The sequence below is a fragment of the Physella acuta genome, unplaced genomic scaffold (genome assembly GCF_028476545.2).
Source record: "Physella acuta isolate Inbredline_101_S28 unplaced genomic scaffold, ASM2847654v3 ptg000951l, whole genome shotgun sequence".
Classification (NCBI taxonomy): Eukaryota; Metazoa; Mollusca; class Gastropoda; family Physidae; genus Physella; species Physella acuta.
The window spans coordinates 49280-282230 of NW_026732468.1; the positions used below are offsets into that span (position 1 = coordinate 49280).

General features: G+C 41.7%; 5 protein-coding genes across 15 annotated transcripts; 3 read left to right on the forward strand and 2 right to left on the reverse strand.

Moving 5' to 3' along the window:
* Positions 1-8189: 8189 nt before the first annotated feature.
* Positions 8190-101290, forward strand: LOC131953767 (uncharacterized). 3 transcript variants are annotated; one of them, XM_059317127.1, is made up of 6 exons: positions 8190-8210; positions 8378-8493; positions 64089-64388; positions 73630-73769; positions 99403-99488; positions 99831-101290. In XM_059317127.1, the coding sequence occupies exons 3-6, from the start codon at positions 64199-64201 to the stop codon at positions 100378-100380; spliced, it is 966 nt and encodes a 321-aa protein (XP_059173110.1). In that variant the 5' UTR covers positions 8190-8210; positions 8378-8493; positions 64089-64198; the 3' UTR covers positions 100381-101290. The 3 variants fall into 3 exon arrangements, with proteins under 3 accessions (XP_059173110.1, XP_059173112.1, XP_059173111.1); XM_059317129.1 differs by having other exon boundaries at positions 64089-64376; XM_059317128.1 differs by lacking the exons at positions 8190-8210; positions 8378-8493 and adding an exon at positions 23744-23825.
* Positions 11673-14534, reverse strand: LOC131953771 (putative uncharacterized protein ENSP00000383309). The gene is made up of 3 exons (XM_059317139.1): positions 14461-14534; positions 12334-12656; positions 11673-12112 (listed from the first exon to the last, which is right to left on the reverse strand). Exons 1-3 carry the CDS (start codon positions 14532-14534, stop codon positions 11673-11675), a joined length of 837 nt encoding a protein of 278 aa, XP_059173122.1.
* Positions 101291-110291: 9001 nt separating the features above from the next.
* LOC131953768 (leucine-rich repeat-containing protein 1) lies at positions 110292-150737 on the reverse strand. Of its 4 annotated transcripts, none has more exons than XM_059317132.1 (14): positions 150635-150723; positions 149869-149920; positions 147901-148059; positions 147141-147346; positions 146501-146535; positions 145626-145787; positions 145032-145197; positions 143901-143970; positions 141745-141856; positions 141427-141481; positions 140440-140603; positions 116302-116426; positions 113733-113900; positions 110292-112864 (listed from the first exon to the last, which is right to left on the reverse strand). In XM_059317132.1, the coding sequence occupies exons 3-14, from the start codon at positions 148010-148012 to the stop codon at positions 112644-112646; spliced, it is 1596 nt and encodes a 531-aa protein (XP_059173115.1). In that variant the 5' UTR covers positions 148013-148059; positions 149869-149920; positions 150635-150723; the 3' UTR covers positions 110292-112643. The 4 variants fall into 4 exon arrangements, with proteins under 4 accessions (XP_059173115.1, XP_059173113.1, XP_059173116.1 ...); XM_059317130.1 differs by lacking the exon at positions 150635-150723 and adding an exon at positions 150023-150105; XM_059317133.1 differs by lacking the exon at positions 149869-149920 and having other exon boundaries at positions 150635-150737.
* On the forward strand, positions 150265-171639 carry LOC131953770 (serum paraoxonase/arylesterase 2). 5 transcript variants are annotated; one of them, XR_009388680.1, is made up of 6 exons: positions 150280-150331; positions 158733-159052; positions 165835-166431; positions 169729-169945; positions 170278-170560; positions 170673-171639. XR_009388680.1 is itself a non-coding variant. In XM_059317136.1 (6 exons), the coding sequence occupies exons 2-5, from the start codon at positions 158934-158936 to the stop codon at positions 170446-170448; spliced, it is 1104 nt and encodes a 367-aa protein (XP_059173119.1). In that variant the 5' UTR covers positions 150280-150331; positions 158733-158933; the 3' UTR covers positions 170505-171639. The 5 variants fall into 5 exon arrangements, 4 of the variants coding, with proteins under 4 accessions (XP_059173118.1, XP_059173119.1, XP_059173117.1 ...); XM_059317136.1 differs by having other exon boundaries at positions 170278-170448; positions 170505-171639; XM_059317137.1 differs by having other exon boundaries at positions 150288-150331; positions 158733-158789; positions 158862-159052; positions 170278-171639.
* Positions 171640-181429: 9790 nt separating this feature from the next.
* Positions 181430-223637, forward strand: LOC131953774 (uncharacterized). Of its 2 annotated transcripts, none has more exons than XM_059317142.1 (19): positions 181430-181705; positions 189881-190494; positions 202081-202226; positions 203362-203491; positions 203926-204138; positions 207441-207635; positions 208371-208586; positions 208813-208965; positions 212339-212620; positions 212712-212927; positions 213671-213865; positions 214152-214440; positions 215784-215974; positions 218750-218886; positions 220595-220787; positions 220982-221138; positions 221576-221721; positions 222464-222612; positions 223126-223637. In XM_059317142.1, exons 2-19 carry the CDS (start codon positions 190227-190229, stop codon positions 223246-223248), a joined length of 3399 nt encoding a protein of 1132 aa, XP_059173125.1. In that variant the 5' UTR covers positions 181430-181705; positions 189881-190226; the 3' UTR covers positions 223249-223637. The 2 variants fall into 2 exon arrangements, with proteins under 2 accessions (XP_059173125.1, XP_059173126.1); XM_059317143.1 differs by having other exon boundaries at positions 181441-181475.
* The last annotated feature ends 9314 nt before the right edge of the window (positions 223638-232951 follow it).

A 232951-nucleotide genomic window follows, 5' to 3' on the forward strand; every position in this document is an offset into this window, starting at 1 on the left:
GACAAATGCCCGAATGGACACTTGCCCGAATGCGACAAATGCCCGAATGGACACTTGCCCGAATGCGACAAATGCCCGAATGCCACTTGCCCGAAGGCAGTTTGCCCGAAAAATGTAAAAATTGAATAAAAATTATATAACCAAATAGACATTCATAATCAATTCAAGTTTGAAATTTTGATAATCCACAGTTTTAAGCATAAAAACAAATTTGCTTATATTTTTAAAATTTAGCTTTTATTATTATTATTTTTTTTTAATATGAGAAATCGCCGTAAAAATAATTCTTTATTCTTCAATAAATGTAAGGTGATGCCGGCGGCGGTATCTTAACATTCTTTTGATGTGTAAGTTTTGACCACCTTGTGTAGCCGACGTGTTGCGGTGGTTATATAGCGCTTATGACACGGTGTAGGCGGCGCGGCGTTTCGCAACATTGAACAGAGGCGCGTTTGTTTGATTTTTCTTGTTAACTTGTGAGGTGATCAGTCAACAAAAGAATGGGGCGGGGCCTAGGCGGCGAATTAAAAAACTAATGTTAGTCTTTTATGTTTGATCTCTATTTAAATACAAATTAATTAATAATATCTTCGTGTTAATATATATGATATTAAATATTTTCCCTTTATTTTTGTTAATATATGTATTGTTTATCAAAATTTCAAATTTAAATTGATCACGAATGACTATTTGGTAATATTTTATTGATAACATTTTTCGGGCAAACGGCCTTCGGGCAAACGGCATTCGGGCAAGTGTCTTTCGGGAATTTGTCGTAGACCCGTGAGAGAGAGAGAGAGAGAGTTTGTGTGTGTGTGAGAGAGAGAGAGTGTGTGTGTGTGTAGGGCTGGTCACATATTTCATATTTTAAAGCTTTCTTTAAAATGTATAATGTCGTATCTGTGCAGGTATTAAGGTATCTATCTGTACGTGTACACATTAGTGTAAGATCCAACATTGTACACAACTCTAGTGTGTTGTATAGCTACAACATTATCCAACTAATCACCACAGGGTGGTCCCGAGGTTTTTAATCAAGGCGGGGCTGTTTTAACAAACCCAGGACATGGCTATTTTTAACCTCTGGCTTTGTAACGAGTTTGGGGCCGATTGGTTTCCGCTTGACTGGTCACCCCGGTACAATGTACCCGTCCGGCATTGATTGGTAGGTCGCTACAGGGGGGGGGTGGTAATTTATGGAGCTACAGTCACATCGGTTGGAGGGGGGGAGGTTAATTTATGGGGCAACAGTCACATCGGTTGGGGGGGGGGGGGTTAATTTATGGGGCTACAGTCACATCGGTTGGGGGGGGGGTAATTTATGGTGCTACAGTCACATCGGTTTGGGGGGGTGGGGGGTAATTTATGGGAATACAGTCACATCGGTTGGAGGGGGGGGGGGTAATTTATGGGGCTAAAGTCACATCGATTGGGGGGGGGGTAATTTATGGGGCTACAGTCACATCGGTTGGAGGGGGGGAGGGGTAATTTATGGGGCTACAGTCACATCGGTTTGGGGGGGTGGGGGTAATTTATGGGAATACAGTCACATCGGTTGGAGGGGGGGGGGGGGTAATTTATGGGGCTAAAGTCACATCGATTGGGGGGGGGGGGTAATTTATGGGGCTACAGTCACATCGGTTGGAGGGGGGGAGGGGTAATTTATGGGGCTACAGTCACATCGGTTGGAGGGGGGGGGTAATTTATGGGGCTACAGTCACATCGGTTTGGGGGGGGGGGGTAATTTATGGGGCTACAGTCACACATATTGGGGTGGGGTTAATTTATGGGGCTACAGTCACATATGTTGGGGGGGGGGGTAATTTATGGGGCTACAGTCACACCGGCTACAGAGGTGGTTAACTTATGGGGAAACAGTGCAACGGGTTAACATATTTGTGGTATTTTTAATGCTACTCAACATGTGCTTTTGTGTGGTGACGCCCACATCAAAATAGGGGCTCTTTGTTTTTTTTTATTTAGATTGGTGTTGGTCAGTGTTGGTCAGTGTTGGTCAGTGTTGGTCAGTGTTGGTCAGTGTTGGTCAGTGTTTCAGTTTTCCGAATGTCTGGTTCATATATAGTTTGTTAAAAAAGGTTACGTAACCATGTGACCGCATCGACCCCGATCCAATTACCTTTAAGTTTGCCGATACATACCTTCAGATCCAGAGAATCACCCTTAAGTTTGCCGATACATACCTTCAGATCCTGAGAATCCCCCTTAAGTTTGCCGATACATACCTTCAGATCCAGAAAATCACCCTTAAGTTTGCCGATACATACCTTCAGATCCAGAAAATCACCCTTAAGTTTGCCGATACATACCTTCAGATCCAGAAAATCACCCTTAAGTTTGCCGATACATACTTTCAGATCCAGAGAATCCCCCTTAAGTTTGCCGATACATACCTTCAGATCCAGAAAATCCCCCTGTTATACCGGCTATGGTACTCGCTTTGATGATGAGAATCTGACCTTCAATGCTGGCTGTCTGGTCTATAGCCTCGGATGGCACCCCACAAGTCAAGTGGATCATTCATGTCTGGAACAGTGTGGTAGGGATTAGAACCTACCTCAGGCCAGTGGTGCTAGCTCATTCTGTGGTGGGTGGTGTGGACCACAGGTTTGATTGTGCGGACCACAGGTTTGATGTTGTGGACCACACGGGTGGGTGGTGTGGACCACAGGGGTGGGTGGTGTGGACCACAGGTTTGATGTTGTGGACCACACGGGTGGGTGGTGTGGACCACAGGGGTGGGTGGTGTGGACCACAGGTGGATGGTGTGGACCAAAGGTGGATGGTGTGGACCACAGGGGTGGATGGTGTGGACCACAGGGGTGGACGGTGGGGACAACAGGGGTGGATGGTGGGGACAACAGGTGGATGGTGTGGACCACAGGGGTGGATGGTGTGGACCACAGGTGGATGGTGTGGACCACAGGGGTGGATGGTGGGGACAACAGGTGGATGGTGTGGACCACAGGTGGATGGTGTGGACCACAGGGGTGGACGGTGGGGACTGTTACGTCCCTTACATGTCCCCTGCTTGTGTGTGTGTGTGTTGTGTGCTGGAACGACAGGTACCCTCCCTTTGGTGTATAGTTGTATCCCTTGGTTGAGTGTGTTTACATGGAGCGAGAGGTGTTCACGTGAGGTGTGTCAGGTGACGGGTGTCAGAGCGTGTGCTAGTGTGTGAATCAGTTGGTTGTAGTGTGGCTGTGGACGTGGAACGTGGAACGTGGGGTTGAGATCTGGATGTGAAGTTGTGCTGTGGCTGTGGACGGGGAGACGTTGAGTATCTTGTTATTTTATGTTGTAGACTCCATTTGCTCTTTTATTATTCTTATTACTGTATACATTTATATTAAACATCTTATTGTTATTATTATATTTATATAGTGTTAGTTGTCTTTGTTTGTCGCTACATATATATATACCCTAGATTCCAGAACCCAACAGGGACCACAGGTGGATGGTGTGGACCACAGGTGGATGGTGTGGACCACAGGGGTGGATGGTGTGGACCACAGGGGTGGGTGGTGTGGACCACAGGGGTGGATGGTGTGGACCACAGGGGTGGGTGGTGTGGACCACAGGTGGATGGTGTGGACCACAGGTGGATGGTGTGGACCACAGGTGGATGGTGTGGACCACAGGTGGATGGTGTGGACCACAGGGATGGAGGGTGTGGACCACAGGGGTGGACGGTGAGGACCACAGGTGGATGGTGTGGACCACAGGTTTGATGGTGTGGACCACAGGGATGGAGGGTGTGGACCACAGGTGGATGGTGTGGACCACAGGTGGATAGTGTGGACCACAGGTGGGTGGTGTGGATCACAGGGGTGGATGGTGTGGACCACAGGGGTGGATGTGTGGACCACAGGTGGATGGTGTGGACCACAGGTGGATAGTGTGGACCACAGGTTTGATGGTGTGGAACACAGGGATGGAGGGTGTGGACCACAGGTGGATGGTGTGGATCACAGGTGGGTGTTGTGGATCACAGGGGTGGATGGTGTGGACCACAGGGGTGGGTGGTGTGGACCACAGGGGTGGGTGGTGTGGACCACAGGGGTGGGTGGTGTGGAACTTAGGGGTGGGTGGTGTGGACCACAGGGGTGGGTGGTGTGGACCACAGGGGTGGGTGGTGTGGAACTTAGGGGTGGGTGGTGTGGACCACAGGGGTGGGTGGTGTGGAACTTAGGGGTGGGTGGTGTGGACCAAAGGTGGGTGGTGTGGACCAAAGGTGGATGGTGTGGACCACAGGGGTGGGTGGTGTGGACCACAGGTGGATGGTGTGGAACTTAGGGGTGGGTGGTGTGGACCACAGGGGTGGGTGGTGTGGACCACAGGGGTGGGTGGTGTGGAACTTAGGGGTGGGTGGTGTGGACCATAGGGGTGGGTGGTGTGGACCACAGGGGTGGGTGGTGTGGACCACAGGGGTGGGTGGTGTGGAACTTAGGGGTGGGTGGTGTGGAGCACAGGGGTGGGTGGTGTGGACCACAGGGGTGGGTGGTGTGGAACTTAGGGGTGGGTGGTGTGGACCACAGGGGTGGGTGGTGTGGAACTTAGGGGTGGGTGGTGTGGACCAAAGGTGGGTGGTGTGGACCAAAGGTGGATGGTGTGGACCACAGGGGTGGGTGGTGTGGACCACAGGGGTGGCTGGTTTGGACCACAGGGGTGGATGGTGTGGACCACAGGTGGATGGTGTGGACCACAGGGGTGGATGGTGTGGACCACAGGTGGATGGTGTGGACCACAGGGGTGGATGGTGTGGACCACAGGTGGATGGTGTGGACCACAGGGGTGGATGGTGTGGACCAAAGGTGGATGGTGTGGACCACAGGGATGGATGGTGTGGACCACAGGTGGATGGTGTGGACCACAGGGGTGGATGGTGTGGACCAAAGGTGGATGGTGTGGACCAAAGGTGGATGGTGTGGACCACAGGGGTGGATGTGTGGACCACAGGGGTGGATGGTGTGGACCACAGGTGGATGGTGTGGACCACAGGGGTGGATGGTGTGGACCAAAGGTGGATGGTGTGGACCAAAGGTGGATGGTGTGGACCATAGGTGAAGGGTGTGGCCCACAGGTAGGTGGTGTGGACCATAGGTGGATGGTGTGGGCCATAGGTGAAGGGTGTGGCCCACAGGTAGGTGGTGTGGACCATAGGTGGATGGTGTGGGCCATAGGTGAAGGGTGTGGACCACAGGGGTGGGTGGTGTGGACCATAGGTGGATGGTGTGGGCCATAGGTGAAGGGTGTGGACCACAGGTAGGTGGTGTGGACCATAGGTGGATGGTGTGGGCCATAGGTGAAGGGTGTGGACCACAGGGGTGGGTGGTGTGGACCATAGGTGGATGGTGTGGGCCATAGGTGAAGGGTGTGGCCCACAGGTAGGTGGTGTGGACCATAGGTGGATGGTGTGGGCCATAGGTGAAGGGTGTGGCCCACAGGTAGGTGGTGTGGACCATAGGTGGATGGTGTGGGCCATAGGTGAAGGGTGTGGACCACAGGGATGGGTGGTGTGGACCACAGGGATGGATGGTGTGGACCACAGGTTTGATGGTGTGGACCACAGAGATGGATGGTGTGGACCACATGTTTGATGGTGTGGACCAAAGGTGGATGGTGTGGACGACTCTGGATGGATGTGTGGACCACATGTGTGGGTGGTGTGGACCACATGTGTGGATGGTGTGGACCACAGGGGTGGAGGGTGTGAACCACAGGAATGTATATTGTAAACATCAGGCCCAGAAGAAGACACAGTTATATCAAAGTGTCATCAAAAGACCGCAGGTGAGCGGGGTTCCGTGGTCTGACCCTGGAGCGACATCGGTGTTAGAATTGGAACATTTCTCGTCGTGGCTTCTGGAATGATCACGAGTGAGAGAAAAAGAGGAAGAGAGAAGATCAATCCAGCTCTGAAATGTAAGCAAATGTAATGTAAACAAGTGAGGTTTATTTTCCAGAAGTTGTCGCCAAGCTTTTCATTCTTTCTTATTTTTCTGCATTACACAAAAACTTTATTTATGTGCAGTTTTTTTAAAAGGTGAATCTAGTTATTCAAAGACAATGTGTAAATACAGGTATCCAAAACAAATGTGAATCCTATCATCTTATAGAAAATGTAAATAAATAAATCCCAATAATTATGTAACTAGATTTAGTTATAATAATTTAGTTAACAGACTGAAATATCTGACCGGGTAATACAAACAAAAATTGTATGCATAAATCTCTGAAAACAACAATTTTTACACATACCGTTTATAAAATATGTTTTTAATTTCGTAGCCCTATCCACATGTGTGAAAACTTAATTTAATTAGCTGCTACTGGCGTTCGTAAAATTCTCTTTTTTCTTCTCTTTCGCTACATTCCAGTTCTCTCTCTCTCTCTCTCTCTCTCTCTCTCTCTCTCTCTCTCTCTCTCTCTCTTCTTCTCTCTCTCTCTCTCTCCTTCTCTCTCGCTCTCTCTCTCTCTCTCTCTCTCTGTTTCCTCTTACGCCTCTCTCCTCTCGCCCCCACCCTTCTGTCTGTCTGTCTGTCTGTTTGCCTGACTGTCTGTGTGTACTTAAATGTGATGATTTCACTTCCTAATTAGTCTTATTCATCAACAATTTCCCAAACTAAATCAACATGCTACGAGAGAGGCAATCAAGATTTAATTCACGTTGAGTAGATCGAGTGGGGGGGGGGGGGGGGGGTTGTCGGGAGTTAATGGGAAGCCTTAAGGCTAAAAGAAAAGGCTTACATTAGGTAAGCCATCAGAATAAACTTACTTGTATTTACACAACATAGATTTAATATTAAATTTTAATCATTTTTTTCGCGACAAGAAAATTTAAATTTTCACCTTAATCCCCAATTTAATTCATAATTTTAATCGTTAACTTAATCCCCTGTTAATCAACGGATCACCAATGTTTTCAGCCATCTCATAAACCAATATTGACTCCCCCTCCCGACACCCTATTAAATGCTCCTCTATAACGTTAGGGTGGGCAGGTGTAGCGTTAACATTTTTTGGTCACCTCTCTATCACTGTGGTGTCGCTGCTAGAGTTCATATCGTGTGATCAGTACTCAACCCTCCACGTGACAACCCCTCCCCGTGTCAACCTCTGCCTGTGGTAAACCTTGCATGTGACAACCCTCCCCCTTGTGACAACCTCACAGTGTCAACCTCTATACCCAAATTCTCTACCCCACTGCTCTAACCCCCTCTTCTAACAACCAGCTTCCCCATCCCCGGTCTACATACCAGCTCCCCCCCCCTCCAGTCCACATACCACTTGGATTCCCATTTATCGCTCCCTACCCACTGGAGCCGTAGTTCCCTCAAAGACGTTTTCGAACATTCGAAATGCAAAGCAGAACCGGAGATGAAATCAAGGAAATCGAGTCACCCACCCACCACCCATATCCCTCCGCCCCCAACAATCACACCCCACACCCCCTCTCCCCATGGGAAAAGTTTCCCTCCCCTCACAAACCCGATTTTTCCCCAGGAACAGCTGACAGACAGAGAGAGAATCCAGTAGTCGATCATAAAATAAAGTCTGGAGAAAATGTTGACAAGTTCTAGCAACTGATGAGGGGAGGGTGCGGGGGGGGGGGGAGTAAAACACTGACATGATACATTTCCCCTCTTATGTTTCTACCGTTGTCTCTCTTTCTACATGAATCAGTAGAATTGTATATTTCCCTTTAAAGCTACATTGTGTGTATAAAGTTGAAATAGACTACTCTCAATGGCAAACTTAGCTTGGTATTTAGGAGGAGTCAGCTGTATTGTGACACTGCGACCAAAACTACATCTTAAAACTTCGTATTTCATCAACTTCGTTAGTAAATGTAAGAAAAAATAACATTAAAAATTTAATCACAAAGCATGTAAACAAAATACATTAAGTTTTGTTTTGTATTTGCAACACCCTTAGCCACTATAGCGCTAACTGTGAATTGAGATGCTTATAAGCCTACGTTAGTTGTATCCCATATTTTGAACCAAGAATGTGAGTTGTGTTTACAGTGGCAAGTGTGTTCGTTGGTGCTGATGGTGTTGGGTGGGGAAGGGTTGCGGTGTGTTTATTGTTTCGATTCATTAGTCCAGTGAGTTGTTGTGAATGTTTTCTCTACGTCATACGTGTGTAGTAGTGTGTAAAAGACAATGTTGACGGCCGTTTGTATAGTGGTTAGTTGAAGAGATTGTTATGAATGTTTTGTCTAGGTCCTAGGTGTTAGTAGTGTGTAAAATATAATGTAGAGGACGATCTGTAAAGTGGTTAGTTGAAGAGATTTTTATGAATGTTTTTTTCTAGGTCCTACGTGTTTAATAATGTGTAAATTATATTGTTGAAGAGATTGTTGCGAGTCAACAACGGAGCAGACTTGTGTGTTCGCGGGAAGTTTTCACCTCTGCTGCAGGTAAAGCTACAGAAGAGATGCTTTTTGTGTGCTTTTGTGAATCTCAAAACGTAAGTGTGATACATTTTTCTATGATTTTGTAATTAAGTTGTTTATGATGCATTTTGTGTGATAGTTATTATTAGTTATGTACTTGACGTTTTATTCGAAGTACCTACTAGTAGATATGTGTACACCGTAGTTCACTTCCAGCTAGTTGTTTCTTTTAACTTAGGATATATTTTATCGTCTGATGGTCATGTCCTTGACAAAAAAAAAATAATTAACTCATTAGTTAAGTCATTAGGTTTGATGAAATATTCCAGCTGAAAGTTTAGTCTCACGGCTTTCGGGTTGTTTGAATTTCCATCAGGTGGATATGTTATCGAATTCTTAAGTTGTAGATGTCTTAAACTCTTAACTGTGTTGTTGCTGCCTCCATGGTCTCAGCCTATTTTGTTGCGCGTTAAAAGGGGGTGGGGGTAATGTATTGGCTAAAACTATTTTTTTATTTATAAATCTTTTTTTGTAAACATGTCTACTGATTTAGTTTAACTAGCTAAGATTTGTAGAGGTTTGGTAAACCTCCAAGTCACAATGAAGACTCCATGTGACAATGAAGACTCCATGTGACAATGAAGACGCCATGTGACAATGAAGACGCCATGTGACAATGAAGACGCCATGTGACAATAAAGACGCCATGTCACAATAAAGACTCCATGTCACAATGAAGACTCCATGTCACAATGAAGACTCCATGTCACAATGAAGACTCCATGTCACAATGAAGACTCCATGTCACAATGAAGACTCCATGTCACAATGAAGACTCCATGTCACAATGAAGACTCCATGTCACAATGAAGACTCCATGTCACAATAATGACTCCATGTCACAATGAAGACTCCATGTCACAATGAAGACTCCATGTCACAATGAAGACTCCATGTCACAATGAAGACTCCATGTCACAATGAAGACTCCATGTCACAATGAAGACTCCATGTCACAATGAAGACTCCATGTCACAATGAAGACTCCATGTCACAATGAAGACTCCATGTGACAATGAAGACTCCATGTGACAATGAAGACTCCATGTGACAATGAAGACTCCATGTGACAATGAAGACTCCATGTGACAATGAAGACTCCATGTGACAATGAAGACTCCATGTCACAATGAAGACTCCATGTCACAATGAAGACTCCATGTCACAATGAAGACTCCATGTCACAATGAATGATAAAATAAGTCCGGTACTCGTATATCTAGTTTTAAAAACCAAGACATGATTTATAAAGGTTTTGAACAACTGATCAACTAGTGCTTGAGAATCTCTAATGTTGCGTATGCTAAGCATGTGAAAGTTTGTTAATTGTTGCATGTGTTTGGCATGTGAACTTCTGTTTCTAGTTCCTTAACTCGTGTAGGTTAAGTTACCTGCCAAAACTCGCCCCCTCCACCCCCCCCCACCCTCTTGAAGTACCGCCCCCAAACTCCAGATTACATCACAGCACTGTAATTGTTGCAGCATGTTCCGCATGTCGGAAATACCGACAGGCATCTGATCACGACTAATTAACCTTAATTTTTTAAAGTGCCGAGAGATCTTTTGATCTCAAACTCGACTTTTCAGTGGTGGAATTGTCTCCCCTCATACACCAACTATTCCCACACTTACCTCCCACTCTCCCACAATCAACCCACACAATCTCCACACTTACCTTCCACTCTCCCACCTTCCCCTCACACTTTCCCCGAAGACTCCGCAGTGTATATTCTATATGTTGTTTTATGTATTGATTACATCAGGGAGCAATATGTTTTATCTCTGCTCCATCCTGATGATATCTCATGCATTGCATGGAATTAGTTTATTTGCTCGGGCCCGTCTACTTCACTAGAGTGATCTATTTTGTCTGAACTGTCACAATGTTTTCTTGTGCGATAGTTTAAATTTACAACTTTTTATCCTTCACCAAATACAACACTCACATATACAATAGCACAATCGTATACTGATACCCTATTATGAGTATATATATATATATATATATATATATATATATATATATATATATATATATATATATATAATGGCTGCTATCCGTCCTCTGGAGTCCTGAGGGAAGGTCCTAGACCTCTAGGCCCACGCCGCTGTAGTAAAGCTGTCAGACATTCACATCATAATATATCATGTTGGGCTCGTGACCAGACCTGGTGGAGACAGATGCAGGACACAACTGGACACAGAATCTCGTGACCAGACTTTGTGGAGACTGATGCCGGACACAACTGTCCCAGGACACAGAATCTCGTGTCCAGCCTTTGACGGCACCTCTGTGTATTCCAGCCGTTACATGGCGCCGAGTCATAGAACTGAGATCTGGTATACAACGTTAGGATGTTATAGAGACCTCCCAGACCAGAAGTTTGGTGTGGTAACAAAGTTGTATTCCTGGATGAATTTTTTGCTAACAAATTTGTATTCCGGGGTGATTTTTTTGGTAACAAAGTTGTATTGCTGGATGATTTAAATTAGGTTCGCCTTGTTGAGAAGGGACCAGAGCTTACGTGCTGGGGTGAGGGGTGGTGTACAGTAGGAGGTGGGGCGGGGGATGAAGATTGTGAAACTCATTTCGTTTGTTAAAGTGTTTCTGTGTTCGGTTGAGTTAGACATAACAAATGTCTGCTATTTTTTTCTGTCTGAGCAACAGCTGGCTCATTATTTGAGGTCTCAGTTGTGTAGTCCCAGGATGTGTATTGGGTAACATTGATGTGCTATGTAAAGGGTGGTAAGTGTGTATATGATATGTCTGGTGTCATCACTATGTCATTGAAGTATATTTGGTCAGGGGCTGTTTTGTTATCTCTAGGTGTTATGTCATATTAGTGGGAATTCAATGTGTAACGTGTGTGTTAATGTGCCATTGTGCCGCTTATGTTTAGGGTTTGCGAAATGTGCATTGGTGTGTCGTTATAAAACTAAAAAGCTGAGACATTAAATTCAATTAGTTTTCCAGCTATAATTACTGTAAAACATTCAGGATTTCTCCTCTAACTGAGGACAGCTATACTTAACTTTCTCTATGGATAATGCAATAGTTCTAAAACCTTCGACAGACTATTTTTAGCAGTGCCAGATTTTTCGCACTTAGCGCGGGGTCCACTTGCCACTCTGGAGGTAACTCTTACAGGATTAACCCGAATAAATCTCGCTCCGGGTTTTAATTTTAAGAGATTTATTCCCCCTCTCTGGTATTGCATGGTGGGTGGGGTAAAGTGGGACTAGATGGTGGATCTTCTTTAGTGGAACTAGATGGTGGATCTTCTTTAGTGGAACTAGATGGTGGGTCTTTTCTACTTGAAGTAGATGGTGGATCTTCTCTAGTGGAACTAGATGGTGGATCTTCTCTAGTGGAACTAGATGGTGGATCTTCTCTAGTGGAACTAGATGGTGGATCTTCTCTAGTGGAACTAGATGGTGGATCTTCTCTAGTGGAACTAGATGGTGGATCTTCTCTAGTGGAACTAGATGGTGGATCTTCTCTAGTGGAACTAGATGGTGGATCTTTTCTACTTGAAGTAGATGGTGGATCTTCTTGATTGGATCTAGGTGGTGGATCTTCTTTAGTTGATCTAGGTGGTGGATCTTCTTTAGTGGAACTAGATGGTGGATCTTCTTTGGTAGAAATAGATAATGGATCTTTGTTTACAGCCAACGCAGATGATGACTGGTCTAGAGCTAAACTATTTAGTGGGGTCTTTCCGAGAACTAAACTAGATATTGAGGTCTTTTCTACAACTTACTTGATCATAAGGTCTTGTCTTGAGCTAAACCAGATGACTTGGCAAGAGTTAAACCACATGAGGGCTTGTCTTGAGCTAAACTAGATGACTTGCCTTGAGCTAAACTAGATGACTTGTCTTGAGCTAAACTAGATGACTTGTCTTGAGCTAAACTAGATGACTTGTCTTGAGCTAAACTAGATGACTTGTCTTGAGCTAAACTAGATGACTTGTCTTGAGCTAAACTAGATGACTTGTCTTGAGCTAAACTAGATGACTTGTCTTGAGCTAAACTAGATGACTTGTCTTGAGCTAAACTAGATGACTTGTCTTGAGCTAAACTAGATGACTTGTCTTGAGCTAAACTAGATGAATTGTCTTGAGCTAAACTAGATGACTTGTCTTGAGCTAAACTAGATGATGGATTTTGTCTAGAGCTAATGAAGAGTGGGGTCGTATTAACAGTGGCATATGGTCATACACGTGTATGTGCGTGCATGAGTGTGTATCTATATGTGAGTATTTTAGATGTATGATCGACATACAAAGGGCATGTAAACAGGAGAAAACACCTACCTCCCCCCCCCCCACACACACACACACTCCAACCCTTGGGTCATCCTTTAAAGACCTTTGATCGACTAAAGGTTGTTTACGTTTAGAGTTTGTTTTCTAACATCTGCCATCTGAGATTTTCTCTGGTAAACTTTCTGGTGATGTAAACTTTCTGGTGATGTAAACTTTCTGGTGAGGTAAACTCTCTTGTGAGGTAAACTCTCTTGTGAGGTAAACTCTCTTGTGAGGTAAACTCTCTTGTGAGGTAAACTCTCTTGTGAGGTAAACTCTCTTGTGAGGTAAACTCTCTTGTGAGGTAAACTCTCTGGTGATGTAAACTTTCTGGTGATGTAAACTCTCTGGTGATGTAAACTGTCTGGTGAGGTAAATTGTCTGGTGAGGTAAAGTGTCTGGTGAGGTAAACTCTCTGGTGAGGTAAAGTGTCTGGTGAGGTAAAGTGTCTGGTGAGGTAAAGTGTCTGGTGAGGTAAAGTGTCTGGTGAGGTAAAGTGTCTGGTGAGGTAAAGTGTCTGGTGAGGTAAAGTGTCTGGTGAGGTAAACTGTCTGGTGAGGTAAAGTGTCTGGTGAGGTAAACTCTCTGGTGAGGTAAACTCTCTTGTACGGACTATACTCGTCCAATGTAAAGCGTGTGAAATAAAACGTTTGAAAATATCTTGTTGCCGGAAATAGATTGGTTTAGGGCTGGAAATTGGGTTGCAATAATTGAAGGTTTTGAAATAATTTCCCTCTATGGTACTAGTAAGTGACTGCTTGGGTGTGGGGTGGGGGACGGAATGGGGTGAGATCTCATTAACATTTCATTTAAATGTAACTGACGGGTGACCCAAAAATTAAAATGTATTGATCTTACACAAAAATTTAATTACAAGAAACAATTAATTAGCTCGGCATTGAGTCAAAAGATTATATTAAATTACATGTTACAATATTCACTCATGAATACCGCTCTACAAGTCATGTGTTCAGTTTTCGACTTCTCTTGGTCGACCTGTGTGCTTAAGTTATTTGTGGGAATTTAAGAATAATTGAGGCGGCTTGTTGCTAATGCGGTCTAAAAACACGAATTAACTGAGACGTTGCCAATAAAAAAAATCAAAACTTTTCTTATCTAGTTTTATTTAGTTTAAAATTGAAAAGCTATGTACTGGGTAAATCTTTTACGGTGGTGTTTTCAATCAATGGAGTCATCGCTGATATGGAAATGTAGTATTCAGACAAATGCTTTGTGTTGGATTGTCAAAATAACGTTTTTATCAGATAATTTTAATTTCAGTTTTTTTCTTTCATTCTTACAGTCAATCAAAAATTGTCCTTTATGTGTTTTTTGTTACAAAAATAGTCAAAAGACCGTTAAATGTGTACATGTTCACACAAAAACCAGGGCCCTCGTCTTACCCACCCCCCTCACACACACAAAACTTGGGGCTATAGAGCTCTTGCCTGACCGAAAATGGGCTATCGGCTATATTAGTTGTCCCCCCAACTAGTTCTTAAGGGGGGGGGGGGATGGGTAAGGACATTAGGGGGCAACTAACGTCACAACTAACAGAATAATTTTAATCCACTCCATAAATATACTCTCATTTTAAATCAAACTCAAAATTCCAAAAATAAAAATGACGACTTCCGCTTGTCCCCCCCCCCCCACCCACCCCCCAACCCCTACCCTATACCAGAATGGAAATGAGATTTCCCGCCGTGCTGGAGACTAATATCTTCATCAAAACCCGTCGTCTGCATCCTGCCGGCCAAAAATGTATGATGTCACTTCCGCTCAGCAAAAGTCGCCAGAAGCCGGAGAAAAAATAATAGACAGTTTCCTGGAGAAATAGAAACGGTAGCGTGGGGGGTGGGTGGTGAGGTGATGGGGGCTGATATTGACACAGCAAATGAAGAATTGTATAGTTAAACAGACGTTCAATCGTCTACCGATAGCACTGTAACATTGGAAGCACAAAAATAATAAGAAACTGCAAGAACCAAAATTCTATTTTAAAAAATTGGAAATTCCAAGTTGTTGTTTTTTTAAGTATATAATACAAGCTAAATTGAGTTCCTGTGGCTAAAAAAAATATTAACTTTTTAAAAATTCCTTTAGATATGAATCTGTGACGGAGGTTAGAAGTTTCCCTGTCTGGGGTTGATACGGTATGACGTATCGAATGTGACATACCCACATTAACGGTGTTTGAAGGTCTGAATTTACATTAAAACAGAATTTCGACATCACCGCCCTCTCTTTACATTAAAACATAGAATTTTGACATCACCGCCCACTCTTCACATTAAAACATAGACTTTTGACATCACCGCCCTCTCTTTACATTAAAACATAGAAATTTGACATCACCGCCCACTCTTCACATTAAAACATAGAATCTTGACATCACCGCCCTCTCTTTACATTAAAACAGAATTTCGACATCACCGCCCTCTCTTTACATTAAAACATAGAATTTTGACATCACCGCCCACTCTTCACATTAAAACATAGAATCTTGACATCACCGCCCTCTCTTTACATTAAAACAGAATTTCGACATCACCGCCCTCTCTTTACATTAAAACATAGAATTTTGACATCACCGCCCACTCTTCACATTAAAACATACAATTTTTACATCACCGCCCTCTCTTTACACCGATATCAAAGCTGTTCTCTTGCCTTGTATTTCCTTTTTTTCTCTTAGTTTTTGAACTGCAATAAAGTAAATTATTGTTTTTCTAATTAAAGATCATCAAAACAGTTGGAAACAAACCAACATATTTTCGAAGCAACCATCAAACTGACAAACGAGTCATTAGAAGAGAAACCTTAACTTTTAATACATGTAAAACTTTCAGCTGAAAAAGTTTGACATGTTATATTTTCAAATCTAAGTCTTAAACGTGTAGGAAAGGGACCTTGACCCTGAGACTACACTTGTCTTCACACAAACCATCCCTAAATGTTTATCTGGCCTATTACATTTGTAACAGAAACTCTTATTTCGTTTATTAGGGCTACCTTTTTTTTTACATAATTGACCCCTCTCTCTCTCTCTCTTCCTGAAATTGTTATACTTTTGAACGTCGGCGTTACCTGGTTACGGCTAGTTACTTTTTATTTAAACCGCTTGACCAGATGGATAAAACTGTTTTACATTTTTTTTAATCGAAATTATCAATACGTTGAATTGATTTTTTGATAGTTTTTTGAGCCGATACAATTAGTAGTAGAGCATTCGATTAACATTGTTATGGGAAGCAGGCTTATATTTACATATGTATACATTTAATGAATATATGCATGCTTATTTCCGCAAATGACCCCCCCCCCACCCCCGCCTTAGCATTCCACCGATTTCGTTTTTTTTTTTTGTGTGTGCCTCAGACATGTAATTTACAGCGTCAGTTTGCCTTGCATGTTCGCTTTAGTATTACAGTTTTCATCATCGGCTTTTTAAGGACTGATGTAATACTTCTTTCTTACATGTATCCTTTCAATCATTTAAGAGGGTTTACTTATACATAGATCTAATATAAAACGTTTAATCCCAATTTCATTTTGAAAAAAAAACAACTGAAAATGAAAATGAGTAATTCGGCTTTGTGGGTTGACGGGGTTTGGGCTTTTAAGTAGAGCTGAAATAAATTTGAGATTAAAGAAAAATAAAATAAAAAAAAATTGTAAGCAACCGAAATATTATGTTGAGTGTAATGAGACACATCAAATCAAACATTCTTGAATCTTCCCTTTTAAACATCTATATCTATAGCAGTCCTCCCACAGATTTTTTAAAAGGCCACGCACATATTTCTAAATAAATGTTCAACTGTCGACCCACACCTCTTTATTTCTTTCATCACATAGGGCGTAGAGATTAATTTGTTTTAATTAGCTCCTATTAAAAATAAATGCACGTGCACGTCAGGTAATACAACTCACCTCTGCACGGCACGTGTAAAAGTATTCCAAACACTCGACACGGCAACTTTTCAACGTTGTGCAATGTTCGATGTACTCAACCCGGGATCCTGCGTCATACTCGTTAGTCTCCCTTTGAGCTTACCACTTAGAGTGAAGTCCCCTTAATGTAGGAGGATTTTCGCCTATCTATTTATAGCCACTTAAGTATCTATTTTTGTCAGGATGAAAGCGGAAGTGCGGCCTGCTGATTGAATCGCGATCAATCGAAGCAGGTTTTTGACATGGCTGGCGGCGCTTTGATGATTGTGTGTCGTCTGCTTGTGCTAGAGTCTTGGTCTGGTTCTGGGACAGCCCGTGTCTTGAGGCTCGTGTTTAACGTGTGTAGCGCCAAGATGGGGGAGTTTAATGGGTGTCAGCACAAAAAGTAATGTTTTGTATAAAGAATAGTAATTTATAGGATATACACATGTATGTACATATGTACTGTGTGTTTGACTCCGAAACCTGACTCCGCTATTGTGACATAGCTGTGCCATTCAAATCAAATGGGACACCGTTCGCCAAACACCTTACATGGTGACTCACCACAAGAACAAATCTAAAGAGAGACCAGTTTTAGTTAAGCTAATCACACATTCACTTAACTGGCTTCCACTCCATTGAACTGTTTCACGCCAACTTACGTCCAACTAACCTGTGCTACACACGACGTAGAGTACCTCATCCAACCCTACTAAACAAGCTACTGCAACAAAAATGTTTCACTTTTTAATATATTTCCTGCTCGTCACCTATCTCTGACCGAATGTCAGCTGTATCTAAGAACTACATTATATCAAGAGTGTACTGAATATCTTGCTATATCAAGGAACAACATATCAAGAGTGTACTGAATATCTGGCTATATCAAGGAACTACATTATATCAAGAGTGTACTGAATATCTGTTATACAGACGTTATACAGAGTCGGACGTTTTAGAATTGTGATCCCCTAAACTTCCAACCCAGCAGGAAAAACAACAATTCCTGTCATTATAGCCACAACGCCTTAAATCACACTTAAAAGCGAAAACTGTTTTCTACAGAACGTGGTTCGGCCTATTGTTCCATCTCCTATAGCAGTGTGCCGGGAATTGGCCAAACTTTGTGTGTGGTGGGGGGGGGGGGGGATATTTCAATTTGTGCTATACAGAGATCAGAGAATGTGAAACGTTTTATTTTGTCTACAGATAGATTTTTTTGGAAATTTCTGGAATAGATGCGCGTCGGTGATAGTATTAGAGATGTAAGAATCTGTTGTTGTTGGCTTTGCCATAGGCGTGTGTGTTCATGCACAGAATTTGCTTTGTCGTGATCTGATATCCGCCTCAGTTTGTGTCTATTTATAGCTGTCTTTGTCAGTTTGTTTGGTCAACATTAACATTTCTAACTCGTCCCTCATTAATTCGTCCCTCGTTAATTGGTCTCAAAATATTGAAATAGATCTGTTTATTCATCCCGTTGTCTCTAGACTTGTTAAAGATCCGGTTATTGATTAACTTGTTAAATATTTTTACTGTGGTGGCAAAACGTTATACCGGGTACCGGTTTAAAGCTGAGCCCACTGACCTCGTCCCAAAAATCGTGCTGCCCATCCTACAACCGTAGCATGCAGAGATCAATGTTTGCAGCAATACTGGAGACAGCCTGGCAATACAGGGAGTTAATTCTTTTTACTAAACCCATCTTTTGATGCCAGTTAACACTTTTTATCAACCCTGTGAAATGTAAACATACATGTAAAATTTGTCTAAACATTGACATCCATTTTGTCTGATGTAAACATTGAGGTGAGATTTGGCAAAGGTAAACAAATGATACCTGTCGTTGCTCAAGTGTTTGAATAATTTGTTTCGATAAAAAAAGTTATCTGCTTAAGTTTTTTTTTTTTTTTGGTTTGCAATCAAAGAGTATGTCTAAGAAATGGGAGTCATAAATCTCATGATGAGCAACACACGAAATCATGGGCAGGTGGCCTCTAAACCACTGGTTTCAGAGGGTAGTCTCTAGAGCACGGGTCCCAGAGAGTAGCCTCTAAAGCACGGGTCCCAGAGGGTAGCCTCTAGAGCACGGGCCCCAGAGGGTAGCCTCTAAACCACTGGTTTCAGAGGGTAGCCTCTTAGACACGGGACCAGAGAGAAGTATCTAAAGCACGGGTCCCAGAGGGTAGCCTCTAAACCACAGGTCCCAGAGGGTAACATTTAAAGCACAGGTCCCAGAGGGTAGCCTCTAAACCACTGGTTTCAGAGGCTACCCTCATAGACACGGGACCAGAGGGTAGCATCTAAAGCACGGGTCCCAGAGGGTAGCCTCTAAAACACGGGTCCCAGAGGGTAGCCTCTAGAGCACGGGTTCCCAATCTATGAGACTATCGACTAGATTAAAATAGTAGCTATCAGGAACTATGAGAGACTTGTTCTAAGCTAGGGATGTTAAAGACAGCATATTAAGTGAAGTAGATTCTCCATAATTGGGACTCTTTAGGACGGATCCTAATATAGATATTAATAAACATGCAGTAATCGGTATTGTGCTTTACTATCTAAAATGTGCTTTACTATCTAAAATGTGCTTTACTATTCATCTTGTGCTTTACTGTTGATCTTGTAAGCTATACACGGTTGTCCCAACAAGCGTCCGGATAATGCACAACCATATATATATATATATATATATATATATATATATATATATATATATATATATATATATATATATATATATAAATTATACTGTGTGTGTACTGTGTACATGTAATGGCCAACCAACGCGTCGAACAACTTGAATCCAATTATTTTGCCCACCCAAACAACAGGCCATAAATCCTACATGGCGCCTGTACATAAAAAACCAGAAAGATATTTCGATCCAGTTGTCTCCCTTAACGCTTCCCTAAGTCTTTCTGGCGTTTTCTGAATGAGCTGGTTCCTATCATATGCCGACACAAATCCCTGCTCCACCCCTGCCACTTGCCGTAACTCACCCATGGTTTCTAGGCTTGCCGGCGATTATTCTAGAGTAGGGGGGAGGGGTTTGTCTGGAAAATATGTCTATAGTTGGGATGTGTGAGTGGGGGGGGGGGGAGGTTTATGTCCAGGATAAAAGTAGGTAGTCTTAAACTGCTGGATGTCACATCAGTGAAGCTATGTGAGGTGAGGTAATGGTGAGATCGCGGTGCGATAACGATACAGAAATCTCAACATCAGAAAGCGAAGTGAAGCTATGTGAGGTGAGATAACGGTACAGAAATCTCAGCAAAATAATTCCAATGCTATTTCTCAAATTTCGATTTGGTATAAGCTTCTGAGTACGTCATTCTCAAGTTAATACCATTTTGTAAAAATAAAAATTGTCCAGATTTTGAAATAAATTTCTGTTTCAATTTATATCTTAGTAGTTCCTAGCCAAGTTTTGATAAAATATTTGTACGCATATTTTTTACGAAAAGAATTTGAATCTGAAGAAACGAATTTGATAAGAGTATTGAAGCCACGGTAGACACATAGAGATGCTGATCGCTCCACCTGTTTGGTGAGTTCAGCATAGACACGATCAAGTTATAAAAAGAGCGGCTGAATCAATTGAACAGATAAGGTTTAGACACTACGCCTTCATCAGAGTTAAAGGTGTGGAAATAATTCGGAGAAAAATAAATTGTAACTTTTTTGTATCAGTACAAATGCAAGTAAGTATATCGAAGTTTTGAATGATGAACGTTTAATAATTCTTATTGGATATATTTTGTAATTCGAAGCTTTTCAGGCTAAGACCTTTCGTAACTCGAGACATTATGTCTGGGAGCTTTCGTAACTCGAGGTACTCTCGGTCCAATTTCGTTCGTAACTCAAGACACTGTATAAGCGCGTTCGTAATTTAATACACTATTTCTAAGAGCTTTCGTAACTTGAGACACTGTCTAAGAGCTTTCGTAGCATGAGCCATGTCTAAGCAATGGACGAGTTTCACCTTCAGGTTACTTAATGAATTTGGGGTTGTGAGATAAGGTTAAAGTGTAGTTCAATGCCGCGTGCACTGATGTTAGATCACAGAGGTCATGTTGTTAAGGGGTTGGCGATATGTAGAAATCTAACTGGCTCATTAGGTAATGTGTTCTTTACAAATACAGGTAGGAGCAGGTATCTGGAAGTGTGTGATGTAGTTTTAATGTGTGTAAAGGTGGGTGAAGTTATTTTAAGGTGTGACGTGTGTGAAGGTGTGGGGTACGCTCTGTTGATGTGCTTAGGAATCGGATTTCCTGCCCCCCTCCCCCTCCACACAAACTAATTAAAGGGAAACGGTTATTAAAAGAGATTTATTACAGCCGTAAAACAGGTAAGATCGGAGTCGAGGGGGGGGGGGGAATGATTTACTTGGTTTAAATGTTGAAGCGATGACAGAGTTAGCATCTCATTAAAGGCGAAGGTTCGAGCCACGGGCAGGGGGTGCAGTACAGGTAGACACACCTGTGGGGTGGGTGGCAGGGTGTGGGGGTCGTGGGGTGTAGGACGTCAAAGGTCATTCGATCGTGTTGTTTTAGTGTTGCGGAGTCATGGGTCACACTGTTGACCAGAGGTGTGTGTGTGTAGGGGGGGGGGGGTGGGGTGGTATTGGGGACCAGGATATTTCTCCCCGTCAGATACACCCCTTGTCCATTAGACCACCTCTAGACAATCTTCAATGACAGCCCCACAAACCTCATTTCCCCTTGTTAATACACCTCTTTGGATGAACCTCACCCCATACTTCTTAATATAGGGCATTCGCAAGCTGTAGATACAAAATGCAATTTAAATATAATCCTAACACTGAGGTATCTTGCACCATAAGGTAATGCTAGGGCTAGGGCTAGGGTCAATGCTAGGGCTTGTTGTTTTCTCGGTACTTGGAGTAATAGAAATTCCAGAAATATCAGAGTAGACTTGGGATTCGATATTTCTTTTTGTTTTGTTTACGCTCTGTATTGGTTTGCCCAACTCATTAACGAATACCTGAGTCAATACAGCATTTACTTTACCGCAGCATGTGAGGCACATGTGCTGGATTATGTAGCACATGTGCTGGATTATGTAGCACATGTGCTGGATTATGTAGCACATGTGCTGGTGTATGTATCACATGTGCTGGTGTATGTAGCACATGTGTTGTTTTATGTAACACATGTGCTGGTTTATGTATCACATGTGCTGGTTTATGTATCACAAATGTTGGTTCATGTAGCACATGTGCTGGTGTATGTAGCACATGTGCTGGTGTATGTAGCACATGTGCTGGTGTATGTAGCACATGTGCTGGTTCATGTAGCACATGTGCCAACACGCAAGGCACATTGTGCAGATGTTCCATTAAGTGATTTGTGTGAGGTGTAAAGTGGGATTCAAACTCCGAACCCACTTGTGTCCAGTTCAGCTTGCTAACCCTATTACCATCTTGCTCGGTGCCATGGATTTAGCTAGAAAACTTCATCTTAGTTGGCTGAAGTTATCGTTAAGCTGATATTTAAGTTAGCTGCTACACAATTTATTTTTTGCTAATCACGCGAATATTTTATGAATTTATTTTCTGATCCAGTAATGATTGCACATAACTTGTTATTAATTAATTGCCTGAGGGTTCGTCGTGTAACTAAAAATGTAACATCTTGTTTTACATTATAAACAAAAGTGGAGTGGAGAAGGGGAGAGTTGAGGGGAGGGACGGGGTGGGACAGAGAGGGACGGGGTGGGACAGAGAGGGACGGGGTGGGACAGAGAGGGACGGGGTGGGACAGAGAGGGACGGGGAGGGACAGAGAGGGACGGGGTGGGACAGAGAGGGACGGGGTGGGACAGAGAGGGACGGGGAGGGACAGAGAGGGACGGGGTGGGACAGAGAGGGACGGGGAGGGACAGAGAGGGACGGGGAGGGACAGAGAGGGACGGGGAGGGACAGAGAGGGACGGGGTGGGACAGAGAGGGACGGGGAGGGACAGAGAGGGACGGGGTGGGACAGAGAGGGACGGAGGAGGGACAGAGAGGGACGGAGGAGGGACAGAGAGGGACGGGGAGGGACAGAGAGGGACGGGGTGGGACAGAGAGGGACGGGGTGGGACAGAGAGGGACGGGGAGGGACAGAGAGGGACGGGGTGGGACAGAGAGGGACGGAGGAGGGACAGAGAGGGACGGGGAGGGACAGAGAGGGACGGGGAGGGACAGAGAGGGACGGGGTGGGACAGAGAGGGACGGGGAGGGACAGAGAGGGACGGGGTGGGACAGAGAGGGACGGAGGAGGGACAGAGAGGGACGGGGAGGGACAGAGAGGGACGGGGAGGGACAGAGAGGGACGGGGTGGGACAGAGAGGGACGGGGAGGGACAGAGAGGGACGGGGTGGGACAGAGAGGGACGGGGAGGGACAGAGAGGGACGGGGTGGGACAGAGAGGGACGGAGGAGGGACAGAGAGGGACGGGGAGGGACAGAGAGGGAGAAGCTGCCCTGTGTGAAGATGGAGCTTTCCTCCTAAAATCAATACAAGGAGACAACAGTGATCGGCGGGCGCCAGTGCTAGAGGCTGGCACCTTGCTAGACCTCCCCACACCAGGCATTTGATGTGCACACGTGTGAGTACAACGTGGACGGCGTGATTGGGGAACACGCGTAATCGATAATTAATTGGAAGGTGTGATGTCATGGACGTTGATGAGGAGTAGGGGAGGTGTCGGGGTGGTAGGTAGGTAGAGCGTTGGGAATAGTTTTTCTCATTGTGTGGATACACAGGACGTCAAGAGCTGAGAGTCTGGTGTTTGATCTAGCTGGAAGTAGCAGAACTGAGATTTGTGTTTACTTTCGTCTGGCGCTCCGTTCGTTCTTGGCGAGTCAAATTCTGTCTTTTGGGGCGGAGAGGAATTCTGTCTTTTGGGACGGAGAGGGATTCTGTCTTTTGAGACGGAGAGGAATTCTGTTCTTTGGGACGGAGAGGAATTCTTTCTTTTCTTTCTAAATTTGACGTGATCCGATTTTGTGATGACGTTGCACGTACAACTTACTGCAGGCTAGTGTATGATCCTGGCTATGCCGTTGGCTGGAGACTTACGGATTACCACGGCAGGTGAGTGTTCTCTGATCTTGTTTTGTGTGAAGCAGAAGACTACCAGGTTAGTTCACATTGTTTGAGAGCTGCTTACATTGAGAGTTCTCTAGGCAAAGTAACGTCGTTTTTGTGCTATGATCAAAAGCATCGTTGTTATATAAATAAAATAAAAACACGCCGTTTTGTGATACAGATAAAATAACAGTTTATTGATATATAATATAACTTCATTTATTATATAACGTTTTGTGAAAAATAAAAAACGTATTGTTTTTTTAAATGAAATAATGCACTTTTGTGCTTTAAATAAAGTTGTGATATAAATGCATAATAATTGCATAGTAAACATAACATCACGTTTTAATACAATTTAAATAATGTCATATTGTGATATAATTTAATAAATATCGTGCTGAGATAAGGTTGTTCTGTGATTCAAGTAAAGTCTCTTTGAAATTTAAATAAATTAACTTGGTTCTGTAACTTATTTTTAAAATAATGTCAAAGTAGTTTCAATACAAAAAGCCTGAGTATTTGGCAGTTACGTTTCAATAAAGGCTATTTTATTTTACGAGCAGTTAAGTATCGGCCTTTCATTACTGCAGTAAAACAGTGCTGTTCAACTGTTGAGTACTGTAAAGCTTCTATTATTCCAACCACAACACAGAAAACAGAAAATACGAAGGTTTTTCTGTTATCCTAATCCTAGATTATCTCCCATTTTTTAAGAAAAATCGATTGCTATTTTTTTCACTACTCTCCCTTTAATTAAATTAATTAGAAGCACCCTTCCCTTCTCATTATTCTTACGCGTAAATCTTTATACGTCCTCGGCTTTTAATTATCACTTTCTGTCTCTCCCTTTCTCTCTGATGGCCACACTTTTACATGAACCCCCCCCCCCCCCTCCTCCCCTACCCCCATCCACAACCTAGCCTTTCCTTTTTCTAACCCCGTAATCTCGCCAAGTAAAGAAAAAATCACGTCATTTCGCTTATCCAATTCTTTGTATGTACTCATTATTTTATCACTAACTGGCATTTCTTTATACCTTCCTACACCTCATCCTCCCCCCTAGGATAACACTCTTGTACCCTATCCCCCTCTCTCCCCCTGCCGCATCCTACCCCCAGGGCTGTCGACTAGAACCAAATTTCCCCATTCATTGTGTCGTGTTGTGTCAAAATACTGGTCAGACAAAAAATGGCTGCTTTATTGATTGATTTTTTTCTACTTGTCTAGGGCATGAAAATATCGTGTATAAAATAGTCATCAATGACAAAAATATCGTGCATAAAATAGTTATCACTAACAAAAATATCGTGCATAAAATAGTCATCACTAACAAAAATATCGTGTATAAAATAGTCATCAATAACAAAAATATCGTGCATAAAATAGTCATCAATGACAAAAATATCGTGCATAAAATAGTCATCAATGACAAAAATATCGTGCATAAAATAGTCATTACTAACAAAAAAAAATTGACAATGTATACAGTGTATGTATAAGTTCGTCTACACTTTGTGGTGTATGTATATAGTGGTCTACATATAGTGGTCTACCTATAGCGGTCTACATATAGTGGTCTACATATAGCGGTCTACATATAGCGGTCTACCTATATAGCGGTCTACCTATATAGTGGTCTACACATAGTGGTGTGTATATGGTAGTCTACACATAGTGGTGTATGTATATCATCATCTGGAGCTGAAGTGAATCTGTTGAGCTGTTTGTATGGACACAGCTAGAGATATCTGATTGTGTTGTAGGCCAACACACAGTTCAATGTGTGTGGTTTTATGTTACAAACTTTGTGACGGCCAGACATATAAAATCAATTAATTTCTTTTCGACTGTAAAAGTACTCAAATTAAATCTTTGAATAACAAAATAGTCCTGGACCTTTAGTGTTTTCATAAGAATGTAAAGACGATCGATATTTGTGTGGGAGGTGGCTGGGGTGGGAGGTGGCTGGTGTGGGGGGTGGGGGTAACGACACCTTGACTCAGGAAGAGTTAGCTACCCTTGTTGCTGGTACAGACTAAGAGTTTACCGCGTCATCTGAGGAACTAATCAATACTTGAGCTGGCTCTGATGGTCTGGGAACTCGGAGGAACATCGGAGGGGAACTAAGGAACAACGTGAGAACGTGGACGGGGAACTAGGGAACAACGTAAGAACGTGGTCGGGGAACTAGGGAACAACGTAAGAACGTGGTCGGGGAACTAGGGAACAACGTAAGTACGTGGACGGGGAACTAGGGAACATTATAAGTATGTGGTCTGGGAACTAGATGAAGTAGAGTTGATCTGATTATTTGACATGGTACGTGATAGTATACTGTTGTGAAAACTATGGGCTGCCTTCATTACATTCCACAACTTAAGTTTAGATTTAGAAATTATTCGCTTTACTGGGTTTACCGATGTTAAATTGTTGGTCTTCCGCGTGAGCAGCCATGAGCCCTACCATCCGACCACATCGTCCCCTCTTACAGCACTAGCTTACAAGTGAAGTTTGTTTATAACAAAAAAAATAGTACACTCATTTGAATATTAACACTTTCAAAAATAAGTTCTTGCAATAAAATGTTATACATATATCAAATATTTAAAAAGTCGTAGACTGTAATATTTCAAAAGTTTTAAAAGTGAAGCGAAGTTCGAACACCGAAGCGCAAGTGTATTCTCCCTCTCCCCCCCCCCTCCCCCCAACGTCGCACGACACGTTTCTCCCCACACGAGAACAATCGCACGTGTCAAAACGATGTTTTGAAACCCCGGTCATCCCGCCATTAACGGCCAGGTACCTGCACGTGAGTGTACTCACCCGGCTCACCTATCAGCGCGTGCACGCCGTTTTGACGAGTGTTAATTGCTGTTACCACGCGCAAACAGCTCACCCGGGTTAACTCTGCCGACTTGATCGGCTCACCAGACATGCATCATCGTTTTTTTAGAGTGGCGTGTGTGTGTGTTAGAGCGATGATGTTTGATGAAGGGTGTGGGGGGGGGGTTAGAGGATGAGGAGTATCAAAATTTGGAGGTGGCTACAATATTTTTTCGTGAGTGTGAGTAACTGACGCTCACATCTGGTGTTAAAATCATGAAACACGTCGATGTTTCTGTAGACCAAGTACTTTGAGCTACATTTTTTTAACGATAGATGAAGTAAATTCTGATTTGTCTGGTAACTCCGGGCGCCATATAGAAAAAAATAATATGCTCATTTTGTAAAGTTTAGAGCGAAAATTGTACTGTAAAGTATGATAGAGTGTAGTATGATTGATGAAGTAGATTTGACCTGCCATATAACCTCAGCATTGTGCAGCAAGCAGATATACATAACTAAGACGACTGATATAATCTATCAGTGAGGCTAAAAGAAAAAAAAAACTTTATGAGATGCAGCATATTAGTGTACAATTTATATGCACATACCACCAGTACGCATATGTGCGTCTATTCTTTATGTCACCGTGTGTTGTCACCATTGTTCATTCGTCAGTATATAGTAGTGTGTTTCATCATCTGCCTGAAATGTTAGTTTCACCATTATCAGCGTGTCACCATTCTTTGTGTGTCACCATTCTTTGTGTGTCACCATTTTTTGTGTCACAATTCTTTGTGTGTCACCATTCTTTGTGTCACCATTCTTTGTGTGTCACCATTCTTTGTGTCACCATTCTTTGTGTGTCACCATTCTTTGTGTGTCACCATTCTTTGTGTCACCATTCTTTGTGTGTCACCATTCTGTGTGTGTCACCATTCTTTGTGTCACCATTCTTTGTGTCACCATTCTTTGTGTGTCACCATTCTTTGTGTGTCACCATTCTTTGTGTGTCACCATTCTTTGTGTGTCACCATTCTTTGTGTGTCACCATTCTTTGTGTCACCATTCTTTGTGTGTCACCATTCTTTGTGTGTCACCATTCTTTGTGTGTCCCCATTCTTTGTGTGTCACCATTCTTTGTGTGTCACCATTCTTTGTGTGTCACCATTCTTTGTGTGTCACCATTCTTTGTGTGTCACCATTCTTTGTGTGTCACCATTCTTTGTGTGTCACCATTCTTTGTGTGTCACCATTCTTTGTGTGTCACCATTCTTTGTGTGTCACCATTCTTTGTGTGTCACCATTCTTTGTGTGTCACCATTCTTTGTGTGTCACCATTCTTTGTGTGTCACCATTCTTTGTGTGTCACCATTCTTTGTGTGTCACCATTCTTAATGTACCACGATATTACTATGTCGACAGGACGATTCTGTCAATACCCTACGATAGCCACTTTCTGAACCGATGTGTTCACATAGTCACGCTCTAATGATCACGACTTTTTTATTGTCAGACAGTCGCTTGACGACCGTTAATGACTCACAATGGTCGACAATTCTAGTCGTCATGTCTTGTCCTGACTTTTTGACGACCGTTGCTAATGATGACGGAACATTTTGATGACCATTACTGCCGCAGGACGGTCGACGATACGGTCGTTGTGTCGTGAATTGACCTTTTGATGACCAACCTCGCAACGGCTTGAAATAAAAGTCCAATACTAAAAGAGAATCAAGTATGTAACAATACTAAAAGAAAATCAAGTATGTAACAATACTAAAAGACAATCAAGTATGTAACAATACTAAAAGACAATCAAGTATGTAACAATACTAAAAGAGAATCAAGTATGTAACAATACTAAAAGAGAATCAAGTATGTAACAATACTAAAAGAGAATCAAGTATGTAACAATACTAAAAGAGAATCAAGTATGTAACAATACTAAAAGAGAATCAAGTATGTAACAATACTAAAAGAAAATCAAGTATGTAACAATACTAAAAGAGAATCAAGTATGTAACAATACTAAAAGAGAATCAAGTATGTAACAATACTAAAAGAGAATCAAGTATGTAACAATACTAAAATAGAATCAAGTATGTAACAATACTAACATAGAATCAAGTATGTAACAATACTAAAAGAGAATCAAGTATGTAACAATACTAAGAGAATAAAAAATTTTATTAAGCGTGATTAGATTTTTTAATAGGTGCTTTATTTTTATAGGAAGAAGTCATAATTGTAGTTTTCTGGGGTTTATTGGGAAGAGGATTTCACGTTTTACTTCCTTTCTGACTCTCACTGACTCTCTCATCGACTCTCTGGTTATCTCTTAATGTGATTATCGCTGTTATTCTCTGTGACTCTCTGATTCTCTTACTCTTTCTGACTCTGTGAATGCTTGGTTCTCTCTTCCAGATTTAACTCGCCCATTCTCTGAGAATGTAACACGTTAATTAGGAAAGGGAGTTTTTTTAAACCCTTTAGTCTAAAGAAAGAGCAGTTAAGCCCTCGCTCCTCAAGTAAGGGGGGGGGATAACTCCCTTTTTTGTCTCGGAAGTTGGAGGTAAATTTCGCCCCTGTCCCCGGAAATAGTGGGGGGGGGGGGGTAAATTGCGCCCCTGTCCCCGGAAGTAGGGTAAAGTAACTCGAACCACCGTAGCGGCTGCGGCGCGGGATTATTTAATTTCTCTAAAGTAGGTCACGATGTTGTCCAGAATTAGAAGTTGTTTCAGGAAAACTGTCAACTGGACTAAGGTCTCTGGGACACAGGCCAGCAACACGCGTACGTCCAGGAGCTCATCAGTTCTCGCGTGTTGGATTGTTTTGGTCCGGTTTGGTTAGTCGGGTTATCTCCCCTTATCTAAGCTTAACCAGGAGTGTAACTATATCCCTAGCACTAACACGATTCTCTTTAAACCTATGCTCAAAAAACCGAATTGAAAATAAACCATTTCTTTAACCAACAAAGATTTTTTTCTTTATTTTTTCCTTCTCACATCTCCTCCCCTCTAATCAATCTTGCCCCCTCTCTCTCCACATGTCTGTAGACAGTCTAGAATGTTCTTGCCGAGTGCAACATATCCCCAGCAATGGATAAGCCATGTGACCATCTCGTGTGGGGAGCTGTGGAGGTCTGGTCCTATTATAGAGGGGGCGGAGGGGTGGGTGGTAGAAATGTCACTCACACCAAACAGCACAAGCACACATCAACCCACACGGCAACTAACAACTGCAACATTAAACCAAATCTGCATATGAATGAAATCTGATTGAGAATTGACTGACAACTTTAGCTGACTGACCACTTGACCTACAACTTTAGTTGACTGACCACTTGACTGACAACTTTAGTTGACTGACCACTTGACTGACATCTTTAGCTGACTGACCAGTAGACTGACAACTTTAGCTGACTGAGACTTGACTGAAGACGATAGCTGACTGAGACTTGACTGAAGACGATAGCTGACTGAGACTTGACTGAAGACGATAGCTGACTGAGACTTGACTGAAGACGATAGCTGACTGAGACTTGACTGAAGACGATAGCTGACTGAGACTTGACTGAAGACGATAGCTGACTGAGACTTGACTGAAGACGATAGCTGACCCCTGGTGACCCTCGACCCCCAACCGTCAGATGAGAATCTACACAACACAGTTGGTAAGGCGTGCTGACAAATGTAAAGGGTCAATGGGTTACGAGGGGGTGGGTCTGCTGGCGGTATTAGATTAAGAATGATGGATGGTACCAATTTGAATACAGTTTCAGTGCTAGACTGGTTGGCGCACTAGCAAAGATCTTAAGACATTTTTTTTCTGTAAAGCCAATTCTAAAATATAACAAATACTTCATCTGGCGAGCAGTGCCAAAGCTCTACAACTTGTGTTACTGTCGATGACGCTGGTGCTAGTGTCTATGTCGCTGGTGCTATTGTCTATGTCGCTGGTGCTATTGTCTGTGACGCTGGTGCTATTGTCTATGACGCTGGTGCTATTGTCTATGACGCTGGTGCTATAGTCTGTGACGCTGGTGCTATTGTCTATGACGCTGGTGCTATTGTCTATGACGCTGGTGCTATTGTCTATGACGCTGGTATTATTGTCTATGACGCTGGTGCTATTGTCTATGACGCTGGTGCTATTGTCTATGACGCTGGTGCTATTGTCTATGACGCTGGTGCTATTGTCTATGACGCTGGTGCTATTGTCTATGACGCTGGTGCTATTGTCTATGACGCTGGTGCTATTGTCTATGACGCTGGTGCTATTGTCTATGACGCTGGTGCTATTGTCTATGACGCTGGTACTATTGTCTATGACGTTGGTGCTTTTGTCTATTTCGCTGGTGCTTTTGTCAGTGATGCTTGTGCTATACCTAATTGAAAGTCAAACAGTCCCAATGTACCGTCGTGTGAAATATGTTCACACATTAATAAACAAGAAAAATCCTCACTTAAATGACAACTGTTAACTCAAAATTTACAGTAAACATTAATCAAAACCCAACACTAATCATAAACTCACAACTAATCAGAAACCTGGCCTTAATCGGAAACTCCAATCGAAAATTATTAGCTTTTAACTTCATTTTTGTGACCCTCCGTAATTAATTTATTCAACAAAATACAACATCGATGTTATTTTTTCATGTAGGTTTAGCAGCTTACATCAACGTTCATTCGAATTAAGAACTTTTTTATAATGTGTCGAACAGCAGCGGGCCCTTCTCTACTACTTGCACATTAAGAATCTAACAAAACATAAATATCAAAACATAACGTTAGATCGTACAATATTAGTACACCATCTAGCTATTTAAGAACTTGGTGGAGCAATTCTCGGCAATTCTCGGCAATGCTCGGCAATTCTCAGAAATTCTCGGCAATGCTCAGCAATTCTCGGCAATGCTCGGAAACTCTTGACAACTCTCGGCAACTCTCGATAACTCTTGGTAACTCTCGGCAACTGACTACCAATATACACGACACTCTCATAAATATTGAAACCCCTTACACGTTCTGGAAATAGCTTTCTCTTTTGTCAGGTGGACTATGCTCCTTCACGATAATTTACAGGTTTCCATGGTAACGTCGATAGCTGCATGTGTCTTATTGGTGCGGTCGTCTCCTAAGTACCCCCCCCCCCCCTTTTCTAGCGACTACATTTTTTTCACACTTTTTCTACTATTTGAATAGTGTATCTAGATTACAAAATGTTTACTTTCTTCTCATCTAGACATATATATATATATATATATATATATATATATATATATATATATATATATATATTATATATATATATATATATATATATATATATATATATATATATATATATATATATTATATATATATATATATAATATATATATATATAATATATATATATAATATATATATATATAATATATATATATATATATATATAAAATTGCTAGTTATCGACATACAACATTCACACAAAATAATCTTCGCGTTTCTAGCTAAACCATCATCCCGACTAATGCCATCATGTCTAACGCGAACTACAATTTCTAGCACCAGAATTCTATTTTTGATGCCTTTACACAGATCTAGACCCGCTATTGAATTCTGGTTTTAAAATCTTTCATTATTGATGCCTCGTTAGATGACGTCATGACTGATGAAAACGGAAATGCCAAAAATAATTTGATGGGGTTTTGCGGCTGGCATTTTGTCATGAATCTTGTATGTACGTCGGATGGTGAAACAAAAGTTGAGAGTTGATAAATAAGTCTTTACAGACTAGATGCATGGGGGCTGAAATGTTTAAACTCTGGTTGTTGTGTGGATGAAGGTTGGATAAAGTTTGATTTGTTGACTGTCAACCTTGGCGTAATTTGGCTAACGTTTGATTTGTTTGGTCAATGTTCGTTTTTAATTTGTAACGACTTGTCATTGCTAGACACTTTTTAATCCATTTCTAGAAGCTTATAAGCTAGGCCACTTTTCTAAGGTGATATAATAACTAGGCACATCCTTATATTCATCTCAGACACTAATACAAGGCTCTTTACACCTGGTTAAGATTTCAAATGTCGATTATGTGTTTGTTCTAGAATTGTCCATTTGTGACGCCACGTTGTAAGAAACGTGTTGTGCACTGTTTCTTTTCAGCATCTTATCGGAGGAGGGCTTAACCACCCACCCCTACCCCACCCCCCTCGAAGAAAGTCTACCCCCACCCCCCTCGAAGAAAGTCTACCCCCACCCCCACCCTTACCGTACGAAAAGGAAGTTTATATAGAAAGTACTTTTACCATTCTCCGCTCCTCCCCCCCCCCCCCCCCGAAAATATCAAGTGCCTCCCCGGAGGAAAAAAGTCTGGAAGGATCGCTAGTCTTGTATGTCCATGATGTCACGTTGTAAGAAACGTGTTGTATGTCCATGATGTCACGTTGTAAGAAACGTGTTGTATGTCCATGATGTCACGTTGTTAGAGACGTGTCGTGTGTCCATGATGTCACGTTGAAAGAAACGTGTCGTGTGTTCATGATGTCACGTTGAAAGAAACGTGTCGTGTGTTCATGATGTCACGTTGTAAGAAACGTGTCGTGTTGTGGTGACGAAGTGTTTAAAAGCTACAATTGGCTTTAAACGTTTTAGTTTTTCCAACAAAAAATTTTACAATCTCGTCTTCAAATGATTTATAAACTGTTACTTGATATTTTAATCAACCTCGGCAAACCATGAAATTTGAATCTTTTTAATTATCTTTCCTATAACATAGCTCTTCTTGGAGCCATAAAGGTGGGGTGGGGCGGAGATGGTATTTTTTGACAGAGCTTGTGCGCTGTGTTTCGTCTACAGATCGCGCACGAATACATTGCTTTTGCATTTTGTGAATGTGTTTGTGTTATGTTGATATAGCATGTTGGATGTAAAGAATATTTTAGATAAAATATGTGTTCTTGTATTGTGAAAGTAGTGTTAGCTAATATTTTGTTACATGAATTGTTATTCTGGTTTAAATGCGTAAACCATATGGCTTTATTGTAGTGCGTAAAAAATTGGACTGGTTTTAAAAAAAAGTTTAGATTGAAATTTAAATGAGCTACTACATTACATTATCTGGATTTAGATTAACAGACTGATTTATACGGAGTAAAAACGTTGACATATTGAAATAAGAAAAAATGTTGGTCTAGAATAATCTAAAATTATTGGTCAAGTTTAATTTTTTTTTAAATCATGCTTTTAATTAATTAGAAGAAATTTTGAAGTAAAGTGATAATAGTAAGGTGGTATTCTAAAATAAGTTTAAAAAGTCATTGGTCTTCAGATAAAATACAGGAAAATATCAATGCAATTAACACACACATTGTAAACTATTTTATGTAAACATTGAAAGGTTCCGATAATGTTGCCTGAAAACTATTTATGTAAACATTGAACGGTTGTGATAATGTTGTCAGAAAACTATTTTATGTAAACATTGGACGGTTGTGATAATGTTTTCAGAAAACTATTTATGTAAACATTGAACGGTTTTGATAATGTTGTCAGAAAGCTTTATGTAAACATTGAATGGTGGTGATAATGTTGTCAGAAAACTTTATGAAAACATTGAAAGGTTCCGATAATGTTGCCTGAAAACTATTTTATGTAAACATTGAACGGTTGTGATAATATCGGCAATTGAAATCTCCAGCTTTGTAAATGATATCATGGATCACGACAGTAATTCCTTATCCAGGGCGTTGGCTCCAACATGACGGACGGCTCCAACATGACGGATGGCAGACTGTATATGCCTTACGTGCCAGGCTCCCATGCCATCCCCCCATCTCCCATCCATCACGTGACACGTGATCCTCCTACTCAGCCCTCATCAAACCGCGCTAGATCACGCTAATGACACGGGGAGCCTGCTGGTCAAATCGATAACAGCTCAGACGTGAGACTTATTGAAGACCGGTCAGATGGGTGGGGAGGGGGGGTGCTAGTAACCCCGGCTCGTGGGGGAGGGGGTCCGGATTCCGTGTCCCATGCAAGGGGAAGTAAGCCTGCAGGTAATTAGGCTTAAGATGGATATATTTGCATAGCATACACGGGGGAGCTAATCTTGTGTGACAAGTCTGTCAGGATCGGCATAACAGAGTCATAAATACGCTGTCGGTAGACACGAAATTAAAACATTTTTTAGGAAACCGTTGGCGAAGCGACTCAATGCACATCCAATCTGCATATATATATATATATATATATATATATATATATATATATATATATATATATATATATATATATATATATATATATATATATATATATATAATGTGTGTGTACATGTGTGTGTGTAGAGAGAGAGAGAGAGCTGAACATTCAAATCTTACGTTATCTATAAAACTAAATAAGACACAAAACTGTGATTTCCCAATAACTAACCAAAGATTTACCAGATAAAATGTAAAGCCAATTTCACCCCAATCAATCCATGTTTACGTTTATAATCTCCCGTATAAATGTTTGAAGTGGGACAGCTCTGACTGTTTTCTGGAGAGTTTGAACATTATTTTCCTATCACCTGGTTCTCTAGTAGTGACTATAGGAATGTAGAGATGTTCAAACTTGAGCCCAGCGAGTTGAAATAATTTGCCGAGGGTTAAAATACCACCCTAGACGAGCAGCATCTTATTGTGTCATTCTAGTGAGCCTGACCCTCAGAGGCTGTGGTGACACAGTGACATATCACATACCAATACACAACCAGTCAACCCTGACGATTTGACCTTAATTGGTGATGGCCTTGACAACATCGTCCTTGACGATGGTACCCGAGATGATATTGACCTTGACGATATTACCCTTGACAGGATTGAGCCCGACTATATTGAACATGAAATGGTTACATTAACTACTTTTACCTTCACGGTATGTACTGTGACATAATTGAACTTGATGATACTGGTCTGAACGATCATGACCTTTACGATATTGACCTTGACGTTGTTGACATCGACTACATTGACCTTGATTAAACTGGCCTGACGGATTGTAACCTTGAAGTAGTTGACCTTGAACACTGTCTCACTCATGCTCACCCTTGACCCCAACAACCCTCGCCAACAACAAACACCAAGTAAAAACAATTGTTACAATTACTGAACTCACGATTCACCCCTCCACCCGCCCCTTGACATCAGGCTTGAGACAACAGAACCAGGTACCTCATTAAGTGAAGCTGTATTGGAAACATTTAAAAACCTGCCTGTGGATGTTGAGGTATAGTGTACCCAGTGGTAGAATAAGAACAGGTTGGCTGTGTAAAACATGTCTCGGTGTGAGAATAGGTTGGCTGTGTAAAACATGGCTCGGTGTGAGAATAGACTGGCTGTGTAAAACATGGCTCGGTGTGAGAATAGGTTGGCTGTGTAAAACATGGCTCGGTGTGAGAATAGGTTGGCTGTGTAAAACATGGCTCGGTGTAAGAATAGGTTGGCTGTGTAAAACATGTCTCGGTGTGAGAATAGACTGGCTGTGTAAAATATGGCTCGGTGTGAGAATAGGTTGGCTGTGTAAAACATGGCTCGGTGTGAGAATAGGTTGGCTGTGTAAAACATGGCTCGGTGTGAGAATAGACTGGCTGTGTAAAACATGGCTCGGTGTGAGCGGCATTGTGTTCACGTCCAAATATATCTAGAAGCGTTAGATTACTGTGATAGGAAATGTCAAGTTAGTGTAGGTTATGACATCTGGAAAATGTAACATTTGTATGGAAAAAAAGTCTAGAATCTGCCATGTCTAAACTGAAGGGTGGGGGGGGGGGGGGGAATCAGAGTGTCAGAATATTTCCTTAAAGATTAGTGCACGAGAATGCCTGGCCCGAAAGTCTAAACTTAAAACTGTAAGTACATCTGTTGGTTTACAGTATCCGACTTAATTTATAAACTGTAAGTACATCTGTTGGTTTACAGTATCGACTTAATTTATAAACTGTAAGTACATCTGTTGGTTTACAGTATCCGACTTAATTTGTTTGTGCATGAACTCGACTTGGTAGTCACATGAGATTTGATTCGTGCACAGATTTAGATTTTTATTCTGGTAAGTTTTATTTTCACAAGCCTGGCCTTGTCTATGTTTGGTCAATATCAGGCACTGACCTCGATGTAAACTGATTGACAACGGAGACAGGAACACAGCTGTCTGTGTTGAAACTGGTAGTCAGAGTGGGCTATTTGTAAAACCCGTGGTATGACACCCCCACACCACCCTTTGTATGTTGCCTGATATACCAGGCACCAAGTAACGGACATTTTTTTTTTTACAATTTTAAACCAGATTTTAGTTTCAGGTAATGTCGATACTGCAAATTACATTGGGTCAATTGTAAATAATTCTAGGCAAATAAATTGAAACGCGGAAGGAAATTCATTAAAAATTTAAAGTGAGCTTCAGAGTTATCTCTTGTAAGCTGAGGTAATCGGAAGCCGTCTACACTCTGGTCCTGAGCCGTCTAGACTGTGATCGTGAGCCGTCTAGGCCCTGGTCGTGAGCCGTCTAGACCCTGGTCGTGGGCCGTCTAGAGCCTGGTCGTGGGCCGTCTAGACTGATCGTGGGCCGTCTAGAGCCTGGTCGTGGGCCGTCTAGACTGATCGTGGGCCGTATAGAGCCTGGTCGTGGGCCGTCTAGACCCTGGTCGTGGGCCGTCTAGAGCCTGGTCGTGGGCCGTCTAGACTGATCGTGGGCCGTCTAGAGCCTGGTCGTGGGCCGTCTAGACTCTGGTCGTGAGCCGTCTAGACTGTGAGCCGTCTAGACCCTGGTCGTGAGCCGTCTAGACTGGTGAGCCGTCTAGACCCTGGTCATGAGCCGTCTAGACTGTGAGCCGTCTAGACCCTGGTCGTGGGCCGTCTAGACTCGTGAGCCGTCTAGACTCGTGAGCCGTCTAGACTGGTGAGCCGTCTAGACCCTGGTCGTGAGCCGTCTAGACCCTGGTCGTGAGCCGTCTAGACCCTGGTCGTGGGCCGTCTAGACCCTGGTCGTAAGCCGTCTAGACTGTGATCCGTCTAGACTGGTGAGCCGTCTAGACCCTGGTCGTGAGCCGTCTAGACCCTGGTCGTGAGCCGTCTAGACTGGTGAGCCGTCTAGACTCTGGTCGTGAGCCGTCTAGACTGGTGAGCCGTCTAGACCCTGGTCGTGGGCCGTCTAGACCCTGGTCGTGAGCCGTCTAGACCCTGGTCGTGAGCCGTCTAGATTGGTGAGCCGTCTAGACTGGTGAGCCGTCTAGACTGGTGAGCCGTCTAGACCCTGGTCGTGAGCCGTCTAGACCCTGGTCGTGGGCCGTCTAGACCCTGGTCGTGGGCCGTCTAGATTGGTGAGCCGTCTAGACCCTGGTCGTGGGCCGTCTAGACCCTGGTCGTGGGCCGTCTAGACCCTGGTCGTGAGCCGTCTAGACCCTGGTCGTGAGCCGTCTAGATTGGTGAGCCGTCTAGACCCTGGTCGTGGGCCGTCTAGACCCTGGTCGTGAGCCGTCTAGACCCTGGTCGTGAGCCGTCTAGATTGGTGAGCCATCTAGATTGGTGAGCCGTCTAGACCCTGGTCGTGGGCCGTCTAGACCCTGGTCGTGGGCCGTCTAGACCCTGGTCGTGGGCCGTCTAGACCCTGGTCGTAAGCCGTCTAGACCCTGGTCGTGGGCCGTCTAGATTGGTGAGCCGTCTAGACCCTGGTCGTGGGCCGTCTAGACCCTGGTCGTGGGCCGTCTAGATTGGTGAGCCGTCTAGACCCTGGTCGTGGGCCGTCTAGACCCTGGTCGTGAGCCGTCTAGACCCTGGTCGTGAGCCGTCTAGATTGGTGAGCCGTCTAGACCCTGGTCGTGGGCCGTCTAGACCCTGGTCGTGAGCCGTCTAGACCCTGGTCGTGAGCCGTCTAGATTGGTGAGCCATCTAGATTGGTGAGCCGTCTAGACCCTGGTCGTGGGCCGTCTAGACCCTGGTCGTGGGCCGTCTAGACCCTGGTCGTGGGCCGTCTAGACCCTGGTCGTAAGCCGTCTAGACCCTGGTCGTGGGCCGTCTAGATTGGTGAGCCGTCTAGACTCTGGTCGTGAGCCGTCTAGACCCTGGTCGTGAGCCGTCTAGACCCTGGTCGTGAGCCGTCTAGACTCTGGTCGTGAGCCGTCTAGACTGGTGAGCCGTCTAGACCCTGGTCGTGGGCCGTCTAGATTGGTGAGCCGTCTAGACTCTGGTCGTGAGCCGTCTAGACCCTGGTCGTGGGCCGTCTAGACCCTGGTCGTGAGCCGTCTAGACCCTGGTCGTGAGCCGTCTAGACTCTGGTCGTGAGCCGTCTAGACCCTGGTCGTGAGCCGTCTAGACCATGGTCGTGGGCCGTCTAGACTGGTGAGCCGTCTAGACTGGTGAGCCGTCTAGACCCTGGTCGTGAGCCGTCTAGACCCTGGTCGTGAGCCGTCTAGACCCTGGTCGTGAGCCGTCTAGACCCTGGTCGTGGGCCGTCTAGATTGGTGAGCCGTCTAGACTCTGGTCGTGAGCCGTCTAGACCCTGGTCGTGGGCCGTCTAGACCCTGGTCGTGAGCCGTCTAGACCCTGGTCGTGAGCCGTCTAGACTGGTGAGCCGTCTAGACCCTGGTCATGAGCCGTCTAGACTGTGAGCCGTCTAGACCCTGGTCATGAGCCGTCTAGACTGTGAGCCGTCTAGACTGTGGTCGTGGGCCGTCTAGACCCTGGTCGTGGGCCGTCTAGACCCTGGTCGTGAGCCGTCTAGACTGGTCGTGGGCCGTCTAGACCCTGGTCGTGAGCCGTCTAGATTGGTGAGCCGTCTAGACCCTGGTCATGAGCCGTCTAGACTGTGAGCCGTCTAGACCATGGTTGTGGGCCGTCTAGACCCTGGTCGTGGGCCGTCTAGACCCTGGTCGTGAGCCGTCTAGATTGGTGAGCCGTCTAGACTGGTCGTGAGCCGTCTAGACCCTGGTCGTGAGCCGTCTAGACTGGTGAGCCGTCTAGACTGGTGAGCCGTCTAGACCCTGGTCGTGGGCCGTCTAGACCCTGGTCGTGAGCCGTCTAGACTGGTGAGCCGTCTAGACCCTGGTCGTGGGCCGTCTAGATTGGTGAGCCGTCTAGACCCTGGTCGTGAGCCGTCTAGACCATGGTCGTGGGCCGTCTAGACCATGGTCGTGAGCCGTCTAGACCCTGGTCGTGGGCCGTCTAGATTGGTGAGCCGTCTAGACCCTGGTCGTGAGCCGTCTAGACCCTGGTCGTGAGCCGTCTAGACCATGGTCGTGAGCCGTCTAGATCCTGGTCGTGGGCCGTCTAGACCCTGGTCGTGAGCCGTCTAGACCCTGGTCGTGAGCCGTCTAGACCATGGTCGTGGGCCGTCTAGACCCTGGTCGTGAGCCGTCTAGACCCTGGTCGTGGGCCGTCTAGACTGGTGAGCCGTCTAGACTGGTGAGCCGTCTAGACCCTGGTCGTGAGCCGTCTAGACCCTGGTCGTGAGCCGTCTAGACTGTGGTCGTGGGCCGTCTAGACCCTGGTCGTGGGCCGTCTAGACCCTGGTCGTGAGCCGTCTAGACCATGGTCGTGGGCCGTCTAGACCATGGTCGTGAGCTGTCTAGACCCTGGTCGTGGGCCGTCTAGACCCTGGTCGTGGGCCGTCTAGACCCTGGTCGTGGGCCGTCTAGACCCTGGTTGTGAGCCGTCTAGATTGGTGAGCCGTCTAGATCCTGGTCGTGGGCCGTCTAGACCCTGGTCGTGAGCCGTCTAGACCCTGGTTGTGAGCCGTCTAGACTCTGGTCGTGAGCCGTCTAGACTGGAGAGCCGTCTAGACTGGTGAGCCGTCTAGACTGGTGAGCCGTCTAGACCCTGGTTGTGAGCCGTCTAGACTCTGGTCGTGAGCCGTCTAGACCCTGGTCGTGAGCCGTCTAGACCCTGGTCGTGAGCCGTCTAGACCCTGGTTGTGAGCCGTCTAGACTCTGGTCGTGAGCCGTCTAGACTCTGGTCGTGAGCCGTCTAGACCCTGGTCGTGAGCCGTCTAGACCCTGGTCGTAAGCCGTCTAGACCCTGGTCGTGAGCCGTCTAGACCCTGGTCGTGAGCCGTCTAGACTCTGGTCGTGAGCCGTCTAGACCCTGGTCGTGAGCCGTCTAGACTCTGGTCGTGAGCCGTCTAGACCCTGATCGTGGGCCGTCTAGACCCTGGTCGTGAGCCGTCTAGACTGTGATCCGTCTAGACCATGGTTGTGGGCCGTCTAGACCCTGGTCGTGGGCCGTCTAGACCCTGGTCGTGAGCCGTCTAGACTGTGAGCCGTCTAGACCCTGGTTGTGGGCCGTCTAGACCCTGGTCGTAAGCCGTCTAGACTGGTGAGCCGTCTAGACCCTGGTCGTGAGCCGTCTAGACCCTGGTCGTGAGCCGTCTAGACCCTGGTCGTGAGCCGTCTAGACCCTGGTCGTGGGCCGTCTAGACCCTGGTCGTGAGCCGTCTAGACCCTGGTCGTGAGCCGTCTAGACCCTGGTCGTGAGCCGTCTAGACCCTGGTCGTGAGCCGTCTAGACCCTGGTCGTGAGCCGTCTAGACCCTGGTCGTGAGCCGTCTAGACTCTGGTCGTGAGCCGTCTAGACCCTGGTTGTGAGCCGTCTAGACTCTGGTCGTGAGCCGTCTAGACCCTGGTCGTGAGCCGTCTAGACCCTGGTTGTGAGCCGTCTAGACTCTGGTCGTGAGCCGTCTAGACCCTGGTCGTGAGCCGTCTAGACTCTGGTCGTGAGCCGTCTAGACTCTGGTCGTGAGCCGTCTAGACCCTGGTCGTGAGCCGTCTAGACTCTGGTCGTGAGCCGTCTAGACCCTGGTCGTGGGCCGTCTAGACCCTGGTCGTGGGCCGTCTAGACCCTGGTCGTGAGCCGTCTAGACCCTGGTCGTGAGCCGTCTAGACCCTGGTCGTGAGCCGTCTAGACTCTGGTCGTGAGCCGTCTAGACCCTGGTTGTGAGCCGTCTAGACTCTGGTCGTGAGCCGTCTAGACCCTGGTCGTGAGCCGTCTAGACCCTGGTCGTGAGCCGTCTAGACCCTGGTTGTGAGCCGTCTAGACTCTGGTCGTGAGCCGTCTAGACCCTGGTCGTGAGCCGTCTAGACTCTGGTCGTGAGCCGTCTAGACTCTGGTCGTGAGCCGTCTAGACCCTGGTCGTGAGCCGTCTAGACTCTGGTCGTAAGCCGTCTAGACTGGTGAGCCGTCTAGACCCTGGTCGTGAGCCGTCTAGACCCTGGTCGTAAGCCGTCTAGACTGGTGAGCCGTCTAGACCCTGGTCGTGAGCCGTCTAGACTCTGGTCGTGAGCCGTCTAGACTCTGGTCGTGAGCCGTCTAGACCCTGGTCGTGAGCCGTCTAGACTCTGGTCGTAAGCCGTCTAGACTGGTGAGCCGTCTAGACCCTGGTCGTGAGCCGTCTAGACCCTGGTCGTGAGCCGTCTAGACTGGTGAGCCGTCTAGACCCTGGTCGTGAGCCGTCTAGACCCTGGTCGTGAGCCGTCTAGACTGGTGAGCCGTCTAGACCCTGGTCGTGAGCCGTCTAGACTCTGGTCGTGAGCCGTCTAGACTCTGGTCGTGAGCCGTCTAGACCCTGGTCGTGAGCCGTCTAGACTCTGGTCGTAAGCCGTCTAGACTGGTGAGCCGTCTAGACCCTGGTCGTGAGCCGTCTAGACCCTGGTCGTAAGCCGTCTAGACCCTGGTCGTGGGCCGTATAGAGCCTGGTCGTGAGCCGTCTAGACCCTGGTCGTGAGCCGTCTAGACCCTGGTCGTGAGCCGTCTAGACTCTGGTCGTGAGCCGTCTAGACCCTGGTTGTGAGCCGTCTAGACTCTGGTCGTGAGCCGTCTAGACCCTGGTCGTGAGCCGTCTAGACCCTGGTTGTGAGCCGTCTAGACTCTGGTCGTGAGCCGTCTAGACCCTGGTCGTGAGCCGTCTAGACTCTGGTCGTGAGCCGTCTAGACTCTGGTCGTGAGCCGTCTAGACCCTGGTCGTGAGCCGTCTAGACTCTGGTCGTGAGCCGTCTAGACCCTGGTCGTGGGCCGTCTAGACCCTGGTCGTGAGCCGTCTAGACTGTGATCCGTCTAGACCATGATTGTGGGCCGTCTAGACCCTGGTCGTGGGCCGTCTAGACCCTGGTCGTGAGCCGTCTAGACTGTGAGCCGTCTAGACCCTGGTTGTGGGCCGTCTAGACCCTGGTCGTAAGCCGTCTAGACTGGTGAGCCGTCTAGACCCTGGTCGTGAGCCGTCTAGACCCTGGTCGTGGGCCGTCTAGACCCTGGTCGTGGGCCGTCTAGACCCTGGTCGTGAGCCGTCTAGACCCTGGTCGTGAGCCGTCTAGACCCTGGTCGTGGGCCGTCTAGACCCTGGTCGTGGGCCGTCTAGACCCTGGTCGTGAGCCGTCTAGACCCTGGTCGTGGGCCGTCTAGACCCTGGTCGTGAGCCGTCTAGACCCTGGTCGTGAGCCGTCTAGACCCTGGTCGTGAGCCGTCTAGACTCTGGTCGTGAGCCGTCTAGACCCTGGTCGTGGGCCGTCTAGACCCTGGTCGTGAGCCGTCTAGACCCTGGTCGTGAGCCGTCTAGACCCTGGTCGTGAGCCGTCTAGACTCTGGTCGTGAGCCGTCTAGACCCTGGTCGTGGGCCGTCTAGACCCTGGTCGTGAGCCGTCTAGACCCTGGTCGTGAGCCGTCTAGACCCTGGTCGTGAGCCGTCTAGACTCTGGTCGTGAGCCGTCTAGACCCTGGTCGTGAGCCGTCTAGACTCTGGTCGTGAGCCGTCTAGACCCTGGTCGTGAGCCGTCTAGACCCTGGTCGTGAGCCATCTAGACCCTGGTCGTGGGCCGTCTAGACCCTGGTCGTGGGCCGTCTAGACCCTGGTCGTGAGCCGTCTAGACTATGGTCGTGAGCCGTCTAGACTATGGTCGTGAGCCGTCTAGACCCTGGTCGTGGGCCGTCTAGACCCTGGTCGTGGGCCGTCTAGACTATGGTCGTGAGCCGTCTAGACCCTGGTCGTGGGCCGTCTAGACCCTGGTCGTGAGCCGTCTAGACTGGTGAGCCGTCTAGACCCTGGTCGTGAGCCGTCTAGACCCTGGTCGTGAGCCGTCTAGACTGGTGAGCCGTCTAGACCCTGGTCGTGAGCCGTCTAGACTGGTGAGCCGTCTAGACCCTGGTCGTGGGCCGTCTAGACCCTGGTCGTGAGCCGTCTAGACCCTGGTCGTGAGCCGTCTAGACTGGTCGTGGGCCGTCTAGACCCTGGTCGTGGGCCGTCTAGACCCTGGTCGTGAGCCGTCTAGACCCTGGTCGTGAGCCGTCTAGACCCTGGTCGTTGGCCGTCTAGACCCTGGTCGTGGGCCGTCTAGACCCTGGTCGTGAGCCGTCTAGACCCTGGTCGTGGGCCGTCTAGACCCTGGTCGTGAGCCGTCTAGACCCTGGTCGTGAGCCGTCTAGACCCTGGTCGTGAGCCGTCTAGACTCTGGTCGTGAGCCGTCTAGACCCTGGTCGTGGGCCGTCTAGACCCTGGTCGTGAGCCGTCTAGACCCTGGTCGTGAGCCGTCTAGACCCTGGTCGTGAGCCGTCTAGACTCTGGTCGTGAGCCGTCTAGACCCTGGTCGTGGGCCGTCTAGACCCTGGTCGTGAGCCGTCTAGACCCTGGTCGTGAGCCGTCTAGACCCTGGTCGTGAGCCGTCTAGACTCTGGTCGTGAGCCGTCTAGACCCTGGTCGTGAGCCGTCTAGACTCTGGTCGTGAGCCGTCTAGACCCTGGTCGTGAGCCGTCTAGACCCTGGTCGTGAGCCATCTAGACCCTGGTCGTGGGCCGTCTAGACCCTGGTCGTGGGCCGTCTAGACCCTGGTCGTGAGCCGTCTAGACTATGGTCGTGAGCCGTCTAGACTATGGTCGTGAGCCGTCTAGACCCTGGTCGTGGGCCGTCTAGACCCTGGTCGTGGGCCGTCTAGACTATGGTCGTGAGCCGTCTAGACCCTGGTCGTGGGCCGTCTAGACCCTGGTCGTGAGCCGTCTAGACTGGTGAGCCGTCTAGACCCTGGTCGTGAGCCGTCTAGACCCTGGTCGTGAGCCGTCTAGACTGGTGAGCCGTCTAGACCCTGGTCGTGAGCCGTCTAGACTGGTGAGCCGTCTAGACCCTGGTCGTGGGCCGTCTAGACCCTGGTCGTGAGCCGTCTAGACCCTGGTCGTGAGCCGTCTAGACTGGTCGTGGGCCGTCTAGACCCTGGTCGTGGGCCGTCTAGACCCTGGTCGTGGGCCGTCTAGACTCTGGTCGTGGGCCGTCTAGACTCTGGTCGTGAGTCGTCTAGACCATGGTTGTGGGCCGTCTAGACTCTGGTCGTGGGCCGTCTAGACTCTGGTCGTGAGTCGTCTAGATCATGGTCGCGGGCCATTTAGACTCTAAAGTAACCATAAGTTGTCTAAACTCCATTTCATGACGAAAAATCCGTTTAATTCGCATTGATTTTCTTTAAAAAATTTAGATTAATTTTGTATTTTTTGAGCTGGGTAAGGTCTGGTGTGGCCAGATAAATGTCAGCCGGGGGAGACGTCTCGATAACTTGTTAGACGCGCAGGGTTGCCACACGGTCCTGCACACGTCGAGCTGATACGTCAAGTTTATGTTCGGCCTGTCAAGTTGGGGTCAAGTTTATGCTGGACACATCAGTTTAATCCATCACATTTATGCTGGATCAGTCAGCCTCGTGCCAGACGTTACTGCAGGGAAATAATTACGTGTGACGTCATGGTTAATCCGATGTTTCTAGCCTACGGATATCTACATGCTTAATTAATTAAACGCCAGATCCATAAATATACGGAGGTTAATTAAACCAATAAATAACCCTGGCATTATTTACTCTCGTAAATTTTATATACACACACATACACACACACAGCCGATTCTTGCTTTCATCAACACACACACGCCGCCGATTGTAAAAATTAAACACAATGCGAGTCTAAACACGCTAACTAGGTAAAGTATGGGCAGTAGCTTAGTGTTAATAGTAAGTTTTTACTTCGTGTAGAAACAAAGTGTAAGTTAGCTTTAGCTCGAAATGTTATTACTTAAGTTCTAGTTCAAAATATCAGTACTTAAGTTCTAGCTAAAAATGTCAGTACTTAAGTTCTAGCTAAAAATGTCAGTACTTAAGTTTTAGTTCAAAATGTCAGTACTTAAGTTCTAGCTAAAAATGTCAGTACTTAGGTTTTAGCTCAAAATGTCGGTACTTAGATTTTTGCTTGAAAAATTGCAGCTATGTAGCTGATAGACATTTCCCTTTAGCGAATATTTAATTGAACGATTCAGAGTAAGTAATCTAATTAAAATATGTATCGGTTTAATCCCATTTTCTAATCCGTATAATTTATATTCTCATCAACCGTTATTTTCCGTATTAGTTTTCTTAGATGTAAAATATGTTAGCTTTATTTTTTGTTCTAATAAAAAACTTGTTACCTCTGATTTTTTTCACTGACAGTTTTCCGTTTTATTAAATTTTTCTAACAATGTCCGTTTTCGTTTTACAATGTCCGTCTTCTATTCGATCACATTTTTACAATGTCCGTCTTTCGTTTGATTTCCTCGTGGAAGTTTTCAAACAACTTGAAGAGTCTTGGGTTATCGATTGCAATTGCCCTTTTGCGTGCCGTCTATACCCTCGAGATCCTTACAGTACAAAGTTTCAACCTTTTCTTTCTGCAGTTCTGGTTTTATTTTGGTTTTCTGTTTTTTGGATTTCTTCCTCTTCCATATTTAAGCTCCCTGATATTTCATCCATTTTGGTGGGATATATTTTTATATCAGTAGAGTTGTACAAGGAAATCTGTTGTGTACATTTTTTATATCAGTAGAGTTGTACAAGAACATCTGTTGTGTACATTTTTATATCAGTAGAGCTGTACAAGGAAATCTGTTGTGTACATTTTTTATATCAGTAGAGTTGTACAAGGAAATCTGTTGTGTACATTTTTTATATCAGTAGAGTTGTACAAGAACATCTGTTGTGTACATTTTTATATCAGTAGAGTTGTACAAGAACATCTGTTGTGTACATTTTTATATCAGTAGAGCTGTACAAGGAAATCTGTTGTGTACATTTTTATATCAGTAGAGCTGTACAAGGACATCTGTTGTGTACATTTTTTATATCAGTAGAGTTGTACAAGGAAATCTGTGTACATTTTTATATCAGTAGAGTTGTACAAGAACATCTGTTGTGTACATTTTTATATCAGTAGAGCTGTACAAGGAAATCTGTTGTGTACATTTTAGGAAATCTGTTGTGTACATTTTTATATCAGTAGAGTTGTACAAGAACATCTGTTGTGTACATTTTTATATCAGTAGAGCTGTACAAGGAAATCTGTTGTGTACATTTTAGGAAATCTGTTGTGTACATTTTTATATCAGTAGAGTTGTACAAGAACATCTGTTGTGTACATTTTTTATATCAGTAGAGTTGTACAAGAACATCTGTTGTGTACATTTTTATATCAGTAGAGCTGTACAAGGAAATCTGTTGTGTACATTTTTTATATCAGTAGAGTTGTACAAGGAAATCTGTTGTGTACATTTTTTATATCAGTAGAGTTGTACAAGAACATCTGTTGTGTACATTTTTTTATCAGTAGAGTTGTACAAGAACATCTGTTGTGTACATTTTTATATCAGTACAGCTGAACAAGGAAATCTGTTGTGTACATTTTTATATCAGTAGAGCTGTACAAGGACATCTGTTGTGTACATTTTTTATATCAGTAGAGTTGTACAAGGAAATCTGTGTACATTTTTATATCAGTAGAGTTGTACAAGAACATCTGTTGTGTACATTTTTATATCAGTAGAGCTGTACAAGGAAATCTGTTGTGTACATTTTAGGAAATCTGTTGTGTACATTTTTATATCAGTAGAGTTGTACAAGAACATCTGTTGTGTACATTTTTATATCAGTAGAGCTGTACAAGGAAATCTGTTGTGTACATTTTAGGAAATCTGTTGTGTACATTTTTATATCAGTAGAGTTGTACAAGAACATCTGTTGTGTACATTTTTTATATCAGTAGAGTTGTACAAGAACATCTGTTGTGTACACATTTATATCAGTAGAGTTGTACAAGGAAAACTGTGTTGAACCTGTCTTGTGGAATAATTTTCTTGCAAAAACATTTGAGTTCGCGATGGTGTGTAGCATATGGTCATATGACTCATGACATTTAGAACACCGGGTCTATAGACATATGACATCTACAGATCAAGAACTGTTGCAGAGAAACACATTATGCAAACTACCTAAGGTGAATCCTATATTGGAGTCTCTGTATCTCCAAAAACTGAAAACAAGAAATGTAGCTTTGACAAATTGGGATCTGGGAGGGAATGACAGGCTAAATTACTATTGGAAAACGAAGGAACGATAAACATGAATATGATATGTAACCATACTTGATATGTGTATGTGCACTGTACGTCAACCTGACATTAGGCAAGACGTGTAAGACTTAATAGCAAGCCGCGTCAGTCAACCTGACCAGCCGCGTCAGTCAACCTGACCAGCCGCGTCAGTCAACCTGACCAGCCGCGTCAGTCACCATGACCAGACGCGTCAGTCACCCTGACCAGACGCGTCAGTCAACCTGACCAGCCGCGTCTCACCCAGATCGCTTGTGTTGGTCCTATGGTCAACAGAACCCCCTCCCCACTTCTCCCCCGCTTCTCCCCCACTCCCCCCCCCATCCCCATAGTGTGATGTTTAATGTCAGGGCTAGGATTGATTACATTTTGTAACAGAAACAATTTGTTCTATTTAAGTCTAGTTCAATTGTTCTACTTAAGTCTATTTGTTCTATTCAACACAAAATGTCCTAAAACATCAAGAAGAAAATTGATGTTTGATCAAGCTGGTTAACTCTTATATTTATTTTATTGCTTGACTTCCCCCTCCAATAATTGAAAAGTCTCAAGTTTAAATCAGAAGACGGAAATTTTCAGAATCTATGACATTACTGTGAAATAGTCGGCCTAATTTTTTAAATCTCATCATTACCGGAGAGAAAAATATACTGTAAGCGATACACTTTTCTATTTCAGGAGTTTTGCAAATGAACTGTATACAGCAATGAGCATTTGTTAAGCTTTCATTGGCTATTGAAATAAACTAGTTTCTATTTATAGCTTGTGCAAGGCCAGATTTTATTCACTCCAATTCGTTTTATTGCCGGCTTGTAAGTAAACTTTGAACTTTTCTTTGAGCGTCCGCGTTAAAAAAAAATCTAGGCGTGACGTCATGATGTGACGCGCGACACGAGACAGCGCCCACAATGTTTCTATTTCCGGAAACGTGACTTGATCTAAAAATAGCCGCCATAAAGGTCACACGTTTTAAATTCTTTTAGAATAAAACGGAAGACTGAACTTAAACAATTCTAGGATAATCGGAACATTCTAATTTAACAATTAGGATAATACGACAGTTGTAATTTAACAATTAGGATTAACGAGATTATGAGATGGTTTTTAAGTTAAAAATTAGGATAATGGGATTGTTGTTATTTTTAAAAATCCCTAAAAGAAACACTAGTTTCAGTGCCTGATTGTGTTATTTAACAAACGTCTGGTGCCAAAACAGATAATTAGATAGCAAATATTAAATCATATTAATAGTAATAGTTAGTAACGAAATTGTAACCATGTTAAATGATAAACCCTCATCGCACCCCCCCTCCCCCCCCCCCCCCAATCTCTACTTCCATCTCTCTCTATTTTCGGTCTTTCCATTTTGCCATCGTTTATCTAAAACTTCCTCAGCTTTGATCACTCAGTCTCACATTCCCTCACGTACCCCCATCCTACGACCCATCCCTCATATACCCCCATCCTACGCCCCATCCCTCATAGACCCCCATCCTACGCCCCATCCCTCATAGACCCCCATCCTACGCCCCATCCTACGCCCCATCCCTCATAGACCCCCATCCTACGCCCCATCCCTCATAGACCCCCATCCTACGCCCCATCCTACGTCCCATCCCTCATAGACCCCCATCCTACGCCCCTTCCTACGTCCCATCCCTCATAGACCCCCATCCTACGTCCCATCCATCATAGACCCCATCCTACGCCCCTTCCTACGTCCCATCCCTCATAGACCCCCATCCTACGTCCCATCCATCATAGACCCCCATCCTACGTCCCATCCTACGCCCCATCCCTCATCCCCCATCAAGATCGCAAATTTTAGCACACATGTTAAAAAAATAACCTAAATGACCACATTATTAAAGGGCAGATAACCGAGACAGCCTACTGGGATCTAATTATTACCTCCCATATCACGATAACAGCTACTGACAGCTGGATAAGGGGAGAGAATTTCTACATTTTGTGCTTGCTGTTATCTGCCACGATAGGTCAGAAAAATTGTTTTTAAAATATCATTGTACTGTACAATAATTGGTGTTGGTAAATGTCTGCTACACGAAATCATACAAATTTAATTGTGAATTTATGAGCACCATATATCGGGAAAAAACGGGAAAACAATGTCAAGTACAGTTGTTGATGTGGATAGACTGAAATCTTGCGCCACGGGCGAATTGCTTAATTAAGGTAATTAGAGAGCAGAATTGATTGGAATCGTTTGAGGCTGGCTGTCGCGTCCTTTAAGGTTACTTAAAATAGAACTCATTGTTTGTGTTAAGTGCGCATGCGTTTTGTTATTTTTAGATTTGTTTACAATGACGTTACCCGAGTACTTGTCAATCTAGATATATGTATATAGTTCTGTCCTAAAAAATATAATTCACATTAAAGGGATTAGATAGGACATGACGGACTGGCGGATGGGGAGAGCGGGGTGGGGTGGGGGGGGGGTGGAAACTTAATCGCATGGGACAGAACACCCCTCATGACCCTCTACAAAGTTAGATTTAGTTTTACGCTAGTTTTGATGATTAAGGGTAAAGTTATAAGTTATAATGTTGGGTCTAATCGAATGTGATTTTATGTTGGGATTCTTTATTAGTTTGGAAGATAAGGGTTAAATTTTCTTAGAGAAGGATAAAAAGTTGAATAATCTCGTTTGATCAGTTCACCAAAAGAGATTACGTTTACTACTGGTTAGGATAATGGCCAGGATTAGGATTAGAGTAAGAGTTGATTGGATAAAGGCTTGTCCTGTGCTTGCGAGTATAACATAAAGAATGGCCTTCAGTCGGTCTGTATGTTTTGGTGAGTCCCAACCAAAAGAATGGCCTTCAGTCGGTCTGGATGTTTTGGTGAGTTCCAGCCAAAAGAATGGCCTTCAGTCGGTCTGGATGTTTTGGTGAGTCCCAACCAAAAGAATGGCCTTCAGTCGGTCTGTATGTTTTGGTGAGTCCCAACCAAAAGAATGGCCTTCAGTCGGTCTGTATGTTTTGGTGAGTCCCAACCAAAAGAATGGCCTTCAGTCGGTCTGGATGTTTTGGTGAGTTCCAGCCAAAAGAATGGCCTTCAGTCGGTCTGGATGTTTTGGTGAGTCCCAACCAAAAGAATGGCCTTCAGTTGGTCTGGGTGTTTTGGTGAGTCCCAACCAAAAGAATGGCCTTCAGTCGGTCTGGATGAGGTTTTGATGAGTTTCACTCTACAGTGGAGAAAAAAAAGTTTTGATTAATTTCCGGCATCTTCCGTGTTCTACGATCCCATTCGTCTGGCCGGAAATGAGCGTTAGGATCTCACCCTTTGGTCTGATGTCAACCGGAAGTCCTTGGTCTCTGCACTTTCGCGCCTTTTGTTCTTCCATCACATGACTAGAACCGACGCTGATATCGAGGAATAAAAAACTGGCTATTTTTTTTATCGATCAACTCTCGATATAGTTAATCATCTCTACGGCGATCACTTTAAATCTAGACATCGATTTCATATCTTTGAATTTTATGGAAAATGAAAATATTAATATATCGGCGGATAATTAATGAAATAATTAAATATTTACAAAGTATTAGCTGAAGAAGTAATGATGTTTTTTTTTTAAAGATAATTTCTCTTGTTTTTAATTTTTTAAAGAAGTTTTAAAAATTTTAACTGAGATTTTCAGCTGCCCTGATATTTTGTATAGGATATTTCGTCTAAAAAACTTGCGTAAGAGTTAAAACATCATTTACGTATAAAGAAGACTTTACAAAGGTATTTCAATAAAGGACTTTGTGTTGCCGCACTGGGGAAGTGAAACACTAGTACACACGATAATACCCAAAACAAAATGGCTACATTGAATGTGATAGCCTTGAGGCTACATCGAGTGGGATAGCCTTGATCTGTGAGCCACACAAGAAGCCGTTGCTAATGACGCTAAGCCGTGGAGGAAAGATGGCGTTCTTGTTTGTGCTTGTCACGTTATGCTGGTGTTTGTTTTTTCACTTCCGGCTCGTCTTAAGACTGTCCGAGGCTGTCTTTGGCGTGGATGAAAGGTCCAGGGATTTTAATCTCTTTACACATACGGGCATTTCAAGTGCAAAATTGCAATATTATAATATTATTTATATTTTTTAATAAAAATTTCACAAGGATTTTTGTGTATTGTGGGATACAGTAGATAGCCATTTTGAAGAAAATGTTGATAGACAAGCTGATTGGTTCATCCATTCTAAAAGAAAAAATAACTTGCAAATCTATTTACATGTACCCGTATATATATATATATATATATATATATATATATATATATATATATATATATATATATATATATATATATATACCTGTTTAAATATACATACATATACTTATATATATTATTATGTATATAAAAAGTTTGTGTCTAAGTGTTTCTCTGTAAGCGTGTGTATGTAAAAACGACCACAACAATGCTCTCGTCTCCATGGCAACCCGTCTCAACAACCATGCTCCACACTTATTTAAAATCAATATTTTTTTAGGACTCCCACCACTACGTCACGTGGTGTAACCCGTCTGGTCATTGTGCAATTGGTGGTACACTCGTGGTTTGTACACAATTGGTTGACCCATTGATGGCCGGAGTCGGACACCTGGACCTCAGACACAAGAGTCAGCGTCACAGTGTGTACACAGTTGGTTGACCTATTGATGGCCGGAGTCGGACACCTGGACGTCAGAGAGTCAGCGTCACAGTGTGTACACAGTTGGTTGACCTATTGATGGCCGGAGTCGTACACCTGGACGTCAGAGAGTCAGCGTCACAGTGTGTACACAGTTGGTTGACCTATTGATGGCCAGAGTCGTACACCTGGACGTCAGACACAACAATTAGTTTATGAAACTGTTTTACACTTGTACTTATAAACCTGGCTAAATAAACAGTTCACATTTTGGTCAACATAGTTACACATTGAGAAGGTTGTGTCAGTTCACATTTTGGTCAACATAGTTACACATTGAGAAGGTTGTTTGTTCTGAAAGTTTTTTGATTGAAGTCTGGCACCTCTTATCTTTTCTTACCCCACCCCCACTTTCATCGCGGAGCAATCAACCTGCTTTTGTATTGAGCGAAAACTTACAAGAACAGAATACTACAAATAAAAATCTACGTCTACCTAAAACACTTACTACAAACTTTTCAAATATTCTGTTACTAAGTTTTTCATTTAACAAATATCGGGTTTTTCCAGTCAATACCAGCTATATAAACATACAACGGGAAATCCCGAAAATTGATGATGCGAAATCGTTGTTTGCATGCCACTTGATTCGTCGCTAAACCATGTAATTATACGGTATATCTGGGTGTATTGACTGTTTTTTGTTTGCATGGTACTTGAAGCGTCACACTGCGATATACAATTACACGGTATATCTGGGTGTATTACCTGTTTGTTGTTTCTTTTTGTTTGCATGGTACTTGAAGCGTCACACAGCAATGTACAATTATACGGTATATATGGGTGTATCAGCGGTAGCGTCTAAGTATACAGCGAGAGCGGGTGCCACTTTTGACGACCGATGTTGTGACTTGTGTCGTCTGCTCTATGCTATCTCCAGGCTTTATTTATAGCACCGTGCCATTTAGAGTTTAAGGCTGAAAAACAAACTTGACCGACCTTGACATAGTTCGTGTTGTGGTTGATTGATCGTCTGCTGAAGGATGGAATCGAAGAGGCGAAGAAAAATGTGACTGGGGGTGGGGAGGGGGGGGGGGAGGGGATGTGTTGGGGACGGTGACTGGATTACTGTTGCAGAGCTTAGCGTCAGTTTAAAGACATAAACGGATATTTATGACCGTATAAAGCAGAGTTACTGGACTGGGCATGATGGGTACATGTTTGTCTCGCCGGAAGTTACACGGCGGACATTTTGGATACCGTCACCTTGGCGTGAAAAATGCCCGGATGAATCTAAGTTTCCAAGGCTGCTTTAGTTAATGACAAAAATAATTAATTTGATAAAAGCTGTAGCAGTGTGAATATTTTTGTTTATTCAATAGCCCAAAATTTCTTTTCATGATTTTAAATGGAATTTTTCTTTTTCAAAACATATCCCGATAAGTTTTAATTGTACCCCCCCCCCATTCACCATCTAACTCTTGAAGTTCTATCACGCGATTTTGAGCCAATCAGTTGTAATTACACCTGTTGGGTGAGAAACTCTTCAAACGTGTACACACACATTGTTTTTTGACAAAGTAAAGCTATATGTGTATAATGAAGCGTCGGTAAATTAGTTCACTCATCGTTCAAGCGCTTTCCCCATAACACACGCCTTCCGTACACACCCACACTACACACCCACACTGCACACCCACACTGCACACCCACACTGCACACCCACACTGCACACCCACACTGCACACCCACACTGCACACCCACACTGCACACCCACACTACACACCCACCCGTATACAAACTGAAGCACACTACACACCCACCCGTATACAAACTGAAGCACACTACACACCCACCCGTATACAAACTGAAGCACACTACACACCCACCCGTATACAAACTGAAGCACACTACACACCCACCCGTATACAAACTGAAGCACACTACACACCCACCCGTATACAAACTGAAGCACACTACACACCCACCCGTATACAAACTGAAGCACACTACACACCCACCCGTATACAAACTGAAGCACACTACACACCCACCCGTATACAAACTGAGGCACACGCACACACACACCCGTATACAAACTGAAGCACACGCACACACACACCCGTATACAAACTGAAGCACACGCACACACACACCCGTATACAAACTGAAGCACACACAAACACACAGGCCGTCAAACAATATTGCATTCCACTCATTGTTCGAATAAAAACAAACTATACAATTTAACAAGCTGTTGTCGCTGGTTTCATAATTGCATAGAATCTATTGTAGGCTAGGTCGCATTACCTCTCTCCCCCTCCTCCCCTACCCCAACACGTGTTAATCATGAAAACATCTAGACAGCCCCCCCCCCCCCCCATCACCAATAGGTAACAAACGTTTAAATTATTTCTTACGAGCTGACCCGCGCCTTAAGTATACGCCGCTATTTAGTTGTTTTATTTTCTACTTTTTAGTAATACATAATTTATTAATTCAACTTCAACACTACCAATGCTGCGACTGAAAATATTTTGCTTTAAATCAGTAGTTCGTAAAGGACGATAATCCTCACCCTCCCAAACCACCCCCTTAACTCCAACCACCACCCCCGACCCCAAACACCCCCCCCCGCCCCGTGAACTCCGTGAAACAGCCCTCCGTGACAACAGTTTACAGACGACAATGAAAAGATCAAGCAAAACTTGTTATAACCTCCCCTTAGTTTCAAATCGTTTAAATAATAAATTATCTGCCCCTAATAGCCGTCAATAATTCGACCCGGCTCTACGATTGTAAACATTTGGCGTGAACCTCAGCTCAAATGTCTGCTGGGGGTGGTAGCTATATGCCTGGGTTCGAGGGAGTAACGGCGTGCGTTTACGTGGTGTCTCGCATGGTCCCCATGAAGAAAATTATATGTATACGAGCTGACCCGCGGCGTACCATACGCCGCTATTTAGTTGTTTTATTTTCTACTTTTCAGTGCTTCTCTATTTCTTCCACAACTAACCACAAGCCTAAACACTGCGAGTTAGTCAAGTCATACAACACGAACATATGTTATCGATTAGAAATTAATTAATGGCACAAACGTCGGGGGTACAGCGATCAGAGGCGTAGCCGGGGAGGGCGGATGTGGCGGCCGCCCCGGGCGCCGACCTTAAGGGGGCGCTAAAAGGGGTAGAGAAATTAATTTGAAAGCTCATTTTAAGCTGAAGTTTCGAATTATACACTGTCAAAGCTACGAAAAATAAACAACTACAAGGCTTTACACACTGATTTCACAACTTTGTGACACCGAAATAGAAATTGTTTCAGGATAGTAACTGGTAAGAAGCGCCGCAAACCTTCCCAACTGCGTGTGGGGGAGGGGGGGGGGCAGAATAACTATATATAGAAATAGGGGGGGACGCAAAAATTGATAGTCCGCCCCGGGCGCCGGATTAGGTCGCTATGCCTCTGACAGCGATGTGAGGTGTTGTGTTGCTTACTTCATAGAGGGGTGTTGTGTTGTGTTGCTTACTCCATAGAGAGGTGTTGTGTTGTGTTGCTTACTCCATAGAGAGGTGTTGTGTTGTGTTGCTTACTCCATAGAGAGGTGTCGTGTTGTGTTGCTTACTCCATAGAGAGGTGTTGTGTTGTGTTGCTTACTCCATAGAGAGGTGTTGTGTTGTGTTGCTTACTCCATAGAGAGGTGTTGTGTTGTGTTGCTTACTCCATAGAGAGGTGTTGTGTTGTGTTGCTTACTCCATAGAGAGGTGTTGTGTTGCTTACTCCATAGAGAGGTGTTGTGTTGTGTTGCTTTCTCCATAGAGAGGTGTTGTGTTGCTTACTCCATAGAGAGGTGTTGTGTTGTGTTGCTTATTCCATAGAGAGCGAGAGAAAGTGACAGAGAAAATTGAGAGACAGAGATAGAGAGAAAAGACAGAGTAGTAGCGAGAGAAAAAGACCGAGATATAGAGAGGCGTAGAGAGAAGGAGAGAAACTACGCGATTAACAGAAAAACGAGTAGATTTTTTACTTGGCGATGTCAAGTAATTACCTTGGCTCAAGATTGCATGAAATGAGGTTTAAATTATGTCGGCGCTGCAAGCTGTGTATTGGGGTGGAGGGGGGTGTTACTAATTATTCTCATCAGCTGTCTAATTACATCAACTTTTATATGATTGTCGGGTTTGGTTTTAGGTAAACAAACACATGCGCGTGAGTACATGTTTAACAGGCGACAATGAGGTGGTGAGTAGTGTGTGAATGTGTGTTTGTACGTGTGTGTGAAAGTGCGAATGTTTGTGTTTTCATATGTTCGTGTGTGTCATTAATGTGTATGTGTGTCTACTATATGAAGCTAGTGTTTAGTATGTGTAAGCGTGTTCATGTAAATAGCTGTAATGGTGAGTTATGTGTGTATGTGTGCGTAAGTGCATATATACATTTAGCGAGTCTGTTAAATGTTAAGTGTATGTGTGATGTGTAATACAATATGTCAGGTGTCGATTACTTGATTGAATTAATTAGTAATATGTTCGTTTAATGAAGTAAGGCTGGAGTCTGTTCCTTCTCTCTCGGATGTAATTCATACCATTGATGTGTACTGATGAAACTTAGGGAAAACCATGAGGAGGGGCTGTAAGTATTGTTATGTAGATACCTGCCGCTGTGTAATGTGTACCAATATTTCTGATGTTGTATAACATTGGTTAAACAATTCTCGATGCTGGAAAACACATGGGAAGTTGTATAAAGACTTGAGGTAGTGTTACATTTTTACAACTTTCTATTTCCTTCATTAAAAAAATGTCAACGCTGTTATATCGAAGAAATTACTTTAAAAACAAGTTAATAAAAAGTCTAGTGACAATTTAAGCGCAATTTCCTTAATTTTTTGTGACCGAACAAAAGGATATTTTTGAAAACTTTCTTCGGCAATATTGTTCTAAATTATAGCAGGAATCGATTGGCAAATGTTTCAAGTCGCTAAATGGTCTGGTTGCCGAGATATGGGCCAAAAACAGCATTTTTCGAGGTTTTTTAGCTTTTCCGGGAAATCCAGGAAGGAATTCCGGGAATGTTTTTGGCCCACAATCATCCTCGGAACTTGCTTAACATATTTGCTTTGGAACTAGTCCTCGATATTGCTTCGTTGTGGAGATACGACTTAAAGCTGCGGACACACATCCATCCATCCATCCATCCATCCATCCAGAAATAACGAATTAATAATCGCAATTGTCAGTATGGAAATTGCGCTAAAAACAACACTTTATCAACATACAGGTTGGCCGTATGATTATGTAGATAATGACCCTGTCTTTAGTGACCCGTTCTATGACGCCGTCTATAAATTACCGATTTATAGCCTCGTCTTTAAGGACCCCATTATTGACCCCATTAATGACCCCATGTTTAACGAACCCAGCTTTAATGACCCCTACTTTAATGACCCTGCCTGTAATGGCCCTACAGAGCCGGTCACTAACGACCCAACAAAAATGACGGGGACACTAACTTTAGTATCGTTGTCGTATAAGTCTAGGGTGGGGGACACACGTTACGTGGTGTTGCAACTGCTTCACGATATCAGCGCCACAGGAAGGGGTGTGTGGGTGGGAGTGTGTATGGGGGGTGGGGGGGGGGGGTGGGGTAGGATGGGTGAGGATTGGGTTGGGTGGGTGAGGATTGGGTTGGGTGGGTGAGGATTGGGTAGTGTGGGTGGATGAGAATTGTGTATGGGAGTGGTTAGGTGTGTATGAATATCTTGTACTACATATAAATATTTGGGCATATGGCGCCAAAGTCTCAAGGTGGGTGAGTGATTGACCGACCAAGACTCCATGGTGACCGACTGACTAAAGCCTCCCATAGCCTGCTCACCAACCGAACTACCAGACTATCATGCAGACTTTGAGTACTCACCTCCATCTACAACACGACGTGACAGCCCCAATCAGACCCTGATCGATTGGTGCCGGTCAAAGGTTTAGTGATATATTATCGATCTGATGGCTTCAATCAGCTGTCCGGCTTTGTAGCCTTGAGGTGTGGGGAGGGGTGGGAGTGAATGGGATTATGGGGGTTAGAAGATTAGTGCAGCGTTAGATGCTCTCGAGTGGGTGTGGCCAGAGCAGTCACATAGACAGACAAGCAAACAGTCACACAGCCACACAGTCACACAGTTAGTCTCACAGCCACACAGCCACACAGTCACAGTCTCACAGCCACACAGTCACACAGCCACACAGCCATAGTCTCACAGCCACACAGTTCCACAGTCACACAGTCACACAGCCATACAGTCTCACAGCCACACAGCCACACAGCCACACATATACACATATACACAGCCACACATATACACATATACACAGCCACACGGTCACACAGCCACACAGTCTCACAGCCGCACAGTCTCACAGCCACACAGTCCCACAGTCACACAGTCTCACAGTCACACAGCCACACAGCTAGACAATCTTACAGACAGCAAAACAGACTTCCAAATACCCACAAAAGCAGACAGTATAGCTACATAGACAGACAACATAAAAACCCTGATAGACTGTATGACCAGTTATCTCCCTGTGTAGTTCCTGTCATTCACCACCCGCGTAAATTGTTTCCCTTGTTTACGTCCATGTGATTTTATTCAGCAATTTGTCTGGAGCAAGACAACGCGAGGTCCACCCTCAGGCCCCACCCCCAGACTTGCCGTCTCTCCTTCCCATCAGGCCACCACTGTCGCTCCCTGCCCATCACCACTGCTGTATGTCTTGCCCACTCTATTACCTAAACATCAACCCTAACATTTAAAAAGTGTCACTAACATCAGCACTCATCTACACTAAACCATGGCCTTAACCCTAACACGGCTCCATTGTCTAATAGACCATTGGATGATTGTGTATTGGACGTCCATTCGTGGGCCCTACGGTGAGCTAGATGGTGGCCATGTTGCTCCACACAGCTGCTTGACCCAAGGGACAGGGCGTCACCTGTACAGCTTGGAATCAGCAGAGTCTCAGGAGCAGCCGAAAGTAATCCATCGCCTGACTCTACTCATGTTTGTTTTCGAGTTTTCTCCCCTAGATGGGTTGCTGTCCCCAGCTGACTAGCAGCCCCATCTGCCTCATTGAACTAGGGACTTTCGGGTTAGCAACCATGTGTGCTTACCCACCCGACCACTCCCACCCCCTAAAGCTAACAAACTTCAAACAGCTGCCATTTTATTGCTCACATCCGTCAAGTGACGTCATGATATTGTACTGTTGTAGCTAACTACGTCCAAAGTTCAAGAGTTGATCGTTTAGGATGGGGTCGATCTGCTAGTGGTTTTAGAGCGGTGCATTGATCAGTGACCCCCCCCCCTCCACATCCCACCCCCGGGACTAGTGCCTGACGCGCGGATCTACTCACACAACCACCGCTTGTTAGGGTCGAGACTTTTCTGGAAGTGGCTGTCATTTCCTGGAGAGGTAGGGGAAATAATTACAGTGGGTGAAGGTAAGGGGACATGACTCTGGTTGATAGAGTGGGATAACTGCAACTGCCACATCACGGTCAATAAATTCAGCAACAAAAAAATTTCTTAACAAGAACAAAAAATTGCTGAAAAAAGGGGAGTAGTCCATATTAAAGAAGGTAAGAAGATCAAAATTGTTTTTTTATAACTTGAGAGAAGGGGGGGGGGGGAGGTTATTTTTTCCTTGAAGCATTTCTCAGGTTTGAATACGGAAATTTAAAATGTTGTTTTAAATAATTGTGCTGTATAGAAAAGGATATTACCAACATAATTTTAAAGAATTATTTGCTGCACGTGTTGAAAGGGGTTTGACAACTACCTAGTTCAAGGCTCTTGTTTAAAAAGTTGGTGTCCATTGAGAATTCTTTTCTTCACCACTACAGCAACACACTTCAAAATGTGAACAGCTGTGTGAACTCACCCTACCTCTCATCTCTCCCCCCCCCAGCACTTAGCACCAGCTGTAAGATATCTATATACAGTAGTTATTGATCCAACAAAGAATCGCTTAGACAATAACACAACAAGTGTGACATACAATAGCATGTAATTAACGAAACATACGATAGCATTTAATTAACAAAACTTACCATAACATGCAATTAAGGAAACTTACACCAGACTTAAACAAATATTTAATTACACGTGAAACACGCCCAGCCAATGTCGCACGTGCAATTATCTCGAGAACACCCTACACCAATGTAACACAACACCAATAGTCATAAGGGTGAGGTGTATATCATCTTCCATAATGGTCGTCGTTGTCCCACATCCCCTCCTCGTCATTTCTCGCCTTCAATAAACCCTGACATGACCGCTAGCAGTCTAAAATACCCAGCTATCTCCACCCAACCCCGCCCCCATTTGTTTTGACACACCCCTTGTGCAGTAACCAATGTGCACGCTAGTTGTGTGTTGTGTTGTGTGTTGTTGTGAGTTGTGTGTCGTGTGTTGGTGTGTTGTGTTGGTGTGTTGTGTTGTGTGTTGTTGTGTTGTGTGTTGTTGTGTTGTGTTGTTGTGTTGTGTGTTGTTGTGACACACCCCTTGTGCCAGTAACCACTGTGCATGCTAGTCGTGTGTTGTGTGTTGTTGTGTTGTGTGTTGTTGTGTCGTGTGTTGTTGTGACACACCCCTTGTGCCAGTAACCACTGTGCATGCTAGTCGTGTGTTGTGTGTTGTTGTGTTGTGTGTTGTTGTGTCGTGTGTTGTTGTGACACACCCCTTGTGCCAGTAACCACTGTGCATGCTAGTCGTGTGTTGTGTGTTGTTGTGTTGTGTGTTGTTGTGTCGTGTGTTGTTGTGACACACCCCTTGTGCCAGTAACCACTGTGCATGCTAGTCGTGTGTTGTGTGTTGTTGTGTTGTGTGTTGTTGTGTCGTGTGTTGTTGTGACACACCCCTTGTGCCAGTAACCACTGTGCATGCTAGTCGTGTGTTGTGTGTTGTTGTGTTGTGTGTTGTTGTGTCGTGTGTTGTTGTGACACACCCCTTGTGCCAGTAACCACTGTGCATGCTAGTCGTGTGTTGTGTGTTGTTGTGTTGTTGTGTGTTGTTGTGTTGTGTGTTGTTGTGACAGACCGCATGATGTCATGTTGTTTTCGCCTCGCCTGAGTATAAACATGTGGGTATCGAGTACCCAACACACTTGCACTTACATCTCTACTATTTAACGGTCGAGTCTCGGGATACATACAGTTTTGTTACTAAACCACATACGTTGGACAGACTTTGTACATGGACAGACTTTGCAATTTGGTTTGTATGGGGGTTGTTCAAGGTGTGTACATCTATTTAGCCTTAAGATTGATCATTATACTAAATGCTTTGATGCCATTGGTGTTAACTCGGGATGGGTTGCTGTGTATAAATCGAATATAGGTCTGTACTGAGATACTCAGTGTTTAGATCGGGCGCCCATGTACTTATTTTTCCCCTCAGTTTTCCTATGTAGGTCGAGGTCACAGCATCAGTCCATTACTGGCCAGCCGTGTCCTGGGGATTGAGCAGTGTAAATATTTGATGCACAGTCACTGTCAGGGGACTGACGCTGTGGTGGTAGTAGTGATATGGTGTCGCTCTGGTGGTAGGTGGCGCCCCCCACTAGTGGTAGGTGGCGCAGAGGCGTAGCGACCTAATCCAGCGCCCGGGGCGGACTATCAATTTTGAGCCCCCCCCCCTATTTCTATATATAGTTATTCCTCTCCCCCCCCCCCCCCCACGCAGTTGGGAAGTTTTGCGGCGCTTCTTACCAGTTACTATCCTGAAACAATTTCTATTTCTGTGTCACAAAGTTGTTAAATCAGTGTGTGAAGCTTTGTACTTTGTAGTCGTTTATTTTTCGTAGCTTTGGCAGTGTATAATTCGAAACTTCAGCTTAAAATGAGCTGTCAAATTAATTTCTCTACCCTTTTTTGGCGCCCCACCCGCCCTCCCCTGGCTACGCCTCTGAGGTGGCGTCCCTCCACTAGTGGTAGGAAGGCGCCCCCCCCCACAAGTAGTAGGATGGTACCCCCCACTAGTGGTAGGAAGGCGCCCCCCCCCCCACACACAAGTAGTAGGATGGTACCCTTACTAGTGGTAGGTGGCGCCCCTCCACAAGTAGTAGGTGGCGCCCCTCCACAAGTAGTAGGTGGCGCCCCTCCACAAGTAGTAGGTGGCGCCCCTCCACAAGTGGTAGGATGGTACCCCCCACGAGTGGTAGGTGGCGCCCCCCCCCCTAGTCGTAGGAAGGCGCCCCCGCCACTTTAGTAACAGGATGGCATCCCCTACACGTAGCAGGTCAACGACCTTGCATACTTTTCGGCACTGATGATGATGTGACGTGTACTAACACTCGGGCGAGTGGTCACGTGATCGTTTGTCTGCTGAATAATTCAAGCCAGATAACGGTTTGGTCGTCTGAAGAAATAATCAATGCTTAGATTACAGAGGCTCATTAAAGGGTTGTCTGTCGATATAAATAGAATCTAAAACATTACCATCTTCATTATCGTCACATCAATTCGCATCACAACATAATCATGTAGTTATGTATGTATGTATGTATGTTCTTTTATTTACATTTACCCAGTACAATCACTTTGAATCCTATATTACAAAAATGTGCTGATGTCGGGTAGCTAGGTCAAGCTGACACCCAGCCTACATATATAAGTTGCTGTGTGATTTGAAGACGTTTGGTTTGCTGCTCATTACAAAAGAAAACAATGCCCCCACTTGTCTGAATATTCAAACAGTTTTTCTCGTTAGTTGTCAGATAAATGCGAATATCAAAACAAATTCTCGTCTATATAGCAGCGTCGTGACTTGGTGACGCTGACTCTAAAATATTAGCTTCCGTCTTTATCTTGGCTGACTAGAGATTTCTTGCCGGTAAAAATAATTGAATTGTTCTAGTGTGGGGTAAATGCAATCAAGCGAGATTTTTGTTTAATAAGGTAGATTTTGTTTTGTCGGCTTAAGCTTCACTTAACATTTGTATGTCGGTCTGTCATAGTGTCTGTCTGCAACTCTGTCTCATACTTAGTCACAACAAAACTAATAAAAAGCAGTTCAGATATCATTGACTTAAGTTTTTTTTTTTTAAATGTCAAAGTTTTTGGCTCTTCTTCGTTGTAATATAAAATGTGATTTCCTTCAACGTATTTAAGTATTACGCGTTGTTACGTTAAGCACCATATGACCCATTGAGTTCAACTTCAGCAAGCCTTTATTTCTGGATTTACTTTTATAGCCTTTGTACAGCTTAGTACAATTTGCAAAGCACTCTCCCGCTCGACCAGGCCGTGATAGAGGAATTACATGTTATTTCTAAAATCTTTAACCTCTAGTAATCAACTTTTTTTTGTACTTTCAATTTCAGATCGAGGATGTTAAACCGACAGCAGCATCTAAACTATCCCCCTGTCGTCTCATCGTCAACTCTACTCCACCTACATCAGCCTACGGCGGCGACCCCGCACCACTGACGTCATGTTCCACGCGGGCGGGCACAAATGCGTCAACACCCGGGGGCGGGCCAGCGGTATCAGCCGGCACTACCCCAACTTTCTCAACCACCCCGACTGGAAGGCGCCCCTGCGCTGTGGCATCCTCTTCATCACCGTCAGCTGCATCCTCTTCGTCATCGGCGTCATCCTCACCTGGCTAGGTACACGTAAAAGTGAGCCCCATGCGTGCTCGTCTGCATGTTTCTATTTTTAGTTCTTTATTTACTTACACACGTGTTCACTGCACACGCATTCAAAAGGTGGGTTTTGCTTAGTTTACCAATCAGAAACCAATCAGGTGGGATTAACTATTATAATAAAATACCCACCATTTTAAACGAATTAAAATCCAAATATTAAGTTTAACTTCTGTAACCCACCTTTGGCCCCATTTAAAAATCGAAACAGAATTTTTAAATTTACATTGGACGACCTAAACTTCTTTTGAAACCCACCTTTTTAACTCACTTTTTGAAATCAAAAACTGGTTTTGCTAGAATTATGAATCCACTTTTTGAAATTTGAAATCTGGATTAGGCTACTATTATATAACTCATCTTTTAAAATCCAAGTGGTAATGTTAGCATTGATTGAATGGCCCACATTTTGACCAAAGTGTGAGCTTAGTTTGGACCAAGTATCCCCACAAATCCACACAACCACTTTATGGTTTGGCTTTATGAGGTGAATTAAGTCGTATCAGGAGAAACACTCCATTATTGTATCCATTCACGCGGAGTTAATGCCCTTATCTTAACGTACACATACGGGCTGCTGGTGAATGGGAGCGGAACTCTAAGTTATTTCCCCTTCCCCGTTTCGTTAAATCGTGGAAGAGTTTTCTCTCTTTCAGAATGAAGTCGGTACCGGAAGAGAATTTATTGACAACAATAAACGCAGCGGGAAAACTGGGGGAAAATAAAATTAGAAATAAATATTTAAAAACTTACTTTACAAAAATCTTTCTGCATTCTACTTAAAGTTAATGCGTAATTATTTTTTTCGTTTTATTTTGAACGGTTGAAGGCTAAGTTGCAGATACGTTCATTTTCTCCATTTGAACTTCTGTCGCTATATTTAATGTAAGCTATTAAGTAGGAAATTTAAGGGGATGCTAACCCAGAGAAAAATAAGTGGAGATAATTCAGAAAAATAAATAAAACAGTAGCAGTTATGTTAGGCGGTAGTCTGCCGAACTAACAACTACCTGACAGTTATGTAAATAGGTCTGTTTGTACTAGAATTGATAATTTAAAAAACAATTATCTCCTTAATGACTGAATTAAACACTACACAATACGATACGAATGTTAACATTAGTATTGGGATACAATGCTAAATTTAGCAATGGGATACAATGTTAAATTTAGCAATGGAATACAATGTTAAATTTAGCCATGGGATACAATGTTAAATTTAGCCATGGGATACAATGTTAACTTTAGCAATGGGATACAATGTTAACTTTAGCAATGGGATACAATGTTAAATTTAGCAATGGGATACAATGTTAACTTTAGCAATGGGATACAATGTTAACTTTAGCAATGGGATACAATGTTAACTTTAGCAATGGGATACAATTTTAACTTTAGCAATGGGATAAAATGTTAACTTTAGCCATGGGATACAATGTTAAATTTAGTACTACCACACACGCAGTCAGTACAAGGTAAACAAAACAATTATCGTCAGAAACTTTCAAGGCCACCCACAAAATATAATTAATGAGCCGCTGTGTAATCAATCTGAATCTGTTATTTAAAACGGATAGGAATCGATACTGTGTGTGTTGTGTTTCAATTAAAAAATATACGTTTGATGAGGGTGGGTGTCAAAGGGTGGTTGTGGGGGGAAGGGGAGTAGGAGAATGGGCGTGGGAGGGTGGAAGGTGGTTTATTGTGGGCGTGTCGATGACTGGCCACCAAATGAGCGGAAATATTTCAATTATTGATTGCATGTTAAGTTGATTGCATGTTAAGTTGATTTGTTTTTAAGCTGTCAACGGCCAGCATTCAAGACAAACATCAAATCTTTTTCTTTTGTAGAGCTTGACAGCTTTAATCCAATGTTGAAATGAGGTTTTATTCAATCTTTGCATGTGCTTTCATTCAATAGCCGGGTGTTTCATTCAACGGCCCGGTGTTTCATTCAACGGCCGGGTGTTTCATTCAACGGCCCGGTGTTTCATTCAACAGCCGGGTGTTTCATTCAACGGCCGGGTGTTTCATTCCATTTGACCTGTTGACCAGCTGTCCAATTGACCTGATGACCAGCTGTCCAATTGACCTGTTGACAAGCTGTCCAATTGACCTGATGACCAGCTGTCCAATTGACCTGTTGACCAGCTGTCCAATTGACCTGTTGACAAGCTGTCCAATTGACCTGTTGACAAGCTGTCCAATTGACCTGTTGACCAGCTGTCCAATTGACCTGTTGACCAGCTGTCCAATTGACCTGATGACCAGCTGTCCAATTGACCTGATGACCAGCTGTCCAATTGACCTGTTGACAAGCTGTCCAATTGACCTGTTGACAAGCTGTCCAATTGACCTGATGACCAGCTGTCCAATTGACCTGTTGACCAGCTGTCCAATTGACCTGTTGACCAGCTGTCCAATTGACCTGATGACCAGCTGTCCAATTGACCTGTTGACCAGCTGTCCAATTTACCTGTTGACTAGCTGTCCAATTGACCTGTTGACCAGCTGTCCAATTGACCTGTTAACCTTAGGCCTGCCCCAGTAGTCACATGACCATCAAGGATCAGATCTATAAGTAGAACGGGAAAACCCGAACGTCAACAACCCGACTACCAGCCAACCCACCTGTCAGTCAACCTGCAGGGTTAAGATGGTTGTGATTTAATTACCTGCAGTCACGTCTGTTTTTAAGCTGAGTCGGGGGAGGGCGGGGGGAGGGGGGGGTCTGCTCTTTTAAATCATCTGAATATAACTCGACCACATGGCTCAACTAAATAGGTCAATGTTTTTTCCTATAATTGGTCTCATTAAAACAAATCTGGCTTTGAAGTGTTTCCTTTCTCCTTGTATTCTATTAAGTCGTGCATGAAATCTGTAAAGAGCTGGTTTTTCTTCTGACCGTGTTCCAGTTTCTCAAACACCACAACACTATAGGGCTGCTGAAGTTTATGTCGTGATGGCTGTTATCATTTTGTTCTAGATCTACCTCTATAACAGGACATTCGTCAACACGACCTGTAACTTTAAGCTCCAAACAGTTGAGTTACACCCTATAACTTTAAGCTACAAACAGTTGAGTTACACCATATTTATTTACCATTTACCGACCACCCCCCCCCCCCACCCTTCACCCGGTGTAAAACCAAACTGTTTTTATACATGCAGTAAAATATTCATGTTTCATTCACATCATCTTTTAAACAAAAACTGAATTTGGACATCGATTGTCCGGTTTGGAAACATTCATCTTTAGTTGATAAGAACTCATTAGGAAACACTCGAATAAGGAACATCTATCTGTCTGTGTTTTATAAAAGGTTGTCCGTCTGTCTACTTCCTGTTTAGGATGATAGCTTGGCTGACGTCTTGAAAATAATGTCATGTCTGTTGTCTTCAACAACGTCATTAGTGCACGTGTCGTGCTACGTCAAAACTAAAATTGTCAACCGTCAAGGCTAGATTTAGATTACGCCTACACAGAGTTTATTAAATAACGTTCAAACCTCTTAAAAACTCGGCTTAACATCCTCTCAACCTTTTCTTTAAACTTGTTTCAAACTTGTTGAAATATCGTACAAAACCTCTCCTAAACGTCTTTTATAATATTTTATAAAACTCTACTAAACCTCTACACTCCTCGTAAACAGGTTTCTTCCAGACTTTTTTCTCCGGGGGTGGGGGGCGGGGGGTTTAAACCTACAATGTCACGACCCTCTAGGTTTAACCCTACCATGTCACGATCCACTGATAATCTACATACAGCACCCAATCAAAGAAGTCAATTACCAGTTGTTTGTTCGCCTAATTGAACAGATTGCATCCATTAACGGTGCACGCGCAGGCACGCAATTTGAAGATAATTTGTGCACCAAGTTCAAAACCACGGCTTCTAATTTGTTCTTTGTGAGCCAGCCTTTATTCCCATTAGCGACGCGAGTTTTTTTAAAAAGTAACAAAAAAAAAAGAACTTTGAGCTAATGTTTTCATTGTTTTGGAGGTTGTAATTTTTATATCTTCCAATATCGGCATAGCGTAAGTAAAATAGCGACATGACAACCCCTGTCACACCCCCTGTCAACCCCATTTCACAGCCCGTCACACCCCCTATCAAACACCCTGCCACACCCCCTGTAAACCCCCTGTAAACCCCCTGTAAACCCCCTGTCACAACCCCTGTTACACCCCCACACCCCCGCTCAGTCCCTAACTATGCTCTTGTATTTCCGTTTATTTGTCAACAAAAGCTCAATCGATTCATTTGAAGTGTTTAAAACAATTAAGGTTCGGTAATTAATTAACAGGGCGCTGAATTTAATTGAGATGCTGAGATTAGAGACGTTAGGTTAATGATTAACAAGAGACGGACGAAAAAAACTGCAGACGGCAACAAGCGACAGACTGCACCACACAAACGGCAGACGGAAACACATAAACGGCAGACGGCAACACATAAACGGCAGGCGGCAACAAACGACAGGCGGATACAAGCGACATACAACAACAAGGGGCAGACGGCAACAAAGGGCAGACGGCAACAAAGGGCAGACGGCAACAAGGGGCAGACGGCAACAAGGGGCAGACGGCAACAAGGGGCAGACGGCAACAAGGGGCAGACGGCAACAAGGGGCAGACGGCAACAAAGGGCAGACGGCAACAAAGGGCAGACGGCAACAAGGGGCAGACGGCAACAAGGGGCAGACGGCACCTAAAGTCAACATGTGTAGAATGACTCGACAAACTGTGATCTGGTGACTTTAGTCAGTGGCGCCACCACGATGTAGCGGGGTGAGGTAGGGGAGCACGGGGTGGCAAACTAAACTATCCATAAGGGACGGCGTAGCCTAGCGGTAGAGAGCTAGACTCGAGAGTCTCGAGTTCAAATTCGGGCTCATATAAGTGGAACGTTCCTGGGTCCATCCATATGCCGAGGTCTCTGAAGCAGATACGAAGCATCTGATCTATGTGTCTTGGGCACGAACGGGAAATGATATGCTCCGTAAGAACACACACTTTTGTATCAACTGAGATATTAAATTATTTTTTTTTGTAACAAAATGTGAAATAACGAGTTGTACTTGCGAACATTCGATCACTGTAATGTTTATACTCTATGGTGAGTTGCGTTCACGAATATTTTCACACATGGGAGATGATCACTGACTTTAATAGGGAGGTAAAGATCTTTTTATTTATTTCAAATCACGTATAGGGACTTATATCAATTAATTTTAGTCGTGTGCGGTTACGAGTTATTTAAAAACAAACAGATTGGAGAAAAATAAAAGTACTATTTTTTTTTAAAAACCACGACATGAATTTTGAAAATGGTGTAGGCCTATTTGTTAATTTTGCCTAAAAAAATAAACTAAAGCCTGAAAAAAGTGTCAGAAATACAATATTTTAAAAATCACTTACATGCGCATTCCAAATGCTTCGGCCACCCCCCCCCCCCCCCCCCATCCATCGGAGAGATTCCTGGAAGAAACTGCCTAAAAGTTTTTATAATCACATTTATTTTAATAACACCGCACACGATTTGTAAATATGTAATGGAATGTTCTAGACTATTCTCGTTGTTGTCAATTACAAAAAAAAAAAATTTAATAGAAAAATATGAGACCAATAAAAAATAGTTTCCTATATGTTATATTTTCAGTGAACATAAACGCTGATTTTTATAGTTTTTTTTTTTTTAATAGTCGTCTGATTTCATTTTTGCACCCACAACATATAAAACCCCGTACAGAAAGATTCCAGTTGCATAGTTTGTTTTTTCCTTGGAATCTCAGAATTTGCATCTCTGTTACTCTGAGGCTCTCTATGCAAATCAGATCAGTTAGGAATTCCGAGTGCAATTTCGGTCACTGTGAAGCAAGTTCCGTGGTTTAAATAAAGCGTCAGTAATCGTAGGCACATGCACATTTTTTTGGATTTACAAAGCTGTGATATACAGTGCGCTTGTCTGTATAATATAATTGATTTACCCTAAATTATGGGTGAAAATACGTTTCTTTTATATTTTGAGAAAACAAAGAGTAAAAATACTGAAATTTTTTAATGTTGATTTACAGTAAAATAATCGTAAAAAAGTAAATTTACTCTAAAATTTCTGAAAAAAAAATATGTTGATACTAATGTTTTAAAAAATTTGATCTACTGTGTAAATATTTGTATAAAATACAAGATTTACAGTAGACGTATTTGGAAAACCTATTTGAATTACGGTACCACCGTGTAAAAACAAATGTAATGTTCTAATTTTCTGGCTTATTGTGAGCATGTTATTGTTGGAATATGCGAGTGAGTATATATGACAGTTGACTTTAGCGCAGGTCTTGCTACGCTCTTGCTTATTCTGTCACCCAGGAAACTAGATATTAAATATCAAGAGGTAATTTAGTAATCAGTGCACTGCAGTCTGTTGGAAGCGCGTGTTCAAATCCCGTGTGCTCCAACTAAATATTTTGGCCAAGTTTAATTTAAAACTTGTCCAATAAATATTTTTGCCAAGTTTAATTTAAAACGTGTCCAATAAATATTTTTGCCACGTTTAATTTAAAACTTGTCCAATAAATATGTTTGTCAAGTTTAATTTAAAACGTGTCCGATAAATATTTTTGCCAAGTTTAATTTAAAACTTGTCCAACAAATATTTTTGCCACGTTTAATTTAAAACTTGTCCAATAAATATGTTTGTCAAGTTTAATTTAAAACGTGTCCGATAAATATTTTTGCCAAGTTTAATTTAAAACTTGTCCAACAAATATTTTTGCCAAGTTTAATTTAAAACTTGTCCAACAAATATTTTTGCCAAGTTTAATTTAAAACTCGTCCGATAAATATTTTTGCCAAGTTTAATTTAAACTTGTCCAATAAATATTTTGGCTTACAACAAATGTGAAAATCTCAAGTGAAGACATTGAACGAGCGACCTGTTCACTTTTTCATCTCGTGGTTTGGCATTGATTAAAACAAAGAAGTGAAAGATTTGAATAATTAATGTATGGTCACTTTAAACCAAACCAAAGTAAATGAGTTAAACAGGTGCTCGGCTAATGGCTAAATTGTGCTAATTTAGAGGTTAGTGAGTACTGATCACGCCTTTGCAGTTGTTATTGAGGTTTAGACTAGGACACACACATCAAATTGTCTTTCATAAGCTCATTTCCTGGAAACTATGTTAGATAATTCGGAAACGTTCAGAGTTATTTAATATGTGCCCCTAAATTTGTTGCACAATCCAACTTAAAGATGGTATGAGAACAGTTACCAAAATAAAATGTTTAAAATGCACCAACGTTTTTTTTTATATTTTCGTGCATGATTTAGATTTAATTAGAATATTTTTTATTGAACATTTTTTTCTTGCATGTTTAATGTCTAAGTCATGGGGCTTACTTTTTATCTTTCCGTTTCTATATTAGGCATGTTTTTAAATCTTCTTATGACAGTTTTTAACTTAGCCATCTATTACTAACATGTTTTTAAAACGTAATCATATTAAGATAATCCCATTATTTATGTTTAAGATAACCCTTTCAATACAAGATGTTAAGATATCCCCTTCAATACAAGATGTTAAGATAACCCTTTCAATACAAGATGTTAAGATATCCGCATTAGCACAGCTTTACCTTGTGTACCGACGAGAACAGCTCACACACTCGCGAACACATCATAAACGGTGGCTAACACATCATAAACGGTGGCTAACACATCATAAACGGCCGCAAACACATCCACAGTCCAAAATGGTCCACCGTCCAAAATGGTCCACCGTCCAAAATGGTCCACCGTCCAAAATGGTCCACCGTCCAAAATGGTCCACCGTCCAAAATGGTCCACCGTCCAAAATGGTCCACCGTCCAAAATGGTCCACCGTCCAAAATGGTCCACCGTCCAACACGGTCCACCGTCCAAAATGGTCCACCGTCCAAAATGGTCCACCGTCCAAAATGGTCCACCGTCCAAAATGGTCCACCGTCCAACACGGTCCACCGTCCAAAATGGTCACCAGCACCGTACAAGTAACACGAGACATCACTGTGGCATCAGACTGTCGGCTAATTAGGACACGTCTTGATCAATTACATATAGAGCCAGCTGGTAATTAAACAAAAAACAAAATCCATTCCTAACGAGAATTTATTTTTGTTTTCAAAAATAATTTGATTTAAATTTAAATTAAAGATTATATTTTCATTTAATAGCTGGAAAATACAAAAATAATAACGTGCAATTTTTTCAAAAATCAAAAATGATTTCAGCTAATTATTTTTTTACCGCTTTCTCTCTCCCCTCCCCCTCTCCTTCTTGAATTATATCAATTAATTTTAAATATTTCACTGGCATTGTTTTCTGTTTGGATTCTCGTCCATGCGTCTTAAATAAAAAGTTCCCTTTTCAAATCGAAAGATTCACAGGACAGAGGAAGTGAAGTTGATCTGGTTTTTTTTTACCACGCCATATGAAGTATGAAGTGGTCAGCGCTATACCCACAGAGTTTCTTCCAGACATCTCTTCCCCCCCCCCCCCCCCCCGATAAAAGTCTACCGCCCCCCCCCCCCACCCCGAACGAAATGAAATTTATATAGAAAATATATACTTTTAAGTGTCCGTCCCCCCAAAAAAAGTCTACCCCCCCCCCCCCAAGGAGAAAAAAGTCTGGAAGAAACACTGTATGTCCTGTGTCCGACGTCGTGAAGACACGATTCCAACATCCGAACTCGAGACGTTCGTGTTAGCGCTCCGCCATCCGACCACGCTACCCCAAATAGTGAACGTTAAAACGATTCAATCTCATTTTAACATTTTTTGTATTATTCTAGCGACTAAAATTTGTCTTTTGAATACTAGCAGCTTGGTGTAAAAGTTGGAAAGAATTATAACGAAATTAAGGAAATAACAACAATCTAATCCATATTAAGCATGCACATTGCTAACTTAGAGTTAGATATTTCGTAGGCTCCGAATCATAAGTTTAGCTGTTAAATTTTTTACGACACTTAAATCATTATATCAATCAAGATTGTAGCGCCCGTGTTTGGTAAGGTCAGTGTATTTCAATCATGACTGTACCACCCACACATTGAACACAAGTCAAGCCCACACCTCCCTCAACTTAACACCATGTCTCTCCCTTCCCCTCAACTAAACACCATGTCTCACCCTCCCCCCCTAAACTTAACACCGTGTGTCTCTCCCTCCCCAGGAGTGCACGATGTGTTTGGGGAGAGCGTCCCCATCACAGGACCCATCCTGTTGGCTGTAGGGGTCCTGATGCTGTTGCTGGCGGTCCGGCAGTTTTATCTGGCACAGATTAGGAAGAAGGCACACAAGAAGGTCTTGGCGGTAAGTACGGCTGTGTGGGCTGGTAAGTGTTGGCGGTAAGTAGGGCTGTGTGGGCTGGTGAGTGTTGGCGGTAAGTAGGGCTGTGTGGGCTGGTGAGTGTTGGCGGTAAGTAGGGCTGTGTGGGCTGGTGAGTGTTGGCGGTAAGTACGGCTGTGTGGGCTGGTGAGTGTTGGCGGTAAGTAGGGCTGTGTGGGCTGGTGAGTGTTGGCGGTAAGTAGGGCTGTGTGGGCTGGTGAGTGTGTGGTGGTAAGTAGGGCTGTGTGGGCTGGTGAGTGTTGGCGGTATGTAGGGCTGTGTGGGGTGGTGAGTGTTGGCGGTAGGTAGGGCTGTTTGGGCTGGTGAGTGTGTGGTGATAAGTAGGGCTGTGTGGGCTGGTGAGTGTGTGGTGATAAGTAGGGCTGTGTGGGCTGGTGAGTGTTGGTGGTAAGTAGGGCTGTGTGGGGTGGTGAGTGTTGGCGGTAAGTAGGGCTGTGTGGGGTGGTGAGTGTTGGTGGTAAGTAGGGCTGTGTGGGCTGGTGAGTGGTGGCGGTAAGTAGGGCTGTGTGGGGTGGTGAGTGTTGGTGGTAAGTAGGGCTGTGTGGGGTGGTGAGTGGTGGCGGTAAGTAGGGCTGTGTGGGGTGGTGAGTGTTGGTGGTAAGTAGGGCTGTGTGGGGTGGTGAGTGTTGGTGTTAAGTTGAGGGGGGAGGGAGAGACACCTGGTGTTAAGTTGAGGGGGAGGGAGAGACACCTGGTGTTAAGTTGAGGGGGGAGGGAGAGACACCTGGTGTTAAGTTGAGGGGGAGGGAGAGACATGTGTTAAGTTGAGGGGGAGGGAGAGACACCTGGTGTTAAGTTGAGGGGGAGGGAGAGACACCTGGTGTTAAGTTGAGGGGGGAGGGAGAGACACTAATTACAAATGTTGGGTTTTCAACTTTACATTTTGCGACACAAAATTTTCTTCAATAAACTAATCCTCAAAACAAACAAAAAAAATGTTTCCATTAAAAAATCTAAAGCCGGATGTAAACATTATTAACGAACTTTTTATCCGCCGGATCAAAGGATTAACGTTTTTATAAGTGTTGTGACGTGTTGGCACAAAGACTGGGTGGACAGACAGGACGTCATTCAAGGTCACGTCAACATAGAGTCCCTGTTAATTGGGACGTGTATTGTTGTGTGACGTCAGCAGGCGGTGCACTCACCCCAGACACGACCAGACGACCAGAAATTGAAAGATAAAAAAATACAAAACCCGCTAACGAGAAGTTGTCCGAAAATTTCATTCTCCCAAAGTGAAGTGTGCGAATATTCCAGAATGTTTACTGTGATATACAGACTTGGCTGGAAGAAAGAATGGAAGTGGGGGGGGGGGGGGGATTTTCCAGCCTTTTCTAAAAGACCCGAGTACTCGTGGCCCGCCTGTAAGCCACTTGAGGGCTGGTGAGGACTTACTGAAATAAAGGTACCCCGGCCCGGGGGTGGCGGGGGGGGGGGGGGGGGGTCTCATATGGCACTTAACGGTACCCCGGCCTGGGGAATCTCATCCGACACTTCAGCCTCTCGCTGCCAGACCCAGAAAAGTCTGGAAGTTTCTGGGGAGTGAGCACTTCACGCCTTTGTGGTCTGGGGCAACTGTTTTTTTTTTTGTATGTTGTCACACAGGCTGTCCTTCTTGCGTACAGGCTGTCCTTCTTGCGTACAGGCTGTCCTTCTTGCGTACAGGCTGTCCTTTCTGCGTAGGACAAGTTATAAATATATGAACTTTTTTTCTATTTAAAAATGTAAGTGTCTTTTGTCAAGGGGTTTCCATCGGAGGAGAGCCAACGATATTTGTCCTCTAGCGATATATTAGATACCTTGTAATGTCAACAACCTACCATAGAACAGCTGACATAGAATTTCATATCACTCAGCCTCTGATAAACTACACCACTCATATCAACGTTAGGCTACTGTTTCGTGTCGTTAGAGTTACATCCAGGTTGGATTAGGGTTAGGCTTAAGTTGCAGACCGTATGTTTATCCGTTCTGCTGATAGAAACTATCCCATTTCAAACTTTTGAACTCTACACACACAGAAAACTTTCAGGTTAATTTTTCTGTGATATCTCTACATTTCTATGCCAATATAGCATTGTAGTGGACCTACCAAATGCCAAAATGTGCCTTAATGTAATTATAGCGTACAACATATTCCTAGAGTCGATATCAATAAAGGCTATCATCGATATCAATAAAGGCTATCATCGATACCAAAAAAGGCTATCATCGATACCAATAAAGGCTATCATCGATATCAATAAAGTCTAGCAATTATAGACAGCAATAATCTCATCCGCTAATTATATTCCACGTCTATATTCACCGTATTTAGAGCAATTAACGAATTATCTTCGTGATGAGAGCATCCTGTTACTGTTTTGATTCCATCTGCTGTGGATTTGGATTGAGCCACGTAATATAAAACTGTAGTAGCCAAGGGGTGGGGTTGGAAGGGGGTAGTTTCCATGGACGGTCCGAAAACAAAGGGAGATAATAAAAACCCAGCCCCAGGGGAGAGAATAGATAAGAGAGATTAGTGAGTAAATGATGGAAAAGTACAAACCACTATAGGCACTGTTAAAGTGTTGGTATGTGCCAGTAATAGGGGAGAGAACGGGGTTTGAGGGCAGGGGATGAGTGGACTGGGATTAATTTAATAGCCGGGTCAGTGGCGGACCTCTGAGAAAACAGCCCTCAGGGCGTTTGCTGGATGAAGTAGGTGGTAGTGTCGTTAGAGGTGGGGGAGTTGTAGGGGAAGGGTGGGGGGGGGGGGTAGTTAGGGAAGGGTGGGAGGAGGAGGTGTGGTTGGGGAAGGGTGGGAGAGGGTGTGTGTCTAGACTGGACGGCCAGTGTGTCTAGACTGGACGGCCAGTGTGTCTAGACTGGACGGCCAGTGTGTCTAGACTGGACGGCCAGTGTGTCTAGACTGGACGGCCAGTGTGTCTAGACTGGACGGCCAGTGTGTCTAGACTGGACGGCCAGTGTGTCTAGACTGGACGGCCAGTGTGTCTAGACTGGACGGCCAGTGTGTCTAGACTGGACGGCCAGTGTGTCTAGACTGGACGGCCAGTGTGTCTAGACTGGACGGCCAGTGTGTCTAGACTGGACGGCCAGTGTGTCTAGACTGGACGGCCAGTGTGTCTAGACTGGACGGCCAGTGTGTCTAGACTGGACGGCCAGTGTGTCTAGACTGGACGGCCAGTGTGTCTATATGGCCAGTGTGTCTGGCTTATATGGCAGCTCACAACCTCAAGGAAACTGTAGAACACCCAATAAAGGGTCAAATCGATTTTTCGTGCCGGGATAATGCACTTCCGGTAGCAGACATTGACGAGTTTTTGCTTGATGGCCAGGAACTCTGAGTGATGGCCAGTTTTTGATGGCCAGGAATACTAAGTGATGGCCAGTTTTTGATGGCCAGGAACACTAAGTGATGGCCAGGAACACTAAGTGATGGCCAGTTTTTTATGGCCAGGAATATTTAATGATGGCCAGTTTTTGATAACAGATATATTACTAAAAATAGTCCGGGATTACTAAAAGATGGTTTATTTTGTTGGCCACCAACACGAAGTGAGGGCCACTATAAGTTTCGTTCTGTTAATAATGTGTAAACTATCATGTTGTTTTGTCCCCGGTGAAAGGAAAAAAGTTACAGGAGATAAAAAAAACAGAAAAAAGTCACTAAGAAAAATTTTATGGAAAAGGTGATAAAAATAAAGTCACAGAAAAAAAAGTCACAAAAATGTTTAAAGAAATACTCTTATTTAATTGTTGAGAATAGTAAAATTTTGGATGTTTATTGATGTGGGTTGTGTTTTTTTTTTTTTTTTTTTTTGGTAGCTTATTATTTATTATAGTTTATAACAATAATAAGTTACACATCAACCTCAAATTTTGTTACGTATTTAGTTAAATATGCGGAAGGAAAATTAATTATTAAAGAAATTTTGGCACATTATTGCGTTTTGCGTATCTTTTGTTTTTCTTTGCTGTAGGCCATTCCTTGGTCGGCCTCTCCTCAGTTGGCCTTGTCCCTACATTTTGTTTTTTGGTTACGTTTTCCGTCAATGACAGCCTTTGTACCGTGTCGGCTTTCTGTTTTGATCCTATGCTTGGTTATGTAATGAGCGTGATAAATGTGGGTAGTACAGGTGGTTGAACTATTGTTGCGATGAGTTGAGGACAGCAAGTCACATTAACTACATCTTTATGCCATTTCACGCAAATTAAAAGTTAGTATTTAAAAACAGGATGAAAACCGAGAAGGTTGGAACATTCTAATAAATTATATTTAATGTTATATATTTAACGGAATTGAAACCTACACACTATAAACTATATATTTTTACGTGTTTTAAATATTACAACTTACATTACATACAATTTAATTAATAGTAAATTGATTTGCACTTTCTGAATATTGAATTGATAAAAGTATAAACAAATTTTGCGACTTTTTTCCTGTAACGATTTTTCCTTTGACTTTTTTCACACACCTGCTAATTAATGTATTTATCTTCGCAAAGTCGCAAGAAGTTTCAAGAAAAACTATTTTAAAAAAATATTGCATTAGAAAAAAATGTGTGCTATTATGCTTAAAGTACATCATAACAAAAGATTGCGTAAGTGTCAAGATGGCGGTTAACAAGGGACGTAATCATGATGGCAACCGTCAACTTCCGGGTGTGAGATTGGGGCGTGGCCTCTAGAAAATGTGCGGTCCACCAATCGTCAGAAAAGTTTGCTTAAGGTGCTGTATGTTTGGGCCCAGGCACTGACGAAATTATTCAATGGATTTTGGGGTGGGGGCTTAGATCGTATGATTAATTTTAGTTTTATTAATATTTATTTTAAATCGCCAAAGTTCGCTAAATGCCACGCAGACATTATATTATACAAGTAACAAATTTATTTTAGATAATTAAATGAAGTAACAAAATTTAGAAGACTAAATAGAGTAACAATATTTAGATAACTAAATGAAGTAAAAAAAAATTTAAATCACTTAATAAAGTAACAAAATTTAGATGACTAAATAAACTAACTTATAAAAATTAAATTAAGTAATAAACAGTACATGATTAAATATAAGTAACAAAAGTAATTTTCCCCCAGTCTTCACTTTAAATTATAAATTCGTCAATAGACAACTTGACGCCTATGTAAAAAAAATGGGAATTACTGATAACTCATTGAAAACTAAGTATATTGATTAACTGCCTATAATTCACCCTAACTTAATTATATTGAGTATTTAAAAACAACAAATACAATTCGTTCAGACGTAAATTCTTGAATGTCACTAATGAAAACATTCAATTAGCCGAGTGGAGCATCAATACAAAGACGCTCTTGTTTCTACAGCCAATCAAAGATCGTGACACAAAATTGTGATGGCCATAAATGGTAAAAGAAGAAAAGGTGGAACGTCTTTTAATTTATTTTTATTTTTTTATTTTATTTTCATTTTATTTTACATTATTTTAATTTCATTTAATATAATTCTTATTTTACTTCAATTTTATTTCATTTTCATTTATTTTGCTTTGGTTTCATTTTATTTAATTTTCATTTTTATTTTAGTTAATATTAAAATTAGTTTTTATTTAATTTAATATTATAAATAAAAACTTCGCCTCATTGTAAATGTTTTCCACATTTGCAAATTTACATACATTCTTAACATATTCTTTTTACAGACTTCCTTCAAATATTAACTTTCTTTCAGTTTTAAGCTTCAGATTGGCAAATTGATTAAAATTAAAACGTTACGAAAACTAATTTGACCCTAAAACACGTGTTTTAATCAATGAGCGTTACTCTGAGATATTCCAGTTCACCGCAACATTACAAACAGCAGAAGTAAAGTCCTTCCTGTACTACTGTCATATGCTGTCATATAACGTCACCCCAACATTACAAACATCACAAGTAAAGTCTTACCTGTACTGCTGTCATATGCTGTCATATGCTATCATATACCGTCACCCCAACATTACAAACAGCAGAAGTAAAGTCTTTCCTGTGCTGCTGTCATATGCTAAACCACTGAATCGATGGCATGAGAGTGACCTTCAAGCTTTAAACAAGGAATGTCCTATCAATGTGTGTCCTATCCACTCCGGTCATCTCCGGTGTTTCTCCTCCGGTGTTTCTCCTCCGGTGTGTCTTCATTGTGTCTTCATCATTGTGTCTTCATCATTGTATCTTCATCATTGTGTCTTCATCATTGTGTCTTCATCATTGTGTCTTCATCATTGTGTCTTCATCATTGTGTCTTCATCATTGTGTCTTCATCATTGTGTCTTCATCATTGTGTCTTCATCATTGTGTCTTCATCGTTGTGTCTTCATCGTTGTGTCTTCATCATTGTGTCTTCATCATTGTGTCTTCATCGTTGTGTCTTCATCGTTGTGTCTTCATCATTGTGTCTTCATCATTGTGTCTTCATCATTGTGTCTTCATCATTGTGTCTTCATCATTGTGTCTTCATCATTGTGTCTTCATCATTGTGTCTTCATCATTGTGTCTTCATCATTGTGTCTTCATCGTTGTGTCTTCATCGTTGTGTCTTCATCATTGTGTCTTCATCATTGTGTCTTCATCGTTGTGTCTTCATCGTTGTGTCTTCATCATTGTGTCTTCATCATTGTGTCTTCATCATTGTGTCTTCATCATTGTGTCTTCATCATTGTGTCTTCATCATTGTGTCTTCATCATTGTGTCTTCATCATTGTGTCTTCATCATTGTGTCTTCATCATTGTGTCTTCATCATTGTGTCTTCATCATTGTGTCTTCATCATTGTGTCTTCATCATTGTGTCTTCATCATTGTGTCTTCATCATTGTGTCTTCATCATTGTGTCTTCATCATTGTGTCTTCATCGTTGTGTCTTCATCATTGTGTCTTCATCATTGTGTCTTCATCATTGTGTCTTCATCGTTGTGTCTTCATCGTTGTGTCTTCATCATTGTGTCTTCATCATTGTGTCTTCATCATTGTGTCTTCATCATTGTGTCTTTATCATTGTGTCTTCCCGTGTATCAGCGTGCCTTCTCTGGTTTACTCCCACTGTATTCTAGTGCTGACCATCTTTCCTTACCTCTAGGCTACTACTCCAGTCAACAATGGCCTGTGAAAGAAACGTTCAAATCAACTAAACAAAAAGTAATTAAACTTTCCGCTCACAACGTTAATTTCTCTAGCTGTGAGCTGTTAATCCTACACTAACAGTTATCTGGCAACTTCCTGTAATTCTGGAAACTTCCGGTTACTCCGGCGATTTCCGGTTAATCTCGGAGCTTCCGGTTGGGTACGTAGGTAATTATCCTTGTGACAAATAGCAAGTTATACTTGTGAAAGGTGAAACGTTATGCTGGATGATAAGTGGGCGTGGTTCTAGTAGGGAGGGTGGTGGTGAAGGGGGGGGGGGGTTGTTTCAACGTGAGTGCGTATATAAAGAAAAGCGGGGAATTTGAGAACGGAATTGTGCTGTCTGTTCGAGTGTTGTTGTAGTCTGTAGTGAGTGCGTGCGTGTAGGTGCTTGCGTGTAAGTGTGTGTGGTTGTCTGTAATTGTTTGCCGTGTAAATGGCGCCCGGGGGGAGCGGGAGACCTTAACGTCCAGTTAGTGACGGCGGGGCCAATAAAACAGGAACCTGAGCCCACGTATCTGTCGCTCGGTTAATTGCATTGTGGCGTTGAGTGGATTCATCAAGATTAACGGCCAGTCTTATTTGCATGATTATGTAAGCAGCTCGCTGGGAGCGGGTTAGAGTGTGCAGAAGACGTTCTGTGACGTCAACGATTCCCAGCAGTAGACCCAGGGGCAGGCGGTGGTCAAGTTGGGGGGGGGGGAGATAATGGAGTCTAAGATCATGGAACAAGTCAGCATGCAGGCACAAAGGTACCGCTAATATAGTCGTAACACGCACATTCGGAATGTGTTTGATGTGGTCATTAGCCCAGCCGGTACTGATTAGTTCATAATGTTCACCATTACCTCCATCATTACCTGTAATCATTAACACACCACCTACCTGGGTAAATGATCTCACCACCTCTTGGAACCATTACCTCATCACCAATTTACAATTATTACCTCACTTTGTACTGACAATTATTATTTGACCATCTACTTACAATCATACCTCACCATCTACTTACAATCACTACCTCACCATCTACTTACAATCATACCTCACCATCTACTTACAATCATACCTCACAATCTACTTACAATCATACCTCGCCATCTGCTTACAATCATACCTCACCATCTACTTACAATCATACCTCAGCATCTCCTTACAATCATACCTCACATCTCCTTACAATCATACCTCAGCATCTCCTTACAATCATACCTCAGCATCTCCTTACAATCATACCTCAGCATCTGCTTACAATCATACCTACCACATCCTACAACCCGTGTCTCTTCACACACTTGTAATCCCAACCAGATTTTGCCGACAATCACAACAAAACTTGTGATTTGACTTACACATTCGAAATGCCCCCCCCCCCCCCTCCTCCCCTTTCCAAATGCAGTTACATAGCTTTTTCTCCGCCGCACCCACCCCCCCCCCCCCCCCCCGCACATACACTGTTCAATTGTCTCCTGTCTACAATTTTGTTTATCTGCTTGTAAAACAACATATTTATTTTTATTTTTACAATAAATTTTGTTTCCAAAAAAAAAAAAACCCACAACAGAAAAATTAGCTTGCTATTATATTTCTTGATCGATTTGTTTTTCCATTAGCTGCAGCCTGAAAACATGGTCGTTAACGATTTGATGGAGCGTTGTGTATTTTTTTGGTCGTTGTTTTTTTTACAGATCTACAGAGATAAGCTAGATGATGTCATGTTACGTCCATTATAGCTTGACAACAAAAAGCCATCGTCCTTTACAATAGAAACAGTTGGGAGATTTGAGGAAAAAAATCACACAAAAATCGAGGTTTTAAACTATTCCCATCAAAATTTGAAAATATGTGGGACTCACGGCGAAAGCCGGGGGTGGGGGATGGGGGTTAGGGATTGGATGAAAAATAAACAAAACAACACAAATGTTACCTTTAACAAACACAACAACACAAATGTTACCTTTAACAAACACAACAACACAAATGTGACATTAACAAACACAACAACACAACTGTGACATTAACAAACACAAAAACACAACTGTGACATTAACAAACACAAAAACACATTTGTCCCTCCTGGACCAAAGAGCATGACACTGATAGAGTTTGGATGATCGAATTACAATAGCCGGTAATCATAACCAGTTAACCTCTTTGACTAGGAAAAGTGTGTGGACAACGGGTGGGTGGACAACGGGTGGGTGGACAACGGGTGGGTGGACAACGGGTGGGTGGACAACGGGTGGGTGGACAACGGGTGGGTGGACAACGGTTGGGTGGACAAGGATGTGGGGGGCTCTGAGTGTAGGCCCTACCGCATATTTTAACTGCCGCAATCTTTTCCTATTTGTTTTCCAGCGGCTTTTATTTTAGCTCAATGTTATAGTTCATAGTAATACAAAGTTTAGCTCAATGTTTGGCAGTAATACAAAGTTTACGGCATCGTCGCCTCCCCTGAATTATATTTTTCCCTCCCCGAACCGAGCCTAGCCTCAAGCCGTATAGCAACATGTTTTATTTCAAATGAAATTACAGACGCCCTTCTAGTGCTTAGACAAGAAGTCATTAACACCATTTTTGATTTTAAATACAGAACATTTTTTTTAATTTAAAATCTTTTTTTAATACGATTACTGAAAAAAAAATACTTTTCTTTTTTCTTTTTTTTTTGTTACAAAGAGAATTGTTGTTTTAAACTGTTAAATCGTGCTGGTTCGTTTTTTCAAAGAACTGTAAGCACCCTATTTTTTCAAGCGTACACGTATCCATCTGTCTACCTATTTTATTTCTAAATCTTTCTATTTTATTTCTCTCTCGCTGCCTCACATCACGTGGTTATCTTACTCTCCCACCACACTCGCTTGTTCTCTGTCTCCACGCCTCTATCGTCTTCAACCTCTAGTCTATATATATAATTCTCTTCTGGGAGCCGTTAGAAAACAAGCTGCAAGCGCCTCCTTGCAGTCCCCTCTCTTTCTCTCTATCACTATCACTACCACCCCCACCCCACCCCAACATTGTCTGGTGAGCGGTGTTCACTCTAAATGTTTACAAAGCTAAATGTTTACAAATCGTAGAGCCGTAGAGCCGGGTTTCTATTTGGGGCAGGGGGGTGTAGGGTCGGGGTTAGGGGAAAGGGGGGGGGGGGGGTTAGTGTTTTAAAGCAAATATTTTCAGTGGTAGCATTGGTACTGTCGAATTCACAAATTATGAATTACTGAAAAGTAGAAAATAAAACAACTAAATAGCGGCGTATGATACGCTGCGGGTCGGCTCGTTCTCCATATTTTCTCTTCCCTGTTTTCTATTCATCTCCTCTTTCTTTAACTTATAACCTCGCATCTCACCTTACTCTCCCCAATTTTCCCAAAATCCCACTTCTCCACATAACGGTCCAACCCCATATCTCTCCTCAGCCCACACATATCTCCCCAGCTCATACCCCCAGCCCATACATCTCCCCCAGCCCATACATCTTCCCCAGCCCATACATCTCCCCCAACACCCACATCTCCCCCCCCCCCCCTTTCCCTAGACCCTCAGTAATTGAAATGGCCATTAGTCTGGCAACATAAGAGCGCTAATCCAACAGGGGAACTAATTCGGGAAACAAATGCTCTTTTAGTCCACATTTTTTAAACTAAGGGCGAAAACTGCTACTTCAGCTGTCCACAAGGGAGGTAGAAGATGTCAAGCATTTGTAGAGGCGGTCACCGTTTGGAAGGAAAGAAACCATAGAAAGAGAAGGGGCGGGAGGGGGGGGGGTTGCAATCAGGGTTAATTCTATAACGAAAATTGTGTCTTCATTTCAAGGTCTTCTATTGAAGGTTGTGGTGAAGGGCAGTTAATCTTATTACAATGTTGTACATGTATATTCTCGCTTCAGCAAGACACTAATAAAGAACAAATCAGGGCGGTGCGTGTTTTGGTCCGCTTATTAGGGTCAACCGTCTCTGGCAATATAACCTAGACTAAGGCAGACCCTAGTTCAAGGTCATTTTTCTAGGAATAGCACATTCCAAAGTTAATGTAAAGGACGACCTTAAGGAAGAGTCGGCTCCGGGTGGTCACCAGGGGCTGGAATTATTTCCCGTAGACGTGTTGGATCATCAGGCCCGCGTTTTGTCTGATTAAAGTTGTGTGTGGGAATCGTGTGGATACTTTTTGGTGTACAGTAATATATAGATGAGATTAGGCAACGTTATAATATTTGTAAGCTATATTATCATAACTCCGCATTTTGGGCAATACTCTTTAAGTAAAGCGTTGTCACAGGATGTGTCCTGAGCAAACAAATTCGAATATATACACACATTTATATATATATATATACACTAGCCGTCCCGGCCAGGCCCTGCTCTGGCTTCTGTGAAAAACCTTTCTGTTAAAGACCATTACCTGTGTGTTTAGTAATCATCATAAACCCGGCATTGCCCACCCAAACCACAACCAACCAAAACCAAAATAACAAAACGCAAACATAACGCTAACACAATTACAAATACAAACGAAAACAAAAACCTAACAACAAACACAACCACAAACACCAATACAAACACAAAGAAAAAACAAACAAAAAAACAAACGAAAACAAAAACCTAACAACAAACCCAACCACAACCACAAACACCAATACGAACACAAAGAAAAAACAAACAAAAAAACAAACGAAAACAAAAACCTAACAACAAACCCAACCACAACCACAAACACCAATACGAACACAAAGAAAAAAACAAACGAAAAAGCAAACGAAAACAAACCAAATCCAAACGCAAAACCGACCACAAACACAAATACAAACACAAACCCAAAGAAAAAAAACACAAACGAAAACGAAAAAAGAAAGAACAAAAACGAACCAAATCAAAACGCAACCACTAACGCAAACCCAACCTAAACACAAAGAAAACACTAACGCGAACATAAACGCAAAGTGCTCACAGTCTAGCCCGGGCAGAATCGCCTGTTTCAGCTTAATAAACGACTATAGTACCCCAACTTATTCATAGTCTTTTGCACTCACTTAAACGAACGTAGTTGCCAAACCAAACCAAATGAACAATTATAATACTCCAAGCTTATCAGTAAAATACCTACAACATTTGCACTTGATCAATCCCCGCTAATTATGTAGATCTAATTATTTTTTTCCCAACACCAAAACAAATTAATAAAAAGTAAATTCTTTTCCACTAACGCAATGTTTTATAAAGGGAAGTAGTTGTGTTTTCCTAATTTATCAAAGGGAAGTAAGTGCTAAAGGACTAAATATAAATAATTTTCAGAAATAATTAGAATGTTTGCTATTTTTTTAAAAACTGTGTTTAATGAACATGCCGACAATTATTACTATCAGTTTGAAAAATGAAAAATATTTCCCAACACTTATAATAGTAATTTTTCAACTCATAAATTTAGACTATGAGCACGATAATTGATCTAACACTTAAATCCATCCAAGTATGTCAACGACAAACTTATTACATACAGAATTGAGCTTTATATATTAGATATATATATATATATACATATATGTCTAAATAAAAAGACCAAATAGACAGCCTATAGTTAGACGAGGTGTTACAATTAATGGGTCGTGTTAGTTGAGTACCTATAGATGACAGATGTAACAGACAGACGGACAGAGTTCTAATGGTGTACCTTCTGACTTTAATTATAACCTAACACCACATTACCAGCGCCAGTTTTAGAACGTAAAGCTTTCAGAGGCTGGAGTTTACTCAGTTCGCTATTGACAAGTTCTGGTTTGACAAGTTCATTTTGTCGAGTTTACTTCCAACACGTTTCTATAGCGTAGGCAGTATCTGTTGATGTTTTGTTTTAGAGGATTTGACAAGTTCAATCTTCTGCCTAGTCCCGGTCGTACGTCTTCAGATGTAAATTTTAAAAACCTGTCTGACTTTTTTAGGTCAGACAGCCTCGATTTGACACCTTGAAGTTTAGCTTAGAGAGAATGTAGATAGTGGTCTAACAAGGAAGCCTCAATTATTAGATGCATTTTTAACGTTCTGCAAATTTAGCTCTCTTGACAACTGTTGGGGTAAAATGTTCTTTGTTTGATACTACATATTTGGCGGGGTGATGGGGTGTCGTCGTGAGGGGGTGTCGTCGTGAGGGGGTGTCGTCGTGAGGGGGTGTCGTCGTGAGGGGGTGTCGTCGTGAGGGGGTGTCGTCGTGGGGGGGTGTCGTCGTGAGGGGGTGTCGTCGTGAGGGGGTGTCGTCGTGAGGGGGTGTCGTCGTGGGGGGGTGTCGTCGTGAGGGGGTGTCGTCGTGAGGGGGTGTCGTCGTGGGGGGGTGTCGTCGTGAGGGGGTGTCGTCGTGGGGGGGGTGTCGTCGTGAGGGGGTGTCGTCGTGAGGGGGTGTCGTCGTGAGGGGGTGTCGTCGTGGGGGGGTGTCGTCGTGAGGGGGTGTCGTCGTGAGGGGGTGTCGTCGTGAGGGGGTGTCGTCGTGGGGGGGTGTCGTCGTGAGGGGGTGTCGTCGTGAGGGGGTGTCGGGGTTGTGTAAGAGTGATTTCTCCTGTATGGACTAAGAGGGAGGGGAGTAAAGCCATTTGTCTGATGTAGTACGTCATCTACAGATCGACTAAGAGGGAGGGGAGTAAAGCCATTTGTCTGATGTAGTACGTCATCTATAGCTAGCTGGAAATGTCTCAGTGACCTCAAGGTTCAAGCTAAGTTTAAGGTCACAGGGGTGAAAGGGTCGGATTCATCTGGTGAGAGCTTTCGGTCAACATTAGAAGCAGGTCTACGGACGAATCGGGGTCAGGTCAGATAAATATAGCACAGTAATTACAAAACGCAAAGTTTAAAAAAAAAACGATACAAAATAAACGTTTCAAGCTTTATAATTTAAGTTCTTCTAGTGTGGGCTATTTTTGAAACATTTTCCAGCAAATCAGTTTTTTTGTCGTTTGAGAATAATTAAAAAGTGATTGAAAACACACACACATTTCTTAGACAAACACAAACACATACACAGACAACGAAATTGAATCGAAGAACTGGATTTAGATCTCTGTGGACCTGGAAGCCACATATAGACCCGGGGGTCGGGACTAGCCGCTGGACGGGCAGAACACTTGGCATTCAATTAGAATTTCAAGATGTCTAAATATGGGAGGTTATGTGGTCGAGGGATGATTGTTGGGGGGTTGCACTGCTAGGGTTCTGGGTCAAATCAGTTCTAGTTGTAGGCAGCGTTTGCCAAGTTTTTTTTTTTTTTTTAGTTTATTCAAAGGAACTTTTGATTACGTAATTTCTGTCCAGGTGAATTTGATGTTTTTAGTCTATGTAGTGTAACTTTGAGATTTTTATTTAGTGTATGCTTAGGAGGACCACGCCACATCAACTGCACCTAAAGTTTTTCTATTTCACTGTTAGTCTGTGAACCTTTTTTTACCACCGGTCTAATGTATTAGATACAAGGGTTCAGAAAATTATTTCCAATACGTTCTTAAACAAGCCGAAATTTATTTTGTTTAATGAACCCCTCCCCAACCAACCACTGGCTAAAATCGAGATCTTCCTGTGAGTTATTTAAAAAGCCGTACCTGAACACACGCCACATCCTGTCATGCGAGTGAGTTGCCTTTAGACATCAATTTCCATTTAAAACGAAAATAAACTTTTCTAAATGGAAAAATAATTGTCTTTTTTAAGGAGCTTTAAATTAATTTTACATTTAAATGAAAGATGTGTTTTTAAAAATAACATCGACAATTTCAGACCATTGAAAACAGATTTTTGAAGATGGTGGTTGAATGTATAGAATCAGAAAGGTGTTTGTTTTCGAGCACTTTACAAATATTTTTACTTGATTTTCTCTTTAGAAAAAGCAACCTGATCCAAAGTACCGGATTAAAGGGGAGGCTGATAGGGCAGCGTGTTAGGGCCCCGATTTTAAGGACCTCCAAACTTTAGGTGCTATCCATTGTCTAACAACCACGGAAAATTTCAATTTTAGACCACACTTTTTTCTTATCCACTCGCGTCCCCTCTGGTCGATACACTCACCCCTCTCCCTTGTGCAGACGTCTATAAAAAGAAATATTTTCTTTATTAAAAACTTTGTAATGTATATGCACCTGTTATGGCTGGTAATTGATACAGTTGTCTATTAAATATTTAATTAAACTAAATTATAATCAACGGTAAACATCAACAACCGCCTATACTCTAGCGTTTTCTGGATAGTAGAGTTTATATTTCCTTATTCACTGCTCTAGTCATCTAGTCGGTGCGCGGACCTTTGACCACAGGTGCTTTGACCATAGGGGGTTTGACCATAGGGGGTTTGACCACAGCGGAGCTTTGACCATAGGGGCTTTGACCATAGGGGCTTTGACCATAGGGGGTTTGACCACAGCGGGCCTTTGACCATAGCGGTGCTTTGACCATAGGTGGTTTGATCATAGGGGGTTTGACCATAGGGGGTTTGACCACATGTGTTTCTCAGCAGAGGGTCTTTGATCACAGGTGGTCTATCAACGGGTGTTTGATCACAAGCGCTGTGTCCGGCTTTGATCATAGGTGTGATACAATTAATACGATTTTATACATGTTTCCTAAGAGTACGTTAATAGAAATTAACATGTATTTAAGTAAGCCAAGAACTATATTTTAGTCTCCACATAAAGGCTGGCGCTAGACCTCATAGATTTATTTTAAATATAAATGAAACACAAATAATGCAACATATAACAAGTTTCACAAAAAAATAATGTAGAATTACTTGAAAATACATATCATATATAAAGGATAAAAAATGATACAAAACTTGCCAACAATATAGTCAAAGATGTAATACATAAAATGGTTAACTAAATGACAGATGTGCTATAGCACGCAAATATGTCAGTACATCTGTTTGACCATATTATTATATCATGTCGAAATTTAAAATATAATTTAGCAACTTTTAAAATAAATCCTTACCATATATGGACAGCATTGGACAAACCACCAGAGATCAAAGACCCTAAGTGGACAAAACACCTGAGATCAAAGACCATATGTGGACAAAACACCTATGATCAAAGCCGGACACAGCGCTTGTGATCAAACACCAGTTGATAGACCAGTGATCAAAGACCCTCTGTTGAGAAAACACCCGTGGTCAAACCCCCTATGGTCAAACCCCCTATGATCAAACCCCCTATGGTCAAACCCCCTATGGTCAAAGCACCTGTGGTCAAAGGTCCTAGGACCATCTAGTCATCATGCCCTGGAGTTGAAGTCACAAGAGCTCCAGAATAAAATTAAGGCAGGAACCCACCTAAACTTGATCCTCCGGGGTAGGGGTGAAGCTGTTAACCTTCAGCAGTTTCATGCCAACAACAGCCATACCAACAACAGCCATACCAACAACAGCCATACCAACAACAGCCATGCCAACAACAGCCATGCCAACAACAGCCATGCCAACAACAGCCATGCCAACAACAGCCATACCAACAACAGCCATACCAACAACAGCCATGCCAACAACAGCCATGCCAACAACAGCCATGCCAACAACAGCCATGCCAACAACAGCCATGCCAACAACAGCCATGCCAACAACAGCCATGCCAACAACAGCCATGCCAACAACAGCCATGCCAACAACAGCCATGCCAACAACAGCCATGCCAACAACAGCCATGCCAACAACAGCCATGCCAACAACAGCCATGCCAACAACAGCCATGCCAACAACCATGCCAACAGCCATGCCAACAACAGTAGTATATTAGGTCCCTTTTGGGTCGCAGGCGCAGGCGCAGGGTGAGGGGAGCAGGAGCAGGAGCAGGAGCAGGAGCAATGGTTATATAGGAAAATACTCCCTGCCTGGGTGAGCCGCAGGAACAATGACATATAGCAAAATACTCACCCACCAGGCGCAGCCTGCCGCAGCCGCAGGAACAACGAGATATAGTAAAATACTCCCTGGGGGAGCAGGAGGTACACCAACATATAGTAAAATACTCACCCAACTGGGTGAAGGTGGGTGAGCCTGGGTGACCCGCAGGAACAATGAGATATAGTAAAATACTTACCCACCTGGGTGAGCAGGTGGGTGAGGGTGGGTGAGCCGCAGGTACAATGAGATATAGTAAAATACTCACCCACCCTAGGGTGGGTGAGCAGGAGCGGGAGTAGGTCAGTAGGTCACCACCGGTGACCTTGTGACGTAATTAGTAACATTATGACGTAATCATTGACCTAGTTACGTAATTTTAATGCGTTTTTTAATGAGTTTTTTAAATTTTAATTAATTTTTGACCTAGTTACGTAATTTTAATGCGTTTTTAAGGAGTTTTTAAATTTTTAATTAATTTTTATTATCGAGTTACGTAATTTAATTACTTTGATGTTTGAATTTTTATTGACTAGTTACGTAATTTGATTATTTGTTTGATTTTAAATTGTTTACTTTGTTTGTTTACTTATTGTTTATTTGTTTATATTGTGTAATTTTTATTCAATAGTTACGTAATGTGATTTTAATTATTTTTATTTTGTTTATTTTTAATTTTATTTTATTTTATAATTAGTTAAATTATTATTAACTAGTTACGTAATTTGATTTTAATTACTTTGTTTATTTATTTATTTAATATATTTCTTTTCTTTGATGTTTAATTTGTTGGTTTGTTTGAATGTATGTATGTTTAAATAAAAGACTAACACTAGCCGTGTACTTTGTGAATAACATCCATTAAAGATAACGATCAGGCGACAGCTGTTACGTATCGATCCGCGATCCTTTGTTGACACACGCTGAGCGGTTTTTAATGGGCTTTATATTGATCGCAGCCGCTGGCCCATCACAGCATGATGTCCCACCTAATTAAATTTTGTTATGCTTCACCGAGTTTCCCCGATCGATTTGACGGGTCATGATAATTAACGCAAAACCAGCGTTAAGTGTGGCGACAGATGTTACCAAGCGGGTGGTGGTGGTGGTGGTGGTGGTGGTGGTGGTAAATTTGCTTAAGATTATAAACTTCAAGTTTTAAAAATCAACAACGTTACTTTTTTAATTATTTTTATTTTGTTTATTTTTAATGTTAATATTGATTCCACACACGGCCATCAAATGATGGTCCGCCTAATCAATTTTGGTCATGCATCGTGGGTTTATGTCGACTACAAACATCCATTAGAGACACCTGTTACTCGCTAATGGCACCCGACACGTATCGATCCACATGCGATCCTTTGTTCTTGTCAACCACCGTACAAGGGCCAAGTTAATATTGATCGAACCCACTGACCATCAGTATGATGGTCCACCTATGTGTAATTTTTATTAACGAGTTACGTAATTTGATTTTAATTTTTTTTTTTAAATTTTTAAATTTTTAATTTTATTTTATAATTAGTTTAATTATTATTAACGAGTTACGTAATTCGATTTTAATTTTTTAAATTTTTAAATTTTTTAAATTATTATTTTTAAATTTTATTTTTAATTGTTGTTTACTTGTTGTTTAATTTAATTACTTTGTATAATTTATTTGTTTGAAATTCATTTTAATTAGTTTGCTTTTAATTTCTTTGTTGTACGCCGTTTAAAATAAAAGACTAACACTAGCGTGTACTAGAAAGTGTCATTGTGTATAACATCCATTTAACCACAGCTGTTACTTATTAGTGACAGCTTGTACTTATCGATCCGCCCGTGATCCTCCCCGGCGCTCCCCGTGGTTGCTTAATAGCGGGCTCACTGAAGCGATCACAACAGGTAATTAATCGAAGCCATTAAGTCCCTCTCCGCGTTAAGTGTGGCGACAGCTGGTGCTGTAATTAGTCACGGCTCTCGGCTTTTTTCATTAGACTACAGCTGTACATGAACTATGTTCACATATCGTACGCCCGGACATTCTTTGATCAAATTAAAAAATTTTGTTTCCACATGTCCTGCGAACCATCCCTTGCTATGTATGAAAGCTTAATGGTTGTAACTATTCGCTTATAGCGAGGGTCAGCGAAAACAAAAATATATTTAAGGGTCGGAATTTTCTTTCAACCACCGTTAAGTCAGGTTTTGAGACGAAACGAAGTCTCGGTAGGTTCGTGTTTTTTAATGGGCGACAGGGCGACTTGGTGCGTTGGTACGTAGGTATACGTGGGTAGACATGTTTTTTACAAGTCTGGAAAAGTAATTAAGTTTTTTTATGACCGTTCCGATTTTCTTTTGATCTGACTACCATTTGACCACACTGAGCCAGATAAATTTAACAATTGTCGCAGCGGGGTTTATTTTAAGTGCACCCCGTGCACGCTTGTTTACATTTTAAAAGACGTGTCGCGTGTCTTCCCCTTACGGCTTCCCTAATAGAGAAACGAGAGGAAAGACAACTGTTCTAAAATTAGAACAGCCTTGTCTACAGACACGAGTATCGTCCCTTGTGAAAAAATTCGCGTCAGAATCCTTAACTAAACAGTCAATTTCTTTAAAAAGTTAAAAAATAATTTAGGAAGACAAGGGTTAACAAAATATATATTTTAATCTTGCAGCAGATTACCTTCCCATGTTCGCTTTAGTATTACAGTTTTCATCAAGCTTCTTTTTGACTTGAACTTCTTTAATTTTTAAGAAAGTTTACTTATACATAATTCATTACGTCTAATGACAATTTTTTATTTTTTTCCACTCAATGTATTTTCTTTTTCTATATCTTACATTGTCATCTTAATTTTTTGATCACCTTAGGTGGTGGTAAGGTGGTAAGGTGGTGGTAAGGTGGTGGTAAGGTGGTGGTAAATTTGCTTAAGATTATAAACTTCAAGTTTTAAAAATCAATACATTACGTCTAAGGACAATTTTTTATTTTTACCACTCAATGTATTTTCTTTTTCTATATCTTACATTGTCATCTTAATTTTTGATCACCTTAGTAAAAATTTGCTTAAGATTATAAACTTCAAGTTTTAAAAAACAACAACGTTATAGTACGTCGTGTCAAATGACACACCGTTTAAAATGTCTACATTTAAAGTTCACCAAAATAATGACGTAAAAACTAAATATGATATGACGTTAGCATACATATCATTCAATCTAATCACTCTAAAGTACAAATCAATAATTTTTTATTGATTAAGGGGCTGGGTGAGTTATTTTTATCACTATTCGCCCTTCCCCTTCCCTTTGTCCGCAACCCTGTTCCCCTTCTCCCATCCAACCTTGCGTCATCACACTAACCTCAATACCAACCGTTAGATAAACAGACCGTACTACTACTACTACCCGCACTATACCTATACCATTTAAGAGACAAAGGCTGTATGACAATCCTACAGACAAATATTTATTCAACTAATATCACAACCCCCTAGAAACCACTCCAACAGACTGGGATACATAACTTGTAGACACCACTCCTCGTTGAATATCTCTTGCACCCTACCTACATCGACAATTTGTCCGCCACCCTCGCCCCCGTCCCTAGTATGAACTCGGTTACCAACAATTTCAAAACATGCATGTTCCGAGTTCAAAACCAACCTTCACCGACACTACTATGAACTCGGCCCCTAACACTTCCAAAACATGCCTGTACTAACTTTGAAACCACCATCGGTGAAAACTTCACCGACCTTAGTATGGACTCTACACCTACCGATTCCAAAACATGCATGTTCCGAGTTCAAAACCAACCTTCACCGACACTAGTATGAACTCGGCTACCAACAATTCCAAAAACATGCATGTTCCGAGTTCAAAACCAACCTTCACCGACACTAGTATGAACTCGGCTACCAACAATTCCCAAACATGCATGTAACAACTTTCCAACCTGCCTCAGTGCTAACAAAATTCCCCGACCCTAGTATGAACTCGACTGCCATCAATTCCTAAACATCCATGTACCAACTTTGTAACCTACCTCGGTGAAAACTTCACCGACCTTAGTTTAACTCTACCTTACAATTCCAATGATGCATATACGAACTTTGTAACCTGCCTCGGTGAAAACACCCCCGTCCCTAGTCTGAACTCGGTTACCAACAATTTCAAAACATGCATGCTCCGAGTTCAAAACCAACCTTCACCGACACTAGTATGAACTCGGCTACCAACAATTCCTAAACATGCATGTACCAACTTTGCAACCTGCCTCGGTGTTAACAAAAACTCCCCTGACCCTAGTATGAACTCGGTTACCAACAATTTCAAAACATACATGTTCCGAGATCAAAACCAACCTTCACCGACACTAGTATGAACTCGGCTACCATCAATTCCTAAACATGCATGTGCCAACTTTGCAACCTGGCTCAGTGTTAGCAAAACTCCCCGACCCTAGTATGGACTCTACACCTACCGATTCCAAAACATGTATGTTCCGAGTTCAAAACCAACCTCGGTGAAAACTTCACCGACCTTAGTTTAACTCTCCCTAACAATTCCAAAACATGCATGGTCTAGATTCGAACCCTGCCTCGGTGAAAACGTCACCGACTCGTGTATAAAATCTGTCCCAACCAACTCCAAACCTTCCCTGGGCACCCGAATAAAAATAACTCACCCAGCCCCTTAATCAATAAAAATTATTGATTTGTACTTTAGAGTGATTAGATTGAATGATATGTATGCTAACGTCATATCATATTTAGTTTTTACGTCATTATTTTGGTGAACTTTAAATGTAGACATTTTAAACGGTGTGTCATTTGACACGACGTACTATAACGTTGTTGTTTTTTAAAACTTGAAGTTTATAATCTTAAGCAAATTTTTACTAAGGTGATCAAAAATTAAGATGACAATGTAAGATATAGAAAAAGAAAATACATTGAGTGGTAAAAATAAAAAATTGTCCTTAGACGTAATGTATTGATTTTTAAAACTTGAAGTTTATAATCTTAAGCAAATTTACCACCACCTTACCACCACCTTACCACCACCTTACCACCTTACCACCACCTAAGGTGATCAAAAAATTAAGATGACAATGTAAGATATAGAAAAAGAAAATACATTGAGTGGAAAAAAATAAAAAATTGTCATTAGACGTAATGAATTATGTATAAGTAAACTTTCTTAAAAATTAAAGAAGTTCAAGTCAAAAAGAAGCTTGATGAAAACTGTAATACTAAAGCGAACATGGGAAGGTAATCTGCTGCAAGATTAAAATATATATTTTGTTAACCCTTGTCTTCCTAAATTATTTTTTAACTTTTTAAAGAAATTGACTGTTTAGTTAAGGATTCTGACGCGAATTTTTTCACAAGGGACGATACTCGTGTCTGTAGACAAGGCTGTTCTAATTTTAGAACAGTTGTCTTTCCTCTCGTTTCTCTATTAGGGAAGCCGTAAGGGGAAGACACGCGACACGTCTTTTAAAATGTAAACAAGCGTGCACGGGGTGCACTTAAAATAAACCCCGCTGCGACAATTGTTAAATTTATCTGGCTCAGTGTGGTCAAATGGTAGTCAGATCAAAAGAAAATCGGAACGGTCATAAAAAAACTTAATTACTTTTCCAGACTTGTAAAAAACATGTCTACCCACGTATACCTACGTACCAACGCACCAAGTCGCCCTGTCGCCCATTAAAAAACACGAACCTACCGAGACTTCGTTTCGTCTCAAAACCTGACTTAACGGTGGTTGAAAGAAAATTCCGACCCTTAAATATATTTTTGTTTTCGCTGACCCTCGCTATAAGCGAATAGTTACAACCATTAAGCTTTCATACATAGCAAGGGATGGTTCGCAGGACATGTGGAAACAAAATTTTTTAATTTGATCAAAGAATGTCCGGGCGTACGATATGTGAACATAGTTCATGTACAGCTGTAGTCTAATGAAAAAAGCCGAGAGCCGTGACTAATTACAGCACCAGCTGTCGCCACACTTAACGCGGAGAGGGACTTAATGGCTTCGATTAATTACCTGTTGTGATCGCTTCAGTGAGCCCGCTATTAAGCAACCACGGGGAGCGCCGGGGAGGATCACGGGCGGATCGATAAGTACAAGCTGTCACTAATAAGTAACAGCTGTGGTTAAATGGATGTTATACACAATGACACTTTCTAGTACACGCTAGTGTTAGTCTTTTATTTTAAACGGCGTACAACAAAGAAATTAAAAGCAAACTAATTAAAATGAATTTCAAACAAATAAATTATACAAAGTAATTAAATTAAACAACAAGTAAACAACAATTAAAAATAAAATTTAAAAATAATAATTTAAAAAATTTAAAAATTTAAAAAATTAAAATCGAATTACGTAACTCGTTAATAATAATTAAACTAATTATAAAATAAAATTAAAAATTTAAAAATTTAAAAAAAAAAAATTAAAATCAAATTACGTAACTCGTTAATAAAAATTACACATAGGTGGACCATCATACTGATGGTCAGTGGGTTCGATCAATATTAACTTGGCCCTTGTACGGTGGTTGACAAGAACAAAGGATCGCATGTGGATCGATACGTGTCGGGTGCCATTAGCGAGTAACAGGTGTCTCTAATGGATGTTTGTAGTCGACATAAACCCACGATGCATGACCAAAATTAATTAGGCGGACCATCATTTGATGGCCGTGTGTGGAATCAATATTAACATTAAAAATAAACAAAATAAAAATAATTAAAAAAGTAACGTTGTTGATTTTTAAAACTTGAAGTTTATAATCTTAAGCAAATTTACCACCACCACCACCACCACCACCACCACCACCCGCTTGGTAACATCTGTCGCCACACTTAACGCTGGTTTTGCGTTAATTATCATGACCCGTCAAATCGATCGGGGAAACTCGGTGAAGCATAACAAAATTTAATTAGGTGGGACATCATGCTGTGATGGGCCAGCGGCTGCGATCAATATAAAGCCCATTAAAAACCGCTCAGCGTGTGTCAACAAAGGATCGCGGATCGATACGTAACAGCTGTCGCCTGATCGTTATCTTTAATGGATGTTATTCACAAAGTACACGGCTAGTGTTAGTCTTTTATTTAAACATACATACATTCAAACAAACCAACAAATTAAACATCAAAGAAAAGAAATATATTAAATAAATAAATAAACAAAGTAATTAAAATCAAATTACGTAACTAGTTAATAATAATTTAACTAATTATAAAATAAAATAAAATTAAAAATAAACAAAATAAAAATAATTAAAATCACATTACGTAACTATTGAATAAAAATTACACAATATAAACAAATAAACAATAAGTAAACAAACAAAGTAAACAATTTAAAATCAAACAAATAATCAAATTACGTAACTAGTCAATAAAAATTCAAACATCAAAGTAATTAAATTACGTAACTCGATAATAAAAATTAATTAAAAATTTAAAAACTCCTTAAAAACGCATTAAAATTACGTAACTAGGTCAAAAATTAATTAAAATTTAAAAAACTCATTAAAAAACGCATTAAAATTACGTAACTAGGTCAATGATTACGTCATAATGTTACTAATTACGTCACAAGGTCACCGGTGGTGACCTACTGACCTACTCCCGCTCCTGCTCACCCACCCTAGGGTGGGTGAGTATTTTACTATATCTCATTGTACCTGCGGCTCACCCACCCTCACCCACCTGCTCACCCAGGTGGGTAAGTATTTTACTATATCTCATTGTTCCTGCGGGTCACCCAGGCTCACCCACCTTCACCCAGTTGGGTGAGTATTTTACTATATGTTGGTGTACCTCCTGCTCCCCCAGGGAGTATTTTACTATATCTCGTTGTTCCTGCGGCTGCGGCAGGCTGCGCCTGGTGGGTGAGTATTTTGCTATATGTCATTGTTCCTGCGGCTCACCCAGGCAGGGAGTATTTTCCTATATAACCATTGCTCCTGCTCCTGCTCCTGCTCCTGCTCCCCTCACCCTGCGCCTGCGCCTGCGACCCAAAAGGGACCTAATATACTACTAACAACAGCCATGCCGACAACCATGCCAACAACCATGCCAACAACCATGCCAATAGGGCTGGTAAGTAGGTCATCAACCTGTTCTACAGCTCAATAAAACCTGCATGAGCCATAAAATAGGTTGGTGACCTACTTACCAGCCTTATAGCCATGCCAAACACAGCCGGGCCCAAATTGACTGTCTCTCGACCTATCAGTTCACTATTAAGTTTGCGTGTCGTGTGTATCTGATTATATTTGTGACCGTGTGTGTGTGTGTGTGTGTCTATGTGTGTGACCTTGTGCGTGTGTGTGTGCGTGTCTGTGCGACTATGTGCTTGTGCGCCTATGTGCTTGTGCGTGATTGTGCGGCATACTGTGTTTCTAAAAATGGCGAAACGTTGAAAATACCTTGCACTTTCCAAATCCATATTTAGCAGTCTTCTATGATGAATTTTTTTTTTCTTAAGCGTGCAGATTTTAGCACAAGCGACGCCATATTTTTTTTCGACGATTAAAAACATTTTTACTTTATTTTTTTTTTCTATTTTCAGGGGAAAGGACCAGGGCATGCTGTGATCACGGCAATCACGGAGCAGGACGAAGAGCAGGACTTGTCAGAGGACGCAGATCTCAACCAGTAACACAATTACCTCCCCTTTCCTAGCCTCGCTTTCACAATCATCTACAATTATCTCCCCTATTTCGGATTCACTCTAACATCATCTAGAATTATCTCCCCTATAATAGCCTCATTTTTAACCCCTCATCTATTATATCGTTTCTCTCCGAATGGTTCCATGTTCGGGAAAACCCCCGGCAATCTATTTTAATATTCATCTGAGCGTAAATACCCTAAGAGCATAATTTATCAAGAGGCGTAGTTGAATTACATTTTTTTAAACGGCCTTATTTAGCTAAAGATACTTATTATTTGTAGCTTTTGCGTTGAAGTTAATGACGTCATTTTGTCCTGTTTCAGAAATAAATATCTGGACACAATGGATGACCATGACCCCACGGGCAAACAGCCCGAGGGGTACTACGATCACAACGGCGCCCCCATGTCGTGCGCCGAGCCACTGCTCAGCGGGGGGTACGTCTGGCCCCCCGTGGCCATCCAGTCCCCCTACTACTCCATGGCCATGATGGTCTACAAAGACCCGGCCTTGACCTACGGACCTTTCATCTCGGCGCCGGTTCCACTCGAATCCTGCAGCGCCGGACCTGCCGTCGCCACCGGCAGCGACTCTGTGCCAGGGGAGGCTGGCGCCCTCTGCTGCGGCGCCCCCCACGGCGACACGGCCGTCCTAGAGACGACGTCCACCACGCTGCACCAACAAAGTCGCAGCACCTCCCCCTCCAGCCCCGCCCCCACTGCCGACTCGGACTGTCTGAGGATTTTCCCTTCAGACTACCTATCCTCCTACCAGCGCACCCCCGGGGGGTCTACCAGCCCGGGGATCAGCAGCCTGCCCAACCCCACAGCGTTCATGATGATCCGGACTCTAGAGGTTCAGGAGACGATATGAGACATGACGTCAGGATGTGACATCATTCCGTGTACGGCATTATGACGACAGCATCTCCGCACGTCCATATTGGATCAGAACATTCCATAGCAAGGCTCCCACAAGCTGGGAATGTTCTAGCAATTTGCTGCCCGTCGAAGACCGGAAGTCTTGAAGCTCGATGCTGAGACAGCCAGTGAGATATGCACTTAGTCAGTGAGATATATACAGAGATAGTCACTGAGAAAGGTGTGCTCCTATAATCTGATGATACTGTACAGCGGTGATTATAGCAAGTGGTCACTGACAGAACATGACCTGGGATATACACACGGCCGCTAAGGGGTTAATGTTTGTATACAAAATTAATGCGCGGTTTTCTGTGTCAGACAATCGTCCATTCATTATTGTCAAAATTGTTACATTTTTTAACTTGTCATTTTTTTTTAAAATATGGCAAACTTGTTAAAATAAGAATTATGTCTAATTTGAAAGCTTTTCAAAGAATGAAAATTCTAACTAAAACATATCCACTTTGGGATACTTGTCCATTTAGTAACTTGTCAGACTTTGAATACTTGCCAAGATAGCGCTTGTTTTCTTAGGAGCACTTTTTAGTTTAGGAATACATTTTAAAGTATGAATACTAGTGTAAAAGGAATACTTGTCTAAAAGGAATATTTGTCTAAAAGAAATACTTGTGTAAAAGGAATATTTGTCTAAAAGGAATATTTGTCTAAAAGGAATATTTGTCTAAAAGAAATACTTGTGTAAAAGGAATATTTGTCTAAAAGGAATATTTGTCTAAAAGGAATATTTGTCTAAAAGGAATACTTGTCAGTCAGCTGAAGTTTTCACGGTAATGAATCGCTTTAATGCCGCTCGTATTAAGCCAAAACTAAGAAAGAAAAAGTTGGAATAAGACATTTCGATGACGTGTTGTTGCTTTAATGTTAACAAAAGCTTCCGTTTTGTTGCTTTAATGTTAACATAGCTTCCGTTTTGTTGCTTTAATGTTAACATAGCTTCCGTTTTGTTGCTTTAATGTTAACAAAGCTTCCGTTTTGTTGCTTTAATGTTAACAAAGCTTCCGTTTTGTTGCTTTAATGTTAACAAAGCTTCCGTTTTGTTGCTTTAATGTTAACAAAGCTTCCGTTTTGTTGCTTTAATGTTAACAAAGCTTCCGTTTTGTTGCTTTAATGTTAACAAAGCTTCCGTTTTGTTGCTTTAATGTTAACAAAGCTTCCGTTTTGTTGCTTTAATGTTAACAAAGCTTCTGTTTTGTTGCTTTAATGTTAACAAAGCTTCCGTTTTGTTGCTTTAATGTTAACAAAGCTTCCGTTTTGTTGCTTTAATGTTAACAAAGCTTCCGTTTTGTTGCTTTAATGTTAACAAAGCTTCTGTTTTGTTGCTTTAATGTTAACAAAGCTTCCGTTTTGTTGCTTTAATGTTAACAAAGCTTCCGTTTTGTTGCTTTAATGTTAACAAAGCTTCTGTTTTGTTGCGTTGAATCAATTTACCCACTAGAACGTAATGCGTGTGCGGCTTCTGTCAACTTTCATCCGGTAAGTATCCGGGTAGAACCTGCTCACTCTGACGTCAGGTACAGCACGTTCAGGTAGTTTGTGTCTCCCGCACACGCCCCAGCCCCCTCCTGGCACCCCTTCCTAGCACCCCTTCCTAGCACCCCTTCCTAGCACCCCACGCCTGGCACCTTCCCCCCCCCCCCCCCCCACCCCTTTTTTTCCAAAGTCTAGTATTTTGACATGCAATCTTTAGCATGTTCATTTCCCAGCAGTTTTTTTTTCTTCCAATGGAGCCGGCGTATTGAGGTGTTGTTTAGATTGTGGATGTGATTTTATCCAAGCATTAAATGTTCACGTCGGTGGAAACTTGAATAACATACAACAACGCTAGAATTGTTATCTTTGATTGAGGGGGGTGTCGAGGCGCCAAGGGCGGTACGTTGTGTTTGTATGTCCTTCTGCCTTGATTCACTAAGTTTGACAAGATTGTTGTCAAAAACAAGAGGTGTATGCTGTAGTGATTAAGACCGGATTATAAACCTCATAATTTCCAGTTAGAATCGAACTGTTGCTCCCGTTTTTCTTGGAAATATTGTTTAGTTGTCTGAGAGGTGTCAGCTCTATTTAGTACTCAGCTTACAAGGTTGTGTTGGCCTAGGGCGCATTTAAGTTGTGTTGGCTCAGGGCATTCAAAAAATGTTACCTGCGTCACGCGCTAAAGATGTGTGGGCTACCATCTCACCCAGCCCATGTCACCCAGCCCATGTCACCTAGCCCATGTCACCCAGCCCATGTGTCACCTAGCCCATGTCACCCAGCCCATGTCACCCAGCCCATGTGTCACCCAGCCCATGTCACCCAGCCCATGTGTCACCCAGCCCATTCACCCAGCCCATGTCACCCAGCCCATGTGTCACCTAGCCCATGTCACCCAGCCCATGTCACCCAGCCCATGTGTCACCCAGCCCATGTCACCCAGCCCATGTGTCACCCAGCCCATGTCACCCAGCCCATGTCACCCAGCCCATGTGTCACCCAGCCCATGTGTCACCCAGCCCATGTGTCACCCAGCCCATGTGTCACCCAGCCCATGTCACCCAGCCCATGTGTCACCTAGCCCATGTCACCCAGCCCATGTCACCCAGCCCATGTGTCACCCAGCCCATGTCACCCAGCCCATGTGTCACCCAGCCCATGTGTCACCTAGCCCATGTCACCCAGCCCATGTCACCCAGCCCATGTCACCCAGCCCATGTGTCACCTAGCCCATGTGTCACCTAGCCCATGTCACCCAGCCCATGTCACCCAGCCCATGTCACCTAGCCCATGTGTCACCTAGCCCATGTGTCACCCAGCCCATGTCACCCAGCCCATGTGTCACCCAGCCCATGTCACCCAGCCCATGTCACCTAGCCCATGTGTCACCTAGCCCATGTGTCACCTAGCCCATGTCACCCAGCCCATGTGTCACCCAGCCCATGTCACCCAGCCCATGTGTCACCTAGCCCATGATTCTAAACACTTCTCACTACTTGCCAGTCACCACAAACCCACTAGGAGACGAGCAAACGAACACAAACAAAAGCGCGGGAAACATTGGCGCCAAACTCTAATCTCATCCGGCACGGAACTATGCTTAGAATGACGCGAGTTGCAATAATGCAAGCGTTAAGTTTTTATTGCAGCCCGCTCCACTCACGCGAAATGCAGTTAATATCGTTCATTGTTCTTCATAAATAATATTTTTTGAAAAAAAAAAATCGTTCGATCAATGACAGAACCGCGCATGCGTAATGATTGCAAACGTGGAAAATTATACGGAAATAAATTATTCATTTCCGTTTTCGCTTCTTTTTGTTTTATTTTCGTCATTAACATCAGCGAGTAAATTATAATTTTTATAAAATGTTCTTTCAATGTAAACGGAAATTATGGGATGGGGGCTATAATCTATTTCTTCTTGGAACAATTGATAATCAACTTGATGAAGTCAATTGCCGTCTGCTTGAAAGATGAACGCACGCAAATTGCTTTTATCAGCTTAAATGCAGGCAATACATTATGTAGTTTTTCTTTGCGGTTTTAAACTCTTTCAATGCAAAACTATGAAAACAGAAAACTCTTAAATCGTTGTTGTTTTCTCTTTAACCTTGAGGTTGTGACGTATGTCGCACAAGCATGTAGGTCAAGGACATGAAAGATCAATGTTGATGATTTTTTTAAAATAATTGAATAATAAAGCAAACTTAGAAAAGCACATAGATCTGATATCTAATGGAGATTTGTAGCGCTTTGTGTGAGAAGTTTAAAGAAAAGTAATGTAAATATTGTGAGCACAAAACACAGCAAGTATTCCATAACACAAGGTCCACATGTACATCACAAGGTCTTAAGATGTTGCATTGATTTCAGTTGCAGGCCTATGTGTTGTTTGTGTTTGTGTAAGTGGCTAATTGAGGCATCTCAATTTTCCGTGAATTATATCGTGTCAATATGAGAGGTGTCAGCTACAATAGTTTACGTTAAGGTTAGTTTGAGGTATCAGCTGGTTAAGGACGATCATTAGTGCTGACATGGTAGTTTAGGGTTTAGTTAATGCTAGGTGCCATTTTGGGCGATACAGTAACAAATAATGCCGTTGTTGTTACTTTGTATTGTATTTTTAACCAGGAAGTAAAAGTTTTTAATTAGAGAGTCACGTGTCGCTTATGATTAAAAGTCATTAGGGGCGTCATTTTACACGTTTGAAGCATTGCTGGGCCAGTAAGAGTACATGCACTATTTTAATGTCACGTGATTTACACGCAGGAAGGGGGAAAACCCGCCATTTTGTTGTAGGAAATAAATTGTTTACAAACCTATTAATAGATGTGTTTGTGAGTGTCTGTGTCTGGAAGAGGGGAGGGTGTAAAAATGTGCGACGATTGAAAGTTTGAGCGGTGAAGATTAACGGCCCCTGCCCCAGCCTCGTCCTCCCCCGGCCCAGCTCAGATCAGCTGTAAAGCCGTTCAGCTGATTTATCCATTCTCTCAGATCCTGGCTTCATGCAGGCGTCAAGCAAGCGACAGGGAAACATTTTGTTTTCCCTAACACGATGAGTCCGTGTCTGGTAATAAAACACGGGATAGAACCTTCCAGAAATCACGGAAACATTTATTATTCGGATTTGTTTTTCAAAAAGGGTATAGCTTGGCCCATCCAAAATAGTTTGATCTGAAATATATTCCTGGAGATATTTTGTATCCACATGTTAAACCTTCTAGCCATTTCAAAACATTTTGTAGACATTTTCCCATTTTTCTAGACGTTTCGTAGAGACAGTTAACATTTATTGACATGTATACATACGTTCAGTTTCCAAATTCCAGTCGTATATTCATTCTCGAAGCGTCATATAAACTTGCTGTAGCCTACATGTTTTCTATTATTACCAAAGCTTTCAAAATTTGACAATTACTATTTGTGATTCCTGCTAGTTATGTACATTAAAAACCTCAAGCTTAAATTGTGTGAGGGGGGGGGGGGCAATACTTTCAAATTTCATTTTGTGTGTAGTTGATTTTCTTTTCTTATAACATTTTAATGTAGTTTTGACAATGCTCATTTTAGTTTTGTATTCTTGACGGTTATTTTGTGACGATTTACATCTATATGATTACATGTTTTTATTACTACATGTTTTTTGAAATTGTTATGATAATGCATTTTGTAATTATCATAGCTAACATGTATTTTATAACTAATATATTTTTGAACTACACTAAATTGATCATGACATCGCACGATTTCAACACGTCAGGTGAATGTGCTGATCAGCAAGCTGTGTGTGATGTGTGTGTGATATGTGTGTGCTTTGTTTGGGTGCTTGTCTAAGAGTTATGTGATGTTTGTATCTGTATACAAGCTAGTTTTTTTTTGTCTAGAAGCTATGTGATATTTGTATGTTCTTCTCTACAAGTCATGTGATATTTGTATGTGCTTCTCTGCAAGTCATGTGATATGTGTATGTGCTTCTCTACAAGTCATGTGATATTTGTATGTGATTCTCTACAAGTCATGTGATATTTGTATGTGATTCTCTACAAGTCATGTGATATTTGTATGTGATTCTCTACAAGTCATGTGATATTTGTATGTGATTCTCTACAAGTCATGTGATATGTGTATGTGCTTCTCTGCAAGTCATGTGATATTTTCTTCCAGTCAACATTTCTGTTCGCCCGCCCGGTTGTGACCGTAGGTAGGCTACTGTGTGAGCAACACATTCGTAGTTCAGCCTTATTTTAAATCTGGCTCATGAGCCACACTAGTGGCATGTACTGGATGTGGTTTTAATATTAGACACCCCCCCCCCCCACGTTGATTGTACTGTAGGTTCAGTTTTCTACAGAACACCTGAGCTTATATACGTCACTGTTCCTGTCCACAGCAGGTGTTCATGTTTTTCACTTGTTTGACTCGCCTTTGTTTTAGCCACGCTATTCAAATGGTCAATATGTACCGGCGCATATGATTAAGATATACATCACATTTGATTTGTTTCTTTTTTGTTTCTTTGCAGTTTATCTACCATTTGGGTGGACGCATATTGTGAAAAATGTGACATTATATTGGTTAGTAATGAAATGATGAAAATAAATACAATGGAATGTATAAAATATTTCTTTTTTTTTAAATTTTTACTTTTTTGTTGAAGATCTTAAAAGTTGCCCCATGTTGTGGTAGGCGGTATCAATACTGGATCAGGTTTTTGTCTCACTCTCAAGAGACGTCCGGTTTTGTCCTGAATGTTCAGGACGTCAAGTTTTTGTTTGTGTTTACTACAAGGGGTCGTCCATATATAGCTGACAGGGGATTTCAAAAATTGTTACATTTTCTCTCGTTTCTGGTATCGCATTGTTAATTTAATTAGATGACTTCAATTAATTATAAAAAAACACGAAAATTAAGTAGTAAGCTAGCGACCAATTGAATCAACTGATGTTCTTGTATGTGGTTTGAAAATTGCCAACTGACCACATAAAGGGCATATACTAGATTAATGATTGCACGCTAGTCACTGGGTTTTTTACTTACAAAAAGATAACATGGAATGGAAAGAATAAATATGGTTACCCCTTAAAAAAAAACGTAAATGTCGAGTAACTAACAGATTTTTTTAAAAAAGGCATTTACAATAATTTTAAATAACAAAATTTTAAGTTTATTTCAGTGGTCGGCGTGGTCGTGCCTGTAAAGCTCATGGCTGCTACTGTAAAGTCCCGAGTTCAAACCCCGCGCAGATGAGGCCCAATTGATGGGGACGGCAACCCATCTAGGGGGGAGAAAACTCCAAATCAAATGATAAATAAATGCTGTCAACGAAAAATTACGAATTGAAACAAAAATTTTCCCTAACATCAATAACATCAATCGAAATAACAAATAAAACTTTATGATACATAAAAACATCAAAGTGTTTAATTCAAAATGTGTCAGTTCAAAAAAAAAAACATTTTCCTTTCTGTAAAATATTTCTAACTAACATTGTCTGCAACTAGAAAACACACGACACACCAAATTTATGTGCTTAAAACTTTTCTCACAATACATTTGAATAAAATAATAAACTAAATAACCTGCCATTAATATGTTATAGTAACATATTGAAATAAAAATACTGGAACGCAATAAAATAACATATTTATTGATATGTCATCCATAATTAAAGGAAAATAATGTACACTAGAATAATCAATAATCATGAAAACTATTAAAATTACTCATCAATTTTAAATTAATTAAATTTGAAAAAAAATGGAATAAACTGAGATCTGACCACAACCAAATGTGTCACTGAAGACAAAAGCTGTAGAAAGTTCCACCAGAGTGGAGGAGGAATGCTACCTTAGGGTTTTGGTTTTTTTGTTTGAATAGGAATTTTGTTTCATAGTTCCAAATTTTGAATTTCATAAAATCAAGTATTTCATGACCTTATTAATCTTATAATTTTTACATATCTATATTTGACATGTGGAGGGTTTTAAAAATTCCATATATATATATATATATATATATATATATATATATATATATATATATATATATATATATATATATATATATATATATATATATGGAATTTTTTTTACCCTCCAACAAGTTCAATTTCTGTCTACTACATCACTGAATATAAGATATGCAATAATTTAAAGTAATATCAGCTCAATGTTTATCTCATATATCACTAAAACATAGACATTTAATTTAATATTTTTTGAATACTGGTTTCATGCCATTAGTTTATAATGTAATAGATGCACTCTACCCCACCCCATATATATAAATCACCATAGATCATATTTTATTTTATTGCACATGATTTTGACAACTGATATGTTAAGTAGAAAAAAAAATGAGGTCAAGTATAAACAGATCTAGATATCCTTAACACAGGTTACATATAGTTTGGTTTGTGGGAATAGGATATAGGGAGGACAGGAGGGGGAGGGCAGGTGGGAGAGGACAGGTGGGGGAGGACAGGTGGGGGAGGGCAGGTGAGAGAGGAGAGGTGGGGGAGGACAGGTGGGGGAGGGCAGGTGGGGGAGGACAGGTGGGGGAGGGCAGGTGAGAGAGGACAGGTGGGGGAGGGCAGGTGTGGGAGGGCAGGTGAGAGAGGACAGGTGGGGGAGGGCAGGTGTGGGAGGGCAGGTGAGAGAGGACAGGTGGGGGAGGGCAGGTGGGGGAGGGCAGGTGAGAGAGGACAGGTGGGGGAGGGCAGGTGGGGGAGGACAGGTGGGGGAGGACAGGTGGGGGAGGACAGGTGAGGGAGGACAGGTGGGGGAGAGCAGGTGGGGGAGGACAGGTGGGGGAGGGCAGGTGGTGGAGGACAGGTGGGGGAGGGCAGGTGGGGGAGGGCAGGTGGGGGAGGACAGGTGGGGGAGGGCAGGTGAGGGAGGACAGGTGGGGGAGGGCAGGTGGGGGAGGACAGGTGGGGGAGGGCAGGTGGTGGAGGACAGGTGGGGGAGGACAGGTGGGGGAGGGCAGGTGGGGGAGGACAGGTGGGGGAGGGCAGGTGAGAGAGGACAGGTGGGGGAGGGCAGGTGTGGGAGTACAGGTGAGGGAGGACAGGTGGGGGAGGACAGGTGGGGGAGGGCAGGTGGGGGAGGACAGGTGAGGGAGGACAGGTGGGGGAGAGCAGGTGGGGGAGGACAGGTGGGGGAGGGCAGGTGGTGGAGGACAGGTGGGGGAGGGCAGGTGGGGGAGGACAGGTGGGGGAGGACAGGTGGGGGAGGACAGGTGGGGGAGGGCAGGTGGTGGAGGGCAGGTGGGGGAGGACAGGTGGGGGAGGGCAGGTGGTGGAGGGCAGGTGGGGGAGGACAGGTGGGGGAGGGCAGGTGGGGGAGGACAGGTGGGGGAGGGCAGGTGGTGGAGGGCAGGTGGGGGAGGACAGGTGGGGGAGGGCAGGTGGTGGAGGGCAGGTGGGGGAGGACAGGTGGGGGAGGGCAGGTGGGGGAGGACAGGTGGGGGAGGACAGGTGAGAGAGGACAGGTGAGAGAGGACAGGTGGGGGAGGGCAGGTGGGAGAGGACAGGTGAGAGAGGACAGGTGGGGGAGGGCAGGTGGGGGAGGACAGGTGAGGGAGGACAGGAGAGAGAGGACAGGAGAGAGAGGACAGGTGAGAGAGGACAGGTGGAAGAGGACAGGTGGGGGAGGGCAGGTGGGGGAGGGCAGGTGGGGGAGGACAGGTGAGAGAGGACAGGTGGGGGAGGACAGGTGAGAGAGGACAGGTGGGGGAGGACAGGTGAGGGAGGACAGGTGGAAGAGGACAGGTGGGGGAGGGCAGGTGGTGAGGACAGGTGGGGGAGGGCAGGTGAGAGAGGACAGGTGAGAGAGGACAGGTGGAAGAGGACAGGTGGGGGAGGACAGGTGGAAGAGGACAGGTGGGGGAGGGCAGGTGGGGGAGGACAGGTGGGGGAGGACAGGTGGAAGAGGACAGGTGGGGGAGGGCAGGTGGGGGAGGACAGGTGGGGGAGGACAGGTGGAAGAGGACAGGTGGGGGAGGGCAGGTGGGGGAGGACAGGTGGGGGAGGACAGGTGGGGGAGGGCAGGTGAGAGAGGACAGGTGGGGGAGGGCAGGTGGGGGAGGACAGGTGGGGGAGGACAGGTGGAAGAGGACAGGTGGGGGAGGGCAGGTGGGGGAGGACAGGTGGGGGAGGACAGGTGGGGGAGGGCAGGTGAGAGAGGACAGGTGGGGGAGGACAGGTGAGAGAGGGCAGGTGGGGGAGGACAGGTGGGGGAGGACAGGTGGGGGAGGACAGGTGGGGGAGGGCAGGTGGAAGAGGACAGGTGGGGGAGGGCAGGTGGAAGAGGACAGGTGGGGGAGGACAGGTGGGGGAGGGCAGGTGGAAGAGGACAGGTGGGGGAGGACAGGTGAGGGAGGACAGAGAAGTCCATTTCAAGAATGTATCACATTTTATGCAATCAAAAGGAAAATAAAAAAAAAAAAGTAAAAATATTTCAACACAACATTAAAAAATCTTAACTTCTTGATTATTAAAGGACAGAAGCTATTGATAAACTGTACATACAAAATAAAATAAAGTCTGAAACATATAACAGTGTCCGCTGTACAGGTATCTGAAAACAACAAATTTATGTGTGTGAATATGTGAGATGTTACCACAGTAAACCTCACACACCCACACACACCCACACACACCCACACACCCCCACACAAGTACGGCAAGAAGTTTTGGTATAATTGCACCCTAGGCTTTTACAGGAAAATTATGAAAATTTTATTTTTTTATAAAACAAATTTTTTTTTAACAACAAAAATAAAAATATTTCAATAAAAATTTATTTTATTCACATAATTTGGAATGAAAATATTCCCATGATATGGAACAATTTGATACCCCAGATACTTGGTATGTTAGTTTACCACCCACTGCATTAGAAATCACTCTAAAGACATATACAGGCCAATAAGACAATGGGGAGCATTGTTTTAGGCTCAAGGATTTCAATTTACCATCCATTGTAACTTGCATTGTTGTCAATGGGCAGCAAATGGAATAATTCTGTACCGTATTTAACTCTAGCAGAAAAATTAAAAATGGAATAACTTTGTCCAATGTAAACTTAAATGGGGGGGGGGGGGGGAACTAGGCAGCAATATGAACACCTAGTATCCAGAAAGCTAGACAGCAATATGAACAGCTGGTATCCAGAAAGCTAGACAGCAATATGAACACCTAGTATCCAGAAAGCTAGACAGCAAAATGAACGCCTAGTATCCAGAAAGCTAGACAGCAATATGAACGCCTAGTATCCAGAAAGCTAGACAGCAAAATGAACGCCTAGTATCCAGAAAGCTAGACAGCAAAATGAAAACCTAGTATCCAGAAAGCTAGACAGCAAAATGAACGCCTAGTATCCAGAAAGCTAGACAGCAAAATGAATGCCTAGTATCCAGAAAGCTAGACAGCAAAATGAACACCTAGTATCCAGAAAGCTAGACAGCAATATGAACACCTAGTATCCAGAAAGCTAGACAGCAATATGAATGCCTAGTATCCAGAGATGATGTGGAATGTTGCAGTCAAATAGAAAGAAGAAAAACAAAAACACAGCCAGCACCAGAATAAACACCCACTTGAAAAATTTGCATAATAAAATATAATATGCAAGAAATAAGGGAGATAAACATCTTGAATAGATGACAACATAATAACTGACAGAGAAAAATAGAATCATCATCCTCTTTAGGGTGAAGTTGAAGTATCAGGTCTCTCAAGGGGGAACAGAAAACAGTAAGGCACAAAAAGATCTGGGGGGGAAGGGGGGGGGGCATACGGTGTCTGTTATAACTTGTCAAATGTCTGTTTTTAGAATCATCATTCCAAATGTCTGTTTTAAAATCATTACACAAATATTATATAATGAAATATTTGTCTAGTAGGCTACTAGACTTTTACAACAAAATACAACAAAATAACAACAAAGAAAAGCTGGACAATATCAAATAAAAATTTAGCACAAAATAAAATAATATCATAAAACTGTTGTTTTTTAAAAATAGAATTTCCTGAAGACAAAAAGTAAAAATTTTGATATTAAATGCAAGCTGGTATTAAAACTTAAGAACAGATTACAAATGTGTAAGGCTCTGGATAATGTGTTGATGGTCAAAAAATGTTGTCCTTATGTCAGGCATGCTACCAGCTCATGACTAATGTCAGGGAAACAACCAACAGTGAGAGGTTACTCATGTGATGGGCCATGGGATAGATGAAGTAGAGTTCATCTGTTTCTCTGACTACAATATAGGAAAGAATATTGTAGCCAGCACTAAGCCCATTTTTACTCTTCACACCATGTGTCAGGTACTCATAAGTGCTGGGTAGACTCAGTGACGTTCTACTGCTCAAAAACCAAAACAGGAAACTTTCAGCAATCTTCAGGACATGAACTTCACGTAATACGTGTCAGTGGAAAATATTCAATCTAATTATCACAGTAATAGGATCCCTAGGGCAGGTGAAGTAGAGTTCCCCTGCTTCTGTGACCACAGTATATTATTACATATATAGTAATTTAGCAATTGAAAAAATGAAAGTTACTTGTATTTTAATTAAGGTAAATTTTGTTAGGACACTGATTTAGCAAAGATCTTCATGCTTTGAAAGGCAGGCATAGATAACCCAGGCCAATCATCTGACAAGCCAGATGGCCTACCATAGCAAAATTTAAAAAAATGGCCAACCAGAGCAACCTAGGCCAGCTGTGGCCCCTGACACAAGAGTCCCAAGTTGGCCTCCAGCTGCTGGTAGCTGCAGCCCTTCAGGTGGGCGGTGCAGAAAGTGAAGAGGAAGGGGAGATCAGCAGGTGCATGCTGGCTGGCCCTCTGGTGCCATGGGGAGAACCTGACAGCACCCAGGCTGTTTGACACGCTTTGGCCACAGAAAAAACAGCTGGACACACTGGCCAGTTGGTCTGGGGACAGACAGAGAAATGTCAATCAAATTACCAGGTCAACTTTACTACCCAATCAAATTGACAGGTAAACTTTACTACCCAATCAAATTACCAGGTAAACTTTACTACCCAATCAATTTGACAGGTAAACTTTACTACCCAATCAAATTGACAGGTAAACTTTACTACACAATCAAATTACCAGGTAAACTTTACTACACAATCAAATTGACAGGTAAACTTTACTACACAATCAAATTGACAGGTAAACTTTACTACACAATCAAATTGACAGGTAAACTTTACTACACAATCAAATTGACAGGTAAACTTTACTACACAATCAAATTGACAGGTCAACTTTACTACACAATCAACATTGACAGGTAAACTTTACTACACAATCAAATTAACAGGTCAACTTTACTACACAATCAACATTGACAGGTAAACTTTACTACACAATCAAATTGACAGGTATACTTTATCAAACAATCAAATTGACAGGTAAACTTTATCAAACAATCAAATTGACAGGTAAACTTTATTACACAATCAAATTGACAGGTAAACTTTATTACACAATCAAATTGACAGGTAAACTTTATTACACAATGGAATTGACAGGTAAACTTTACTAAACAAAACCAACTACATATTACTGGTTTCAACATAAAATACTAATGTGGTTTTTTTTAAAGCATTTTACTTAGTTTACAATGACAATGGGTTTGTGGTCAATTTTGACCCATTTCTAATACCTAGAATATCATTTCCAAGATAAATTCCATTCAGTTTACATCTCATTTTCATTCTAATTTGATCTAATTTAACGATTATTCAATAATCAGACCGAGACATGACTGCCATATGACCAGACACCTACCTTGTACAGGGAGGGGGAGGAGGTTGACCTTGAGGTTTCCTCTATTGATGGCCTCTCTAGCCAGTGCCCAGAGAGAAGGGAAGGGGGTGGTGCTGGTGAAGAAGACAGGGTCCAGCACTGACCACTGACGGGGCAGGTCACATCTCCTCATCAGGGGGTTGCCAGACACTGGTAGCAGGGTAACAAGGTCAGGCAGACGGTTTGTGTACAGGGTTGTGTCAGTCTTTGTGTCAGTGTCAACAGATGTGTCAGTCTTTGGGTCAGTGTCAATACATGTGTCAGTGTCAATAGATGTGTCAGTCTTTGTGTCAGTGTCAATGGATGTGCCAGTCTTTGTGTCAGTGTCAATAGATGTGTCAGTCTTTGTGTCTGTGTCAATAGATGTGTCAGTCTTTGTGTCAGTGTCAATAGATGTGTCAGTCTTTGTGCCACTGTCAATAGATGTGTCAGTCTTTGTGTCAGTGTCAATAGATGTGTCAGTCTTTGTGCCACTGTCAATAGATGTGTTAGTCTTTGTGTCCGTGTCAATAGATGTGTCAGTCTTTGTGTCCGTGTCAATAGATGTGTCCAAGGATGTAATAAGAGGGCTACATTTAGATAACAATGTAATTTAGAGCAAATATTGTATTTGATATTTACAAATAAAATAAAGATATTTTATTTTTTAAGAAATAACTTCGGACACTTTGAAAACACTTAATATAGAGTTCAAGAAGGTTTAAACAATGAAAAACTACATTTATTTACCTTTAATTAGATACCTATTTTATTTATCAAATTGTTTCGATAGCCTAGAAAATGATTTGTGAAAAAATTTGCTTGTTTTTAAATGGCTAGAGGATGATATGACTGATACTCAGTGATACGGTGGGTTAGATTTTAAGGAGTGTTGTGACGTGATTGACCGTTCACTGACATTCAGCAGAAATGTGTCGTCTGCTAGATTGCTCCCCTTTTAAATACACGGCAGGGCAAAATGGGCGGGCTTAGTTAGCTTTTGTCTCGATGAAGTTATTTTTATAGGTTTTGCTATTACCCTGCATGATTTTTTAAAATTAATGACATTAGTTTAGTAGAAAGCAAGTTATAATTTTCTATAGCTTAGAATCTATTTTTAGTTTTAGAACAATATCAAATAAAGCAATTGTCATTTTGCTTACTTTTATTATGTTCTGCTTGATATTCTCAGCGATTAGACAAAAAAAATGCACAAATGGCAAGTTCGCATCAAACACTAATTGTCCATTGTTAAAACTAGACCAGTATTGTTGAATAATATGTAAACATAACCATTTTAAGCATATATTTCTGAAATGAAACATTGTTAAAAAAATGGAATCATTGTATTGTTGTTTTTGGCAGCCATCATTACCATGATGACGGTTTAAAAAAGTAGGTCAACTGATGACTACTTAATATGTGTAACTTATAGAGATAAATTGTGGTTGAATATGTACAATATAGATTCACATTCATTACAAAATGTGATGGGAATAACTATTTTAACGACATGATTTGCAATGCCAAATTAAGCAATTCTATTCTAGCACTTGCAAAACTGAGAACACTTCCTTCAGCTGAATGGAGATTTAAAATACAAGAACAAAATCTTTGCTGAATTTAAAGTGAAGCCACTCATTACTGTACTGGTGTCTAAAAGACAACAGCACAAGACTCACTGATTTGCAGTCAATATTTATTTAGTCTTTGGGTGAAAATCATACTCCAATGGTTTTGTTTTTTGAACACATTGATGCTGATCCACATTATTTAGTGCACCAGTAAAGTATTTACCATGTTTTGATTATGAATCATATCACATTTTACTTCTCCTACATAGAAGGGTTCATTGGATAAGCATTTAAGGCTGGTGGGAATATGTACATACAAAAATGAAATGAACCACTTTGTAACACAGTGATCATCTTTTCTAAATTATTAGTCAGAGAAAAGTTTCCTTACAACAACCTCCTTTAAAAAGATAACATCAATGAAATTATGAGTGAGCTTTCAGCCCTCAGCAAAATATGAATGTAAGACAGCTCAAAGTTTTCTATTGTAAACTTGAGTCAAAAGATAATTGTCAAATCCAAACAGGGTAAGGTATACTATCTATCATATAAGTTTAAATATTCATGTCTGATAATACAATAAATTATTATCATTTCATAACCATTGAGTTTCTTTGTCTTTAGCACAATTTTTTATGAATTAAGATTTAGTTTACCTCCCTTATTATTATTTTTTATTTATAGGGTTATTTCCCTTATATGGAACGTGAATCAATATAAATTAATATTCAACATTTAACATATTACAATTTTTTATATTTTTGTGGACATGCCCTAAATACAAATTAAAACTTAGGTCTGCATAAGAATAAAAAGAAAAAAACTATAGTAAAATTAAATAGTAGTAACAGATGGATGCGGTTATAAAACTACATGTGTAGTTACAATAGCAACAGATGGATGTTGTTCTAAAACTACATGAATAGTTACCATAGCAACAGATGGATGTTGTTATAAAACTACATGTGTAGTTGCCATAGCAACAGATGTGTAGTTACCATTTAACAGGAGTGTGTGTTGCCGAAACAGCAGGGTGGCAGGGAGGTAACTCAGCCTGTTGTTGCTGACATCAAGACGCTCTAGTCTGTAGCACTGAGAGATCTCACAAGGCAGGCGGAGTAGCCTGGCAACACAATCAGAGATGTAGCAACACAATCAGAGATGTAGCAACACAATCAGAGATGATGCAACACAGTGTAATCAGAGATGTAGCAACACAATCAGAGATGTAGCAACACAATCAGAGATGTAGCAACACAGTGTAATCAGAGATGTAGCAACACTGTGTAATCAGAGATGTAGCAACACTGTGTAATCAGAGATGTAGCAACACAGTGTAATCAGAGATGTAGCAACACAGTGTAATCAGAGATGTAGCAACACAATCAGAGATGTAGCAACACAATCAGAGATGTAGCAACACAGTGTAATCAGAGATGTAGCAACAAAGTGTAATCAGAGATGTAGCAACACAGTGTAATCAGAGATGTAGCAACACAGTGTAATCAGAGATGTAGCAACACAGTGTAATCAGAGATGTAGCAACTCAATAAGAGATGTAGCAACACTGTGTAATCAGAGATGTAGCAACACAGTGTAATCAGAGATGTAGCAACACAATCAGAGATGTAGCAACACAGTGTAATCAGAGATGTAGCAACACAGTGTAATCAGAGATGTAGCAACACAATCAGAGATGTAGCAACACAGTGTAATCAGAGATGTAGCAACACAATCAGAGATGTAGCAACACTGTGTAATCAGAGATGTAGCAACAAAGTGTAATCAGAGATGTAGCAACACAATCAGAGATGTAGCAACACAGTGTAATCAGAGATGTAGCAACACAATCAGAGATGTAGCAACACAGTGTAATCAGAGATGTAGCAACACAGTGTAATCAGAGATGTAGCAACACAGTGTAATCAGAGATGTAGCAACACAGTGTAATCAGAGATGTAGCAACACAGTGTAATCAGAGATGTAGCAACACAATCAGAGATGTAGCAACTCAGTGTAATCAGAGATGTAGCAACACAATCAGAGATGATGCAACACAGTGTAATCAGAGATGTAGCAACACAGTGTAATCAGAGATGTAGCAACACAGTGTAATCAGAGATGTAGCAACACAATCAGAGATGTAGCAACACAGTGTAATCAGAGATGTAGCAACACAATCAGAGATGTAGCAACACAGTGTAATCAGAGATGTAGCAACAAAGTGTAATCAGAGATGTAGCAACACAATCAGAGATGTAGCAACACAGTGTAATCAGAGATGTAGCAACACAGTGTAATCAGAGATGTAGCAACACAGTGTAATCAGAGATGTAGCAACACAGTGTAATCAGAGATGTAGCAACACAATCAGAGATGTAGCAACACAGTGTAATCAGAGATGTAGCAACACAGTGTAATCAGAGATGTAGCAACACAGTGTAATCAGAGATGTAGCAACACAATCAGAGATGTAGCAACACAATCAGAGATGTAGCAACACAGTGTAATCAGAGATGTAGCAACACAGTGTAATCAGAGATGTAGCAACACAATCAGAGATGTAGCAACACAGTGTAATCAGAGATGTAGCAACACAGTGTAATCAGAGATGTAGCAACACAGTGTAATCAGAGATGTAGCAACACAGTGTAATCAGAGATGTAGCAACAAAGTGTAATCAGAGATGTAGCAACACAATCAGAGATGTAGCAACACAGTGTAATCAGAGATGTAGCAACACAGTGTAATCAGAGATGTAGCAACACAGTGTAATCAGAGATGTAGCAACACAGTGTAATCAGAGATGTAGCAACACAATCAGAGATGTAGCAACACAGTGTAATCAGAGATGTAGCAACACAGTGTAATCAGAGATGTAGCAACACAGTGTAATCAGAGATGTAGCAACACAATCAGAGATGTAGCAACACAATCAGAGATGTAGCAACACAGTGTAATCAGAGATGTAGCAACACAGTGTAATCAGAGATGTAGCAACACAATCAGAGATGTAGCAACACAGTGTAATCAGAGATGTAGCAACACAATCAGAGATGATGCAACACAGTGTAATCAGAGATGTAGCAACACAGTGTAATCAGAGATGTAGCAACACAGTGTAATCAGAGATGTAGCAACACAATCAGAGATGTAGCAACACAGTGTAATCAGAGATGTAGCAACACAATCAGAGATGTAGCAACACTGTGTAATCAGAGATGTAGCAACAAAGTGTAATCAGAGATGTAGCAACACAATCAGAGATGTAGCAACACAGTGTAATCAGAGATGTAGCAACACAGTGTAATCAGAGATGTAGCAACACAGTGTAATCAGAGATGTAGCAACACAGTGTAATCAGAGATGTAGCAACACAATCAGATATGTAGCAACACAGTGTAATCAGAGATGTAGCAACACAGTGTAATCAGAGATGTAGCAACACAGTGTAATCAGAGATGTAGCAACACAATCAGAGATGTAGCAACACAATCAGAGATGTAGCAACACAGTGTAATCAGAGATGTAGCAACACAGTGTAATCAGAGATGTAGCAACACAATCAGAGATGTAGCAACACAGTGTAATCAGAGATGTAGCAACACAGTGTAATCAGAGATGTAGCAACACAGTGTAATCAGAGATGTAGCAACACAGTGTAATCAGAGATGTAGCAACAAAGTGTAATCAGAGATGTAGCAACACAATCAGAGATGTAGCAACACAGTGTAATCAGAGATGTAGCAACACAGTGTAATCAGAGATGTAGCAACACAGTGTAATCAGAGATGTAGCAACACAGTGTAATCAGAGATGTAGCAACACAATCAGAGATGTAGCAACACAATCAGAGATGTAGCAACACAGTGTAATCAGAGATGTAGCAACACAGTGTAATCAGAGATGTAGCAACACAATCAGAGATGTAGCAACACAATCAGAGATGTAGCAACACAGTGTAATCAGAGATGTAGCAACACAATCAGAGATGTAGCAACACAATCAGAGATGTAGCAACACAGTGTAATCAGAGATGTAGCAACACAGTGTAATCAGAGATGTAGCAACACAATCAGAGATGTAGCAACACAATCAGAGATGTAGCAACACAGTGTAATCAGAGATGTAGCAACACAGTGTAATCAGAGATGTAGCAACAAAGTGTAATCAGAGATGTAGCAACACAGTGTAATCAGAGATGTAGCAACACAATCAGAGATGTAGCAACACAGTGTAATCAGAGATGTAGCAACACAGTGTAATCAGAGATGTATCAACTCAGTGTAATCAGAGATGTAGCAACACAATCAGAGATGTAGCAACACAATCAGAGATGTAGCAACACAGTGTAATCAGAGATGTAGCAACACAGTGTAATCAGAGATGTAGCAACACAGTGTAATCAGAGATGTAGCAACACAGTGTAATCAGAGATGTAGCAACAAAGTGTAATCAGAGATGTAGCAACACAGTGTAATCAGAGATGTAGCAACACAGTGTAATCAGAGATGTAGCAACACAGTGTAATCAGAGATGTAGCAACAAAGTGTAATCAGAGATGTAGCAACACAATCAGAGATGTAGCAACACAGTGTAATCAGAGATGTAGCAACACAGTGTAATCAGAGATGTAGCAACACAATCAGAGATGTAGCAACACAGTGTAATCAGAGATGTAGCAACACAATCAGAGATGATGCAACACAGTGTAATCAGAGATGTAGCAACACAGTGTAATCAGAGATGTAGCAACACAGTGTAATCAGAGATGTAGCAACACAATCAGAGATGTAGCAACACAGTGTAATCAGAGATGTAGCAACACAATCAGAGATGTAGCAACACTGTGTAATCAGAGATGTAGCAACAAAGTGTAATCAGAGATGTAGCAACACAATCAGAGATGTAGCAACACAGTGTAATCAGAGATGTAGCAACACAGTGTAATCAGAGATGTAGCAACACAGTGTAATCAGAGATGTAGCAACACAGTGTAATCAGAGATGTAGCAACACAATCAGATATGTAGCAACACAGTGTAATCAGAGATGTAGCAACACAGTGTAATCAGAGATGTAGCAACACAGTGTAATCAGAGATGTAGCAACACAATCAGAGATGTAGCAACACAATCAGAGATGTAGCAACACAGTGTAATCAGAGATGTAGCAACACAGTGTAATCAGAGATGTAGCAACACAATCAGAGATGTAGCAACACAGTGTAATCAGAGATGTAGCAACACAGTGTAATCAGAGATGTAGCAACACAGTGTAATCAGAGATGTAGCAACACAGTGTAATCAGAGATGTAGCAACAAAGTGTAATCAGAGATGTAGCAACACAATCAGAGATGTAGCAACACAGTGTAATCAGAGATGTAGCAACACAGTGTAATCAGAGATGTAGCAACACAGTGTAATCAGAGATGTAGCAACACAGTGTAATCAGAGATGTAGCAACACAATCAGAGATGTAGCAACACAATCAGAGATGTAGCAACACAGTGTAATCAGAGATGTAGCAACACAGTGTAATCAGAGATGTAGCAACACAATCAGAGATGTAGCAACACAATCAGAGATGTAGCAACACAGTGTAATCAGAGATGTAGCAACACAATCAGAGATGTAGCAACACAATCAGAGATGTAGCAACACAGTGTAATCAGAGATGTAGCAACACAGTGTAATCAGAGATGTAGCAACACAATCAGAGATGTAGCAACACAATCAGAGATGTAGCAACACAGTGTAATCAGAGATGTAGCAACACAGTGTAATCAGAGATGTAGCAACAAAGTGTAATCAGAGATGTAGCAACACAGTGTAATCAGAGATGTAGCAACACAATCAGAGATGTAGCAACACAGTGTAATCAGAGATGTAGCAACACAGTGTAATCAGAGATGTATCAACACAGTGTAATCAGAGATGTAGCAACACAATCAGAGATGTAGCAACACAATCAGAGATGTAGCAACACAGTGTAATCAGAGATGTAGCAACACAGTGTAATCAGAGATGTAGCAACACAGTGTAATCAGAGATGTAGCAACACAGTGTAATCAGAGATGTAGCAACAAAGTGTAATCAGAGATGTAGCAACACAGTGTAATCAGAGATGTAGCAACACAGTGTAATCAGAGATGTAGCAACACAGTGTAATCAGAGATGTAGCAACAAAGTGTAATCAGAGATGTAGCAACACAATCAGAGATGTAGCAACACAATCAGAGATGTAGCAACACAGTGTAATCAGAGATGTAGCAACACAATCAGAGATGTAGCAACACAATCAGAGATGTAGCAACACAGTGTAATCAGAGATGTAGCAACACAGTGTAATCAGAGATGTAGCAACACAATCAGAGATGTAGCAACACAATCAGAGATGTAGCAACACAGTGTAATCAGAGATGTAGCAACACAGTGTAATCAGAGATGTAGCAACACAGTGTAATCAGAGATGTAGCAACACAGTGTAATCAGAGATGTAGCAACACAGTGTAATCAGAGATGTAGCAACTCAATAAGAGATGTAGCAACACTGTGTAATCAGAGATGTAGCAACACAGTGTAATCAGAGATGTAGCAACACAATCAGAGATGTAGCAACACAGTGTAATCAGAGATGTAGCAACACAGTGTAATCAGAGATGTAGCAACACAATCAGAGATGTAGCAACACAGTGTAATCAGAGATGTAGCAACACAATCAGAGATGTAGCAACACTGTGTAATCAGAGATGTAGCAACAAAGTGTAATCAGAGATGTAGCAACACAATCAGAGATGTAGCAACACAGTGTAATCAGAGATGTAGCAACACAATCAGAGATGTAGCAACACAGTGTAATCAGAGATGTAGCAACACAGTGTAATCAGAGATGTAGCAACACAGTGTAATCAGAGATGTAGCAACACAGTGTAATCAGAGATGTAGCAACACAGTGTAATCAGAGATGTAGCAACACAATCAGAGATGTAGCAACACAGTGTAATCAGAGATGTAGCAACACAGTGTAATCAGAGATGTAGCAACACAGTGTAATCAGAGATGTAGCAACACAATCAGAGATGTAGCAACACAATCAGAGATGTAGCAACACAGTGTAATCAGAGATGTAGCAACACAGTGTAATCAGAGATGTAGCAACACAATCAGAGATGTAGCAACACAGTGTAATCAGAGATGTAGCAACACAATCAGAGATGATGCAACACAGTGTAATCAGAGATGTAGCAACACAGTGTAATCAGAGATGTAGCAACACAGTGTAATCAGAGATGTAGCAACACAATCAGAGATGTAGCAACACAGTGTAATCAGAGATGTAGCAACACAATCAGAGATGTAGCAACACTGTGTAATCAGAGATGTAGCAACAAAGTGTAATCAGAGATGTAGCAACACAATCAGAGATGTAGCAACACAGTGTAATCAGAGATGTAGCAACACAGTGTAATCAGAGATGTAGCAACACAGTGTAATCAGAGATGTAGCAACACAGTGTAATCAGAGATGTAGCAACACAATCAGATATGTAGCAACACAGTGTAATCAGAGATGTAGCAACACAGTGTAATCAGAGATGTAGCAACACAGTGTAATCAGAGATGTAGCAACACAATCAGAGATGTAGCAACACAATCAGAGATGTAGCAACACAGTGTAATCAGAGATGTAGCAACACAGTGTAATCAGAGATGTAGCAACACAATCAGAGATGTAGCAACACAGTGTAATCAGAGATGTAGCAACACAGTGTAATCAGAGATGTAGCAACACAGTGTAATCAGAGATGTAGCAACACAGTGTAATCAGAGATGTAGCAACAAAGTGTAATCAGAGATGTAGCAACACAATCAGAGATGTAGCAACACAGTGTAATCAGAGATGTAGCAACACAGTGTAATCAGAGATGTAGCAACACAGTGTAATCAGAGATGTAGCAACACAGTGTAATCAGAGATGTAGCAACACAATCAGAGATGTAGCAACACAATCAGAGATGTAGCAACACAGTGTAATCAGAGATGTAGCAACACAGTGTAATCAGAGATGTAGCAACACAATCAGAGATGTAGCAACACAATCAGAGATGTAGCAACACAGTGTAATCAGAGATGTAGCAACACAATCAGAGATGTAGCAACACAATCAGAGATGTAGCAACACAGTGTAATCAGAGATGTAGCAACACAGTGTAATCAGAGATGTAGCAACACAATCAGAGATGTAGCAACACAATCAGAGATGTAGCAACACAGTGTAATCAGAGATGTAGCAACACAGTGTAATCAGAGATGTAGCAACAAAGTGTAATCAGAGATGTAGCAACACAGTGTAATCAGAGATGTAGCAACACAATCAGAGATGTAGCAACACAGTGTAATCAGAGATGTAGCAACACAGTGTAATCAGAGATGTATCAACACAGTGTAATCAGAGATGTAGCAACACAATCAGAGATGTAGCAACACAATCAGAGATGTAGCAACACAGTGTAATCAGAGATGTAGCAACACAGTGTAATCAGAGATGTAGCAACACAGTGTAATCAGAGATGTAGCAACACAGTGTAATCAGAGATGTAGCAACAAAGTGTAATCAGAGATGTAGCAACACAGTGTAATCAGAGATGTAGCAACACAGTGTAATCAGAGATGTAGCAACACAGTGTAATCAGAGATGTAGCAACAAAGTGTAATCAGAGATGTAGCAACACAATCAGAGATGTAGCAACACAGTGTAATCAGAGATGTAGCAACACAGTGTAATCAGAGATGTAGCAACACAATCAGAGATGTAGCAACACAGTGTAATCAGAGATGTAGCAACACAATCAGAGATGATGCAACACAGTGTAATCAGAGATGTAGCAACACAGTGTAATCAGAGATGTAGCAACACAGTGTAATCAGAGATGTAGCAACACAATCAGAGATGTAGCAACACAGTGTAATCAGAGATGTAGCAACACAATCAGAGATGTAGCAACACTGTGTAATCAGAGATGTAGCAACAAAGTGTAATCAGAGATGTAGCAACACAATCAGAGATGTAGCAACACAGTGTAATCAGAGATGTAGCAACACAGTGTAATCAGAGATGTAGCAACACAGTGTAATCAGAGATGTAGCAACACAGTGTAATCAGAGATGTAGCAACACAATCAGATATGTAGCAACACAGTGTAATCAGAGATGTAGCAACACAGTGTAATCAGAGATGTAGCAACACAGTGTAATCAGAGATGTAGCAACACAATCAGAGATGTAGCAACACAATCAGAGATGTAGCAACACAGTGTAATCAGAGATGTAGCAACACAGTGTAATCAGAGATGTAGCAACACAATCAGAGATGTAGCAACACAGTGTAATCAGAGATGTAGCAACACAGTGTAATCAGAGATGTAGCAACACAGTGTAATCAGAGATGTAGCAACACAGTGTAATCAGAGATGTAGCAACAAAGTGTAATCAGAGATGTAGCAACACAATCAGAGATGTAGCAACACAGTGTAATCAGAGATGTAGCAACACAGTGTAATCAGAGATGTAGCAACACAGTGTAATCAGAGATGTAGCAACACAGTGTAATCAGAGATGTAGCAACACAATCAGAGATGTAGCAACACAATCAGAGATGTAGCAACACAGTGTAATCAGAGATGTAGCAACACAGTGTAATCAGAGATGTAGCAACACAATCAGAGATGTAGCAACACAATCAGAGATGTAGCAACACAGTGTAATCAGAGATGTAGCAACACAATCAGAGATGTAGCAACACAATCAGAGATGTAGCAACACAGTGTAATCAGAGATGTAGCAACACAGTGTAATCAGAGATGTAGCAACACAATCAGAGATGTAGCAACACAATCAGAGATGTAGCAACACAGTGTAATCAGAGATGTAGCAACACAGTGTAATCAGAGATGTAGCAACAAAGTGTAATCAGAGATGTAGCAACACAGTGTAATCAGAGATGTAGCAACACAATCAGAGATGTAGCAACACAGTGTAATCAGAGATGTAGCAACACAGTGTAATCAGAGATGTATCAACACAGTGTAATCAGAGATGTAGCAACACAATCAGAGATGTAGCAACACAATCAGAGATGTAGCAACACAGTGTAATCAGAGATGTAGCAACACAGTGTAATCAGAGATGTAGCAACACAGTGTAATCAGAGATGTAGCAACACAGTGTAATCAGAGATGTAGCAACAAAGTGTAATCAGAGATGTAGCAACACAGTGTAATCAGAGATGTAGCAACACAGTGTAATCAGAGATGTAGCAACACAGTGTAATCAGAGATGTAGCAACAAAGTGTAATCAGAGATGTAGCAACACAATCAGAGATGTAGCAACACAATCAGAGATGTAGCAACACAGTGTAATCAGAGATGTAGCAACACAATCAGAGATGTAGCAACACAATCAGAGATGTAGCAACACAGTGTAATCAGAGATGTAGCAACACAGTGTAATCAGAGATGTAGCAACACAATCAGAGATGTAGCAACACAATCAGAGATGTAGCAACACAGTGTAATCAGAGATGTAGCAACACAGTGTAATCAGAGATGTAGCAACACAGTGTAATCAGAGATGTAGCAACACAGTGTAATCAGAGATGTAGCAACACAGTGTAATCAGAGATGTAGCAACTCAATAAGAGATGTAGCAACACTGTGTAATCAGAGATGTAGCAACACAGTGTAATCAGAGATGTAGCAACACAATCAGAGATGTAGCAACACAGTGTAATCAGAGATGTAGCAACACAGTGTAATCAGAGATGTAGCAACACAATCAGAGATGTAGCAACACAGTGTAATCAGAGATGTAGCAACACAATCAGAGATGTAGCAACACTGTGTAATCAGAGATGTAGCAACAAAGTGTAATCAGAGATGTAGCAACACAATCAGAGATGTAGCAACACAGTGTAATCAGAGATGTAGCAACACAATCAGAGATGTAGCAACACAGTGTAATCAGAGATGTAGCAACACAGTGTAATCAGAGATGTAGCAACACAGTGTAATCAGAGATGTAGCAACACAGTGTAATCAGAGATGTAGCAACACAGTGTAATCAGAGATGTAGCAACACAATCAGAGATGTAGCAACACAGTGTAATCAGAGATGTAGCAACACAATCAGAGATGATGCAACACAGTGTAATCAGAGATGTAGCAACACAGTGTAATCAGAGATGTAGCAACACAGTGTAATCAGAGATGTAGCAACACAATCAGAGATGTAGCAACACAGTGTAATCAGAGATGTAGCAACACAATCAGAGATGTAGCAACACTGTGTAATCAGAGATGTAGCAACAAAGTGTAATCAGAGATGTAGCAACACAATCAGAGATGTAGCAACACAGTGTAATCAGAGATGTAGCAACACAGTGTAATCAGAGATGTAGCAACACAGTGTAATCAGAGATGTAGCAACACAGTGTAATCAGAGATGTAGCAACACAATCAGAAATGTAGCAACACAGTGTAATCAGAGATGTAGCAACACAGTGTAATCAGAGATGTAGCAACACAGTGTAATCAGAGATGTAGCAACACAATTAGAGATGTAGCAACACAATCAGAGATGTAGCAACACAGTGTAATCAGAGATGTAGCAACACAGTGTAATCAGAGATGTAGCAACACAATCAGAGATGTAGCAACACAGTGTAATCAGAGATGTAGCAACACAGTGTAATCAGAGATGTAGCAACACAGTGTAATCAGAGATGTAGCAACACAGTGTAATCAGAGATGTAGCAACACAGTGTAATCAGAGATGTAGCAACAAAGTGTAATCAGAGATGTAGCAACACAATCAGAGATGTAGCAACACAGTGTAATCAGAGATGTAGCAACACAGTGTAATCAGATATGTAGCAACACAGTGTAATCAGAGATGTAGCAACACAGTGTAATCAGAGATGTAGCAACACAATCAGAGATGTAGCAACACAGTGTAATCAGAGATGTAGCAACACAGTGTAATCAGAGATGTAGCAACACAGTGTAATCAGAGATGTAGCAACACAATCAGAGATGTAGCAACACAATCAGAGATGTAGCAACACAGTGTAATCAGAGATGTAGCAACACAGTGTAATCAGAGATGTAGCAACACAATCAGAGATGTAGCAACACAGTGTAATCAGAGATGTAGCAACACAATCAGAGATGATGCAACACAGTGTAATCAGAGATGTAGCAACACAGTGTAATCAGAGATGTAGCAACACAGTGTAATCAGAGATGTAGCAACACAATCAGAGATGTAGCAACACAGTGTAATCAGAGATGTAGCAACACAATCAGAGATGTAGCAACACTGTGTAATCAGAGATGTAGCAACAAAGTGTAATCAGAGATGTAGCAACACAATCAGAGATGTAGCAACACAGTGTAATCAGAGATGTAGCAACACAGTGTAATCAGAGATGTAGCAACACAGTGTAATCAGAGATGTAGCAACACAGTGTAATCAGAGATGTAGCAACACAATCAGAGATGTAGCAACACAGTGTAATCAGAGATGTAGCAACACAGTGTAATCAGAGATGTAGCAACACAGTGTAATCAGAGATGTAGCAACACAATCAGAGATGTAGCAACACAATCAGAGATGTAGCAACACAGTGTAATCAGAGATGTAGCAACACAGTGTAATCAGAGATGTAGCAACACAGTGTAATCAGAGATGTAGCAACACAGTGTAATCAGAGATGTAGCAACACAGTGTAATCAGAGATGTAGCAACACAGTGTAATCAGAGATGTAGCAACACAGTGTAATCAGAGATGTAGCAACAAAGTGTAATCAGAGATGTAGCAACACAATCAGAGATGTAGCAACACAGTGTAATCAGAGATGTAGCAACACAGTGTAATCAGAGATGTAGCAACACAGTGTAATCAGAGATGTAGCAACACAGTGTAATCAGAGATGTAGCAACACAATCAGAGATGTAGCAACACAGTGTAATCAGAGATGTAGCAACACAGTGTAATCAGAGATGTAGCAACACAGTGTAATCAGAGATGTAGCAACACAATCAGAGATGTAGCAACACAATCAGAGATGTAGCAACACAGTGTAATCAGAGATGTAGCAACACAGTGTAATCAGAGATGTAGCAACACAATCAGAGATGTAGCAACACAATCAGAGATGTAGCAACACAGTGTAATCAGAGATGTAGCAACACAGTGTAATCAGAGATGTAGCAACACAATCAGAGATGTAGCAACACAATCAGAGATGTAGCAACACAGTGTAATCAGAGATGTAGCAACACAATCAGAGATGTAGCAACACAATCAGAGATGTAGCAACACAGTGTAATCAGAGATGTAGCAACACAGTGTAATCAGAGATGTAGCAACACAATCAGAGATGTAGCAACACAATCAGAGATGTAGCAACACAGTGTAATCAGAGATGTAGCAACACAGTGTAATCAGAGATGTAGCAACAAAGTGTAATCAGAGATGTAGCAACACAGTGTAATCAGAGATGTAGCAACACAATCAGAGATGTAGCAACACAGTGTAATCAGAGATGTAGCAACACAGTGTAATCAGAGATGTATCAACACAGTGTAATCAGAGATGTAGCAACACAATCAGAGATGTAGCAACACAATCAGAGATGTAGCAACACAGTGTAATCAGAGATGTAGCAACACAGTGTAATCAGAGATGTAGCAACACAGTGTAATCAGAGATGTAGCAACACAGTGTAATCAGAGATGTAGCAACAAAGTGTAATCAGAGATGTAGCAACACAGTGTAATCAGAGATGTAGCAACACAGTGTAATCAGAGATGTAGCAACACAGTGTAATCAGAGATGTAGCAACAAAGTGTAATCAGAGATGTAGCAACACAATCAGAGATGTAGCAACACAATCAGAGATGTAGCAACACAGTGTAATCAGAGATGTAGCAACACAATCAGAGATGTAGCAACACAATCAGAGATGTAGCAACACAGTGTAATCAGAGATGTAGCAACACAGTGTAATCAGAGATGTAGCAACACAATCAGAGATGTAGCAACACAATCAGAGATGTAGCAACACAGTGTAATCAGAGATGTAGCAACACAGTGTAATCAGAGATGTAGCAACAAAGTGTAATCAGAGATGTAGCAACACAGTGTAATCAGAGATGTAGCAACACAGTGTAATCAGAGATGTATCAACACAGTGTAATCAGAGATGTAGCAACACAATCAGAGATGTAGCAACACAATCAGAGATGTAGCAACACAGTGTAATCAGAGATGTAGCAACACAGTGTAATCAGAGATGTAGCAACACAGTGTAATCAGAGATGTAGCAACAAAGTGTAATCAAAGATGTAGCAACACAGTGTAATCAGAGATGTAGCAACACAGTGTAATCAGAGATGTAGCAACACAGTGTAATCAGAGATGTAGCAACACAATCAGAGATGTAGCAACACAGTGTAATCAGAGATGTAGCAACAAAGTGTAATCAGAGATGTAGCAACACAGTGTAATCAGAGATGTAGCAACACAGTGTAATCAGAGATGTAGCAACACAATCAGAGATGTAGCAACACAATCAGAGATGTAGCAACACAGTGTAATCAGAGATGTAGCAACACAGTGTAATCAGAGATGTAGCAACACAGTGTAATCAGAGATGTAGCAACACAGTGTAATCAGAGATGTAGCAACAAAGTGTAATCAGAGATGTAGCAACACAGTGTAATCAGAGATGTAGCAACACAGTGTAATCAGAGATGTAGCAACACAATCAGAGATGTAGCAACACAGTGTAATCAGAGATGTAGCAACACAGTGTAATCAGAGATGTAGCAACACAATCAGAGATGTAGCAACACAGTGTAATCAGAGATGTAGCAACACAATCAGAGATGTAGCAACACAGTGTAATCAGAGATGTAGCAACACAATTAGAGATGTAGCAACACAGTGTAATCAGAGATGTAGCAACACAGTGTAATCAGAGATGTAGCAACACAGTGTAATCAGAGATGTAGCAACACAGTGTAATCAGAGATGTAGCAACACAGTGTAATCAGAGATGTAGCAACACAGTGTAATCAGAGATGTAGCAACACAGTGTAATCAGAGATGCAGCAACACAGTGTAATCAGAGATGTAGCAACACAGTGTAATCAGAGATGTAGCAACACAATCAGAGATGTAGCAACACAGTGTAATCAGAGATGTAGCAACACAATCAGAGATGTAGCAACACAGTGTAATCAGAGATGTAGCAACACAGTGTAATCAGAGATGTAGCAACACAATCAGAGATGTAGCAACACAGTGTAATCAGAGATGTAGCAACACAATCAGAGATGTAGCAACACAGTGTAATCAGAGATGTAGCAACAAAGTGTAATCAGAGATGTAGCAACACAATCAGAGATGTAGCAACACAATCAGAGATGTAGCAACACAGTGTAATCAGAGATGTAGCAACACAGTGTAATCAGAGATGTAGCAACACAGTGTAATCAGAGATGTATCAACACAGTGTAATCAGAGATGTAGCAACACAATCAGAGATGTAGCAACACAGTGTAATCAGAGATGTAGCAACACAGTGTAATCAGAGATGATGCAACACAGTGTAATCAGAGATGTAGCAACACAGTGTAATCAGAGATGTAGCAACACAATCAGAGATGTAGCAACACAGTGTAATCAGAGATGTAGCAACACAGTGTAATCAGAGATGTAGCAACACAATCAGAGATGTAGCAACACAGTGTAATCAGAGATGTAGCAACACAATCAGAGATGATGCAACACAGTGTAATCAGAGATGTAGCAACACAGTGTAATCAGAGATGTAGCAACAAAGTGTAATCAGAGATGTAGCAACACAATCAGAGATGTAGCAACACAGTGTAATCAGAGATGTAGCAACACAGTGTAATCAGAGATGTAGCAACACAATCAGAGATGTAGCAACACAGTGTAATCAGAGATGTAGCAACACAATCAGAGATGTAGCAACACAGTGTAATCAGAGATGTAGCAACAAAGTGTAATCAGAGATGTAGCAACAAAGTGTAATCAGAGATGTAGCAACACAGTGTAATCAGAGATGTAGCAACACTGTGTAATCAGAGATGTAGCAACACAATCAGAGATGTAGCAACACAATCAGAGATGTAGCAACACAGTGTAATCAGAGATGTAGCAACACAGTGTAATCAGAGATGTATCAACACAGTGTAATCAGAGATGTAGCAACACAATCAGAGATGTAGCAACACAGTGTAATCAGAGATGTAGCAACACAGTGTAATCAGAGATGTAGCAACACAGTGTAATCAGAGATGTAGCAACACTGTGTAATCAGAGATGTAGCAACACAATCAGAGATGTAGCAACACAATCAGAGATGTAGCAACACAGTGTAATCAGAGATGTAGCAACACAGTGTAATCAGAGATGTAGCAACACAGTGTAATCAGAGATGTAGCAACACAGTGTAATCAGAGATGTAGCAACACAGTGTAATCAGAGATGTAGCAACACAGTGTAATCAGAGATGTAGCAACACAGTGTAATCAGAGATGTAGCAACACAGTGTAATCAGAGATGTAGCAACACAGTGTAATCAGAGATGTAGCAACACTGTGTAATCAGAGATGTAGCAACACAGTGTAATCAGAGATGTAGCAACACAGTGTAATCAGAGATGTAGCAACACAATCAGAGATGTAGCAACACAGTGTAATCAGAGATGTAGCAACACAATCAGAGATGTAGCAACACAGTGTAATCAGAGATGTAGCAACACAATCAGAGATGTAGCAACACAGTGTAATCAGAGATGTAGCAACACAGTGTAATCAGAGATGTAGCAACACAGTGTAATCAGAGATGTAGCAACACAGTGTAATCAGAGATGTAGCAACACAGTGTAATCAGAGATGTAGCAACACAGTGTAATCAGAGATGTAGCAACACAATCAGAGATGTAGCAACACAGTGTAATCAGAGATGTAGCAACACAGTGTAATCAGAGATGTAGCAACACAGTGTAATCAGAGATGTAGCAACACAGTGTAATCAGAGATGTAGCAACACAGTGTAATCAGAGATGTAGCAACACAATCAGAGATGTAGCAACACAGTGTAATCAGAGATGTAGCAACACAGTGTAATCAGAGATGTAGCAACACAGTGTAATCAGAGATGTAGCAACACTGTGTAATCAGAGATGTAGCAACAAAGTGTAATCAGAGATGTAGCAACACAGTGTAATCAGAGATGTAGCAACACAGTGTAATCAGAGATGTAGCAACAAAGTGTAATCAGAGATGTAGCAACACAGTGTAATCAGAGATGTAGCAACACAATCAGAGATGTAGCAACACAGTGTAATCAGAGATGTAGCAACACAGTGTAATCAGAGATGTAGCAACACAGTGTAATCAGAGATGTAGCAACACTGTGTAATCAGAGATGTAGCAACACTGTGTAATCAGAGATGTAGCAACACAGTGTAATCAGAGATGTAGCAACACAGTGTAATCAGAGATGTAGCAACACAGTGTAATCAGAGATGTAGCAACACAGTGTAATCAGAGATGTAGCAACACAGTGTAATCAGAGATGTAGCAACACAGTGTAATCAGAGATGTAGCAACACAATCAGAGATGTAGCAACACAGTGTAATCAGAGATGTAGCAACACAGTGTAATCAGAGATGTAGCAACACAGTGTAATCAGAGATGTAGCAACACAATCAGAGATGTAGCAACACAGTGTAATCAGAGATGTAGCAATACAATCAGAGATGTAGCAACACAGTGTAATCAGAGATGTAGCAACACAATCAGAGATGTAGCAACAAAGTGTAATCAGAGATGTAGCAACACAATCAGAGATGTAGCAACACAGTGTAATCAGAGATGTAGCAACACAGTGTAATCAGAGATGTAGCAACACAATCAGAGATGTAGCAACACAGTGTAATCAGAGATGTAGCAACACAGTGTAATCAGAGATGTAGCAACACAGTGTAATCAGAGATGTAGCAACAAAGTGTAATCAGAGATGTAGCAACACAGTGTAATCAGAGATGTAGCAACACAGTGTAATCAGAGATGTAGCAACACAGTGTAATCAGAGATGTAGCAACACTGTGTAATCAGAGATGTAGCAACACAGTGTAATCAGAGATGTAGCAACACAGTGTAATCAGAGATGTAGCAACACAGTGTAATCAGAGATGTAGCAACAAAGTGTAATCAGAGATGTAGCAACACAGTGTAATCAGAGATGTAGCAACAAAGTGTAATCAGAGATGTATCAACACAGTGTAATCAGAGATGTAGCAACACAGTGTAATCAGAGATGTATCAACACAGTGTAATCAGAGATGTATCAACACAGTGTAATCAGAGATGTAGCAACACAGTGTAATCAGAGATGTAGCAACACAATCAGAGATGTAGCAACACTGTGTAATCAGAGATGTAGCAACACAGTGTAATCAGAGATGTAGCAACACAGTGTAATCAGAGATGTAGCAACACAATCAGAGATGTAGCAACACAGTGTAATCAGAGATGTAGCAACACAGTGTAATCAGAGATGTAGCAACAAAGTGTAATCAGAGATGTAGCAACACAGTGTAATCAGAGATGTAGCAACACAGTGTAATCAGAGATGTAGCAACACAGTGTAATCAGAGATGTAGCAACACAGTGTAATCAGAGATGTAGCAACACAATCAGAGATGTAGCAACACAGTGTAATCAGAGATGTAGCAACAAAGTGTAATCAGAGATGTATCAACACAGTGTAATCAGAGATGTAGCAACACAGTGTAATCAGAGATGTATCAACACAATCAGAGATGTAGCAACACAGTGTAATCAGAGATGTATCAACACAGTGTAATCAGAGATGTAGCAACACAGTGTAATCAGAGATGTAGCAACACAGTGTAATCAGAGATGTAGCAACAAAGTGTAATCAGAGATGTATCAACACAGTGTAATCAGAGATGTAGCAACACAGTGTAATCAGAGATGTAGCAACACAGTGTAATCAGAGATGTAGCAACACAATCAGAGATGTAGCAACACAGTGTAATCAGAGATGTAGCAACAAAGTGTAATCAGAGATGTATCAACACAGTGTAATCAGAGATGTAGCAACACAGTGTAATCAGAGATGTAGCAACACAATCAGAGATGTAGCAACACAGTGTAATCAGAGATGTATCAACACAGTGTAATCAGAGATGTAGCAACACAGTGTAATCAGAGATGTAGCAACACAGTGTAATCAGAGATGTAGCAACAAAGTGTAATCAGAGATGTAGCAACACAGTGTAATCAGAGATGTAGCAACACAGTGTAATCAGAGATGTAGCAACACAGTGTAATCAGAGATGTAGCAACACAATCAGAGATGTAGCAACACAGTGTAATCAGAGATGTAGCAACACAGTGTAATCAGAGATGTAGCAACACAGTGTAATCAGAGATGTAGCAACAAAGTGTAATCAGAGATGTAGCAACACAGTGTAATCAGAGATGTAGCAACAAAGTGTAATCAGAGATGTATCAACACAGTGTAATCAGAGATGTAGCAACACAGTGTAATCAGAGATGTAGCAACACTGTGTAATCAGAGATGTAGCAACACAGTGTAATCAGAGATGTAGCAACACAGTGTAATCAGAGATGTAGCAACACAATCAGAGATGTAGCAACACAGTGTAATCAGAGATGTAGCAACACTGTGTAATCAGAGATGTAGCAACACAGTGTAATCAGAGATGTAGCAACACTGTGTAATCAGAGATGTATCAACACAGTGTAATCAGAGATGTAGCAACACTGTGTAATCAGAGATGTATCAACACAGTGTAATCAGAGATGTAGCAACACAATCAGAGATGTAGCAACACAGTGTAATCAGAGATGTAGCAACACAGTGTAATCAGAGATGTAGCAACACAATCAGAGATGTAGCAACACAGTGTAATCAGAGATGTAGCAACACAGTGTAATCAGAGATGTAGCAACACAGTGTAATCAGAGATGTAGCAACACAGTGTAATCAGAGATGTAGCAACACTGTGTAATCAGAGATGTAGCAACACAGTGTAATCAGAGATGTAGCAACACAGTGTAATCAGAGATGTAGCAACACAGTGTAATCAGAGATGTAGCAACAAAGTGTAATCAGAGATGTAGCAACACAATCAGAGATGTAGCAACACAGTGTAATCAGAGATGTAGCAACACAGTGTAATCAGAGATGTAGCAACACAGTGTAATCAGAGATGTAGCAACACAATCAGAGATGTAGCAACAAAGTGTAATCAGAGATGTAGCAACACAGTGTAATCAGAGATGTAGCAACACAGTGTAATCAGAGATGTAGCAACACAGTGTAATCAGAGATGTAGCAACACAATCAGAGATGTAGCAACAAAGTGTAATCAGAGATGTAGCAACACAGTGTAATCAGAGATGTAGCAACACAGTGTAATCAGAGATGTAGCAACACAGTGTAATCAGAGATGTATCAACACAGTGTAATCAGAGATGTAGCAACACAGTGTAATCAGAGATGTAGCAACACAGTGTAATCAGAGATGTAGCAACACAGTGTAATCAGAGATGTAGCAACACAATCAGAGATGTAGCAACACAGTGTAATCAGAGATGTAGCAACACAGTGTAATCAGAGATGTAGCAACACAGTGTAATCAGAGATGTAGCAACACAGTGTAATCAGAGATGTAGCAACACAGTGTAATCAGAGATGTAGCAACACAGTGTAATCAGAGATGTAGCAACACAGTGTAATCAGAGATGTAGCAACACAGTGTAATCAGAGATGTAGCAACACAGTGTAATCAGAGATGTAGCAACACAGTGTAATCAGAGATGTAGCAACACAGTGTAATCAGAGATGTAGCAACACAGTGTAATCAGAGATGTAGCAACACAGTGTAATCAGAGATGTAGCAACACAGTGTAATCAGAGATGTAGCAACACAGTGTAATCAGAGATGTAGCAACACAGTGTAATCAGAGATGTAGCAACACAGTGTAATCAGAGATGTAGCAACACAGTGTAATCAGAGATGTAGCAACACAATCAGAGATGTAGCAACACAGTGTAATCAGAGATGTAGCAACACAGTGTAATCAGAGATGTAGCAACACAGTGTAATCAGAGATGTAGCAACACAATCAGAGATGTAGCAACACAGTGTAATCAGAGATGTAGCAACACAGTGTAATCAGAGATGTAGCAACACAGTGTAATCAGAGATGTAGCAACACAATCAGAGATGTAGCAACACAATCAGAGATGTAGCAACACAGTGTAATCAGAGATGTAGCAACACAGTGTAATCAGAGATGTAGCAACACAGTGTAATCAGAGATGTAGCAACACAATCAGAGATGTAGCAACACAGTGTAATCAGAGATGTAGCAACACAGTGTAATCAGAGATGTAGCAACACAGTGTAATCAGAGATGTAGCAACACAGTGTAATCAGAGATGTAGCAACACAATCAGAGATGTAGCAACACAGTGTAATCAGAGATGTAGCAACACAGTGTAATCAGAGATGTAGCAACACAGTGTAATCAGTGATGTAGCAACACAGTGTAATCAGAGATGTAGCAACACAATCAGAGATGTAGCAACACAGTGTAATCAGAGATGTAGCAACACAGTGTAATCAGAGATGTAGCAACACAGTGTAATCAGAGATGTAGCAACACAATCAGAGATGTAGCAACACAGTGTAATCAGAGATGTAGCAACACAGTGTAATCAGAGATGTAGCAACACAGTGTAATCAGAGATGTAGCAACACAGTGTAATCAGAGATGTAGCAACACAGTGTAATCAGAGATGTAGCAACACAGTGTAATCAGAGATGTAGCAACACAATCAGAGATGTAGCAACACAGTGTAATCAGAGATGTAGCAACACAGTGTAATCAGAGATGTAGCAACACAGTGTAATCAGAGATGTAGCAACACAATCAGAGATGTAGCAACAAAGTGTAATCAGAGATGTAGCAACACAGTGTAATCAGAGATGTAGCAACACAGTGTAATCAGAGATGTAGCAACACAGTGTAATCAGAGATGTAGCAACAAAGTGTAATCAGAGATGTAGCAACACAGTGTAATCAGAGATGTAGCAACACAGTGTAATCAGAGATGTAGCAACACAGTGTAATCAGAGATGTAGCAACACAGTGTAATCAGAGATGTAGCAACACAGTGTAATCAGAGATGTAGCAACACTGTGTAATCAGAGATGTAGCAACACAGTGTAATCAGAGATGTAGCAACACAATCAGAGATGTATCAACACAGTGTAATCAGAGATGTAGCAACAAAGTGTAATCAGAGATGTAGCAACACAATCAGAGATGTAGCAACACAGTGTAATCAGAGATGTAGCAACACAGTGTAATCAGAGATGTAGCAACACAGTGTAATCAGAGATGTAGCAACACAGTGTAATCAGAGATGTAGCAACACAGTGTAATCAGAGATGTAGCAACACAGTGTAATCAGAGATGTAGCAACACAGTGTAATCAGAGATGTAGCAACACAGTGTAATCAGAGATGTAGCAACACAGTGTAATCAGAGATGTAGCAACACAGTGTAATCAGAGATGTAGCAACACAGTGTAATCAGAGATGTAGCAACACAGTGTAATCAGAGATGTAGCAACACAATCAGAGATGTAGCAACACAGTGTAATCAGAGATGTAGCAACACAGTGTAATCAGAGATGTAGCAACACAGTGTAATCAGAGATGTAGCAACACAATCAGAGATGTAGCAACACAGTGTAATCAGAGATGTAGCAACACAGTGTAATCAGAGATGTAGCAACACAGTGTAATCAGAGATGTAGCAACACAATCAGAGATGTAGCAACACAGTGTAATCAGAGATGTAGCAACAAAGTGTAATCAGAGATGTAGCAACACAGTGTAATCAGAGATGTAGCAACACAGTGTAATCAGAGATGTAGCAACACAATCAGAGATGTAGCAACACAGTGTAATCAGAGATGTAGCAACAAAGTGTAATCAGAGATGTAGCAACACAATCAGAGATGTAGCAACACAGTGTAATCAGAGATGTAGCAACACAGTGTAATCAGAGATGTAGCAACAAAGTGTAATCAGAGATGTAGCAACACAGTGTAATCAGAGATGTAGCAACACAGTGTAATCAGAGATGTAGCAACACAATCAGAGATGTAGCAACACAGTGTAATCAGAGATGTAGCAACACAGTGTAATCAGAGATGTAGCAACACAGTGTAATCAGAGATGTAGCAACACAGTGTAATCAGAGATGTAGCAACACAATCAGAGATGTAGCAACACAATCAGAGATGTAGCAACACAGTGTAATCAGAGATGTAGCAACACAGTGTAATCAGAGATGTAGCAACACAGTGTAATCAGAGATGTAGCAACACAATCAGAGATGTAGCAACACAGTGTAATCAGAGATGTAGCAACACAGTGTAATCAGAGATGTAGCAACACAGTGTAATCAGAGATGTAGCAACACAGTGTAATCAGAGATGTAGCAACACAATCAGAGATGTAGCAACACAGTGTAATCAGAGATGTAGCAACACAGTGTAATCAGAGATGTAGCAACACAGTGTAATCAGAGATGTAGCAACACAGTGTAATCAGAGATGTAGCAACACAATCAGAGATGTAGCAACACAATCAGAGATGTAGCAACACAGTGTAATCAGAGATGTAGCAACACAGTGTAATCAGAGATGTAGCAACACAGTGTAATCAGAGATGTAGCAACACAGTGTAATCAGAGATGTAGCAACACAGTGTAATCAGAGATGTAGCAACACAGTGTAATCAGAGATGTAGCAACACAGTGTAATCAGAGATGTAGCAACACAGTGTAATCAGAGATGTAGCAACACAGTGTAATCAGAGATGTAGCAACACAGTGTAATCAGAGATGTAGCAACACAGTGTAATCAGAGATGTAGCAACACAATCAGAGATGTAGCAACAAAGTGTAATCAGAGATGTAGCAACACAGTGTAATCAGAGATGTAGCAACACAGTGTAATCAGAGATGTAGCAACAAAGTGTAATCAGAGATGTAGCAACACAGTGTAATCAGAGATGTAGCAACACAGTGTAATCAGAGATGTAGCAACACAGTGTAATCAGAGATGTAGCAACACAGTGTAATCAGAGATGTAGCAACACAATCAGAGATGTAGCAACACAATCAGAGATGTAGCAACACAGTGTAATCAGAGATGTAGCAACACAGTGTAATCAGAGATGTAGCAACAAAGTGTAATCAGAGATGTAGCAACACAGTGTAATCAGAGATGTAGCAACACAGTGTAATCAGAGATGTAGCAACACAGTGTAATCAGAGATGTATCAACACAGTGTAATCAGAGATGTGGCAACACAATCAGAGATGTAGCAACACAGTGTAATCAGAGATGTAGCAACACAATCAGAGATGTAGCAACACAATCAGAGATGTAGCAACAAAGTGTAATCAGAGATGTAGCAACACAATCAGAGATGTAGCAACACAATCAGAGATGTAGCAACACAGTGTAATCAGAGATGTATCAACCAGCTGATGTATTTTCTAATTAGCATATTTTTTAAACTTGTGGTGCTTTACACACACACAATTCTAAATCAAGAAAGTTCCAATGACTGCATAATTGAAGATAAACATAAACTAACTATATTTTAATACAACCAACATATTGCATCAAACAATTCAGATACACATTGTCTTGATTTGTCTCTGCTCATTTAACTTTTAAAGTTTTATATTTCATCCAAAATCATTTATTTTGATTGTGATTGAAAAGAATTTACACTCTATATTGCAAAATTGCAGTTAAATACTGTTAAAAGAGTGTAAAAACTGATTACATAAATAATTTACTGGTCAATTCAAAGATTGACTAAGGATTAGTGCCTGCTAAATAAAGACTTGACCAAAGATACGAAACAACTATTTGAACAACTGACCTGTTGCTAGACACTAAGAAAACCCTGAGTGCCATGCACGAGCTGATGGTGCGTGGAATGATGCGCAGGTCGCAGTGACCCAGGTCCAGCTTCTGTAGACAGATGAGCCTGCCAACGCCAGCTGGGAATGTGGACAGCTGCTTGTTGCCATGGAAACACAGCGTCTACAAACAAACATTGTTAACATCCACATAACAGAAGACAAAAACATAAATTTTTTATCTAAATAACTCAATTTTTTCTTCTGTAAATACATCAGAAAAAACAACAATTATGAACAGCATACAGTAAACCATATTGCATGAATATACAACAGACAGAAATTCTGTAAGACTCCTAAAAGATGTTGATAAAATATTTATTTTGTGTTAAGAAGATGATTGTGTTGGGGTGATGACAGTTTTAGGAAGAAGATTTTATTGGAGTGATGATTGTGTTGGGGAGATGATTGTGTAGGGAAGATAATTGTGTCAATGTGTTGGGGAGATGATTGTGTTGGGGAGATGATTTGTTGGGGAGATATTTGTGTTGGGGAGATATTTGTGTTGGGGAGATGGTTGTGTTGGGGAGATGGTTGTGTTGGGGAGATGATTGTGTTAGGAAGATGATTGTGTTGGGGAGATGATTGTGTTAGGAAGATGATTGTGTTGGGGAGATGGTTGTGTTGGGGAGATGGTTGTGTTGGGGAGATGATTGTGTTGGGGAGATGATTGTGTTGGGGAGATGGTTGTGTTGGGGAGATGATTGTGTTGGGGAGATGATTGTGTTGGGGAGATGATTGTGTTAGGAAGATGATTGTGTTGGGGAGATGATTGTGTTAGGAAGATGATTGTGTTGGGGAGATGATTGTGTTAGGAAGATGATTGTGTTGGGGAGATGATTGTGTTAGGAAGATGATTGTGTTGGGGAGATGATTGTGTTAGGAAGATGATTGTGTTAGGAAGATGATTGTGTTAGGAAGATGATTGTGTAAGTGATAAAACCAACCTGGAGGCCAGGAATGTTGAACAAGGAATCACAGATCTCAGACAGGTGGTTGTATCTGTAGAGTAGAGGTGACAGATTGGTGACCCAAGGTGCAAGTGGTGTCATCTCAGATGCCAGGGGTGTCAACAGTCAGTGATGTCACCTTTACTACACACCCACCCAATTACACACACACACCTTCACACACCCAACTACACACACACACACCTACACACACCCAACTATTCACTCACATACACACACCCCATTACACACACAACAACACACCTAACACACCCACCTACACACCTAACAACACAGTTAGCTGACCCAACTTACCCAACACTCAAACAATGTAGAGAACACAGCCGGTCAATGTCCTGAGGTAGATTATGTAGGTCATTATGGTCTAAATATAGCCTCAAAAGTTGTGGGAGGTCTAGTAAAGCCTCTGTGAAAATATAAGAAAACATCACAAAACATTTAGATACAATCAAACAAATCACAACATCACAAGGTACTCATCATGTTTCTAATGTTTCATACTTCAGGTCCAACCATAAGGTGTGATCAACTAAAATGATTGACCAATTTGTGTTTCTTGTAGAAATGTTTTCATCAATACACAGGTTGGTGTGGCTGGTGGTGTGGCAGTGGTGTGGCTGGTATTGTGGCTGTGGCTGGTGGTGTGTATGTGGCTGGTATTGTGGCTGTGGCTGGTGGTGTGGATGTGGCTGGTGGTGTGGCTGGTGGTGTTGCTAGTGGTGTGGATGTGGCTGGTGGTGTGGCTGGTGGTGTTGCTGGTGGTGTGGCTGGTGGTGTGGCTGGTGGTGTGGCTGGCGGTGTGGCTGGGTGGTGTTGCTGGTGGTGTGGCTGGTGGTGTGGCTGGGTGGTGTTGCTGGTGGTGTGGCTGGTGGTGTGGCTGGTGGTGTGGCTGGTGGTGTGGCTGTGGCTGGTGGTGTGGATGTGGCTGGTATTGTGGCTGTGGCTGGTGGTGTGGCTGGTGGTGTTGCTAGTGGTGTGGATGTGGCTGGTGGTGTGGCTGGTGGTGTTGCTGGTGGTGTGGCTGGTGGTGTAGCTGGTGGTGTGGCTGGTGTTGTGGCTGGTGTTGTGGCTAGTGGTGTGGCTAAGTGGTGTGGCTGGTGGTGTGGTTGTGGCTGGTGGTGTTGCTGGTGGTATGGTTGTGGCTGGTGGTGTTGCTGGTGGTGTGGTTGTGGCTGGTGGTGTTGCTGGTGGTGTTGCTGGTGGTGTGGTTGTGGCTGGTGGTGTGGCTGGTGTTGTGGCTGTGGCTGGTGGTGTGTATGTGGCTGGTGGTGTGGATGTGGCTGGTGGTGTGGCTGTGGCTGGTGGTGTGGATGTGGCTGGTATTGTGGCTGTGGCTGGTGGTGTGGATGTGGCTGGTGGTGTGGCTGGTGGTGTTGCTAGTGGTGTGGATGTGGCTGGTGGTGTGGCTGGTGGTGTTGCTGGTGGTGTGGCTGGTGGTGTGGCTGGTGGTGTGGCTGGCGGTGTGGCTGGGTGGTGTTGCTGGTGGTGTGGCTGGTGGTGTGGCTGGGTGGTGTTGCTGGTGGTGTGGCTGGTGGTGTGGCTGGTGGTGTGGCTGTGGCTGGTGGTGTGGCTGGTGGTGTGGCTGGGTGGTGTTGCTGGTGGTGTGGCTGGTGGTGTGGATGTGGCTGGTGGTGTGGCTGGTGGTGTTGCTGGTGGTGTGGCTGGTGGTGTAGCTGGTGGTGTGGCTGGTGTTGTGGCTGGTGTTGTGGCTAGTGGTGTGGCTAAGTGGTGTGGCTGGTGGTGTGGTTGTGGCTGGTGGTGTTGCTGGTGGTGTGGTTGTGGCTGGTGGTGTTGCTGGTGGTGTGGTTGTGGCTGGTGGTGTTGCTGGTGGTGTTGCTGGTGGTGTGGTTGTGGCTGGTGGTGTGGCTGGTGTTGTGGCTGGTGTTGTGGCTAGTGGTGTGGCTGGGTGGTGTGGCTGGTGGTGTGGTTGTGGCTGGTGGTGTTGCTGGTGGTGTGGTTGTGGCTGGTGGTGTTGCTGGTGGTGTTGCTGGTGGTGTGGTTGTGGCTGGTGGTGTGGCTGGTGGTGTGGCTGGTGGTGTGGCTGTGTCTTGTGTTGTGGCTTGTGGTGTTGCTGGTGGTGTGGCTGGTGGTGTGGCTGGTGGTGTGGCTGGTGGTGTTGCTGGTGGTATGGCTGGTGGTGTGGCTGGTGGTGTGGCTGGTGGTGTGGCTGATGTTGTGGATTTGGATGGTGTTGTGGCTAGTGGTGTGGATGTGGCTGGTGGTGTGGCTGGTGGTGTGGCTGGTGTGTGGCTGGTGGTGTTGCTGGTGGTGTGGCTGGTGGTGTGGCTGGTGGTGTGGCTGATGTTGTGGATTTGGATGGTGTTGTGGCTAGTGGTGTGGATGTGGCTGGTGGTGTGGCTGGTGGTGTGGTTGGTGATGTGGCTCATGTTGTAGGATCAAGTTGTAAGCTAGTAGTTGCAAGTGTTGCACAGAATAAAAATTGAACCTACCTGGAAAGGTGTGCAGTCTGTTTCGTCTGAGATCCAGAAAAGACAACTGGTGTAAACAGGCAAAAAATGGCTGGAGGGAAAAATGGAAACATTCGTTAGTACTTTTGTTTATAATGTAGAATAAATTTTGAAGTGTTGACATTATGATAAATGGATACAAGGTGTCATGATACAGGGATACTTGAGATATGATATTTTCAAAGATAGAAGGGATTCACACAAGAGGGATGGAAGTGATGATACCTACAGGGATAGAAGTGATGTGATGATACCTACAGGGATAGAAGTGATGATACCTACAGGGATAGAAGTGATGTAATGATACCTACAGGGATAGAAGTGATGTGATGATACCTACAGTGATAGAAGTGATGTGATGATACCTACAGGGATAGAAGTGATGTGATGATACCTACAGGGATAGAAGTGATGATACCTACAGGGATAGAAGTGATGTAGTTGTCCTGCAGGCTGATGTTGATGATACCTACAGGGATAGAAGTGCTGATACCTACAGGGATAGAAGTGATGATACCTACAGGGATAGAAGTGATGTGATGATACCTACAGGGATAGAAGTGATGTGATGAGACCTACAGGGATAGAAGTGATGTGATGAGACCTACAGGGATAGAAGTGATGTGGTGATACCTACAGGGATAGAAGTGATGATACCTACAGGGATAGATGTGATGTGATGAGACCTACAGGGATAGAAGTGATGTAGTTGTCCTGCAGGCTGATGTTGATGATACCTACAGGGATAGAAGTGATGTAGTTGTCCTGCAGGCTGATGTTGATGATACCTACAGGGATAGAAGTGATGAGACCTACAGGGATAGAAGTGATGTGGTTGTCCTGCAGGCTGATGTTGATGATACCTACAGGGATAGAAGTGATGTGATGATACCTACAGGGATAGAAGTGATGTGATGATACCTACAGGGATAGAAGTGATGTGATGATACCTACAGGGATAGAAGTGATGTAATGATACCTACAGGGATAGAAGTGATGTGATGATACCTACAGGGATAGAAGTGATGATACCTACAGGGATAGAAGTGATGATACCTACAGGGATAGAAGTGATGTGATGATACCTACAGGGATAGAAGTGATGATACCTACAGGGATAGAAGTGATGTAGTTGTCCTGCAGGCTGATGTTGATGAGGTCCCGCATGATGGCCAGGTCCTCTGGCAGCTGGGACAAGGCATTATGGGAGGCGTCAAGCGTGCAGGCATTCATGCAATGGAAGCCAAGGCGGGGAGGTAACTCTTCCAGGGCTAAACGGCTGGTAGGGAGGGAAGACAAATGTTCTTGGTAAATTTACATGTGATATCATTTAACAGGTGATTCAATAGATAGCTCAATGTACCAACTTACAATTATAGCTGTCTAATCACTTGTGCCAACTTACAATTATAGCTGTCTAATCACTTGTGCCAACTTACAATTCTAGCTGTCTACGCACCAATGTACCAACTTAAAATTATAGCTGTCTACGCACCAATGTACCAACTTACAATTATAGCTGTCTAATCACTTGTGCCAACTTACAATTCTAGCTGTCTAATCACTTGTGCCAACTTACAATTCTAGCTGTCTACGCACCAATGTACCAACTTACAATTATAGCTGTCTACGCACCAATGTACCAACATTCAATTATAGCTGTCTACTCACCAATGTACCAACTTACAATTATAGCTGTCTACTCACCTTAAGTTGATGATGCGATCACTGACCCCCGCACACTTCGTCCAGGGCAGGTAGGCAGGCGGACGTCTTTGGTGACCTTTGCCCTGGCATGCCCCATTAATATCACAGCATTGGTCACACAGACCCTGGACACAGTGCCTCTCCCACAGACCACCATTGCATCTGGTCAGGAAACAACATCAAATTCATCAGATTATTGCATCTGGTCAGGAAACATCAAATTCATCAAAGATTATTGCATCTGGTCAGGAAACATCAAATTCATCAAAGATTATTGCATCTGGTCAGGAAACATCAAATTCATCAAAGATTATTGCATCTGGTCAGGAAACAACATCAAATTCATCAAAGATTATTGCATCTGGTCAGGAAACATCAAATTCATCAAAGATTATTGCATCTGGTCAGGAAACATCAAATTCATCAAAGATTATTGCATCTGGTCAGGAAACATCAAATTCATCAAAGATTATTGCATCTGGTCAGGAAACATCAAATACATCAAAGATTATTGCATCTGGTCAGGAAACAACATCAAATTCATCAAAGATTATGCCTTTATTTTACTAAAAAAAAAGTCAAGAAGATGATTACAAATGAATATATGCTTTGTTTTAAATTTTAAAAAATTTATGCAAACAATTTTTTTTTTATTTCTCAGTTTAAACAGTTTCAATCAGATGATAAGTTTTGTAATTAAAATAATCCATCCATTAAAATAAAATTCCATTGTGGTAATAATCAAAAAGTGCTCTAAGGTGGTTAGGACCAGTCTATTTGAAACCATTCAGTGCTAGCACCATTCCTGTTCCTAGCACAAAAATAACAGCCTATAGTAGCAATAACAAGCAGATCAAGACAAATATGAGACTTACTTCAAGCACTTCAGGCCTTTGTTCCTGGTAGAGTTCTGAAAATATTGCCAAATATAAACACATAGTTATTTTAAAATAGGGATGGTGTGGTCAAATGGTAGAGCTTTCAACTGCTAACACAAAAATCAAGTTCAGATCGTGGGCTAGTCTGTAGGACATCCCTGAGTTCACCCAGTTCTAATGGGTATCTAACTCATATTTGTTAATGTAAAGTTGGATGAGCATAGTGCTGACCACACTATCCCTTCATGCACTAAGGTTGCTGGAACACGTGAGCTCTACTCCACCAGCTCTGTGGTTCATAAGGTTCAAGAGGGTACATTTTTTACAACTTTTAAACATGAGCACAATCTACAATTAAAACAGGGACACTGTTCAACTATCAACGTGATAATAGTTGTTAACAATCTAAAGACGGCCTAAGGATTTTACAGGTACACAATTAATCATTCCGTATGAATTAATACATGTATTAATAATCAGATGACAGATGAGAACAGGTTAATGATGGCAGATGACAAAAGGTTAATGATGACAGATGACAACAGGTCAATGATGACAGATGACAACATGGTGGATGATGACAGATGACAACATGGTGGCTGAAGATGAGAGCCACAAGTGAATCAGGAAACCCTACCACCATGTTCTGTTTCTGTGCTTTAGTCTGGCAGCTGAGGAGCCCCAGCTTGTCAAAGTGCTGGACGAGAGACACATCGTTAAGACAGCAGGCCTTGACCTCGTCAGCCTCGTCACTGTCTGGTGTCCGCTGGGGCAAAACCTCCACGTGCTGCACATGGCGGATGTTGTTGATGAATGTGTAGATGTGTCGCAGCGCTCCAACAACTGCAATGTTAAAGCAGGTTTTACTTTCAGTTTTACAAGTACCTCATGTTGTTTACATTAGAATATTTGTAATATATATGAAGGGATGGTGTATTGGACTTATGGGCTATGTTGGCTTTATTTATCATGGGCTGTATCAGCATTTTGTACACAAAATGTAGCAGAGTCTGGAATAATATGTTTCCATATGATGCATTTCTGAGTAGAACTTCAACACCAGAATAAAGAGAGGCAACTCATGTCTGCAACAAGAGGACACAAGAAATGTCAGTAGTAAAGGGGACACTAAAGCAACAATGTGAGAAAACAGCAACAAAGGAACACAATAGCAACAAGGGGACACTACAACAACAAGGGGACACTACAACAACAAGGGGACACTACAACAACAAGAGGACACTACAACAACAAGGGGACACTACAGCAACAAGGGGACACTACAACAACAAGGGGACACTACAACAACAAGGGGACACTACAGCAACAAGGGGACACTACACCAACAAGGGGACACTACAACAACAAGGTGCCACAAGAAAAAGACAGCCAGTTACCAGAGAGCACTGAAGAGCTGGTGATGACAGTGAAGACAACGATGTTGTGGATGTTGCCCTCCAACAGCATCTCCTTTACCAGCTGAGTCACCTCATCCACCATCCACATCATTGCTGGATGGCTGGCTTCTCCAATTTGCCAGATGTTACACGCTTGATCTGGCAACAATAAACATATAATATAAATACAATATAAACATTAGCACATCTAAATCATATGTCACACAGCGGTCACTAAAAATTTGGAAAAAAAAAGAAAGTTTTATTCAGAAATGACATTTTAAAGATTTGTCATGACATGAACACTCTATAAAGAAAAGCTTGGGCACCATAGTGATGTGGTTGGGGGAGAGGGGGAGAGGGGGAGAGATAGATATAGTAGGCAAACTATAGACTACCACTACTGTTAGACTACTATCTAAAATAAATCTTTAATAATTTATTTACTAAACTACTGGCACAAACTAGTGTTAAGTGTAGTGTGTGTATATAAAAGTAGTACTGCAGTAGTAGTACTGTAGTGTTAATAGACTTGTAGTTACTCTAGTAAGGTAGGCCTATAAACTTGCCTACACTGAATGAACATCAGTCAGGTATTAAACTAGATTCTAGCACCATTCATAACAAACTACTAGCCTTTTCTACACAGATTTAGTAGACTTCCTACACTACACACTTACAACTAATACTAATCTATATTTATTTTATACAGCTGTCTTGGGTTGAGGGTTCATACTCATAGCATTGTAAAAAGGTCTAGCCTATTAGAATAAACGAGCCGACCTGCGCGTATAATACGCCGCTATTTAGTTGTTTTATCTTCTACTTTTCAGTAATTCATAATTTGTGAATTCGACAGTACCAATGCTGCCACTGAAAATATTTGCTTTAAAACACTAACCCCCCCCTTTCCCCTAACCCCGACCCTACACCCCCCTCCCCCCCCCCCCCCCGTGAAAGCAGCCTCCTCTTAGTTTTACCTCCTGTAAGTTTAAAATCGTTTCAAACTTATCTGCCCCTAATAGCCGTCACTAAACCCGACTCTACGATTTGTAAACATTTAATTTAGCGTGACCACAACTCACCAGACCATGTGGGGGTGGGGTGGGGGTGGTAGTGATAGCGAGAAAGAGAGGGGACTGTAAGGAGGCGCTTGCAGCTTGTTTTCTAACGTCTCCCAGAAGAGAATTATATATATAGATTATTTTTTTAAAATCTATTTTAATTCCTATTCAACTCTACTATTTAAGTATTTATCGTATTATCCCTGTCTCATCAAGGCAACATATAGGCCTAAACAACGGACATTTAGATGACAAGAAAAACCCGGTCATAGTAGCGATACACACATGCGCATCTTCTTTCAGCTAGAATAGGATTGCGATCTAGAATCTAGTCTAGATCTAGTAGTAGCTCTTTTGCTTGACTCTAGATCAGAGTAGAAGTAGATCTCTAGTACTAGATCTAGTACTGGTAGTAGTAGTACTACTACTAGATCTAGTACGTCGTAGTACGTAGACGTACTAGATCTAGAGTAGTAGTACTAGATCTAGACTTCTTAGGCCTAGCCTAGGGCCCTAGGTGACTAGGTAGTAGGTAGGGCCTAGTGCCCTAGGCTAACATTTATTTAAATTAGGCCCCCTAATAATAATATTATGATTACAAAGAGATGTAGAATCTAGATCTAGATCTAGATCTAGATCTAGATCTATTACAATTACCTAACTATTTATAGTAGAGCAATTTTATTATTACGACATGTTTCCACCCTTCTCCGCACATCTAGATTTAGACCTAGATTTCTAGATCTTCTAGATCTTCTAGATTTAGGCAAGTATCAAAACAATAACAATCGAACAAATGTAGGCCTAGGCCTATGTCCGAGATGTCGTAAATATCAATAAGCAGTCAGAAACAGAATTATTGTCGTAAACATTGAAGTTTTTTGCCCAACAACGTCAGCCTAACCTTTCCATTCAATGTTTCTTTTAGCCAGGCATCTCTCCGGGGGAAGGGTGGGCTGAAAAACATTTAATAGAATATATATTTTAACCAGTGGCAAGCCCCCCTTCCCCCCCCCCCCCCCCGAAAATTTAAGTGTTTTCCCTCTCCGAGAGTTTACTTTTAAGTGCCTCCTCCAAGGATACAAATTTCTGAAAGAAACACTGCTTCTATCTTAAAATAAATATCAGAAACACAAATATAAATCTATGTCAGATATCCAACATTTCTGAATGTAGGGTGTAGTTTTGCTCATGTAGAATTCCTGAATAATTGTCTTGCAATTTTTGTGTTCGTTTTTTTTTTTTCGCCAGCTTCTAATCCTTCCACACCCCCCCCCCCCCTCCCGCCAGTCCATGACCCTGATGTGTAGCTTATCGCTCAACACACAACACAGACATAGTTGTCTGCTACAGGAACACGACGTGTGGTGAGTTGCTCCAGTTACTTAGTTAGGCCTAGTGGGTAGATTAAAGTTAGATACAACATTTTCCGCCTGCTTTCACTGCCATTATTTTGCACAATATTTCTTAACACATTTGAACATTTAATTTTTGCAGCGCACTATTTTGTCACTTTTACTAACATGAATCTATGTGTCAACACACCGCGATTAACTGGTCGAATGGCTACTATTTTTACACTTCGTTGCTATAATACGAGGCAACAATCGCATGTAACAGCTGGTTCCCCGTCTCTAAAACATTAGTGAAAGGTTTATGGTTTTAATTACCGATCAATTAACGCAAACAAAACGCATGACCTAGATTATCAGAAGAACAAGGCCCCGATACTTTTGACACACGACAAGAAGAGACACATCCATACTGGGCCTGGGCTGTTTCGGTTCAAAGTTCAGATCCCCGAGTATATTTGTGAGCAGGTTCGGGAATATTCGTCTCACCCGTGCCCAACAACACAAAATCCGGAACATACCGAATGTTAATTATCGTTATATTTGTAAATACTTTTTGGAACTTCCAGAGTTTCTTTATAGGCATCTGTTCCGAAGTAAGTCTACCGCCCCCCCCCCCCCCCGTAGAATAGAGTCTGGAAGAAACACTGGGAACCTTTATAATTAAGTATAATCGACAGCACAACATATCTAAAGTATTTGATGTTGATATCGCTACCCCAGTCATTGGCCTTGACCTTCAGATTAATCCTGTCGGCAAGCTATCCGCTTTTTTCCGCGGGCTTTTATGTGGCACCCCAAATTCATCTCCCAGCGTGTTATCTCACAACTTTATTATCCCTCTCCCCCCCCCCCCCCCCTTACTGTATTACGGAGGTCAGGTTTGCTGTTGTGTTTAAGATAGTGGATGTTGCTTGTGTGATCGATGGCCCACATAATATGTTGGTAAGATATGTCAAGAGATCGTCGAATCACATATGACACAGCATCAATTGGTTTTTCTTGTCTTGTCTAAAAAAAAGTCAATTGTTCTTAAAACATCAGTTTTGTGATTGTGTGTATTTTAAATTTTCGCGTGTTTTATAACATACCGATGTTTTATGAGATTTTCTCATGTTTTTGTGCGTTTCAATGTTGACATTTTTATATCTGGGTTACCGAAATCAACTTTTCTCAAAGAGGTGTTCGGCCACAACTTTCCTGATCTTATGACGTTTAACATTTGGCCAGACCGTCCGCTTCAGACCCTAACACTGACCTAATGCTACAAAACTATTTACAACCTACCATAACTATTTTAAAAACTCTGTTGTCAGGTTTGCTTCAGTGCTCCACCCATATCTAATGTGGAAGATCCTTTTTTTTCTAAACTGATTATCTTCTTCTGTGTCCTTCCATTCAACGTGTGTAGGCCTACAATGTAGAGCCCTTGTGGTGAACTTTGACCTGACCTCTAGTGTAACTGTGACCTGATGTCGGTTAGCTGAGGTGTGACCTGCAGTCTGAAAACGATGTAGCCGCCCCACAGCTCTACTCTACTGTAACATACGTCGTCTATAAAATAACGTCACGGTTCGCCGACCCGACCTCTCACTCCCCCCCCCCAAACACACACACACACACACACAAACACACATCTTTTGCTGACACGCTGTTGACCTGAATTTACGTTGAGATGTTTACTTTGGCTTTCTATTTTTACCTTAATAACCCATTTTGACCCCGTACCCAATTTCTTTTTTTTAAAGTTGAATTATCACTCTGGTGATGATATATCTACAGAGATGGATAGTGTTAACTCAGATCAGTCCCGCGAGACATTGGCTGATAGAACAATCTAATGACGCTAACACAATGAGACACCACATTAGTTTTTTAAAAACAATCTGGCAACATACAGACACTAAGACACCAACGTTTATTGATAGAACAATCTAATGACGCTAACACAATGAGACACCACATTAGTTTTTTAAAAACAATCTGGCAACATACAGACACTAAGACACCAACGTTTATTGATAGAACAATCTAATGACGCTAACACAATGAGACACCACATTAGTTTTTTAAAAACAATCTGGCAACATACAGACACTAAGACACCAACGTTTATTGATAGAACAATCTAATGACGCTAACACAATGAGACACCACATTAGTTTTTTAAAAACAATCTGGCAACATACAGACACTAAGACACCAACGTTTATTGATAGAACAATCTAATGACGCTAACACAATGAGACACCACATTAGTTTTTTAAAAACAATCTGGCAACATACAGACACTAAGACACCAACGTTTATTGATAGAACAATCTAATGACGCTAATACAATGAGACACCACATTAGTTTTTTAAAAACAATCTGGCAACATACAGACACTAAGACACCAACGTTTATTGATAGAACAATCTAATGACGCCAATACAATGAGACACCACATTAGTTTTTTAAAAACAATCTGGCAACATACAGACACTAAGACACCAACGTTTATTGATAGAACAATCTAATGACGCTAATACAATGAGACACCACATTAGTTTTTTAAAAACAATCTGGCAACATACAGACACTAAGACACCAACGTTTATTGATAGAACAATCTAATGACGCCAATACAATGAGACACCACATTAGTTTTTTAAAAACAATCTGGCAACATACAGACACTAAGACACCAACGTTTATTGATAGAACAATCTAATGACGCTAATACAATGAGACACCACATTAGTTTTTTAAAAACAATCTGGCAACATACAGACACTAAGACACCAACGTTTATTGATAGAACAATCTAATGACGCTAATACAATGAGACACCACATTAGTTTTTTAAAAACAATCTGGCAACATACAGACACTAAGACACCAACGTTTATTGACAGAACAATCTAATGACGCCAATACAATGAGACACCACATTAGTTTTTTAAAAACAATCTGGCAACATACAGACACTAAGACACCAACGTTTATTGATAGAACAATCTAATGACGCTAATACAATGAGACACCACATTAGTTTTTTAAAAACAATCTGGCAACATACAGACACTAAGACACCAACGTTTATTGACAGAACAATCTAATGACGCCAATACAATGAGATACCACATTAGTTTTTTAAAAACAATCTGGCAACATACAGACACTAAGACACCAACGTTTATTGATAGAACAATCTAATGACGCTAATACAATGAGACACCACATTAGTTTTTTAAAAACAATCTGGCAACATACAGACACTAAGACACCAACGTTTATTGATAGAACAATCTAATGACGCTAATACAATGAGACACCACATTAGTTTTTTAAAAACAATCTGGCAACATACAGACACTAAGACACCAACGTTTATTGATAGAACAATCTAATGACGCTAACACAATGAGACACCACATTAGTTTTTTAAAAACAATCTGGCAACATACAGACACTAAGACACCAACGTTTATTGATAGAACAATCTAATGACGCTAATACAATGAGACACCACATTAGTTTTTTAAAAACAATCTGGCAACATACAGACACTAAGACACCAACGTTTATTGACAGAACAAACTAATGACGCCAATACAATGAGACACCACATTAGTTTTTTAAAAACAATCTGGCAACATACAGACACTAAGACACCAACGTTTATTGATAGAACAATCTAATGACGCTAATACAATGAGACACCACATTAGTTTTTTAAAAACAATCTGGCAACATACAGACACTAAGACACCAACGTTTATTGATAGAACAATCTAATGACGCTAATACAATGAGACACCACATTAGTTTTTTAAAAACAATCTGGCAACATACAGACACTAAGACACCAACGTTTATTGATAGAACAATCTAATGACGCTAACACAATGAGACACCACATTAGTTTTTTAAAAACAATCTGGCAACATACAGACACTAAGACACCAACGTTTATTGATAGAACAATCTAATGACGCTAATACAATGAGACACCACATTAGTTTTTTAAAAACAATCTGGCAACATACAGACACTAAGACACCAACGTTTATTGATAGAACAATCTAATGACGCTAATACAATGAGACACCACATTAGTTTTTTAAAAACAATCTGGCAACATACAGACACTAAGACACCAACGTTTATTGATAGAACAATCTAATGACGCTAACACAATGAGACACCACATTAGTTTTTTAAAAACAATCTGGCAACATACAGACACTAAGACACCAACGTTTATTGATAGAACAATCTAATGACGCTAATACAATGAGACACCACATTAGTTTTTTAAAAACAATCTGGCAACATACAGACACTAAGACACCAAGGTTTATTGATAGAACAATCTAATGACGCTAATACAATGAGACACCACATTAGTTTTTTAAAAACAATCTGGCAACATACAGACACTAAGACACCAACGTTTATTGATAGAACAATCTAATGACGCTAATACAATGAGACACCACATTAGTTTTTTAAAAACAATCTGGCAACATACAGACACTAAGACACCAACGTTTATTGATAGAACAATCTAATGACGCCAATACAATGAGACACCACATTAGTTTTTTAAAAACAATCTGGCAACATACAGACACTAAGACACCAACGTTTATTGATAGAACAATCTAATGACGCCAATACAATGAGACACCACATTAGTTTTTTAAAAACAATCTGGCAACATACAGACACTAAGACACCAACGTTTATTGATAGAACAATCTAATGACGCCAATACAATGAGACACCACATTAGTTTTTTAAAAACAATCTGGCAACATACAGACACTAAGACACCAACGTTTATTGATAGAACAATCTAATGACGCCAATACAATGAGACACCACATTAGTTTTTAAAAACAATCTGGCAACATACAGACACTAAGACACCAACGTTTATTGATAGAACAATCTAATGACGCTAATACAATGAGACACCACATTAGTTTTTTAAAAACAATCTGGCAACATACAGACACTAAGACACCAACGTTTATTGATAGAACAATCTAATGACGCCAATACAATGAGACACCACATTAGTTTTTTTTAAAAACAATCTGGCAACATACAGACACTAAGACACCAACGTTTATTGATAGAACAATCTAATGACGCTAATACAATGAGACACCACATTAGTTTTTTAAAAAACAATCTGGCAACATACAGACACTAAGACACCAACGTTTATTGATAGAACAATCTAATGACGCTAATACAATGAGACACCACATTAGTTTTTTAAAAACAATCTGGCAACATACAGACACTAAGACACCAACGTTTATTGACAGAACAATCTAATGACGCCAATACAATGAGACACCACATTAGTTTTTTAAAAACAATCTGGCAACATACAGACACTAAGACACCAACGTTTATTGATAGAACAATCTAATGACGCTAATACAATGAGACACCACATTAGTTTTTTAAAAACAATCTGGCAACATACAGACACTAAGACACCAACGTTTATTGACAGAACAATCTAATGACGCCAATACAATGAGACACCACATTAGTTTTTTAAAAACAATCTGGCAACATACAGACACTAAGACACCAACGTTTATTGATAGAACAATCTAATGACGCTAATACAATGAGACACCACATTAGTTTTTTAAAAACAATCTGGCAACATACAGACACTAAGACACCAACGTTTATTGATAGAACAATCTAATGACGCTAATACAATGAGACACCACATTAGTTTTTTTAAAAACAATCTGGCAACATACAGACACTAAGACACCAAGGTTTATTGATAGAACAATCTAATGACGCTAACACAATGAGACACCACATTAGTTTTTTAAAAACAATCTGGCAACATACAGACACTAAGACACCAACGTTTATTGATAGAACAATCTAATGACGCTAATACAATGAGACACCACATTAGTTTTTTAAAAACAATCTGGCAACATACAGACACTAAGACACCAACGTTTTTTGATAGAACAATCTAATGACGCTAATACAATGAGACACCACATTAGTTTTTTAAAAACAATCTGGCAACATACAGACACTAAGACACCAACGTTTATTGATAGAACAATCTAATGACGCTAACACAATGAGACACCACATTAGTTTTTTAAAAACAATCTGGCAACATACAGACACTAAGACACCAACGTTTATTGATAGAACAATCTAATGACGCTAATACAATGAGACACCACATTAGTTTTTTAAAAACAATCTGGCAACATACAGACACTAAGACACCAACGTTTATTGATAGAACAATCTAATGACGCTAATACAATGAGACACCACATTAGTTTTTTAAAAACAATCTGGCAACATACAGACACTAAGACACCAACGTTTATTGATAGAACAATCTAATGACGCTAACACAATGAGACACCACATTAGTTTTTTAAAAACAATCTGGCAACATACAGACACTAAGACACCAACGTTTATTGATAGAACAATCTAATGACGCTAATACAATGAGACACCACATTAGTTTTTTAAAAACAATCTGGCAACATACAGACACTAAGACACCAACGTTTATTGATAGAACAATCTAATGACGCTAATACAATGAGACACCACATTAGTTTTTTAAAAACAATCTGGCAACATACAGACACTAAGACACCAACGTTTATTGATAGAACAATCTAATGACGCTAATACAATGAGACACCACATTAGTTTTTTAAAAACAATCTGGCAACATACAGACACTAAGACACCAACGTTTATTGATAGAACAATCTAATGACGCTAACACAATGAGACACCACATTAGTTTTTTAAAAACAATCTGGCAACATACAGACACTAAGACACCAACGTTTATTGATAGAACAATCTAATGACGCTAACACAATGAGACACCACATTAGTTTTTTAAAAACAATCTGGCAACATACAGACACTAAGACACCAACGTTTATTGATAGAACAATCTAATGACGCTAACACAATGAGACACCACATTAGTTTTTTAAAAACAATCTGGCAACATACAGACACTAAGACACCGTTTATTGATAGAACAATCTAATGACGCTAACACAATGAGACACCACATTAGTTTTTTAAAAACAATCTGGCAACATACAGACACTAAGACACCAACGTTTATTGATAGAACAATCTAATGACGCCAATACAATGAGACACCACATTAGTTTTTTAAAAACAATCTGGCAACATACAGACACTAAGACACCAACGTTTATTGATAGAACAATCTAATGACGCTAACACAATGAGACACCACATTAGTTTTTTAAAAACAATCTGGCAACATACAGACACTAAGACACCAACGTTTATTGATAGAACAATCTAATGACGCCAATACAATGAGACACCACATTAGTTTTTTAAAAACAATCTGGCAACATACAGACACTAAGACACCAACGTTTATTGATAGAACAATCTAGCGATGTCCAGACATCGAGACACTAACATGTGTTGCTAATATTGTGCCTATCATAAAACCAACATCCCCATCTCATTCGTCAACCACCCCGACCACAGTACCTTATGGGTTACCCCACCCTTATCCTGTCTTTAACTGATTTTCCCCTTTGAGGTGTAGGGTTATTTTAAATGTACTCCTGTGTGCATGCGAGAATTATAGAGCTGGTAGTATAGGGCATAAATTAACTCAAAGGTTTGTAAGTTTGTGTAATGTGAGAAATTGTCATACGCTGTAAGTTCGACACATTTACCGAATTTTTAGCGTAGAATTACCATTTGAACAATTAATGTGACCAATAATGTGTAACGCTCAAACATTATGATTGTATGTATGAATACATTTTGTCTGACAATGTGGTTTGTATACCTTTGACGCCTGGCGAAACTTTTAAAATCCCCCCCCCCCCCACCCAAATGTCCATTGCATGCCTATTACTGTTCTGCTATTTAAGGCTCTAGACCAGGGGTCTCCAAACTTTTCAGTCCGAGGGCCGGATTAACTATCAAATTTTAGTTCGGGGGCCAGTTTCTTCCAGGCATGTCTTTGATTTTTCTGGGCAAAGTCCCTCAGCTATCACCAAAAAAACAATTTTTCCTTGGACAAAAAGATTTCCGCGGGCCGGATGAGAGGACTTCGCGGGCCGCATCCGGCACCGCGGGCCGTAGTTTGGAGACCCCTGCTCTAGACCAAAGTCTGGGGGTGTCTTGTCTGCAAGTCAAAAGTTCAATGTCCAGAGGCTGCCAGAACAATTGACCAATGCCAGATATTTAAACGAGATGCTATAACGCGATAAGTACCGGACACTTAAAAGTGGTTTTTATCCACAACACGAGTGGTATTGTCCCCTCGTTAGGGCCTGGTTTTTTACACAGGTGTTGATGATCAAATGTAACTTGATCATGTTCTAGTCAACAGCTGGTTCAGAGCGACGCAAGCATCATCAGCCAGCAGCCACCACTAGACACCTGCTCCATCACCAACCAGCAACAACCACTAGACACTAGCTCCACCAGCAGCCAGCAGCCACCACTAGACACTTGCTCCATCAACAGCCACACATCGGCTGTTAAAATCTAGTGCTACCCATCACCTGACGTCATCTCACCAAAATGTTGCTGAAGGTGTTAGCTGTCACGGCGCTGACTTTAGTCGTGATTTACCTGGTGAACATGGCGCTATATCTTGGCTTCCACCTCCACTACAAGAAACACCAGCCTGGAAAATGCAGGTCATTCTCTTTATTTTTAGCAATTAAGTTCAAGCCTACTGCTTCTAGTGTCAACTTTTCTGATCCTATTTTCTAATCATTAAATTAATAGGTAGGTACTAACGTAATATATTATTACATTAACAATTAAAGCTCTTTGCGATGTTGTCAGAGATGCACCTGCATGCAATCGATCTTAGATTTGAGATTTTCTTTTTAATTATTACAATAATAAATTACTACTATTAAACTCATTATTTGCACGTCATGTATAATTTATTGAAAGTCCTCGTGTATTACAGGCCAAGTGTGTTGGACACTTTAAAATGTCGATGTTTACCTCGTTTAGTCCATATCATTACCACGTCATGTTTTAATATTGTTCAAACTTTAAAATGTCAATGTTTACCTCGTTTAGTCCATATCATTACCACGTCATGTTTTAATATTGTTCAAACTTTAAAATGTCGATGTTTACCTCGTTTAGTCCATGTCATTACCACGTCATGTTTTAATATTGTTCAAACTTTAAAATGTCGATGTTTACCTCGTTTAGTCCATATCATTACCACGTCATGTTTTAATATTGTTCAAACTTTAAAATGTCGATATTTATCTCCTTTAGTCCATGTCATTACCACGTCATGTTTTAAACATTGTTCAAACTTTAAAATGTCGATATTTATCTCCTTTAGTCCATGTCATTACCACGTCATGTTTTAAACATTGTTCAAACTTTAAAATGTCGATATTTATCTCCTTTAGTCCATGTCATTACCACGTCAACTTTCTTTCATAGTTTTTAGTGTTTTTATTCACTATTTAATCCAAATAAATCTAAGGGAAGTACTACTCATCCATTAGGGTTGAGAATGTAGTTTAATACTAATTTACTAGCCGGTTCTTATTGTGATATTTTAAGTTTTTATATTATTGTCTCACCCATTGTTAAAATGTAAACCGGATATCTATATTCTTAGTTGTTGTAGATCTACTGATGATTCGTTTTCTTTTTCATCTATTTCTACTGATGTCAGCATGATATTTTAATTTTACTGGTGAGTGAAAATGTTAGGGACTGGTGTTGTCACCAGAAGCAGCAGAGCTAAGAAGTATCGTTTAAATAAAGAAAAAGCGATATCAAAAAAGATTGCTAACATTTGTGCAGCGGATGATATTCATTTTCAAAAGAAAGATGGAGGACAATGCGTTATCATTGCCTTTAGAAACTCAATTAGCTATGAAAAAGTAAAAAGAATCTTCAAAACTAAATATGCTGGTGTTGTTGAGGAAAGAAGGGATGATGATGGCGCCAATGTTGAAGATATTTATAAATTACCAGGGCTGTCTGTCCATCTGTACCACACGAATAACAAAATTATGGTACAGGGAAAATCTAACGTTGTGTCTGTTTGGGTGGATTCGGAATTTTGCTGTATTCTAAATAACCTAATTACAACAGACAAAGCTGTCGACATGCCTCTACCCATGTCGCCGCCACTATCACTGTCACCACCACCTTCACTGTCCCCACCCAGAGTATTGGAGCTACCCATTTCACCGCCCATGATTATGTCTGCTTCCAACAGTGACAATCAATGTGCAGAGGATACGATCAATACCAATCCGTTAGATTGTGTAACACCTATAAATAACTATACATTTTCATCAAACCTATCTCAACCAACTGATTTGCTTAGTCCAAAAATATCATTTCTTCAAACCACACAACTGGATAATAACTTAAGATCGTTTATTCTTAACGAGATCACCTGTGTTAAAAAAGCTTTTAAAGCGGAGAAATTGCTGTTTAACAGCCAACTAGAACAACTCCGAGTCGAAAACGCTGTCTTAAGGGATGAAGTCAAGAGACTATCTAATGAAGTGCATAGCTGCAAAGATATACACGTTAACCTTAAGAAACGTTTGATTGATCAAGAAAATATTTCTGCGTCACTAAAGAAACTCCTCACAACCAAGAAACCCTCTTGCAGCACAATATCCACCTCAACATGTGAGGATAATCAACAACAACTAATAAATGATACAAAAATCACATCGGCAGGCATCATGCAAGAAGCTCCGTTCCCAATCCCTGTTAAAATTACACAACGTGATGACAGAGCGCGAATCAAACCATCGGAACATTCGAGTCCCAGCACCCTGCAACGACCACGAACTAAAAGCAATTCTACACAATACAGCGTCCCAACGGTCAAGGCTGTTCATGTCCCTGTTGTCCAACGCTCTACTCACTATGCCACTAATAGAGATAGCACACAACATGTCGCCGCCCCCTACACCAACCTAACAACGAAACACCATTTGATCCTTGGTGACTCTACACTTAAAGGTCTCCATCCTGATATAATGGCCACGGATCATTACGAGCGTGTATCGGTAATAGCGCTGCCTGGGGCAAATTTTGAAAAAATTAGGGACGTTATTAGTAGCCGATCACGTGACTCTAATACCACAACTGTAACCTTACATTGTGGTGTCAACGACAGTCTATCAAACGTCAGGCTGTCACAAGCTAATATGCTAGACATTGTGAGAAGTATCACTCACAAATTTCCCAACGCAACAATCCGATTTTCATCCATCGTACCCCCATGTCGGGGCAAGGGTAGGCAGTTGATAGATATAAATAATAGATTTTTACAATCTTTCTGCATTAGTTATAAATACTGTTTTATAAACAATACACCTTTTTTCACTGCGAAGTCAGGAGCCCCGAGACAACGCTTGTACAGTGACAGTATTCATTTGACTAAAATTGGAAGCAGCATTCTCGCTAAAAATATAAAGTATCCCCAAAGAGCCGTCAGCTTAACAGATAAAGACCATGTGCAACTTTCAAACGTAAAAGGTACAACGTCTGATTTGGTTTCGACTGTTGATTTGCTTCCAACAATATCTTCAGATCAATTGAACTCTAGCCCAGGCTTACATCACTTAATGGGCTTTAGCCCTTTGTTGCTTCATCAAGCTCTAATGTTGTCGCTTAAGCGCCTTCCTGGAACCTAACTTTTTTCACTTACTATTTACTAGTTTAGCTCACTGTACTATTTTAATTATAGTGAAGGCAGTGTGAAGAGCAGCGAGTGTTTGTTTATTGGATGACAAAGCGTGTAATTGTTAGACAATTATATTGATTCTGTTTATTTAGTTCATTATATTGATTTTTGTTTATAACATCTCTTATTCATTGATATTTTATTATCTTTATGCATTGTCTATTTTCATCATCCTGGCCCTCACAATGTGGGCTAAAATTGGGCCATTTAAATATTTTCCACATATTTAATAAACACCATGAAGTTCTAAAAATTTTAAACAATTCCAACAATCCTTTCCATATCTTTGGTTTCTCTGAAACTCGATTACAATCTTTTATAAATGATGTTGAGATATCCGTCTCTGATTATAACCTAATACGCCGAGACCCATCCTTACACAAAGAAACTGGCCTTTGTGTCTATGTCCACTCCTCAATTCGTTTCAAGTACAGGATGGATCTGTCAACGGACAATATAGAATGTATTTGGATTGAACTCGAAAAAAGCAAACATCATCCGGCAATTTTAATTTGCTTCCTTTATAGAAATCCCTGTGAAAACATGGATTGGTATGATCGTTTTTGCTCCATGATGGATACCGTTTTATTTACTAACAATGAATATATCATATTGGGAGATTTTAATATAAATTTATTAAAACCTCAAGGATATTGGCAAGATATTATTGATTCTTTGAATCTTAAACAATTTGTGCACACGGCTACCAGGGTAAATGATAAATCTAGTACAATAATTGACCACATATACGCATCACCTGACTGCAACCTAATAGAGGTCTGTGTCCCCTCTTGTGGTGTTAGTGATCACTTCCCTGTTTGTTGTACTTTTTCGACAAAAAGATTATGTGTACCTTCGCGGCAACACATAACTATAAGTTATCGCTCTTTTAGAAAATTTAATGAAAATCTTTTTCTTTCGGATTTATTGGCTGCCCCCTTCTGCAATGTATACAATTATAATTGTCCCGATCTTGCCATTTCTGAATGGCTGCGTATTTTCTATACTATATATGACAAACATATTCCTAAAATCTCTAAAAGAGTTAAGACTACATACAAACCTTCTTGGTTTAACAACAATATCGAATCTGCAATTAATAAAAGAGACTGGCTTAAACGTTATGGAACTTCTGAGGACTTTTGTAGGCAGCGAAATTATGTCAAACTGCTCGTGCGTAGGTCGAAGAAAGAGTATTTTAATAAGCTGCTGTCAGGCAAACCTAATTCCAAATCTATCTGGACTGCTATAAATCAAATAATTAGAAAAAAACGCACATGTAATACAGCTGGACATTGCCAGATATCTGCTGATGACTTTAACAATCATTTTATATCATCTGTAGCGCTCAACACAGATGCTGATTACACAATCAGTGAGGAGCTTAAAAATTTTTGTAATTCTGCTCACCGTGGTAGGACAGAGCTGATCATTCCGCTTCTCACTGTTCATGAAGTTTATGTTAGCCTAAGATCTCTTAAACCGTCTTCAACAACTTCGTTTGATGATATTTCTAATAATGTATTGAAGATTTCAGCTCCAATAATTTCCGAAGTTTTAACCTATGTCTATAACCTCTGTATTGCCAAGCATTATTACCCGACACATTTTAAGCATGCTAAGGTTATACCACTACACAAAAAAGGTAACATCCAAGATGCTAATAACTACAGGCCAATTTCTATACTTTCTTCCCTCTCCAAGCCACTAGAAATACATATAAACAAATGCATTTCATATTACCTAGAAAAGTTCAAGCTTTTCCATAGTAATCAGTCTGGGTTTAGAAAGTTTCATTCTTGTCACACTGCTCTGATTAAGATGAATGAAAACTGGCTTATAAATATTAACAAAAACCTACTCTGTGGCTCGCTGTTTGTCGATTTCAGAAAAGCCTTTGATTCTATTGATCACACCATACTTCTTAAAAAACTAATTCCATACAAATTCCACGACTTTACAGTTAGGTTACTTCACTCCTTTTTATCTAACCGATCTCAACGCGTGTTTCACCTTAATACCATCTCTTCACAGAAATATGTTAATATAGGGGTTCCACAGGGCTCAATCTTAGGTCCTTTACTTTTTTCTTTATACATTAATGATCTTCCATTACATATTGACGCTGGTCAGTGCGAGATGTTCGCTGATGATACTTCTTTGCATGTCTTTGCAGACAGTGCTGAGTCACTCAGTTACAAACTTCAAACATGTGCCAATCAGCTTGCAACTTGGACAAAATTTAACAAAATGAAACTTCACCCCGATAAAACCAAGTCAATGTTTATTACAACTCATCAGAAACGCCTTCGTCTTCCATCCACCGCATTAAACATTACTATAGACAATTCAAACATTGAACAGGTAGACAGTTACAAATGCCTAGGATTGTTTATAGATCACAACCTCACTTGGTCTGACCATATTCATTTTCTAAGAATGTCCTTATTAAAGACAACCTTTCAGTTAGCAAGGATAAAGAACTTTCTCAACTATAGGAGCAGGCTGGTTTTTTATGAGGCTTTTATTCAATCCAGGTTGGATTATGCTTCTGTAGTGTGGAGCGGCAGCTTTATATCTAAGCAGCGTCCTCTTCTTTCTTTACAAAAAAGGGCTATAAAACTGGTTACTGGCTTGTCTAGTAGTATGGATTCTTTTCTTACAACTAAAATACTTCCATTAAATAAAAAGATAATATATACTAAATCAATTTTCTTATATAAAATATTCCACGAAACAGCCCCCTCTTACTTATCAGATCTATTTTCTTTTAACATAAAATTAAATCGTCGTCTCAATTTACCATTCCCTTATTCAACCTTTTTCCAAAAACATAGCTTCGCCTACTCTGGTTCTAATTTGTGGAACAATCTTCCTAATAAAATAAAGCTATCTAGATCTGAAAATATATTCAAATCTAAATTAAAACTAAAATTATTTAATGACCTAACTGACTCATTGTAACATTTCTCATTCATCTATTATATTCTCTTTTTTATCTCATTATGTATGATAGCTATGTACCATTGTTTCTTTATTCCACATTTTCAGTGCTATGTGTTACTGCTATGTGTTATTGAATTGCTTTATTTGTTTAAACGGCCAATGTGAAAAAAGGCCTTTGTGCCTACAATTGTAACCGTTGTTTGAATAAATTTGAATAAAAATTTGAATAACGTCATGTTTTAAACATTGTTCAAACTTTAAAATGTCGATATTTATCTCCTTTAGTCCATGTCATTACCACGTCATGTTTTAAACATTGTTCAAACTTTAAAATGTCGATATTTATCTCCTTTAGTCCATGTCATTACCACGTCATGTTTTAAACATTGTTCAAACTTTAAAATGTCGATATTTATCTCCTTTAGTCCATGTCATTACCACGTCATGTTTTAAACATTGTTCAAACTTTAAAATGTCGATGTTTACCTCGTTTAGTCCATGTCATTACCACGTCATGTTTTTACATTGTTCAAACAATGTCACATGACACAGATAGAGATTCTAATATTACATTTCAAGTGCTTTCCTAGTGATGAGGGTTAATCATTTTTTTTTACTGCGCTTTACAAATTTTAGGTATTGACTCATCGCTGTGTAGATCGCTAGAGCTCACGATTGATTTTGTGTTCCATCATAAACGTCATCGGTCTACTGTCAGATTTTGACATAGGCTTTTTAAAACTAGCAATTAATTAATTAAATTTTTCAAACTTTCAGTCGAGTGAAAGGGTTGGATTACGGATCCGAAGATTTCCAAGTGACCACTGATGGTCTGGCTTTCGTCACATCCGGTGTGTCCTTCTCGGTAGCATCATCAGGCTACAAAGATTTCATCGCCGCCAATAAGGTCAAAGGTCGCATCGTCTTGTTCGACTTCAATAAACCGGAAGCTGGGGTCACCGAGTTGAAAGTTCGACCCAGTCCAAATTTTAACCCGGACACGTTCCGTCCCCACGGCATTTCTCTTCTGGAAGATTCCAGGAGCAAGCAGCATCTTCTCTACGTCGTCAGCCACCCCGACAACCTGCCGGACAGAGTCGAGAAGTTCCGATTTCTGCCGGAGACTGGCGAACTCGAGCACGTCAAGTTTTTCACGGACGAAAAGTTTTTCCTGCTCAACGACCTGGCGGTGGTGGCGGAGGACCAGTTCTACGTCAGCAACATGAACTACTTCACCAGCCACAATCTGGCTTTGGCTGAAGCCATTTTACCCCTCAACTTGGCTACAGTCGTTTTCTTTGACGGCACCAAGGGCACTGACGTCATAACCGGCGTCACCGGGCCAAACGGGGTCACTTTATCAACCGACAAAAGGTAAAAAGATTTTTTTTTTTTATCTTTGGTAACAATGGCAACTAGTCCAATATATGGAACATTGTGAGTTCATTTTAGTACATTTACATGCCATTTGTGTCACAAAACCATACATATATATATATATACGAGAAAAATGGCCCGTTGAGGAAGGATACACCGGGCGCTAGCTTGATAGTGCTGTCTCTTTTCTCTAAACTAAAACCAACCCACCCCCCCCCCCACACACACCACCCCCACCCCACCCCCACACACCACCCCCCACCCCCACCCCCCACCCCCCACACACACCGCCCCCTCCACACACCGCCCCCCCCCACACACACCACCCCCCCCCACCCCTCCACCCCCCCCCCCCCAAAAAAAAACATGCCTACCGTCCCATTCAACGAAATATAATTATATACTTTTTCCAGTGTCCGCCCCTTCCCCGAAAATTCTACCCCCGCCCCCGAAAATTTCAAGTACCCCCACCCCTCTCTGGGGAGGAAAAAGTCTAAACTAAAACCACCCCACCCCCCACACACACCACCCCCCACCCCCCACACACACCACACCCCCCCCCCCCACCCCCACCCCCCACCCCCCCCCCCCCCCCAAAAAACATGTCTACCGTCCCATTCAACGAAATATAATTATATACTTTTTCCAGTGTCCGCCCCCTCCCCGAGGGGGGGGGGGTCTCAGACATTCTTACGCGGGGGGTGGGGCTTCGCCCCTACCCGAAGAATTGTATGCAAGAAACTCTTCACGCAAACCATTAAGATTAGACAACATTTCCTTTTTATTCAATGTTAACGCGAAAATCAATGACGTCATATAACTTTGAGCACTCTCTGGGTTTGAGATTATTTTCTACTCTGTGCGCTAAATGTGTCGACGTCATACTTCGTTTTTCGAATTACTGTGCATGTTTTTATTTTCCTTGTGTTTTCTCTAGAGCGTTCTTGTCAGATAGATAGATAGACAGACAGCGAAACTATTAGTATTAATATATATATACGAGAAAAATGGCCCGTTGAGGAAGGATACACCGGGCGCTAGGTTGATAGTGCTGTCTCTTTTCTCTAAACAAAAACCACCCCCCCCCACACACACCACCCCCACCCCCACCCACACCCCCACCCACACCACCCCAACCCCCCACCCCCCCACACACCACCCCCCCCCCCATACACCACCCCCCCACCCCCACCCCTACACACACCACCCCACACACACACCACCCCCCACCCCCACCCCCCCCCCCCCCCAAAAAAAACATGTCTACCGTCCCATTCAACGAAATATAATTATATACTTTTTCCAGTGTCCGCCCCCTCCCCGAAAATTCTACACCCGCCCCCGAAAATTTCAAGTACCCTCACCCCTCTCCGGGGAGGAAAAAGTCTAAATTAAAACCACCCCCCACTCACCCCCACCCCCCCCCCCCCACACACACACACCACCCCCCCCCCCACCCCCCACCAACCCCCCCCCCCCCCAAAAAAAAAGCATGTCTACCGTCCCATTCAACAAAATATAATTATATACTTTTTCCAGTGTCCGCCCCCTCCCCGAAAATTCTACCCCCGCCCCCGAAAATTTCAAGTACCCCCACCCCTCTCCGGGGAGGAAAAAGTCTAAATTAAAACCACCCCCCCCCCCCACTCACCCCCCATCCCCCCCCCACACACCCCCCCTCCCCCCACCCCCCACCCACAACCCCCCCCCCCTAAAAAAACATGTCTGCCGTCCCATTCAACGAAATATAATTATATACTTTTTCCAGTGTCCGCCCCTCCCCGAAAATTCTACCCCCGCCCCCGAAAATTTCAAGTACCCCCCACCCCTCTCCGGGGAGGAAAAAGTCTAAATTAAAACCACCCCCCCACTCAACCCCCCCCCCCCCCACCCCCACCCCCACCCCCCTCAGACGTTCTTACGCGGGGGTGGGGCTTCGCCCCTACCCGAAGAATTGTATGCAAGAAACTCTTCACGCAAACCATTTAGATTAGACAACATTTCCTTTTTTTCAATGTTTCAATGACGTCATTACATTACTGTGTGCACTCTCTGGTTTGAGATTATGTTGTACTCTACGCTAAATGTGTCGACGTCATATTTCGTTTTTCGAATTACTGTGCAGGTTTTTAAATTCCTTGTGTTTTCTCTAGAGCGTTCTTGTCAGACAGATAGATAGATAGAGAGACAGCGAAACTATTATTATAGACTAGATAAATGGCCCGTTGAGGAAGGGTACAACGGGCGCTAGGCTGATAGTGCTGTCTCTTTTCTCTAAACTAAAACCAACCCACCCCCCCACACACCACCCCCACCCCCACCCCCCCCCCGACCCCCAGACACCACCCCCACCCCCACCACACACCACCCCCACCCCCACACACCATCCCCACCCCCCACCCCCACCCCCCACCCCCACCCCCCTCCACACACCGCCCCCCCACCCCACCCCTCCAACCCCCCCCCCTCCACCGCCCCCCCCCCCAAAAAAAACCATGTCTACCGTCCCATTCAACGAAATATAATTATATACTTTTTCCAGTGTCCGCCCCCTCCCAGAAAATTCTACCCCCGCCCCCGAAAATTTCAAGTACCCCCACCCCTCTCCGGGGAGGAAAAAGTCTGAAAGAAACACTGAAACCAACCCACCCCCCACACACCACCCCCACCCCCCACACACCACCCCCACCCCCCCACACACCCCCCCCCCCACCCCTCCACACACCCCCCACCCACCCCTCCACCCCCCCCCCCCCCCCAAAAAAAACATGTCTACCGTCCCATTGCAAGAAAACCACTTTTTAGATTAGACACATTAATTTTATTATAGAGTATCGATGAGGAAATTTCTTTTGAGTTGGGGAGGGGGAGGGGCTCAGACGTTCTTACGCGGGGGGTGGGGCTTCGCCCCTACCCGAAGAATTGTATGCAAGAAACTCTTCACGCAAACCACTTAGATTAGACCAAATTGCCTTTGTATTGAATATGTTTACTCGATAATCAATGACGTCATATAACTGTGTGCACTCTCTGGGTTTGAGATTATTTTCTACTCTGTGCGCTAAATGTGTCGACGTCATACTTCGTTTTTCGAATTACTGTGCATGTTTTTAAATTGCTTGTCTTTTCTCTAGAGCGTTCTTGTCAGACAGATAGATAGATAGAGAGACAGCGAAACTATTATTATAGATATTTATATATATATATATATATATATATATATATATATATATATATATACACAAATACATACTAATTATATTTATATTGATGATTCCTTATGTTTATTTGTAGGTATGTCTACGTGAATTTCCCATTTCTCTATCAAATGAGAGTTTATGAAAGGAAGGGAGATAATTCACTAACTCTGGTCCAAACATTAGACCTGTTTACGGGCCCTGACAACATACATCTCTCACTAGACGGCAAGTCCCTATATCTGGGTTGTCACCCTGTCTTTCACAAAGCCATGAGTCATCTCGACAACCCGAACCTCAGGGCTCCATCCTCGGTAAGGTTGTCTTTCATATATCAGTCGGTTTAGACCACTAGTTAGGTTGTCTTTCATATATCAGTAGGTTTAGACCACGAGTTAGGTTGTCTTTCATATATCAGTAGGTTTAGACCACGAGTTAGGTTGACTTTCATATAACAGTAGGTTTAGACCACTAGTTAGGTTGTCTTTCATATAACAGTAGGTTTAGACCACTAGTTAGGTTGTCTTTCATATATCAGTAGGTTTAGACCACGAGTTAGGTTGTCTTTCATATATCAGTAGGTTTAGACCACGAGTTAGGTTGTCTTTGGGATGTGTTAAATGGTGTGTACATCTCACGTCATCAGGTGCTGAAGGTCCCTCTTGTTGACGGGCTGCCTGACCCAGATGACATCACAGAGGAGTTCTACGACCACGGTGACGTCATCTCGGCGTCATCTATTGCTGCTGTTTATAATAACAGGCTGTTGATTGGTTCAGTAATAGACAAGCTGGTGGTGTGTGAGTGTAGGGGTTAGGTGTGTGGGTTAAGGTGTGTAGTTAAAGGTGTGTGGTCACTGGTGTGTCGGCACAGGTGTGTGGGTACAGGTGTGTGGGTACAGGTGTGTGGGTAAAGGTGTGTGGGTACAGGTGTGTGGTCACTGGTGTGTGGGCACAGGTGTGTGGGTAAAGGTGTGTGGGTACAGGTGTGTGGTCACAAGTGTGTGGGTAAAGGTGTGTGGTCACTGGTGTGTGGGCACAGGTGTGTGGGTACAGGTGTGTGGGTAAAGGTGTGTGGGTACAGGTGTGTGGTCACAAGTGTGTGGGTACAGGTGTGTGGTCACAGGTGTGTGGGTACAGGGGTGTTGTCATAGGTGTGTGGGCACAGGTGTGTGGGTACAGGTGTGTGGGTAAAGGTGTGTGGGTACAGGTGTGTGGGTACAGGTGTGTGGGTAAAGGTGTGTGGTCACAGGTGTGTGGGTACAGGTGTGTGGGTTAAGGTGTGTGGGTACAGGTGTGTGGGTACAGGTGTCATTGGAATAGGTACAGCAGTGTGGGTAAAGGTGTATTTGTTACAGTGACAAGGTGTGCGTTTATGTTTTTGTGTGTCTTCACTTTTTGGTGTGTGGGTACATGTGTATGTGTTCTGGCGTGTGGGTTCAGGCGTGTGGGTATAGGTGTATCGATTGGATACAGGTGTGTGGTTACAAAGGCCAGGTGTGTGTATTCACATATTCACATGTTAAATGTGTGTGTACAATTAGAAATAACATATGTGTAAGGTGACTTAGTCTTAATAAATGGCGTAATAATATAGCTGAAAGATGCTGTGATCTCGCATTTGACATGGCAACCATCTATATAGATTATGAGATTGTTTTGATTGTTTTATAGCAAAGGTTTTTTTTTATTATAAACTGTTTCTCTAATTATTTACTGTTTCATTTTACTGAATTCTATGCTATAATTAGTATAATTGATACTATTTTTTATCTGATGTTGTTTGTTAAAAGGGGTACCTTTTCTACATTTATAATAGTCATGTCTGGGGCATTAGCTGTATCTAATTTACAAGCTACACGATAAACTTGTTATATTGTTGGTTTCATTAGCTGTATGTAATCTACACGATAAACTTGTTATATTGTTGGTTTCTTCAATCAAATTCATTCTCTCGAGATTCTAACGTTACTCAATTATGTTTAGTGTGAATTAAAAACAATATATAATTACGAGTTGATTAATTACTTTTGTATAATATAGTATAGTTCCACGCTCTTCTTCAGATAGCACTCAATGTATTAGATGATCTGTGCTAGTGACTGAGTTAATCTTCTGTCCGTACTATCCATTGGATTAACGGTTTGTCCGTACTATCCATTGGATTAACGGTTTGTCCGTACTATCCATCGGATTAACGGTTTGCCGGCAGAGAAGAACACATCTCATACACCCCCACCCACCATTTGATTGACCCAAACCAAGACTACATCGAAGCAACATGCCGAAAAACACAAAGGTTTCAAAGTGATTTAGAACACTAACAGACTTGGATCATTTACCGTCCACCAAATTGTCGATACTGTTATCAAAAGCTGTAAATCTCTTTGGTTCGTGTATTCGGTGGTTGACTTCAGAGATCTAAACAGGGGTAAATTGGGGGTCTAGATCTAAACAGGGGTAAATTGGGGGTCTAGATCTATACGTTGTGGAGAGGTGGGGGGTGTCTAGACCTATGCACGTATCAAGCACTGGTTCATTTAAGTAACCGTTGGTAATTAACGAATAATTAGATGTGTTAATCACACGTTGAAACAATGACATGTGAAAAATCACCACACATTTGATAAAATCACCCGTCCCAATCACCTGTCCCAATCACTTGTCCCAATCACCTGGACTAATTCCCTGTCCCAATCACCAGTCGTCCCTCATTATTAGTAATATTACACCTTCCCCTATCCCCTCCCCTCTCGTCTTCCCATCGACAGGATAAAACTACTCTGCTTAGCTCTAGAGGTTGGGGTGATGACAATGTAGAAAGGGGATATCACGCGGTCCCCTTTAAAGGCCAAAAGTCCACCGTGACAAACGACACCCTAGCTCATTAACATATATGTATAACAAATGCGTTGCTTGTTTAAATACTGTCACAAGCTAATTAACGACTGATGAAACTAATTACAATTGATAATGCTCCTATTGTTGGATACTGCGAGACATCTGTGACTTAAAACTTGACACCAGTGGGCACTACCTGGGCCCACAATACCTGGGGTGGTGGCTCCACCAGTGGGCACTACTTGGGGTGGTGGCTCCACCAGTGGGCACTACCTGGGCCCACAATACCTGGGGTGGTGGCTCCACCAGTGGGCACTACCTGGGTGGTGGCTCCACCAGTGGGCTCTACCTGGGCCCACACTACCTGGTGTGGTGGCTCCACCAGTGGGCACTACCTGGGCCCACAATACCTGGGGTGGTGGCTCCACCAGTGGGCACTACCTGGGCCCACAATACATGGGGTGGTGGCTCCACCAGTGGGCACTACCTGGGGTGGTGGCTCCACCAGTGGGCACTACCTGGGCCCACAATACCTGGGTGGTGGCTCCACCAGCGGGCACTACTTGGGGTGGTGGCTCCACCAGTGGGCACTACCTGGGCCCACATTACCTGGTGTGGTGGCTCCACCAGTGGGCACTACCTGGGCCCACAATACCTGGGGTGGTGGCTCCACCAGTGGGCACTACCTGGGCCCACAATACCTGGGGTGGTGGCTCCACCAGTGGGCACTACCTGGGTGGTGGCTCCACCAGTGGGCACTACCTGGGCCCACAATACCTGGGGGGGTGGCTCCACCAGTGGGCACTACCTGGGGTGGTGGCTCCACCAGTGGCCACTACCTGGGCCCACAATACCTGGGGTGGTGGCTCCACCAGTGGGCACTACCTGGGGTGGCGGCTCCACCAGTGGGCACTACCTGGGCCCACAATACCTGGGGTGGTGGCTCCACCAGTGGGCACTACCTGGGCCCACAATACCTGGGGTGGTGGCTCCACCAGTGGGCACTACCTGGGGTGTCGGCTCCACCAGTGGGCACTACCTGGGGTGGTGGCTCCACCAGTGGGCACTACCTGGGCCCACAATACCTGGGGTGGTGGCTCCACCAGTGGGCACTACTTGGGCCCACAATACCTGGGGTGGTGGCTCCACCAGTGGGCACTACCTGGGGTGGTGGCTCCACCAGTGGGCACTACCTGGGCCCACAATACGTAGGGTGGTGGCTCCACCAGTGGGCACCAGCATGTACATGGCACCAAAGTCTCGAGACCCGGGCATCGAGTGGGCCTACATCTAATTTATATGCCCTTGAAAGGCAGACACAAGGGGAGACTATTCATAAATTAAGCTCTCCCAGGGACATCGCGTATGTTTGGTGATAGATCTGTTTATATTTAGTGTTCTTAAGATAAAAACTGTTATCAGATAATTTTTGATTTACAGCGTTCTTTAGGAAATGATTTTTTTAAAACAGTGGCCTGTACCAGGTTCTAGACTACCAGAAACGTTAGCGCATCAGGTTCATGTTTTGGTCTGAAGTTGTTTTAGTTTTATCAGAAGTGGAAGACTCAGATAGAATAGAATAGAATAGAATAGAATAGAATAGAGTAGAGTAGAATAGAATAGAATAGAATAGAATAGAATAGAATAGAATAGAATAGAATAGAATAGAATAGAATAGAATAGAATAGAATAGAATAGAATAGAATAGAATAGAATAGAATAGAATAGAATAGAATAGAATAGAATAGAATAGAATAGAATAGAATAGAATAGAATAGAATAGAATAGAATAGAATAGAATAGAATAGAATATTTTCTTTTAAAGCATAAGCTTTTTTGTGTTAAATAAATATTAATCCGTACGCTTATTAAATCTTCTAGTTTCAAGTTGTATTTGCTAAGGTTAACTACGCTTAACTTGATCCAAAACCTAATTAATACCTGGATCTACGAGCTAATGGTTTCCAGAAAAAGTTTTTAAAATATGCTTAAAAACATTTTGATAACGAGCTTTTATGTAATACTGCACTACAAACGTTTAAATAACAATCGTTCTATATAAGTATGCACTAGAAGTAGAAAATGTCTAGTACATTCATTTATAACAGTAAGGGAGAAGCAGTCCGGATATAGAAATGTTTTTGACTGATTTTTACAAGCCTTTATTTAACTTGCTTCCTCTGTCTGTCTCTGTCACCAAATGAACGTACAATAGAACTCAGTGCAAAAAATAATTGCGCACCAATAAACGTAAACAGTATGTGCATAGTAGAGCAAAAAATTAGTAGGCCTACTTTATAAAGTAACGAAAATTATTATTAAAAATTAATTATACAGCTAATTAAGCCACATGTTGTGTCACGGTGCGTTGTTGAAAAACGTGAAAAATGTTGAAAAAAATCGGTAAGGTTGAAGTAATCTCTTTTCAGATATCGGAAATAGCGTAATGAAATACATTCGATCACCGGAAATCATTCAAAATTTGAAAGAATCAAGGAAATAAGATTTTATACCTACGTTTAATATTTCGTACACATAACTGAAACGGTACTAAGTTATAGGGCTTGTAAGTAGGTCACCAACCTGTTCTATGGCTCATGCAGGTTTTATTGAGCCGTAGAACAGGTTGGTGACCTACTTACCAGCCCTATTGGTATTTTAGAACACAGAAATATAGTAAAATACAACTTCCGCGTATTTGATGCCTATCAAAAATTGTAAGTAATCCAAGTATAAGATGTTGTACTTAAGTACGAAACTTCGTCTAACTACCTGGAACAGTGCTCAAGCTATAGCCTTCACACGGAAATAGAGTAAAATACAATTTTCGGTTACCGGAAATCGTTCGAAAGTTGATACAAAACTACAAATTTGATATAATACCTATAGTTCAAATGTCGTCAACATAACTGAAACGGTACTTAATTTATCGTGTTCACAGTCAGACATTTAGAATTACGGACGGAATTGCGAAGTTCATTTTTTCCTACTTGATTTCCGAAATTTTGATAAATCTGGATTTAGATTTTTTGTCCGATTAAAATAGGTCACCTTAACTCCATATATGAAAAAGTACTGAAAACTGTCAAAATGGCATGCGATTTTTGTGCACGATTACAATATTTCCCCTAAACTTTGTATACTAGAAGATTAAACAGACTTAGGTTTAAAATTTTCTTTTATTACTTAAGGTAAGGTTTTCAAGGAATACATAAAGCTAATCGAGCATATTCAGATAGCGTTATTTTGGGATTCAAACAAGCTGAATATTTCCTAGAAGTCCGCACTTTTGTTAACGTTATTTTATTTCTGGGCCGTTCGCATAATTAACATAACCTTTATGTTGTGCATAAATTATGCCACCAGCTGGTGGAATATCCTGGGCGTGCTGTATTTAGATTAACAGCGGGCAGTGACTTGCTATTTGTCGTTAAAGATATATGAACCTTGTGTTTCATACGATCTAGCTGGTTTTGACTTAAACATCTAGATCTAGTCAGAAAATTTATTTTAGAATAGGAGCTCGGGGTGGATTAGCTAGGATCTACATATGATCTTGTGGTTACATTGAAAAGGTTGACATGACTTAGTTACACATTTTTACTGACGCATGACTGCATGTTCCATTTTTAACACATACTGACATGTAGAGGGCGCTTGGGATTCATAAGAGCCTGCCGTCTTTTAACTGCTAGCACTTTTGTCTTGGATCGACCTCTAAGAGTTTCTCTTAGGGGCTCCCAAAAGACAGAGTGCTATCGGAAGAATGGCGACACGGCTTGGATGAACGAGTTACTGACGCATGACTGTATTTTGACGCATACTATCGTGTAGAGGGCGCTTGGGATTCATAAGAGCCTGCCGTCTTTTAACTGCTAGCACTTTTGTCTTGGATCGACCTCTAAGAGTTTCTCTTAGGGGCTCCAAAAGACAGAGTGCTATCGGAAGAATGGCGACACGGCTTGGATGAACGAGTGACTGACGCATGACTGTATTTAGACGCATACTATCGTGTAGAGGGCGCTTGGGATTCATAAGAGCCTGTCGTCTTTTAACTGCTAGCACTTTTTGTCTTGGATCGACCTCTAAGAGTTTCTCTTAGGGGCTCCAAAAGACAGAGTGCTATCGGAAGAATGGCGACACGGCTTGGATGAACGAGTTACTGACGCATGACTGTATTTAGACGCATACTATCGTGTAGAGGGCGCTTGGGATTCATAAGAGCCTGCCGTCTTTTAACTGCTAGCACTTTTTGTCTTGGATCGACCTCTAAGAGTTTCTCTTAGGGGCTCCAAAAGACAGAGTGCTATCGGAAGAATGGCGACACGGCTTGGATGAACGAGTTACTGACGCATGACTGTATTTAGACGCATACTATCGTGTAGAGGGCGCTTGGGATTCATAAGAGCCTGCCGTCTTTTAACTGCTAGCACTTTTTGTCTTGGATCGACCTCTAAGAGTTTCTCTTAGGGGCTCCAAAAGACAGAGTGCTATCGGAAGAATGGCGACACGGCTTGGATGAACGAGTTACTGACGCATGACTGTATTTAGACGCATACTATCGTGTAGAGGGCGCTTGGGATTCATAAGAGCCTGTCGTCTTTTAACTGCTAGCACTTTTTGTCTTGGATCGACCTCTAAGAGTTTCTCTTAGGGGCTCCAAAAGACAGAGTGCTATCGGAAGAATGGCGACACGGCTTGGATGAACGAGTTACTGACGCATGATTGTATTTTGACGGATACTATCGTGTAGAGGGCGCTTGGGATTCCGAAGCGCCTGCCGTCTTTTAACTGCTAGCACTTTTTGTCTTGGATCGACCTCTAAGAGATTCTCTTAGGGGCTCCAAAAGACAGAGTGCTATCGGAAGAATGGCGACACGGCTTGGATGAACGAGTTACTGACGCATGACTGTATTTTGACGCATACTATCGTGTAGAGGGCGCTTGGGATTTACAGGATCCTGCCGTCTTTTGACTGCTAGTACTTTTTTCTTGGATAGACCTCTAAGAGATTCTCTTAGGGGCTCCAAAAGACAGAGTGCTATCGGAAGAATGGCGACATGGCTTGGATGAACGAGTGACTGACGCGTGACTGTATGTTCCATTTATTAACACATACTAAGTTACCGACGCATGACTATGTTCTAATTTTTAACTCATACTAACTTGCGAATGGAAGTGTTTTTTTAACTTTTAGCTACGTGTTTTAGTTATCTTAATTAGAGCTATTAAGCAAATATTGTCTTGCCTTAAAATGCTGCTGCTAACATTAATGTTTCTCCACCTTTTATAGTCATTCTCTATATTATATTGTGTACTTTCACTTTTCAAGCTAATCCAAAAGGTTGGCAGAAAAGGGAATTTTATTATCGTTTAAGAAAAAATGTTGCAAATTTAAAAAATTTGGGCCCCTCGGGTGTTGCTATATCGACCCTATCAATTATCCGCACTGGTCGTTTGTTTTGCGAAAAGAAAATCCGTTCATTACTTGCATAGGTTGATAAAATACCGAATACGTCATACCAACTAAACTTGGATTTTTCTCCCCCAACGACTATCATCATCCGACATTTATTATTAGAATTAATAATTAGACGGTTATACACATGTTTTCTAACATAAACGTCCTAACCTTGGAGTTGATATACCATTTTTAATATTGTTATTCCAGTAACAGCGCCAGCCTCCATCACACCCCCCCCCCCCCCATCATTAATATCACATTTGGTACAACATGTGTCATCCGCTGCTGTAACTGAGGGTGTCACCCTCACCCTCCCTTTCCCTTTACTTTTCTATTATTTTAACAGAGTATAATTGCTTTTACAGCACATTTTACGTGTTTTTTATGTGGTGTTAAGGGGTCGTCGTGGTCGAGTCGGTAAAGCTCATGGTTGCTAAACCGAAAAGTCTCGAGTTCGAACCCTCGGGCAGATGAGGCTCGTTAGCTGTTGACAGCCACTCTCCTAGGAGAGACAACTCCAAAATTAAACAACTGCTGCCTTGTAGTTTGTTCTTGGTTGGACAAAGGCTATGGAAGCAAATCCAAAAAGAAAAGCAGGCTGAAATCGGAGTCAATGGCCTCAAAGGCGCATAACCAGTTGACACGTAACGCTTAATTGTGTTGGAGGCGTGGTCGAGTCGGCAAAAAGCTCATGGTTGATAAATTCGAACAAAGTCTCGAGTTCAAAACCCACTGGCAGATAAATCTCGATCACCCTTCAACACTAATAATTAAGAACGAAGAAGAAGAAGAAGAATGTGGTGTTAACCCCAACAGGTACCCGCATATACGCACCGCACCCCTGTATTTATTATTTCATGTCAGGAAGTTGTTGTAAACACAACCGGTGTCCAGACCTGAAATAGTTTCATTGTTCTCTTGCTCGTCCGCATTGATAACCACCAAGGCGTCACCATGTCGTCCGTCCCTCTGTCTATAAGTCTGTATGTTTGTTCGTCCGTCAGTCAGTCCGTCTATCATTCTACATCTGTCCGTCCATCCGTCGGTCTGTGTCCGTCCGTCAGTCCGTTCGTCCGTCCGTAAGTCTGTCCATTTGTCCGTCAGTTTTTCCGTCAGTTAGTCCGTCTATCCGTTCATCCGTCCGTCAGTCCAACCAACTTGGGAACAGAACAAAACCAAGCACAAACACAAACGCAAACAAACTCAATCTCTAAAACGCAAACTCAATCTGAAACACAAACGCAAACACTCGGAGGTCCGCGCGCAGAGAGAGCCTTTCCCACATTCTCTGATTTAACCAACCCTTTTTAATTTAAAAACAAATTGTGATTTCCAGAGATAATAATTTTTTTTAAATCTTAACATTAATCTATTATAATTATGAGCCCTAACATTATAATCAATGCAGTGGGAATAAAAAAAAATTCTTAAATAGCAATATTTAGCGCAATTTGAATTTCTTTTAAACACCCCCCCCCCCGGGCATTAGTGTTTTTTAGTGTTTTAATTTTAATTTGGATTAGTTTGATTAGTTATCAAAAAGCATCAATTTTTTTCCAACATATAAGCGAAAATATTTTTTAACATTGATCCATTCAGCACTGTGCGTGTATTTAATATTTTCTTCACGTGCATTTGCCGAAAATCAAACAATTTTAAGTCGTTATATTAAAAAAATTCTACTCCAATACTTATAAGTAAAATCACGGCATGTAGTGTTTACTTTTATTGTTCCAAAATCCATAGCGATGACGGAAGGACGGAAAGAATCAAGGACTGACACACTACTTGGCAGCTTATGTATATATATATATATATATATATATATATATATATATATATATATATATATATATATATATATATATATATATATATATACTAGCTGCATACCAGTGCTCCGCCACGGTAAATCTTTTTAAATGTACCAACCTGGGAACAGAACAAAACTAAGTACAACACAAACACAAAAGAAAACACAAACACAACACAACCACACAAGAAAATACAAACATAATGCAAACACAAACGCAAAAAAAAAAAAACGAAAAAATAAACAGAACACTCATAACATAAACACAACTTAAATGCAAATATAAAAGCATAGTGCTTACAGTTTAGCCCGTGGCGCCAAATCGCACCCTGTCCAAGCGCCGGCGGACGCGCCTGATTCAGTGAATGACTATAAAAACCCCAGCTTGTCCGCAAACAAAAAGTTAGATTAATAATTAGTAAACAGTACGTTCAGTGTATAAAATAAATAAAAGGCAGTATTTAAAATATCCGTGTTTTAGCTAACTTATTGCACTTTATCTATTCATGAATTTTTGTTAAGTACTTTAATAAAAATTTACAATAGAGTTTCATGACTAAAACCATTGCGCACCTAATGAACGTGATGACGCGTCTATTACAGTGCGGAATAGTTGATTAAAATTATAATTAGTAAACAGGACGTTTAGTGAATAAAACAAATAAAAGATAGCCTTTTATCAATCCATGCTAATTATAATATTCCAACAATAATGTCCTCTGCAGATTTGCATTCACATTTTGCTAATTATATTATTGCAAAAATAATTCCTTTTGGAGGTCCGTAGATTTTAGAATCACATTTTTTTTATTAGCGTGAGTTGAATTTATTTTTAAATTACCTCCCTTGAAAATTACAAAACAGTTGAATTAATTCGTATTTTCGACCCCATTATTATTAAAAATGTATCCCTTTTTCTAGGAATCTAAACGAAAATGATATTTGACATTGATCCTTTTAATCTGTTTTAGCAATGTGCGTGTATTTAACAGTGGCAACTATAAAATAAATTTAAATCGTTATATAAACAAACCCTACTTTATTCCATATAATAAGACAATGCGATGCACTGAAAAGCACTGCAAAGTGCGTTGTTTACTTTTATGGTTCCAAAAGCTATAGCGATGACACGAGAAAGGAAGGACTGACACACTACCAGTCCGCTTATATTATAGATATATATATACCATTTTGTCAATTTTAAAGTGAGTTTAGTGGAATTTTCTACATTGAGTATTTTCCTATGACTTAAAATGTATTGGTTTCTCTCTTTGGTATAAAAGAAAAATATAATTGGTTGGTGCTGTAATGTATGCTTTCAGTTCTAAATAGGGTTAATGTAATATCAGTATTGTATGAATGTTTTCAGTTTTATTATTGTATTATCGTTAGTTTTATATCATCTAAGGTTTCAAACTCTTTAACCTTTTCTTCTATTTGTTTAAAGAACATGGGAGGTAATCGCACCCACCACTCACACTTACTTTGTTGTACTGGAGATTTAGAGGAACAAAAACAGAATTATATTTTGTTAAAAATTACTTAGACCATTTTTTTTTTGATCGACGTATCCCGCACGAGTTGAAAGTCCCATTAAATTTTACCTGCTTTAAGACGTATAAATAAACAATTTTACGCCTGCCGCGAGAGGGGAAATCACTCGCACGGATTTTATTTTTTTCGTCTAGGTGTCTTCAATGGAGTGATAACCGCACGTATAAATCATGGTAGGGAATTCTTACTTCTTTTTCATATCTGCTGCTGGGGTCTGACCAAGCAAGGGTTGATTTCTTATGTTGATTTCTTATGTTGATTTCTTATGTTGACTCGCTGTGTTGATTTGCTGTGTTGATTCGTCATGATGATTCGTTAATTGGACAAGTGTTTTCTAGCACTAAGAACATAGACCGACAATTGTATATTTCACATTGTCAGTTTTTTTATTGCTATTTTTGTGGTAAGATTTTAATTGTATCTTCAGTTCCAAGAGAAAATGTGTTTTTCTAAAATCTTCCAGGTAGGATTAGGCATATAGAGGGTCAGGCACATAGAGGGTCAGGCACATAGAGGGTCAGGGAGAGGGTCAGGCACATAGAGGGTCAGGGACATAGAGGGTCAGGGACATAGAGGGTCAGGGACATAGAGGGTCAGGGAGAGGGTCAGGGACATAGAGGGTCAGGGAGAGGGTCAGGCACATAGGGGTCAGGGAGAGGGTCAGGCACATAGAGGGTCAGGCACATAGAGGGTCAGGGAGAGGGTCAGGCACATAGAGGGTCAGGGACATAGAGGGTCAGGGACATAGAGGGTCAGGGACATAGAGGGTCAGGCACATAGAGGGTCAGGGACATAGAGGGTCAGGGACATAGAGGGTCAGGGACATAGAGGGTCAGGGAGAGGGTCAGGGACATAGAGGGTCAGGGACATAGAGGGTCAGGGACATAGAGGGTCAGGGACATAGGGGTCAGTGACATACAGGGTCAGGCACATAGAGGGTCAGGCATATAGAGGGTCAGGGAGAGGGTCAGGCACATAAAGGGTCAGGGAGTGGGTCAGGCACATAGAGGGTCAGGGAGTGGGTCAGGCACATAGAGGGTCAGGCACATAGAGGGTCAGGCACATAGAGGGTCAGGGACATAGAGGGTCAGGGAGAGGGTCAGGGACATAGAGGGTCAGGGAGAGGGTCAGGGACATAGAGGGTCAGGGAGAGGGTCAGGGACATAGAGGGTCAGGGAGTGGGTCAGGCACATAGAGGGTCAGGCACATAGAGGGTCAGGCACATAGAGGGTCAGGGACATAGAGGGTCAGGGAGAGGGTCAGGGACATAGAGGGTCAGGGAGAGGGTCAGGGACATAGAGGGTCAGGGAGAGGGTCAGGGACATAGAGGGTCAGGGAGAGGGTCAGGGACATAGAGGATCAGGCACATAGAGGGTCAGGCACATAGAGGGTCAGGGACATAGAGGGTCAGGGAGAGGGTCAGGGAGAGGGTCAGGGACATAGAGGGTCAGGGACATAGAGGGTCAGGGACATAGAGGGTCAGGGAGAGGGTCAGGGACATAGAGGGTCAGGGACATAGAGGGTCAGGCACATAGAGGGTCAGGGACATAGAGGGTCAGGGAGAGGGTCAGGGAGAGGGTCAGGGACATAGAGGGTCAGGGACATAGAGGGTCAGGGACATTGAGGGTCAGGGAGAGGGTCAGGGACATAGAGGGTCAGGCACATAGAGGGTCAGGGAGAGGGTCAGGCACATAGAGGGTCAGGCACATAGAGGGTCAGGGAGAGGGTCAGGCACATAGAGGGTCAGGCACATAGAGGGTCAGGCACAAAGAGGGTCAGGCACATAGAGGGTCAGGGACATAGAGGGTCAGGCACATAGAGGGTCAGGGACATAGAGGGTCAGGGAGAGGGCCAGGGAGAGGGTCAGGCACATAGAGGGTCAGGGACATAGAGGGTCAGGGACATAGAGGGTCAGGGACATAGAGGGTCAGGGACATAGAGGGTCAGGGACATAGAGGGTCAGGGACATAGAGGGTCAGGGAGAGGGTCAGGGAGAGGGCCAGGGAGAGGGTCAGGCACATAGAGGGTCATGGACATAGAGGGTCAGGGACATAGAGGGTCAGGGACATAGAGGGTCAGGGAGAGGGTCAGGGACATAGAGGGTCAGGGACATAGAGGGTCAGGGACATTGAGGGTCAGGGAGAGGGTCAGGGACATAGAGGGTCAGGGACATAGAGGGTCAGGCACATAGAGGGTCAGGGAGAGGGTCATGGACATAGAGGGTCAGGGACATAGAGGGTCAGGGACATTGAGGGTCAGGGAGAGGGTCAGGGACATAGAGGGTCAGGGACATAGAGGGTCAGGGACATAGAGGGTCAGGGAGAGGGTCATGGACATAGAGGGTCAGGGACATAGAGGGTCAGGGACATTGAGGGTCAGGGAGAGGGTCAGGGACATAGAGGGTCAGGGACATAGAGGGTCAGGCACATAGAGGGTCAGGGACATAGAGGGTCAGGGAGAGGGTCAGGGAGAGGGTCAGGGACATAGGGGGTCAGGGAGAGGGTCAGGGACATAGAGGGTCAGGCACATAGAGGGTCAGGGAGAGGGTCAGGCACATAGAGGGTCAGGCACATAGAGGGTCAGGCACAAAGAGGGTCAGGCACATAGAGGGTCAGGGACATAGAGGGTCAGGCACATAGAGGGTCAGGGACATAGAGGGTCAGGGAGAGGGCCAGGGAGAGGGTCAGGCACATAGAGGGTCAGGGACATAGAGGGTCAGGGACATAGAGGGTCAGGGACATAGAGGGTCAGGGACATAGAGGGTCAGGGACATAGAGGGTCAGGGACATAGAGGGTCAGGGAGAGGGTCAGGGAGAGGGCCAGGGAGAGGGTCAGGCACATAGAGGGTCAGGGACATAGAGGGTCAGGGACATAGAGGGTCAGGGACATAGAGGGTCAGGGACATAGAGGGTCAGGCACATAGAGGGTCAGGGACATAGAGGGTCAGGCACATAGAGGGTCAGGGAGAGGGTCAGGGACATAGAGGGTCAGGGACATAGAGGGTCAGGGAGAGGGTCAGGGACATAGAGGGTCAGGGACATAGAGGGTCAGGGAGAGGGTCAGGGACATAGAGGGTCAGGCACATAGAGGGTCAGGGACATAGAGGGTCAGGGACATAGAGGGTCAGGGACATAGAGGGTCAGGCACATAGAGGGTCAGGGAGAGGGTCAGGGAGAGGGTCAGGGAGAGGGTCAGGCACATAGAGGGTCAGGGACATAGAGGGTCAGGCACATAGAGGGTCAGGCATATAGAGGGTCAGGGAGAGGGTCAGGCACATAGAGGGTCAGGGAGAGGGTCAGGGACATAGAGGGTCAGGGACATAGAGGGTCAGGGACATAGAGGGTCAGGGACATAGAGGGTCAGGCACATAGAGGGTCAGGGAGAGGGTCAGGGACATAGAGGGTCAGGGAGAGGGTCAGGGACATAGAGGGTCAGGGACATAGAGGGTCAGGGACATAGAGGGTCAGGGACATAGAGGGTCAGGCATATAGAGGGTCAGGGAGAGGGTCAGGCACATAGAGGGTCAGGGAGAGGGTCAGGGACATAGAGGGTCAGGGACATAGAGGGTCAGGGACATAGAGGGTCAGGGACATAGAGGGTCAGGCACATAGAGGGTCAGGGAGAGGGTCAGGGACATAGAGGGTCAGGGACATAGAGGGTCAGGCACATAGAGGGTCAGGCACATAGAGGGTCAGGGACATAGAGGGTCAGGGACATAGAGGGTCAGGCACATAGAGGGTCAGGGACATAGAGGGTCAGGGAGAGGGTCAGGCACATAGAGGGTCAGGGAGAGGGTCAGGGACATAGAGGGTCAGGGACATAGAGGGTCAGGCACATAGAGGGTCAGGCACATAGAGGGTCAGGGAGAGGGTCAGGCACATAGAGGGTCAGGGAGAGGGTCAGGGACATAGAGGGTCAGGGACATAGAGGGTCAGGGACATAGAGGGTCAGGCACATAGAGGGTCAGGGACATAGAGGGTCAGGCACATAGAGGGTCAGGGAGAGGGTCAGGGAGAGGGTCAGGGAGAGGGTCAGGGACATAGAGGGTCAGGGAGAGGGTCAGGGACATAGAGGGTCAGGGAGAGGGTCAGGGACATAGAGGGTCAGGGAGAGGGTCAGGGACATAGAGGGTCAGGGAGAGGGTCAGGGACATAGAGGGTCAGGGAGAGGGTCAGGGACATAGAGGGTCAGGCACATAGAGGGTCAGGGAGAGGGTCAGGGAGAGGGTCAGGGAGAGGGTCAGGCACATAGAGGGTCAGGGAGAGGGTCAGGGACATAGAGGGTCAGGGACATAGAGGGTCAGGGACATAGAGGGTCAGGCACATAGAGGGTCAGGGAGAGGGTCAGGCACATAGAGGGTCAGGCACATAGAGGGTCAGGGACATAGAGGGTCAGGCACATAGAGGGTCAGGGACATAGAGGGTCAGGGACATAGAGGGTCAGGGAGAGGGTCAGGGACATAGAGGGTCAGGGACATAGAGGGTCAGGGACATAGAGGGTCAGGGACATAGAGGGTCAGGCACATAGAGGGTCAGGGACATAGAGGGTCAGGCACATAGAGGGTCAGGGACATAGAGGGTCAGGGAGAGGGTCAGGGACATAGAGGGTCAGGCACATAGAGGGTCAGGGAGAGGGTCAGGCACATAGAGGGTCAGGGACATAGAGGGTCAGGGAGAGGGTCAGGCACATAGAGGGTCAGGGACATAGAGGGTCAGGCACATAGAGGGTCAGGGAGAGGGTCAGGGACATAGAGGGTCAGGCACATAGAGGGTCAGGGAGAGGGTCAGGCACATAGAGGGTCAGGGAGAGGGTCAGGGAGAGGGTCAGGCACATAGAGGGTCAGGCACATAGAGGGTCAGGGAGAGGGTCAGGGAGAGGGTCAGGCACATAGAGGGTCAGGGAGAGGGTCAGGGACATAGAGGGTCAGGCACATAGAGGGTCAGGCACATAGAGGGTCAGGCACATAGAGGGTCAGGCATATAGAGGGTCAGGCACATAGAGGGTCAGGGAGAGGGTCAGGGAGAGGGTCAGGCACATAGAGGGTCAGGGACATAGATTTTTTTAAACTAATCTAAAATCACGCGCATTTACCATTTCCTGGCTAATTGATTATTTAATTAACGACATATTTTTATAATTTGCTTAATTAACCGGGTTTGACTGACCATAGTTTTGCTACCGATGGTCACCAATGGAATGAAAGCCAAGCTGTCATTGGTGAGATGACAGTCTCGTCTACCAGTGCATCTTATTGTGAGGACTTTAATCATCGACTTTCTTACCGGCAAGGGTTCGTGCCGGTTTTGTTGACCGGTCATGTTTGTGCCGGTTTTGTTGACTTATCTGCATAGGAGTCCGCCCCTCTCCCTCTCCCTCTCTTCCCACCCCCCACCTCAACCACCACACACAAGATCAAACTGTCTCAAACTGTCATGGACTTATATTGTCTTGGATCTTTCAAACTGAATGTTAGAGTCTACTGTTTTGGGATCTTTAACACAAAATGGGATCTACCACCAGATATTGGGATCTACCTCTAAACCTCGGGGTCTAGCAATAAATCTCGGGGTCTACCATTGTGTCTAGGGGTAGTGAGGGGCTGAAGCTGTAGGTCATCAGCTGACCTTAGTACCAGCAGTGGGGATGTACCAGGGAGGAATCAAACAGGGCGCCGCGACTTGCGTTATGGGGGGGGGGGGGGAGAAGTTCTCGCTTCTACATCCTGTTGAGTAAGAGAGGAACAGTGAAAGTCTAAGAAAGATGCGCAGAGAGGAGAGAGAGAGGGAGAAAGGTTCTAACCATGGGCTATTTTGTTGAAAACTGTTGCAAATCCGGTTCGTAAAAGATGAAAATTCGTAGAAATGAATCATGCGACTAAAAATAATGTATTAAGTTAAACATGTTGCTTGTACCATTTAACATCTGTACGTTGTTTGTTTCAATGTCTGTTTACAACACGGCGCTGAAGGGTGGTGTGGGGGGGGGGGGGGTGCTGAGTTCATTTACAATATCTGCATCAGAATTAACACTTGACCTTATGGAACGTGAAGCAACAAGGTAGGCCACTCTGACCTCTGAACCTCGTGAACCCCAAGAAACCACGTGAACCCCGTAACCACGTAAAAATTTCTCCAGGTTAACTGTGAACCACATGTTAGGGTTAAATATAGAAAGATTTTATTTACTTAACCTGTAGATAAAACACGATGCCTTCGAGAATTTTTAAAAAAATTGGAATTTCCCATGGCGAGGTGTGAAGGTGGGGGTAGGGCGGGGGAGAAGGTCTGGAATGGAAGCTTCTAGTGGTTTTTTTGCCACTTTAATAGTGCCATCACGTGACCTGCTTTGTTGGGGTTCTCCCGTGCGTGAGGCCAGACATTTTTTCCTCACTCACTCAACCGTGTCAAGGGATGGTGGTGAGTACACGCAGCACGTGAAATAGTTGAGCATTGTTTTAACGGGGTGGGGGGATGAGTGACATTCGTATGGGTGAGGGTTGGAATGAGTGGAGAGGACTTGCACGATTCATTATTTTTTCTTCAAACCAGACAAGGATGTCGACCGAGAACTAATTTATAAACATCGTATTGACATTAGAAGCAATAATTTGTGGTATATTTTGAAAGGAAATTTAGGTAGGATTCAATTATTACAGTACAATTTTTATTTAAATCACTTTAGGGACTCCAGCCTATATTTAAGGATTTTAAGGATTCTATTATAAGGGTGATCTGTAATTCTTGAAGCAATTTTTGGGAGTTTATTTGTTAAGTTAAATTTTTTGTATATTCTATTTTGAAGACTGCCTGGGGATATTGTGAATCAACGATAAAAGGTGTTCGAAATTGTATGTCCATTTCGAAAGAATATTTATGATTCTATTTTGGTAAGACATTTGGAATTCTAATGTAGAAGAGATATTAAAGTGTCTAGCATTCTTTTATAGGTTGATGAAAGAAGGGGGGGGGGGGGGGGTAAGATAAACTTTCAGTCAAGCCGCTTTCGTGTGAGCTAAAGATAGAACGATTGGAGTGTTGTGTCACGTTTAAACAGATCTTTTGCACACACACACACACACACACATACACACACATTACAATTTACATGTTTAGCTAGTCCATTCTTAAATTGCCCCATATTTCTGTTGCCCCATGTTTCTGTTGCCCCATATTTCTGTTGCCCCATGTTTCTGTTGCCCCATATTTCTGTTGCCCCATGTTTCTGTTGCCCCATATTTCTGTTGCCCCATGTTTCTGTTGCCCATATTTCTGTTGCCCCATGTTTCTGTTGCCCATATTTCTGTTGCCCCATGTTTCTGTTGCCCATATTTCTGTTGCCCCATGTTTCTGTTGCCCCATGTTTCTGTTGCCCCATATTTCTGTTGCCCCATATTTCTGTTGCCCCATGTTTCTGTTGCCCCATGTATCTGTTGCCCCATGTTTCTGTTGCCCCATGTTTCTGTTGCCCATATTTCTGTTGCCCCATGTTTCTGTTGCCCCATGTTTCTGTTGCCCCATATTTCTGTTGCCCCATATTTCTGTTGCCCCATATTTCTGTTGCCCCATGTATCTGTTGCCCCATGTATCTGTTGCCCCATGTATCTGTTGCCCCATGTTTCTGTTGCCCATTTTTCTGTTGCGTCAATTTTCTGTTGTCCCATGTTTCTGTTGCCCCATGTTTCTGTTGCCCATATTTCTGTTGCCCCATGTTTCTGTTGCCCATTTTTCTGTTGCCCCATGTTTCTGTTGCCCATATTTCTGTTGCCCCATGTTTCTGTTGCCCATATTTCTGTTGCCCCATGTTTCTGTTGCCCATATTTCTGTTGTCCCATGTTTCTGTTGCCCCATGTTTCTGTTGTCCATGTTTCTGTTGCTTCATGTTTCTGTTGCCCCATGTTTCTGTTGCCCCATGTTTCTGTTGCCCCATGTTTCTGTTGTCCATGTTTCTGTTGCCCATGTTTCTGTTGCTCCATGTTTCTGTTGCCCCATGTTTCTGTTGCCCGATGTTTCTGTTGCCCCATGTTTCTGTTGCCCGATGTTTCTGTTGCCCCAAGTTTCTGTTGCCCGATGTTTCTGTTGCCCATTTTCTGTTGCCCCATGTTTCTGTTGCCCCATGTTGCCCAACGCGTCAATTTTCCCCAGTCTAAAAGTGTACCAGTTATCGAAGACGTGCCTAAAACCGTTAGAGACAAATTTCCTTCGCTACCGTGACACGTGACATGGTGGGAGTCGACAAGATTTCTTACGGCCATCACGTGGTCAAGCTGGACATGAAAGTCTTACAACTGGAAGTGCAGTTACGTTGAAAGTTTGAGGAAATATGCTCTCTCACACACACAGACACATACACACATATATACACTCACATCTTTACATTTCTTGTAGTTCATGAATGGCTAGTGACCCCGATGTATGAACTTATGTGTGAACATAAAACACCTAGTTTGATCATTGACTCATGATCTCACCAGCAAAATTTGGTGTTGCTTTACAGCTGACATGAAATTATTTTTAACACTCTAGCAATTTGTTGGCATAAAATTATTTAATTATCTTTTGATTAAATTATTTTTTTCCAGTAAAGTTGTAAGTTTGTTGTAGTTTTCATGACCTGCAAGTTATAAAAGACAACTTGTATAATTCGGTACGAGATCATTAATTAGTCCATGTTGATGGGGCGACTGGTTTTAACTGTGAGCACGTTTTAAAACACCCAAGACGAATTAGTGCTGTTAATTCACTCGGATTTAAAAAGTAATTCTTGAACGGATTTTATTTCAAAAATTGGAAAAACTTTCATAGAAAACATAAAGTTAGAAACTTTCTTGGAAAACTTCAGTTTACAAGCATTTATTGGCTCGCATTCAATGAGTTTATCCAGAACATTTCTCAACTTCCGGTTTTGGCAGAAGTGACCTCTCACAAATGCCAGAGCTTTGTCGCCTGCCGTCTGCTGGACCGGCCCTGACGTGTCTGCTGCTGGCCGTCTGTCTGGCGTCCAGCAGACAGGACCAGTGCGGCCAGCTTGCCGGATGCCGGGCCGACCGGCCGAGGCTGGCAAACGGATGCTGTCCGGCGGAAGCCGGAGCCGAATGTCGACCGGAAGTAGGGAGTGAGTGCGACACGGAGCTGGGATTTAACTGCGTTGACGTCACGGGAGCTAACGTGACGTCAGGGAGTGGCACGTGCCGAGGTGAGTGGCCAGATATTTTACCGTAATTAGCGGAGATGTACGTCATATAATATATATATATATATATATATATATATATATATATATATATATATATATATATATATATATATCTTATTAATTTATTTATAAATCGCTGAATGTATATGTCAACAATAAGAATATAATCAATGAGTATAAAAACAGTAAGACATACATACGAAGGTGTGTGGTAAATGAATCGACACTCAGTCACAACCAAATGAACGCTCTATGTGCACCGTATCAAAATATATCCACACAGTTGTCTCCCTCTTTAAACCTCACCTATATGATCTACAACCAACCCTAGCTCAATCATACAGTCCGATCTTTTGGAACAATCGCTGAGATAATACGTCTGTGAGAAGTTGTTTTTTTTAATATGCTAGTTATTCTGTTAGTCGTATATTTCTACAGCATGGGATAAAAGAATGTCATTCAGACACAAAGTACAAGTACACACATATACACACAGATACACACAGATACACACAGGTACACACAAGTACACACAGGTACACACAAGTACACACAGATACACACAGGTACACACAGATACACACAGATACACACAGGTACACACAGATACACACAGGCACACACAGATACACACAAGTACACAAGTACACAAGTACACACAGATAAACACAGGTACACACAGATACACACAAGTACACAAGTACACAAGTACACACAGATAAACACAGGTACACACAGGTACACACAGGTACACACAGATACACACAGATACACACATATACACACAAGTACACACAGATACACACATATACACACAAGTACACACAGGTACACACAGATACACACAGATACACACAGGTACACACATATACACACAGGTACACACAGATACACACATATACACACAAGTACACACAGGTACACACAGGTACACACAGATACACACAGATACACACAGGTACACACATATACACACAGGTACACACAGATACACACATATACACACAAGTACACACAGGTACACACAGGTACACACAGATACACACAGATACACACAGATACACACAGGGGGCTGGTGTGTAGGGTGAACAAACTGCGCGTGACTTGGCATATGGGCCTAGAACTTTTGTTGATACCATCACATTACGATATGTGGCATATGGGCCTAGAACTATTGCTTTAGGGCTTGGGGTTGGGTTCGGGGGTTTCAGGGTTCTCGTACATGCACTCATATTGATGTAAAAGGTATGTGTTCGCTGATCACCTAAAAGATGAAGTGCTTAGTTAAATGTGATTTGAACAGCTGAGTACAAACGTAAGTCTAACTATTACAAAAAAATGTTTAAAAACTTCAAATAAATACCCTCCACACCGTAATACAAAATTACAGCATTGATTGTTTTATAATTGAAATGTATCCGTTATTTGATTAGTGACCAAGTAAAACGACGGGACAGTGTATAATGTTAAAGCAGTGGCGTCGCTAGGTCGGGTGTCACCCGGTGCGGCACATTATGGTGGCACCCGGCACTAAAGGAAAATAAGGTGTAGGATATATATATATATATATATATATATATATATATATATATATATATATATATATATATATATATATATATATATATATATATATATATATGCCTACCTAGGCCTATACATATAGTTGTAGTTGGTGTCACACCCTCCCATTTTGCCAAATGGCGTAAATATGTACACACATTATTTTAATCCACTTCTTAACTAAGTGGAAAAAGCATCTTTTACATAGTAAATAATTAGGTATCGTGTCACTCAACCACGGCCATCGATTGAAAATATTCGACCAAACTTTGTTTTTTTCTGTAAATGTTGTAGTTGGTTTAAATAGCCTTATTTTCTAAATAGTTATCAGGTTTGTGTCATGGTGTCACCCCCCCCCCCACTCCCCACCTTGTCGGGATCATCTATTTGTAGTTAAAAACATTTTTAACTCTAATTAATCACTCATTAAACCGGCAACAAGCATATTTCTTCTATATATTTTGAAATTTCTGTCTTGGTGTCACCGCTATAAATGGTGTCAACCGGTGCGGTGCGCACCCCCGCCCCCGCCTTGTGACATCTCTGAGGCGTAGTAATACACTGTGTCACTTCTTAACACTGTTAATATTGGTCGGGTCATAGGTCGGGTCACTTCTTCAAACTGTTAATATTGGCAGCGAATTGACTCAGTTCGTTTGTTATAAATACATTTCGTATTTGTACATCTTGTTTCCTTGCCGTGTAGGCCTATATAATGATATCGCCACACACCTATCAGAGTGATGCTGCTTCCAGTTATTTTGTAATGGATGGGGGGGGGGGGGCGTTTGTTACTGGTCAATGGTCTGTGTAAACAATCGTTGTTTCAATAATATACCCATCGATGTTAAAATAGGTGGATCAGTTTATGAAGCCATGGATGTAGGCAAATCTATTTTCTTGAACTCTGAAATGCAGCACACACATTTTTTTTGTACTCACCCGCTCCCCCTCCCCCACCCCCGGCTACAGATATTGTATCAATCTAAACGGCGTAGTAGCAGGCACTAGCAGATGAAAAACTCCAACAATTTTATCAGACATGCCGCTGGCTATCAGATTAGGGGAATTCAAACATAAAACAAGTGTCAGATTAGGGGGATTCAAACATAAAATTATTTGGGGGATTTTTGTGTCGAGGTGGCAGCCAGTGCAGGGGGAGTCTTCCCGTTATGCTCGTGGGAGTCCACTCTCCCACCCCGACCCCACACCTCACCCCCACAGCCCACCCCCACACATCACATTGGTCGACTGTATCAAACGATACACCGTGTAAACGTGTATATCTGCCATTGACGGCCTGCCTGTTAGCATTATGAGTCAGCAGTGAGTTCACCGTTATTTATTTCACACATCGCTAGGGATGGGGTTAGGTCAGATTAGTGCACACTTTACAGTAAGATTACGTGTGTATCTGGATTACATGTTAACTCTCCAGGAGTTTTATTTATCTGTTTGAAAGAATTTTAAAAAAGTATATAGGCCTATATGTATATTATTAGCATTAAATGTGACATCATGGGTACGTAAGGTTAACTTGTTCTAGTAGAAAGTCAAAGTAATAGAGCGTCGATATAGGGGTCTTGACTTTATGCCCAACCCAAGGTATGAAACTTCTAGAATAGTTGATTACATTTCCCTTCAAATAACGTCTTTAAAGGTTTCTCGGTAAGTGACAACTGCTGATTCTTCAATAGTAGGCGGAGTTTTCCTCGTTTAAATTAACATTGACTCGCCAAAATTATTTTAATTGGTCAATAATAAAATCATTTTTGTCTAATTTACTTTAAGTTTAAAATATTCATTTTATATGGCAAATAATAATATAGTATAGCTTAATTAATTTTAACTCTTCATAATTATTTTAAATGGTTAATAATACTGTCTGGTCTAATTAACTTTGACCAGTAGTGTTTGTTATTATTTGCCAGAAATAAAATAAGTATCCACGACTGAAATTTAATTTTACTGACAAAGTTCAATTTCACTGACCATATTCAGTTTGACTAGTCTAAATTAGATTCCATCACAAAAATAAAATGTAACTATCAAAAACTAATTCAGATTTTAAAAAACAACATCAGCCATTTAGCCTACCCCACTACATGAATATAAAAAATAGTTCCCGTCCCCTGGTGTAGAGTGGCGCGCCATCAGCGGCGTGAAATCGATTGTTCTAGACAACGATACAGGTGTGCTACCAGAGACATGCTAATTAGGTCCATACCCACAGGTGGCTAATTCGGGAACTTCATTAATGTAATTGATTATACATGAAGTAACAATGAATAAAACAAGTAGTGTGAAATATTTTAATTGCATATCGAATCATGAGGAAACAAATAAAAATGTTTTGGTAAACAGTTTTTTATGTTGTGTTTGTTGATGGACACACAATGTCTACATCAGGGGCAGAGTTTCTTCCGAACGAAATGGAATATCAAGTGCCCCTCCCTTTCCCCCCCCCCCCCCGGATAAAAAAAAGTCTGGAAGAAACACTGATCAGGGGTAGTCATCATACTGGAAGGTTCGTGTTCGTAAAGAAACATAATTTTAAGAAATATTTTCAGATTTTATTAAGAAAAAACTCGTCCTGGGAATGGCTTCTTTATTCCGATGAAGTTAAAATAAAATGGTGTATAACATTTTTTTCCTAATCCCCCCCCCCCCTCTCTCTCCGAGGGTCACCAAAACAAAGAAATCCCACGTATTCTAACCTCCCCTCCCCCACCCTCTTAGCAAATCGGGAGCCATCAGAGGGGGGCGGGGGGCGGGGGTTGGAGAAATCGGGGGGGGGGGGGGGAGAGAAACCTGCCTTACCTGTGTGTGTTGACAGGGACCACATTTCACAACAACAAGGGGAATCTACCCACAATCCTCGACACTGTCCCCTCGTCACGTCCGCTGAGTTATTTCCCCTTCTCGCGGGACTGTAGTGTGCTGATATAGCCAGCACTTCCTTTAGACTGAGGTCTTGTGTGGTCCTTTAGTTGTATAAGCTAATTATTGCAATATACCTAATTACTGCAGTCTACCCAATTACAACAGTCTACCTAATTACTGCAGTCTACCTAATTACTGTAGTCTACCTAATTACCGCAGTCTAATCGTTGTTATCATTTGCTGCTATTTAACTTATAAAAGACTGTTCATCAGTTTTCGTCAATTGTTACCCCCCCCCCCCCGTCAACCACCACAACAACTATTCTAACACTACAACACCAACCTGAGCCTTAAAATGCCCTTTACCTCCCTTACCATTAACACATTTATTTTAACATAATTTAAAAATTTAATTTGATCTCAATTAATTAGAAGTCAAGGTAAAGTAAAACATGTGAAATCATTAAGTTGAACACAGTGTTGAAACAAGCATAAGGGGCCTAACAAAGCATGTTTAGAATGTGTGAGTTGGGTGCTACATATTTCAGGCTTGAAATAGCTTTTCTTCCTGTGAATGGACGTCAGAGATCTTTGTGAGACTGCCGCCCTCCACTACACCCCCACCCACCCATCCAATATGCTGGGAATTTTTTTTTAAATTCAACTCCATTTTGCATTGAGTTGATCCAGACGATCCATTGTTGTTTAGATGTGTGTCGTACAGGCGGCTTGAAAACTTGTGGGTTGGGGAATCTGTGTTGGTGTAGGTTGGGGAATCTGTGTTGGTGTAGGTTGGGGAATCTGTGTTGGTGTAGGTTGGGGAATCTGTGTTTGTGTAGGTTGAAGAGTAAAGGTCATGGACGTCTGTGTTGGTGTAGGTTGAAGAGTAAAGGTCATGGACGTCTGTGTTGGTGTAGGTTGGGGAGTAAAGGTCAAGGACGTCTGTGTTGGTGTAGGTTGGGGAGTAAAGGTCATGGACGTCTGTGTTGGTGTAGGTTGGGGAGTAAAGGTCATGGACGTCTGTGTTGGTGTAGGTTGGGGAGTAAAGGTCATGGACGTCTGTGTTGGTGTAGGTTGGGGAGTAAAGGTCATGGACGTCTGTGTTGATGTAGGTTGGGGAGTAAAGGTCATGGACGTCTGTGTTGGTGTAGGTTGGGGAGTAAAGGTCATGGACGTCTGTGTTGGTGTAGGTTGGGGAGTAAAGGTCATGGACGTCTGTGTTGGTGTAGGTTGGGGAGTAAAGGTCATGGACGTCTGTGTTGGTGTAGGTTGGGGAGTAAAGGTCATGGACGTCTGTGTTGGTGTAGGTTGGGGAGTAAAGGTCATGGACGTCTGTTGCTTTATTTGCTCAAACTTAGAGACATTTTCAGTGGAACGATATCAGAGGTACTGCTATAAGACATGATAAAAATTAGTGTATATAGGTTGTGGCGGGGATCACCACACTACATAAAAAACCAGGAGTGATCTCCCCTAAACTTTCTCGAATATTCTTATATGAAACAACAGGGGTAGGCAACTCGGGATATGGACATGATTTTTAATCCATTTTAAATACTTAAACTTTTTAAAATAGAATAAAATCTCGTAGAAGAAAGAATTGCACACCAAGTGAACGCCAAATAAAATGTGCATAATAGTGCGGAATATTATTAGTACTATATAAATTCACACTCGTTTTTTTTGAGAAATCGGAAACAGCAAAAATTACTACCTGTGGTCAACGGAAATTACTCAAAATTTGACAGGAGGCAGAGAATTAGATTTTTTACTTACACTTGCAATTATATTTATCTATCTGAAATAGTATGCAAGTTATAGGCTTTTGAAAAATTCAAAGTTGAAAAAGTTCCACTTCCGGTTATCGGAAATCGCTCAAAAGTAGATGCAGATCTACGATATAATACTTATACATGAAATTTCATCAACCTAGATGTACCGGTACTCAAGTTATCGTGTTTACACACGGACACACACACACATACACACACAGGCATACGGACAAGATTACAAAACTATGTTTTTCCGACTCAGGGAGCTGTAAAACGTCGATATTTGCAAAAATCTGGATTTATTTTTACACGATTACAAGACTTTCTCGATACTTCGTATAAAAGAGAAAGTAAAAAACCAAGAAGAATCTCATCAAAATAATACAAATTCCACCAACTTTATACAGATTCCCACCGACCCAATAAAAAAACATCAACCCAAAAAGAAACTCTCCAAAAATAAATAATCCCACCAAATCTATACATAATCACGCTAACCCATTCAAATGCCACATATCCATACACATTCCACCAACCCATACAAATGCCACCAATGCATACAAATGCCACCAACTCAAAAAAAAACCCACAAACCCTTACAAATTCCACCCACCCATACGAATTCCTGTAAACTTCCAGACAAAAATGTCTCTGCCCACAGATCTCTTCCATGTGTTTAGTAAACAAATTATAAATACATGTCCGGGATTTCCCGGTTTCTGGTCATTATTTATCTGGTGCACTCCAATTCCATGAAGTGTTCCAGAGAGGATGTATTTAGTTTCAATCAAAGCTATGACCCTATTCTCTCTGTGTGTCTGTGTGTCTGTCTGTGTGTCTGTGTGTCTGTCTGTGTGTGTGTGTGTGTCTGTGTGTCTGTGTGTCTGTGTGTCTGTGTGTCTGTGTGTGTGTGTGTGTCTGTCTGTCTGTCTGTCTGTCTGTCTGTCTGTCTGTCTGTCTGTCTGTCTGTCTGTCTGTCTGTCTGTCTGTCTGCCTGCCTGTCTGGCTGTCTGTCTGTCTGTCTGTCTGTCTGTCTGTCTGTCTGTGTTTCTGTCTGTGTTTCTGTCTGTGTTTCTGTCTGTGTTTCTGTCTGTGTTTCTGTCTGTGTTTCTGTCTGTGTTTCTGTCTGTCTGTCTGTCTGTCTGTCTGTCTGTCTGTCTGTCTGTCTGTCTGTCTGTCTGTCTGTCTGTCTGTCTGTCTGTCTGTCTGTCTGTCTGTCTGTCTGTCTGTCTGTCTGTCTGTCTGTCTGTCTGTCTGTCCGTCTGTCCGTCTGTCCGTCCGTCCGTCCGTCCGTCCGTCCGTCCGTCTGTCTGTCTGGCTGTCTGTCTGTCTGTCTGTCTGTCTGTCTGTCTGTCTGTCTGTCTGTCTGTCTGTCTGTCTGTCTGTCTGTCTGTCTGTCTGTCTGTCTGTGCGTTTGTTCGTCCGTCCGAACTTAATTACGTCTGTAGGTTTATTTAAAATTTTGCTGCATGATAAAGCAGATTCTTATAAATGGCAAATTAATTTCATTACAAATAATTTGTATACAAGAAAGTTTAATTTAGGATTTTGTGAAATGTGAATATCTTAATTTTTTAACAAACGTTTAAGTTGAAATTAAGTGTAATTTGAATCTTAATTTTTAACATATTCGTGTATTAATTTGAATTTAGAAAGCGCCTTAATTATTCGTATTTATAAGCAGTGTGTTGCGTCATCCTTTGATAGACTGACTCATATAAGCTCAGCTAGAGTCATCGGTAGAATTTAGCTGACGGTTGCTATAGGAACCGAGTCACTAAACACCAGTGATGGGATATTTGTGCAGGGCAAAATGACGAATAAATGCTAAAACCACCGTAATAATCGTGTTCTTTTAAGCCAAACTCGTCACCCTTAGAACGTACCTACAGCTAGACTCTATGCCACCCTTACCTACAGCTACACTCTATGCCAGCCCTTACAACGTACATACAGCTACACTCTATGCTAGCCCTTACAACGTACCTACAGCTACACTCTATGCCAGCCCTTACAACGTACCTACAGCTACACTCTATGCCACCCTTACAACGTACCTACAGCTACACTCTATGCTAGCCCTAACAACGTACCTACAGCTACACTCTATGCCAACCTTACAACGTACCTACAGCTACACTCTATGCCAACCTTACAACGTACCTACAGCTACACTCTATGCCACCCTTACAACGTACCTACAGCTACACTCTATGCTAGCCTTACAACGTACCTACAGCTACACTCTATGCCACCCTTACAACGTACCTACAGCTACACTCTATGCCAGCCTTACAACGTACCTACAGTTACACTCTATGCCACCATTACAACGTACCTACAGCTACACTCTATGCTAGCCCTTACAACGTACCTACAGTTACACTCTATGCCACCATTACAACGTACCTACAGCTACACTCTATGCTAGCCCTTACAACGTACCTACAGCTACACTCTATGCTAGCCCTTACAACGTACCTACAGCTACACTCTATGCCAGCCTTACAACGTACTATAGCTACACTCTATGCCACCCTTACCTACAGCTACACTCTATGCCACCCTTACAACGTACCCACAGCTACACTCTATGCCAGCCTTACAACGTACCTACAGTTACACTCTATGCCACCATTACAACGTACCTACAGCTACACTCTATGCTAGCCCTTACAACGTACCTACAGTTACACTCTATGCCACCATTACAACGTACCTACAGCTACACTCTATGCTAGCCCTTACAACGTACCTACAGCTACACTCTATGCTAGCCCTTACAACGTACCTACAGCTACACTCTATGCCAGCCTTACAACGTACTATAGCTACACTCTATGCCACCCTTACCTACAGCTACACTCTATGCCACCCTTACAACGTACCCACAGCTACACTCTATGCTAGCCTTACAGCGTACTTACAGCTGCACTCTATTCCTGTCTTAACACGTACCTACAGCTACACTCTATGCCAGCCTTACAAAGTACCTACAGCTACACTCTATGCCACCATTACAACGTACCTACAGTTACACTCTATTCCACCCTTACAACGTACTTACAGCTACACTATATGCCAGCCATACAACGTACCTACAGCTACACTCTATGCCACCCTTACAACGTACCTACAGTTACACTCTATGCCACCCTTACAACGTACCTACAGCTACACTCTATGCCAGCCCTAACTACGTACCTACAGTTACACTCTATTCCACCCTTACAACGTACCTACAGCTACACTATATGCCACCCTTACAACGAACCTACAGCTACACTATATGCCAGCCTTACAACGTACCTACAGCTACACTCTATGCCGACCCTAGTAATAAAGTTAGGACATCACAAGATCCACAAAATGAAGGGGGTTGGGTTTATATAAACTGGATGACTTCAATCAAGCGGAGTTTACATAACCTGGATAACTTGAGTCTAGCCAGCAGGCAAGAACTTTTGATCATACATGACTGAACTTTATTGAAGTCAAATAATTGACTTAACATCCGGCTTACGTGGTAGGTGTAGCTCTGCACTCCACTGGATCCTAAAAGGAAAGCAGAGTTTGATGATTCAGGCTTCATATCTACAAGGGTTGGGTTTATTGATGTCGTATCTACCACAGTCAGGTTTATTAATGTTTTATGTAGTCGGGTTAGGTTTATTGATGTCGTATCTACCACGGTTAGGTTTATTAATGTTTGATGTAGTCGGGTTAGGTTTATTGATGTCGTATCTACCACGGTCAGGTTTATTAATGTTTTATGTAGTCGGGTTAGGTTTATTGATGTCGTATCTACCACGGTTAGGTTTATTAATGTTTTATGTAGTCGGGTTAGGTTTATTGATGTCGTATCTACCACGGTTAGGTTTAATGTTTTATGTAGTCGAGTTTGGTTTATTGATGTCGTATCTACCACGGTTAGCTTTATTAATGTTTTATGTAGTCGGGTTAGGTTTATTAATGTTTTATGTAGTCGGGTTAGGTTTATTGATGTCGTATCTACCACAGTCAGGTTTAATGTTTTATGTAGTCGGGTTAGGTTTATTGATAACACGAGCTTTGACCGCAGTGGGATAGTTTTGTCTGTGTCATATTTACTCTTGGTTAGATTTATTGTCATATCTACTTTGGGGTAGGGTTATATATATAACAATTTTAAAACTATTTTATTTGGTGCGCGATAGTTTTTGGTCATGTAGCTCTGTTGTATTAACAGTTTTAAAGTATTGAAACAAAAATTGCATTAAAAGCATTTTAATAACAAGCTTTTATGTAATAATGCACTAAAAAGAAGAAAATAAAGTTTACATTACTTTTTGTGAAAAATAAAATGTATTATTTGATTAATATTAAATATTCGTCTGTTGTCATCGTAGGTGCCCTTATCTAAAAATTTGAAAGAAATCGTTCCATTAAATGAATTCAAAAGATACATCTGACCACAGCCAGAGAAGCGGGAATTAAGGTCTACGAAAAAACTGATCAAACTGATGTATTTCCCTATTTACGATTTTCAATTCTTATCTGTGGCTTTAATCCCTGTGGCTTTATTCCCTGTGGCTTTATTCCCTGTGACTTTATTCCCTGTGACTTTATTCCCTGTGACTTTATTCCTTGTGACTTTATTCCCTGTGACTGTATTCCCTGTGACTTTATTCCCTGTGACTTTATTCCCTGTGACTTTATTCCTTGTGTTTTGCATATCCTTTACCGCCTGAAGCTCCCAATTTCCAGAACTTTTATTTGTTCAGCCCTCCCCCCCCCCCCCCCCAGATCCTACTGTTAACAACACAAACATGAGTACATTTACACGTGTGTTGTCGCTTTATTTCGTGTTAAATCAAGCAACGCTTCTATAAATAGCTGTTTGTGGTTTCTTTACCGTGAGTTCATGATGTAAAAACACGTTTTTTTTATAAGGTTTTGTTGTCTACGGGGTTTTAATGTGTAACACAGTCAAAGTTTATTCGAATCTGGTATTTTAGAGGACAGGTAAAGGAAAACATGAAAAGAAAAAAGAAAAGAAGAGGATAAAGTTTGATGAGTAATGTTGAGGGTTCCAAAACGCCACAACACCAATCGCCGCTTACAACGCTTGATCGACTTGACACCCCCCCACTCCCCTTGCAGCAAGTCTTCGACTACCCCCCCCCCCCCCAACTCTCAGATGAAATAGAAGGAAAATATAATATATATTGAAATTTTAAGTGAATTCACGTGAAATTTTTTTCTAGTCCCCTATGCCTCTCCCCCGAGGAGAAAAAAAGACCAAAAACCCCCAACACAAGTCACCTCCCCTTATTGACCCTCCACTCTCTGAAAACCACTAAAATTTGTGTCTGTTAACCCACTACAGGTCGCTACAACGTGACGGTGACGTCAGTGAGTTCAAGGTCGCTTTCCTTGGCGTGGAACCACTTCGCTCACGGGGAGTTCGAGTACGTGGTGCTGTACCGGAAGTGGCGTCATCACCTGGACGTTACCGACTGGGACACGAGAGACGTAAGTCTTGGAGCATTGTACAGGCAGAACCTGCGTCATGCCGGGCAGTACCTGGGTCATGCCGGGCAGTACCTGCGTCATGCCGGGCAGAACCCAGGTCATGCCGGGCAGTACCTGGGTCATGCCGGGCAGTACCTGGGTCATGCCGGGCAGAACCTGGGTCATGCCGGGCAGTACCTGGGTCATGCCGGGCAGAACCCAGGTCATGCCGGGCAGTACCTGGGTCATGCTGGGCAGATCCTGGGTCATGCCGGGCAGTACCTGGGTCATGCCGGGCAGAACCTGGGTCATGCCGGGCAGTACCTGGGTCATGCTGTGCAGATCCTGGGTCATGCCGGGCAGTACCTGCGTCATGCTGTGCAGATCCTGGGTCATGCCGGGCAGTACCTGCGTCATGCCGGGCAGTACCTGGGTCATGCCGGGCAGAACCTGGGTCATGCCGGGCAGTACCTGGGTCATGCCGGGCTCATCTGTAGAAAAACAAAACTCATCTCGGTGTTATTCCTAGTGCTTTTGTGTTTAGTAGCGGGGAGGGGGTTGGGGGAAGTTGGGGCCATAATATTACCAGTGACTTTTTAATATATTTTATTCTTTGATTTTTTTCCTGTGATAGTTTCAATGAATTTTTCTCGAACATTTTTCTGTGACATTTATTTGTGACATATTTCTGTGACATTTATGTGACATGTTTCTGTGACACTTATTTGTGACATTTTTCTGTGACATTTATTTGTGACATATTTCTGTGACATTTATTTGTGACATATTTCTGTGACATTTATTTGTGACATATTTCTGTGACATTTATTTGTGACATATTTCTGTGACATTTATTTGTGACATATTTCTGTGACATTTATGTGACATGTTTCTGTGACATTTATTTGTGACATATTTCTGTGACATTTATTTGTGACATATTTCTGTGACATTTATTTGTGACATATTTCTGTGACATTTATGTGACATGTTTCTGTGACATTTATGTGTGACCTGTGTCTGTGACATGTTGTGTGACATATTTCTGTGACATTTATGTGTGACATATTTCTGTGACATTTATGTGCGACATGTATCTGTGACATTGCGTGTGACATGTGTTCAATGAATGTTCTCCACTCTACCCTGATTCCAGATGGGGGAGCGTCCAAGTGGAACGGTCAAGAACTTGACCCCTGGCACCGTCTACCTGCTCAAGGTCTCCTTCTGGCTGACCGGCACCAGACTGGGCAACACGTCAGAGACGGTCATCGTGGACACGTCACGTAAGTCTGGCATTGGCGTTCATTCACTTGTCGTTTATTATCTGTCATTCTTTATTTGTAATTTATAAACTGACATTCATAAACTGACATTCAAAAACTAATAATTCAGTATCTGTCATTTATGATATGTCCTTCATAACTGTCATTCATTAATTTTTCATTCATTGTCTGTCATCAGTTATCTATCATTCGTTGTCTGTCATTCATTAACTAGTCGTAATTTAACTTGTCGGTTATTTTTTCGTTATTCATCTACAATGAAAAAAAAACTTTTTTTCAAGCTTTTTACAATTTATAATTGGTTAGGTTTTTTAGAAAAGAAATAGTTATGACGTTAAATATCTATCTGGTAGAAATTGACCATTATTTGTTTAATTACACTATCGCCCATGGTCAAACTAAATAACCGACTGCCCCCTCCCCCCCCTCTACAGCCGCCGAGTGGTGTGAGAACAACGGGCTACAGTACTACGTGGGTGAGCAGTTCACGCACGAGTGTGAGGACAACTGCACGTGCTTGGCTGATGGCGAGGTGCGCTGTGACCCGCTCTGCCCAGAGGTCGGCATACCCGAGCTGCCAGAACCCGGGTGTCACGTGATCATAGAGGAGTGTTGCACCTACAGGCTGGTGTGTCCTGTACCGAGTGGTTAGTGTATACAAACACGCACACACATACACATATACACACGAACACAAACACAAACACGAACACTAACACAACACCCACACACAAACACTAACATACAAAACCACACACACACACATACACACATACACACACGCATACACACACTAACACTAACACAAACACCCACACACGAACACTAACACACACACACGCACACATACACACACTGACATACAAACACACACACACACACGCACACATACACACACTGACATACAAACACACACACACACACACACATATATATATATATATATATATATATATATATATATATATATATATATATATATAATCTTCACCACCTACCCATTTGTCATACCCACAATTCTTCCTGTTTATATGTATCCGCTTTTCCCATAACTCATCACTTCAGCTCAAATGTAAAGTTCTTAGTTTTCTGTATCTACATTAGTATATGTGTTTGTACACTTGTATACTTCACTATGTGTATGTACACTTGTATACTTCACTATGTGTATGTACACTTGTATACTTCACTATGTGTATGTACAATTGTATACTTCACTATGTGTATGTTCACTTGTATACTTCACTATGTGTATGCTCACTTGTATACTTCACTATGTGTATGTACAATTGTATACTTCACTATGTGTATGTTCACTTGTATACTTCACTATGTGTATGCTCACTTGTATACTTCACTATGTGTATGTACAATTGTATACTTCACTATGTGTATGTTCACTTGTATACTTCACTATGTGTATGCTCACTTGTATACTTCACTATGTGTATGTACACTTGTATACTTCACTATGTGTATGCTCACTTGTATACTTCACTATGTGTATGCTCACTTGTATACTTCACTATGTGTATGTACACTTGTATACTTCACTATGTGTATGTACACTTGTATACTTCACTATGTGTATGTACACTTGTATACTTCACTATGTGTATGTACACTTGTATACTTCACTATGTGTATGTACATTTGTATACTTCACTATGTGTATGTACACTTGTATACTTCACTATGTGTATGTACACTTGTATACTTCACTATGTGTATGTACACTTGTATACTTCACTATGTGTATGCTCACTTGTATACTTCACTATGTGTATGCTCACTTGTATACTTCACTATGTGTATGTACACTTGTATAATTCACTATGTGTATGTACACTTGTATACCTCACTATGTGTATGTACACTTGTATACTTCACTATGTGTATGCTCACTTGTATACTTCACTATGTGTATGCTCACTTGTATACTTCACTATGTGTATGCTCACTTGTATACTTCACTATGTGTATGTACACTTGTATACTTCACTATGTGTATGTACACTTGTATACTTCACTATGTGTATGCTCACTTGTATACTTCACTATGTGTATGCTCACTTGTATACTTCACTATGTGTATGCTCACTTGTATACTTCACTATGTGTATGTACACTTGTATACTTCACTATGTGTATGTACACTTGTATACTTCACTATGTGTATGTACGCTTGTATACTTCACTATGTGTATGTTCACTTGTATACTTCACTATGTGTATGCTCACTTGTATACTTCACTATGTGTATGTACACTTGTATACTTCACTATGTGTATGTACACTTGTATACTTCACTATGTGTATGTACACTTGTATACTTCACTATGTGTATGTACACTTGTATACTTCACTATGTGTATGCTCACTTGTATACTTCACTATGTGTATGCTCACTTGTATACTTCACTATGTGTATGCTCACTTGTATACTTCACTATGTGTATGTACACTTGTATACTTCACTATGTGTATGTACACTTGTATACTTCACTATGTGTATGTACACTTGTATACTTCACTATGTGTATGTACACTTGTATACTTCACTATGTGTATGCTCACTTGTATACTTCACTATGTGTATGCTCACTTGTATACTTCACTATGTGTATGTACACTTGTATACTTCACTATGTGTATGCTCACTTGTATACTTCACTATGTGTATGCTCACTTGTATACTTCACTATGTGTATGCTCACTTGTATACTTCACTATGTGTATGTACACTTGTATACTTCACTATGTGTATGCTCACTTGTATACTTCACTATGTGTATGCTCACTTGTATACTTCACTATGTGTATGTACACTTGTATACTTCACTATGTGTATGTACACTTGTATACTTCACTATGTGTATGCTCACTTGTATACTTCACTATGTGTATGTACACTTGTATACTTCACTATGTGTATGCTCACTTGTATACTTCACTATGTGTATGTACACTTGTATACTTCACTATGTGTATGTACACTTGTATACTTCACTATGTGTATGTACACTTGTATACTTCACTATGTGTATGTACACTTGTATACTTCACTATGTGTATGCTCACTTGTATACTTCACTATGTGTATGCTCACTTGTATACTTCACTATGTGTATGTACACTTGTATACTTCACTATGTGTATGCTCACTTGTATACTTCACTATGTGTATGCTCACTTGTATACTTCACTATGTGTATGCTCACTTGTATACTTCACTATGTGTATGCTCACTTGTATACTTCACTATGTGTATGTACACTTGTATACTTCACTATGTGTATGCTCACTTGTATACTTCACTATGTGTATGTACACTTGTATACTTCACTATGTGTATGTACACTTGTATACTTCACTATGTGTATGCTCACTTGTATACTTCACTATGTGTATGCTCACTTGTATACTTCACTATGTGTATGTACACTTGTATACTTCACTATGTGTATGTACACTTGTATACTTCACTATGTGTATGTACACTTGTATACTTCACTATGTTTATGTACACTTGTATACTTCACTATGTGTATGCTCACTTGTATACTTCACTATGTGTATGTACACTTGTATACTTCACTATGTGTATGCTCACTTGTATACTTCACTATGTGTATGTACAATTGTATACTTCACTATGTGTATGTTCACTTGTATACTTCACTATGTGTATGCTCACTTGTATACTTCACTATGTGTATGCTCACTTGTATACTTCACTATGTGTATGCTCACTTGTATACTTCACTATGTGTATGTACAATTGTATACTTCACTATGTGTATGCTCACTTGTATACTTCACTATGTGTATGTTCACTAGTGACCGTTAGTATGGCAACATCCAGTGAAGTATAAAATTCTGTGGAGTTTCAAGACGGATCTTGTATCGTGTGCCAATGACGTCATCAGGTGCCACTACTCTCCCCCAGATCCTTGCCTGGCTGATAACACGAGCTTCACCCACGGGCAGAACTTCGTCCTGGGGTGCCGGAACTGTGTCTGCAACCACGGGCAGGTGGAGTGCGCCTACCCGGACTTCTGTGAGGTGATGGAGCCAACCCTGGCCTGCCCCAACCCCCAGAGCAGGGAGGTGGAGGGGGGATGCTGCCCCGAGTGGTTCTGTGGTAAGTTGGGGGGGGGGGGGGTGCTCGCAGTGGTTGTGTGGTGATATTTTGATGCCACATTAGAACTTATAAAATTCTGCATGTTGAGCGATTAATGGCTTGATAACATAAAGAGGTAACCCATCATCTCATGACTCACTATTATATGCTGGGTATTTAAAAACGACTGAGCTGACTCAGTCAATGTACTCCAAATCTGAAAGTTTTTGCGTGTACTCTGAATAAAGCAGCTTCTTACAAACAAATATAAAAGTTCGTTGCTGTAGAATGGATATAATTATAGCAAATAGATTAAAAAATCTTCTGAAGTAACAGTTCTATTTAACCCTTTCGTGATCGTTGCTACCGTATCATTTCGCTAGTAAAAAAAAAAAACCCGCACTTCTAATGTTCGCATTGCTGCCAAATTGTTATGTTTTTTTTCAGCTAAACATTGGTTTAAGAAACAAAACAGCCAGGCTTAGATCTACATGTTACAGGGATAACAAAAACATTTTTTTTATTCCAAGAAAAGTTTTTTTTTTTTTTTTTTTGGTTCTGCATGGGTTAAACCAATAATTTCCCTTGCCTACTATTGTTACCGTCATTGAATTAATTGAATAAATTAAAATTGCCTGTTGTATAGGGGATGTGAATCTACGAGAACCGTTAAACCAATTATTTCCCTTGCCTGTTGTAGAGAAGGCGTGAATCTACGAGAACCGTTAAACCAATTATTTCCCTTGCCTGTTGTAGAGGGGACGTGCTACTACGAGAATCGAACCTACAACCACCTGGAGTACTTCACCAGCTCCCAGTGCGGCCTGTGCCAGTGCAGCTCCGTCAACGGTGCACAGTGTGCGTCAGAGTGCGTCCCTGTGACGCTGGTCCTGCCTGACGCCGCCTGCCCCGACCCCCACATCCGGCGCGACGGGTGCTGTGAGACGCTGCACTGCTACGACCCCAGTCTAGGTCAGTGGCTGTTTTTTTTATTCGTGATGGGTGGGTTTTTGTAAAGTTGGTGGTTTATTTGTGATGGGTGGGTTTTTTAAAGTGGTGGTTTATTTGTGATGGGTGGGTTTTTGTAACGTGGTGATATCTAATTTTATTGGTGGGTTTTGTAAAGGGTGGTTTTAATTGTATGCGTGAGTTGTTGTTTTTTTTCCTGCTGTTAAATGATGATCGGTCATCTCTACAGATATCACACATTATCTTCGGCGCATGTTCGCGCTGTCCTACAGCCCGATGACCTTGACCCTGAGTTTTGAGGTCGACCCTCAGCCCGTGGACCAGGGATTGCCGCTGTACTGTCAGTACGAGATCCTCTACGCCAACGCCACTGACCACTTGGGTAGGTGGACTCCCCTCACTCACCTCTAGGGATTAATTCACCCACCTCTAGGGATTAATGCACTAACCTGTAGGGATTAATGCACTCGCCTGTAGGGGTTAATGCACTAACCTGTAGGGATTAATTCACTCACCTGTAGGGATTAATTCACCCACCTCTAGGGATTAATGCACTAACCTGTAGGGATTAATGCACTCGCCTGTAGGGGTTAATGCACTAACCTGTAGGGATTAATTCACTCACCTCTAGGGATTAATGCACTCACCTGTAGGGATTAATTCACTCACCTGTAGGGATTAATGCACTCACCTGTAGGGATTAATGCACTCACCTGTAGGGATTAATTCACTCACCTGTAGGGATTAATTCACTCACCTGTAGGGATTAATGCACTCACCTTTAGGGATTAATTCACTCACCTCTAGGGATTAATGCACTCACCTGTAGGGATTAATTCACTCACCTGTAGGGATTAATGCACTCACCTGTAGGGATTAATTCACTCACCTGTAGGGATTAATTCACTCACCTGTAGGGATTAATTCACTCCTCTGTAGGGATTAATGCACTCACCTGTAGGGATTAATTCACTCACCTGTAGGGATTAATGCACTCATCTGTAGGGATTAATTCACTCACCTGTAGGGATTAATTCACTCACCTGTAGGGATTAATTCACTCACCTGTAGGGATTAATTCACTCACCTGTAGGGATTAATGCACTCATCTGTAGGGATTAATTCACTCACCTGTAGGGATTAATGCACTCATCTGTAGGGATTAATTCACTCACCTGTAGGGATTAATTCACTCACCTGTAGGGATTAATTCACTCACCTGTAGGCATTAATGCACTCATCTGTAGGGATTAATTCACTCACCTGTAGGGATTAATGCACTCACCTGTAGGGATTAATTCACTCACCTGTAGGGATTAATTCACTCACCTGTAGGGATTAATTCACTCACCTGTAGGGATTAATGCACTCACCTGTAGGGATTAATTCACTCACCTGTAGGGATTAATTCACTCACCTGTAAGGATTAATTCACTCACCTGTAGGGATTAATGCACTCACCTGTAGGGATTAATTCACTCACCTGTAGGGATTAATTCACTCACCTGTAGGCATTAATGCACTCACCTGTAGGGATTAATTCACTCACCTGTAGGGATTAATGCACTCACCTGTAGGGATTAATTCACTCACCTGTAGGGATTAATGCACTCACCTGTAGGGATTAATTCACTCACCTGTAGGGATTAATTCACTCACCTGTAGGGATTAATGCACTCACCTGTAGGGATTAATTCACTCACCTGTAGGGATTAATTCACTCACCTGTAGGCATTAATGCACTCATCTGTAGGGATTAATTCACTCACCTGTAGGGATTAATGCACTCACCTGTAGGCATTAATGTACTCATCTGTAGGGATTAATTCACTCACCTGTAGGGATTAATTCACTCACCTGTAGGGATTAATTCACTCACCTGTAGGCATTAATGCACTCATCTGTAGGGATTAATTCACTCACCTGTAGGGATTAATGCACTCACCTGTAGGCATTAATGCACTCATCTGTAGGGATTAATTCACTCACCTGTAGGGATTAATTTACTCACCTGTAGGGATTAATTCACTCACCTGTAGGGATTAATTCACTCACCTGTAGGGATTAATTCACTCACCTGTAGGGATTAATGCACTCACCTGTAGGCATTAATGCACTCATCTGTAGGGATTAATTCACTCAACTGTAGGGATTAATTCACTCACCTGTAAGGATTCATTCACTGACCTGTAGGAATTAACTCAGTTACCTGTACCGGCTTATTACTTTAAATGTGGTAGTCTTTAGCACAGTCATTGTATCCATCTTCATACTACGCTTTTAGTAGAACCCCACCCCTTTGATCACACCTGCTAGTATTGCTCCCCCCCCCCCCCACCAAATAAATATTGTCCCACACTGATAGTCCCCACACTACCCCACATCATCACCCCCTCTTATATTACCACTCGCCCATAACTCCACTCTGTAACTATACATCCCCAAACCTGTCGGTATATACCTGCACACCAAACCTCCCCCAACCCACCTACAACCCACCAACAACCCACCTACATCCACCAACAACCCACCAACAACCCACCTACAACCCACCTACAACCCACCTACAACCCACCTACAACCCACCTACAACCCACCTACAACCCACCTACAACCCACCTACAACCCACCTACAACCCACCTACAACCCACCTACAACCCACCTACAACCCACCTACAACCCACCAACAACCCACCTACAACCCACCTACAACCCACCTACAACCCACCTACAACCCACCTACAACCCACCAACAACCCACCTACAACCCACCTACAACCCACCTACAACCCACCAACAACCCACCCACCAACAACCCACCTACAACCCACCAACAACCCACCTACATCCCACCTACAACCCACCTACAACCCACCTACAACCCACCTACAACCCACCCACCAACAACCCACCAACCTACAACCCTCCAACAACCCTCCAACAACCCACCAACAACCCACCAACAACCCACCTACAACCCACCTACAACCCACCTACAACCCACCTACAACCCACCAACAACCCACCAACAACCCACCTACAACCCACCCATCAACAACCCACCAACAACCCACCTACAACCCACCTACAACCCACCAACAACCCACCTACAACCCACCCACCAACAACCCACCTACAACCCACCTACAACCCACCTACAACCCACCAACAACCCACCAACAACCCACCAACAACCCACCTACAACCCACCAACAACCCACCAACAACCCACCAACAACCCACCTACAACCCACCTACAACCCACCAACAACCCACCTACAACCCACCTACAACCCACCAACAACCCACCTACAACCCACCAACAACCCACCTACAACCCACCTACAACCCACCTACAACCCACCAACAACCCACCTACAACCCACCAACAACCCACCTACAACCCACCTACAACCCACCCACCTACAACCCACCAACAACCCACCTACAACCCACCAACAACCCACCAACAACCCACCAACAACCCAACAACAACCCACCAACAACCCACCAACAACCCACCTACAACCCACCCACCAACAACCCACCTACAACCCACCAACAACCTACCTACAACCCACCTACAACCCACCTACAACCCACCTACAACCCACCTACAACCCACCAACAACCCAACAACAACCCACCTACAACCCACCTACAACCCACCTACAACCCACCAACAACCCAACAACAACCCACCTACAACCCACCTACAACCCTCCTGACTAACCTGATGACCCGGTGTCCCCAGTCACGTGGCAGAGCCGACAGGTTCAACCAATCGACGTCGTCCTCCAGCACGACCAGCCAATCCAGGTCGAGGAGACCTTGTCACGTGACAGCGCCATTGTGGTGGGCGGCCGCGCCTACGTCACGCTGTCCGGCATGCACCCCGACACGACCTACTACGTCAAGATCATCCCCCTGGACTCTATCCGACACGACATGGCGGCCGGCGGTCAAGCTCAGCTCAACTACAGCGACACGAAGATCTCCATGATGGTCGTGGTCAAGACTAAACCGCTGGGCAATGGTGAGTGTTCAACCAAAGTTAAATGGTGTCAAACTCATGGTTAACTTATTCACTAAATAAGTAACGGCGTTCCCCGTGTACTTCCACCCAGACACTTCCTGTTTCCGGGACGGCAAAGAGATCCCCCACAACGAGGCTGTGTCCAGTGCCTGCGGCCAGTCGTGTCGGTGCCACCTTGGTCAGGTCTTGTGCCAGAGTCTCTGCGAGTCGGAGCACCACGTGCTGGCTGCGTCCACCACCTGCCCCCACCCCCACCTGGAGCAGACGGGGGAGGAGTGCTGTCCCAGGTGGGGGTGCAGACCTTCAGGTGAGTGTCGTTGGTCAGTTCAGGTCAAGTGGGATTAGTCAACAGTAGGTCAAGTGGGATTAGTCAACAGCAGGTCAAGTGGGATTAGTCAACAGCAGGTCAAGTGGGATTAGTAAACAGCAGGTCAAGTGGGATTAGTCAACAGCAGGTCAAGTGGGATTAGTAAACAGCAGGTCAAGTGGGATTAGTCAACAGCAGGTACAGTGGGATTAGTCAACAGCAGGTACAGTGGGATTAGTCAACAGCAGGTACAGTGGGATTAGTCAACAGCAGGTCAAGTGGGATTAGTCAACAGCAGGTCAAGTGGGATTAGTCAACAGCAGGTCAAGTGGGATTAGTCAACAGCAGGTCAAGTGGGATTAGTCAACAGCAGGTAAAGTGGGATTAGTCAACAGCAGGTAAAGTGGGATTAGTCAACAGCAGGTAAAGTGGGATTAGTCAACAGCAGGTAAAGTGGGATTAGTCAACAGCAGGTAAAGTGGGATTAGTCAACCGCAGGTAAAGTGGGATTAGTCAACAAGAACAGGTCAAGTGGGATTAGTCAACAGGAACAGGTAAAGTTGGATTAGTAAACAGCAACAGTTATATGTAAACATCACTAAAACAAAAGTACATGGTCAGCCTATGGATAACTTATGCTAACGTTAGTTATGACCTTAGTTTGTGTTCGACACACAACTTCATGACAACAGAGATACCAAAGTTTCTCTAACCTGTCCGCCATTTTGACGTGTCTCCTCCAGCCCCAGGGTGCCTTCACCATGGCGTCATGTTGTCTGACGGCCAGTCGCTCACGGAGGCGTGTCAGGTGTGCACGTGCGACAACGCCACGGTTCACTGCACCTCTGTCTGCCCACCTGCTGGTACCTCACCCCGGCCTAGCTGCCAGCTGGTCAACGTTAGTGGACAGTGTTGTCCGCAGTGGATGTGTCCGTTAGGTCAGTTGTGTCTTCTGGGTGTGTCTGCTAGGTGTGTCGTATCCGTGAGGTGTGTCCGCTCAGTCAGGTGTGTCCGTTAGGTGTGTCCGCTCAGTCAAGTGTGTCCGTTAGGTGTATCCGTCAGGTGTGTCCGTTGGGTGTGTCCATGAGATGTGTCCGTTAGGTGTGTTGTGTCTATGAAATGTGTCCGCAAGTTGATATAGTTGAGAACAAAATAAATATCCTTATACTCTGTTGACACACCTCCATAACTTTTCACCTTCCACCCCCCTCCCCCACCCCACAGAGTCTCACCCTCCCTACGGCGTCAAGTCCTCAATCCTTCTCCACCTTCTGGGCGGGTGTCGAACCCCCGTCTCCAGCTTTGGTGCCAGCGTGAGGCAGCAGCTGCTAGCGCGCGTGCAGGCGTCGTGTGCGGGCAGCCAGACACTGCTCACCCTCTGCCAGCACGTGCAGGCCACCGTCCTGTGCCCGGGGGTCGCCCAGACGGACGAGTTCACGGTCCGAAGCCGCCGGTCAGCCGGCACGGACCCGGCTAAAATACCGGTCGTGGTCTACGTGCAGAAGAATTTCAGGTGAGTCTATGTGGCCTAGTGGTAGAGCGTACAACTGCTGGTCTAGTGGTAGAGCGTACAACTGCTGGTCTAGTGGTAGAGCGTACAACTGCTGGTCTAGTGGTAGAGCGTACAACTGTTGGTCTAGTGGTAGAGCGTACAACTGCTGGCCTAGTGGTAGAGCGTACAACTGCTGGTCTAGTGGTAGAGCGTACAACTGCTAGCCTAGTGGTAGAGCGTACAACTGCTGGCCTAGTGGTAGAGCGTACAACTGCTGGTCTAGTGGTAGAGCGTACAACTGCTGGTCTAGTGGTAGAGCGTACAACTGCTGGTCTAGTGGTAGAGCGTACAACTGCTGGGCTAGTGGTAGAGCGTACAACTGCTGGGCTAGTGGTAGAGCGTACAACTGCTGGTCTAGTGGTAGAGCGTACAACTGCTGGTCTAGTGGTAGAGTGTACAACTGCTGGTCTAGTGGTAGAGCGTACAACTGCTGGTCTAGTGGTAGAGTGTACAACTGCTGGTCTGGTGGTAGAGCGTACAACTGCTGGTCTAGTGGTAGAGCGTACAACTGCTGGCCTAGTGGTAGAGTGTACAACTGCTGGTCTAGTGGTAGAGTGTACAACTGCTGGTCTAGTGGTAGAGCGTACAACTGCTGGTCTAGTGGTAGAGCGTACAACTGCTGGCCTAGTGGTAGAGCGTACAACTGCTGGCCTAGTGGTAGAGCGTACAACTGCTAGCCTGGTGGTAGAGCGTACAACTGCTGGCCTAGTGGTAGAGCGTACAACTGCTAGCCTGGTGGTAGAGCGTACAACTGCTGGTCTAGTGGTAGAGCGTACAACTGCTGGTCTAGTGGTAGAGCGTACAACTGCTGGTCTAAGTTCGGATCCCAGACTTGAGTCCGTAGAACGTCCCTGAGCCCACCCAGCTCTGATCAGTACCTGACTCACGTTTGGGAAAGTGTCGGCTGAGCTAACCACACCAACTGTTCATACGCCGCTGTCGCAGAACAAAAGCAGATGAACTCTACTTCGTCTACCTTATGGACCGCCAAGGATCCACTACACTTGTTATAAAAACATTGAATTGATGAGTGACAGTGATTGCAATGCGGATTGAACTAAGACAGTTAAATATCATCCTAGTCATTTCACGACAGTTGAGTTCCTTGTGTGTACACTCTTTAGAACATGACAGAGATTTTAAACATTTCTAGAACATTCAATTTTCACATATACATCATCAGTTCGTTCCTACATCTAATGTAGTCATCGTCTCCCCTTCCCCGCCTCGATGTTATTTATATTTTCCATAGTAATTAATTAAACCAAACATTATGACGTCACGTTTCCACTTCCGGTCCTCAGCTCTGACGTCACGGAGCAGCAGACAGCCCAGCAGGTGGAAGCCGCTGGTCGTCTGCTGGCGTCGCTGCTCAACGTGACCTTCCAGCTGACCTTGGACGACGGTCACGTGGTGCAGTCTGCTGATGACGTCATGTACACCGGCCCAACCTACTTGTGTGACGTAGGTTTCTACTACCGGCGGGGCTCGTGCGGTAGGTTCAAACCTCGGGTTCCGATTGGCTGTTTTCTGTTTGAAATTGAGTCCTTTTATTTTACTACGGGCCGTAACTTTGTTAATTGAATTTCACTTAGTCACCTGACCTGGTTCAGTTGTATCTGACGGCCGTTAACCTTTACCAAAGTCACGTGATCACCCGACCTGGTTATAATATTTATTTTTTTAATATCTGTAAACTGCGCACATTGAGTTGTAACGCTGTCATCAGACGTTCATGATACCCACTTGTTGCTATTATGTTACTCATTTCTGTTGCTGTTACTAGATCTAGCTACTGAATTTTAGTATAACTTGAAAGAGCTTGTCCATAAGATGTGACTACCGTTATAAAACCTACTCCTGTCCTGACACAGTTCACGTTGACGTGACGTTTGAATTACATCATATTATAGTCTACTAGACATTTATGTATTCCCGTAGAGACTCCCTATATCAATGTACTTCCTATTAAACTGTCCATCCCGAATTGAAACATTCAACTTCATGGTGGATATAACAAAGCAACTAAACGAGCTAAATGTAAAACTGCAAGGAAAGGAAAACCCAGCCTACGCATGGCTAGAAGAAAAAGATTGTTTCGAAAAAAAAATGTTTTTGTTGAAGACACGGAGAGTGGTAAATTACCTAAATTTCGAAAAATCGGAAAAATGTGATGAAACTAATGCTACTATTGATATCAAATTACTTCAGCTTACTATAAAGATGGATTCCTGAGAGATTTGAGCAATTCAAAGCAAATGCAAGTACTAAGGAGTTCATAGTAGATCCTCTCAACACAAAAACAAATGAGATTAACATTGAACCATTGGGAACTGATACTGGTTCTACCCAAATGCAATTGCTGGATTTATAAATAACACATTTGTATAGCGGTAATTCACAGAACTCAAGAGCAAGTAAAAATAGTTGAAGGTCCAGTAAAACATGCCCGTTTCCCTGCACCACTGGACAGCTCTAAAAGGAATGCCGCGAGTTTAAGCCCTACTATGTGACGCATGGAATAGTCTTGCAGGATGCTACAGTGAGGTAAAGAAGTTGGCATTTGGAGTGCTGACGGTCTTCGGGTCAACATATTCATGCGAGCCAGCGTTTTCTTGCATGAACATAATATAAAATGTAAAGTAAGAAGCCCAATAACAAATAAAAATCTAGAGGCTTGCTTGAAAATGTAAACAATAATTTATGAGCCAGATTTATATACACATACGTGTATATACTAATTTATATATATATATATATATATATATATATATATATATATATATATATATATATATATATATATATATATATATATATATATATACCTAATCTTAATCAAATATCATAAAATTGATATAAAAATAAAAGTGGTTTTTTTTTAACTGGGAAATTGTGTAAATTGTAGCTTTGGGCTCTTCCGTCTCAAAATGTTGCCGACCCATGCGTTATGTTGATCTTTACGTCTCAAAATGTTGCCGACCCATGCGTTATGTTGATCTTTACGTCTCAAAATGTTGCCGACCCATGCGTTATGTTGATCTTTACGTCTCAAAATGTTGCCGACCCATGCGTTATGTTGATCTTTACGTCTCAAAATGTTGCCGACCCATGCGTTATGTTGATCTTTACGTCTCAAAATGTTGCCGACCCATGCGTTATGTTGATCTTTACGTCTCAAAATGTTGCCGACCCATGCGTTATGTTGATCTTTACGTCTCAAAATGTTGCCGACCCATGCGTTATGTTGATCTTTACGTCTCAAAATGTTGCCGACCCATGCGTTATGTTGATCTTTACGTCTCAAAATGTTGCCGACCCATGCGTTATGTTGTTCTTTACGTCTCAAAATGTTGCCGACCCATGCGTTATGTTGATCTTTACGTCTCAAAATGTTGCCGACCCATGCGTTATGTTGATCTTTACGTCTCAAAATGTTGCCGACCCATGCGTTATGTTGATCTTTACGTCTCAAAATGTTGCCGACCCATGCGTTATGTTGATCTTTACGTCTCAAAATGTTGCCGACCCATGCGTTATGTTGATCTTTACGTCTCCAAATGTTGCCGACCCATGCGTTATGTTGATCTTTACGTCTCAAAATGTTGCCGACCCATGCGTTATGTTGATCTTTACGTCTCAAAATGTTGCAGACCTATGCGTTGTGTTAATCTTTAACATGAAAACACATTGGCAGGGAAGATTATGTCTCATACATCGATATTTATCCTTTTTGTCCTTTCATGTGAGAGGAGCCAAAATTCTATAAAATCTTTATTTTTTAACTGAATAAATGAATTTTAAAAAATCTTAAATGTGCAACATTTATCGCAATAAAGCTACTGTGTTTGTGTACACGTTTAGATTTGTACTACTTTTAAAGTTAATATTTAAAAATTTTAAAACAAAAATAAAAAAGATATAAATTAGTTAACTATCGTTTAATAAAAATGTGTATTCTAATTTTTAAAAAAAAAAACAATTCTTAATTAATTTTATAAGTTTGTCAAACAATTTAGCTTCGCTCCCTTGGTGTTGTAATGTTTATAACGGAGGTAATGAATAACATAAAATAGTCATTTTTTTTAATCAGCTAAAGATTCATATTACTGATGTTAACTTTAACATGATTTCAACCTACTCTTCCTTCACTCACTTAGTCTGTTCACTGTGTCAGCTTGACCCAGCCCCTGACCTTGACCCACTTCCTGACCCTTACTTAACCCCTTAGAATCCATATTGACCTGTAAAGTTTTTCCGTTACCCACAGTTCTCTCTGAGATTGAGTCGGCCTTGACCTTCAAGCCGAGTGTCAAGCTGACCACCCGACCTTTGACCCCGACGGCGGTAGCTCTGGAGTGGGCGTTCCTGGGAGCGCAAGACATTCGTGACGTCACTGGGCTGCAAGTGAGTTGGTCCTCAAAACAAAATCTCGTGTTATGTTCTCATTCACATGTAATCTTGTGAACAAAATGTTCACTAGCTGAAATAAACCAATGAAATAAACCAATGAAATAAACCAATGAAATAAACCAATGCAATAAACCAATGAAATAAACCAATGAAATAAACCAATGAAATAAACCAATGAAATAAACCAATGAAATAAACCAATGCAATAAACCAATGAAATAAACCAATGCAATAAACCAATGCAATAAACCAATGAAATAAACCAATGAAATAAACCAATGAAATAAACCAATAAAATAAACCAATGAAATAAACCAATGCAATAAACTAATGAAATAAACCAATGAAATAAACCAATGCAATAAACCAATGAAATAAACCAATGAAATAAACCAATGTAATAAACCAATGAAATAAACCAAAGAAATAAACCAATAAAATAAACCAATGAAATAAACCAATACAATAAACCAATGAAATAAAGCAATGAAATAAACCAATAAAATAAACCAATGAAATAAACCAATGAAATAAACCAATGAAATAAACCAATGCAATAAACCAATGCAATAAACCAATGCAATAAACCAATGCAATAAACCAATGAAATAAACCAATGAAATAAACCAATAAAATAAAGCAATGCAATAAACCAATGAAATAAACCAATGTAATAAACCAATGAAATAAACCAATGAAATAAACCAATGAAATAAACCAATGCAATAAACCAATGCAATAAACCAATGAAATAAGCCAATCAAATAAACCAATGAAAAAAACCAATGAAATAAACCAATGAAATAAACCAATGAAATAAAGCAATGAACTAAACCAATGAAATAAACCAATGTAATAAACCAATGAAATAAACCAATGAAATAAACCAATGAGATAAACCAATGAAATAAACCAAAGAAATAAACCAATAAAATAAACCAATGAAATAAACCAATACAATAAACCAATGAAATAAAGCAATGAAATAAACCAATAAAATAAACCAATGAAATAAACCAATGAAATAAACCAATGAAATAAACCAATGCAATAAACCAATGCAATAAACCAATGCAATAAACCAATGCAATAAACCAATGAAATAAACCAATGAAATAAACCAATAAAATAAAGCAATGCAATAAACCAATGAAATAAACCAATGTAATAAACCAATGAAATAAACCAATGAAATAAACCAATGAAATAAACCAATGCAATAAACCAATGCAATAAACCAATGAAATAAGCCAATCAAATAAACCAATGAAAAAAACCAATGAAATAAACCAATGAAATAAACCAATGAAATAAAGCAATGAACTAAACCAATGAAATAAACCAATGTAATAAACCAATGAAATAAACCAATGAAATAAACCAATGAAATAAAGCAATGAAATAAAGCAATGAAATAAACCAATGTAATAAACCAATGAGATAAACCAATGAAATAAACCAATGAAATAAACTAATGAAATAAACCAATGAAATAAACCAATGAAATAAACCAATGAAATAAACCAATGAAATAAACCAATGAAATAAACCAATGCAATAAACCAATGAAATAAACCAATGAAATAAACCAATGAAATAAACCGATGAAATAAACCAATGCAATAAACCAATGCAATAAACTAATGAAATAAACCAATGAAATAAACCAATGAAATAAACCAATGAAATAAACTTCCACCAGGTGGAGTACAAGGCCGAGGGCGGGGTACAATGGCTGACCAGCAGCGTACTGGAACCGGAAATGACGTCATACAACATCACGTCCTTGCTCCCAGACAAACAGTTTCTGGCCAAGCTCGTGGCCTTGACCCCGTGGTCAGGCACGGGGAAGTGGACAGTCGGGGAGGTCAGTTTTCTGACCAGTCCCAGACCAAGTGAGTCGGAACATTCCCTTTATACCTCTCATGGTCCCATTGTGAAACATTCCCTTTATACCTCTCATGGTCCCATTGTAAAAGAACGGCAACTCTTCGTCTCATAAAAACCTCAAGAAATAAAACACAGGGGACATAATGTTTCGACCATGGGTCTTCGTCAGAATGTTTGTAATTTTTGTTTACTGTTGCAGGCTACTACAGGTCCCAGCTCCAGGTCAAGGTCAAACAGGTCACGGTCTCAGAGAACTGTGCCTATATCACGTGGGAGCCGTTGACCGAGGTGACGTCACAGCTCAATTCAGTGAACATTGTCTTCAAGATGGCTCAGGACAGTTACTATACCAACAAGTAAGGGGTTAGTTGTAACGACAGTTGCCATAGGAACAAGTTAGGCTTCACGTGTATGTTCACTTTGTGTGTAGAAAAGTATGTGTGTAAGCTGTGTGAGCTTATGTGTATGTCTTTTGTTGTGTATAGGTATGTCAATGCGTTTAACCATGTCCGTGTGTGCTGCTATGTGTGTCTATGTGTAGTTGACTATGTGTGTATTCTGATATGTGTATTTGCCATTGTATGTATGTGTATATGCTGCTAAATGTTAATGTATGTTACTGAATCGTACTAAGAGCAGTTACATTTTAGCACATAGAGATACATATTAATCCGTGTAGAGATAATAAAGCAGAACAACATTTTGAAATTAAGATCAATAGAGCTTTTTTAAGTTGTTAGTGTTTCAACCACAAGCCTCCGTCAGACACACGTTACCTGTATCTCACCTGCAGACAGAAGGTGCCATACAGGAACCAGAGCCAGGTGGAACTGGTCGGTCTCAACTCGGACACGGCTTACGTAGCAGAGGTCAGCGTGTCAGCACGACCTGGCTGGACTGTCTCGTCTGGTGCCATCTACTTCGTCACTAAAGCTAACAGTAAGTCAGACAACAGTCAGACAACAGTCAGACAACAGTCAGACAACAGTCAGACAACAGTCAGACAACAGTCAGACAACAGTCAGACAACAGTCAGACAACAGTAATTTAAAAAAAAAACATTAACTGCAGTTGTTTCCTCTTGACTTAACTATTTCCTGAAAATTTTCATCAGGTCCTCAAATTGTCGATGTTATATATATATATATATATATATATATATATATATATATATATATATATATATATATATATATATATATATATATATATATATATATATATATATATATATATATATATATATATATATATATATATATATATATATATATATATATATATATATATATATACCCCTACCCCTGTCAGCTGCCACCCATAAGATGCCGTCCCCCCACCCGTCCCCCCACCCGTCCCCCCCCCATCATCTGCCACCCATGAGATGCCGCCCCCCACCCGTCCCCCCCCCCCATCATCTGCCACCCATGAGATGCCGTGCCCCCCCCCCCCCATCAGCTGCCACCCATGAGATGCCGTACCCCCCTCCATCAGCTGCCACCCATGAGATGCCGTACCCCCCCCCCCCATCATCTGCCACCCATGAGATGCCGTGCCCCCCCCCCCCATCAGCTGCCACCCATGAGATGCCGTACCCCCCTCCATCAGCTGCCACCCATGAGATGCCGTACCCCCCCTCCATCAGCTGCCACCCATAAGATGACGTGCTTACCCTCCACAGAGAACGTGTCGACTGAGCTGCTTGTCGCCGTCATCATCACGTGCTTCGTCTCCACCATCAGCATCACCGCCGTCGTCGTCACGTGCTTCATGTGGCGCCGCAGCAAGAGGAAAGGGGACGCCACTGGGTTTGAGAACAAAACATTTGGGGTGAGTTGTCGTTCCTTGCTCGTAAAACATTTGGGGTGAGTTGTCATTCCTTGCTCGTAAAACATTTGGGGTGAGTTGTCGTTCCTTGCTCGTCACAAATAACGTGATAGGGCTGACTGTCCACTGCGTCTAGATGGGCATTTAACAATGTTTAATTACAACACCAGTTGTCTTGTTAAAATCTGATAGTTTAGTCCACAACTTAATAACATTTTATTCCTAACATTGTGTAGACATCTAGGTCATGTTAACATTGTGTAGACATCTAGGTCATGTTAACATTGTGTAGACATCGAGGTCATGTTAACATTGTGTACACATCTAGGTCATGTAAACATTGTGTACCAATCTAGGTCATGTTAACATTGTGTACACATCTAGGTCATGTTAACATTGTGTACACCTCTAGGTCATGTTAACATTGAGTACACCTCTAGGTCATGTTAGCATTGTGTACACATCTAGGCCATACTGTGTGCTCTGATTGACAAGCTGTTCCACACATGATTTCAGATTCAAATGGAAAATAACAACATCGAGACCCCTTCGATGACCCCTTCGATGACCCCTTCGATGACCCCTTCAGTCACCCCCACACTGACAACACCAGGCACCGATATGCATAAAGATTTGTGAACCATTAGTAGTATTTTCATCCGTCATATTTACGTCAGTCATCCAGCATATGTTTTATTTACGGCAGGCATCCAGCATTTTATAATGGATGGGAGAGAACCAGCATTGCCCGTTTTTTATAAAAATATGGGCCCATTACAACCTGTCCACACGACATTTTGCCAGCGACATTTGGTCCACACGACATATTTACCAGCGACATTTGGTCTACACGACATATTTACCAGCGACATTTGGTCCACAAACAATTTGTCCCTTGACTTCTGGACCAGAGACATGCTGAGTAGAGTTTGTGTTAAGTTCTCCGACAAATAAGAGGGGGTGTGGCTATAAGCTCCACCCCTTCTTGGTATGTGGCTATAGGCTCCACCCCTTCTTGTTATGTGGCTATAGGCTCCACCCCTTCTTGTTATGTGGCTATAGGCTCCACCCCTTCTTGTTATGTGGCTATAGGCTCCATCCCTTCTTGTTATGTGGCTATAGGCTCCACCTCTTCTTGTTATGTGGCTATAGGCTCCACCCCTTCTTGTTATGTGGCTATAGGCTCCACCCCTTCTTGTTATGTGGCTATAGGCTCCACCCCTTCTTGTTATTTGGCTATAGGCTCCACCCCTTCTTGTTATGTGGCTATAGGCTCCACCCCTTCTTGTTATGGGGCTATAGGCTCCATCCCTTCTTGTTATGTGGCTATAGGCTCCACCCCTTCTTGTTATGTGGCTATAGGCTCCACCCCTTCTTGTTATGTGGCTATAGGCTCCACCCCTTCTTGTTATGTGGCTATAGGCTCCACCCCTTCTTGTTATTTGGCTATAGGCTCCACCCCTTCTTGTTATGTGGCTATAGGCTCCACCCCTTCTTGTTATGTGGCTATAGGCTCCACCCCTTCTTGTTATGTGGCTATAGGCTCCACCCCTTCTTGTTATGTGGCTATAGGCTCCACCCCTTCTTGTTATGTGGCTATAGGCTCCACCCCTTCTTGTTATGTGGCTATAGGCTCCACCCCTTCTTGTTATGGGGCTATAGGCTCTACCCCTTCTTGTTATGTGGCTATAGGCTCCACCCCTTCTTGTTATGTGGCTATAGGCTCCACCCCTTCTTGTTATGTGGCTATAGGCTCCACCCCTTCTTGTTATGTGGCTATAGGCTCCACCCCTTCTTGTTATATGGCTATAGGCTCTACCCCTTCTTGTTATGTGGCTATAGGCTCCACCCCTTCTTGTTATGTGGCTATAGGCTCCACCCCTTCTTGTTATGTGGCTATAGGCTCCACCCCTTCTTGTTATGTGGCTATAGGCTCCACCCCTTCTTGTTATGTGGCTATAGGCTCCACCCCTTCTTGTTATGTGGCTATAGGCTCCACCCCTTCTTGTTATATGGCTATAGGCTCTACCCCTTCTTGTTTTGGGTTCAAAAACTTTTCCTGTGGATTTCTCTGAAGTTGTTTATTGCCTCTACATTTTTTTCAATATTTCGTCGAACTGTTCACAATTTCAAGCGTGCTTTGGACAATTGGATATACATGATCCATAGACATTCGTGCTACTTTAGTACTGGATATGTTCTGGGTACATGTTCTCCATTAAATGGTCTGTTTGAAACAGATTAATATGTGAATAATTTTTAAATCCAGTTCGGTCGTTTTAAAGGATACAATCAGACTTTGACTGACGTTTTTAAGGCCGAAGTTTTCAGACGTATGTCTGAGCTGTCTCCTGTCACCTGCATTGTCTGACTGTCAACTCTCTCAGTGAAAGACCTAAACAAAAGTGAGATTGGCTACCAAGGGATATATTCAATGTTTAACTCATTGACTACCAAGGGATATATTCAATGTTTAACTCATTGACTACCAAGGGATATATTCAATGTTTAACTCATTGACTATCAAGGGATATTTTCAATGTTTAACTCATTGACTACCAAGGGATATATTCAATGTTTAACTCATTGACTACCAAGGGATATAGTCAATGTTTAACTCGTTGACTACCAAGGGATATATTCAATGTTTAACTCAACATTGCAAGAGTTTTCGCACCTTAACAGACGACCTCGAGACTTGATGGGATTTCCTGTCGTGTTCATTAACTAATAATAATTGTAATGTAATTAAGGTCATCATTCCATTTTCATTGTTTACAACTGTATCACGTGTTTATGTAAGGTTTGCTTTATTGTTTATAATTGTCCCACGTGTCTTTAATTAACATTTGGTTAAATTAATTCAACTCTGATGCATGCTGTCTATTTAGCTAGAAGCCAATGTTATTGTCCTCTGATATTTGTGAGTGACGTCACTATTTTTGGTGTATTTTATGTGTACACGTCATGATTTTATGTCCACTGGTCATGTCTATATGTCAAATCTAGAATTCAGTTCAGTCAGTCAGACCCAGTAAGGTTTGCAGATCTGTAGGTCATGAGGTCAGCAAGACATTAACACGAAGGTCCTTGATCCATTAGGTCAAGATACATCCAGTTTGTGAGAATAAAAAACTAGGAATGTGTTCAATTCTAAGGCCGTTGAGACGAATTCTATCCCAAACTAGAAGTTTCTAGAAGATGCTAGTCTATGTTACTGCTCACAGATCGCTCGGCCTCTGGGTCAGCAAACATCGTCATAAACGTCGCTGTCGTCTACGTGATGTTGTAGAGCGAAGATAACACAGTCTATAAGATAGACACATGGTGTTAACAATAATTATTTATATATTTTTTAAATTTATATATATATATATATATAGCTATATATATATATATAGCTATATATATATATATATATATATATATATATATATATATATATATATATATATATATATATATATATATATATATATATGTATATATAATATTCTTGCAGGAGCTTTTTTTGTACTAGTGCATTGTAACCTTGCCAGTTGTTGTAGTTGTACTTTTTATCAAAAATGTGTTTCCTGGTGCTGCTACAAGATATTATAATTCATGTATGTGTGTCCTTCTTGTGTCCATGTGTGTCCATATGTCTGTTCTTGTGTATATGTCGGCCATATGTGTGTTCGTGTGTCGGCCATATGTATATGCGTGTTATGTATGTTAATCCAGAGCTTTCGTAACAATCACATCACGTGACGGACCACGTGACTGTACAAAGGTCCTACAGGACATTTCCGGGTCAGGTCCTCCTGGGCCGCTGAGGACATGAAACTGACACGTGATCCCATTACTTTTCTACGTGATCCGAGTAATGATCCACGTGACACATGTAATGATCCACGTGACACAGGTAATGATCCACGTGACACAGGTAATGATCCACGTGACACAGGTAATGATGCACGTGACACAGGTAATGATCCACGTGACCTGGCTAATTAGAAAACAATGTGTACATATATAATCTAGATCTATATAAGCCTAAGTTCACTCAGAGAGTTCAATGCAAAGTTTGTCATTATAAAACACATTTTCTACAGATTAAACCGTTGTGTAAACTAAAAGATTGCTGTGTTCTTTGTTTTTAATTTCGTATTGGTTGGCTTTATTTAAGTGAATGCTAGTTGATCGTGCGCATGTTGACATGCAGTAAAAGATGGTCACGTGATTCCATGCAGTGAAAAGTGGTCACGTGATTCCATGCAGTGAAAGATTGTCACGTGACACCTTGAAACACCGATTGATAAGACATTTGATGATTTGCTGGATTTTGTGATGAATAAATTTTTTTTACAAGCTTTCATTTAACAGTCTGTCTGTTTGTTTGTCTGTTTATTTGGGTACACAAAAAGATGCGCAATAGAAAAGCGCAACGGAAAAAAGCGCAAAAAAAAATTGCGCAACGGAAAAAAAAAGCGTAAACAGAAAAAAGGACACAGAAAAAAAACGGAAAAAAAATCGCAAACAGAAAAAAGTGCTAACGGAAAAAAACAATTTTAAGTATTAAAATGGATAGATATTAAGAGTTCAAATAAACTAATTTATATTTCATTAGATAAATAATGCCAATAAATAAAATTTCGTACAAAACAAAATAAAAATGTTTATTTAAAGAAGGAAATGTGAAAACCAATTTAATCCTAGTCAATACACTTTTTTACTGTTCATATCTTTCAAGTAGATAAAAGGGAAAACTTTTTTTCAGCGCTGAAGGGGAATTTATTAAACATTTCTTTTTAATTTCCTAAGTTAGCTCTCTTTGTCTTCTTCTTCTTCTTCTTCGTTCTTAATAGCTCTCTTTGAATTTCAATGTTACAAGAAAAAATAAAAAATTTACGGTCAAAGGGGAACAACCATGAAAAAGGGTTATCTCGCTTGAATATATTTTTTTGAAATACTTACATTTTTTTATTAAAATTAGTATATTTATTAACATTTTTAAGTATTACAATTAAGTACACACATTTATATTTCACAAGATAAATTATTGCCAATAATTAAAATTTTTAACAAAAAACAATATAAAATGTTGAAGTAAAAAAGGAAAATTTAAGAACTAATTTAATCCTATTCAAAACACTTTTTTCTCTTTACTGTTCATGTCTTTCGAGTAGATAAAAGCGAAAACTTTTTTTCATTGCTGGAGGGGAAATTATTAAGCATTTCTTTTTAATTTCCTAAGTTAGCTCTCTTTAATTTCCAATGTTACAAAAAAAATATGAAAAATTTACGGTCAAAGGGGAACAAACATGAAAAAGGGTCACCTCGTAGTTTAGCCTTAGTTATCTCGCTTGAATATATTTTTTGAAATATCTACTTTTTTAATTAAAATTAATATATTTATTAACATTTTTAAGTATTACAATGGATAGATATTAGTAGTTTTAAGTACACACTTTTATATTTCATAAGATAAATTATTGCCAATAATATAAAAGCGAAAACCTTTTTTCATTGCTAGAGGGGAAATTATTAAGCATTTCTTTTTTAATTTCCTAAGTTAGCTCTCTTTGAATTTCAATGTTTCAAGAAAAAATAAAAAATTTACGGTCAAAGGGGAACAAACATGAAAAAGGTTCACCTCGTAGTTTAGCCAGGGTTATCTCGCTTGAATATATTTTTTTAAATAATAACTATTTTATTAAAATTAATATATTTATTAACAATTTTAAGTATTAAAATGGATAGATATTAAGAGTTTAAATAAACTAATTTGTATTTCATTAGATAAATAATGCCAATAAATAAAATTTAGTACAAAACAAAATAAAAATGTTTATTTAAAGAAGGAAAATGTGAAAACCAATTTAATCCTAGTCAATACACTTTTTTACTGTTCATATCTTTCAAGTAGATAAAAGGGAAAACTTTTTTTCATTGCTGGAGGGGAAATTATTAAACATTTCTTTTTAATTTCCTAAGTTAGCTCTCTTTGAATTTCAATGTTACAAAAAAATATGAAAAATTTACGGTCAAAGGGGAATAAACATGAAAAAGGTTCACCTCGTAGTTTAGCCTTGGTTATCTCGCGTGAATATATTTTTTGAAATACTTACTTTTTTTATTAAAATTAATATATGTATTAACATTTTTAAGTATTACAATGGATAGATATTAGTAGTTTTAAGTACACACTTTTATATTTCATAAGATAAATTATTGCCAATAATTACAATTTTTAACAAAAAACAATATAAAATGTTGACGTAAAAAAGGAAAATTTGAGAACTAATTTAATCCTATTCAAAACACTTTTTTCTCTTTACTGTTCATGTCTTTCGAGTAGATAAAAGCGAAAACTTTTTTTCTTTGCTGGAGGGGAAATTATTAAACATTTCTTTTTAATTTCCTAAGTTAGCTCTCTTTAATTTCCAATGTTACAAAAAAATATGAAAAATTTACGGTCAAAGGGGAACAAACATGAAAAAGGGTCACCTCGTAGTTTAGCCTTAGTTATCTCGCTTGAATATATTTTTTGAAATATCTACTTTTTTAATTAAAATTAATATATTTATTAACATTTTTAAGTATTACAATGGATAGATATTAGTAGTTTTAAGTACACACTTTTATATTTCATAAGATAAATTATTGCCAATAATATAAAAGCGAAAACCTTTTTTCATTGCTAGAGGGGAAATTATTAAGCATTTCTTTTTTAATTTCCTAAGTTAGCTCTCTTTGAATTTCAATGTTTCAAGAAAAAATAAAAAATTTACGGTCAAAGGGGAACAAACATGAAAAAGGTTCACCTCGTAGTTTAGCCAGGGTTATCTCGCTTGAATATATTTTTTTAAATAATAACTATTTTATTAAAATTAATATATTTATTAACAATTTTAAGTATTAAAATGGATAGATATTAAGAGTTTAAATAAACTAATTTGTATTTCATTAGATAAATAATGCCAATAAATAAAATTTAGTACAAAACAAAATAAAAATGTTTATTTAAAGAAGGAAAATGTGAAAACCAATTTAATCCTAGTCAATACACTTTTTTACTGTTCATATCTTTCAAGTAGATAAAAGGGAAAACTTTTTTTCATTGCTGGAGGGGAAATTATTAAACATTTCTTTTTAATTTCCTAAGTTAGCTCTCTTTGAATTTCAATGTTACAAAAAAATATGAAAAATTTACGGTCAAAGGGGAATAAACATGAAAAAGGTTCACCTCGTAGTTTAGCCTTGGGAATATATATATTTTTTGAAATACTTACTTTTTTTATTAAAATTAATATATGTATTAACATTTTTAAGTATTACAATGGATAGATATTAGTAGTTTTAAGTACACACATTTATATTTCATAAGATAAATTATTGCCAATAATATAAAAACGAAAACCTTTTTTCATTTCTGGAGGGGAAATTATTAAGCATTTCTTTTTTAATTTCCTAAGTTAGCTCTCTTTGAATTTCAATGTTTCAAGAAAAAATAAAAAAATTACGGTCAAAGGGGAACAAACATGAAAAAGGTTCACCTCGTAGTTTAGCCATGGTTATCTCGCTTGAATATATTTTTTGAAATAATAACTATTTTATTAATATTATAATATTATATTAATTTAATAAAATATATTAAATATATTATTTTATTAATATTTATTTACATTCATTGGTATTAAAATGAATAAAAATCAATACTTTTTTTTTAAAAAAAGAGAATCATATTTAATAAGATGTATATATTTTTATTCATTCGATTTTTTCAGAGAACATAATTATGAAAATCTAAATACAAAACTAAATTGAGAACTATTTTTAAAAACAATGATTTTTAAATTAATTGACATTAATGTTTATAAATTTTAATAATAATATTTTTTTATAATTTTCATTACTATACTTAAAATGCGTATTATAAATATATAATATTATTAAATATAATATTATTTATTTATTTTTTTTAAATATTACTTTATAACTAAAAAGTAGGAAATAATACAACCTTATTGAAATAGTTCAAAATTATTTTGAAAATGTTAATCATGTTCACATCAATAGCAATCATGTTCACCGTAATGATAATCACGATAATAAATTTAGTTGGAAAATTTAAATCTCACCTGGCTTACGAGAACTAAGTGTTCATTACTGAAACACAATCATATATCCTCTAACCCCACCTATAGCCCCCCCCCCTCCTCTCACGAAGCTGTCGGTAGCGTAGAAGAACACATGGGTAGGAGATTTAGTCATGAGATGTGCACGTGACTTGAATGTATGTGCTGCAGTCAGACCTTGTGACTATGCAGACGTATCATATTGATCTTATTGTGACTGTATTTATATTTCCACCCAATACTTTTTTTTCTGTTTGCGCATTTTTTTGTGTGCGCTTTTTTCTTTTTGCGCTTTTTTCCGTTTGCGCTTTTTTTCTGTTTGTGCTTTTTTTCTGTTTGCGTGTTTTTCCGTTGCGCTTATTGCTTAGCGTTTTTTTTCGTTACGCTTTTTTCCGTTCTAGGAATCAATATATATATATATATATATATATATATATATATATATATATATATATATATATATATATATATATATATATATATATATATATATATATATATATATATATATATATATATATATATATATATATATATATATATATATATATATATATATATATATATATATATATATATATATATATATATATATATATATATATATATATATATATATATATATATATATATATATATATATATATATATATATATATATATATATATATATATATATATATATATATATATATATTGAATGCATCTGCCCCACATTTTTGTTGAAATTCTCAGAGCTATGTTTAGCAAAGAAAATAAAAATGAAATAAAATTCAAGTTTCCAATGGTCCTATCTGTTAAAAGAATGTGTCTGCGGCCCTCTAGTTTTACATATCAATGCGCCCGCCAGTTGAGATATGCCACACCATCAGACCTGCAGCGCTGGTCGATACATCAGCCACACGCCATGGCTGAAGAAAATATTCCAGACAAAAAGTGGGTGCATAATCTATCTGGTACGTCGGGGACCTCGCGGTATTAATTGAACTGGCGAGATTGTGATCACGTGATGAATCAGACCCTGGGGGAGGGGGAGGTCACGTGAGCAATCATATGTAGGATGTAAGCTGGGATGAGTCATTTGTAGATGTTTTTATATGTATGTGTGTAAGTATGCGTATAATTGTGTTTGTGTGTCTCTGTGTGTATGAGTGTATTTTATAGTATGTGCATGTGTGTATATGAGTGCATGTGGATGTGTGTTACTCTGCATCTGTGTGAGTGTTACAGAATTTCTTGACACACTAAGTATAAGATCCCGAATGACGTTGTCTCTCCTAGAGAGGAGTTGTCGTCCGCTGCTGTCGAGCCTCATCTGCCAGAGGATTTGAACTCGAGACTTTTTGGTTTAGCAACCATGAGCTTTACCGACTCGACCACGCCGACCCCTAATTAATCTACAATAAGTATACACGACAGTCTTGAAAACATGCACCGATATTCATCTGTCGTTCTATGCCAGACAAGTCCTTCCACAATCACTGATTACTCAAATGGCAATGGAGACGCTACACGGCCATTGTGAAGACCCCTCTACAGCCATTGAGACAAGACCCCCCCCCCGACCCCTCCACTACACGGCCATTGAGAGACCCCCCAACTCCTACTACACGGCCATTGAGACAAGACCCCACCCCCACCCCATCGACCCCCCCCCCTACACGGCCATTGAGAAAAGACCCCCACCCCTCGACCCTCGACTACACGGCCATTGAGAAAACACCCCCCACCCCTCGACACCCCACTACACGGTCATTGAGACAAGACCCCCCCCCCCCGAACCCCCCCACCCCTCCACTACACGGACATTGAGACAAGACCCCCCACATCTCGACCCCACCCCCCACTACACGGCCATTGAGACAAGCCCCCCCCCCCCCCACTACACGGACATTGAGACAAGACCCCCCCCCCCCCCACTACACGGCCATTGATTTCTGCCGGCTTGAGATAAACCTGATGTGGCGTGTCACCGATAATATCTTAAGAAAATAACCGGCAACCGGTAAGGCCTATTACAGCAAGTCTGCCGGCAAGCCATTGATCAGTGCACTGTATGGCCGGCAAGCCGGAGCCGGCAAGCCGGAGAACTTACCGCTAAAACAAAAGGTGTGTGTTCAAAAAACACATTGAACCGAGGGTAACGTCCCTTAGTATGTGGGTGGGGATGGGGGCGGGGATGGGGGCGGGGATGGGGGCGGGGAGACGACGCAAGGCATGCA

What these genes read in the sequence shown, in the direction of transcription:
- LOC131953771 (XM_059317139.1), bottom strand. Translation starts at nt 14,534, where the DNA reads ATGCAGACGACGGGTTTTGATGAAGATATTAGTCTCCAGCACGGCGGG. An exon ending in CATTTCCATTCTGGTATAGG is followed by an intron (nt 12,657 to 14,460) that starts GTAGGGGTTGGG and finishes ACTCTTCATTAG; the next exon opens with CTCTAGACAAAATCCATCAT. An exon ending in GTCATCTAGTTTAGCTCAAG is followed by an intron (nt 12,113 to 12,333) that starts GCAAGTCATCTA and finishes TTTCTACCAAAG; the next exon opens with AAGATCCACCATCTAGTTCC.
- LOC131953767 (XM_059317127.1), top strand. Translation starts at nt 64,199, where the DNA reads ATGTTCCACGCGGGCGGGCACAAATGCGTCAACACCCGGGGGCGGGCC. An exon ending in CTGGCTAGGTACACGTAAAA is followed by an intron (nt 64,389 to 73,629) that starts GTGAGCCCCATG and finishes CTCCCTCCCCAG; the next exon opens with GAGTGCACGATGTGTTTGGG. An exon ending in GAGGACGCAGATCTCAACCA is followed by an intron (nt 99,489 to 99,830) that starts GTAACACAATTA and finishes GTCCTGTTTCAG; the next exon opens with AAATAAATATCTGGACACAA.
- LOC131953768 (XM_059317133.1), bottom strand. Translation starts at nt 148,012, where the DNA reads ATGATGTGGATGGTGGATGAGGTGACTCAGCTGGTAAAGGAGATGCTG. An exon ending in CAGCTCTTCAGTGCTCTCTG is followed by an intron (nt 147,347 to 147,900) that starts GTAACTGGCTGT and finishes TTAACATTGCAG; the next exon opens with TTGTTGGAGCGCTGCGACAC. An exon ending in CACAGAAACAGAACATGGTG is followed by an intron (nt 146,536 to 147,140) that starts GTAGGGTTTCCT and finishes CAATATTTTCAG; the next exon opens with AACTCTACCAGGAACAAAGG.
- LOC131953770 (XM_059317135.1), top strand. Translation starts at nt 158,934, where the DNA reads ATGTTGCTGAAGGTGTTAGCTGTCACGGCGCTGACTTTAGTCGTGATT. An exon ending in ACTTTATCAACCGACAAAAG is followed by an intron (nt 166,432 to 169,728) that starts GTAAAAAGATTT and finishes GTTTATTTGTAG; the next exon opens with GTATGTCTACGTGAATTTCC. An exon ending in ACCTCAGGGCTCCATCCTCG is followed by an intron (nt 169,946 to 170,277) that starts GTAAGGTTGTCT and finishes TCACGTCATCAG; the next exon opens with GTGCTGAAGGTCCCTCTTGT.
- LOC131953774 (XM_059317142.1), top strand. Translation starts at nt 190,227, where the DNA reads ATGCCAGAGCTTTGTCGCCTGCCGTCTGCTGGACCGGCCCTGACGTGT. An exon ending in GACTAAACCGCTGGGCAATG is followed by an intron (nt 212,621 to 212,711) that starts GTGAGTGTTCAA and finishes ACTTCCACCCAG; the next exon opens with ACACTTCCTGTTTCCGGGAC. An exon ending in GACAGTTACTATACCAACAA is followed by an intron (nt 221,139 to 221,575) that starts GTAAGGGGTTAG and finishes TCTCACCTGCAG; the next exon opens with ACAGAAGGTGCCATACAGGA.